Source organism: Hippoglossus hippoglossus, chromosome 4 (assembly GCF_009819705.1).
Source record: "Hippoglossus hippoglossus isolate fHipHip1 chromosome 4, fHipHip1.pri, whole genome shotgun sequence".
Lineage (NCBI taxonomy): Eukaryota > Metazoa > Chordata > Actinopteri > Pleuronectiformes > Pleuronectidae > Hippoglossus > Hippoglossus hippoglossus.
Genome location: NC_047154.1, coordinates 15192093 through 15416670, shown reverse-complemented (window position 1 = coordinate 15416670; position 224578 = coordinate 15192093). Strand labels below are relative to the sequence as shown.

At 40.5% G+C, this 224578-nt stretch overlaps 11 protein-coding genes across 31 annotated transcripts; 4 read left to right on the top strand and 7 right to left on the bottom strand.

Moving 5' to 3' along the window:
• Positions 1 to 225: 225 nt before the first annotated feature.
• clcc1 (chloride channel CLIC-like 1) lies at positions 226 to 13880 on the bottom strand. 9 transcript variants are annotated; one of them, XM_034582424.1, is made up of 13 exons: positions 13005 to 13067; positions 12743 to 12893; positions 12008 to 12118; positions 11691 to 11891; positions 5230 to 5337; positions 4280 to 4390; positions 3914 to 4135; positions 3292 to 3432; positions 3091 to 3190; positions 2768 to 2865; positions 2339 to 2485; positions 1655 to 2233; positions 226 to 1029 (listed from the first exon to the last, which is right to left on the bottom strand). In XM_034582424.1, exons 2-13 carry the CDS (start codon positions 12857 to 12859, stop codon positions 925 to 927), a joined length of 2040 nt encoding a protein of 679 aa, XP_034438315.1. In that variant the 5' UTR covers positions 12860 to 12893; positions 13005 to 13067; the 3' UTR covers positions 226 to 924. The 9 variants fall into 9 exon arrangements, with proteins under 9 accessions (XP_034438315.1, XP_034438316.1, XP_034438317.1 ...); XM_034582425.1 differs by lacking the exon at positions 13005 to 13067 and having other exon boundaries at positions 3914 to 3934; positions 4079 to 4135; positions 12743 to 12885; XM_034582426.1 differs by lacking the exons at positions 11691 to 11891; positions 12008 to 12118; positions 13005 to 13067 and adding exons at positions 5451 to 5528; positions 13864 to 13880 and having other exon boundaries at positions 12803 to 12894.
• A 1513-nt stretch (positions 13881 to 15393) lies between these two features.
• ftsj3 (FtsJ RNA 2'-O-methyltransferase 3) lies at positions 15394 to 25014 on the bottom strand. 2 transcript variants are annotated; one of them, XM_034582405.1, is made up of 21 exons: positions 24830 to 25014; positions 24617 to 24722; positions 23553 to 23599; positions 23027 to 23106; positions 22716 to 22815; positions 22210 to 22404; positions 22001 to 22116; positions 21785 to 21889; positions 21072 to 21172; positions 20778 to 20861; positions 20529 to 20672; positions 20115 to 20250; positions 19085 to 19281; positions 18369 to 18480; positions 18062 to 18143; positions 17787 to 17976; positions 17564 to 17646; positions 17300 to 17402; positions 16387 to 16570; positions 16143 to 16237; positions 15394 to 16028 (listed from the first exon to the last, which is right to left on the bottom strand). In XM_034582405.1, the coding sequence occupies exons 1-21, from the start codon at positions 24894 to 24896 to the stop codon at positions 15779 to 15781; spliced, it is 2577 nt and encodes an 858-aa protein (XP_034438296.1). In that variant the 5' UTR covers positions 24897 to 25014; the 3' UTR covers positions 15394 to 15778. The 2 variants fall into 2 exon arrangements, with proteins under 2 accessions (XP_034438296.1, XP_034438297.1); XM_034582406.1 differs by having other exon boundaries at positions 19088 to 19281.
• Positions 25015 to 25352: 338 nt separating this feature from the next.
• Positions 25353 to 31170, bottom strand: plaat1 (phospholipase A and acyltransferase 1). Of its 2 annotated transcripts, none has more exons than XM_034582409.1 (5): positions 31076 to 31170; positions 28329 to 28378; positions 27756 to 27894; positions 26504 to 26772; positions 25353 to 25533 (listed from the first exon to the last, which is right to left on the bottom strand). In XM_034582409.1, exons 2-5 carry the CDS (start codon positions 28353 to 28355, stop codon positions 25432 to 25434), a joined length of 537 nt encoding a protein of 178 aa, XP_034438300.1. In that variant the 5' UTR covers positions 28356 to 28378; positions 31076 to 31170; the 3' UTR covers positions 25353 to 25431. The 2 variants fall into 2 exon arrangements, with proteins under 2 accessions (XP_034438300.1, XP_034438301.1); XM_034582410.1 differs by lacking the exon at positions 31076 to 31170 and adding an exon at positions 29107 to 29299.
• On the top strand, positions 30484 to 41177 carry mfn1b (mitofusin 1b). 2 transcript variants are annotated; one of them, XM_034582407.1, is made up of 18 exons: positions 30484 to 30670; positions 31137 to 31295; positions 31402 to 31537; positions 32048 to 32210; positions 33061 to 33185; positions 33307 to 33415; positions 34065 to 34172; positions 34445 to 34598; positions 34951 to 35018; positions 36253 to 36374; positions 36788 to 36914; positions 37232 to 37336; positions 37452 to 37554; positions 38495 to 38721; positions 38874 to 39053; positions 39183 to 39379; positions 39681 to 39815; positions 40149 to 41177. In XM_034582407.1, the coding sequence occupies exons 2-18, from the start codon at positions 31148 to 31150 to the stop codon at positions 40216 to 40218; spliced, it is 2277 nt and encodes a 758-aa protein (XP_034438298.1). In that variant the 5' UTR covers positions 30484 to 30670; positions 31137 to 31147; the 3' UTR covers positions 40219 to 41177. The 2 variants fall into 2 exon arrangements, with proteins under 2 accessions (XP_034438298.1, XP_034438299.1); XM_034582408.1 differs by having other exon boundaries at positions 30525 to 30670; positions 31090 to 31295.
• Positions 41178 to 42369: 1192 nt separating this feature from the next.
• LOC117760381 (guanine nucleotide-binding protein subunit beta-4) lies at positions 42370 to 67315 on the bottom strand. 4 transcript variants are annotated; one of them, XM_034583362.1, is made up of 11 exons: positions 67162 to 67315; positions 54439 to 54650; positions 54012 to 54050; positions 52926 to 53032; positions 52237 to 52251; positions 50402 to 50465; positions 49528 to 49690; positions 49002 to 49068; positions 48571 to 48772; positions 47916 to 48132; positions 42370 to 47204 (listed from the first exon to the last, which is right to left on the bottom strand). In XM_034583362.1, the coding sequence occupies exons 2-11, from the start codon at positions 54493 to 54495 to the stop codon at positions 47098 to 47100; spliced, it is 1038 nt and encodes a 345-aa protein (XP_034439253.1). In that variant the 5' UTR covers positions 54496 to 54650; positions 67162 to 67315; the 3' UTR covers positions 42370 to 47097. The 4 variants fall into 4 exon arrangements, with proteins under 4 accessions (XP_034439253.1, XP_034439252.1, XP_034439256.1 ...); XM_034583361.1 differs by lacking the exon at positions 67162 to 67315 and adding an exon at positions 60698 to 60934; XM_034583365.1 differs by lacking the exon at positions 52237 to 52251 and having other exon boundaries at positions 67162 to 67314.
• A 1172-nt stretch (positions 67316 to 68487) lies between these two features.
• Positions 68488 to 72635, bottom strand: aldh7a1 (aldehyde dehydrogenase 7 family, member A1). Its single transcript, XM_034583359.1, has 2 exons — positions 72455 to 72635; positions 68488 to 70819 (listed from the first exon to the last, which is right to left on the bottom strand). Exon 2 carries the CDS (start codon positions 70812 to 70814, stop codon positions 69186 to 69188), a length of 1629 nt encoding a protein of 542 aa, XP_034439250.1. The 5' UTR covers positions 70815 to 70819; positions 72455 to 72635; the 3' UTR covers positions 68488 to 69185.
• Positions 72516 to 81543, top strand: actl6a (actin-like 6A). Its single transcript, XM_034583360.1, has 14 exons — positions 72516 to 72733; positions 73917 to 73993; positions 74790 to 74964; positions 76767 to 76867; positions 77192 to 77289; positions 77409 to 77503; positions 78041 to 78147; positions 78542 to 78631; positions 78757 to 78818; positions 79139 to 79253; positions 79478 to 79558; positions 79913 to 80008; positions 80128 to 80214; positions 80846 to 81543. The coding sequence occupies exons 1-14, from the start codon at positions 72709 to 72711 to the stop codon at positions 80924 to 80926; spliced, it is 1290 nt and encodes a 429-aa protein (XP_034439251.1). The 5' UTR covers positions 72516 to 72708; the 3' UTR covers positions 80927 to 81543.
• A 170-nt stretch (positions 81544 to 81713) lies between these two features.
• mrpl47 (mitochondrial ribosomal protein L47) lies at positions 81714 to 84467 on the bottom strand. The gene is made up of 7 exons (XM_034583366.1): positions 84312 to 84467; positions 83216 to 83364; positions 82908 to 82968; positions 82732 to 82828; positions 82444 to 82574; positions 82132 to 82227; positions 81714 to 82020 (listed from the first exon to the last, which is right to left on the bottom strand). The coding sequence occupies exons 1-7, from the start codon at positions 84443 to 84445 to the stop codon at positions 81909 to 81911; spliced, it is 780 nt and encodes a 259-aa protein (XP_034439257.1). The 5' UTR covers positions 84446 to 84467; the 3' UTR covers positions 81714 to 81908.
• Positions 84468 to 85299: 832 nt separating this feature from the next.
• Positions 85300 to 88568, top strand: ndufb5 (NADH:ubiquinone oxidoreductase subunit B5). Its single transcript, XM_034583367.1, has 6 exons — positions 85300 to 85458; positions 86143 to 86225; positions 86854 to 86920; positions 87001 to 87062; positions 87669 to 87775; positions 88358 to 88568. The coding sequence occupies exons 1-6, from the start codon at positions 85341 to 85343 to the stop codon at positions 88476 to 88478; spliced, it is 558 nt and encodes a 185-aa protein (XP_034439258.1). The 5' UTR covers positions 85300 to 85340; the 3' UTR covers positions 88479 to 88568.
• A 1440-nt stretch (positions 88569 to 90008) lies between these two features.
• Positions 90009 to 121568, top strand: usp13 (ubiquitin specific peptidase 13). 3 transcript variants are annotated; one of them, XM_034583354.1, is made up of 21 exons: positions 90009 to 90553; positions 92538 to 92663; positions 95260 to 95320; positions 97543 to 97664; positions 98337 to 98479; positions 99186 to 99370; positions 99603 to 99703; positions 100256 to 100446; positions 100906 to 100977; positions 102242 to 102314; positions 103804 to 103929; positions 105436 to 105589; positions 105731 to 105905; positions 106050 to 106138; positions 106812 to 106934; positions 111409 to 111432; positions 111828 to 111971; positions 116125 to 116297; positions 118680 to 118869; positions 120529 to 120613; positions 120929 to 121568. In XM_034583354.1, exons 1-21 carry the CDS (start codon positions 90443 to 90445, stop codon positions 121023 to 121025), a joined length of 2565 nt encoding a protein of 854 aa, XP_034439245.1. In that variant the 5' UTR covers positions 90009 to 90442; the 3' UTR covers positions 121026 to 121568. The 3 variants fall into 3 exon arrangements, with proteins under 3 accessions (XP_034439245.1, XP_034439244.1, XP_034439243.1); XM_034583353.1 differs by having other exon boundaries at positions 90010 to 90553; positions 102242 to 102335; XM_034583352.1 differs by having other exon boundaries at positions 90010 to 90553; positions 102242 to 102347.
• Positions 121569 to 124961: 3393 nt separating this feature from the next.
• On the bottom strand, positions 124962 to 210583 carry pex5la (peroxisomal biogenesis factor 5-like a). Of its 5 annotated transcripts, XR_004613667.1 has the most exons (16): positions 210327 to 210583; positions 167967 to 168071; positions 157471 to 157582; positions 152819 to 153028; positions 151882 to 151996; positions 151244 to 151337; positions 150943 to 150972; positions 148213 to 148308; positions 141715 to 141831; positions 140937 to 141080; positions 139363 to 139433; positions 137602 to 137820; positions 134722 to 134887; positions 131659 to 131816; positions 126656 to 128316; positions 124962 to 126623 (listed from the first exon to the last, which is right to left on the bottom strand). XR_004613667.1 is itself a non-coding variant. In XM_034583355.1 (15 exons), exons 1-15 carry the CDS (start codon positions 210345 to 210347, stop codon positions 128115 to 128117), a joined length of 1860 nt encoding a protein of 619 aa, XP_034439246.1. In that variant the 5' UTR covers positions 210348 to 210583; the 3' UTR covers positions 124962 to 128114. The 5 variants fall into 5 exon arrangements, 4 of the variants coding, with proteins under 4 accessions (XP_034439246.1, XP_034439247.1, XP_034439248.1 ...); XM_034583355.1 differs by having other exon boundaries at positions 124962 to 128316; XM_034583356.1 differs by having other exon boundaries at positions 124962 to 128316; positions 137611 to 137820; positions 210327 to 210582.
• Positions 210584 to 224578: the final 13995 nt, after the last annotated feature.

Sequence of the window (224578 nt, the reverse complement as noted above, 5' to 3'; positions counted from 1 at the left end):
GAGGGTTTAAAACCGAGGTGTTAAGAGATGACGATGAGTCATGAGAGTAAACCTGTAAAGCTGCAGAACCTGATTAATGCAGATTTAAACATCGCAGCTTATTTATTTTTCAATTTGTGAGAAGGATCATTCTTTTATATTAACATGTCTCAACTGCAATCAGTGATTGACTTCTGAATTCATGAAATTCACAAATTACATTTTCCATTGCACCCAACGGTACTATCAGCAATCCTCTCACACTTTGACTGTGTATAAAGATGGAAGCTATACAAAGAGGAGGAAACATCATGATTGACAACTGAGACTGACTCAGGATTTGGTCGAGTGTGTATCTGTGGGACCTGGAAAACACAGACGAACTCCAAATCACACCGAAAGAGCAAAATGGCGGTGGCTGCATCCAGGATATTTTAGCTTCATTTTTCTTAAGTGGAAGGACATCATGTCAACCATCTTTATATACAGTCTAAGCTTTGCACAAGCAGTTTCTCACAGAAAACTAAAATAGGTATCACTGCTGCTCAGCAAAAATTAATTCAGCAAAATAATGAATGACAACAAAAATATCTCAGATTAAACTCATGAGTCGTTGATTGCACCGCCAGGTTTTATGTGACCCTTTGTTATCTTTAAATTCAAACTAGAGAAAACTAGCAGTGAGACAGATAAGACACACACTAATCTGGCCGCTCTCTCTGACCGAGGAACACTTTGTCAAAATCATCATGAAATAATGAGAAGATTCACCAAAACTGTGTTGGTGCTCCATCTCAAGGAAAGGCCCATTTGGTTGACTGTGCATCAGCAAGATAAAGTTAGTTGGTAACTACTGGTGTGGTTCCACATTGGCTGGTCTTAAAAATGTCGCTGCTGCACATCTCACTACTGTCTGTCACTAAACACAGATGATACAGATACAGTCTACTCCTCAGGCACTGGGCACGACTCCTGAACTGGAACTCCCAGAGTTTCAACGTGTGTCTCAGAGACAGAGGAGGTCCTGTGTCCTGCGGAGGCCTCCAGGTCCTGCAGGGGAGAAATATATAACGTTAAAGTGTTTAAACGACCAGGAAGTATGTGTGAGATACATTAAGTCATTTACATTTTACTGAGTAAATAAAATGATTGATTTTTAGCAATGTAGCATCTTACTGGTTTGATTTCCTACATGTATGACACTGTCTGACATAACTTACATTATTATAGTATCGTATTATAGATTATTTGCTTCAACCACAGGTCCATAAATGGTGATAGAATTCTAAAAACTAAATGATAACTTCAATTTACTCACATGCACTGGAATAAAAATTCTTTGTTACTTGTTACAACTATACTGATGAGGAAAAAGGAAAGGAAAAACATCTCTGGTTACAGAGCCCATAGTTTACAGTGTTCAGTTTACTAACAGAACACAAGCTACAACAGCTATCACCAAACCCAACAAGTAAAACCACTGGACAAAATCAATAATCTAGTAAATAAATACTCATTTACCAATGTATGAAGCATGTAAATATTCTCCATCCATTTAGTGAATGTGTGATGCTGAAGCATTAAAAACAACAAATATGGTGTTTAATCACAGTTAAGAAACACTATCATATGTCTCAAGTGTGATATTTAGAGGGTTTTTTTTGGAAGAACTCCCCTTGACATCAGTATGTGAAGGCGGATTTCCTGCCGGCTGAGATCTGGGTGCCGCATCGTCTCCACTGTGTTGGTCCTGGGAACGATTCTCACTCACTCTCATTGGTTTGGCCTTGGGCGTGGTTTTGGTTTTTGCTTGGGCTGTGTGAGCAGCAACACTGTTGGCACCTGCTTCTTCGGGCTCCTCTTTGTTCTCCACTTGGTTTTCTGCATCTGACTCCTCGGTCAGATTCTGCTCTGCCTCAGGTCTTCCCTCCTGTTGCTCAGTGTCTGTCTCATCCTCACTGCTGGCAGCTGATTGCAGTGTCTGCACAACCACCCGGGCCTTCTTCTCCCTGGGTCTATTGGGATGCCGCTGATGAACCGGATTCCTGTGTGCCCTGCCATCGTCCACTTGCTGCCTTGGACCTTGCTGTTGTGTATCCCTGCCTGCTAAGTGGTCATGGTCTGCAACCCCCTGGATTTGAGCCTGAGGCTGCTGTTGCGGTGGTTGGAGCCCAGGAGGAGGTGGACCCCGTCGGCGTAGAGGTGCCATGATGCCATGCAGGAAGGCTGCCTGCACACTGACATACACGAATACCTGCAGAGGATTAAAATGAATACACCAATATATAGAGAAATATAATCTGATTTTATCTATTGCGTTACTCATGTGTCAAGAGAGAATTTATTAGATTGTCTTTACCACCATGACGAGAACAATTGTGACGAGAACAGGGATCTGCAGGGTAACCGGTAGATCTTTGAGGAGGGCCCGAAGAAACTCACTGATCCCCTGGCCAATGTGCTTCATTGGCTCTGTGATGAAAGTTGCGATGGTAACGGAGATCGCCTACACAGAGAGGGAGGTTGAAAATGTAAGGGATTTTTCATTTGAAAACAAATAAACATTGAAAACAAATATAGATTTAAAATAGTTAAGTCAGGAGGACATACAACATACTTCACTAGAGGCCTAAAAGCTGAAAAATAAGACTCTTAATGCAGAAATGCAACACTTTGGTTCTTCTACGTATTGATGTCTTGAAAACAAGAATTAATAGGAATTGTCTTAACTATGTCAAGTCTTTGACACACAGCAATCAAGTCTGAGCTGACCAGCATCTTGACCTACCTTGGTTGGAGGTACCAGCAGAATGGGGTCGACAATGAGGTGTTCATAGTAACTCTTACAGGGGTCGTCCTGAAGAGTCCAGGTGCTTCTGTACCACTCTGCAAGAAAAAACAACCAGTGAGTCAGTGTGTTACAGCAGCTGAGAGTGAGATCAATCTGCATTATAGCTCAGCCAAATCTCAAAGATTTTTGATATTATTCTTTTAAACAGACGTTGTAAAACATACAAGAAAATTTTGCATTTTCACAAAGCTGAACATTTTTGGGAATATGTTTTTTACAAACACCTGAGACACGACATGTTCCTCTTGTTATCAACCTACCTTTTAGACTGTCGCTCCAGTAAATTTTCTTCATGCCGGTGCATTTTTCATTTACACTGTCCATCTTCGCCAGGTTGTTTTGGCGCTCAGCAAAGGCGATCTGGACAAAAACAAGGTAACGGCATTAAAAGATCTGAATAGTCTCAAAAAACAATGAATGACAGCTGCAACCACAGCAATGGAACTGAAGGAGCTCCTCACCTTATACAGGTAAAACCAGTTCCAGACAATACTGACAAAGAAGCAGACAGCAAAGAGTCGAGTGAACTGCACGAACCAGGACACTCTCGACCACAGCTGAGTGCAGATGATGGCCATCATGACCAGAACACACAGCCCCATCTGGAACAAAAGCAGAAAGAACTGCAGTCAATTTATCTTGTATGATCACTGTGATAACTATCTGTGAAATCTGCTTTAATGTTACATTACAAGTAAGATCTGTATTTCAGCTTCAGGTGGATTTTCTAAACGTTATCTAGTGTGCACCAGACGTTAAGGTTGTACATTTCCTCTCTGCATAAACAAAGTACTAACGTTTGCAATACAAGCCTTAGTTTGAATTTTATCTGAAAGCATCATTTTCGGTGAGGAAAAATCCTGCATATGCATTCCTGTAACTTTCACCAGCAGAAAATGAGAAAAAATTGCGGTGATGATGGTAATGAGCTCAATCGTAGGCATCACATGACCGTGGGATTGTGGTAAGGCGGTAACCGTCACAGCTGTAGTGACACTCTGTGTTTTTCCATAGATAGCACATAAGTGAAGCCTTTCAAAGCTGTGGGGAGCTGTCATGTCAAAGATTAATGAATGAGCTCACCTTTAATAGTGTGTCCAGCTCCACGCCAAAACTGTCCTCGAAACGCCACTTCCAGGCCTCATAGTCATGTGATTTAAGATTCACTAGTATCCGACCGACGGCAGTGTCAAGAGCACCAGTTCTAACGTTTTCTTCACCATCCAGAAGTGTCTGAATCTCTGCGATGGTTTGTTTAGAAACTCCAACTTTGGCATCATAGAAAGCGTCTGAGGAGTCAGTGGGCTGGGGAGACAAGGGACAGGTGAGTTAAAATGACAATGTCCTGGTTTTTTACTTTATGCAAACTACACCTTCTTTCTATTTAATCACTGAAGCAGAATGTTGTTTGATTAATGTTAAAAAAGAGCATTAAAAAGAAACACCTACCAAACCGACTCTTTGCATTTCCTTCAGGAGCCTGCTGAGGAATCTCTTGAACACTGGGTTGCATGTTGGCTGATCTGAGAGGAGTGAGATCTTCTTCTTTTGTTCTTCAATCTGAATAAAACCGAAGCAGAATATCTGTGATGCCCGTCTGATTTAATGAAAGCAGCTTTTCCATTTGCCATAGGGATTCAGTGTCTGGCTACAGGACGGTCAGAAGGGCAGATGTTGGTTTAGGAGGGTTTAAATTTGTACTTTGAGGTTGAAGGATGGCCTGTAGTGGTGATTTGTATTGGTAACTTAATTTGAAAAAGCAAAAGAGTAAAAAGTCAAACTTAGGCAACTGAGGAGTTCATCTTATTGAATAAGTCCATTGTCCAGGCACACGTCACATTTTGTGTGGTTCATTTCTCCATTTTGCAAACAAACAAGCAAACAAGCTGCTGTCTCTCTTGCCCTGGTGAAAAACCATAAACCCATCCTGGTGCCCGGCTGCCTATGCCAACCAACCCATGTATATAAAATCACCTGGAGCCCAGTACCTTCAAAACAAAAGCATCAACTAACAAAACTAACTAAATATAATTAAAATAATAATTCTAAAAGCAATTATCTGGCTTATTGTACTCTTTAAACAAAAAGAAGAAACTAAACAAATGTTTAACTTTTAAACACTATAGAAAACAGTAAATAGCTCCAACAGGGGCAATATGCTGAATACACTTTTAATTTGTAAGTTGGTTGTGCTGTGTTTTGTCTTGTCCAATTGTGAGTCATTCTCAGCTGTCATTAATGAACTATACTGCCGGCAGCTTCACTTTGGGGGCTCTGATGTCATCCATCTTTATAGACAATGTGGGTAACATGGGAATAAGTAACCTACATTTTAAGCATTTTTTAGCATTTTGGGCAACAGTATTTGATTCATGTTGTTTGATGCGGAACACAGCCACCTTCTTCTGTAGATCCGCTACTTGACTTCTGCACGTCACCAGCTCGGCCTGGCTGGGGTCCTCTGTGTACTCTCTTCTCTTGGTTGCCACGTTATCATAGTGAGCTGGCTGCAGGGTACAGACACATAACAACATGTTTCTGGTGTCATCACAGAAACATCAGAACAGCTTCAGGGTATTCAGGACAATAGAAATGTGCAGACAGATAAACATCAGCTCACCTCAGTGGGCTTCCTCATGGTCTTGGAGGTTGAGTCGTAGTGGAGCATATCATACGGGTCGACCCAGTCATCGTCCGCCTGCTGCCCCACGGCAGAGACCAGAACCAGGCTACACACCAGCAGAGCGAGCACCATCCTGACAGAGAGAAGAAGACTCTTACTAACCACTGCTTTAACTAACCACTCATTTAACCAACCACTCATTTAACCAACCGCTCATTTAACACACCATTTCTTTAACGAACCACTCCTTTAACTAATCACTCCTTGAACTAACCACTCCTTCAACTAATCACTCCTCTAACTAACCACTCCTTTAACCCACTACCCCTATAAATAAACACTCCTTCAACCCACTACCCCTATAACCAAACACTCCTTCAACCCACTACCCCTATAACTAACCACTCCTCTAAGTAACCACTCTTTTAATCCAGTAACCCTATAACTAAATACTCCTTTAACCCAGTACCCCTAAACACAATCACTCCTCTAACCATTCCTTAAACTAATCACTCCTATAACTAAACACTCCTTTAACCCACTACCAGTATAACTAAACACTCATTTAACCCAATACCAGTATAACTAAACACTCATTTAACCCAATACCAGTATAACTAAACACTCCTTTAACCCACTTACAGTATAACTAAACACTCCTTCAACCCACTACCCATATAACTAAAACCTCCTTTAACCCACTTACAGTATAACTAAACACTCCTTCAACCCACTACCAGTATAACTAAATACTCCTTCAACCCACTATCAGTATAACTAAACACTCCTTCAACCCACTACCAGTATAACTAAACACTCCTTCAACCCACTTACAGTATAAACAAACACTCCTTTAACCCACTACCAGTATAACTAAACACTCCTTTAACCCACCACTCATATAACTAACCACTCCTCTAACTAAACCAGTGTTTTTTAGTTAGCTATCTAACGGGGACGTTCAGCTGGACTAAAGTGAAACCAGTCAAACACTCACCTGACTCCCGCTACATCCGCGTGAAGATTCCGAGTGAAGATGAAATTAAACTCACAGACTCACACAGACTCACACTGAGCTTCACAAACACACGTTCATCTAAAGTAAATGTCAACCTGCTGTTCACAACAACTGTTCATCGTTACAACTAGTGGTGGGCGCCACATCACAGGGACAACCTTTGACCCGGAAGGGACCGCACACCGCAGAGGCTCATGGGAAATGTAGTCAGTCACGGGAATCATTTTTTTACCTTTATATATTTCTTTTTCTGGGACAGCGACTATTTTGTTGAAGACAAAAACTTAACAGAATACATGTGAGGTGGAAGTATACGTGTATTCTATATAAAAATGTAATAAAAATACATGTAAAGTATAAAAATTACAAGCAAAATGTAATCAAAGATACAGTTAACAGATCAAATAGACAACTTCCACTTGCTGTGAAGGTGCAGCCACATACAGAAGACACACAGTAATAACCTTAGGGCAGGACTTTCTTTCACAATGAAATACTTGATATCAGACATGAGGTGTTTTGTTACTAATACACTTGTAATTACTTTAATAAAGGATTGGAAGTAAATTGGAAAATAAATATAAAAATAGCAAGTGCCTGTCCAGCTGGAGCGTGACACAACCCTGGAAAACTCTCGTCCTCAGCAACACATCCGCTGAGACTTAAGTCAACTGATGAGAGGCTGTCGAGGAGATTCATCCATTTATAGTTAGATCCGTACAAACACATTTTGTCAGGTATACATACAAAGTGGACCTGTGACCATTTACATATAACATGGACAAATGATGACCTCATAAAGTTTTATGTGGAATCTACAGCAAATAACGCTCCACTAAGTTCACCCGCTGGTCACCTATGAAACTACTATTGGATGCTAGACCGGCAGGGAACAGAGGGTTTAAAACCGAGGTGTTAAGAGATGACGATGAGTCATGAGAGTAAACCTGTAAAGCTGCAGCACCTGATTAATGCAGATTTAAACATCGCGGCTTATTTATTTTTCAATTTGTGAGAAGGGTCATTCTTTTATATTAACATATGTCTCAACTAATATCAGTGATTGACTTGTGAATTCATGAAATTCACTAATTACAACTGTTTCCCTTGCACCCAACGGTACTATCAGCAATCCTCTCACACTTTGACTGTGTATAAAGATGGACGACATGACAGCTCGCCAAAAGTGAAGCCAAATCATCTTGATCGCGCCCGTGTGGCTGGCTGCAGAATACTTCATACACCCTGCCTCGTCCATGTTAATGGCTGAGACATGGAACACACTAAAAAGTACACGTCAAATACATTTTCCAAAAAGATGGTTTCTGTTATTTTAGGTAGTTATTTTCACACTGATGTGTTAAGTGTTAGTTTCCGTTGTAATAGGTTATTTGAAGCTATACAAAGAGGAGGAAACACCATTATTGACAACTGAGACTGACTCAGGATTTGGTCGAGTGTGTATCTGTGGGACCTGGAAAACACAGACTAACTCCAAATCACACCGAAAGAGAAAGATGGCGGCGGCTGCATCCAGGATATTTTAGCTTAATTTTTCTACAGTGGAAGGGCATCATGTCATCCATCTTTATATACAGTCTAAGCTTTGCACAAGCAGTTTCTCACAGAAAATGACAAAAATAGTCGCCGACGAATTTAATAGTCGATGATTCGTTGGTTACGTCATAGCGCGTGTTTTTCGTGCCGTGCAGCTGAACTAAACGTCGTTGCTGATGGAAGTAGCTGAGGAGTGAGCCATCTCGCTCCCTTCCTATCTCTGAAAGTCGCGCATGTGCAATGGCGACAAAACATAGACCAATGGCGGTGTCCGTTGCAACACCATCGCGTACCAGAAAGTCAAAAGTACGGGAGAATTTCACCCTTAACATAGCCCGAAAAAAAACTACCTGCAATATTTGTAAGGCGGACCTTGCTTTCCATGGGAGCACGTCCGTTATGCACGAGCATTTGAAGAGGAGGCACGTTTGACATCGTAACGAAGACGATGCAGACTCGCCTCGGTAAGATAGCCTGTTATCTAGCTTGCTATATAAACGGAGTTGTCTTGGCAACTCCCTCAATACCTGTGTGCAGGTATTTTTTGTATGTTTTTTTAACGAGTTTAAAAGCGTAATGTTATCCTATTGCCTGACAAACGTCTTTTTTAGTCACAATTATGCATTCCGAAGAAGACTGTTGATGTTTTTATTGCTGCTACTTTCCATGTACCTTTGTTTACATTAGCACTTTGCCTGTCCTTGGTTTTAAATGGACAAAAACTAGATTTTTCTTTGTTTTTGTATCAATAGTAGCCTAATATGCAGCAAAGTTTATTAAAAGCCGTTTTTGAATGAAGTATCGATCTTTATTGTCTTTGTTTTCAGTCATCACATGCCGCGAACAACCTAAAGCTAAATTTAAAAGCTGATGGCTCAATAAGAGCAATTGAGAATTTGTGTGATTCATAATCCGATTAGTCAATTCATTGTTTCAATAATCAATAGATTAATCGACTGTCAGAATAGTCGTTAGTTGCAGCCCTAACTATCATATGTCTCAAGTGTGATATTTAGAGTTTTTTTTTTTTTGTTGTAAGAACTCCCCTTGATATCAGTATGTGAAGGCAGTTTCCTGCCGGCTGAGATCTGGGTGCCACATCGTCTCCACTGTGTTGGTCCTGGGAACGATTCTCACTCACTCTCATTGGTTTGGCCTTGGGCGTGGTTTTGGTTTTTGCTTGGGCTGTGTGAGCAGCAACACTGTTGGCACCTGCTTCTTCGGGCTCCTCTTTGTTCTCCACTTGGTTTTCTGCATCTGACTCCTCGGTCAGATTCTGCTCTTCCTCAGGTCTTCCCTCCTGTTGCTCAGTGTCTGTCTCATCCTCACTGCTGGCAGCTGATTGCAGTGTCTGCACAACCACCCGGGCCTTCTTCTCCCTGGGTCTTTTGGGATGCCGCTGATGAACCGGATTCCTGTGTGCCCTGCCATCGTCCACTTGCTGCCTTGGACCTTGCTGTTGTGTATCCCTGCCTGCTAAGTGGTCAAGGTCTGCAACCCCCTGGATTTGAGCCTGAGGCTGCTGTTGGGGTTGTTGGAGCCCAGGAGGAGTTGGACCCTGTTGGCGTAGAGGTGCCATGATGCCATGCAGGAAGGCTGCCGGCACACTGACATACACGAATACCTGCAGAGGAATCAAATGAATACACCAATATATAGAGAAATATAATCTGATTTAATCTATTGTGTTACTCATGTGTCAGAGAGAATTTATTAGATTGTCTTTACCACAATGATGACAACAAGTGTGACGAGAACAGGGATCTGCAGGGTAACCGGTAGATCTTTGAGGAGGGCCCGAAGAAACTCACTGATCCCCTGGCCAATGTGCTTCATTGGCTCTGTAAAGAAAGATGTGATGGTAACGATGATCGCCTACACAGAGAGGGAGGTTAAAAATGTGACGGATTTTTCATTTGCACACAAATATAAACATTGAAAGCAGATATAGATTTAAAATATTTAGGTTAGGAGGACAGGAGTGTTAAATGGGACCAAGTTTATACAACATACTTCACTAGAGGCCTAAAAGCTGAAAAATAAGACTCTTAATGCAGAAATGCAACACTTTGGCTCTTCTACGTATTGATGTCTTGAAAACAAGAATTAATAGGAATTGTCTTAACTATTTCAAGTCTTTGACACACCAGCATCTACCTACCTTAATTGGAGGTACCAGCAGAATGGGGTCGACAATGAGGTGTTCATAGTATTTCTGACAGGGGTCATCCTGAAGAGTCCAGGTGCTCCTGTACCACTCTGCAAGAAAAAACAACCAGTGAGTCAGTGTGTTACAGCAGCTGAGAGTGAGGTGTAGTAGATCTTACATTTAACAAAATACTTAAACCGCAAAGCCGTTTAGGATGATATAACAAGGGGACAGTGTAGGTGAAAGGATTGATATATGGAACAAAATATGACCGCAACTTTTATTTTCACTGTTCCAATTCAATCAATGACCGTAACAGGATTTTTTATTTAAAAAACGTAATATAACCAGAAACTCTATAAGAAAACCGACGTAGACTTCAGGTCTGGAAAGTGAAGCCAATGGAGACATGCCTGAAACCTATATTCTCTCAAATGACCAGCAGAGGGCGACTCCACTGCAAAAAGAAGTCAGTCTATAGAAACGTACCCTACTTCGTACCCTAGTTTCAAGCATTCCTTTTATCCATTTATCATTGCAAAATTTGATCAGGTTCACAATGGACAGATTAAAGAGAGATTTGATGCAGCAGATCCAGCTATATGATATATTTTATTCCTAACATTCTTCTTTATTGTCAAATGTTGGTGCCTACATTACCCACAATGCCACTCAGCCACAGATTGTTTGGTCAGTCTGCATTATAGCTCAGCCAAATCTCTGTAATTTTTGATATTATTCTTTTAAACAGATGTTGTAAAACATACAAGAAAATTTTGCATTTTCACAAAGCTGAAAGTTTTAGGGAATATGTTTTTTACGAACACCTGAGACACGACATGTTCCTCTTGTTATCAACCTACCTTTTATACTGTCGATCCAACCAATTTTCTTCATGCCGGAGCATTTTTCATTTACACTGTCCATCTTCAACAGGTTGTTTTGGTGCTCAGCAAAGGCGATCTGGACAAAAACAATGTAACGGCATTAAGAGATCTGAATAGTCTCAAAAAACAAACAATGAATAACAGCTGCAACCACAGCAATGGAACTGAAGGAGCTCCTCACCTTATACAGGTAAAACCAGTTCCAGGGAAGACTGACAAAGAAGCAGACCGCAAGGAGTCGAGTGAACTGCATGAACCAGGACACGGTCGACCACAGCTGCGTGCAGATGATGGCCATCATGACCAGAACACACAGCCCCATCTGGAACAAAAGCAGAAAGAACTGCGGTCAATTTATCTTGGGGTTCTCTCTCTCTCTCTCTCTCTCTCTCTCTCTCTCTCTCTCACCAGCAGAAAATGGGAAAAAATTGCGGTGATGATGGTAATGAGCTCAAATCGTAGGCATCACATGACCGTGGGATTGTGGTAAGGCGGTAACCGTCACAGCTGTAGTGACACTCAGTGTTTTTCCATAGATAGCACATAAGTGAAGCCTTTCAAAGCTGTGGGGAGCTGTCATGTCAAAGATTAATGAATGAGCTCACCTTTAATAGTGTGTCCAGCTCCACGCCAAAACTGTCCTCGAAACGCCACTTCCAGGCCTCATAGTCATGTGGTTTAAGATTCACTAGTATCTGACTGACGGCAGTGTCAAGAGGACCAGTTGTAAAGCTTCCTTTACCATCCAGAAGTGTCTGAATCTCTGCGATGGCTTGTTTAGAAACTCCAACTTTGGCATCATAGAAAGCGTCTGAGGAGTCAGTGGGCTGGGGAGACAAGGGACAGGTGAGTTAAAATGACAATGTCTTGGTTTTTTACTTTATTCAAACTACACCTTCTTTCTATTTCATCACTGAAGAACTGATTAAAAAGAAACACCTACCAAACCGACTCTTTGCATTTCCCTCAGGAGCCTGCTGAGGAATCTCTTGAACACTGGGTTGCATGTTGGCTGACCTGAGAGGAGTGAGATCTTCTTCTTTTGTTCTTCAATCTGAATAAAACCAAGGCAGAATATCTGTGATGCCTGTCTGATTTAATGAAAGCAGCTTTTCCATTTGCCATAGGGATTCAGTGTCTTGCTACAGGACGGTCAGAAGGGTAGGTGATTGGTTTAGGAGGGTTTAAATTTGTACTTTGAGGTTAAAGGATGAAGAACAGTCTCTGTGATGTCTACAGACGCCTCTGCTCATTATATTTTAGGTAACTTACAGTTGTGTTAGCGAGGTCCCATCGATACACACAATAGCACTTGAACAAACATCAGTGTGATAAGACCTAAAAGCATTGTCTGTGAGGTGTACTTGTTAGTTTGGTTCATCTGGTACAAGGGATTTATGAACTACTCTGCAGCCAACAGCCACCAAAATGCTTTGGCTTCACTTTTGGGGAGCTGTCATGTCGTCCATTTTTCTTTCTATGGGGCCTGTAGTGGTTATTTGTATTGGTAACTTAATTTGAAAAAGCAAAAGAGTAAAAAGTCAAACTTAGGCAACTGAGGAGTTCATCTTATTGAATAAGTCCATTGTCTAGGCACACGTCACAAGCAAGAAACATCAGAACAGCTTCAGGGTATTCAGGACAATAGAAATGTGCAGACAGATAAACATCAGCTCACCTCAGTGGGCTTCCTCATGGTCTTGGAGGTTGAGTCGTAGTGGAGCCTATCATCGTCCGCCTGCTGCCCCACGGCAGAGACCAGAACCAGGCTACACACCAGCAGAGCGAGCACCATCCTGACAGAGAGAAGAGGACTCTTACTAACCACTCCTTTAACTAACCACTCCTTTAACTAACCACTCCTCTAACTATCCACTCCTTAAACGAATCACTCCTCTAACTAACCACTCCTTCAACTAATCACTCCTTCAACCCACTACCCCTATAACCAAACACTCCTTCAACCCACTACCCCTATAACTAACCACTCCTCTAAGTAACAATTATTTTAACCCAGTAACCCTATAACTAAACACTCCTTTAACCCAGTACCCCTAAACACAATCACTCCTCTAACCACTCATTAAACTAATCACTCCTATAACTAAACACTCCTTTAACCCACTACCGGTATAACTAAACACTCCTTTAACCCACTACCCATATAACTAAACACTCCTCTAAGTAAACACTCCTTTAACCCAGTACCCCTAAACACAATCACTCCTCTAACCACTCATTAAACTAATCACTCCTATAACTAAACACTCCTTTAACCCACTACCCCTATAACTAAACGTCAAAAACAGCCTCTTCTTCGAGACAAAATAATAAAGTTTTTGCTTTCTTTTTTACGGAGTGTTTGGTTATAGGAACTTATCATTCCTGTAACCAAACACTCCTTAAACTAATCGGCCCTCTAACGAAACACTCCTTTAACCCAGTACCCCTATAACTAAACACTCCTTTAACCCAGTACCCCTATAACTAAACACTCCTCTAACTAATCCCCACTTTAACTAACCACTCCTTAAACTAATCCCTCCTCTAACCAACCACTCCTTAAACTAAACACTCCTCTAAATAACCACTCCTTAAACTAAACATTCCTATAACCAAACACTCCTTAAAGTAATCACCCCTCTAACTAAACACTCCTTTAACCCACTACCCATATAACTAAACACTTCTTTAACCCACTACCCATATAACTAAACACTTATTTAACCCACTACCCATATAACTAAACACTTCTTTAACCCACTACCCATATAACTAAACACTCCTTTAACCCACTACCCATATAACTAAACACTCCTTCAACCCACTACCCCTATAACTAAACACTCCTTCAACCCACCACTCACATAACTAACCACTCTAACTAAACCAGTGTTTTTTAGTTAACCAGCTAACGAGGACGTTCAGGTGGACGAAATTTAAACCAGTCAAACACTCACCTGACATCCGAGTGAAGAATGGCTGATCTAAAGTAAATGTCAACCTGCTGTTCACAACTATTTGTTAAAATAACAAGTGAGCGCCACATCACAGGGACAACCTGCACACCGCAGTGGCTCATGGGGAATGTAGTCAGTCACTTTTTTACCTTTTTATATATTTATTTTTGAGGGACAGCGACTATTGTTGAAGACAAAAACTTAACAGAATACATGTGAGGTGGAAGTATTCGTGTATTCTATATAAAAATGTAATAAAAATACATAAAGTACAAAAATTACAAGCCAAATGTAATCAAAATATCAAAGTGATATGAGAAGTAAAAGGAATAAAGAAAGAAAAAGAATAAAAAGTTATATGAAGTAATAAATCCTGTCAATATTAAATGTAAAGTAAATGATTTACACTTACGGCCCAATTTTCATGTTATCAATTTAATTTTAAAAATGTAATAACTGTTGGCCTGTTTCATTTATGTATTGTGATAGAGTTTACCATGTTTTGTGTGTAAAATGATAATCCACAAATTATATTACTAAATATATCTGTCAAATAAATGTAGTAAAATAAAACTGGAGTAAAAAAAAATACAGCAGAGCATATAGCTCAAAAGCTGAAAACCAAATATGATCCTAAAAAACTGAACTTTGATAAAAAGCTATGTTCTACAACTGGTGTTGAAAGTGATTAACACATTAGAGGGAAGTTGTGTCACTTTAACGGTGAGATTCACTGACAATGATTGATAACATATGTAGAAAAAAAACTTGATTATGCCGATTTAAATTTATGCTGCATGAAACAGGGAAATTATTTCTATTGATGTCTGCCTGGTTTGAGCCAGAGATATATTTTGTTAAAATGTTTGCCTGAATGACAAGTGGACAAATTTCTGATCCCGTTTTTGGCAAATTTACCAGGTTTAGCACAACTTTAATAAGATTACGAGAAATAACCATAATTTTTATGCATTAGAATAAAACATTTAAAAATACAGCTTCAGCATTTTAGTGGTTTTTAAAACTATGCTTTTGTATATTCACATATTTTAAAACATGACCGAAAAGTTGTCATGCTCCCTATTGTCTGTGCAGTTTCATTGTATTGAATGAGAAACTATTTAGCAGGTGGAAAATTTTAACTTACCGATATTGAATTCTTTTTAAATCTAACATTTATTTGCCTGTAAACAAAAACTATCTGCTGCATTGGGAGCGAGGCACTAATCACACTTTGGATACTGGATCACATGCCTGATTCTATTTTCTCCATCTAATATTAAGTCACCAATACAACTTGTGTATTTGCACTGGCAGTTTCATTTGAGTCACACCGATGAAAGGCAAAATAATCAAATGACACGTGAAAGATACTGAAATAACATTTATTGCAAAGATGTGTCTGTAATATTTACATAATTAAATGAACACATATTTATTGTAGAGTTAAACTTCAGTTCAGCTCTATTTGAGGAGCTGAGGATGCATAATTTACATCTTCAGAAAGACAAATAAAAACATCAGCACTGGGACAACCTCGCATCATAGATCAAGTGTGCAGGGTTTTTAAGGAACATCAACAAAGATTTCCTGAAAAGACTGCAATCACATCAAATGCCAAAGTTAATTTTGGCCTCTGTTCATGATACAGGAGCTGAACTGTGGGACACAAAGCTCCAGAAATGCTCACCAGCAACACGAGCCCAGGCGATGTCTACTATTTAGATAGAAAGGCAGTTCTGCAAGGACGTAATTTATTTTGCACCCTTCTTTCTGCCACCTTTTGGCGATCTTCCTTTGACTTTTGCCCCTTTTCCTTTGCCCCCTTTATCGCGTTGCTCTTTCCTTTTCGTCCCCCGCAGGTCTTTCTTCATTCGACCGTCTACTACTTTGAAGACTCCCTTGACGCCGGGGGGCCGGCTCACCTTCTTGCCGGCTCCCTTTTTGGTCACGACGTATGTGACTTCTCTCTTTTCCTTCCCGATGCCTGCTTTCTTGTAGATACTGATAGTATGCGGAAAAGACAAGAAAAGAAAAGAAAATTTAGATTTTATTATTCCTAAAATCAACAGTTAAAGGGAGTTATAATTGACTTGGTGTACAGGTGTAACGTCATACCTCTTTAGCTGAGCCATCTTCTCCCTCTCAGTGATGTCCACTGTGTTGACAACTGCCTCCGCCCTCTTCTTTGCCTGCTCCATCTTTTTCAGCATCTGGAAAAGTCACAGAGAAACTGACAAATTAAGATCCACAGAAATACTTTGAGTGTTTTTGTGCATCTTAATAGAGATCTAGCGGCTATAAAGACTTAAATAATCTTTAACCTTTAAATCACATCATTGTGGGTTCATCCTCAACTTACCCTCCTCTTCTTCCTGGCCTTGGCTTCAGCCACTCGTTTGATGGGCCGGGCATCGATCTCCTTCCATTTCTGTTTGAATTCCTCCACCATCTCTCTAGTGACGGGTATTGGCTTCTTCCGGTGTTTACGTTCATCGTCCAGAAACCACTCGGGTACTTCCCATGGCTCGTCAGAGCTAGCAAACCTGGAGAAGCAGACAGTTGTATAAGTGAAAACAATACTGTGTAGGTATTGATAGGTTTATTTTACTGCTTAAGAACTAAATCCAGTATTTTCACTGACTGAGGTGGGTTCACAAAACAAGCTGTGTTGACGACAACATGTGCAATAGATATTAATCAGTGTAAAGAGCATTTTGTAGAAACTGACTGTGTGGTAAGTATTAAATATGAACCAAGCAAAACCACAAGAATATCTTTCAAAAATGATGTATGTTATACATGCAGCACCTGGTCACAGATATTTGTAATTAGGAAAATCACATTATCTTTCATCCCAAGGGCAAATTCTTCACACTGAACACAAAGACCTCTAAAACTGGATCACAATCATACATGATCCTTGTATTTTCACACATTTTGAACACTGGTGAGTATTTACAGTAGAAGGATGTTTATGCAGGATTGACTCATAATTAACTACAGGTCCCATTTTCACCATAATGAAGGAAAATGTCACCCACAGCAACCTTGAGACTCATATCTATAATTTATATACATGTTTATCAACAATAGAGATCTATGATACAGAATAAAATAAAAAAGGGTTTAGATACTTGTCAGTGGAATTAATTGATTGCTGATCACAGTCTTATTGTGGGTTTATTGACAGTTAAATATACAGAAATTAGCACCTGCTTTGTGAGACAGTTTGACTCAGACAGAAGCTACGCACACTATGAAGCACCACCCACCTATGAAAGGAGCCGTCCATCAGGTCTCTGGCTGTTTTCTTTGACGTAGCGATCTTACAGCCGAGGGCCAGGCCTTCAGCATCCAGGATCCTGGCTTTCTTACCTGAGGGGCACAAAACATTCACACATCCATGAAGTTACACTCTCACTGAAATGTATTAATTTGGTTAAAAAGCTTCTTACGCTGACATGTCTAGTTTTAACTGTAGTTTCTCCAGAACATTTCATCGGAAATATACCCTATACAAGTAGGAATTAACTCACTGGTGCTCTCTACAGGAACAACCTGGAGGTCATCATCGGCCTCTCCTGACTTCCCAGCAGCCTGCTTCATCCTGGTAATCTCACTGGAAAAAAGCAGGTCAATTGTTTGTACATTGGTTATTTGTTACAACATAGAATTTAAGCTTGTTCATTCTATTCAATTTCTCCTCATCGACTAATATCATTCACAAAAATACAGATTGGACAGGACATGAGGTTTTACTTCTCATCATCGCTGCTGTCGTCTGAGTCGCTCTCCTTCGCAGCTTCCTTTGAAGGTCCCGCCTTTTCCTCCTGAGGAGCAGCAGGAGCAGCAGGAGCAGCAGCAGCAGCTGACACCGCCTCCTCTGCCGCCTCCTCCTCCTCCTCCTCCTCTGCCTCCTCCTCCTCAGCTTTCCTCTTTTGGCTTTTTCCTGAAAAAGGTCCCAAAACTTTATAATTTTCAAAGATTCCTAGATGTAAGAGAACTAATATTCTCATCATTCTTGTGTCAGTTACCTGTCTGTTTGTTCTGGAGCAGCTCAGTGTGTTGGAGCTCACTCTTTGCGTCTCCTTCCAGGTCAATCTCAGAGAAGATGCCCTGCAGAGAAAGAGGGGTGGGGGGGGGGGGGTCAAAGGTCAGACATTACACAGAAATCGCCTCATGTGCCGGTGTAAACCATGAGAAGGATCGTTAAGGATGTAAAAGAAGAAGCAGAGGACCAGTCGCAATATAACATCAATCTGCAGAACTGTCAACATCCCACTGACGACAGCAACAGAACACCAGGGCTGTGCATGTTGTGTTGCATTATGGGAAACAAACCTTGCTGAACCACAGGCTGGTCTCTCGCTCTTTCTTCTCATCCTTTCCCTCCAGCTCCACTAGCAGACCACTGTCCTTCCCTTCATCCTCCTCTTCCTCAGCAAACTGTACTCTGCAAAAACAAATACACAAATCAAAAACTAAATTAAGGAATTATTGAGGGTATGAACTATGTGAAATTAAGACTTTTTTTTCAGAACATGGTGGCAACATGGGCCAAATATTCCCTCTTTGCTTTAAAGTTTGCTGAATTTAATACAGTTTACAGTTGAAAACAAATGAGAACAAACAAATCTGGGAATCGGGTCACATACATCAATACAATTTACTTTCAAAACATTGAGGGTTAGGGTCAATTACAAGTTGAAGGCTATTGAGTGAATATATTTGGATATAATAGACTTTGTATTGCATTTTAATATTGAGGATATTTTTCGACACAAATACATTATTTTAGGTTTCAGACTGAAGCTTCACACTGAGTGTTATCGTGTGTTGTCCAGTATCCAGTGTTGTCGTGCTATTAATAAAATACTCATTCGATTCTATCGACAGAGGCGACGTCTTAATGGACAAGAGTGGGACTAACTTTCAGTTTAAGACTCAATGAAGTTGCAGTAATCGTCTCACATGTGTCTGAGATGTCAAATCCAAACCACAGCAGCAGCTCGTGTTTTTAAGCAGTTGGAAAGTTCCTGGTCTGAACAGCTACTTACTTCTTCTTCTTTGGTGCCTTCATCTCCAGCTCTTTCTGTCGCTGCTCCACCTCCTCCATGTCCTCGTCATCTAAATCAGAGGCCAGGGACATTTGATCTGCGCTGTCTTCGTCATCCTCAGACAGGTACAGGTCGTCATCTTCATCTGGTAGATTATCTGCCACCTGCATGTCCCCCTTGGATATATCAGTCAGCACCTGATGGAGAGAAGTTAAAATAAGTTGGTAACAGGGAAGAGTTCTGCTGCTTCACAGAGAAAACTGGAGCAGGTCAAGTTTAGTGGGGGTTCAGAGTCTTCTCAGTGTTAGTTTGACTTGGGCGGGAAAAGGGGGGAGTGTGAAGTTCTTCAAACAATACGTCAATAAGTGGATTAGGTTACTGTGACTGAAATTTGATTATTAAAAATTAAGGTCTCCAAACAGAGAGTTTGACCCCTGGGCCACCTGAGGCCTGTTCTACTAAGAAAGGTCAACATACACAGGATTATCTCTTAGTTATCTGGCTTCATTAAGCCTGCATTGTCATAGCAGCTTATTCTACAAACAAAGCGCAAACTATAATATCACGTTAATGTATTCAATATATTCAAATGTATTCAACAGTGACAGTGAGCACCCTCTGCTAGATCACAAGGCAAACTACCTCAGAGTCTGATGCGCCTCCTGTCTGTATAATCTGAATTCTAACAGGTCTTTATTGTATGAATATGAACTTTGGGAAATAAGTGACGCCCCTACTGTGTGAACGTCAACACACTTATATCATTGCTCCATCATTACAGCACAAGTGGATCTCATTTCCGTCACAGCAAATCAAGTTAGGTGTTCAGCGTAAGTTACCATGGTGATTTATCCAGGTTTAACCCCACGGTTAAAACTGATGTTACCACACTCACCACAAATCCTGCGTGGTAATAAAAACCAGAAAACTCCACGTGGCACCTTCACAAAACCTGATGGATTAAAGTCTACATAGAAAACGAGTGACTTTAGCTCAGAGATCACATCAGTTAACTTGGGAAGCTTGTTACCTTTTGCTTCTTGATGGTGCTGAGAGAGAACAGGCATGTGTCGTCGGTGTCGGCGATGGAGACGCCCGGCAGGTCCATCTTCAGCTCCACTCTCTCCCTCACCTTCCTCCGCTCTTTCAGCAGCTTCTTCTTCTTCCTGATGGAGCAGATAGGATAAGAGGAGACAGTTATACAAATCTGTTTTCTTGAGAAATATCAAATCAGAGAGTGATGAGGAGGATTTCAGACATTTTCACTAAATCCACCTGCAATAATATTACTTTACGACCTGGTTTGAGGGTTGTGTTGTTTAGACACTCTTCAAAATGACAATCCAGACAAATCTCTGGTGTTAAATAGACTATAACTTATCAATTGATTAAACCTTTCCAAAAGATGAAAGTTCAGTAAAGACTAAAAAAGAGTTTGTCATACCGTCTGAGCTCAGACACTTCCTCCGCTTTCAGCTCTGCCAGTTTCTTCTCCAATTCCTCCTCCTCCTTTTCATCGTCGTCCTCCACCTCTTTCTTCTGTTCGGGCTCGTCGTCTGACTTACACTTTTCTTCATCAGAGCTTAAGCTAAAAACAAAGCAGAGAGGATGTTTGATCGGCTGAGACAAATCCTTGCAAGGACAGAACTATTTTTTGTAGATATTTGTGAAGATGCTATAAAGACTTGTTTACTTGAGCTCCTGGTCCTGCTCTTTGGCCGCCTTCAGTCTCTTGGACAGGAATCTCCGCAGCTTGGACCTCCAGCTCAGCAGCAGGCTGCAGAACACACACAGACACAAATACTTGAGTCAATCATTTTTATCTGCATTATTTCTGTCATAATAATAATAAAGTAACAGCATTGAACAACTGCTAAAGGATGTTTTAATTGGTCATTTCCTCCTACTCCACGTCAAGTTTTTGATGTGTAACAAACTGTTGTTTTCTAAAAACAAAAACCTGAGCGGTGACAGATCAGGGACTTACCGGAGCTCTTTACGGCCCAAGACTTTGATGTCACGACAACACTCCTTTATCTCAATGCTGGTGGCTGAGTGAGACTCCAGGTCTGGGTTATCGAAGCTGATCTGAAAGAAGAGGACAGAGTGAGGATGGCAAGACGGGAGAGTTTTTAATAAGATTGATTTTTCTGTCTCTTCAATGCATAGATTTTGACAAATTATTCTCAACTCAAATTAGACTAAGCTGGTGTTTCCATGATATTTAACCACATCTTGTTTCTCTCAAATTACTCAAACCCTATGAGAGCAGAGAAACTGGGGATTATGCGAATGTGGTTGAAAGCTGCAGATATTCCAAGAAAGTGGATCTCATGCCACAACAGTGTGGCATCAGTCCGAGTCAGTGCAGTGTCAAACTAAAGCTCATTATAGAGGCTACATCATGTGATTAAGTGAAAGAAAAAGGCTTTTTCGTGGCCACAAGTTATTTATCACCTTCCGAATTCCAACGTGGCTACGAGTTAAATAAATGTGAATTAAATTAAAATCAGACTTCTAAAGTGAAATGTTACCATATTATCACCAGTAGAGGTGGTGTGGCATGTTCATGCGGGTGCGGGTCTCTAAATTGAGAAGATAATTCTTTCGGGTGGGTGACGGGCAGATGAGCTAAGCAAACGTGCGGATTCGGATGTCGTCAGAGCCGAACTGCGAATCTCTAACGTGCAGATATCTCACCTCACTGGCTTTGCTCAGGAAGTCAATAGGGTTCTCAGCTCTGAGAAAAGAGGTCACTGTGAAGCTGTGGTAAAGCGTCAGATCTCCATCTGTGTATCCCTCCGCCTGGAATAGAAGAAGAACTGCTTGGTCAGTAATGGAGACAATTTATGAACCAAAACTAGGCTGTTCACAGGTGCTCATCTAATTCTCCTTCATCCCCTGCAGGGAACTTGCCTTTGGCTTCTTGACAGGCATCAGGTCCTTCACAGTTTTGGCCAGCACCTCCACCTCCTTAAACGCATATTTGGGGTCAAAGAACTTGCTGTCGATTTTATCCGGGGCAAGATAACCTGGAAGGGGGGAAAAAAACACATTTTTTAAAACACATAGGGTCTCCCTTTAGAGAATATATTAAAATCCAGTCATCATAAACCGTCTCTGACCCTGACAGACGACAAAGATCTCAGCGGACTCATTCCTGGATGCCTGCGGCTTGGTGGCCTGCACCTTCTTGAAGAACTGCTGGAAGATCCAGAGGAGCGGCTGGTAATCTTTGGAGCGGAAGACCTTTGTGACAAAAGTGCCACCTTTGACCAGATAGTCACAAGCCAGTTTCAGAGCCATGAGGGTCAGGTGAGCTGGAGGTGAAGAGAAGAACATGTAGACATGTTAGGCCAGTCACGTGGTCACATGACACTGTCCCAGTGTCCCTGCTGCTAACGTTAGATGAGACCTGTGTCTGTGATCATGTCTGAGAATAACTAATAATACTTAATGTTGATAAATGATTAAATGTTTTATTACAATTTGTTATTTCATGTTGGGACTTACAGTGTAAGACAAATAATAAATACATTTAAAAAAACACTGACATCAATAGTATGTGTTGGAGTCTGTTATGGTTTTTGGTTGTTTCCGTCTAATGTCCTGAATCTTTAGCTGTACGTACCTTGTGTGAAGGCGTCATGTGACCAGTTGGCTCCCACATTCGGGGCTCCATCGTTTAACACCACATCCACCTTCCAAGTCTGCAGCTGCTTTCTTATAGACTGCGTATAAGACAGATGGTATCTCACTTACAAAATCTATTTTAAGAAGATCTAGAATATAGTATGTGATTTTAAAGAAGTCTAATCTTTTGAAAACAGTACATGTACATTGCATTAAGGAGTAGTGTGGTGTGAAGAACATGTGAAAAATAAAAATCCACTATCTTTTTCTTGTATTAAACTGATCACTGTTTGAATTTCACCCACTCACCTGTCTGCATTTCTCTGTGGTGATGTCTTCTTGCAGCATCACCACATTAGGAATGGGCTTGATGGGCACCAGGTCAACACCTGACAGGAGGAGACCAATTTAAAACATGCACTTGCATCATCTTCATCACAGAGTTTTCCTGAACAAATAAAATCAGACTAGAGCTAAAACAATTTTTTAATTAACTAATTAATCCATAGAGAGTAAACTGTCAACTATTTCAAAATTCAATTGAGTGCATTGATCTGCCAATTACAAAGAATATTTTCCCTTCCAGCCTCTCAAATGTAATTTCTTGCTGGTTTTCACCATTTTCTATGATGTTAAACTAAAGATATTTGGGTTCTGGATCATGGGTCAAACAAAACCAGACATTTGAATATGAAAACTTGAACTACGACACTTTGACACTTTAAAAAGGCAGATGAAAGCAAATGTGATCTTAATTAAATAATTCACAGAAGCCACAGACGTGGATGGGAATCATTACGTCTGGAAAACTGAACTAAGACAAAATGAGACTCACCAATAATGAGACTTGACACGGGCATAAAGTTTGATGCTACCTGCAACCTACAAGGAGAAAGGTAATCATCAGTGTCTTTAGTCACGTTCACAACACACATCGCTCTTTTGATTCTCTAGAAAAAGATTACAAATGCACTTGGCAAAAACAGCAATAAATCCTGCATTCATGAAGGTCATTAAGTTCAGACGTGTTGATTTAACCATGTGACAAGTTTACTGTGGTTAGTGGAGCTTCTGATCTGTGTTGCATTGTACAGTGAGATGTTTCTGATATTCAGCCTTCCCTCATTGATATAAATAACATGACGGCAGGGTTCCAGAAATCTGACTTAACTGCACAATTAACTCAGGTGTAATCTCATGTCTACTTCTACCCATACTATTTGCAATATTTCAATGGAAAATAACTTTTTGCCCATCACAATATGTCCTTATATTTAAGTACATTGGGTTTTTCTACTCTCTTGTGCGATCATCCTGTGCCACTACACTTTGTATAAACCACTACAGTGAAAGGTGTATTTTATGTAAATACTCAGCTTTTTATTTTATTAATTCTGCCTTTTTATTTTTACATTTTTTATTCTCTTGCTTAACTCATTATTATCTGCCTGCTGCTTTAACAACTGGATTTTCACTGTACAATATTTCCATTATCTGTGTGATTTCAATATTTTTATTTTGAGCAATCTCAGTATTTTCATCCTTCTTACATTGCATTTATCCTATTTACATTGTAAGTATTATCACTATTTTTATATTTGCCTATGTTTACTTATTACAACACATTTCCCCTGTTGTGTACCTAATAATCTGCCAACTGGGGGGTGCATTGACTTTACATTAAGGGTTTAGATTAAAATCAGAGTAAAGATCTGTTTTGACATCATGTCAAAATCACACAAGATGTATTCCTGCTTGTCATATATCATCTGTAACTACATCTGGTTAAAGAGTGAAATCTGAGAGGAGGGCTGATGGAATAGTTCCCACATGTTGGACGTGAACACACATGCATGGTTCCCAGTGAGATGATGAATTCGTGTCAGAGATGTCGCTCACCATCCTCCCGGAGCAGCACACAGGTCCACCAGGGCTCGGGCTTTCTGCAGAAACTGAAACTTACGGTTGAGCTGGATGAGTTTGAAGGAGGAACGCGAGCGATAACCTGAAAAAAGAAACACCCAACACCGGGTTATTCGAGTTAACTAGCAAGTGTGCTAACGCTAACATCAAGCTGAAGGCGTGCTGTGTTTCCTGAGAGTGACACTGTACCTGTTTCTTTGGCCAAGTGGTAGAATTTATCTTTTCTCGTCTTTCCGACTTTCAGCTTCTTCCCCATGTTTGTTGTTTTGCGATCAGCTCTAACACAGAATCTCACACGTTGTCAGGACTCACAGCAGCCGCACGAAAACAAAACACGTGTTCCTGCCTCAGTGCGGAAGTTCACCGAGCCACCGGAACCCTTTCTTCTTCGTCTCAGTTGTTCCCGTTGTTCCCAGGACGCTGCTGCCACCTGCTGCCTGCAAGTCCAACTGCATTTAAATTAAGATACAATAAGATAATCTTTTATTATTCCAACAATGGGTCTTTATTTGCTGAGGCTCGAATACTGCGGGTCAATTTCACAGTTTCAGAAATACGTCCAAAATGCTTTCCCCTTCTCTCTCCGTCTATGTCCTGTAAATATGCCACAAATGGCAATAAGGTTGACTTATTGTCAAAAAATGAAACGATTGATTGTTTAATTAACCCAAGAAATCACTAGACAACTAACACACTGTTTGGAATTAATAATAATGCTTTATTTCAATTTTTTTTAAATCACAGCCGCATGAATGTTGGGGGACAAGACCCTTCAGTGAAGGACACCTCTGTCAGAAGGGTCTGTTTCTGGATCGTGTGTTGATGAGTCCCAGGACAGAGAAGGCACTGGCTGCTGCCGTCACCAAACTGATGGCCCCAATGGCCCGTGTAGCCTGCGGAGACAAAGTGGAGCAGAGGTTTTGGAGTTATTTAGTATTACATCAAAGGGATAGCAGGGATCAGAACAAAGCAATAATAATGGTACAGCATAATTCAGAAAGAATCAATTCCTAAACAGATGTACATAATATAAAATATGTCTGTTGCCTAAAGAAGAGGAAGCAAATAATTCACCAAACCAACACATGCATCTCTTAAAGAACAAAGAGTGCACTTCTGTTCAATATGTTGCCCATTGAAGAGTTTATATGGATATTTCAATGTTAAACTGGTCAGTGGTTACCATGGTAACCCTCATTAATTCAACCTGACCACAGCTGATATGTTCTCTGAAGATGGAAAGTACAAAAACATTAAACCCAGTTTTGGTCACATGCAAAGCAACAGGGTTGATGGTCAGAACATAGATTTTTGGGTAGATCAACCCTTTAATGTCGACCCAGAGCATAACTTTAAATTCTCCAGTACTGTGTGTGAATGATTTACAGTGATTGGTCTCAATGCAGAATACACTTCTTTGGGTTTTTGGGTGAAGTGTCCCATTAAGTTTTATTACATCACTTCCTGTCACCAGAACCAAATGTAGTTTGGGAAACACGAACCACATTCATGTTTTTAGTTACAGGGGGTTGGTATGTTCCCCTATGCATCTCACTGCAGTTTTTGGACAAATGGTGATATTTGACATTTATTTCCACAGTAAAATATTCAGGAAACCAAACCAACGGCCCAATGATACAACTCACGTCTTCATAAAAACAGATTCACACTAAAAATAAATTTGACTTTATTTATTTAGAAAGAAATTCAGTTTTAAATATCCTGCTTGTTCTAAAATCTATTTCTCAAGTGAAACTATGACCTTGGTGACCTTAAGGATCCATTGGACAATGTGGCCTTCTGACCAAAAGTTTTTTTTCCCTAATTACATATGAGACAGAAAGTAAAGAGACAGTGAGAGACCTGCTCGGACACCCCCTCCCCGTAACGCAGGAGGGTCACAAAGTGCTCGCAGTTGCTCCCCAGCAGGTCGTAGGACACTTCCTGGCCAATGAGGACTTGCGCTCGCTGGATGATTTCGGAGATGGGCAGGGGTGTGTGGTTGTGGTCGTACTTGTTGTTGACCCGGTACGAGTCGCTTCCCACCACCTCCTTCAGCAGCTGCATGCGCACCACTGCCTTCCTGCTGAAGACGGACTTCACACTGGACATGGCGGCTGCCTGGCTCTCGTCTGTACAGGGAGAGAAGGGACTTAGTGGATTTAACCCAGTTTTTTTCTCTTAGGTGTAACAGCAAATGATTAGTTTAGAGACTAAATTAAATATTGTAGGTTGTGTGTGAAGCATTTTGTGTTGGGAACCATCACAACAATCCTGGAGACATTAAGGATCCTGACCGAATGGACAAGCCAAACTGTTTCCACTTTGCAAACTAAATTAAAGAAAGCAACAGGAGTATTTTTATTATTTCCACCAAGACACATTAGAAACTTGATGTATCATGTCTCCAACATTCTATTATAGTCATGGTGGCCTCTAAAGTCTAAATTAGTGGAGTGTAAGTGAAGAAATAATGCAAATACTAGTTGAAAGTGGGGTTAGCTCTGCAAAAAACACAAAACTGAAAGCAACTTTAAAAAAAACAAGTTTTATAGGTTGACCTAATTAAAGAAGTTGTCAAAGTTTAGAAGAAGACAAATTCTTTTTTTGGCCTGCGGCCTGCAACAGGTAGTGCTCGGTTCAGCCACAACTGCACAACTATAACTATAATCCAAAATATAGCAGTTGAATGGAAAATGCAATAAACCTAATCATTTACAATTCACCTTAAAGTGTAACTAAACCACTTTTACAGCTGAAAGAAAGAAAACATGTCTAATTGGTATTTAGTCGTGTCATTGATTGATTCTGGTGATGATCTTGAGTTTGAATCTACACTTTATATAGTAAATATGCATAGTGACCATCCTCTATTGGTTGAAACCTGGCTATTACAGATTGGGGAAGTGAAGTATTACCAAAGAGTGGGGTGAGTAGATTACATATCATTGTAGATTAGATATCATTTAACATTTTATTAAACAAGCTTTACTGCCTCTGACTGGTTCAATTTGTCACAAAGGCTGGATGAAGGTGGCATGATGTCAAGTTACACTTTTAAAAGTTTATTTTTTAAATTGTTTTAATTCAGTCTAATTTAGAGGTTCCCACTAACCAACAGGAGTCAGGTTGATGATGTAACCGTCTCCCAGGTAGAGAGCCCAGTGCTGATAGGCTGGTCGGAAGATCTCAATGAGGTCACCAGGCTGGGGGTCACCAGAGAGGTCAGGAAGGTCAGGGTCATTGGAAGCCATCTACGACGAAAGCCACGGAGACGCAGTTTTGTATTTGATATCACAGATTCATTCTTTTCACGAAAGCTTAATAGAGCAAAGTGGTCTGCATGCATCTATTAGAAACAAGATATTTGGCTGTAAAATAAATATATTAAAATGTAAATATTGGAAATATTTTACGTTACACTCTTTCAAACAAACATCTGATGGAGGCCTTGAAAACTTTTAAAATAATAAATAATAAATAATGAATACCAAATCCTATATCTATACCTGCAGTATTAAATATCAAAAGTAATGTTATAAATTAGGGAAACTATGAGTGTAAACACAGTTTTTGAAATGACCACTGACTCACGTGTCCCTATTTGGAGGTCACCAGGGTCATTCATACTCCATCATTACAAATTTACATTCATTCATCATTAAAACAATTCAGACAGTCGACTTACAGTAGAGTTTTGTTGTTGTTTATCCATCCCACATCATGCTTCCACAAATTCTAAAAAAAGGAAAGAAAGATAACACAGGATGTTTTCCCATCAAAACACTGGCTTTAACCCCCTGGCAGACCAGTTCATGTGAATCTGAGGATGGCGAAATCATATGTATGGTTTGAAGTTTTATTTTTTGTACCCTGTTTGTGGCAAAATAACTAAATTCCCAGAGAAAGAGAATGCTGGATGGGATTTTTCACAATGTAAAGGTCACCCATACATACACACACAGACAATACACACATGAGCTGTTGTGTCACCTATGCTGCCACAATGGCACCAACACAATGGGGAAGCTGACAGAAACATAGTTTGAGCCCAGGTTATTTCACATGAGGAAAACTCACTAGTGAAATTGTAAATTTATATTAAAAAAGTAATTTCCATGGTTTTTAGTCACAATTTTCTTTAAAGTAAAATAACAATTTAAACTGTTGAAATGTCAAGTTTTCCTCAGTGCAAGAGTTCAGTTTGGATGAAAATGACATTTGGATGAGATGAAATCTATATCTGCCCAGGGGAGCAGTTAGTAAATCCATCTCATCACTAATTTAACATGCTGAGGCCATGCTGCTGAAAAAGAAAGACACCTATAACATAGAAATACAATATGACATATAAAAATAAAGCATCAGAGATACCTTTAAAATCACGTTATAGCATCATGGTGATTTTTAAAGAGGCTAAGAATTGAAATAATCTCTGACGCTCCGAATGCAGGAGTAATACTCACCCAAACACTAGCAGCTTTTTCTTCCTCACCATTTTAATTCTCCATCATAAATCCACCCACAGTCTTTACAAAAAACCATAAGAGAAAAATCCAACAAGAAAAAGAAAGTCGACAAGTTAAATTCCGAGTTTCTGAGGTGATGCGTGGTTTTCAAATATCTCAAAGCCAAACAGAGGCTGGAGCTGGAGGTGTTTCAGTGTCCGCTGCTCTGACTGATTTGCCACAGAAGCTAAGGTCTCACACACACACACACACACACACACACACACACACACACGCACACGCACACGCACACACACACACACACACACACACACACACACACACACACACACACACACACACACGTATACACAACAGAGGCGTTTCCTCTCGGGCATTGTCCCATTCACAGGCTGCTCATGTGAGTATTGTAAGCATGGTTATAGGTAATGGATGGTTAGTTACTGCAGTGTGGTTTGGACCAGTGCTTGACCTTTTCCAAGAGAAAGAGAAAATTAAATACAGACTGAGTGACCCCTACGCCCTGAGCTGTAGTTGTTTGGACCAATATGTCATGTAGCTTATCACTGTATGTATACCAGTGAGTTTTGGATGGACGTTCAGAAATATATTATGTATATGATTACCAAATTCTTTATTCATGAATTGTATAGCATCATTGCATGCTTAAAAAAAAGGAAATGAGGAAACGCATCATCATCTGCTGTACCATATTTTTTTCAGGCTATGTTAGTGTAACGCACAACTTTGTATAGCTTCAAGTTACTTATCTTTAAATCTGTATTTATACTGTATTTGGCTTCAATACTCCACCTCGGATACTTGTGTCTTTCAATCACCTTATACTTAAAAACATTTCTCTCTCTCTCTCTCTCTCTCTCTCTCTCTCTCTCTCTCTCTCTCTCTCTCTATCTATCTATCTATCTATCTATCTATCTAACTATCTATCTATCTATCTATCTATCTATCTATCTATCTATCTATCTATCTATCTATCTATCTATCTACCGAGTTGAGTTCTCAGGGACATTAAAGGACATGTCAGGGGTTGGATGGATTCTCTGCTCAATGATTGGCTGCTGCCCGCCAATCGTGTCGTCACCTGTCTCCGCCCCTCTGTCCTGATCGGATGTTGTCACTGCGTCACGTTAACTGTGATCAACCTGTACGTAGCAGGAAGAGACTTTCAAAATAAAATCAAAGGAAAATGAAGGTTTCATGTGTAAAATTGTACAATTATTATGGTGGCTATGGTGAGTCGGTTGAGTAAAGATAACAACCACGTGTTTTTAAAGCATAATGCAAATCAGCAGGAGCCAATTTAAAGTCTCATTGAAACACGTTCAATTGCAAATCCACTGGCAGTTTGTCAAAACAGCTTTTATCTTGAAACTCGCTCCAGGAAAGATATTACTCTGACAGCGGCGCTGTTGTGGGAATCGAACACAAGGTTAGCACTCGATACTAACACATCAGCAGTGAGCGGCACCGTGTGTTGTCCTGCTGCGCCTCGCTGCTGTCTGTGTTATGAGAAGAGGACACTGGCTGTCTGAGGACCGCGGTGAGGACATTGTGTTCTTATCTCTATTACATTATCCGCGCTGCTAATACTAGCTTGCTCCCGCGACGCCGCGGGTAAAGTTAGCTAGCTTAATCTGATAGCTAGCTTGTGTAGGGAGCGTGTGTCCGCTCCATTAACTCGGGAATTTCACATATTAGTCATGAATATGAATCATTGAAATGCAAATGTGTGTCTTTAATTGTGTGTGTGAGTTGTATATTGTGTGTTGGCATCACGTGTTTGTGCTAACTTCTGTCGCTCACAGTTAGATAACTCGGCTAACGGGACACAGCTTTCCCTAAATATCGCAGTTGCCCTAAAAGTTGTGCACCTGCATTTATGAGATCAACACAAACCACCCACAAGTGCAGTGTTATGACCGCCATTTTTGACTGTATTGTTTACCTGCACGGTTACAGCCGTGTTTGCCCTCTTTGACCCCTCTCGTCTCTCTGCCTGTCTCCAGACTGAGGAACCATGGCTGCAGCCCCTCCACTCAGAAGGACAGACTCCGCTCGGGGGGAGTTCTCTCCCCTCAAGCACTTTGTTGTGGCCAAGAAGAAGATCAGCGACGTGTTTCAACAGCTACTCGATTATGTGAAGGAGACCTCAGACTTTGTCGAAGGTGAGTGGTTTGATCTGTATGGTATTTGCCAGGTCTATCAGCATCTGTCAGGCAGCTCTCGCAGTGTGTATGGATGATAGTGGAGGTTGTTGTGTTTGTTCAACAGAAACTTGTGGGAACAAAGCTTTGGAGAACATCGCCAGTGAGGATCAAAAGTTGGAGATCCAGGCGTATGCTGACAAGCTTGCGATCATTAAGGAGGTGTTGGCCCGCAGACACATGAAAGTGGCCTTTTTTGGCAGGTAAATGCTTTTTGGATGCGATTCTGAAACTGTCTTTTTTAATAAGAATTCCATTTATATACACTTCACTTGTGTTAGTTAAGCTAGTCCCTCCAAAACATCAATGTGGCTGTTTTGCTTTCACTTTTATTTTCCATTAATGTACTAGTGTAATGGAGGTGACACACGGTTTCTTCACCTCATTCACTTTCTATTGTTAAAACTCGTTCTGCATCATAGTTTAATCTGATGTTAACTGAGCCGTGCTGTAAATCTAAAAGTCAGAGGGTGAGACTGAGAAAACCTGAGAGATTTCATACATATAATTAGAAAGGTAAAACAAATAACCAAAAGCCTACTTGCAGTGCAGGCAGTAAAATGCATTGAGAACACATTACTGGTATTTTACTGTCTGTAGCTGCATTGTTTTTTTCAAATATCAAACAAGAACATTATACCTAAGACCTGATCATTTGTTCACGAATTAATATAAGTAAAGATAATCTCTGTGACTGTTTTGTCTGTTCATAGGACAAGTAACGGTAAAAGCACAGTGGTCAACGCCATGCTGAGGGACCGCGTGCTGCCCAGCGGTATTGGCCACACCACTAACTGCTTCCTGAGTGTGGAGGGCACGGATGAAGACAAGGCTTACCTCAAGACAGAGGGCTCTGATGAGGAGAAGAGCATCAAGGTGAATATTAGTTAGATTTTAAAAATGTCAATACCTGGGACAACATGTTCTCAGCTACTGAAAACTACAGGCCCACCTCTTTTAGGGTGGTTGAGGACTCGTACCTTAACTCTGATTCCTCAACATGTTGAATTAAAAGCTTTAATAATAGGTATTTTTTTGTTTTTCAGAGAATATAGTAAACACGTTTGACTTTAGCCACTGCTACTTGAACCTGCTGTCATATATGACGCGTGACGGCTTTGCATCTTGTTTACCGCGGTGTCAGGTGTCTGACACGAGAGCCCGATGTGGGAGACACTGCTCTCTCTTCACTTCTCTCTCGCCCACTGAACTGAATGAGGTTGACATGGGTTCAGTAGAAGCAGTTAAATCGTGCTTTTGATTGTCGAGCTGTTTTTTCTCAGTCAGTGCTTCACTGTCCATACTGTTAGAAATGAATGTCTGTTTTATTGTTAAATCAACTACTACTAAAGTCGTAATTCAATTTTCAGTAAAATCTGAGTGGCTACTGGTAGTGTTATATGTTTGTAAAAATTATTGTTGTTATTGATTTATTATTTTACAAATTCTCCTTTTAGTGTTGTAAATGAAATAGTTTAGTGGATAATGCTATAAATATCTTTACTATCAAAACTGTTATTTTAAACATTGTGAAAACAAACAAAATCAATGCTGTGCCAAAAAGAAACAGATTTATCAATATTGAATGGTGGCAAAAATGTTATTGCTGTAACAATTGGTAATTCATGACTTCAAGAGTAATCTAAAGCTACTGGTTGCAATAAGTTTTAATGTTAGTCATTACATTAACATCTGTTACGTTGTTCCGTGTCCAACCCCTCTGCAGACAGTAAACCAGCTGGCTCACGCTCTCCACATGGACGAGAGTCTGGACGCAGGCTGTCTCGTACGCGTCTTCTGGCCAAAAACCAAGTGTGCTCTGCTTCGGGATGACCTGGTGCTTGTAGACAGGTAACAGAATCCATCATTTGAATCTGGAAAAGCTCTGACAGTGTCCAGATTTGCTTTTTACTTCATATATGAAGATGTCATGCATTCCAACTCTCTATTGAACTTCTTTTACACCTATTAGCCCCGGGACAGATGTCACAACACAACTGGACAGCTGGATTGACAAGTTTTGTCTTGATGCTGATGTGTTCGTGCTGGTGGCCAACTCTGAATCCACTCTCATGAACACGGTAATGTGATTATTGTACTGAAATATGACCACTCATATACTTTAACTAATTATACTATTTAATAATAGCAAGCAAAGTATGTTTTCAGTTATGTGACTTATGTGAACTAAAGCCACAGTTTACATGTGACCATTGTGGACATGTTCTCTGCTGAGCTGATTAGAGAGCAGGGAATGTGGCTGCCTGTGTCGGTCTCACACAGGCTCCACTCTTGTTCCTGTCTGTTGAGGCATTCATGCAAAGTGAAGCTGCAACCAAAGTCAATCACAGAGCTCCTTAACCTGGTGGCATCTCTTAAAGGCAAACACACATTCCCCTCTGGGTGATTTAATAGAAATAAACCTCCAGGCATAATGTAAGGGAGCCTAAATTCTGTCTGGTTGTGGAAACAATGAATGTTTTTATCCATGTTGTGACGCCAACTTCCCTGAATGAATGAATCTAATGTTCCTGGATAACACCATCCCTGGATGAACACCCAATTTATTGTTGATTCAAATACATATACTAACATATTTCGATTTAATTTAAATATTTCAACTTGTCAAAGAGAAAGTGAGAAAATATAGGTATAAAATGATTATTTTAACGCTATCAGAAACATCACTGACATCTTGTTTCCGTCTCTTTTTGCTCTTCACCCTTCTAGGAAAAGCACTTTTTCCACAAAGTTAACGAACGTCTGTCAAAGCCGAACATCTTCATTCTCAACAACCGTTGGGACGCCTCAGCAAATGAACCGGAGTACATGGAGGATGTGAGTCAACCCTCTGTGTCCACCTCATTTCAGAAACAAAAACATTAGATTTTTTACTAAATATGTTTTACATGTGTCATCATTTTTAAGATTTCTTGTGTTTTAAAAGGAGTGAGTTGTTTTTAGAATTTGTTTGAACTGAACACATTAAATTTAAATATAAATTTTAATGAACTTTTATCTGTGTTTTTTTTTTTTTATATATATGATTTCATGAGGCTAAATTAGAAACACCAATGCAGCTCTAAGAATGTGGCTCTCTCTTGCTCCAGGTGAGGAAGCAGCACACAGACCGGTGTGTGAACTTCCTGGTGGAGGAGTTGAAGGTTGTGGACCGCGAGCAGGCACCCGACCGCATTTTCTTTGTCTCCGCCAAAGAGGTGCTCAACTCTCGCATGCAGCGTGCACAGGGCATGCCCGAATCAGGTGAGGAAAACAGAGAGGTGATGCTGTGTGTGTGGGGCTTGAATCTTTATGTTTATATATAATTTATAAACAGGATATGTAGTTTATATGAAATTTGGATGCAGGTTTTTCTGCTGTCATCCACATTCTGTCAAATTTATGTAAAAAAAATAATTCTGGTATTTTTTTTTTTTTTATAATCAGTGTAATGGATAGAAAATGGCACACGCTTTTGAATTACAACAGATAATGATAATGAAACAGTAATTACAGTAATAAAAAATGAGCCAAAAGCAATTAGAAATGTGTATTATACGTATATTTTGTAGTTTGCAGTGATGGCAAGAACTTACATATTCATTTCATTCAACAGGTGGCGCCCTGGCTGAGGGCTTCCAGGAGAGACTGAAGGAGTTCCAGTGCTTTGAGAGGAGGTTTGAGGTGTGTTTGAATCCCAAAGGAGACAGAGCTGGAAGAAAATTACACAATAATTTGTTAATTGTAAATGTATTAGGTTTGATCAAAACACTGATACTGTTAATATGGTACCAGAAAGACGTCTCAGCGGGTTCAAGCCTGAGGTGTGAAGTCGAGTCAAAAACAGCAGGTTGCACAACTAACCAGGCTCAGCTGAAAGAAGTTTACTCAGGTTGATGCCTGGTCAATGCTGGTTAGAGTGAGTTACTACAGGACAGAGGAGAGGAGGTTTTTTTCATTCATTCAGTCCAGGCTCTGTTCTGTTTGAGGTTATTGTGCATTAGCTACAGGAGTTAGTCTCCTAACAGTGACCACTTACCTGACCAGTCAACCGCTGGCACATTAACTACTCGTGAGGTTTCACCATTCACCGCACAGTTTCAGGCCGGCCGCCCCCAGAGGCCATGTAGACCAGTCACTGTGCCTTATCCATCAACCTGCGTCTTCATTGCTGAAGTCTAGATTCACTTCGGCGAGACATCCATTTGTTTTTGTTCCATTTTGATTTAGTTCTGTCTGAACTGTACCACCTGTTGATTTTCTTTGTGTTTCTGTGTTTTGTTGCTTTTAACTTGGAGAAACTGAATTTGTCCCTACGACATTTGAGTTAAGACCCTAAATGATCATTGACTTTAGTGGCTTCTGTTTTTAAAGAGCAAAAAAGTGAATCATAACCATGACAGACAGCTGATCATATGGATCATAATGAGTGGAGTAATGTGGGGAAAGGAAATTATTATAACATTGTAGTTGTTAGCTTATTTATGTTTTTTTAAAGGCCATTTAAAAAAAAAAAAAAAACACCTTTTTGAAATAAATTTTTCATAGAACAACAATCTTCAAGATCCCTAAACCATGATAAAATTCATCCCACAGCGATACAATATTCCTACGTATATAGTTTTTTCTGTCATTTACTTTCTTGGTTGTATTGTTTTTATATGTTTTTGATTTTTGCTGTGGCTCCACCAACACATTACTGTGACCTTAAAAACAGATTGTGGGCTGTGGGACTCAAGACGCACACCCTGCTGCTCTCATTTTCCCTCCTGAGTTTCCTTTTCGTTTCTTCTCCTGAGTTAAAAGTAGCAGGTGTCTGTCTTGTCCTGTTCGTCCCCGGTGGCGTGTGAATGCACCCACCCGGTCCAGCCGCAGCCCCTGTAACTGTCACAGTAACTTGTGTGTTATGGCCTGGCAGGAGTGTATCTCGCAGTCAGCAGTGAAAACAAAGTTTGAGCAGCACACTATCAGGGCCAAGCAGATCACAGAAAAAGTCCAGAGCATCATGGACGACATCAACATCGAGGCAGCGGAGAAAAGGTGAGTACCCCCCCCATTTACATTTCTTTATCTTTTTGTAGTTGGGCCTGTGTTGTTAGAGATGAATTGCTAATTCTAATCTGATTTCAATGATAATGTCAAACTGATATTGTCTTCTCTCGTCAGTGCCATGAAGGGCTTGTTGAGGTAAACTATGAATCTGGGGTAGAAATATGGATTCAACAAAATGTTGGTCACTACTATGGATTTAACTTTCTGTGGTAAATTAAGATGCTATAGGATAAATTTCAGATACTCAATTCTATAACTGTCAGTGGATTTCTCTCAAATGCTTCTTTCTACTGTGGGCCATGTGTATCTTTACCTTACTGTGTTTCGGTTTCTTTGCTAAATTGTTCAGCTGCTGGTTTGTATTTGTGACATTTCTTCCTGTTGGTGGGGCGGGGCTTCAGGGTGGCGGCACTGGAGGACCGAGAGGATCAGATAGACCGACTGGAGTTTGTCAAGAATCAACTCAACCTGCTGATTTCTGACATCAAGACAAAGATTAAAGCCATAAGTGAAGAAGTCGAAACCAAGGTAACGTAGGTGACAACTGGTTTGAGAGTCTCTAACCCTCTGACATGCATATAATGTCACTACTGTGTTTGAACTTGTGGCTCTAGAGTTGTGCAGCCTTTTATAAAGCCTTTTTTTCCACATCCCCACTAGAATGTGATCGCAAAGCACAATGTTGTTACACACACAGTAGATGTTCTATCAGAAACGACCAGTCTGTTGTGTATCTTTAGCTTGTTTGAGCTCTTAAGTGCTGCTAGCGATACTTATAACAGGACTCAGAGGGCCTGGCTGCTCCTGTGCTGTGGGAGACTCATGACTGACTGTGGTTTATCCAGGTGTCCAGTGCAATGGGGGAGGAAATCTGCCGTCTCCATGTAATCATAGATGAGTTCCACTCCGACTTCCACCCCTCACCTCATATCCTCAAAATCTACAAGTCTGTAAGTAGCCGCGCTGGTTAATTTGTCACCTTTCCTGGGTAAAGTGGCATCCTCTGCTCTGTCTCTCTCATTGACTGTATTCCATGTGACCTCTGATCCCTGTTGCTGTTGACAGGAGCTGCTGGCTCATGTGGAGGAGGGGATGGGCAAGAACCTGGCCTACCGCTGCTCCGACGCCGTGGATGCATCTGTCCAGTTTTCTCAGAGATACATGATGGGTAATTTAACTGTGACAAAATCAAGAGTCCACCTTTGAGTCATATTGTCAGTGAACAAATAGTTCAATTCACGCTCATACGTCTGAGGTAAGCCATTGCCACAGTGCTTCTGTGCCACTAGAAGGGAATTATCTTTGCTGAATGGACAGATGGTTTAAATCGAGCTGACACGAAGCTGCTGTGTTCCTCATATGTGAAAGGCAAACTCTGGAAAGTGTCCAGGCCTTTCCGGAGTGCATATCTGAAAATGGCTCAAGCTTCCAGTAGAGGGTCTGCAGTGGTGTGGGAAATATCTGGTTCTTGTTTGCACTGAGTCATTCCCCTCTTCATGATCCAAGTGAATTGAACAGAAACCACCAGTAGAGGATTTTAGCTTCCTCCTGCTTAAAAATACTGGTTCAAAAATAAACTGCAGAAGGCAAATATCTGATCAACAAACTGAGTTGTTTGTTGTCAGAAATGTATCTTTCCTCAAAACCTTGCAGTTTCACACCCCGCTAAGACATAAATCATATTTTCATAGAAAATGATTGCAGTCGCTCACACTCTGGTGTTAAACTTAGCCAGAACCCTTTGGTCTCTCGGGCTATGATCTGTAACACCCTGCTCACTGTTATATTTACCCTCCTCACTGAATGCCATCATCCCAGACCCCATCCTGCTACAAATGCGTCACTGTGACAGTGATGTTGAAAAGGTGTTAATGTGCCCTCTGATGAAAAGGCTTCAGCTGCTGTTGTGAAATTGTGGTGTGATATTTTTTTGTTGTTTGATCCCTAATGAGAGATGAAGAACAGCAGAGACCACAATGATAATGTTGTGATATTGTTTCTGTCACTGTGTGTTGTTACTTGTGTATCATTACACGTTTAAAATACAAACTAAGCTACAGATGTTCCAGTGATTCCTGTTTGTGTAATTATCTTTCTCCTCTCTCCAGAGAGCATGCTCCCTCTGCTCCCCTCTACGGCCCAGAGCCAAATCAACATGCTGGTACCAAGCAGGAAGTTTGACCTAAGTTACGACCTCAACTGCGCCACACTCTGCAGCGACTTCCAGGAGAACATCGAGTTTCAGTTTACGTTGGGCTGGACAGCGTTGGTCCACCGCTTCCTGGGATCTGTCAATGCACAGAAAGCCCTCAGACTGGTGGATCAGAACCTCCAGGTACGGAGCGTAACTTCGGAATAGAGTTGGTTACTTGTGCTTCGAGGGTGAGGAAGAATTGAACTTCCTGGTGATTGATATAGCCCGTTTGACTCCAAACACACTACACAGAAGATGTGTCAGATTTCTAAACTCAGCATCTTATCCCTCAGGGCTCTCGACCAGTGCTGCCCGTGGCCCTTACTCCTTCCTCAGGACCGCCCTCCATAGTATCGCAAGCAAACCACGAGACAGCCCTGATGACCCAGGAGGACCTGATGGTAGCCGTGGCAACAAATGTGGCCTCCCTCACCTCCCGCACTTCAATGAGCGTTATCATTGTTGGAGGAGTGGTATGTGGTTTCCTCAGTTGTTTTGTACTTGGCGGACGCAAACACTTGACATTGAAAACCATCCATGTTAATCCACGTGCTTTAACCTGTGAGTGCGAACTCAGCCTCTGTCTGTCTGTTTTCCCTAAGGTGTGGAGAACAGTTGGCTGGAAGCTGATTGCCCTCTCGACCTCGCTGTACGGCTTGTTGTACCTGTACGAGAGACTCACCTGGACGACAAAGGCAAAGGAGCGCACGCTGAAGCGCCAGTTTGTGGACTATGCTTCAGAGAAGCTGCAGCTTATTGTCAGCTTCACTAGTAGCAGCTGCAGCCACCAGGTCCAACAGTAAGTCCTGATGCCGCATCTGCAGTTCATTTAGGCAGTCCTGTATTTAATAAGTAAAATGATACCACTGGTCCAATTTCAGATAATTTTCTGACAATTCTTTCAGTTTATTAATTCTTCATCACAAAAATGTTTTAGGTTACGTTGCAAATGCTAATTTCTCTGAACTTTTCCTCAATTTCCTGGTTTATAAGCTACTGACAAAGCCTGACTCCGCACAGCCATGTCCCCACCCAGCCGTCCCCTCTGTTGTGGGGCTAAATAAATAACCAGTGCGACACTGTGCCCTCTTTGTTGCCAGGGAGATGACTACGACCTTTGCTCGGCTCTGTCAGCAGGTGGCCCAGACGCAAAAAGAGCTGGAGGGAGAAATCCGCCAACTGACAGTCACGATAGATCAGCTGGAGACCGTCCAGAGCCACTCGAAGAGCCTGCGGTTTGTGCAGCTCCTTCTCTTCTTGGGGGGAAGTAGTGGAGAGAGAGAGAGAGAGAGAGTGGATGACTGTCTGGTAAACAGGAAAAAATTGAGTTGAGGAGAAAATTGATGTACTAGATATGAATGATTTTACTACAATAAAACAAAATTCTCCACTCGGTCAGACTAACCCGATCTGCCTCAGTAGGTGGAGTTTCTTCCAAAGCTTATTTATTATTCTCTAGTACGTAGAGTCCAGCAGAACTCCGCCCGAGCCGTTCTGAAAATGTGAAACTAACAAAAATAAATAAAACAAACTGCATGATTTACTTGACGTGTTTGTTTCCTCTGCAGACACAAAGCCACAGACCTGGAGAGGCAGCTGGAGGTGTTCACGAACCAGTACCTGCATCTTCCGCAGTGAAGATGCTCCTCTTCATCGGCCCACACTTGGTTTCAAGATGAGCCAGTCATTCCTCAGTCAGGCACCACCTCACCGCCCCTGGTCCTTCCCCATCAGCCCCACTACACCAGTTACCCTCTGGGCAGTGGTGCTGAAAAGTTTGATTGATTCATCGTTTAGTCAACAGAAAATAAATCTAGTGGCTATTTTCATAATCAGTGAAATATTAATCATTCATCGGGCAACAGTTTTTCAAAAGTCAAGACATGGCCCTTTTTTTGTTTAATTTATAAAATTTTATGTTCATTCAAATCAGAGTTTTTTAAAGACTAATCGATTAATGAAAAAAATGATTTATAGACAATGAAAGTGATCTGTGGTTCCTCTCTTAGCGGAGGGAGAAGGGCGCAGTCACGACAGTATTTTCCCTCATCCTCCGCCTGCCAGGTACTTCAGGTGCTGGAGAAATGTAAAACAAACCTGATGTGCACGTTGACGCTCCACAAAGACGCGATAGAATCTCTGTCTGCTTGAAAATACAGATCAGGTGCTATATTTTGACACTAACGTGCTTCTAACTGTGAATATGCCTTTTTTTTACCTTAGTGGGGCAAATGAAGTCTGTGTCAAATTGTACATTGTTTCTGTTCAGGCACATGATCTACTGTATCGTAGCAAGAAAAATAAATATATTTAATAAAGAAAGAGAACAGATTTTTCTGAATCAGAAGGGAAAAGTACAAATCCTGGTCAAGTAAATTCAAAGCATGTCTTTAAAATGCTGTTGGTTCGTGTTCTATTTTCTATCAAACTAAAATGTACAGTAAAAAAAAGCCATTTTATAAGATCCTATTTTATTTATATCCATCGGGCTTGTAGTGACGATTACACAAGTCAACAGTTTGTAAAAATTGTTCTTTTTTTCTTCAATGTGTTGAAATATCTCCACATTTACCAAACTGTATTAAATCTGCCAAAATGTAAAAGAAAAGATGTTTTGTGTTGATTTGAACAACTTTCAAAGCTGTGTTAAACAAACCAAGAGTTTTTATTTTACCACGTTTGGAGCATTTCTTTGACAAATGAGTCCCTGTTTGTTTGTTTGTTTGTTTGTTTGTTTGTTTGTTTGGAGCATGAACACAGACAAATCTGCAGCCGCCCAAAATCATATTTCTCAATGGGTTTCACTGTTCCACTGATGAGTTGGTGGCAGGAACGAATCAAAAAGACAGAGGAGGAAGAGGACTGATGGCGATTAAACATTGATCCAAACAATGCACAATTTAAAATAGAAGAAAATAGGATTTTGCTGCAAATTGGCTAAAACGGGGGATCTGGGCAGTTGTCTGTCAGTACTTCACCTGCCAACCGGCACCACCTACTGGAAGGTAGGATGTTATGTCAATGTTGCCACCTACAGGCAAAGAGTAATGACTGCTTCGACTTCAAAACGTGTGTCATCTGTAGGCAGCATTTTTCCAATTTTCAAAAAGCCTCAATTGCCGCCACCTATGAGTTCTATTTTCACTTGTTAGCAGGATTATGCAAAAACTACTGAACTGATTTCCACCAAAGGGGCCCGGGCCTGAGAAGTACCTGTTTAATACTGGTGCAGATGCTGATTAAGAGGCGGATCCAGGATTTGTTTCCCCACTTTAACATTGCAAAACAAATTAAATTTTTTCACAGAATAATGTATAGGACTCATTTTTGACTATTTAGGACTGAGTTTTATGACAAATAATTTAGATTATCAGATCACTTCCTTTTTCATATTTCTACTATGAGACCTGGACAATCGTGTAGGATCCCTCGGCCCTGATTGAGTTATGCACCGAGTGTACATTTTTTACATTTTACACTTGTTCTAATGTGGTTTATAAAATGGTCCATCGCTGTTTTTTTGGTTTAAAAACACAAATGATTTATTTTTTGTTTTTCTAGACTTAAATGACAGAATCATCAGTGTCAAAATGAACCTGTGTTAACAATAAAAGTAGCTGCTTGTCCAGAACTATTCTGCCAAGTAGCAACAGATAAGTAAATAAGTGGACTGTGTGTATAGTGTCAATTCCATCCTCAAAAGCTTCTTGTTCTTGAATGAAACGTCTCCGATGTAAATGTTTCACCACTTCCTACATTTATATAAAGAGACCCAGCCAGGATTTGTACTCTTGGTTAAAAGCTTTTTTTTTATTGGTTACAATAACTCATGGCAACATATCAGTATAACCAAGCCACTGTACAAATACAAAAAAAAGGTCTGGTGTGAAAAAGACTATAAAAATTATTCCATAACAAGTGATTATAATTTCACACAATAGCACTGTAAGAGAAGTATCATGGCACCAAGTCCCTGGTCTTTACTGGCTTAAAACATGAAACAATAAATTAAAAGAAAATCAAAAAAAGAAAAAGTCAGAACAGTGGGTTGTAGAGTCAAAGGGCAGTGCATTATTTTGGTGATGGTGCTGTGGTTATGTGGTGCAACCGATTCAAGTGGTGAGGTGTCCAAAGATTTTTTTTTCCTACAATATTGACAATTTATGCAGTAAAACTCAAAACTATATATTTTTTTCATATTCAGCTGTTAAATCTGAGGATAATGTAAATAGTCTTTAAAAATACTGCCTGAACCTGTGCAGCAAAGACAACTTCACATCTCATCTTTCACGTTAAACGTTGGCACTGTGGGCGACTCGCTAAAAATCACCTAAAACACTACAGCCAGACACGCTTTAAAGTTACAAGGATTAAAACAAGTCACAGATTCAGGTTGTGGTGCTTCAGACCTTAAATGCATTGAAGTGTTGACACATGTTGCAACGTCAGACAGCTCCGGATCAGTGGAGGAGTGATGGGTCTGAACCAGGTCAATACAACACTCGTGTGATAATAAATGAAGCCAAGCACCTCTTTTTTAATGAATGAGTCTACTGCACTGCTTAAGATGAGTGAACTGCACAGGCACAAAGTGTTATCTTACTATCCCAGGTTCCAGCTGCTAATACTGCTGAAATACACACACGCACACACACACACAGCGAGGACATGGCTGAACATCACTGTCCGTATGCAGACGATCCCCTTGTTTACCTGGTAAGGGCTATGGTGATTTTTTTTGTGAAGTTCACACAGTTAATGACGGAATCTGAAAGTAAAACTACAGAGACTTTAGAGGAATAGTTGAACACAATGGGAGATTCACTTTCTGGCATTGATGAGGTGAGTAATGTTTTCCTGTAAACCACGCTACTGACTAGCTTAGCTCAGTTTAGCACAAAGACTAGATAGTCAAAGCTAATTTTGCTCGTAAAAGTGCCTACTAGCTCCCGAATTCACTAATCGTTGGCATGAATAACTTTCGTGAGTACAAAAATTTAGATTTATTTTTGGGATTATAATAATCTGGGGTGCTTTTTCTGCCAATAAAAAGTGAAGCTAAACTGGCGTGAAGAAACAAATATGAACAGACACATTTTTAGATTTTGTGTAAGTTAAACTTTATATGGATACAATTATCTCCGATGTCTATCCCAAATAAATGTTAATTAACGCACTCAAAGAAAAAAGATGCTTCAGAACTTGATTGAGAATTATCACATTTTAGTTTTCTTTTTATCAAATAATTCAGATGTCTGCACGTACATGAGTACTCTGCCAACAGGAACTGCTGTTTGAGAAATTGACATACAAATATTTAAACGTATAGGCCAAACGTTGGTCCGAGTTTTTGTTCCCATGTCTTGTAAAAGTGAAACAAACTTCACATAATTAAAATCTTTGTACAACCTTTTGTACCTAATTCTTCACAGATATATACGAGAGCTGTCAGGATCTCATCAAGCAGACAGTTTTGATGAGACATTTCCCAAAGCGTCAAACTATCCCTTTAAGTACAAACTGTCAGTCCGCCATTGTGTCACCTCGTCTGAGAACACATGAACATCTGATGTCCACTGACTGAAATAGAAACTGGAGTCTGAGAAGCAACTCAATAACATTTTGGGATACAAAAAGCCATCTTCAGATATAAGCAGTCCAACTCTTTGATCGTAGAACATTAGAAAATCAGACGTGTGATTTTTAATTGGTGGATATGGAGAAGGCTGGCACTTGAGTAAAGTGAGCAAACATGTTCTGTTTTTTCTTTTTTGTCACATTGACTAGTTCACAGCTCAGGGTCTGTGGATAACATTGGCACAAAATGAGGAAGTAACACTTAGATCTATATGTTATCCACATACATCAGCAAATCGACCCCCTTCCCTTCCCTCCCTCCCTCCCCCCCCCCCCCCCCCCCACACACACACACCTCCACACTGATATGTGATACATATCTCATCCTACACACCTCGAAGATATTGTCAGGCTTAAAACTAGAACTGTTATTTTTAAATTCTCTCCAAATGGATTCCTTTAATGCAAAGCCGGGTAGAAGCAGCTCAAACTTAAAAAAAAAAAAACACGGTTCGCCAAATAGGGGGTTTCATTAACAGCTGATAAATACTACAAACTGTACGGTAGTAGTAGAAAACAGAATTGTATAAAAAGTGATGTAAAACACTTGCTATAAGAAGCAGTATGGCGCTGCATGTGGTTTACCGTAAGCATGCTTTTAGTGTTCACTAGTATCAGAATGTGCTTCTATCGGGAAAAGAACGAGAAATAGCAATCTTCTTGTTGATCAGTGTGTAAAAAGGAATAGCAAGAGGAGAACATTACAGTTGTCGATGCACGCATTACCTTCTTTTATGAATGGTATCGTAAGGCAGGATGGAGACACTAAAGTGCCACATCTCAAAAGGAGCACAAGCCCCTTCTTTACCCGGCGCATGTGGGTCCAATGTTAATATTCAGAGATAGGCACCTGAGACAGCTGATGGATAGGTCCAACTCACGCACATTATTTGTTTTAATCTATTCAAAAAAAAATGAAGCCTTTAGATTAGAAGAACCAAAATAATGGAAGATGCCTGATGAGCAAATACTCAAATCAGAACTACTATCTCTATGGGTAAATAAGTCACGTGCTCCATGGTATACGTTTGTACTACAGTTTGTGAGTGCATCTCTAGCTCGCTATTAAATGTACATGTCTGTCTACCAAGTGTACTTTCTTCACTAGCAATATCTAACAGTTCATAACGTGTTTTTGGTGACGAAAAATAAATTGCTGAGTGTTAAACCCTTCAATTTTTTTGTTTGTTTTTCAATTTTTTTTTTTTTTTTTTAACAGGCTTGTGGTGGCACTGATGTGTTTTTTGGAGTGGCTAACATGATTTCAGTCCCATGCAGTCACTCAGTTCACACCTTGTTAACAACAAAAAGGACACATTGATCCTTCATTTAGGAAAGAAAAAGAAAAATGACGTGGTCAGCACTGACAGACAGGTTTCTCACTCTTCTTCTGTTCTCTGGTCCTCAGAGGCCTCTGACAGAGTCACTGCTGTCCGTTAATCGTCTTTTCATATCCTCACATGGCGACTGAGCATTCTCCGTTTGTTAGTCCATACACAAGTAGAGAGCAGCGTCTGCTCAGGGAGAACACATCTCTCTCCACAGTGTCATTTGTATGGGCGACTTGAGATGCTCATGCCAAATTATAGGATAAGTGTAGATTCAGTGGGCTACAAGAGACACGATGCAGATGATGTTTAGGAGCATTATTGGGTTATTGATCATTTCACAGCAGTTTGCATGGAATGGCTGTGGTCTTCAGATATTCAGCATCTGATGATTTGAAATCCTCTCAGGTCGAGGCCAAAGCAGGACTTCTGATAGAATAACATTTTCTTATTTTAGCCTAAAATTCACTGGTCTCTAGTTTGGAGCTAAAGCTGAATTCAAACTAAAAACCTTAAAACAAAGCTTGTTGGTTTTAAGCTCCGTCTCTATAATCACAACCACAGCAGTGTGACAGTTTCCTTCCAAAATAAAAGTCTGTGGTGAGGAATGCTCGGGGTCGTGTTGTCAAAAAACAAATAGAAAAAGAAAAGAATGCCATCACAGTCATCATTCACATGAAAGCAACATTTAGAGGTGCAGGATGCACGAGTTATGCCCACTGCCTGTGACCATAATACACATATAAATGAGGAAAGTGAGTTGAGCGGAGCCAAATTATTGTTTTTGAAAATTGTTTTGTTTGCTTGTCATTTGCTTTTTTTTGTTTTGTTGCTGGATGAGTGAGGTTCACTGACAGCAAATGCCAGAAAATTCAGAAAATGTAAAGGAGACTTTTTAGGTCAAATTATGATCCGTTGCTATGTCGAACTGGTCTGAAAGTCACATGGGACAAAATAAATGTTTCTGGCATTTTGATGTGTAGTAATGTCAATAAGTGCATTTGAAACAAAACATAAAACCCCCAAAATTATATTAAAAAAACTCAAGGGTGGGAAATAAACTACAAAAATATATACATACACATTATATATGCATATATGATGCATATATACACACATAATGCTATACATATATACTGTCTTTATATATACATTTACATATTACACACCGACAGTCATCGCATTTGTTGTTGGTCATTGTAACAGACGCCCTCTCTAGAAGGACGAAATCTTCTACTTTTTCTCCTTCAGTTTTTTGTAACTTTTACTTTAGTTTTGATTGGACAACTCTACTGGACGGTTCTTATTTTTGTGTGTGTAGCTGGGCAAAAAAGAAAATCACTTGGAAAGGTAGAAAGAGTCAGTACTCTCTCTCAGGTGGGCAGGAGAGACGAGAACTGGGGGTGAATGAAGAGGATTTTGGCTGACACAGTGTGCACCTCTCAGGTCCAGCCCAGCAGATGAGTTGGGGGATATCGTGTGGGGGGGGGGGGGTTGCAAGGTGGAGGTTGGCAGGCAGTGATTGGGTGTGGCGGGGGGGTGGAGGTTTGTTTTAGTTCCAGATCCGGAGGAAACTGTCCCAGGAGCCGGTGGCTACAGCCATGCCATCTTCTGTCACCCCTAAACAGCTCACTCTGTTGTCGTGGCCCGCCAACACACCTGGGAGGACAGGGAAACAGAGATTCTGAATATTTCTGCAAGCCAAAGTCAAGAGCCATTTAAACATGACATAACAATTACTCAGAAATAACAACAAAGTCTTAAGCTTTGTAAGACAGGCCATGTTCATACTATATGACATATTAATCAGGATGTCTGCTCTTATTGTGTTTATTTTAGGAGGAAACATATGTTTGATTATAGAGGGCAATGAATATTTGATCAGTCAATTAAGGAACTGACAGAAAAATATAGCGACAATGTCTTAATCAATTAATCATTTAAGATATTTTTTAAAGCAAAAACATTCCCTCCTTCCAGTTTTTAAGTATGAGAATTTGCTGATTTTCTTTGTTTTATGAGATAATCTGTGATAGTCTGAAAATCCTCAGGATTTAGGAAATTGTGATGTCATTTTAATGACCCACAATTAAATTATTAATCAAGAAAATAATGGAATGGCTTTCTAATGCCACAAACATTACTACACATTTCCTTGTGCGTCTCCACATGCATCTAGAGTGACCAATTGTGATCAGATCTCACTTCCTTTCTCTATAAGCAAATAAACATGTACATCTTTTCTATTCCCAAAGACCAAATGATGTAGTTTTAGCCAGTCTGACACCAAAGATGTGCCGGCGATCAGTGTTTGTACGTCATTGTGAGAGTGTGAGAGCGGAGCCAAGAGGAGAATTGAGAATCATTTACCTGCGCGCTCGCCTTTCAGAGTGTCCCAGACATTGCAGTTGAAGTCATCGTAGCCGGCCAGGAGCAGACGGCCGCTCTTGGAGAAAGCCACAGAGGTGATCCCGCAGATGATGTTGTCATGGCTGTACATCATCAGCTCCTGGTCGGCACGCAGGTCGAACAGCCTGCAGGTGGCGTCATCTGAGCCTGTGCCAAAGGCGTTTCCATTGGGGAAAAACTACAGGAGACAAAATATTTAAATTAAGCTTAGTTTTTAAGCCATTAGATTGTGTTATTGAGGCACAAGGTTGGTTTCTCTAGAGACATATTTTCATCAAAAAGCTTCTTGTTCTTCCCAAAGTGTTACAGTCATTCCAGAGGGAAAAAAAACATGCAGCTTTAGAGACCTGCCTTAAAAAGGAGCAGGAAATATTTCCAGTAGGGGAATCAAAATGATCAATACATAGTAAAATGAAACGTATTGACGTTTCCCAATATTAGCTTATCAGGCCAAAAATAGTTCCTTTGGATTCGTATATATATCTATGAGTCTTCTCTGTATTGGATTAAATGGAGGGTAAACTGAGTTATAATCATTACAGTACAGTGTCATATTCAATCTGCAGCCAGAATCACCTTCCTGCTGTGTGTTTGTCACTAAATGTCCAGTACTCACGGTGACGGCGTTGATGTCGGACACGTGGCCGGTGAAGGACTGCCTGCACATGCCATCACGGATGTCCCACAGCTTGGAGGTGGCATCACAGGCACCTGACACAAAGGTCTTGTAGTCAGGGCTGAGAGACAAACTCATCACGTCTCCTGTGTGGCCAGTGAAGACGGTAGCCTGCTGGCCTGTCTCTATGTCCCACAATGCACTGCAAAAAAATATGTTTTGGTTAGGAATGATTTCTGAAAATGTTCCCTGAGTTATTATGAAGGCACAGCTGGGAAGTAAACCGCATGAAAGACTTGTGCTTTTACATAAATTGGCACATTACACGTGTCAACTGTAATGTGCCAATTTAATGTGAATAGAATATTTTCTATCATGTGAACAGCCTAGTTCTTTAGGCTGCAGGCGAGGACACAATGTTGCTAACTCACCAGGTGGTGTCTCCAGAGCTGGTCAGTATCTGGTTGTCATCCAAGAAACGACAGCAGGACAAATAACCTGCAGATAAACAGAGGTTCCACATCAGATAGGAAGAGATCTCTCCTTTGCTTTGTCAGTTCCCCTAAACAAAGCACTTAACTCTTAACCAGAGCCGACAGTTACTGAACTGAGCTCTGATTTCAGTTGTGTTCAAGTAGTTATGTTCACACAAAAAAAGATGAGTTGGGCCTGTATTGAAATATCAACACCAGGCATGATGGAGGGCTGCATTCATGTTGTGGTATGATAAAAATGTGCATTCACTGTAGTTAATCATCAAAGCAGTGGTCTCTGTTTATAGGGAGCCACACATTTTTATCATTCTTCAACGTGTATTACAGAGTGCCTGCAAGTCAGTCTATGAAAACAAATTCAACAAACATAAATATATTGAAGTATAAATAAACAACATGCTGAGCATAAAGGTTGTAATGTCTCCTTTTATTTTTATTTATTGGCCGGTGGCCCTGTGCTCACCTGTGTGTCCAGGCAGCTCTCGGGTAACGCGCACATTGCCTTCACGGGTCTTCAGGCTGTATATAGAGCATATGTTGTCCAGGCCTCCACAGGCCACATAGTTCCCGGAGGGGGCGTAGGCGCATGTCATCACCCAGGAGGAGCGCAGTGGGATGGCATGCATCTATGGACAAGGAGAGCCAAAGTCATCTCTTTATTAAGTGCAATAAGAGGAAATAATGTTGAGTTTAAAGGCTAAATTGAGTTAAGGAAAAGTTTGGAAGCGGTGTTGTGCTTTTAAGTATTAAGCGCAAAATTCTGCCATTTCCATTTGTATGGGTAACACTGAGGCAAAGGATGTAAAGCATCCTGGAACCTATACGTTAAGCTGATGTTTATCCAAATATTGTCAGTAACGTTTCTCCTTTACCTGCCAGATCATGTATCACATAAAGAACTAAAACTGTACTGTGGCCTAAAATGGAAGCTGGACAGTTGATATGAACTTGTAATAAGTACAAGTTATTACAAAAGTCAAAAAGGAAAGTTAGTAAAATCTGACAGGAGTGACACAAAGAATGACTTCATGTACTTTTCCTCAGGTTTTAATACATTTTAATACAAATATTACTTATTCATTCCATCTTCCACCAGATTAGGAAACAACAATAAGTAGGAGCACAAATGTTTTTGATTGCTTTTAGTTGTCCACACTAGACATGTGAAGTAGAGTATGTATTGTTGCTTTAATGGTTGATGTTTGGTGTATTTACCATGTATTTATATATAAGTGGTCTATTGTGCTGTATGTGATGCATTGGGTCCCTTTGGGACAAAAATATACCATAGATTGCCTTTCCTTATACATTCTACCGTTGAATATCAGTAAGCAAACCTTATTTGTTGTGTAGCTGTCCCAGATGATAAGCTTTCCATCCTGCGAGGCACTGACGAGTAACCTGGAAACAAATGAAAGACAGCAGCATGAAAGAAGGCTCACATGTTGGAAAATCCACATAATCTAAGGTACATGCACCTGGTTCATTAAAAGCAATGAGAGCCTGCCACCTTACAGACTACTGTACTACACTGTCCGAAAGACTACAAGGTGCTCTGTCTAAAAGCATTCAGCTCTTCAGTGAGCTCCCTACTGCTCATTTCCCTCCAACGTCCCTTTTTCTCCCTCTCCCGGTGGACGTCTCCTCATCCAGGGAAGCCACTTTAAATGTCCTACTCCATGCAATATTTATCACGTTGGTTATGTAAAAGAGCCTGCTGTTGGGTGGGAGGTGGAAGCCTGAGGAGTTGGGAAAGCACGAGAAACAAGCTGTGATGGGACATCAAGGAAAGAAAAGAAATAGGAAAGGAGGAAGTGAGAACAGGGAGGACAGAGTGAGTGCAGGAGGTGGTACAGATGCAGGAACAGCTGGAACCCTTCCCCCCCATCCTGACTGCGTGTTTTTATCTCGCCGGGGACAGGAAGTGGTTTGACGGTGCTATGCCGCAATCGAGAGGAGGGCCATCGAGCTCAAATGTCAGTGGCTGTATACAAAATAAACACTGGTGTCCTGCAGGGTCACCCAGGGGGTGTTAGGCACACATGTGCACACATTCACACCAACACGCTTAACAGAATCATCTGTACTGAACAATGAATAATCACAATTCTAATATATTAGTAATATCAGAGTTAAGCTTCGTAATAAAACACTAAGGCTCATTTATGCTCAATGACAGATCCTTACACTGACGGAGCTTTCTGTTTGTACTCTCTATTCATTTTGTCCAAATTTCGTGCACATCTTCTGAAAGCTAATGGATATGGACTAAACGGAGCAGTACCACTGGATATTGTAGGGGGCAGTGTCTGATAGTTCAAGCGAAACGACCATAGCACACGAGGAAGAAATGTCAACAATGGCAGCACTTTTTAAAGTTGGTAAGTTGGACCACTGCTGCTTACAACACGGCCTCTTTTGCCTCCATCTTATGAGGTACTTTATTACAACCTCCTCCACCGTCGCCATGTTTGTCATGGACAGACACACTCGACTTCTGCGTTGCCCTCTAGTGGATGTATTGTTTAACAACCATGCCAAAGTAAAGACTGCATTGGAAGGACATAGGCAGTGACATTTGCATCGTTTGAAACGGTCGTATCTCTTTTTATACATAACGGCAGCATAAATGAGCCTTTAGACTCAAGCAAAAACTTTCAGTAGTGAAAAAAGTACAGGAGTTTGTTATGTATGTCTTCTAAAATCTACAAAATTTTACTACAACAACATCTACATCATCTTCCTATTTCCTTTTTTCTACAACATTAGTGTACTGCATGCATACTAAGGTGAAAATAAAACCGTGTCTGATACGTTTCTGTGCTCAAAATTGCAACAAATTGTTAAAAAGGCAGTTTGAATTTAATACAACCCCAAGTGTGAGGCCGCACTTGCTGTCCAATCTGGACACTGTTTACAGTAGATCTTACAAACTGCATCTTTAACTAAATGTTAGTCTGAGGTGGCTGTGTGTCTCTGTGCCAGGTGAATATCATTACTGTGCTCATAGTGAGGGTGTAAATTAGTGCTAGCACTTAGACAGATGTACAGTAGTAGTGGCGGTGGCAGTAGTGACAGTCATTTATGGTGGTATTAGTCATATTAGTAGAATAGTAGTAAGTAGTAGTAGTAGTAGTAGTAGCAGTAGTGGTAGTAGTATATAGTCCCACACCTGGGACTGCCGTCACTGCCCCAGTGCATTGCATTGAGAGACAGATGGACAGAGAGAAAGATCAAGAGTGACACAGACATATTAAACACAGAGAAAGACAACTTTCAACATCAATGATACAATAACAGCCTTGAACTCCTAAATCATATATTATTGTTTCAGTGTATAGTTACAGTGACAATATGCTGCAATAGTGAGAGCTGCTCTACTAAAAGTGGTGAGTCAAGTAGTAGTATACTAATTAGTGTTGCTTTTTGTGTAAACAATAATGCTTGATGAGGGGAAAAAATTACCTTTAATGTTCCTACAATTTGCATAATATTAGAAAAGAAATGAGGCAAATTGTGGTCATTATGATACGATTTAATTTGACCTTTGTCTCGTTCAGAAAACTGTAGACATTTCATGAGAACTACAGATAATTTGACTTCAGAGTGCAAACCTACACCAGCTCCTGCTTTAAAAACGAAAACTTGATGAAGAAAACAGTATAAATCTGCAGCAGTCACTTCCAAACATTTTCCAGAAACAAAAAAGAAAGTTGAACAATAGTACAACTCATCTGTTATTTGCTAAATGCCCCTAAAATTACAATAAATTACACAAAATAAATTCAGATGAACAAACAGGTTTATTTCATAAACTGATGGAAGCTACTAATTGTGTTCTTTGTAGAGTTATTACTCTACCTGGAGTCGCTTCCCCAGTGCATAGCATAGATCTTGGCCAGGTGGCCCCTGAGAGTGCGTCGTGTCCGCATCTGTATCCGGCCCACTGAGTCCAGACCAGCTGTGATCTGCCAAAACACAGGAGGACGCGTCAGCAGTTACACTCGGGGTCCATACGCACTTATCACCACTGGACACTAGCTGAGCAAAACAGGCCAAAATCACTCAGCAGTGAACAGTGAAGAATAATAGCGGAGGTTATTACTGCTGTATAATATCTGTGTGTATATATATATGGTCTGTGTAAGAACATATCTTGGTAAATATTGAAGAGCTGAGGATAAACAGGGCACAGAAATATTTTTGATGTTTATTTTGACCATAGACTGTATATAAAGATAGACGACTTGACTGCTCCCCCAAAGTGAAGCCAAATTGTCTCGATTGCCCACTTGTGGCTGGCTGCAGCATAGGTCTAAAACCACACCTCATCCATGTTAGTGGATGGGACATAGACAAAACTAAAAAGTCAAAGTACACGTCAAAATTTTTTTTCCCAAACATGGTTTCTGTCATTAAGGTAATTCTTATCACACCAATGTTTGTACAAGTGTAAAATTTTCTGTAAGGTTGGTTTAAATGAGTTATTTGATGCAATCAAAACAGGGTGAAACACCATGATTGTCAGCGAAGACTGACTCACGATTGGTCAATTGTATCAACATGAACTCACTACCGTGGCTCCATCTGTGATCGCTACTGTGGAGACTTTGGCTCCAATTACACAAGATAGCGGCATTCGTATCCAGGATATTTTAGCTTCATTTCTGGATAGTGTTAGGAAATGCGTTGTCCATCTTTATATACAGTCTAGTATTTTGACTAGGTCAAAACTTAACTCTTGGATTTCCCTGTATAATGTTCTGCCTTGTGACTATGTAAAACTACAATTTATTAAACATGATTTCACATGATTTAGGTTATTTACAGTAACTTTGAACATTTCCCCTCTTGTGAAAACACAGATGTTGAGATGCAAACTTGTACAAGAAATAAATGTTTTTATTATTTACCAACTGATGTGAATATGAGGAGTGAGTCTCTTACCTGTGACAGAGTGGAGTCGCTGCAGGCTTTCCTGGCATCCTGCAACAAAACAGAAATCTCAAAGATCATGTGGATCAGAGACAAATTTCAGCTTATTCAGTCAACACACATCTTAAATAAAAAGGAGAAAGACAGACTTCAAAAAATAAATGATGAGAAAGTTACTTTGAAAAAGTGTCTGAACATGAACAGTTATTGCCAGAGGTCACAGAATAATCACACAGGAGTGACATTCATTGATCAATTTCTAGAATCCAATTTGTAAGGGGGGATGCCTGATTGACAAGTTATATGCCAAGTGCGTCAGTGTCTCATCAGAAACTGCGTGAGTCACAGCTTGCAGGGAACAGACAGTGGCACACATGTGATGTACACACACGTACATAAACAACATAAACAAACACGTGCACACACAATGTTGCCATACCCGGATCTGATTGCGTAGTTGCTCGGCTTCCTGCCGCAACTGTTCCAGCTCACTCATTGTCCCTCTGTGGTGTGTTCAGGTCACACTCTGCTCCAAATACCGACTGGCCTGGGAAAACACACGTGCCCACACGCGCGCAATCACACACACACACGCACTCACTCACTCACTCAAACGCACCCACACACTCACGCGTTTTTACCAGTTGACACCTGCAAGACAGAGAGACAAAAATACTATGAGTTAATCAGGCGGACGGAGAGTGAAGGATGGGAACACTTCCATCAGACAAACATAGGTATCCTGTTTGGGTTCAGACCAAAGAGGAGGGTGCTGTGGAGAGTTGGGAAGGGTGGGGCCGGGTTGGGGCCTGGAGGGTGGCCTGGCTCTTCAAACACCCCCAGTATGGTTCAAAAGGCCATCTGAGCCCAGCTCTGACCTTTTCTGACTCAATCAGCCTTTTGTGTTGTTGCAGAGCACCATTTGCTCAACCCAGCCCAAAGAACCCTGAACATACGTGTGTATCTGTGTGTTGTGAACTACAGGCAGCTATCAACGGTTTATTAGACAATAGGGCCAAGTGAGAACGAAAACATATGTGCATGTATTTACCTGTGAGTGCATTACATGTTTATTTATTTGAATGTGTGTCTGGATTTAGTGTGTCAGATTCAGCAGCATCTGTTTGTATGTGCGTGTGTGCATATGCAGGTTGCCACTACATTTACCTTGGGGAGAATGAATGTGGGTCATGAAGCACTTAGACACTCCTCAGAAAATGTTTGGGCCGCGCCCCCACCCCCATTTTCCAGGCTGTTTTACAGTCTGCTGTCCAGAAGTCTAACCCTCCAAGATTAAATTTTCATTTCCAGTTTCTATAATTCAACAATTAGGCCGAATCCAGCCGTTCCTCTCCACAGGAAATCATGTTAATGTAAAGAGGAGGATGCTTGTGCTTTATATTCATTTAAAACCATTGGGGCACATTTTCATCTTCACCATTAAATAAACCACATCTTTATACAAATAGGAAATAATTAAATAGAAATAGTTCAATTAGCAAAGAAGATATTGTGCAATTATCTGTTTGAGAAGCTGCTCCTTTAAGATTCTCAGTTTCCTTAGTTTTGGTCATTGTTCCTTTTCTCCACTGACACAAGAGAGGATGCATTGGACCGCTCATTGTGGACTCTTGTCTCAGCCAAGGAGGCCTTTGACAGTAACGAGGCATGAGGGACAGCAAGAGTTGCAGTGCTTTCAGCTGCCTGAGAGTGACGTTACTCCCTCCGCCGGATGACGCAACCCCCCTGAAGAGAGGCTCTCAGCGTCAGCTCGCCTGTGATGTGGTGCTGCTTTATTACTGCCATGGATCCATTCACACCGTATGCTTCTGAAGTCTGCCACGTCACACAGAGCGCACTGTGGACTACTAAAGCACCCGATATGCCCTTCTACAATCGTCTAAAAAACATTTTCAATCAATGTTTTCAGCCTCAGGCCTGTGTTGTGAACTGCAACGGCGCACACAGGAGAGATGACATGGGAAATAAATAACGCAGGTAGGATGGAGGATGATGCTGAAAAACGAGATGCTTCAGGGGCTTTCCCATCAGTGTGGACTAAACTTACAGCTCTGGTGTTAAGGCAAGCAATGGGACTGAGTTATGGGAGTGCCACATGAATCACATTTGGATACTAAATAATAGTCAATTAAAAACCACAACAGGACACTCAAAACTGAAACTATCATGAACTGCATGTCAACCTCAATCCCTGTGAGTGTGAGTATGTGTTTTCTCCAGCTGCGTGACTTGAGTCATGCAGCCGAGCCAATGCAGGGCCAGAGCATGGCACACGATTGGGGGGGACAAAGGCGGAGCTGTGTGCCGGAGCTGCCTATTGTTTAGTATGAGGCTGCCAGCTACAGTAGATAGGGCTGCTTGGCACCACCACAGACTGTGGCCATGGAAACTACAATTGCTCCTCCTCAGCCCTAATGACACAGACCAACCAACCAGCCACCCATCCAACCTGTTGAGCCTGGTGCTCTCTGCAGTCAGCAGGAGCTCCCAGCTGTCATAAAACTATGTGCAACCACATAATTCTCAGACATTAGTTATCCAGAGGTGCAGATATATCTGAAACAATAGTCACAATAGTCCAGCATCGGAAATACCTCTGATATACCTGAAAATGCCGGGTCGAGCAGCAGCAAGTATGCAAATCCTTGTACCTATCCAATATCATAGCTTTCAGAATATTAGTTTCACTCGGATAAAACTGCAATTTTCATCATTCCTCGTCGATCCACAACAGCAGTTAAGTTGTACTGCCACTACCAAGTACTGTTTTAAGAAGATGTGATTTCTGGTAGTGTAGCCTTAGCCAGAGCAAGGTAAAATGTCAGCAATTTGGCAAAATTTCACAGTGGAAAGTCCCACAAATAAATGCTGATGTGTAACGTATGAAAGACCTCAGTTTCCAGAGGTGGCATAAGTGTGGCCAGATACAAAACTAGCAATCTCAAAAAGCATTTTAAGAACTATCACATGAAAGAACATGAGGAGTTCACCAAGACGAATGGAAAAAAGGACAAAGTGCAGCAAAAACCTGGAAACCACATCCAAAAGACAATAAATGTGACAAAGACAGTCCCAAAACAACACAGATAACAAACAAACGCAGTACAGTAGATCAGTACTCAATATCGGTTAATATGCAATGTCAAGGTATCGGACTTGCTATCAGGAAGGGAAAAATAGTATTGGCTCAGTTTTATACATGGTCAATGCGAAGAAGAGGTGAAGGTTCACTAATACACGACCATTACATATAATGACTCCGGTTAAACAGAGCAAATAGTCTTTAATTCAATAATCCATCACTCTGTCAGATAATCATTTTATACAATTATAGCATCATCCTCAAACTTAGTCATCACTGAATGTAATAAGCTAAAACTGATTTTCCATAACTTTTTCTGATAGAACAAAAATTGGGGTTTCTGACATTGTATTACAAACAATTAATGATTTGAATAAGAAAAAATGATAATGCTGAGTTGTAACTTATGTCTTTTTTTAAACCAACGTTTATGCGACAATCTTTAATGGGTACACACAGTTTTAGATCTACTTCAGCAGACAATATGATTTCAGCTGTTTTTGCACAACAACATGACCAAATCTTTTTTTCCAGGTTTCTTTTGAACCTGATCTGTGAGACCTTCTCATCCTTGTGGGTTACATACAGTCAGTCACATCTGCTTCAATCAACAACTATACTATAATACAAGTGAAGAAAGCAGCAGGAGGTGCAGCCAGTGCAGCTGCACCCAGAGCCACAGGCGCCCAACAACATGAAATGGTCAGGAAGCTAAGGAATTAACATTATGAAATGCCAGGTCTGAACAAGTTCCTGCAACATGGCCCACCAAGAGGGCTTTACACAAATGTTATGTTGATTTACAGTGAGATCCTGATATTTATAATGATCAAAATCACATTCTATAAGTTGGACTAAGTATTTAACTTTCATTGCAGTGAACACAGAAAATAGATGGACTTTATACATTCATACATTTTGTCTGTTCTGATCATTTTGAATGAGGTTTAAATGCAACGAGCTCAAACAGCGCAAAGTGGTTAATTTGCAATATATGAAAGAACTAAAAGCTTTAGTATTGAGTTCTTTATTTATCCTCAACAACTGTTTGTATTTTTTTCTTATAATAATCAATGGCAAAATATGCCAGAGATGCTCAGTTATTCATGAGTAGTTTGAAATTTGTTAGAGATTTTAAAACAAATTTGAGCCGATTTCCTTCACTAGTAAAATATACATAAAGATATCACCAGAACCTTCAAGTAAAACAACTAATAGTTAATTTTTTGCTCATGATTGATCTTTAGCAATTACCAAATATTTTTCATGAACATCTTTGTAGTTGCTTTTATTGTAGTAAATACTTTTGACTATTGACTCTGCGGTTATCTAAACATTTGACCCTTTTTTTAACCATTTTGGAATGTACACAACGAATTGATAAGAACCGGAATTGATAAGCCGAATCAGAATAGATGAAAAAAGATACTAAATCCTCCACCTGATCCTCCTTTTGCAGTTTCTATTCAAGAGCCTATTTCTGATGTTTGAAATGTATATGCTTAATGAGCTCCACTGAAAATCAATGGCAAAGTCACAGCTGTTTTTTGATTTATGAGAGTGAGAACTAGATGAAGGAAGGCAGATCCACCAGGTGTAAACTTGTTCAGGTAACTCGCTAACTATTCCAAACATCCAGAGAATGGAGGAAATACCTGGTGAGATTCCAGTAAGGTGAACGACTACATACCTTCCTTCTGTTCAGTTGATCCACATTCACACCATATCCTTGATGTTTCATGAACAGCGAATTAGACGTTAAGAGAAAGTTTGAATTCTTATTAAGAAAAAATGGACAGGAACACAATGAGTGAGTGTGTGATGATTGTTTGACCTACTTTGATCACTGGTATCACCCCACCTACACCAGAATTACACACAATGTAGTCACAGACCAGTCATTCTTTTTTACAATTAGTAAAATTACAAGAACCTGCTAAGATGAGACCTGATTCAAATGACATCCATATTCTAAAGCCAGATGATCCTTTGACGTGAAAGTTTGAGATTTTCTGTGAACATCTAGCTGTTTTGTTGTTACCACAACTGAGGTGTGGTTTAGGTTTAGTCACATACAGCTGTACAACTAAAAAAAAGGTCAAGCAGGAACATGCACTACAGTGTATCTGAATCATGCTATGAAAGAGAATATTTTTCAGAAATCAAGATTATACACTACTGTATTACAATGATTGGTGTTATTTTGTCCATTCCATTAATATCAGTGTGGGCAAGGTGAAAAACAGAAAAACCTCTCTGTATGATGTATAATACAGTTCAATATGACCCCCCAAAAAACCTGCATCTTATAGGTTGATTATACAGTTTAATCATTACCTCACTAAACAAGTTCAACAAAAATGCAAGAGTATAGTTATAGATTGTATGTGTATATTAAAGTGAGTGTCGATCACAATGTAGAAAATGTATAATAAATCAGCAAACAATTTAGAAGAGTTAATATTTGATGCGGTCAACTATACTTCACTGTTCTCATTGAAAGTCAAAATATTCTAATATTAATATAGTGAAGATATTATTGCTCAGCCCTACACTCCTACATTAGTTTATTGTAAAATATTGTTGATGTTGACGGGTCTCGGCTTTAGGACTGCTACTAATAATTATTTTTACTAATGGTTATTTTTCTATTGATTAAATAACTTTAAACTATAAAAACTGTAAGAATAATGAACTGTGAAATATATTTAATAATATACAGCGACAGAAAAGTAGCAAATCCTCACACTGGATAAGCTGGAACCAGAGGATTTGATATTTTACCTGAATAATTTACGATTTAATTATCTATCATAATAAAACTACTGACACCATTAGGTAAAAACTAACCAGCACCAAATTAACTGTAGATTTAAATAACTATTGAAACTAACATGATCCACTTTAACAAACTGTAACTTCATATTATTTATTCTGTGCAATCATAAACCTACTGTCCTAAAATTATATATATATATATATATATATATAAAAACATAACAGCTGCATCACATGGAGACATTGACAACATGCATGTAAATAATATGTTTCTACACATCTGTATGAACCGATGACAGAGTACAGAGACATTTTCTGATACGAGCGACAAATTCGTCACGCAACCAGTGTGATGAGGGCGGACTGTGTGTGTGTCTGTGTGTCTGTGTGTGTGTGTGTGTGTGTGTGTGTATGTATGTGTGTATGTATGTATGTATGTATGTATGTATGTATGTATGTGTGTGTGTTTGATGGGAAAAGGGGTGGGGGGGCAGGGTTAATAACGCAAATGAGAAAACATCTGTATGAACTGTGAAGAGAAGAATGTGCGTGTGTCGCAGCTGCACAGTCATTTAACAGACAGGGGGGGGGGAAGGCCGCGTCTGGTCGTCGGTGAATTTTCAGCAGGAACAAACCAGCGCTGAGGCAACAGTGTGAACAGTTATGTCAACAGCTCCACCGCCGCGAACAGGAGTCATTCAGGCTAATGTCGACACCTCCACCTCGGCTACATGAACACAACACAGGAGCCGGATAAACGGCCAAACCCCCCCCAAGAGAGAAACGTACACCCAGCGACGAGAGCTCGCGTCCTTACCTGAAACAGGCTGCTTCTCTCGGGCTCTGGGCGTCCTCACAAACCGCTCCTGTTTTCACACGGCAGCCATGGTCCCAGCTGTGTGACGAAGCCCGGGGGCAGCCGCGCTCCTTTTAACTCGATTTCACCGCTGTAAAGGCTCCGGAACGAGCGCGACTCGGGTCAGATTTGACTAAAAGAAAATTTTCACCAACCAAGCTAATCACCACACCCATGAAAGTGGGAACATGGCAACAGCCTACGCTGAGGGGTGCGCGGCGGCGGGGACCGTGGTATTCGTCTCTTTTAAAACCACTAAAACACACGTAAAATGGCAAATACTTTCTGAATGTGATTTGTTTCAAGTCAGCATTCAAAATCGCTCAGTATTAACGTCCTCTCTAGGTTGGTGAACATGTTATAAATGTGTGGGTTTACCTCCAGGCGGAGTGGTACGGTCTGGCAGCCCCCTCAACAAAAAGGAACCGAATGGGATACAGGAAGCTAATGTGAGAGCTGAGCTGCATGTGGTGACTGTAGTGATTCTAACACTAATACTATTCTAACCCCTGGATAAGATACATTCAGACCAAACACGGGTTCATCGGCTCTGATATAACACCGAATTAAACCACAACAACTGTCAACACACAGTGGAAAGTACAGTTTCATCTGGACCATAAATGTGATTCATCACCATTTGTGACTTTATGACCACACCTGAGTTCATCCGAGGTTTATGAAGCTACAGCTGTGCAAATAAAGAATAAGGAGATGTACGGTGCACGACTCACTACAGCTGGTTCGTGGGATTTAAAGAACAAAATACTGTCTGTCATTTTCCATATTACTCCACAATGTTGTCTCTCCCAGCGAATGACTTTTTCATTTCTGATTAGTCATTTTTCAGCTAATTCACTGATTAATGAGTTAAAAAAAACATGAGAAAATATTCAAACGCTAGTCACACCTCCAGATATTCTTCATTTTACCATAATACACGATAAAGCATAAAAGTGGCAAACCCCTGCATTTGTGTCAAACAAACAGTATGACACATTTTTGATAAAATGACAAGTTGTTGCTAATTAATTTTCTTTCACTCAACTATTGATTAAAGGTTCAGTGTGTAGAATTTAGTGAATCTAGTGGTGAAGTTGCATGTTGCAGCTGAATCCCCCTCACCTCACCCTTCCCTTCCGAACATGAAAGAGAACCTGTCTTAGCCTTCAGCTGTCATAAAAACTCAAAAGGTGTTTAGTTTGTCCAGGGTCCGCTCTCAATTTAAATACAAAGTATTTAAATAGTAAGGATTCATTGTCGGGAAAAGAAAACAACAATTTGTACAATGTAGATGAAACAAACTAGTGAAAACGATAGATCCCTTTCACCTAAATCTTACACACCGGACCTTTAATCAACTTTATCTTATCAATAGTGACTATACTTTTGACCTGAGAGCTTCATTGTAAAGTTACAGAATAGATTTCCATTTTTTCTGTTTATTCTGTATTATTGTATATAAACAGCTCAAAGGTACAAAACACTTAAATTAAACCATGTGCAGAAGGTTCGTGGTTATATTACATCTATTCAAAGACAACTGTCTGTTCAGGAACCCTATGATAAAGGCTGTAATAACACAAAGGTACTGAGGGTGTCATTTCAGTCATTTATCAAACAAATGGCCTCTAAAATATGATGAATCCTCTGCCTTTCTCTGTTTTATATGTTTTAATTCAGTTTGTTTGGGTTTGGGACTGTTGATGTGCAATTTAAAGACGCCACTCTGTTTGTCGTTTTTACGGTTTCCTGTCATTTAATAAAACAAACAGTACATCAAAAGATTAAATGATAATTCTAATGATTGTTAATAATAATTAAGTCAATTGTATGTAATACTGGAAGAAGATATATGTGTTTGTAAATCAGTGGTGTCTTATCATTACAATAAGGGATGGGCCAAATGCATTAGCAGAACAAAGAAATACAAAATGTATGTAGGCTACATATGTCCTATATGTGCCCTAAAATGCTTAGAACACATATAGACTTGCAAAGATAAGTTAACTAACCCCTTGACGTTAATCAAAAACTATATTGATTATTTAAAAAAAAAAAAAGAAGTAATTTGTTTTGGAAAAATGACCAGAAAATCTATCAGGATGTTACCATGAGCTATGACAGTTTACAGATTGTGAACCAATAAAATAACCCAGAGACCAATAGATTAAGAAATGACTCACTAGTTGCAGGCATATTTAAAAAAAATATATAGTGCTAAATTGAAGACAATGGATTTTATGACAGAAATGTATATTCTTTCTGTTGCTACACTGACGTTAAATCTGTTACTGTAACTATGCTACAGATAAGCGAAGATTAATAGGAAGCTATTTCCAAACCACCCAAAACCCAAAGTAAAAGGTTTGAAAGGTTTGGATTGTGCCAGGAGACAGCTGTGCCAAGTCTCACCCCGGCGCAGCGCGGTGGGCTCATTGAAAAGGATTTCTCCATTAGGACAGGATGAATTTTTAATGGGCCCAATGAAAGGGAGCAGTGGGATAGGCTTTTCCATATCTCTGCACGAGCCATAATCAATGGAGGGAAGATGAAAGTTGCCCAGCCCTTAGTTTCCTTTCGGAGTGGCATGGGGTCAGATTAAGTCTAATTGAATTCACACACACACACACACAGCAGTTTAGGTGTGCCAGACCTATTTCCCCCTAAACACATACCGAGGATTAGGTAACATGTGTTGGAAATGGTTTGTCATTAGAGAAGCTGGGATTAAAGTTTTTTTGTCTTTAATGATCATTAGCTCAGCCTGGAAATAGGCTATTATTTAATAATATTAAATGTATATATTCATGGCCATTTGTTTGGAAAGTGAGAATTTATTGGAATGGTTATAATCCCAGAATATGACTGAACATCCTCACATACGATTTAGAGAAGTTGGATGACACATGCCGAGTCACAACCACAAATCTGTCAGAGACCTATAGTCGTTACCATCTTACAGTAAACATGGCATTTGATTGGATTTCTGTTATTGTTAGTTGATCTGAGTTATGACACACACAGGTTTTTGCCGTAGCTTGTTTTGAAGATGACGTAATCCTGGGTCAGCCAAAGCCTTTTGTCGTGTCATGTCTGATGTTGCTCAACAAATTTATTAATGATTGCTCAAGGTAGATGTAAATCACGCAACGTGCAATGCAACTACAGTTCAACTCCAGTCACGCATCATGTCTTTCTACATGTTTTTCTTTTTAGCCTTTTGTGGACCAGGGATTGATTTTACAGGAAAATGTGTAAAAGCACTACATAAGACGGAGTTTGCTCTCCAGCCTCTATAGTGAGCAACACGACTGAATTCATTAGCCAGCTGAGAATCAGAGTCAGGGTGTCCAAAAGCACATCCTTGGCCAATCAGGTCCTTTGGCCCATTGCTTGGCAACCGAAAGGGAGGGAGGGAGGGAGCAAATTGACACTGTAAAAATAGCACATCAATAGCCCTGGTGTCTGAAAAAAAAAGAAAGACATACATGTTGTTGAGGCTATAAATAGTCCCCTGGAGCCTGGAACAGGTAACGTGTCTGAATCTCAACTGTATTGTTTTCCCACAACCGAGACGTGTTTTTTTTGCATTGATGCAAATTCAGCAGGGCTCAAAGTACAGTAGCAGTCACGCATCTGAAGGAAATATTTGAATTTGAGGTTGGTTTTACGCCCAAGAGGATTATCAAGAGGTTTCTGCATCCCCTCATATGCAAAGGTACTGCAAGGCTATGCTGGAATAATTCATTTTGCTGCACTATAACAATAATATGGTAATGTTCACGGACACATTAAGGTATATTTGATTTTATAATATAAATATATGTGTTTATTGTGTAGAGGCATTATGATAAGCCGTATGCTGCATCCCCTCTTCACATATAATCTCCTTGCTACAGTGCCACGCTGTTAAAATGATCAGTACACTTGTCTTTTGTGTAACAGAAAAGCGATGTAGCTAAAAATAGACGTATCTTGTCCAATTCAGTTTCACAGGACTACTCAAAAATGAGCCCAATACGTGGGTGATCAAATCAAGTGGAGATAATGGGACGTGAATCCGGAGCAGCTTCTCGATGACTATTTTTATTTGCACGATCCCATTTTTTCTTACCCACATGTGGCGACGCGCCCTGACGACCTCCGTGTAATACTTCCACTGTATCAAAGGCAATTAAAAGGTGTAGCAACAGTAGAACCTTAAAAGGCTTTATCAGGGCCGTCTTATCCACCAGACATCTCCCGGGGAGGCTGGCCGTTGCCAGGGTAACCCTCACAAATGGCAACTGACGTCAAGAAGGTAGGAGAAATACCAGGGAGAGCCAGAGCTGCTATGCATAATGGATTATTGAAAAAAGGGCCCTCTTGAAAAGTGCAAAGTGACTTAAAATATGCGTGCCTTGCTGGGCTCACTACCACTTCTCTCTCTGTTTCTCCCTCTGTGTGTGATGAGGAAAATAGATGTTGACAGTTTCAGGGTTTTTACTTGCTGACTGGCACAGCTAGGGCTTGGCCGGCCCAACTGAAATTATGCATCTTGAGTCAAACACTGCTGATGAACCATCTCTTCACTGGGTACAATATGTTTTTTCCCCTAGATTGGGAAATTCTGCATAATTTGTATGCTGTTTATGACCATGAGTAGTATTTTCCTAAGATGGAAAATATGCTTTTGTGTCTGAATGTGAAGACATTGCAGATACAGTATTCTGCTGTGTCCCAAAAGTAAATGATTCCTCCTCTGTGCTAAAATTAGAACGTGTGGCTGTACCTGCACTGCATCTTACCCAATCGAAACCATAGAAAGAAAAAATCTGTCACCTCAGCGGCCACCATCCCCTGCGGATCCTTCATTGGTCACGTAACGAGGATCCACAGTTACATTCATGCATACAGTTCTCAGAAGTGATCACTTCAGGTCATGTTTAAGTCCTAACTACCAGTGGTTTTACTCTGTCGGTCCTATGTCAGGTTCTTGTCTAATCTCGGAGCTATTGTTGGCCCGTGAGAGACGGTCACAGCGGCAGCTTGCTGAAGAGCCCTCATCATTTCTGTGATAATGCCTCTCATGTTGTGTTGTGGAGTCACACTATCGACACCAAGTGTGGAGTCAGGTTTGCTGATGGCAAAGGACAAGTACGGTTGCTACCGAAATTAATACAGCAGGACGGAAAAGACACTGACATGGTGTCCACCTTTGAGTAGAGGTGGTAAATATTAATAAAAATGCTATTCTCTATAATCAAACCTCGATAGAAATACATAACAGCATGACGTATTTGACTAGTCTCATTAAAAAATCATATTTCTATTTCTGTTTTGAAATAAAGTTGAATAGAATTTGTTGTTCAATCCAAATAGAAAACTGTTTATCTCACCAACACATTAAATCAGCACATTAAACAATAAAAACACATGTAACACAATAAAAAATAGGGACCACATTATATTAGAAATTGAAATATTCTGACATGCATGTTAAAAATATTCATATATTAGTAAAATACACCTGTGTGTATGAGGGCAGTATCCAGTCTTTTTACAGCCTCGTGTTTGTACATGTGCAAAATTCAAGACGTTTCCTGTCACAACATCTGGATTAGAAACTGCTCTCAGTAAAAGCACCTGTGACACGAGGAGTCACTTAACACCACAGTGAATCTGCCTGAAGCTTTAAGTTGTGTTTCAGGGAGAAGCTGCAGAGGAAATGTGCAAAGAGAAGAAATGCGAGTGTTTCAGTCCAGGGGAATCCCACCCACTTCTGTAAACCAGGCGCTGCATCAAGCAACAAATAGCATGAACTAACATCCTTTAAGTTTTCTTCGAAGTAACATGTTAAGTATGGGAGAAAATAAAATAAAGGAAGTGAGGAACAGCCCTGATGTGCTAATGCTCTCCTTTTCAAAAAGCCTCTCATCACAGCTGCATCACTGTGATACCAGATAATCACTAATTTATTACTTGGCCTCATAATTATTTCATTTGAGATTTTGGTGCACCACAGCTTCAGAATATGAGGGGTCTCCTCCTTGTTGCATAAAAACAGCGCACAACCCCCGATGCCGGTAGTACAGGTTTGACAAGCTCCCTGAAGCACCACAGTCAAGTGTCTCCTAATTCTGCAAGTGAGGCTGAGATGTACATTTAGCCTCCACACCCATCTCCATTTTAAATCAAGTTGTGGTGCAGATTTCAGAGCGAGAAATCACACTTCTTCTTTTGCCTTTTAAAAACACCAATATTAAAAGAGAAAAGCAGGAAGGTGCTTCTCTGCGCTTTTAAAATCTACAATTGTGTAATTTTTATATTTTCCCTGGCAGCAGAGATTTTTCTGTGGCAGTGCATCACAGATGAAAGAACCCACACTGAGAAATGTGCACACCAAAAATGTCACAGTTAGAAAAAACAATTCACGTTTCTACCTTTCTCCAGTGCAGAGCAGTAGCAGAGGAAGTGGGAGTTTTCTGCGTACGTCCTAAACGGCATGGATTATGAGTCGCACACAGCGCTCTGGTTTCAGTTCTTCCTTTCGGCTGTGAGTGTAGATGCTGCAGTAAATGGAGAGAGAGAGGCAGAGCTGGAGTATGAGGCAGAGAGCTGCTGAGTGGGAGGGTGAGCATATGGGAGGGGGCACGGAGGATGGGAGATGGGAGTAGTATTTCTATTAAAGCGACAGAGTTGATTTCTTCAACACCACAGTTCAAGAAATGACTGAAAACATGACAGAAATGACCTGTCATTTAATAAACATGTTGCTGTGATGAGCTCCAGGAGGGTTGTATGTGAAGCATTTACACCTGCCACTTACTGTACATGTTTTCCAGAAAATCCAGGGTGTAGTTACCTTGGTGGACACATTCTGTTGGCAGGATCCATGTAGATCAATTGAACGATACAAAATATAGATCAATTTAACAGACAAAAACTATATATAAAGAGGATTTTGAAATCAATCCTTTATCCATACAATTATTCTTTGAAATCTGCTGACATTGGGCCAGAGGAGGGGTACACCTCGGACAGGTAACCAGAATATCACAAGGCCAACAAACGGCAACAAACAACCATTCACATACGATGAAAATATAATCTCCAATTACCCTGACCCCAAACTGTATGTCTTAGTACGATGGGAGGAAGCAAGACCTGAAGAAAACTCATGGAAACATGGGGTGAACACTAGTACCTGTCAGGAGTCACTGTGTGAAAAACAGAGACTGCATTTTTTTAAAAACACTGTACTTTGTGAATTCTTTCTGGGTAAAAAAGAATGATGCTGTGTATATTTGTTAATGTGTAGATGACAAATACAAAAATTCTGTAATAGGTATAACACTTTTTCAGGTTTTTGTTTAGGCCCCCCAAAAAAGTCTGGTGGTTGTGAAGACGGTTTTATCCACTGTTTTGCTGATGTCCTGCACAGATTTACACAGAATGTTTGATTTTTGAAAAGCCATGTAGACAAAAATGTAGTGAAAAGCACCACCACTTGAAATCGTATCTGAAATTAAAAACAAGCCTGAAATTTAAGGTAAATCTTTTTGTTTTCAAAACAGTATCAACAATGTCTAGGAATAAATATTACACTTAAATCAGACATTCATTTTAAGGACATTTTTATTTCCATCTTTCAATGTGTTCACTGCATCCGTCTTTTTCTGAGTCCAAATCTGCAACTTGTGATAGAACAAATTTGAGAAGATAAGAGATCATAAAAATGATGGGAAAGAAAACACAGAACCAGTTGACATGTCACCAAGAAGCCTTTATTGATTTTGGTTCGAAAGCACATTGTGACAGTTTGTTGAAGGGGCTTGAGATGCAGAGTAGAGTACAGTAACTGGCTTAAATGCTGTGGCTGAACACTGTATATTAATGCTGTAGTTAATAGAGATGCAAGTGTTTTAACAGCTACTTTCTATTAACCTGCATTTGTTTGTTTTTATGATCTTGAAACCTTCATTTATCTTTCAAGCAGCCGGTGATTGTTAGAATTACTGCAACTTGCAATCAAAGGCGTCTTTCTGTACATATAAAATCTATTGTCCAGACAACGCACATCTGCACATTAGTTGTCAACTCGAACGAATTCTTCCAAAATAGATTTATTTCTATACTGAATTTAGTATCTGATACAGTAATCCAGCACTCAAAACCACTTTAAGTGCTTGTAGGAAAGTGCACACCAACATATAGGGGGGGGGGGGGGGGGGGGGGGGGGCCGTATTTCACCTTTAACACAAAACTATTTTCAAACCTCAAATCCAGGATTAATATCAAAACTCAACAGCAGACATAGATTTGATACATAAGTAAAGATTTTTTTTATTTTTTCAAATTTAACTGACCTTTCAAAATCCCTGAACACATCTTAAGCAACACTCCTAAAACATTTAGTGTTGTTCTTTTGTGCAACATCGAAGCTTAATCAATCTACTTCAAAGCTTCACTCGAACTTGATTCCCTGGGCCAGAGGGAGCTCCTTGCTGTAGTTTATTGTGCACGTTGAACGCCTCATGTACTGCTTCCACGAGTCGCTGCCGGACTCTCTTCCACCTCCTGTGTGTTTCTCCCCACCGAAGGCTCCTCCAATCTCAGCTCCGCTTGTAGGAATGTTGACATTCGCGATGCCGCAGTCGGATCCTTTAGGCCCCAACCAGCGGAAAACCCGGCCCATATCTTTGGTGAAGATGCTGCTGGACAGACCCTGCTTGACCTCGTTGTTCCAGGCGAACGACTCCTCTTCCGTCTTGAACTTGAGGACGTAGAGGATGGGGACAAAGGTTTCTGTGTGGACGATGGCGGCGTCGTGAGCCAGCCCTGTGATAATGGTGGGCTCTACGTAGTTTCCAGGACGGTCAATCACCTTTCCTCCACAGACCACAGTGCCGCCCTGTTGCTTGGCCTGCTCAATGGCTGCCAGGTACTGATCCACAGCTTGCTTGGTGTGCAGAGGTCCATAAAGGGTGCTGGGATCCTCGGGGTCTCCGATGCGGACTTGTTTGTAGGCCTTGGTGACCCTCTCAACCACTGTGTCATGAATGCTCTCGTGCAGAATCAACCTCCTGGTTGTGGTGCAGCGTTGGCCGGCAGTTCCCACAGACGCAAAGACAGTGGAGGGCACGACAAGGTTTAGGTCAGCGTCCTCAAACACGATGATAGCATTGTTTCCGCCGAGCTCCAAGAGGTTGCGCCCGAACCTTTCCTGCACCATCATGGCCACCATCTTGCCAACTTGGGTGCTGCCAGTGAACGACAGCAGATTCACGCGCTCGTCCTTCGCCATGGCGGTACCGATATCAGCGCCTCCGCAGGTCATGGAGCAGATCGCACCGGGCAGCTTGTTGTGCTCCAGCACCTCAGCCACGATCTTGCTAACTGCGACACTTGTGAGAGGTGTGGTTGGAGCTCCTTTCCACAGGCAGACGTTGCCACAGGTGAGACTGAGGGCGTTATTCCAGCCGTACACAGCCACAGGGAAGTTAAAGGCAGTGATGATGCCGACAAGTCCGACTGGGTTCCACTGTTCAATCAGAGCGTGGCCTGGTCTTTCTGAGGGCAAGACGGGGCCGCCAATCATTCTAGACAGACCAACAGCATAATCACAGACATCGACGTATTCCTGAACCTCGCCCACTCCCTCAACATAGATCTTGCCCATTTCCAAAGACACAAGGCTTCCGAGGACACTGATCTTCTTCCTTAGAGCGTCGCCAATCTGCCTCACAATCTCCCCTCTCTTTGGGGCTGGAATATCTGCCCAAATCTTCCAGGCCTCCCTTGCCTTCTGGACAGTTTCTTCATACTCCCCCATAGTAGCCTGGGTTACTCTGGCAATCGGCTCATTGTTGGCGGGAGAGTAAGACGTGATGACCTCGCCGCTACCCCCCCAGCTCCCGTTGTAAACACCGGGATTGTCCTCAGACAGGCCGAGCTCTTTCAGCCAGGCGTACTTGGGCTGGTTAATGAGGAGACCTGACATGGCTGCCGTCCGCTGACAGTGGACAGATGCTAATTTATTTTTCAACAGGAGCCTGCTGTGCCGGGCAAAAGTCAGAGTGAGGCAGCGCTGCATGGGTGCTGGAAGCAGACAAAGTTAAAAATTAATTTGACACGTTTAAGATGTTTGGAGAAGATTTCGAAATAATTGTTGACGGCCCAATTTCACCACAACATAAAAAATTCGACCGTGCAACTGACAATTATTATGAAAAGCTACAAATTAATGAATGTTTTTAACTAGAGAATGAAAATGACTTAAAACGATTAAGCTATAATCAAAATTACATCCTACGGCAATCACATATTAACTTGATGAATCATTTCAGGTCCAGTTCTGTCAACTGATGTTTCCAAGGTCGAAAATTAACTTTCAATTTCAACATGAATAAGATACAAGATGCAACACTTTATTGCCATATCCATTAAGTTGATTAGAATGTGTATTGGGGAATACACACTAAAAATATACACATGAATAATAGAAAAATAAAAATAAATTGTAAAACAAATGTACAAATAAATAAGACTTCAACGCATACAATGTCTAAATAGTACACGCAGATGTAGGGCCATTATCAGCACCAGCAAACTTAATAGTGTCTTTATGCAAAATATCTATATACTCTCTGCAGGGCGAAAACTATAGTGTTTGTGCAGCAGACACATTTGGAAGAAGCACCTTTTCAAGACGTTGTTCTCGTCTCGAAAAATAACTTTAAAGTTGCATCAGCTTTGTCACTTTCAACTGCTGGATACAGTGCATAGGTTCTATAGGGAGTAAGAACAGTCAACAGGTTCAGGGCCATATATTTGCATAAAAGTAGAGTGTGATATGGTTTCAAATGAATCCTCAGGATAAAGAGCAGGTTGTTCTGTAAACAGATGGTGTGGCCTCCATGGAGCCCTGGTCCCACCATCATGGAGCCTGTCTGAGGGTGCATGAAGAAACAGACACACACTAAACTCACAGAACTGTGACAGGTTCAACACACCTGCCAGGAAACTTCAAGGCCGTGCACGAGTCTGCGTGTTGACAACTGGGGCTGTTTTTTTAAATTTTTTTATTTTTTATTTTTAAAGGTGACCACACCGTATGTGGATTTGATTTAGATTCATTTTTACTGCACTTTGATAAATAAAATGTATTCAGTGCAATGTTATTAAAAGCATTCTCACTTTTATTGACAAACATTTTGCACAGTCCTCTAAAAATAGCTGAAACTCATTAAACTACATGCAACAAGTCAAACACAGTTTCTACAGATTGTATATGGCTGTAAATCACAACTCTATAGCTGCAAATGAGTTTATTTCACTGCTGAATGCACCATCGCCACCATTTGTGCTTGCGCAGTTAATCCCACAGCAGCAGAGCCACCACGAGGTTGTGAAACCTGGATCTTATGTATGTTACAGCAGTAGCACATTCAACACAGACGACATTTCTGAATATCAACCAAAGCACCATCTGTTATTCAGCATGTTAAACCCTTCTTGTTGCAAGTTATTCAGGTGAATGCAGGAAGTTTCTGCAGCATGTGAGTGACACTGTGACCGAGATCCACGTCGTGACGACCGTGAGTCAAGGTCCTGCACTTTTACAGCCACTAACAGCAGCCTGCCGATATAAAACATGAACTCACGCTCCCTGCCCTCCAGCTTCTGATCGCTTTACAGAGACTTTCTACGTGTTGTTCACAGTTTTTAACTCACGTTGATGTCGGGCTGTCGCAGGCCACGTCCGATCCTAGTCAGGGAAGAACTCGCTGTGCCCGTGGCGGAAGTAGTGCCGGTGTGCTGCTGTGTGATTGGTCCACGGGCTGGAAGCAGTGTGGCGCCTGCTTCGTCACAGAGATCAAACCGATCCCTGCTAGCGGAGCCTCTTTGTTGCGATCAACCGACCAGCGGCTGCGTTTCTGGCTGAAATCACCTGCACCGACACGGTTACTGCCGCGATCGTTTAGAGGATGAGTGGCGGAGTGTACGGAGGCGGTGAGTCACGTGCTGTGATTTCAATTACAACCGAACCGTTTTCCACGTTGTCCCGTGTTGTAGCTTTAGCCTGCTTTGTAGCTAGCTAGCCACACTAGCCAAGCTAACGCGCAGTCCAACGGCAAACTAGTTAAAACTACGCTCTTATTGGCACGTAATGTCGCTACACGTCGGATAATTTGTTTATTTATCATCCATTTAAATGGCTTACGCTTTGTTTGTTTATGCAGCAACAATGTAAACCAGGCTCGGTACCGCTAGCTAGCTAGCTAGCAAGGAAATGAATGAAAGTGTCGAGCTCCTGAATGCACCCCGTTGTTTGTGTAAAGTTTTGTTAAACACAGCTTTGTTAGGAGTGTAGATGCACGTCTCCAAACATCACCAATTCTTTTTAGTAACTTCTTCATCAAGTGGATCCAATGCAATCAAAATTACAATCTTGCATACTGTTGTTATGGGCAATGCTAACTGCACTGCACTTAAAACTACATCAGTTATATAATGTAACTTTTGACTGGTGCACAACAGGTTAAAATATCTTAGTAACACACAGTATTCAGGTTATAGTCTGATCCCAGCAGAGTGAGCTGTGTGGTGAAAGTTAGAGGGAGAAATGTCATTGTTGTAAACACTTGTTCGCACAGGATCTTAATTGAAGTTTAAAGTTACTAGATTTTAAAGTGTACTCATGCTCAGTGAGTTTACTTTGTGCAAAAAACTTATTTTCAGATCAGCTCAGGTCTGTTTTCTCCAGTTGATCAAATGGACAATGAAGATGTTTGAAATGTTCATTGATTATAAATGTGTCAGTTTAATGTTCTGTGTTTTAATGTTTATTGTGGAAATGTAAAAGTTTTTGGGTTAGTGGGAGATAATTTGAGAATAAAAAAGCCCTCTATGAATTATGAAACTAATTAGTTGAATTTTAGATATTTATTCAAACTATATATTTGTAGACATTTATTGCAAAGTAAACTGTACTGGACTCCCTCTCGGTGGATAATTGGCCGACATATAACATCAGGAAACACACTAAATAAAGTTATGACCTGAAAAACAGATATCCATAATATGCTGATTATACATTGTACACGATTGCATCCCTATCTTTTATAATGTGGTGAAAATTAGTGCTAAATTTGCAGTTTCATCCGGATTCACAGCATTTCTTTCCTTTCTGCAGATGAGGTGGGAGCGTTGGTGTTTGACATTGGCTCTTATTCTGTGAGAGCTGGCTACGCAGGAGAAGACTGTCCCAAGGTAAGTGGATCACTCAGATGACCTGATTAACTATGTGTCTTTTCTTCCTCTGTGCATCTTCAACTTCCTTCTGGGGGTAAGCCAATGTCAAGAAATGAGGGCTGTCACCCTGGAGACAGACGGAATAAATTGAGTTCAGATCATTCTGGAGTGCTCGCTCGGTCTGGATTCATCTGTGCTATGATTTGATCTGTGCTACAGATGGAGAGTTTTTGATAACATCATTTTGATGAGCAAAGTGTCAAAATGGATGCTCATTGCTCCTCAGCAGACTGTACTGTCATTGACCTACATAATACTGTTCTAATGCAAATAGCATATTACAGGCATCCCAGACCCGGTCATAGTATGTTTGAAACACTGCCCTCTGAAGTCATCACTTTTTTTACAGTGGCAGAAGCATGTTGATGATCGATAGTGTATTTTGTTCCACTGTGTTATACCACCTCCGACTAGTCTAACCCACACATAGCCCACCCCTCGAGTTAGAGTGTGCAGCCTATGTTTTTGCATGCTGAATTGTGAAATACAAGCAACGTCATTGGATGATATAATCAGGTACTTTTTAGTGTTTCCAAACACTTGCACTTTTTGTTCTCATAAATCAAGGCAGCATTGCTTCACACTTCAGCACCTTCAGTGTTTCACAAAATGGGAATTTATTCATGCATGGTTTGGGTCTTGGATGAACTTGTTATAGGTTTTGTATTTGTGATGTCGTGTCACTATCAGGCTGATATTGGGTGTGTGAGCATGTGTCTTGAATTGTGTCCTGTGTTGTTTTGGCTCGGTTCAGGCGGACTTCCCCACGGTCATAGGTGTGACTGTGGACCGAGAAGATGGCAGCACACCCATGGAGACGGACGGGGAGAAGAGCAAGCAAAGCGGAACTTCCTATTACATTGATACCAACCAGCTGAGGGTACCCAGAGAGAACATGGACGTCATGTCTCCGCTCAAGAATGGCATGAGTGAGTTCTTGGTTGATGTTTCTTTTAAAGCACTAAATTGCAAAGACCATTTTTGTTTCTTTGCTGCAATGCCTGAGGTTCTGGTCAGTAATAAGTGGGCAGAAATATCACATACAGGGAGAACTTGGTTTATACACTCATAGAATTGACTGATGCACATTTGTTTGCAGTGCTGAGAGAAGACTCATGGGTTGAATGTACATTAGCTGTTAATGAGTGTAGGACCCTGTTTTTGTCACAGTCTGTGACATAAACTGAGTGATGAATATTTATAATCCAGTCTACTTGGTCCATATTTGTACTGTTTTGGTCCCACAACTACCTTTTTAGATGAACTTGTCACAACCATGACTGACATATAAATAACTACTGCTCGTCATTAATATTTATAAGGTTATATAAAGACCAAGGCAAGTCATTATCATGAGGTCTCCCATCTAGTTTCCAAATCCCCCCCCCCCCCTAAAAAATATCACAAGGGCTCTGATATTTGAAGAGCTTATCTAAAACTACTAATCAACAAACTGATTCTAAAGCTGAGATTCTCATATTTCCCCCACAATTTGTATTATTATTAAATCCATTGCTCTGGAATATAATTGGCAGATAAATCCATAATGGAAAACGATCATTGATTTAGCCTAACTGACCCAAGTAATCCAATAATTGTTTTAGCACTATTCAAAACATTTAAAGTCTAAATTTTCTGCACGTCATCACCAACAAATGGCACGTTTTTCAGGGGCATTTTATATGTCACCTCAGAAGTATCCTAGACAGTAGATGTGCAACTATCGCTCTGCTGCACTGACCTAGCTGATGATGATAATGATGATGCCCCTCACAATCTGGTCCAATAGAGTTTGGCTGTCAGGCTATTTAGAGACGAGTGTGACACCGATCTTAATTGCAGCAGATCGGCACTGTGGGACCAGCGCCCCCTCAGAGTGCTGACCTGGAACAGTGGTGCCTGGTGCTCAAATAATTATCTAAAAAATCTCATCATCGCTCTATTTTCTCCACCATCTGACCCAGTAATGATAAAGAAAGACACGTTTCATGTGACTCTAGAGTTTTTTTGTAAGACTATGCCTAAAATTAAATGTATGTTATAAGTGACAGAGCCCAACCAATATGGATTTTCTGAGGCCGGTCATCATGTTGGGGGTTAAAAAATCTGTATACATCAGTATATATATGAGTACACAAATACAATCAAATATATTTGAATCAGAATTAAGATTTCTTTTAATCTCAAACGTAGACATACATGCAAATCTCTTCTGCATTGTTTATTCTGTGAAAGACCCATATTTGCTCATTTTTATCGACCAGCCAACCGGCTCTAATAAATATGTAACTGCATGTTTAGGTACAGTATGACTTAAACTTATTTGTGGAAGGACTTTCCATGTGTGAAGAAAATAAAGAGCAATGCTGATCAGTTAATTCATCAAGTAGTCCCAAAAATTACCCAACAATTGTTTTTTGAGCAAAATTGACAAATATTTTTGGAGTCACCTTCTTGCTGCTTTTGTTTGACATATTTGATTAAACTCTGGGTTTTGAACAATTTGAGCTATGGGAAATGTTCTGACAAAATTCTTAACTGATTAATTCAGAAAACAATTAGCAGATTAATTGATAATGAAAATATTCCTTGGTTGCAGCTCTAGATGAGTATTTTGTTGCTTGCACACCAGTCAAACTAGATTTGACATCTGAAAAAAGTTAATGATAAGTTAAAAGTAATAAATCAGCAGTAACTTTGACACAGGTGTTCTCTCCCTCTCGTTTTACAGTTGAAGACTGGGACAGTTTCCAGGCCATTTTGGATCACACCTACAAGATGCACTTCAAGTCTGAACCCAGTCTGCATCCAGTGCTCATGTCCGAAGCATCGGTGAGTTAGCTTTTGTTCAGGTGTAACGACACAGAGGCCAGATTTTTTCTGTAGTTGTACAAAGGTCAGATTCATGCTGTTTTGAATATTTGTCCTCACTTAATGTTAATATTTGAAATCTGAGTCTGCCATTAAATTTGAACAAGTTAGTTAAATACTGGTGAGGATAAGAAAGTCCACTTGGCCCTGAGCTCAGTAAAGAGTTATTTTCTTGTGCTTGTCCTTGTCACCTCATGGAGAAATGTAAATATTATATGTATATAATTTGTGTTGTGCTGACAGTAATGGTTTGTGAGTGGGTTAACTTCTGTTTTGTGTCTGCAGTGGAACACAAGAGCGAAACGGGAGAAACTCACAGAGCTAATGTTTGAACATTACAACATTCCTGCCTTCTTCCTTTGTAAATCAGCCGTGCTGTCTGCGTATCCTTCACTGCTGCACTTCATCCAGAAAAGGATGATATTAGTCATTTAATAGATAATCGTACAGTTTCTTTTTCATGTTGAACTGCATTGCATTTCCTTGACTCTGCGTTTCCAAGCTTTGCTAATGGGCGGTCTACAGGCTTGGTCCTGGACAGTGGTGCCACACATACAACAGCTATTCCAGTACATGATGGCTACGTCCTGCAGCAAGGTAAGACAAATGATTTGTTATTGAATAGACGTGCAGGTTTACTTTACACTGCCGTATAAACCATAGAGGGAATACATACAACACTTCCAGGATTAATAGTTGTGCATTCTCCAGTGAAGTAGGTGCTCTTCTCCTGTGATTTATGTTGCCATCTACTGGTTGGAACAAGCACCTCAGACTTTCTAATCAAGTCAGCTGCTAAATGTTCCATTTTTACACGCTTCTGTAACGGTGCTGAGTTGATGTTGGACAAGAGGAATTTTCAGTGGACGATGAAGGTTGTCAGCCTCTCATAATCCCAACCCCCCTGAGAAGGGTCAGATTATAAAGAAGCTATTTAAGAGCGGCAAAGAACTAAAGACAGGAGAGTGATTCAGCAGTTTGTTAATCTGAAGAATTTGTATTCATTAAGTGCACAATTACAGTCATGGTGCATCAAGCTGAGCGAGTTAAAACAGTGTTGAGTTGCTGTGTTCCAAGTAAACAAGGTGGAGATTTACTGAGTCTGAGTCGTGTTTTATTCATTGTTTCTGACAGGCATCGTCAAGTCGCCCCTCGCAGGAGACTTCATGAGCATGCAGTGCAGAGAGCTGTTCCAAGAGTTAAGCGTTGAAATAATCCCTCCTTATATGATTGCATCAAAGGTGAGAATCAAACAGACGCTTATTTTAATCCTCAATTTAGTGTGTAGAGGTGGAATGGTGTATATTTTTAGTAATAAGTAAGTACACAAGTAGTAATATTGGCTATGCAGGTGTAGATGGTGGACTGGTAATTGAAATGTTTGCACTCATTCATGCTGTTAACATTATGAACAGATATCTGTGGATTCGCCCATCTAATTTCTAGCTTAAACTGGATATGTGCCGGATTTGGATAAACAGATGAATTGATAGATTTAGAATCAGAAATTCGCAATCAGATATTTATGGCAAATATGATTTGAATTAAAATCATCCACACAGTTTGTATCCAGCTTTAATATCCCCATCCCTCAGAGGAGCGAGTGTCAAACCCAGTGCGTGCTTGTCATTGCAGGATGTAGTGCGGGAGGGATCTTCAGCCAGTTGGAAGAAAAAGGAGAAATTACCTCAAGTCACCCGCTCATGGCACAACTACATGTGTAATGTAAGCCCTCAACTCTTCTGTGACTACATTCAGTATCATGTTTGTGTTGAGCCTTCTCTGATAAGCGAGTCCTCCGCTTGTTGTTTCATGAATGTGTGTCAACCAGTTTGTCTTCCTGTTTACAGTGTGTGATCCAGGACTTCCAGGCGTCCGTGCTGCAGGTCTCAGATTCTCCATATGATGAACAGTAAGAACTTACCATGGATGTGTCCATTACTTTTACCTCTTTTCAATAGTTGCCCACTAATTCTACTCGTCTTTGCCAGCACAAGAACAGGAGTGGTGCAGTTTGCAGTCTCAAAAATAATTGGGCCATTATTTCTCTCACACAAATATTTCCTCACATGGTCGTCAGTGTATGAAGAAGTTTTATGTTAATTTAAACACTGTTTTGTCATGGTGTCAAATGTATTTTGTTGGAACGATAAGCTTGATGTAAAAATACCTTTTACTTAACCTCTCAATGTCTGTAACTGACAGGGAACCCTCCTTGCATTTCTTTAACAGAGTGGCTGCACAGATGCCCACGGTTCACTATGAGCTACCCAACGGCTACAACTGTGACTTCGGAGCTGAGAGACTGAAGATCCCAGAGGGTTTGTTCGACCCCTCCAATGCCAAGGTGTGTGTGCATGCTCAACACGCTCCATTAGCTCCATTAATGGTGGAGCTAACAGAGCAGCCTCGGCCAGAATGGCTCAATATAATCATCACTGGATATTACTGCAAATAACACATTTTTACAAAAGTTGATCATAGTTTCCAAATGTCTGGCTTCCTCATGGTTTATGAATCAAGTGTTTTATGTCTGTACATTAATGCTTCACTTTGTTCTGGTCACTTCAGGGCCTGTCTGGAAACACCATGTTAGGAGTCGGCCACGTGGTGACGACCAGTGTGGGAATGTGTGACATCGACATTCGACCGGTGAATATCAATCTGCTTCGATTTTTATTGGCTAAAAAATTGGTTTACTGTACTTTTATATATTCTTGTTTAAATTGTATCACTGTAGCTAATGCTAATAGCTAGGATCAATTTCCGATGAATGATTAAACTGGTAAAGTTATCTTGCTCTAACTTTATTTGTTCTACTGAAAACAATTAGCCAAAATCTGAATGTAACACCTTTTCTTTGAGGAGTGTTGACAGCAAACCTCTATCTGAGACACAGGCTTATATATGCAGATTGGGTGCCTTTCTGTAATATAACTCCAGGAATGCATACATGTCAGTTTCCAGCACTGACTTAAAAAGAAACTCTCACTTGCTGTGTTGTAGGGACTGTACGGCAGTGTGGTGGTGACTGGAGGAAACACGCTCATTCAGGGCTTCACCGACCGACTGAACAGAGAACTCTCCCAGAAAACACCTCCGGTCAGTTCAAGCGCTGCAAATTCAAATACTCTCCTTTTTTTTTTTTTTTTAATAAATGTGGTCACGTCACTGTAAACAACTTCCTGTCAGGGTTAAACAAATTTGTCTGTGATTTTCAGAGCATGAGACTGAAGCTAATCGCCAACAACACGACGGTGGAGCGCCGGTTCAGTGCCTGGATAGGAGGCTCCATCCTCGCATCATTGGTAAGGACACACAGCAGTTAGAACTGTATTATAAGAATAAATCAACATTAAAAACATGGTCTTTTAATCTACATGACTGATGGGATTTTAAACAACTCCAGAGCGGGAGCATTTCAAGGGACTTTCAGAAAGAACCCCCTCTCAGCTTGGGGCCCATGGCATTAGCCTGCTTTGCCTACACTGTCACAAGACCCCTGCTCCAGAGCTTGTGACCTGGCTCTTACACCATCAAATGAACACCTGCCAATGTTTTTCACAATATGGCACAAAACATGCCAAGAGACAAATAACAATATTACATATATAGATTCTTGTTTTAATTGAAATAATGCTATATTTAGTTTGTAGATTTCAAGAAATTTTTCCCCAGATTATTTAAGAAATGCAGTACCACTGTATGTGCAAGTTTCTCAAACTGATCTTGTTTAACATTGAGCCAGTTACATGTTATTTGATTTTTTGGGTGTTAAAATACAACAGCTGTTTAAGTTCACTCATCTATTTCTCTTGACAACTTTTGTCTTTAATTATGTGCTTATATTTAAGATACAGTACATTATCCTGTTATGTGAATTCTGATTGCTGAGTTTAGATTTTATTCAAACTAAACCTCATTGTCTCGCTGTGCCAGGGAACCTTCCAGCAGATGTGGATCTCCAAACAGGAGTATGAGGAGGGCGGAAAGCAGTGTGTGGACAGGAAGTGCCCTTGACCTTTCTCCCTCTCCATCATTGTCTTCGCCATAAGCTCAGCATCACCAGTCCTTCACCACTGACCCCAGACTCATCTTTGGAGGATCACTTGTTTTGTATCATTTCTTTTTTTTAATACCGAGTTCATTCATATGCCTGTCTGGGATTTTGTTGTAGAAATCAAACAACCATCAACAATATAAACTGTGTCACGATGAAGAAATGTTTATTTTTGTTTGTGTCATAAATGTCTGTTTGTTGCCTTCAATTTAGATTGTTGTTGTGGAAACCTTGCACATTCAAAGTCTTGTTTTAGCCAGTTTATACTGGAGGTCATTAAGTCAGGTTTTTTCTTCACACTGGAGAACCACGATGTAAGAAACACACAATTAACTGTGCAAGGTTTCTACAGAACACTGACAAGGTAAACATGTTTTTAGGATGTGTGTTGGGAGGAACAACCTTAGTTTGGGGCGATATCTTTTTCATGAGCCTCTTTCTGTGTAGTAAGTAAACTCATCATCAGCAAAGGACAGACTGTTTCTGCCTGTACTCAATGATGTGTCAACTCAAATAAATCTGTATTTAATTTTCATGTTTTGCTTGTCAATGGGTATAAAGTCTTTTTAAGAAAATACTCCTTTTGTCCAATGAGTTTGTTGAAATAGTGACTGCCTACTTTACAACTAGCATGGTGTGAGTGTGGTTTCATTAAAGGTCATCCAAGGTCATGATGCCCAAACTATAAACCTTGACTCAAAACATTCAGAGGAAAAAAAGACTTTAATAAAGAGTATGAATACAGTGACCAATATATTTCAGGTGTTATTTATCCTATAGGATTCAATAACAGCGCATACATATTTTCTAGTTTTAGAACGACTTCAGTTTTAAGAAGTGCCCTGATTCAGACGGCAAAGTCCAGAGGGGAGAGGGTTTTGCTTCTGGACAGATGTTTGGAACAGATCTTTCAAAACAGAAACACGAGGGACGCCTGATATTTCACGATGATGAAACCTTCATTTGAGGAAACTTCTCCTTCAGCTTGGCCTCGGTGTCCCTCTTCAAGTTCGCTTTCCTGGCCTTGCCCCGAAGGTGCTTCTCTAAACGCAGCCTGAGAGAAAGAAAAATGAATGAAAAATCTAAAAGAACAGATTTTATCTAATGTAATTCAGCTACATTCTCAACACACTACACTTTATTTAAAAAATTGAGTGCGTCTTACCTCATGTGTGGTTGGACAAACTCGGGTGTGTAGAACCTCTTCCGCTTGTATCTTTTATTCATGTACCAAGGAATTGCGTACTCTTTGAATCGATACCTGAGAGAAAGAAAAAGTATGACATTGAATCTCAGACTAAAATATGTAAAAATAAAACTGCACAAACTGCTTTGTACCTATTTGAATTCACAAAACTTCACATGGCCAGATCCATTCAGATTTTGATTGAACGACTGAATAAAAAATATCACTGAAGAGATGAATGAATCTCTCAGCGTGTGGGTGACATGATATATATGGAGACTCGGCCCTCACCAGGAGACGTGTCCAAATATGTTCCTCCTCCAGGCTCCTGGTCGGCCTTTTTCCTGTCCTGTCTGCAGCAGACGCAGAGCCGTCTCTCTCTCGCTCACCACCGTCTCCAGCCTGATCAAGGATCGCTCAATCTGGGAAGAGGAAGATTGACCTTAGCTTGTACTTTACCACCACCAGAACACACAACACTGCAAATACAAACCCTGCAGCCCCCCTAGATCTGTTCAAGGCAAGGCTAAAGCCGATCTGATGAATGTCAGTTGTCACTATTTCGCACGTCATACCAACCTTCCTTATTCTTTCTGGACTCGGCATCTGAACCCTTTGTCTTCTTGCTTCCTGCTCGAGCGTCAGCAGCACGTTCTTCTCTTTCAACAGCACATACCTGAGAGAGAAGCAGAGCGTTACTCACAGCAGATGAATGTTTATATAATCTGAAGCAGTGTGGACTCTGCCGTCCTTACCAGAGTTTGTGTAAATCCTCGTTGCTCTTTGTTCTCAGATGTTTGGCAGTCCACGGTGCACCTACAAATGTCGTGACCAAAGAAAACTGTATGAAAAACTACTGACTCACTCGTAATTTTACACTATTCATTTTTTTCCAAGCTCTGACCTTCCCTAGATTTCTCCAAAAATGAACATGATCGTTTCCTCCATGATTCACATCCAGAGTAAAATTTCAAAAATGTTGTTATTATTAAAACTACAAGCATCTTCGCAGCCACAGTGGAGACATGAGCTCTCTGAACTCTACAATACTTGAGTGTAGTACCTGACTTCACATTGGTCTCCCCCCAGTTCTCAGGGAGGTCGAAGAACTCTTCCAGTCCTCTTCTGCTGACGGTCGTGTGCAGAGCTCGACACTGAACCACAGAACTGATCGGACTGCACCAGGATGAAGCCCAGACAGGAGGCTTTTGCCTGGTGGAGGCAAAATCAAGTCAATAAAGGGATAATCCTCCCTGAAAAGAACTTTACATGCATCAGCCTGAATATTGAACAGCTACATTTCAAATTGTGAATCTGAAGTCTCTCCTTCAGTGAACACCAGAGAAGCCGAGAGAAAGATTCCTTCTATTCTTCCTCCAATACATCCTCCTTTTCGGTTGTGCCACAGAGACTGACTTCAGAGATTGTTGGTGTACAATGATACAGTTGTAAATTCTATTTTAAAAAGTTTCAAGATATTCTTTACACAGCTTTTAAATAGCTCTGGGGAAAGTTTTCTAATCAACTGAGGGAGTATTGATTCAAGTATTATTCAATTATTCAATGAGACTCAAAGTCTCTACTAATGTCCAGTTCAAATAAACTTTATTTATCCCTACAAGGGCAATCATGCAGGGCGGTTATGCACCAGCTATGATTTTAAAACAATAATCTATAAGTCAATCAATAAATATTATACTACATTTAAAAACAGAAATATAAATATCTAATTCATATCATGTTATGAAATGCCTTCCAAACTATATTGTTGTCAGATTTCTTTACAAGCTTTGACTTCCTGCTCTAAGTTTCAGTAATTAAGTAAATATATAACTACACAATATAACATGACCAACCCGAGCAACACTATGAATGGAAACGTAAACAATCTGTGACCCGAGTTTGACCTGTCAATCTGTCTGACAGTCAATCAATCCATCAATCAGTGTGAATGGATAAACCCTTCACATATCAGCAGGTTGTCTCATGAACCAAGCTCTGATTCTTTCTTTACATCAGAGGAACGTGTGTTGAATGTGATCAGAGACGCTTCGGTCACTACATGAGGAGCAGGTGAGTCCTTCACGGTTGTAAAATGAACATGAATGGGTCTGAATCAGTGTTGACGTCATTTAAAGTCCAGTTTTAAAGTCTCTCACCTGGAAACGGGACTCTGGTGTTTGGTCACATTAGCGACGCAGGGCTGCGCGTTAATCGCTGAAGAAATCCTCAGGACATTTTGAAACTGTCTGCACAGAGTCACGACGCGTCCTGCTGAGGAGGACGCCGCCATCTTTACCCCCACATTACCCAACATGCATTTCTCTCTCTGTATTTTATTATTAGTATTTTTTTAACAATAAATCATGTATTTTTATTTTCACGTGGTTAAAATAAAATCTATTCATATCCTAATTGTATAGCCAGTTTCTACTCAATGATAACGTTGACCTAGAATAAAAAACAACTACTCTGACGTCATTGAAGTTGGCTTCTGATTCGAAGGTTAAGGAGGAAGTTAAAAAAAACTTTATTGAAACTTTGAGCACAAGTACAACCCTTATAGAGCAATAAACATTTCAAATGTTACACTGGTGTTGATTTAGTATCAACGAAAAAATGACAGAACAAAAGTAGAGAACAAATACAAATAAAATAAACAGGGTGGTCGCAGCAAAAACAAGTTCAGTTAAGTTTCAGTGCAATTTTTTCGATCATGCAACGAAGAGATTTTGAAACTAACTGTATATATTAACATCTATGATTAAAGTGTTTACCCAACAACATCAGGTTAATTATTTTGTTTTTAATCCACGTTTTTCTCCAGCTTCAATCAACATCACGTTAAGAGGGTGTATCCTTATATATTTAAATTCGAGCCAAACCTGAAATGAAGATCAAATTCTTGTATAAATCACATTGGAAGAAAACATATTGTCTCTCTTATTCTAAACAGGTAATTTAAGTAATTATTTGCAAGTAAAGTCTCAATATCCCTGACATTTCAATTTAATTTAAAAAGAAACTAATAGTAAATAAAGTCTCGATTCAAGCAAATTATTTAAGAAAATATTACGAGTGTGAAGCCAACTTCAGCTTTTTCCCTACTTGCCCTAATTAAAGATGGCGGCTCCGGCTTCAGCTTCTTACCAGCCAGTGTGGGTCCTTGCTGTTCGCCCACAGTAGCGATGGTGGGTATGAGTATGCTCAGGTCTGCCGCTGCCTTCGCGGCCAGGCTGAGTCCCCTGAAGTGTGGGAACACCGCGGCCCATTTGCTGTCCAGAACCATCCAGAGGACAGACAAAGGTAAGAGACATCATGGCTGTTCAACAGGTTTGAGGTTTCACTCCGAACGGAGCCGTCTCTGCTGATGACCTTGCGCCGGAGCTAGTTAGCATGCTAACCCAAGCTAGCAGGCAGCGTCTGTCCTGCTGTCAACAGAAAGTCAAAAACAGAAATGCATTCATGTTATCATTGAAACAAGTGGTGTTTGATAGCTGCTGTTTAAGTCAGGGTTTTAATTATAATTTGTGTCATACAGAATATTGTAGTTGGCAGTTTTCCTCTCAACATCTGTGACATGTCAAAGCTGAAATACTTATGCTACTTTATTTTATTTTATTTTAAAGCCCATTAGAATCTATAGGATGCACATTGAACAACTTGTTCACCACAGGATTCTGTAAACCCTAATAAATATATTAGCATACCAAGATGTAAGATAAAGAAACAAAGACAAAGCAAAGATGGAACAAATAAAGATACAGCTGTAATAATGGATCATAATAATATTTTTCTCTAGAAGAAATCTAAAAGATAATGAACAGCAATGTGGATATAATGCTGCACATATAATGCTGCATTGTACTAACAAACACCAGCCATGTTTGATCACATTGATCTCTCATCTATGTGCTTTATATTACATCAACAACCAGAGTCCTGTTGTGTCCAGTGTCCTGTATCACTTTGGTGTTCTTTGTTTTACAGTGGCCGTCCGTTGGGGTCATGGAAAGTCAATGTTTGTCGTCAAACCCACTGACTTCTATGACAGGAGATTTCTGCGCTTATTGGTGAGTAGTGGAGCACCAGTGTAGTTCTTACCCCCTGTGTTCTGAGTTATTAGGACACTGACTATTCTAAACATGCCTGTTTGAAATGGTCTGTTTTCTTGGCCTGTGGTGATGCTGGATGCAGCTTTGTTTCTCAAACCGTAAAAGTGACCTGCAGTAATACCACCGCTGCTGCACAAAGAGCTGTTCACCTGTTTATTCAACGTGCAGTGAAGCTCAACACAGTACCCCAAACCATGGCTAGAGCATCGGTTGTTGTTGTCATGAAGGAGCTGTTGTCGTGATCAACAACATCACTTCCGTTGAAGCTAGTCACGTAGTTATTCAAAGTTTATTCATATTAAAAGTATTGCATAACCAAAGGCTGAACTGCACGTCCTTGGGCCCCTAACAATACACATGCCAGTTGTGAAGCCAATAAGATGAACAGTATTCAAGCGATGCGTTTCACTGACAGACAGATTAATATTGGAATTAGTATAGATGTTGATTTAGAAATGCAAGGAAATGAAAAACTATTGTCCCTGATGTGTAGTTCTGGTCAGACCTCCAGTATTGGACACCACTCATGCAGAACAGCAGTCCATTTTTCAGTATTTCATTGTCCTCTTTTTTTTTTCCCCCTCAGCAATATTACGTCCTGCTGACTGGCATCCCCGTGGCCGTCATTGTCACAACTGTAAACATCTTCATGGGTAAGTGAGCGAGAACATTTTGTGTGTTTTAGCTCCCTGTTTGAATCAGTTGATAATAAGTGTGTGATTGTGTTGTGAAGGTGATGCAGAGCTGGCTGAAACTCCTGAGGGCTACGAACCTGAGCACTGGGAGTACTACAAGGTATGTTTTCCGGATTTTCCCCTCAGTAACTGTTTTAGAAGGTTTTCACTGCTTTGAACACCGATTTAGGGAAGGACAGAATTTCACCATCATCATCCTCACCATCACGAAACGTTTTAAAACTCCTGCAAGTGTTTGATGTAATATTCAGTCCCCAGATATTTCTAAGGGTCATATGGTGCCTACACAGACAACTATTAAGAAGAGAGAGGAGCCATCTACTACAACCCTTTCTATGCATGTGGTGATATTTTAGAAATAGGAATATGCGATCACTAAATTTAACTGTACATCCAATGAAAAGGTTCACATGGTTTAATTGTTCACTAGCGGATGAAAATATTCATGCAAAAGGGTATCTTAGAATTGAATAGCATGATAGTACATATACCATTATGTTACGTGTGTATTATGATGTCACATATTGCTAGATTTAAGTAATGACTGATCATTTATGATAAATCAATCACCTAATGTGCTGAGGCAGCCCTGTGATCACAATCACATCGAACTACTGAAATTGTTGATAACCTTTTATTTTGTTTGCATCAAATACTTTGGCAGTTGTTACACATACTCTTGTCTTGTGTGTCATTGTTATTGCAGCATCCGATCACCAGGTGTATTGCACAGCACTTGTATGATTCTCCGGTGAAGGACTATGAGAAGATGATGGCAGCGATCCAAATAGAGAAAGAGAAGGCAGAAATGAGGTGAGTGTTCGGAGAGGTGTGTTGTGTTGCTGTACCGTTCATCCTGCCATGTGATTTGTTGTGCACCAGCAGATACACATACATGCAAATATGTACAACACTGTCGCATAAATATAATAACAGTATCTGAAAGAAGTATGGAAACAATCAATGCCAGTTTGCAAGTAGTAGTAGGGATCAGGTAATGGTAATATATCATCAATGGTTTTAATTGGAGTAAGTGTTGAGTTGCACAGAAGTATCCAGCCAGTCTCATAAATCTACTTTGCCTTAAATTAAAGGTGTTTCGGAGTAAGTCTTGTCTGTAGTTGTCAGATGGGCTTTTAAAGCCATTTGTTCAGTCACGAGGCTGTAATTCAACCATTGTTGTGCCATATGAGGATCTGAATGGAAAGATGCAGTCCTCTGGTCGTTTTGAAATGAAAATGTATTAGTGTGGATGTGTCTTAATCACACAAGGATATTAATGAGATTCAGAAAATCCAGCTGGTTGTAGCACAATCCCAGAAATCAATTCTCCCAACTCTGTGATTCACAACTCACAACATGGTTTCATGAACCCTCTGTCTCTGTCCACAACAGGTTGACTCAAGTGGAGGTGCGTCGACAGATGAGGAACAAGGGAGACGGCCCCTGGTTCCAGGTTGCAACCCTCGACAAGGAACTCATTGACAACAGCCCAAAGTCGTCACCTGACAATTAATCCACATGTGTCTGAACATCATGTTGATGAATCTGACTGTTTGTAAATTTTTCCCCCTTCTTGCATAAATAAAGTATCTATGTACTCTGATATTTGGTCTTGAATGATCTGTAATAGGCCTGTGTAATTTTTGTAGATAACATTACATATACAGCATGTTGTCTTACACAAAAGTCCTGGGTTCAAATCCACTTGTTGACTGAATTCAGCAAGTTTTCCCTGGTTGCTTGTGTGTCCTCCTGCAGTCCACAGCTGTCTTTATACATGCATTCACTGAGCACTTTATTAGGAACACATACACCTGCTTATTCATGCCTTTTTCCAATAAGCCAATCGTGGCAGGATCGCAATCAATACAATTCTGCAGTTAAAGGTCAGGAGCTCTGCTTCTGAAATACAATTATGTCAGACTGGTTGGTAATCAACACCTTATTGATGAGACAGGTCAGAGGGAAATGGCTGGAGGGGTTGGAGCTGACATAAAGGATTTAGTAACTCACTCTACAACAGGAAAGCATCTCTGAATGAAAAACATCAGGCATATTAAGGGGACTGATTTCTACGAGTGGATAATTTGGTGTAACTTGATTGAATTTAAATGGACTGTTGGGCCTTGGTGGAGATATGTGCTCAACTGAGGGTCATTCCAGTCATTATTACCTCCTCCAATGAGGTTTCAATATGCATTTTTTCCCCTAATTAGCAGGGTTACGCAAAAACTACTCAACCAATTCCCATGAAATTTTGTGGAGGAGTGGGACACAACCAAAGGAAGAACCCATTTAATTTTAGTGCGGGTTCAGATCAGTGTTTTTTAGGGTTAGGTATTTTTTTCCCGCTTTCTTTAACATTGTGAGAGAGGGTGATTTTCAAAACTTTTGTTGATTTCACAGGGAATAATCCAATAATAAAAATAAATTTTAAACAAGGCATATTTAATGAGTGTGTGACATTTTGTGCAGCTTGATTTAATTGAAGGGGACTGTGTGGAGGCATGTGCTCTCCTGAATACCATTCTACTTCCCACTCTTATCACTGCTGCTTCCAATTCTAATGCTAAGTCCAGTTTAAAAATCAGTTTCCAATAAAGACAAAGCCTGTAGTGGAAAAAAATAGCTTTTTACTGATATTTATGACTTATGATATTATGGACTGTTGGTCCTTGGTATGCACCGTGTTACTATTATTGTTTTATTTGTTCTTATTTGCAGTGAAGGAGAACGTCCACGTGGGGACAGAGCTGAGCAGACTGTTGGACAAAGGCTTGTTGACACATGGGATGATTTGACATGTGGCTGCTGGAATCTCACACTGGACAAGATGCGAGTTAAACACATGTGACCAGATGTTTATTATAAACGCAAAAACAACAAAAAAAAGCAACAGGGATATAAAACGAATAGACGGTGGTCTCTAAATCAATCTGTGTTATTTATCGAGAGAAGCTGCAGAGGAGTGACGCAGTTCTCTGATGACACTGCGGTCAAACATCCAACTGAAATGATCACAGCCAGTTTCCCTGTGTTTCCTGCAGGAGGAAAACACGCTGTAGTAACGTGTGGGAGGTTTTGTGATTATTATGAATCATGCTCGGAGGTGGGAGGGGTCCTCCTGCTTCACACAGCCCAGGGTGGAGGCTCTCAGGGCGGGCGTCTCCTCAGCAGCAGCAGCAGCAGCGGCGGTGTTGGAGGTGGGTGGTGATGGAGCAACGCTTTATTTAAAACAACAACAATAGAGCAACGCTAGCTTCCTGTTCATTAGCATTAGCACCAGCTCCCGCCTCCTCCTCCTCCTCCTCCTGCTGCCGCGGTGTGGTTTTATTTTTATGTTTCCCAGCGTCACATCCCCCCCTGGCCGGAGGAGGAATGTAGAGACAGGGAGCTTTAAAAATAGCCTCCTCTCCGGTGACAGCGCTGCCCCGGGTGCTCCAGCAGCACTGTGCCGCGACGAGCAGGAATGCGAAGATGGCTGCAGACCTGGGAGAGCTGCTGGTCCCCTACATGCCCACCATCAGGGTGCCCAAGACCGGAGACAGGGTGTTCAAGAGCGAGTGCGCCTTCTCCTTCGACTCCCCGGTGAGTGGAAGCCTCCGTCCTGCCTCCCTGCTAACACACACAGAGAGAGAGAGACAGACAGAGACAGACAGAGACAGACAGAGACAGACACACACTCACTGAGACATGAGAGGAGAGGGTCGTTCGGGGAGAGAAATGTGGGGACTGACAGCCTCAATAACACAAAAATGGCTCCATGTGTGTGTGTCGGTGTGTGTGTGTGTGTGTGTGTGTGTGTGTGAGGAGAGAGGGAACTTGGAGAGGAAATAAATAAATAATGTTGTTTACCTCTGAGGAGAACAGAGAGATTAGGGGTGTCCCCCTTTGTGCGGTTTAAACAATTACAATACATTACACTGACAGGTCAACACACACGTGTCTCTATGACTTCAGAGGACATTCAATTGACTTAAATTGATTTCCTGCCCGTAACCATAGTTACTACTTGCCGAACCCTAATCTTAACCTAATCTTAACCTAAAGCTAAACTTCAAACATGTCACCACCTTAAAATAATAAAAAAATTACAATATGAGGACTTGCTTTTTGTCCTCGTAAAGGAAGGAGCTTTCCCACAATGTGACTGGGATTTAGGTCCTGAACACACGGGTCGAACCTGGAGACCCACACACACATGTGCTCACACACACTTGCTTGCAGCCTCATGAGTTTAACCGTTTGTGGTGTTTTGATAGTGCACACCAGATTGATTAAAACAGACTTTATGTGTGTGTGTGTGTGTGTGACAGACTCTGGCAGCAGGGAATCCATAGTATGTCAAAGACTCATGCTTTCTAATTCAAATGTTATAATTCTCATATATTGATTAATTAAAGTATGTTTATTTCTCAGAAGTTAACTATTTAATATGTCTTGATTTTGACGAGTGAGACGGGGCATCTAAACTATTAGAATTATTCTGACTCTTTAATGCTTAAACCTTTCCTCTGCTTGTAAAAAACATGTGGCGGATTTATTCTTTTAATTGTTTTCTTTTTATTCTAAACATTTCTCTCAATGAAAACCTCCTTTTTGGACTGAAACCGTTTTTAAAGGTGACTCAGCTGTCTGGAGTTCATCGTGTTGGCCGGAGGGCTGGGTTATTTTTATCCTCGCTCTCTTGAAGCTCGTATGTCACTTTGGGCCACTTAAAGGTTTATCACGGGGGGTTTATAAGGCCCACACTGATCGCTGATAGATGTTATTCTACTCTTTCTATGTATTTTGTCTCTGCGATTCCACGTGTGAAGGTGTTGAAAGTTGTTCTCTGTCAGACAAATGGAGGTTGTTGTTATCCCGCGTATCAAAATGAACAAACCTCGGTATTCTGTAACAAGCTGTTTCAGATTCGATAAGAGATGTGACATCAGTTTTATGAGAAATAAGTTTACTGTGCCTTTGAAACTGGAGCAAAATCTGCAGATCCTCACTGCCCCAAAAATGAAAGAGATAATCACATTTTTTGAAGCATTCTTTGGCTTTAATATTATGAGCAGGCGACTCTGATTTACAGTATAAACCAAGATATTTAGTAGCAGCCATTTTTTTTTGCTGTGCTGCAGTGCTGGAACCGATTTTTGGCTGTTTTACAAGACTGTGTGAGTGAGAAAGCCTTTTAGAAAAGGTGCTTACAGAATCACTCACACATCTCCCCGACCATGTAGTCTTAAATTAAACTCAAATGAGGCTTATTGTAATGATAACGATGTCTCTATGTTTCTCACTATTTGAAATTCCTCCATGTATTAGATAAAAAGATAATTTTAAAGATGAATTATTCTCTGTGATTATATACATTGTTTGGACTATATCTCTGCCTGTCAGTTGTTGTTGAATATTCATGGTTGGCCAAAATAAAGATGGTAGATGCTGATTATTAAAAAGGGTAAATTTCATATATTATGTAAAGTATTCAAGGTTTTCAACATGTTACACTCACTGTTGTGTGTTATTTTCTCTTCCACTTGTGCTGCTGTTCATTGTCACTGTTTGTTCTGGTCCGCAGGAGTCTGAGGGAGGCCTGTATGTGTGTATGAACACATTCCTGGGCTTCGGACGAGAACATGTGGAGAGACATTATCGCAAAACAGGACAGAGCGTTTACATGCACCTCAAGCGACATGTTAAAGAGGTACGTTTTCCACCACACGCTGTATATTTGTAATGGGAACTGATTTTTAAACTGGACTAAGCAGTAGATTTGGAAGCCGTAGTAATAAGAGCGGGTCCTTCAGTCCCCCTGATTTCAATATTTAATGGCTTCTTTCTTGGCCAATTTTCGATCCTTCCACCAAGTCTTGTGGATCTCGTCAAACCAAATGTTTACAGGTCTTAACAGTCTGTAAAAGCACAACACACAAAAGAGAATGAGGAAGAGACTACACTAAAGTAGTTACAGATGATCCTCTGTGAAGCTCCTTTTCTGCTTCAATCAGATCTCACTTACGTAAATGGTATTAAAATAATCTGTTAATATAATCTAAAAAAACATTTCAATTCATACTTCACAGTTACGAGCATCACACGTACACTTCCCTATTTATTTGAACACTACATAAACAAGTAATTCATGTTTTATAATACACTAATATGTATTTGTAAGCAGACGTAAGTGATTATTAATGTATTTGTTCACAACCAATAAATGAAACTGTTTCATAATCCAAAAAATAAAAGATGATGTTAGTAAAACACAGCTCTATAAACAAGTAAATACTTTACATTGCTATATGTACTTAAATACGTCGTAATATTTAGTATTTTTTTTATATATTTGTTTACTGTGTGAAAAGTTATTTTCTCTGACTGGGATAATTTGATCCTCGACTTCTTTGCTCTCAAAGTCAGTGTCATTACACAATGCACATGCTTGTGTAATTCTTTACATAGAAACATACACAGAGGGACTTTTCACAGACTTGCTTGTCAACATTAGTGGTAGAATTACATTGTATGGCCTGTAAATTGATGCACCATGAATACTTTTATATCGTATTTGAAAAAGAGGAAAATATTAAATTTCATTGAGCCTCATTACCAGAGCTGACCTTCAGACTTTGTTTGTGTCTAACACTTGATATGTTTTCAGCTCTGTATCGAGACTCTAACCCATCACACTGTTTGTCAGTACAGTAAACACTGTATGTAATATAAATAGTTTTTAATGTTAACATTTCCAATGAATCTACAATTATTTACATCAATAAAATAAGAATACTCAGAAAAAAGAAATATTGAAATATTGCACAGTGGTTGCATTTCCAATTAATGTTTTTAGTCAATGTAGATCAACTGAAAGTCATGTCAACATGTCAACATGTCAACATATACAGAGAATAAAGTTTGCAGTGATACATACAAAGAGAAAGGATATTTACTTTGGTCTATTTCAATATATAAAATATCAAATAAAATAGAAAAAGTCAATATGAACAATCAAAACCCTGAGAAAACATGTGGCTCTTCAGTTTACGCCTGTACATGTCTATAGAAGGAAAATACTTAATTGTAAACTGTTCCAAACAAACGCATGATCGGCCTCACCTCTTAACCTCCACCAAGGGACAACACCTAAGTGTTCTTACTATTTACAAGATACTTCTGATGTTCAAATTATAACTTGCCAACTACTTTTATCGTACTGAATACAATGATCACCATCAGATTGTAAATAACTGTTCATGATGGTAGATGGGGTGGACAAAATAAATATATATAAATATATATAAATATATATATATATATATATATATATATATATATATATATTTATATAAATATATTTATATAAATATATGTAATACAATCTGAAACAGCAACCTGACAACAAATATGTTTGAGTCTGAACCAGAGAGCTGTTTGTGAAGTTTGTGGTGTATTATATGACCTTGAGGTGTTTCTGTTTCTATTTACCATCCCTGAAAGAATATAAAATGATTTGACAGAACTTTCCTGCTTTTATACGAACAAACCCCACGCGAACAAACCATTTTTTATTTAAAAGTTTCTGGTGAACAACAGAGGCTGTAGCTGCAGCCGTGTTTTCCTCAATGGCTCTAATTGCCCCCAGATAAGCTCTGCTTTGTAAAGAGCTTCTATTTCCATGCCTGAATCTGGCCAGAAACAGCTGCTCACATTCTGCAGGCTCCCGTGTCTGCTGTTTTTTTCCCATGAGTCCACTCGGTGTGTCAGCATTCTCTGTTGGTCTGCCCACTGTGTCCGGCCTCCTGTCGACTGAGTGGGCAGCAGCCACCTGAGCCTGATCGGGCTGGACAGACACCAGTCGGTGGTACTTTGTTATTTTGTAAAGTCACTGACAAAGTGTTGAAAATATTTCTTTATCAGTCTGGTAAAGACTGATGGTTTAATGGTTACCACCGTTCTTGAAAGTCCATTGTGAAGACAATAGAGAAATATAGTGGGGACAGATAAAGTCGTGGACACAGGCAAAGACAGGCCCAAATACATGGTGTTTCTCTGTAAGTTATATCTGTCCAAGTCTACGAACCCAGCTGCACAACCTCAGTGCATCATTCTTTAATTCTGACCCTGCTCTCAAAGGGGTTTTCCCCTCATCTTGTAACCTGATCTGGCAACTAGAACATCCAGCATCTATTTCTAACAAAATGACAACCATCTGTATCTTCTGTCAAAGTGTAAACGTTTTTCTCAGCATTTTAAAGTAAAAATCATTAAAATCATCTGTTCGTCCCTGCTGTTTCTCACAGAAAGCCACAGGAGCTGCAGGTGGTGCTATCCCCAGACGGAGAAATGGAAAAGTCTTTCTAGGTAAGTGTGGGTAGCAACAACACACAGTAATAATACTCCATTAGAAGTAAAAGTCATTAACTATTGTATATACACAGCAGTATTTTCAGTTGAATGTACTTAAGCTATAACTTAAATTCAAATTACAAAAACAGTACAGTTTTGTGAATATGGTCTATACAATAAAATTTAAATTGATTTAAAACTGCTACCATCTTTAAGAGACATGACAAATGATGAAGGGGCCACAACCAGACACTTTTCTTTCAAAATTGTCACAAGCGTAAGGTCTGTGGAGTCACTGGTTTAATCTATTAACAGTGCTGTTAATTCAATATCTAATAGTAATTTAAATGAACTAGTAACGGTACTCGTGAGATGTGATTGGTGTGATCAGAAACTCTCTCTCTGTGCTCAGAGAACCACCTCCATTACAAGCCACTGTTATTGTTTGTAACACTGTGGTGACCCACCAGCTGCCCCTCCGGCCGGCCTTTACCCGAAAGCGTCACATATTTCCTATGATGAGACCTCTCCTCCTCCTCCTCCTCCTCCTCCTCCTCCTCATCCTCCTCCTGTGCTCTAAATATAGCCCATTTATTTGTATATGTGGTTGGTAACTGTTCTAAATCAAAGCCTGGCCAACTCCCATCCTCCTCCTCCTCCTCCTCTTCCTCCTCCTGCTTGGTCTGACAGCCGCCTCCTGTCAATCGCTGCGGCCTCTCAGCTGCCACCACCTGTCAACCTCCCATCAAGGCTGACACACTTCTGCTGCAGCCATGACGCTGCGGCTCGGAGAGGACCAGGTGTCTCTCTCTCTCCCGCCCTTCCTCCCCCGCCCACCCCCTCACTGCTGGTGGGGGAATTCCTTCCACTCAACCTCTTTCTGACAGACGTTACTGTTTTCTTATCACCCAGAGTTCTATTGACTTTACCATCCATCACCCGACTCGGTCCCTGATAGAAATTTGCGAGACTCTGTCTTTAAGAAGTCGTCCTCTAGCCTTGATGACGATTCTTTCCTTTGGTCGTTTTGGATCTTTGTGACAGTGGACATGCATGTATCTCCAGTCATCCCCACACCAGCCCAGTGATCTAATCGTGCCCGCTGGCTGCTGACGTCAGACCTGTGGTTGCCATGAAGTCAGTGTGCACAATAACAATGTCAGGGATAACCTGTGATCTGTTTGTAATGAGTCACTACACGACTTTAGTGCTGGTTGGAGGACAGACGGACGGCTCTATATGGAGAGAGAGAGATTAAGAGAGGAGGCTCGCTTTTTTCAGGTTCAAGTTAAGCTTGGTATAATTTTGGTTAGAGGTGAAATGTTCAGGTGATTAATTTATTGATGCAATTTTTTTCAGGAGAAATTTCCGGAGTTATCAGGTTCTTTCTTTTTTTATTTAACTTTTTTCATTGTTTTACTTGATCGTAAACCTGGGCTGGAATTAAATAATTTCCGTTACCTATTAATCAAATGAATTCCTAAATATTTATCAAAGTAGATAAGATGTTTCTTATAGATTCAGCCCTAGAGTGATTTAAACTGGGTTTAGACCAAAATCACCCTGGGATTTAGTGTGGTGGATTATTCTCCTATTTTCAGACATTTTATAGAAATTATAGAAGTAATAAGAAGAGAAAATATCCAGCATTTCAGTGAATAATAAAAATACTTGTTATTTGCTTCCCTTGGAATATGCAGAAACTACTGAGCTGATTTTATTCAAACTTGGTTGAAGTGTGGGCGATGGGCTAAGGGAGAACCTATTACATTTTAGCGTGGATCCGGATGAACAGGCGGATCCAGGCTTTTTGTTCTCGCCTTAGCGGAGGTGTGTTCTGTCTGAGTGCCCTTCTAGTCTCATTATGTGATCACTAATGAAATGAGGATTCCATAGCTGCACAGACAAATGTCACAGATTCAAACCACGCTGAATTCCTAAATATAGCTCGCTGTGATCAAAAGAGTCATTATCGTCCTGTCACTGTAAAGAAGATGCCATTGATGTCTTTCTTGTTCAATGATTCATCTGCTTGTACAATGGAACCTAAGACTGTTATGGTATTGACTAAAGGAACAAATGGAGAACACAAAAAAGAACAGCCGTCACAAGAACAGAACATAACATTAAAATAACCAGGAACAAACAACATCATGGAATAACAATAATAACATTATCAGGTAACGTCCGTCAGTGTCTAACTGCAGCTGACCGAGCGTCTGCTTCCTCCCTTCAAGATTTAGAGCTAAACCGTGATTTTAACGGAGAGGACTATGAATACGAAGATGAGGCCAAGCTCGTCATTTTTCCAGACCACTTCGAGATCCCCTTACCAAATATTGAGGAGTTGCCCGCTCTGGTCAGTGAGATGTCGCTGCATGAGGGCGATGTGTGTGTTTCCATGCATGTTGGAGTGGAGGGTGCACTCAGTGGTTCCCCGGACACTGAACAGACAGGGTTGATCAAAGAGCCACCACTTAGCCTGAACCTTTTTAAGGATAATTGATAGTTTGATAATATTTTACGTTCAGGAATGTTAAGTAATAACATATTTCATGCACAGTGAGATTCTGTGATGTGTCACCATATAAGCTTGTCTAGTAGCACTAATCCGGCTGATAGTATTTTTTTTTTGCATGGATTGGAGGTTGTTAAAATACTATTTCACAACCTTTTTCTCTCTGAATAAAAGAAAGGGGAACCACCAGGTGCACGCCAAGTTGCCTTTATCACTTTTGAGTGTGGGTTTGTTTGCATAGAGAAACGAGGAGACATTTCACTCCTGTCTTTATTTATTTAATTGCAGTTTTTCCTTCCTGTTTTATGCATGTATAATTTAATGCTGTGGATGAAGAAGTTGCGGTGCTGCAATTGTTTTGTTTATTTTTATTTGCATGTTTTTCTTTCTTTTACCCACTGCTTGCTCCTCCTGTGCCACTTCACTCACTTCATGTTGCACAGCTTTGTGTTTTGGGCTTTGTTTTTGGTTGATAATGTTGATAATGTCTCTGTTGTGTCACCCGATGTCCAGGTGACCATCGCCTGTGATGCAGTGCTCAATGCACCATCAGCCTACAAGAAACCAGAACCTGAGTCTTGGGAGGAGGAGATCCAGGTGTCCAGACACGCCAGGAGCCTCAGACAGCTGGATAACGGGGTCAGGATCCCACCCAGGTAGGACAGACATTTTTGATTCTTTATAGAAGCATCATACTAACACCTTGATTAATGGTAATATTCTTCTGTCAGCTGAGATACGTTACTGTCATGATTACCAAAAGCAAGCGATGTTTGTGCAGCGCTCCCTCTCAGCTATCACCATGATGGTAATAGAAACACAGCAACAGGTGTATTTTAGACTCACTGGGTAACTATAGACCCTCTGACCCTGTGTAGCCATTCTTTCCCACTAACCTGCACAGGTTCCGTGGGAATCATTGTTATAGGAAGATCCCTCTCATCAGCAGGGCAACATACACGTGTGCCATCCTCAAACAAAGTACAGAGCCAGTTAGGGCGTAAAGACGACCCTGCAAACGTCATTGCATTGCTTCAATGATACTTACTGTACATCTAGATACATGTGTGGACACTGATACTCTAGCAAAGAACAAAGAAAGAGAGATGGAGGCCCCTCGCTTCATGTAATATGTCCTCTCCCTCCAGCTGTTACTAACTATAAAATCCAATGTTTGATTTCACACAGTGTTACATTTGAATAAATATTGAGATAGGAAAAAGTGTTTTGCAAGTTTTGTCCGGAGCTGCTTGCTTGTGTCTCTAAACTATTTAAGTATTTATTTTTTATTATTTATTTATGTATAGAGGTTTTTCATAAGAAAATATTATTTAAACTTCATTACTGTTTGTGTGTTGTCAGTGGCTGGAAGTGTCAGAAGTGCGAGATGAGAGAAAACCTGTGGCTGAACCTGACGGATGGTACACTGCTCTGTGGGAAGTGGTTCTTTGATGGGAGTGGAGGAAACGGCCACGCTCTGGAGCACTACAGAGCGACCAACCACCCCCTGGCTGTCAAACTGGAAACCATCACCCCAGACGGAGCAGGTCTGAGACACATGATGGGTTCATCTGAACTGTTGCATCCGAGTGTTCCCTTTCCTTTTAGTTACTGAAAACATTTTGATGCACAATCTTTACAATTTCATACCAGGAAAAGTCTTAATTGTGCCGACGTTTAAATTAGATTTTTGGGTGTTGTATGAAGAACTTGTTGGCCAGAAATTTGTGAATAGAAAATGGAGAACTTCGTCTTGACTGACATCTGTCTTGGTTTCAGATGTCTATTCATTCGAAGAGGAAGAAGCCGTGTTGGACCCTCAAATATCAGACCACTTGGCACACTTTGGAATAGACATGTTACAGATGCTGCAGAAAAGAGTAAGTTATCTACACTGTGCAGAAGAGTCAAGATGTTTTTTACTAATAACAGTTTTCAACGACATCTTTCTCAAAAACATTTTGAACTAGTGCGGTACAGCAAGTAGAGGCTGATAGATGGCCTGTGTTAATCCTGTTTGCAGCTTTCTTGAAAGCATCCTCTAAACAACATCACATTCAACACTGGACTTCCATGGGTCTTGAGCAATTCACCATGCCATGCCCTCACAGTTGAGTTCTGCCTTTCTTAAACCCTGGTACCTGCACATTGTATATTGTTCAGATGCTGCACTGCCCTTGTAGTGTATTTCCACCTTTTCCTTCAACACTAGTAACGTGTAGCAAATAGTAAAAAGTTTAATCAAGAAGGACTGATTCAGAAATCTTCACAAACAACACTGAACTTTTTGGGTCCTTAGCAACACACTTGCCAAGTTTGAAGTTGAAAAAAATGTATATTACAGATTGACAGATTTCTCCATTTATCATTAGATATCCATATATATAACTAAAACCAAAGTCTTGACTCGACCTCTACTCTTTCCCCTTCAGACAGAGAACGGGCACCACACAGATAATAATGCACGTCCGCGAGTCAGTGAATGGGAGGTGATCCAGGAGTCCGGCATGAAACTGAAGGCAGTGTTCGGTTCTGGTTACACAGGGATCAAGAACCTGGGCAACAGCTGCTACCTTGGCACAGTAGTGCAGGTTCTCTTCAGCATCCCAGACTTCCAGAGGATGTGAGTACTGTACGCTATGATGAGGATTTACCAAGAAAAACATGTTTTTTGTGTGTATTATGTATATAATGCCATGCAGCTTATTTTGTCTATTGTCTAGTGACTAGACAACATAGAGGATGTTATAAATTCCTAGAAATACTAAATGCAAAGATATTTAAACTGCAGATAATACAGGATTTGTCGGCTATAAAAGAGATTCTGGCAGCATCTTGAGTTGTGAGTTTCTTCACCACCTGAGATACCTAACAGCTGTTTATTAGCCTGAAGAGTTTGTGCCTTAATAACATTACAGTTATTTACTAAAGTAAAGAGTATGACAACAAGAAGAAGGTGTTGCCGTCTCCTCAGTACAACCTCATGTGTTTTCATGAACACACCGGACGCGGCATGTGTCTGTGCGTGGCGCTCCATGTGCTCCGTCTGAGGTGAGCTTGTGACATGTATTTTGATCTTCAGGTATGTGGGAAATCTTCAGAGGATATATGACTATTCACCCCTCGACCCCTCCCAGGACTTTGCCACACAGATGTAAGTGACGTCGGTATGATATAACGCAGTGAGCACACACACACAAGTGAAGGTGTTTTCCAGCTGCTGAAAAACAGCTCATGTGAGCCTCTCTGATACCAGAGGCCTTTTAGATGCCTTGGCCGTGATGAGTGTGAGTGGAGTCAGTGTCAGAAAGGTGATGAGTATCAGTGATGTGAATGTTTCATATTCTCAGGCTCATTTTCCACAAACATGTTTATACCTGTCACTGTTCATATTAGTGCTAAATAAATGGTGCATCTCGATACGGATGCATTAAATCAACTACGATATGATTAATGCTGATGTATTACATCAACTGAACACACAATCCTGAATATTATTATGACCTTGTATCCGTGTGCCCGATAAGGAAAATACTGCTGTGTATAAATAACAAGGTGCTGAATGATAAACAGGTTTTCTTTCTAGATTAATATGAAAGTAAAAAATAAATTAAACTTCAAATACTACATGTATGAATGGAGTGTGGTGATATGACTAAATATTTGATGCCATAATTGCTAGTTAAAAAATAGTTTTGTTGAAATTAAGACATTTTAGGTTAAAGACAGGATTCCCAATGAAAAGAAAGAAAGTATGAAATGAGATGAAAATAATTGTTAGTTATTCCATCATACTTATATGGAGAATAGTAATACAACTACACAAGGCTTACATGAATGTGAAGCTGCAGTAATATCTTGAAGACAGTGATACTGGTGTAATTGATTTTACTAAAACAGGTTGAGTCACTGCCCCCAGTTAATTTGAGTTGTAGTATTTTTTCTAGACAGGCAGCCTGGAGTCTCTCGAAGGAGCAAAGACACTGAATAATGTGAGAAAGAAAATATGATGCTTATTAATAAATTTATTACCACCAAAAAATAGTGATACAGCTTTTTGACCATGACAAAGAACTGAGCTTTAAAAAGAAGTTTGATATTTGTGACTTTTTTGATGTGGAAAAGATTTTGGTCTTTACAGATACTGTCTAAGGTGTTGGTTACCATGGCAACCGAGCTGAGTTTGAACTCAAGTCAGATTTTTTTCGAAAATGAATATTCAGCAGTTTACAACTTAGCGTCTTTGTGAGACAGGCCCCAGGTGTATTGTCTGAAGGTTTTCAAATGTTTGTTCTGACGAGTGAAGACACACACGTGCACAGAACCTTCAGGGTGTTTCATCTACGAAAGTAAAATCAGGATTCTGGAGACGGACTTTATTTTACAACGTTTCTGCCTTTTTCTTTTTCTTCCGACAGGGCTAAACTGGGACAGGGACTGCTCTCAGGCCAGCACTCCAAACCACCCATGAAATCTGAGCTCATTGAACAGGTGATGAAAGAAGAATACAAGGTATTAAACTGGGTATGTCCAGCTCCCAAACTTGGTCCATAACCGACAGAAGCATGCAAACACTGACCGGTAGTAAAAATGAATCTTTTCAGGAAGTCAGCACAGTGAAGCTACGTTCTGTCAGTCTGCCATCATCTTCCCAGTGTAAACATGAAACGTCTTTTCATCATGAAATTCTTCTGTGTTATTAATACACTTGAGCCTTTTTGAGCTTTTCAAAAGAGTTGATGGAAACAATAGATGCATTTTTTTCTTCCTTTAGTCTGAAAATAACTGGTGGGTTCAGTCCCACATGTGCAACTGAGATTGTTTTTCAATGCAACAGCTCCAGGCACCGCACTAACACAGAGATTTTCTTTTAATTCCCCACATTACTGTAAATTTTGTCATAGATATGAGCTGTGCGTGATTATTATGTGATTACTGTAATGTCTGAAGTTTGATTATTTCATTGGATTATTTCAGTTTTTTTTCCTTCACTATTTTAAATGCATATTCTATGAAATCGTTGCCTTTTTAACCACATACTGTAGTACACAGCTGTGAGGGAATATAATGAGGAAAGCCTTTAAATCCTAATGGGACCCGGTGTTTGTTCTGTAAGCTCCAGGCTTCTTTAAAACCACACAGCAGCCTCAGTAACTGAGCACAGAGCTGTGCGGCTGCACTTCCTACACATGTGATGGTGGAGTCAGGTTTGGACACACATTGACAGCTGGGAAGATAAGGGGGGGGAGGGCCTGTGTTGGCATGTAGTACTCAGGACATGTGACCCATTACAATTACATACACTCATTAAAGTGGCTTTTTGTTAGTTTTCTTAGTGGAGCTCCAAGAACTAGTTTTCAAGTCAAGAAATTCCTGAATATGAATTTGGACATTTCTGTGTATGTAATTTTAATACTTTTTAAACAAACAAAACATGTTAATACTGAGCTTTGATGGTGCTGCTGGACGGATTTTCTCCACCCAATGATATTCTCTTTTCACTTCCAGACCGCAAATAAATGTGTTTCAGAGAAATGTCAACCTTTTGCAGTTTTAAGCAGCAGAAACTTTGGTTAGCTAGTTTGTTTGGTGACATACATTTGTTGTATTCTTATTTTGTTGATATGCTTCTTACCTCCTAATAAGTTTGGTAGTTTTTGCTCATATTAGCTATTCCATTATTAACATTAACAGCCGTGTCTTTTTTTAAATTGTGGATGCTTCATACTAAACCTTGAGTTATCGCAATATCATTCTAACTTATTAATGATATTTAGCAGCGTTTTCTTTGACCAAACAATCAAATTGATATAATCAAGTTTCTTCTTTTGAGGGCAACGTAAAACATGTCGGACAATAACTTATTGCATGGGGCCAGGTACCAGCCGGCCTCTGGGAGCTGCTGCTGTCTGAGTATCATTCCCAGGTGAGTGTGTGGTCAAGTCAGTGTGTGTGTGACACCGAGATGTTTTTATTCCAGCACCAGCAGAAAGGCATCTCGGCGAGGATGCTGAAGGCCCTGGTCGGCCGGGGACACCCAGAGTTCTCCTCAAACAGACAACAAGATGCCCACGAGTTTCTCCTGCACATCATCAACCTGGTGGAGGTGAGTGAGGTTAAATCTGTCGAGGTCAAACTAATCGAGATCTGGTGTAAAGGGACTCTGCTTATCATAAACTTTGACTGTCCTTATTCAATTTTATTTTCTCCTCTGTGAAATCATAACATTTTCACAAAAAGTCTGGGATACGTCTGACCCCTGTCACACATGTGGGCATCTGATCGAGAGGGGAGGATCTGTCTTTCACTAAACACGCCACACCGTCTCCCTGGTTGGAACAAACACACGGGTCACTCTAATGTGTTTTTCTCAACCTGGATATATATAGCTCAGCGCTATCTGTTTCACAGACCAGATAATGCTCCCTGTTCTGCCTCAGCGGCGGGATACCAAGTGCTGTGACTCGGACACTTCCGACAACTCACGTCGAGAAGAACAACGAATCAAACCAACCAGATTCTCGCGGCCTCAGTTTCTACAGATCTGCCACATTATATGAGGAAACCTTAGCGTATTGTGGTTGAACTTGGTTCGTTTGAAAATGCCCCTCACTGACCGCCCCTCCTTCAGTCCGCTCTACAGCTCTGTAAACTGGATCCTGATTGATCATCCAGGCACAGACTGAATATGACTAATCTCAGCATCATCAGCAACATTTTCCTCCGCCTATGTCAGCCTGCATGTGTCGGCCTGAGTAAAATTATAACCTGTGTATTTCTGTGGCCTCTTAGAATAGAAGCGCTGGCTTGCAGAGAAGCCGCCATCAAACCGCTGTGATAAGTCACGATGTCATCGCAGTTTCAACTTCAATGACCCGGTGATCTTACGCAGTGAAAGCACACAGAGCCACTGTGTAATAATACTGTGTGTCCACCATTCTGAACAGGTGTAACACTCTCTAATTGAAGCGGTTTCTAAATCAAAAGAGTTGCATCTAGATGGTTGAGGACTTTATTAGGAGATCTGGATCACACAGCAGGCGTGTTCAAGTTGTGCCAGGAGGCTGTGATGGGACACAGCAAAGAATAGCTGACATATAGAGTTGCAGTTCAAACCACGGGCTGTCGTGTGTGTGTGTGTGTGTGTGTGTGTGTGTGTGTGTGTGTGTGTGTGTGTGTGTGTGTGTGTGTGTGTGTGTGTGTGTGTGTGTGTGTGTGTGTGTGTGTGTGTGTGTGTGTGTGTGTGTGGGGTACATGTGAAGCTTTAATGTTGTTTTTGTACTTTTTGGAGATGAATATGTCATTTTTTTAATTGGAACTGACTAAATGTTACTCAAAAACACCATTTAGGCCATTGGACACAATTGGACAACTTTACAAGTTAATAGAGTTTATATGAGATTGTGAGTGCATAAGTGCGGGGGAACCAAACAGTACAGTTACAATGTGAGGGCCAAATGACACCCATGACTGCCATTATACTTTCATTTGAATCAGGAATAAATCAGGGAAGAAAATGAGTATAATATATATGAAAGATCTGCCTCATCTTATGTCATGATTTTGTTGTGGATATTCAAACTCATCCTTTCATCCTGTCTTGTATCTGCAGAGGAACAGTGCAGGCTCAGAGAATCCAAGTGACGTCTTCCGCTTCCTGGTGGAGGAGCGAATTCAGTGCTGCCAGTCGCGCCGGGTGAGATACGCTGAGCGGGTGGACTATTGCATCCAGCTGCCAGCCCCCATCGAGGCTGCCACCAATCGAGGTAAAGAAGTGGCTTTGTACACGTGAACTGTCATCACACATGTGACTTGATTTAATACATTATATGACTAATCGTTACCCTTCATGATATTATGGAGGGTCGTGGATCTTCACCATTTATTTTCCTTTTAAATCCATCCAGAGGAGCTGCTGGCATACGAGACCAAGAGGAGGGACGCTGAGGAGAACATGAAGGCTCCTCCTGAGCCAGTGAGGGCACGGATCCCCTTCACCGCTTGCCTGCAGGCCTTCACCGAGCCAGACAACGTCCCAGACTTCTGGAGCTCGGCGCTACAGGCCAAGTCAGCTGGAGTCAAGTAAGCTACTTAAGGAATGACTACTCGACATCTCAGTTTCCAGTTTTCCAATTGCTTTTAAGTCAAAAACTGTTGAATCTATAAACTCTGTATTCTTTCATTTTTAACCCCTCATTTTCAAAATTGATTTGTTTTCCTCTGCAGAACTTCCCGCTTTGCCTCCTTCCCAGAGTATCTGATTGTGCAGGTCAAGAAATTCACATTCGGGGTCGACTGGGTGCCGAAGAAACTAGGTAAGTGTCTGTCACAGTTCACTGGATAACGGGATCTCTGCCAATGTGGTGGTTCAGTTATTTTAAGTGTTTGTAGTGTTACAGATGCCCAGCAGAGGGCAGCGTCGACCTTAGAACATGGCATCTGAAATAATGTCTTCACAGACAAACATCCTGTAAAGAGCTGCTGCAGTTTTTAAAACTAGACACAGAATTTACAGAAATAAATGAGTGTGTTGATGCAGCTTGAATTTCTAATGAGAAATGAAAACATGATAAGTTAATTATGTAAATGCATATTTATATATTTATCCCAAATTCATTATATTTATAATTTTTTTATATTTGGGTGGTTAGAGCAGGAGATTAGGCTACAGATAGAGTCCACTACTCAGAAGGTTGGTGGTTTGATCCCCTGCTCCCAGATACTGAACTCCAAATGACCTTCGATCCCATCAGGGTTTAAGTGTGCGTAATAGAGAAGCACTGTTTGAATATATGTATGAAAGTGACTTGTAGAGTAAAGTGCTTTTAGTAAGAGTGGAAAAACTTTTTTCTTCATACCTTTTTTCTTCCTACCTTTTCTCTCACCTTTCAGTGTTAAGTGAAGAGGATGTTAAAAACCGAGAGCATTGCACGGCCCAAACTTTGAAAAAAAAGGTCAGCATTTTTATTCATGTCTCTATCTGTACAGACTTGGCCATCGATGTTCCAGACTTCCTGGACCTGAACCGGTTGCGGGCCACAGGGCTTCAGGCGGGGGAGGAGGAGCTGCCTGACCTCATGCCCCCCATTGTGCTCCCTGAAGACACCAGAGGTATGAACAGGTCTCGCTCACGTTCTGAGGTGGAAGTGCTACCTACACTGTGCTGTCTGTCTATAGACTGTTTATAAAGATGGACCACGTGACTGCTCCCCAAAGCTTGTAGATCACCATCTGGTGGCTGGCTGCAGTATAGGTCATAAATCCAGCCTTCTCCATGTTCGTGGATGGGACATGGACCAAACTAAAAACTCCATGTGAAATTAATAGTTTCTGTCATTTTTGGTAATTCGTTTATCTGTTAACTTTGGTTTTAATTAGTTATTTGATGCTCTAACAATGGGGTAAAAAGTCATTATTGACAATGAGACTGACTGTGATTGGTTAAGTGCATGTATCCACGGGACCTCGCTACCATAGCCCCTCCCCCTGATTACCACGGCGCAGCTTCAATTTTGGATAGTGGGAGCACGAGGAGACGCGTCTTCCATCTTTATATATATATATATATATATATATATATATATATATATATATATATATATATATACAGTCTATGGTGAGATATATTATTGTTATAATATAGCATCTGTTCCCTTTTTTAATCTGACATTTTATTTTTTATTCATTTCTGTTGCATGTTGGCAAATAAACATAGGTGCCATTGTTGGATCTGCTTCAGATAAATGTTGCTGTATTCAGATCAGACACTGCTCCATTTCTCTCACCCACAATTCATTAAGTATCCTCTGCTCACAGGCTCCCATGAATCACCTCCTGTGGCCCACAGGGGCATTACCCTCCTGTATGGATTCTTAAAAAAAAAAAATGACTGAAGGCATTTTCTGGCCCTTCATTTCAATTTCACAGTTGTCTTATTGCTCTCCCTGAGCACCCGTGCTTTTGTTTTTTTATTCATCCAGACAGCCAAACAAATTTTCACTCTATTTTTATACCTGAAAACACCTCTCAATCTGTGAGGCAGTTTTTTTTCAGATTTTACCCAATAAACAAGTGACTCCTTGTTACTTTGACCAGATGTGTGTTGTTGCAACGCCGCGGCCTAACATCCATTTTGAGGAGGTGTCGGGTGTTTTTTGTGACAGCGTTAAATGATCTGTGAAATTGTCTCCAATATGATATTCTGCTCAAAGCCACCCAAGTTTTCTCTGAAGGGCGTAATGAATGCAATCACATGAGAGAGTCTGTTACTGACAATTTGTTGTTTTCACATTGTGGATAATCTCAATAAGTTATAATGATTTTTATAAGATCTCCTTGTAATGCACTTCCCTGGGCCCGGGTAGTATGCTACTGGAGGCTAGCATGTGCATTTTAGAGCACAATTAATATCTCTGTTACTTTTCTAGAAAATTTGGTGTGTCAGTGTTTGCTTGGTGATATTTCCATTTCATATTTAATGAAATTTAGCCTCTTATGTACCATTGATACAGCAGCGTGTCTCAGGAGCATCTCACCCCCTTGTGAACAACACAAGTGAGCCACTGCAGATCAGTGAAGGAGACTGAGCCAACATATTTAGAAAAGAAATAAAAGTATACCTTCAAATAGTAATTACAACATTCCAATAGTATCTTTTTTTAAATATTTGAAGTACATTCAACTTCTGAAATTCTTTCCAAAAGCCCAATATTACATGCAACGTGTTGGAGCCTTTTTGTCTCACCCCAAAGATCAAGAAAACAACCTCCCTCTCTGTGTTTGTCGTTCTTTGTCTCTGTCTCCTCTGTGACGGTTATTCCTGTTCCTCCCGTCCTGTTTCCGTTGTCTGCAAACTTCAGCTACATCAAGTTATCAGTGTCCTGCTTAATATTTTAGTAGGCGTGAAGCACAGAGTGTTCTGTACTGCCTCGAGCTCCAAACACAAAAAGCGGTCCAAAGGGCAGCGCAGAGTAACAGTAACAGCTGCGATCGGGCCTTTGCTGTGCTTCCCATGTCTTCACTGACTTGGGAGTTTGTTTTTATCTTTTTAAAGCTTTACAAAATCAGTTAGCTGGCTGCGTCTCAGGAAAGCAAACTCTGAGGAACACGTTTTGCCTTAATATTTCACCACCGAACTGTACGTGCTGTTCCTGCTTTCTCAGACCTCCAAATCCCACTGGCTTCTTGGAGGCGTGAAGTGTCCACGTTAAAACTCTTCAAGGTCTCGCACATTAAATCATCTTTGAGCCAAAACAGCCTTTGTCAGGAAACACATGGGGCCACTGTAAAATCAATGCTGGAAAATATGTGTAACTCCTTTTAAAATACGTAGTAGCCTTGGGATGGAAGAGCAAGGTCTAAAGTATAAAATTAAAAATGTTATGTTTAAAATCATCCGAATTTTAGGCCTTAAAAGTCTTAATAATGTTAAAATATTATGCCATAGGTCTTAAATATATCAATAGGTCTTAATTATGTTAATTTTTAATTTAGTGCCACTACTGTCATGCTTTAAAATTATTTTCTAAAGAGAGATGCTGTGGCTGCATGGTTTGTAATGTCTCTGTGTTGTAGTTCTTTCTCAACAGTACACACACTCACATGCTGTAATAAAACTACAAACAAGACCAACGTGGAACTGATAACTTATAGTCTACAAACACCCCGGTCAGAATTTATCACAACACACTTGTCTTGGCTTTGGGAAAGAGGATGGATAACTACTGTCTGTGGTTAATGAGATAACACACCATTATTATTTACCAGGCTACTTCATCTAAGTATAAATCTTTCTGGGATTTAAAAGGGTCTTAAATTTAACTTGTTAAATCCTTCAGAAACTTTGGAGGAGTAATTTGAATTCTGTATTTTGCATAGGTTCCCTGTTGACTCCCCCTCACTGCTTCCGTTTCTGTAGAAAACAAGTTCAAGTGCGTAAAACATTTGGTTCAAACTCTGAATAAAAAGAGGTCAGAGGAAATGACGTGCTGTTTTCAATACATTCCCCAATTTATTTACTTCACATTTTATTTGATGGGTTCTCTCAGCTGCAAATTAACCACCGGCCCATTATCCTGCAGCTGGCATCAGCAGTTATTAATCACTGGTCAGTCATCTGTCTCCACCAGGCTCCAGTGCCTCTCACTGATTACACAGCACCACATAAATGTGTTTTCCTGTACGTTGTTTGGGCCACATGATTTCTCACTGCTTTGTGCACCATCCATTCACTCGGTCATTGCAGGCCATTTAGAAATTGCAAAAACTAAATAAATGAGATGGTGGCTTTCATGATTTTCATTTTTTTTTTTCGATGCATAAAACAAATAATTGGAAACCTCAGAAAACCTTATAGAAATTGATTTCTGGCTTTGGCTTGTTTGTTAATCTGATTATAAAACCCCACTCAGGTTTAATTTCACATACTCCTTGTCTTTTTCTAATTCAATTAAAATCTGTAAGAAAGGGAGGAGGCACACAGGAGTGGGTGCGTGAAACCAAACAAACTGCATCTCTCCGTTGCAACTACTTAATGTGCTCCAAAAAGTGGTGAGGAGAGAAAAAGAAAAGAAACCCCTGCTGCCTTGTTCCCAGTTGAAATGGTCTTCTTCAGGTCTGTGTCGTCACAGTGATCAAATCTCTTTGTCCATAATAACACTGCTGGGGGGGGGGGGGGGGGGGTGCTTTGCAAAAGCTGAGCGTGTTTCAAATGAGCAGAAGTTGTGATTGCAGTGTTTTTATGAGCAGCAGGAGGTCTGGAGGTGATGGAAAGGTCTCACCTAGAGGCTGCTCTGATGATTTCACTCGAGCACATCATGCCGCTGATTTCAATTGGCCCCATCATTACGGGGACTATCCATAGTGTGACTGATTGAAGCATCCAGAGGGCTGAATGGATAAGGCACTTACCACATAATCATGATATCCTTGGTCTGATTCTGGCTGAGGACCCTTGTTACATGTTGAATACTTATTTCACCTCCTCTTCCTGCTTCGAAACTGAAATAAACAAAAAAATAAATAAAAAAAATGTATTTATATATATTGATGCTATGTTTAGTATCTTGCCTCAGGGCCCAAAGTCAAAGCACAAAGGCTCAGTTTCACAGGAGAGTCAAATTGTATTAAATGGATTGACAGTGAAGTACATCATATAAACAAAATCAAGTCAGGTCCATTTAATTTTGCATACAACGTTTTATATATAATCATAGTTTAAGTGCTTAACAATAGCTTTAAGGAAAAACATTTTAAAACAAAGCTCCCAAAATAAAAATAAAAAACATATATTTATATATAAAGCTCCCAAAATAAAAATTAAAAACATATATATATATATATATATATATATATATATATATATATATATATATATATATATATATATATATATATATATACACACACACAGAAATACTAAATTGAAAACCGAATCAGCACACACAGGCAAATTCAAATTAAAACTACTTCAAAATCGCCTCACTGCACACACTTGAAAAATAATTGTCTTGTCATAAGCCTGAAAAATTGTTTTTGTTATATGAATACATAAAAGCCAACTGAAATAGTTTTCTGCCTCTTTCAGATAACTCAATGGGCTCTGTCGACTGTGAGTATTATACTTCTCTTCTCATTTACTCTGTGATACAGTACGTGTATGTGAATATGTAACATTTCTATAAGTTATAGCTTTGGAACATGTATTTTGGTCACAGGGCGGTAAAGTGATGAATGCTACAGAGCTAAACCTCATGTGCACCTGAGCAGGTGCTGCAGCTGCAGCTCAAACTAACTTTTCTGTTTGGCTCTGCTCATTTTAGCCACACTCATTTCTCTCTTTGACAAATCCTGTCTCAATAAATAAACCTCTCCCGGGGCCGACCCTCCGCTGCTCTTTTTGTTTAATGAGGCCCAAAGAGAGATCCACTGCTAAATCTGATTGGTTGATTGATGGAATCAGCAACTGCACGTTGCAGGTATTGATGTTGGTCTGTGTGTCTGCAGCTCCAGAAATAGACGAGGTGGCAGTGATGCAGCTGGCAGAGATGGGGTTCCCGCTGGAGGCCTGCAGGAAGGCGGTGTACTACACAGGCAACATGGGTCCTGAGATGGCTTTCAACTGGATCATAGCCCACATGGAGGAGCCAGGTGAGGAGACATCACTGCACTCAGGAGAACAGACTGAGTCTATGAGCAATATGCTTTCACATTATATTTATAGTTTTTATGCTGAGGCCAGAATTAAATTAAGAAAGGGATGAGAGAGATTTATGGGAAACACTGCAGCAGAAAGAAAGAACATGTGCCCAATTACTCCATTGTAAAAATCTGATGTGTTTTCGGATGAAGATGTTCACTACAGTATATTTTTCAATGGATGGAATTTAGAGCCGTTAATTTAAAATAGTTCTGATTAACCGATGCACTCCTTTAACAGGTTGGTACGTTAGTGTGGTGGTTAGCACTGTTACATCATAGGAAGAAGGTTCCTGGTTCCTTAGAAACCTGGTCTGTCCGGGGCCTGTCTGTGTGGCGTTTGCATGATCTCCACTTGTCAGCGTGGGTTTTCTCTGAGCACTCCCACTTCCTCCCACAGTCCAAAGACATGCATGAGTCTCTAAATTGTCCGTAGACGTGAGTGTTTTTTTTGTATCTGTTGGCCCTGGCGACCTGTCCAATGACAGCCAGGTTGTAACTGGTTGTATCTCCTAGGATTTGGAAGTATCAGCTGTCCCTTCCTGCATTCACAGTAGTGTGGAAGTATGTCTCTTTAAAACGTTGCCAAATTCATTACATGGGTCTAATGATCAGAAATAGTCAAGAAAAAATAGTCGTGACAAGAAGTAGAGGTTGGGGTGAGCGTTAAGTGAGAGCTCAAGGGTTAAAAAGGTAACTGCAGAAGAAACCAAATATACTAGTGACAAATAATCAGGACAACAGCTGCACTTTAGGGGGACACAGTTCTGCAAACACAGCACAAATCAGCAGCATGTGTAACACCTCATTTAAACTGGGCTCAGGAGTTATAATATTGTAGTCGAACTTTTAAATTGAAATCTCGTTTCTCGTTGCATCACGCAAATAAGGAGAAACTTTGGATGATAACTGTCAGTTTTGATATCTGTCAACGGTTTTGTGATAGCTAGCATCTGGGGTTAAATCAACACTGTGTAACTTTTACAGAACAACATCTGCTGTAACAAAAAAGAACAAACTTGGTTAATCAATTACTTCAGAGTTTTTTGAACTGATCTACATTTGAGCATTATACCCTTGAACTTACTGAGCTGGATCCTGGCAATTTATCTGCTACTATCAGTCAGTTACACACAGGTGATCGCACTCGCTTACCAAAGTACTGCAAGAACATACAGGGGTCAGGGTGAGGAGTGGGAATCAAAGTGGCTCCGTTCTCCCTATTCCAAGTCAGTGAACCATGAAACTAATTTTGAAGATGCTCTTTTAAGGTAAAAATGTTGCAGTGTGCTGCTATAAACATTTAAACAAGGTCCAGGATGAGATTTCTGATTGTGGGGACGGGTGCATCAGAGTTGAATCGTCCCACAAGTCTGAGCCCTGATTTAATCATGAACACTGACACTACATCACACAAAGAGGCGAGGCAGGTTTATTTTGTATGGGACCTTTTAAACACAAAGGTAATTCAAAGTGAGAGACACATCACATCACACGGAGACAAATCAGAGCTGTTTGTGTGAGTGTCACACTCTGCGTCCCTCTGTGTACTGCAGGTGTTTGTCTGCGTGCGTCTGTCATCATCAGAAACTTTGCGGCAGCTGACTTTGTCTCTTGCAGACTCGCTCCGCAGCGAAGACGTTCCCCCGTGGCGTTAACTCGTGTCACTTTTATTTCCCTGGTTGGCCTCTACAGTGGAGGCAAATTAGAGCAGCCCCCTGCCTGTTAGGTTTAAAATGGGCCTAATGCATCTGTAAAATAGGCTGCGTTCAGGCGCAATAACACCAGTAAAACAGTTTGTGCCTTTCTACCGCTCAGAGGTTACTTGTACTCCTACCTCCCTCCCACATTTGTTTGCTTTCATTACTTCACCATTAGCATAACTTCAGCTCATTTTCTTTGACAACTAAATTCCTCACATATTCATTTTCAGATCCAGTGGCAGTGCCTCATAACATTTTCTTTTTGACTTAAGTGAAGCCTGAGTGCTGCATTTACAGAATTACACTAATGGCGTCATCTTAGGAGGGAGAAAGTCAACTCAGCATTATTAACTATTTGATATTAGTTTTCAGTGATCTTGATAAAAGCTAAAAATGAGGCCACAGTTCGTAGAAACTTCATCAATGTCTTTAATAAAGGCCGTAACGAGAGTCACAGATTCACATAGTCAAAAGTTTAGTCTGGAAGTTAAATGATAAAGGATTTTAACTGTGTCTAAAGGACACGAGACGATGCGGCAGAGCTGGCAGTGGCTACACATTTCCATTCATGGCAAGGACAGTGATGAAGGCTCTGTTTATCGCTAACAGCAGAGCACTGAGTGTCCTTGTTCCCGGGTTGAGGGCCAATTCACTCTCATTTGAATCTGTTGAAAGTGCATAAAAAAACCCAGTTCCAAAATTGGAAAAACTTTATTCTTACTTGTTCCATAAGGGGGGGCTGTAACTGTTTACTGATTTTTAAAGTTCAGAAAAATTTGCATTGTAATTTATGTAAAAACCACAAAGACCTGCAGTCAGAAACACTGAGTTATGAACTCACCAAACATCACAATAAAGCTTTATTCAAATTCTCTTTCCTATATAATGAACTTTATGGACAACAAAAACAAAGGCATAGAGGAAAATTATGTGTTTCGGTAAAATGTCGATTGTGTGTGTCTATTCTAACCCTAACCCTAACCCTTGTCTTTAGGACCTTTTCCAGCATAAACACAGACCTTGTCTGGATCAGTAGACCTCATGGGGACCAGAGCCTGGTTCTAGTGAAGCTAAACATTAATTCTGAGCTCCTGGTTAAGGTTAGGGGTGTGTATGGAGGTTGGGTTGATAGGTAGGGTAGGGTTAGTCATCAATTGGTCATGGTAAAGGTTATAGGGATAATGTTTTGGTCAGGCTGTGAATGCAGTCCTTATAAGAATAGCCACTGTGTGTGCGTGTGTGTGTGTGTTCATTTGAACAGTTGAACACGTCTGTTTGAGATGTGTCGACTCACTGGGCTAATCTGGGCTTTGACACAAACATGCCACAGGGTCACATACTCTTTCCAGCACTAGAAGTATTCAGGGTGCCTGTACAGACACACACACACACACACACACACACACACACACACACACACACACACACACACACACACACACACACACACACACACACACACACACACACACACACACACACACACACACACACACACACACACACACACACACACGTGATTGTATGATGATGGTTTAGCACTTGTGTGTTTCATGTCTGTGTTTATTTACAGGACCAGTTAGGTACAACACTTACCTCCTTCCTTAGAATAAACTCTCAGTGGAGTTAGCAGTTCTCTATTTGTTCTAAAATGCAGGGAGTGTTTGTCCCTATCTTAGATTTTATAATATATACTTTAAAGATCTAATATGTAACAATTCCGTAACAATGTCTAAAAATTACTTGATTTGTGTTTCCAACAATGTTCAAACCCAGAGAAATCCCCCAACTTTATACAAGGTAACGGGATGTTTCATTTTGGTCATGTTTTAATTGCGTCATATCCGCTTTACCTGTAACTTTATCTGTAGATTTGTCTGTCTCTGCTTTAACTTCCAGGACAAACGAATTATGATGAAGACAAAACAAACTGTTAGCCAGTTAGCCAGTTAGCCAGTTAGCCATTCGGCTGTTTCTTCCTTCCACTGTTTGTATTGGTCACTCGTAATAGATCCTGATTACTCATCGCTGTGTGCTGCCTAGCAATAAAACTTTAATACATGACCTCATCGACAATGGTGAACGGCAACAACTCCCATGATCCCGCGCTGCTTCGCGATGTCATCAAACTAGGTCTTCTGTTATTGTATTTGTTGAGCGACCTCTAGTGTAGGAAGTTATGTATTGGACATTTAAATAAACCGGGTACAACAGCAACACACTGAAAATACTTGGATGTGCAGGAGGCATCTAGCAGCTTTATTTTGTCACAGCAAGCCGCAGAACTACAAATAAATATCTAGATTCTGATAACTTTGACCTCCAAGACAAATATGTTCATTTATTGGGTTAAAAATAAACACAAGCTGCAGCATCACATTATTATTATTCTTTCCACTCAGACTTTGCCGAGCCTCTCGCTCTGCCCTCCATGATGGATCCTGGTCCCTCCATCAGTGACAGCCCCATGGGCGCCGCCACGCCTCTGGCCAACTCACCCCCCGAGGAGAGCATCGCCATCCTCACTTCTATGGGCTTCCCCCGCAGTCACAGCATCCAGGCACTCAAAGCCACGGTCAGTCCGCTGCCCACTCTGTTCTTCATGTTTGCTCTTCGTATTGTTAAATAACCCAGACTTGTTTTTTCCAGTCTTCATTCTCTCTTCTTCTCTAATAAATTGTTTCTGTCAGCTGATAATTATTAATCTTTAATGTTTTCTTACTGCTTATCAAGCTGGCTTTATGAGTTTCTACATTTGCCGCCGCCGACACCTGAGGCCTAATTCATTATCATTTTTTGCTGTGGCTGTATTGTGTTAGTGGCAGTGATAACAGTGATAACAGTGATTTGTTTTGAATGTGCACAAGGAGAACTGAGCAGCCAGCGTGGGCAGAGATGGTCGCAAGTTCTGATCTGACAAAGAAAAAAGAAAACTTCCGTAGGAGGTGCTCATGCCTTTGTCTGTTTCTCATAGAAACAATTTATAGTTAAATGGGAAAAAAAAGTTGAGCAAGAGAAAAAGTGAGGAGCAAGAACCACCCACACAGTTTGATAAGTGTCTCTGAGAAGTGCAGGGGAAAAAAGTGCATGAACAAAAACTGCCCGACACCACAAGAGTTGTCAGACAAAAAAAAGAAGTAAAATTAAGAAATTGCAGCAAAAGCTTTTTATGGAAATAAAAATGCACATTGTTAACAAAAAACTACAGAGACTCGGGTTACAGTCGAGGCGAGAATTGATTTGAGGATTAGTTTTGGGTTCCCTCATGTGTTTTCTCACAGTAGTTTCTCGTTCATGCAACATCGTCATTTCATTATAGGAGCTGAAGTGTGCAGTCATCTGCTTTCCTCATGAGAGACATGGAATAGTTGTTCCAGTTTACATTCACTAATTATACACACGTCAGTTGAGCAGTAGTACCACATTTGCATACTTCATGCCCAGTTCAAAGTAAAATTCAATAAGGAGCTCCAAACTACAGGGGTGAGCAGAAATGTGCTACCTATTAGAGCGTGGATACCAGACCCAAGTCAGTCGGGCCTATAATATGTCAAATGAAATTCAGATTGGATTCTCACACGTTCATACACAGCATCTTTGTGTAGCCCTGCCTCTGTCATACATCACTCACACTCTGCTGGCACAGCCGTCAGGGGCAATTTGGGGGGTTAGTATTTGTCCCAAGGACACTTAATTACGTGGAATGGGGGAGATGGGGATCGAACCTCTGACTTTCTAGTTAGTAGACGACCTGCTCTACCTCCTGAGCCACAGCCGCCCTATGTAACTCAAAACACATTTAGAGGGCGACGCAAAAATAATCCTCAAGAAAATCTCTGTAATAAACACGAAGGAAACTGGACGATAAAAATCTGAGAAGGGTGGGAGGTGTTTGAAAACGGGTTGAGATGATGAAGCTCTGTCAGTCATATTTGGACTTGGCTGACCCAGTTGTTTTCTTTCCAAACTGCAAATTTAATAGGTCGTACATGTCAGAGTGATTAAAGTTGTCTGCTCTCCTTGCTGTTTACAAATAGTCCCAGCAGCATAAGGTCTCCTCCGCTGATTCAGCTTTAGAAACAGGATCTGCCTCAGCGACATGTGGAGACACTAGGTCAAAATGTGCGTAAAAATGTACAGTGCAAACGTTTGTCCGCTTCCTGTTTTGAGATGGACCCTGATTCTCACGCCTCACATTTCAAACTGCATCCTCAGCAGAAAATAACCCGGCAGACAGTTAGAAAGACACAGAAATAGACTCCCGGATTCCTTGTTTATCACCCGTAATGGCACCAAACTCCAAATGGGAGTTTGGTGCCATTGATGCTGTTGAAGTCGAAAAAATTAACACTTATTCCCCACTAGGGGGATGGGGATGTGAAGCAGAGAATGGTCTCGGGATGGTTTATTATTAGCCTAAAATCAGAAGGAGAAACTTTTTTTCTCTCCAGCCTCTGTGACCTGAGACAGAAAAGCAAACAGCTCATCGGATGAGACATTCTCAAGGAATCACACCTCTACTTTGTATTAAAAGCAAACATCCTCAGAGGGAATTTGGCACAGATGGATGCCTGCCACCTCCCTGATAAATGACCGCTTATTTTAACTTGCTCCGCATCGGACTATTTTGATGCTGAGTTTGTTCATGATACAGCACAGAGGAAGAAAACAAGAATATAGAATATCACCATTTCTAAACCTCGACCCTGATTGTATCACCATATGCGATCTATTTACAGCCCATAAGTCTTCTGCGTGATGATATTTCCTGTTGTGGCAAGATTTTTTCTAAACTTTTGTGCAGCTGCAGACGTTACTATGCAGCGCTCTCGATACAATATCCTCCTACAGGGTGTTGAATTTTCACCCCTGATAAATTTAAAGATGTTAAATATTAACGGCTTTTTTTGTGTGAATGTCTGTGAGCTTATAACGTTATGTTTCCATTGTGTTTCAGAACAATAACCTCGAACGAGCACTCGACTGGATCTTCACCCATCCAGAGGAGGAGGAGAGTGACGTCCTCTCAGACATGGCCGACACAGAGCCCAACGACAACGCTTTCTCCAACGCCAACTCGCACAGCGACTCCACGCTGTCACCGGACAGAGAAACATCGGGCCCGCGGGTCAAAGACGGACCAGGACGTGAGTGACTCTGCACGAGCGACCTTTCGTCTCTCATGACTGTATTTGTTACTGAACCCAATCTAGAGGAAGTTTTTGGAGTTGGACTTAAATCAAGCTTTATTGTAATATTACAAGGCACAAATCTTACTGACAAAGAAATTAACATGGGGTCCGAGTCTATTGTCCTGAACTTCCACAGGCCAGTTTACGGTCAGTCCTAATTACTGTCTGAAGGATGACACACCATGTTGTCTGGTGCTGCTGGGCACTGACCTGCTCTGCCAGAACAACTCAAGGCCCAGTCGCATGAAAACATGATTCACGAGCTTTTTAATCTCTACCTCCAATAATATTACTGCATCCTCATCAGGGACAGAGGCGTTGAAGGAAAGGTTGATCATTTTTCAAGTCCATCTTACAACATTATTCAAGTGCGTTGAACCACTTTTTTACTGCATTATTTCCTCTTGTCCATACGTACCATCAACAAAATCATTCCCAATGCTCTGTCAGTGTAAGTGATGGAGAACAAATTCACCAGCACTTGTTCTGTCTCAAAAAAACACAACACAGTTTATCTGATGCTTATTCGAGTCTTGAGTGCTTTTAGTTTTTAATGCTGCCTTTTTGTTTAGTTTGACTGTCATGAAAGAGGGAATCTTATACTAATGAGTATACATGTTTAAAGTGTAGATATTTTGCCTTTATTTTCCATAGACATTATGAGGAGAGACTGATAGAGACTCACAGTAAATGATGAACCTGCTGCTCAAGATGTAAACAACAGAACCATAAGGCTATAAAGTCACATCACACTTATATAAAGTTTTATACTAGAATGACTGTAACTCTGGAAGATAAACACTTGAGTTGCCAAACTGCCGAAGCCTCATTTAAACTTCAGAATGACAGAATTATTTTTTTCTCTCTACAAGAAAAATGGATTTTGTTCCCCATCGCTAAGACTGAAATTTCTTTGCTGGCCGATCACTCAAAGGCCATTATGAAGAGAAAAATTACAGCAAGAAAAACCTGCTGCAGTTTTCTGACTGTAAGACTCAGAGTTGAGAGATTGTGAACCTCTCCTTAGATAAAGTGAGTTCCAGTGATTCATCGTGTGCAAGTTCTTTTAGTCAAGATCTTTGTTTTATCGTCACAACTGTATTTTAAAACGCAGCTGTAAGTATCACAGAGGACCATTGACAATGCAGACACTCTTAATTTGAAAATCTCAATGACGCTGCCTGATCAAATGAAAATTAAATAAAGAAAAGTAAATTAAGATTAATACTTAGTTGAAATCAGACTGATCGCTTCATCATTATGAATTTTCTCTTCACTTTTAGCAGAAACATATTCTCACCTGTCTTTGTCCAAAGAGGAGCCTGTTTATTATAAATAACCTTTAACTGTGTCCTTTAGCTACTTCTCCTCTACTCCTATTTTTTTATTAAAATCGGACAAAACTGACAATAAGCAATTCATTGTGTGTTTGATTTTTAAGATTAGTTGTATGCGCTAGGCACTGCCTTTATGATTTTGTTGCGTTACAAACTGCTGAAAATATAATACAGATTGCGTTTTCTTGCATTCCCTTGTTTGCGGATCTTAACCAACTTCTTTATTTGAAACTCCGCTGTGTTTGTTTATCACAATATCTATTTCTATTTATTCCAGGTTATGAGCTCTTTGCCTTCATCAGCCACATGGGAGCATCCACAATGTCTGGACATTATGTTTGTCACATCAAAAAGGAGGGAAGGTGAGTTGTCCACAGTCTCACAAAATTATATTTATATAATTCTTTTTAATTGTAGAAAGCTTGCAGCATATTTTTAATCACGACTTTCCTGTTCAACAAATGTGGATGTGTTTTTCTTTTCTTTATCAGTAATCCCAGGAAATGTATTTTATCCAAAATTCAATTATTTTACATAATACAGAAAATAAATAATTCAGCTTATTGAGACTGAATGAAAAAAACAAATTGACCCATTTCCTTTGTCAGTCAGTTTAGAAATAAACGGTAACAATAATTTCCGGCAGCACTAAACTATCATGTGGCGTCCTCCTGCAGGTGGCTGATCTACAACGACCACAAAGTGTGTTTGTCAGAAAGGCCTCCTAAAGACTTGGGCTACATCTACTTTTACCATCGACTGTCGAGCAGTTAAAGTGAAGTTCCCGCCCTCCTCCACCCAGCAACCTTTAAAGAACGACAGTCTTTCACTCAGAAGACTGGCAGACAACTGTGTGAACAGCCGCAGTGGAAACGATGGAAATAACCTCTCAGACCAGCTGCTCGCCTTACTGTGATGTCATTCAGGAGCAACCAGGAACACTGGTCAGAAAGGGAAAGCAATGTGCTTCATGTGCATTTGTGTTACGTTGCGCTTTAAATGTGTATTTCAGTGTTTATGTTTCAAAAGAAAAAGACGTTTTCTCGACAGTACAGAGGGATGTGTGCAATCTCTCCACTTCTGGACTGTTCTGGACACACAATAATGCCACATATCAAATCCCATTGTTCCTCCTGCTCTATGCCTTCAGCTACTGTGCCAATATTTTCAAAGTGGTACATTTTATAAATGTATTTTGAAATGGCAGTGCTTCACTGCCAGCCCTGAAATGCTCTGAAACTGTGACAAAAAAAAAAACAACCAAGAAATTACTGTGCCGTTGGTGGCTTTGCAATTTCCTTTGAAAGAGAAAAGAATGTTTTTAATCCCCCGGGAAAAAAGAATTTTTACAGTATCTTTTTGTTCGGCTACTGAGAGAAATAAGCAGCATACCGCATGTATGTTTCAGAATGAAGGGGGGCACCAAGACGGCCGTGAAATGTGTAAAATGTGACAGTATTAGTGGCTGAATTATGGCTCATGACGTGTTAGTCACTGTTAATGAGGAAGCACCGTGGTTCACTGGCCGACTTATCAAGATAAAAGTATTATCTCCTTCCCTGAAAGCCTTTTTCGCTTTTGACCGGAACAACTTCGTATTTTGCACCTGATGCAGTAGAAGTAGATGTTTTTATTCACCAGGTACGAGCACATTGAATGTGATATCAAATTTCTACTTCGGTTCTGCTGAACCTGTCAAACCTTGAAGTGGCTGGAAGTGCATATTTCAGGTGGCTGTCAAATCCTCCATACTCATGTACGTTATATAGAAGTGGTAAAGAAGTCCACACTCAATTTGCATTGTAGGCTAAAGAAACGTGGACTCTCAGCAGCAGCTGGTCCACTTTGGTTCTTTTATCACTCTGACAGATTCAGACTGTGACCCGAGAGTTCAAATTCACCTTTCTGTTTGACCTGTTTTTTACAGGTCATTTTATTTCATTTATTTTCCCACATCCAAAAGCAATATGCACGACAACCAAATCCTCCCTGGCACCTGCTGTAAGAGTGACTCATATCTCCGGTGCAGTGCTGAATGTATCATGGTGCTCACTGCAAAACGAAACCTCTTCATCTCTTAATATGACAGTAGAACCAGTCACCATAACCTCATGCTGGGTCACCCACGTTTATAACCTCTGACTGTCAACATCATCTCAATGTCTGTTCTCATATCCTCATTATTTACTGTGATGCTGCATTGAACTGGACTTGAATCCAGTTTAGTTTTTCTCATCTCAAAAAAACGAACTGGTGTTTTGTCAGTTAATTCCAGTGCGACGACCTCGACATGTGGTGAAAGTGTGTGTCACTCAGCTGTGCACTGCGGGAGCTTGTTTTAAAGGGGAAGTTCTGCTGAAAAGTGACTTAGCTCTGCCTTGTAAAAATTTAATATTGGAGCGTCACAGGGAAGGACAGTCCTCCGACCTAGAAGGTACATTTTCTTGAGCGTTGAAAGAAACAAAAAAATGGAGACTTAAAAAACTGTGGAAGTCTGGAATATGTTTGTCCTTTGAAACACTCACATGTAATGACTTTTAAAAACGACATCAAAGGATCGTCGATAGAAACAAAGAAACTTTATTGAAGCACTCAGATAAAAATCTCACATCCCAGAGTAAAACCATATCTCTGCACTTCTCCCCTTTAGCCACACTGTGTCTAGACTTCCCTCGGCACTGATTCCGTTTTATTAAATCCCGAACCTCTCATCTCCATCAGATACGACCTGATAAAGTGCTGCGGTCTTCATTGTCTATGCAGCAGGAAATTCTAAAAGGTCTTTCTATGCAAGTCTTCTGTTTCTGCCATTGATAAAAGTTGCCGTCTTGCTAAATGATGTTTAGTCGTGAATGTCTTCAGATATCCTGTGCAATTCATTTTCTCCCCCCCCCCCCCCCCCCCCCCCCCCCTGTCCTCCTGATTACATCATTACGTCATTTTCTGTTGTTTTGTTTCAGCTTTCCCTCCAGCTCGGTCTCTTCCATTCTTCTTCTTCTTCTTCTTCTTTACGTGGTTAAACGAGGCTTTTTCACTGTCAACATGTGCACTAGACGTTGACATTTAGTCATTTGGATTGTACCTTTGTACTCTTGTGAGTTTTGTTCTCTTTTCTCATTTAACTAAATGTAAAAAAAAAAAAGGTTCTTCACCTGTTTTTACCCTGTTGCCTTTTTTGCAAACAAGTTTGTGCCAGTTGTGTAGTTCCCATTACATAGTTTTCCTGAAGGGATTATTTTAATTTTGTAATGTATGCGTTTATCCAAAAATGGCTTTGACGTATGTGGATAGAGTCATGACAGTACAGTGGCACTGTTTACTTACAATGTTTGGATAATTTAATAAACTACACCTTTGTTGAGACTTGGCTTCTTTAACAATGAACAGAGAAACTGCAGTTCAAGTGTTGTGTAAGAAAACAAACGAGACACCAGAGCGTAGAATATATAACAACAGTTTATTTTAAAAGATTACTTTCATATTGTAAGTTTCAAAGGTGCTAATGCTTTCCTTGTGATTATACAGGGAGAGTTATATGCATTATAGTAGGTGTTTCAGTAAATTTACTACTGTATATAAAGTATATATTTTCTAATTTCATTCATCAAAATATCAATTTATTCACACGTCTGATGCATTGATAAATAAACCAGAACAAACTGCCTTTGTACACATGTTGAATTAAAGGAGTGAAGAAAGAAATGTACATGTACCGATCACCTTCATGAACCCCAACCCATGAAGCTGTGGTTAACATTTTATAAAGAGACTCAACACATTTAGTTTTTAGCAAATTGCCAAAAACAATTCTCCTAAATTTAATTTGGAGAACCCTGCATAAACCTTAAAATAAAATATTATAAAATAAATAATACCGTGAACAATTACAGAGAAAGTACAATAATCAATACATTTTGAAACCTCTGCATTATTATAGAAATTCTTCATTGTGACCATTTTATTTCATTCTGTCTTTGACACTTTTCATCACAAAGTGTCACAGAACTGCCTGGAAAAAGCTGCTCTAAAGTCTTCTTTTGGAAAGAAACCAAGTGAAATAATATTTAATGAGATCAGATTTTTGTGTGATCAAACAGAATTTATATGACATTAAAACTTCAAACAAGTGCATAATTATGTATTTATATGGTGTTAGACATGATCAAGTTTCAACATTAAAGGAGCCAGCTTCATAGTTTTAATTTGGGTTAATACTTGAGAAGGTTTACATGCTTTAATGTTCAGAAAACACGTCACTTTCCTCATACTTGCTGCAGCTCCTCTGTTCAGCCTCTGTCTGAAACTCTTCGTTTTAGCTCCTGTTTCTTTAATTATGGGCCAGACTGACTGACGAGACGTTTCAGGAGCAGTGTTTCCTTTCGGGGAGAGGAGCTCCTTTTACTGCGGACTTTGGGCTTTTTAATTTTGCACAACATTTACCAGAACCTGTATAACTCACGAGAGGAAGAGAAAAACTAGAAAAGCACAATATGTCTCCTTTAAAAACATGTGGTGCAACAGCTTTATAGGTTGGGGTTATTGCAGTGGTTACCAGTTTCTACAGAATATACCTATGCCAGTTGTAGCGATACACAAGTGTCCAAGCTCAGGTACGTTTGAAAGAGATGAAGTGTGTTGCGCTGTAACACTTGTTTCTCTGCTCGAGCTTCGTACACCCTCTTGTTCTATGCAACAAAAAGCCTATTGTGCAGAATGTGTACTGAATATATACATCAGTTCTTGTCAAGGTTGCAGATTCTAAAAGTGTATTGTAAAAATATTGTAAGGAAACTTCATCGCATATTTCATTTGTATATGTTAGTGGGAGAGAAAGCGAGCACATCCATGTATTTCATGCATACCGATGAAAATAAACAGCATCCACAACAAAGAAATGCAGGAGGAGCTAGCATGCGATCCACCTCAGTTCCTCAGGAGCATGCGTTAAGCTAGGTCAGTTCACCTGAGAGGGTTCAGTAGTAGGTTCTACGGAAAGAAATGTGTCGCCAGGCATCCTATATCTCAACGCACTGCAGTATGACGCACACGGTAGAAGTTTAGATTTCAAGCCAGCGATTAAAGGTTTCTTTTAAAAAAATAAGTTCTTCATTTTCAACACATCTCTGGAAATGCAAAAAAAAAAAAAAAAAAAAGCAACGGTCTACAAGCCCATAGGAAAACTAGAGTTGATCATTTTAGCAGACATCATGTTTTTAGAGTTTCTACAGTTCGATGCTAAGAGCGAAGACAGCTGGGACGACCGGGGACAGAATATGTGATAATTTTTTAAAAAAGGAAAAAGAAGTAGATCCTGGTCTGAAGAATAACTCCTTCTCTACAATCTCTCGGGCAAATGTTACAAGTTGCATGTGTTTATGGAAAGAAAAGTGGATGGAGTGAGTTGTTCTAGCTGCAGCATTACCACATACACTGATGTGACAGGGGTGGATGCTACATGGAAGAATCCATTTGACTTTTGGAGGGGATTTGATTTAGAGGGCAGATGCAGGAATTTATTTTCACTTTCTTCATGATGACGATTATCAAAATCACTGCCATCATTCGAGCCATACAGCTATCATGAGTGAACATTACTTATTTAACAATGAGAGTGAACCCATCTGTGCTTCCTGCTTTGGCCTCCTCACCTTTGTCATCATGCCACTCTGACGGATATTGTTCATGACACGCACATATGTGCTGTGTCTCACCGGGACTCCGCCGCCTCCTCGATCCATCTGACATCATGGCTGACCACAGAGACTCTGTGCCAACAGTGTGTTTGAAGTATCTGACTACAGCAGCCGCTTGTCTGTTTCAGTATTGTAACATATTTGGTTCAATACCAGAGCTGTGGACTTGAATAATGAGACTTTCCTTCTCTAAAGTGCATCTGGGGTGAGTTTCAAAGGGAACATATGCAGCGGCCCGGCGAAATAAAACATGTACCTGATAACAAAGCTTGATGTACAGCATTGATTTTGTCGGGTGCAATTGAGGTCGTAGACATATCGCTACACCACAGGGTTATAAAACATGAAGACTACACGTCCACATTCCCTGCCTACTTTCCTCTTGTTTTTGTTCTCCCCTAGTTTCCTAATGGTACAGTTGTACAGTTTAATAGATGAATGGCCATCGTGCTGGTCCCTGGTTCCCGCTGATATCGCCGCTCCAAAGCACAGAATCACTCGCCTCCTTTTGTTCTGCAGAAGGACAAACCGACAATTCCCGAACGGCAACATAAAACACAACCTTTTTGCATAGGGTCTGAGATAAAAACAACCTTCTGCAGCGCGGCCCGGACTGCAGACACGCCTGTCAAACGCCAAGGTGCTGAGCTCTCCACTCCAGCAGATTATTCATCATTTACTCTGTGGCACCGTGAGGAACGGGATGTTCACCTCACAGAGCAACTTTCAAACTAAAAGTGAGGCAAGAGAAGCCGTCAGCTAAAAAAAGCATGGTTATGGAAAAAGGAAAAGAATCACTGCATTTCATCCCATCCTGTTTGATGATCTCATGTCTTGAATTATCGTGACGGGACTAGAGGTTTACAGATGGTAAACTAAATAGCTTGTTTGCATTCCGCCCAGGCTTACATACATATTTAAATCATGTACATAATGCCCTGTGGAGACGCGGCAAAGAAACAAATGACTGCATTGGGAAAAACCCCAAGCTGTTGCTGTGGGTCCTGGCCTGCAGCTCCATACACATCTTTTACCTGTAATGCTATTATACTGTGTACAGCGTGGGGGGACATTAGGATGTAATGCTGACATCAAATGCTAAAGCCTCTAGAGTCATTACAGGGGTTGAAGATGAAAAGAGATGTTTTTTCCCCGCTTGTTAGAAGGTTTCCAGGCTAATGAAGGTTTTACAGATCACGTCGCTGCCCGGCGTCTGTGTCGACTTCTCCGACCAGTCAGCATAAAGGGAACAAAGAGAAGCTCTGAGCCAAGGCCGTACAAATAAAAACCCAACAAAAAACGAATAACTCAGAAAGCTTTCGAGTTCAGGAGACGGCAGTTATTTAAAGAAATCGAAAAGCAGTCTAAAAATGGCTTTGCAGGTTTTTTTTGTTGCCATAAAAATAGTATAAATAAATATTTGCATGCATGTGAGTAAGGCTTTACAACCTGGCTACCACATTCCACTCGGGTTAGGAAGTTGTCTGAAGTGCAAAGGGAAACATTTCTAAAAGTATGTTAATTTTAAAGAGGAATCCGTTCATGAAAAAAATGCTTATTCATGCAGTATCATTATTTTGTGTTGAAAGAGGATGAAAACAAGCCAGGGGACAGGAGTCAAAGGGTCCGGGTCATGTGGTGCAGTCTTTATCAGTTGCACTCTAATCCGACCCTCAGGAGGAGAGAACAGTTTCGAGTCTTAAAAAAGTTTTTTTTTTCTTTTCCTCCACAAAACCTCGTCTTTACCCTGCAAACACCGTGTGAGGCTCCGACTGTCTGCCTGCTCGTCTCTCCTGGCTCAGCTCTGTTCCACTGGATGAGTCAGTTTTTAATTGATGTGTTCTCTAAGGCATTGCTCGTACAATCTTTGCCTGTCCTTGTGCTCTTCAGGGAAATCACAAATTGCAGTGCAAATCCATCACAAAGCAGCCACTTCAAGCACTTGGAAGAACCTGTCCTCGGAGCTGCTCCAAGGTACTTGGGGCGGGAAAAAAAACTTTGACAACTGCAGTTAATTTTGACGTGCATAAAAAAATCACACTGTAGTCTCTAACATCACATCCTGTCTTTTCTGACGTGTGCACTTTGGGCTTTTGGCTGTTGGGTTAAAAACTACAGAGTAAAAGTGAAGGGGGCGGGGGGGGATGCTGTCATCACTACCTCCCATTCCTCAAATGTCTAGGTTGAAGGCCCGCATGAGGAGATCCAGGTCGCCGATGTTTGCAGCTTGGAAGAGTTCTGGTTGGTCCATCATGGACAACGCTATCCTCAGAGCAGCCCAGATGTTTCCAGACATCACCTGGTGGGACTGCTGGCGACTCCGGCTCTTCCTCTGAAGGCTTAAGGCAGTCAGGAAGTTACTGGCCGCCTCTCTGGGGAAGCAAAAATAAATGCAGTTTGGTTTACAGGATGAAGAGGCATGCTTTTTAGGCAGTTATGAGAGACATAGACTGTTAATGTGATGGACGACGTGTTTCAACTTATTCCGGTTGTACGGGTACGACCGTCCCTCAGTTTTGACGTCATTGGGAGACAGAGTCTGTGCAGACGAGATCGTGGTGTGAAGCTGTAGTATTGAGGTTCCGCTTATACACACACGCTCGACCAATCATGAGTCAGTCTCAGCTGTCCTTCATGATGTTTCACCCAGTTTTTATATCATCAAATAACTAATTAAAACCAAACTTACTGGATAAATTTGCACTTGAACATACCAATGATATATGAGTTAAAATTACATAAATTATCTCAGAGAAAAATGTAAGATCATTTACTTTGACTTTTATAGTTTGGTCCAAGTCCCACCCACTAACACGGAGGAGACAGGATTTATGACCTATACTGCAGCCAGCCACCAGGGGGCATTCAAGATACTTTGGGTTCACTTTTGGGAAGCTGTCGTGCAGCAATATTGATACAGTCTCATATTCAGTATTATGGTTAAAACCTATATCACCAAGCTTCTGGCACCACCTCGTCTTAGTGCATGTAGTCTGTTGATGTCACGTAAATACCAGTGGAGCTACATGTAGTCTATACTTAGTAATTGTCTGAGCGTTATCTCTGCTGCTGCAGCTGACTGCAGGCCAGCCCAGCAGAGATAACAAATGAAGAGAAGATTGAATTAGAGATTGAACATAACATCTGGTACCAGGTAAACGTTTCACTGTTTACGGCACAGACTAGTGGAGCCTTGTTGGTGGGAGTATTTGGTAGAAAGTAGTTCCAGTGAGAAAATGTATTAACTACAAGTGTTTTAAATGTCATCGTTAATCAATAATCCTGGTTTATATATGTCTTAACATTTCAGTGTAAAACTGAAAACTAAATGTGACGTTATTATTCCTTGTAGGTTTACAGGCAGATTTTTGGTTTTGGATTCTTTATGATGAGCAGAGAATGACAGAAAAACATTTTCCAAACCAGTTATGTGTTATACATCCTCACTGTGCCTCCATGAATACCTAGTCAATAAATCAAAATATATATTTCGAAGACCATGCTGTGATAACTAGGCCACAATTACTGTTTCAAATTCATATAATAAAAAGCAGCACCGCACTGACATGGGAATAAAGGCTGATATTTAACGTCAAGGATATTAAATATAAATTATATAAATATACACTAAAGCCATAAAACCCTTCACTTAATACCACTAATTCAGAAGCCAGACAAGAAGCGGCCCTAACTGAAGAGCGACCTGTTGGTGAGTGGACTCAGCAGCAGGTGGGAGAACGGAACCGTATAATCCCCGGTACCGGTACCGGATGAACCATAACGTCGCTGCTTCCGTATCATGAACCCAGCTGGTGCTACGTGTCGTGTGGCTTCAGAAGAGTTTGTGAAGACACATTCGTTTATCCACAGTTTGTTAGCCTCCATCCTGACGGAGTTCCCTCCTCTTCTCTGACATGTCACCGCTTCTCTTCACAGAGGTTAGTGTTTGTTGTGCTAACATGCTAATATGTTCAGTTTGTATTGTTGGGACCTGACTATGTCCTGGCGTCACTGCATCAGTTCCACACATTTATAAAACTGAGACAGGACTCATTGCATTTAATGTGACAGAGTGAATTTAACACTGTGACACTTCCACATTCAAAAGCCTTGATTTAGCACAACCAGTATAACTGTCTATGGGTTGTGGTTATGTCCTAAAACAGGAGTTAACCTTCAGACATATTTCTGTATTTTAGTCGAGTTCATCTTGAGCATTTCAGACAAATTGAGTGAAGGAATCATGCTTTTTCTGTTGAGTTACATTAAACATTGGTGACAGAACATGATGTCGTTTTTTAACTTGGACTCACAAACCACATTCCTGCCCTGGTAACCTGGACGTGGAATTGACTTCGCTGGTCAGTGAGTAATGATTATGAATATCAACCTTTGGCAAAAGCCTGCCCCGCTCCAGATGTGTGGCTGAGTGCCGATCATAAACTGTTTATACAGTCCATGCTGCCGATGGACAGATGTGGCGTTTTGTTTGTTTCAGCTGAAGTGGCGAAATGTGAGCGTCCACGAGCGGCTCTACAACAAACCTACAATACCAGGTGCTAAAAGACGACAAACGTCTTTATCGTACAGCAACTGTATTTATTCTCTGTAACTGTGAGAAAACAGTGTCATCAATAGGTCTAACTGCAAATTGCAATAGCGCCTCCTGTTACTTGTAACCAACATCTCATGAAAACACAAACCCCCTGTTGACCCTGGGTCAGAAGACACCATATACACCTTTCAGATCAAAATAATTTAAATGCCGGAATATAGTTAAAGACAAGTTGAGTGAGTCCAGTGAACAGCCTTGCTCAGTGAGTGTGTAGCTTGCCTCAGACAAGGAAAGTTTACCGCCTCTTATTTCCCACGCATGGCCGTCCAGTGACTAAACCTCCTACTGGCCTGAGTTTTCCCTTCACCATAGCACAGCAATTAATTTTCTTTTAGTGACTAAGCTTGTTGTCTGGCAGATGCATTATGATTCTGTCATGCTCATGATTGTGGCAGTTGTGAAATATGAATCCTCATGTTTGGGTATCGTGAACGCTCTGGGCCGAATTGGTTTCGCTGCATATTTTCCTGCCTGTAAAATTATTGGGTTCACAGGAAGCTCAACGGCTAAAACAGTGGCGTTAACATTTTTCTCCACGCTCCTCTTTTTTATTATCAGCCAGGCGTTTGAGAAATATTTCAGTGAAAATCAACTACTACATTAATCGTTAGCGAGCCTTTATGCATATGTGTTGATAGTCATCAGCTCATGATAATTAATAAGACGACGATGTCTGCTGCAGGTCACTGATTTTGTGATTTAAATTAGATTTATAGTGATTAGGTGATTGACAGTGCTTTGGAAGTGCTTTGTTAGGAAATGGATGGACACATTGCAGCTGGGGTTGGGACTGAACAAAGAAGTATCCAGAATTCAGCTGATGTTGTGCTTGTATATCTAATATGCTGTTACAGTATAATCATCTCTCCCCAGTCTATGTGCTGAGTTGGCTGTATGCTTGTGGGGCATGGTGTAATCACAGTGTGTTGATTCCAACTATCTGGACTCTGGACATAATCTCACAATTCATTTGTTTTTGCACCTTGCGGAGTGCTTCGATGATTTGCATTTTCACCTCAGGAAAATTTCAGGAAAATGTCTGGACGTCAGTGGATTTCTGAAACCTTGTCCCGCTGTCCTGTGGCGTGAGGTCACTCACCTGTGTGACCCCAGGTTAATGCAGCTGATGCCCAGGTTGTAGCGGGACCTGATAAACCCCGGCTGCAGCTCGAGAGCTCTCGTGTAAGCCTCCACTGCCTCCTCGCTGCGGTCCCCGTTTGCCAGCGTGGCTCCCAGGCGGTTCCACAGCAAGTAGTCCTGCATGGAGGAAGTGGGTTGGAGGTATAAAGAATGTCAAAGGGTGATAAATGATAAACTATTCTTGGTGAGGTTCGCTGTGGTGTCTGTGGTCAGATGCTGTCAGCCTTAACGATGCATTCATGGATACATAAAAAAATACAATATGTAACTTCGGCTGCTATGGGTCTCTGAATCAAAACAAAACAAAAGATTAGTTTGATGACGTGACATGTTGTGAAGTAGTGTGGGCTCATGGGAGTTATTAACTTCAACACCATTGCTGATGTAAATCATATCAGAGGTGATGAATTAAAGTTTTCAAGCAAACTTCAATGAATAATCTTGACTCATCATGAGTCAAACAGTGGAAGGAAACAACAGCCGACTGGCTAACTGGCAAACAGTGTGTTTTTCCTTCATCATAGATCGTTTTATAAGACGACCAAAATAAATGTACCGTTACCTTTAATACAATTTTAGATTTTTTCTGTCTTTTAACATTTTTGCAAACATTTTGGATAATGTCAGTACACAAACAAACAAAATATATAACAGTCCAATTATTTTCAGACAATTTAATGACTAATTGTTACATATTAGATCTTAACACTGGATAGTTCCTAGTTTAGCCTGAGTTACAGCTCATCAGCAGCATCTATTCAGTTATTTTTAGGTCCTAAATGCTTGCCTTGTTTTAAAGGCCCTGAGAAGTACCCAACAGTGTCTTGAACAGAAAAGTGCAAGTGAAATAGAGCTGAATAATCTGGGCTGCAACACAACACTCAGCCTTGTATCTTCAGTGACAGCATGACAAAGCAGTTTTAGAGCAGCAGGCTATAATTCACTTTGCGTTTTTTTCTTCTTCCTCGGCACAAACAACTATAAAGTGTTTTGAAGCATTGCACGGCTCCCTGTTATAAAGCAACCTAACAAGGGTACGTGGAATGAGGTGCATTACATCACACTGGGTGTCCTTGTCGTTGTTTCCCACCTGCAGGTAGACAAGCACATACAGAGGTCATGGTCGGCTACAGTACAGGGGTCCTTCATCTCCGTCTAAGCTTAGTGGAGGGATATAATTATCTCCCTTTGTGTTGGGAGCTATTTTTTCAGCAGGGGAGCAGATATTACCAAGTCAAATGGGGAGGTTGGATTTAACGGTGAGTAATACTTGTGTCCCTGCCTGGGACAGTGCTGGGAGGACAGAGACTGATTTGCATGAAGTGGGTGGAGAAATGTTTGTGCTCGTATTTGTCTGCAGGTTTGTTTTGTTTGCTGTGTATGTGTGCGCTCCAGTGTATCAAACATTTGTCGAAGTCCATTTTTTAGTTTTCTGCATAAATCTGTGTGTACGCTACATCGTGCTCCCTTTGTGCTGGATCTTTAGTAAGTGTGTGTTTGTGGGTGTGTGTGGGTGTGTGTGTGTCACTTGAGAGTTCATGAGGCCAGTTTAGCAGCTCCTTGCTTCACATATTGGTGCGACAGTCTGTTGGGCCTCACTGCATCGGTTTGCATGAGCTCTCTGTGTTTGCAGCTCCGTGTCTCGGAGGACATGTACATGCTTGAGGACTTCATGTCTCATGGATGTGTTTGCATGGAAACCTGTGTGACAGACCATTGTTTTTACAGTATGTGTTTGTATGTCTGTGTGTGTGCTTGTTTTGGCAGCTCATATAGGCATGCATGTGTACATCTCAATATAAATAAAATGCAGCAGCCATAATATGTTAATGTCAGATACCGGGCCGACCTTCCAAAGGATAAATGGGGTCATCAACGCTGTATTTAATGAAAGTTAGATCATTATTTGGATCTAACATTAAATTCTTTATGCATTTTGGAGTTTTCTTCGATTTTTACCATTTTGTTTACTGTTTACAGTTTTTTTTAACAGCCACCAGTGTCACCGGCTTCCTACAAGGTGAAAACACACAATTTTGTAAAATGAATCCTCTGCGAAAATCTGAATGAGCCTCTGATCAGCTGTAAATAGTGTTTCATGAAGGGCTTAGTTTACATCATTGGCACAGGGCACTGCCAGCTGGAGTCAACCAGCTGTCAGACATGTTGTCTCTGGAGGAAACTAGTGCTGACCGCCAACCACAGCTTACAGTCAGATCCAAGTCAAGTCCAGACTGGTTTTCAAACCCAGTAGAAACTGGGAGAACCTAGAACAGATTAAAGTATTTGCATGGTCAGATACCAATAATGGGAACAATTTGTCTTAGGGTGAACTTACCCATTAAAAATGTGCTCTTCTAAAACTCAATTGACAATATCACACCGTGTAGAACTCCATCTTGTCTTCTATAACCCAACAAGCCAACATTGTAAGACATTGCCAACATTAAGTTGATTTACTGAAAAATAAGCTACTTTTTTATCCATTAATCATTTCAGTGATTTTTTTTCAAGACAAAGAAACTTGAGACAGGGTACTGGTCTTTTCTGTCTTGTGTTCTATCACATATGGAATATCTCTAAGTTTTGGTTACACAAAACAAGACATTTGAAGAAGTGATGTTTGACTGTGGAGTGGAAAGTTGGCACTGTTTTCAGTTATCAGTTTTCAGACTGTTAGCAGGATTTTGCAAAATCTACTGAACCGACTTTTATGAAATTGTGTGGAAAGAAAACATTCAATATTGGAGCAGATCTGGATACCCGGGTGGATCATGGAATTTATTTTCAGAATCAAAAACCCTTGCACAACATGATGAGACAAGGCTTTTGCCGTGGTGAATGCGCTCTGAGCTGCTTTCTAGTTGTCAGCTGCAGCCCTAACTTTCAGTATGTCAGTTTGTTGTTTGTTTCTAAAATCACCACCGAAAGAGATCGTGGTTGGTTTATTTCTGAGACACAAGTTGAGCAATGAGAGCATCTCAGTGTGTGTTTTTGTGTGTGTGTGTGTGTGTGTTCCTACCTCGGGCCGTACTGACAGGGCAGTATTGAAGGCCTCCACAGCTTTGTTGAACTCTCCGCTGATGTTGTAAAGGACCCCGAGGCCCGTCTGCAAATCTGGGTCGACACTGTCCGAGTTGTGCTGAACTGCTTCCAGGCAGAGCTCCTTGACCTCTGGTAGCAGAGAGCTGTGGACACACACATGGGCACACACACAAACACACCGATCAAGATTAGTAACTTCAGGCTGCTGAGTGAGCACTCTTAAGATTGCTGTGCTATGATGTGTATAGAGTGTAAGAAAATGAGAGAGCAGGAGGAAGATTGACGACTGCGTCCAGAAAAGATAAAGTGAGGGAGGAAGAAAAGGGAGAGAGGGGGGAGTTTTATTGAGGCACTTATATATAAGAAGTGAGTCATCTGTGTTGATAGAAATAATAGTTGAGTGTCTTGGATAACTGTAGGCCTTGTACATACTAGAGCTTTCACTTTTTATTGGAAATTCAAACATTGATTCGACTGTGGAGGGAAAAGTTCACATTTGAACTGTAACGACCAATTAGAATTCAAAATATAAGTAGTTTGCTTCATGATCCAGCAGGGGGCGCGCTCTCTATAAGCTTGACCTGTTGCATAACCTATCAGTAAAGTAAGCCAATAATGTTACCAGGGTTCCTGCGGCTCCTTAAAAAGTCTTGAATTAAAATCAAACGAAATTAAAGTCTTGAATTGTCTTCAATTGAACATAAATTTGCTGCAAAGTATTCAATTTGCAGGCCATGCATTTAAGGCTAATAGGAAAATTCTCACGCTCAGAGTCGTACCATAAATCGCAGATGCTAAAGTTAGCTCACGAGTGCTGCTGGCTAGCTTTTATGGACACTAACGTTATCCCGGCTCTTCAGGTAGGTACCCTGTGTTCAGCCCGCCGTGGCAAATCAGAATTTTCTCGTGTAGTCGTGAGGTGAATGTAAAGGATAAGTGAGCACTTGAATTTAACAGAATAGTCATGTGATCGAAAACAAGTGACGAAGAATGGTAAGGCTGTTTGTCATCGCTGTACCGACTTACTGCTTTACTCTTCAACAACGTGGCCAGGACAATCACTGTGTCCTGGCCATCATAATGTTGTTTCTTAAGCCTTTCTCTATCAGGCCTTTCTTATTTAATTTCACCGACCAATAACAAAATAGCCCAAGCTGAAAATAACATTATAACGTATGTTTTTTTTAAGACTCGTAACTAACTTGAAAACAACATACAATAGATTTATTCAGTTTTAGGCTTTGACTGATCATCTATCATTTTGTACTTGTGTTTGTATCCTATCAAAAGTTAGTCCACCTTGTGCTTCACATGTTGTTCCGCCTTCTGAATGAATGTCATTAACCTGAATCTCAAACGTCCTGCATCAGATCACACTCGCTTTTTTATTGATCCCTCATTGTTCACATTTATCAAGCTGAAGATCCGATAAACATTTCTCTTTCCTGTCAGGCTTGACACTCAGCAAACTCTAATATGAGACAGAAGTGAAAGATTAAAGAAATGACAGATAGACTGTTAGTTCTACCTCACTGGGCATTTGCTTCTTAGCTTTTGGGTAAAGATAAGGATTGCCCTTTATGTCATGTCTTAGTTTCCATGAGGCCGATCACAGCATGGAGAGGGATGGTGAAGGAAAGCTAGAGGAGAGTGACGTGCAGAGAGGAATGCATCGAGAGAGAGAGAGGGGGGGGGGGGGGGGGGGGGATGGAGTAAACAGCAAAAAGTTAAAGGAGGATATTGCTTGGATTAAATTGGAGACCATAGTAATTGGGATGTACCTCTATCCCTCCACATTGACCAGACGATTAATGATTTGATAACGTGCTGCTTTACCTCTGGAGCAGAATAAGGCCTTTTCAACCTAATATACCTTACAACCTAATTTTTCTGGCTTAAGATAACACAGGAGTTGTGCCGCTCTGAGCAGCAAGAGTTGTTCGACAAGATGGATACATGTAGCCCCATGTATGTTTTCACGGCAGTGAAATTACACCAATACCAACTGTGGTCGAGAGACCTTGAAATAAGATTTTGGACCCTCCGACAGCTTCTAATTAAAACAAATGAGAGTCTGAAATTGCTGGAAGAGATCTTGTTTTTTGAGTGCAGCACATGATGTATCGTATGTTTGTCACCTAATCTATGAGGCTGAGCTCGTTAGTAAAGGCTGCAATTCAATTAAAATTCTCATACTCTGTCACCCTACACTACCCTACACTAATGCTGATATTTTGCACTCGTCCACATGCAAATGGCATTTTAACTTGACTAGAACAAAGATTTTTACAAACGCCTTTCGCATATGCCCACTGTTACTTTGTGTAATGAGCATGTGCTAGAAACAACAATGTCTATCTACTAGTTGACAGGAGAATAGGCTGATGATAGATGAGCATGCCCACAATGTTCTTATCTGGTAGTTGACGAATTGTTAGTGTAAACTTTATCGCCACCTACTGGCTCAGCCTGCTTGTTTTGATCGTTTGTGGTTGTTTTTATGTTCTCCTCTGGAGGGAGATATTTTGTATAACAGGAGTGTAGATAAATCCTTTGATATGTCTTAATATCAAATTAGAATTACCATAAATCATGCAATTTTGTTCATTCATTTGCAAAATTGCCCATGTAGAGCTGTATTGTTGTATTAATCAATTAGTCTATGAAATCTATCCATTCATTATCTATACCACTTATCCTTTGAGGGTTGTGAGGGGTGAGAGCCAGTCCCAGCTGACATTGGGCATAAACCCTGGAAGGGTTCTCCTTAAATGAGAATATTGGTTGTGTGTTTCTGTGCCATATTCTACAGAAAACTTTGTAATTGTTTGGATATTCCGTCTAAATGTTCTTCTACTTTTCATACCTGCCAATGTTGGGAGCATGTGACATCCTGCGTTGGGAGTTCGGGGATCCCATCAGGTGGGACTTTCCTTTCAGCAGGTGCTTGTACTTAGGATTGTGCCGTAACCAGCGGAGCAGGGCCTCGCAGGCGTCATTACGCATTCCAGTGTTGGTCAGGCTCACTGCCAGAGCCATGAGGGCTGGTAGGTTGTTTGGGTGGAGCTCCAAACACCTGGATGGAGAGGGAACCCGGGCACGGGAGAGGAGAGGTGGTGAGAGGTGCGCACTTCAAAGGGAAATCAAGAGTTGACGGACATTAATTGGGACAGGCCGAAGCAAAGGAACATCAGGCAGAGGCTAATGATTTGTGGTTCATGATGGATTGAGCCGCTCCTCTCCTGCACTGTCTCTGCTGCAGAGGACCAGGTCTGCATGTTGCCCTCACAGGCACGGTTTGAAGATTTGCATTTGGTTAGCCTTCGCTGAATGGTTACATCACCAGTTATATCATGTGGACGACTGCCACTAAGATCTGCAGTGGCCTTTTGTAATTGAAAAGGGGAGAAGAGCAGCGCTGTGTTGGCTGAACGTCTTGGATTATTTAAGAGAAGAGGGAGGCCAACACAGGATTTAGCTTTCATCAAGATAAATTTCAAGCCAGATTTACTTCAGCCGACGTGCCAACTTCCTTTAAAATCCTTGTAAGCTCAGACAAACCAAATTATTTCAGTCCACCACTGCAGTGTGCCGGAGGTGGAGATTACATAAACTTTGGTTTAGGCTACACAGATCCCCTGTAAACTTACAAGGATGTGTTCCTTGTGCAAGCTGTTGACTTTGTAAACAAACAAGGTTCCAAAAAATTCTAATCATCCAAACTTTTCTCAAGTCCAGATTGAAACAACCACATTTTCCATGGACAGAACTAACATTAAAGTATTTCATAGATGGTTGCCCAATAAACCAAATCAAATAAAACTAACTATAAATAACTGCTTTGCTTTCTCTTTCAATTATTTTGTAGATATCCAAATATCCTGCAGCAAACATTTCACAGAATACAGCAGTATTGTAACATATTGCATTCCATTTGAAGACAGGACTAATGCCAGGTAAACATCTAATCTCACTTCAAACTCTCCCCTCACAGATGGAGCTATTACATAATCAGCAATTAAAACACAAACCATGCAAACTACCTGAGATCTAAAATGGTGTTTCATAGATGTGTTGGATTCAACGAGGGATATTTCAAGGAATGACAATACATCATTTGCACCCACTGTAATCCCATTTATTTAGAACAGCGATGAAATGTTGTTTCTAAATTATTTATTTTCACAGAACAGATGACGTCTGTCGCACTTTCTCTTTTTTGGCTGCCTCTAGTGTTTTCAGTTGACTTGTAGGTGTTCACACTTATGAATGAAAGTGGGTCACCTCCCATTCAGGACTCTCCTCATACCCTGGCTCTGTGCAATCACCAACCATGCAAGGTCTCTCTATTTTAAGAGTAAAAATTGCAGATATTTCCTTGCAATTTCTGTTTTGAAAGTTTGAGACTATAAATACCATAGGTCTTTACTTCAAAAATGTTCTTGCTTCATAGACAAAAGCTTACTGAAAGTCTGAGGCAAGTTTCACAAGCTGGGATTCATCATCTAACAAACTTCCATTCAGTCCCAGATGTGCAACATATGGTGTACTCGAGCTGTAAAGGCTGACTTATTAAAACCACCTAATGGGAAAAAATGGTGCAGTTGTTTCTCCCTACCTTTGGAGGGAGACAATCGCTGACTGCTCGTTCTCATTTTCAGCCTGGGTGGTCCCCAACACTTGCCAAGCCTGCAGGGAAACAAAATAGAGGCAACAGTAAACAGCAGGGGTGGAAACCTGGACTCCAAAGCCGGTATTGTCAAGAGGCTGAAACACAGATACAGTAGCTCAGCATCGCTTGCCAGGCACAAAGAGCCTGATCCAGCACAGAGCGACTGATAACCAGTCTTTCAGACAAACTGCCACAGGGGAGCTACAGAACATTTTAACATAACTTCACAGAGATTTCCATGAGGTCAAACCCAAGCGCATGCAATTATGATTAAAAATTGTTTTTCGCTTGGAGGACTGTCCTTGCATACTCTCATAATGCTCCATGAAATCATCTAAACAATAGACATTTATTTTTCAATTAAGTTTTCAGAAATGACTTCCTGCCATGTTGTTTAATCTTTGTTTTTAATGTAGAGCTGAATGATTAGTAAATTAATCTGTCTAAATGTGTTAATTAATACTGTGAAAAAACAGGTATTGGAAGGTTGGTTGGACAAAAGAAGTTAGTTACAACATCACTGAGGGGAAATTGTGGTACAGAACCCAAAGATATTATATTTTCAATGAGACAAAAAGCAACAAATCCTCTCACTGGGGAATCCGGAAAAAGTACATGTTTAGCACTTAAATATTAACAGATTATTAAAACAGTTAGCCCACATCTGGTGAAAACATATTCAAAGTACCCGTGATCAGCAAGAGGGACAGAAAAACTAACCCAGAGTCCAAAATGTTGGATTACGAGATTACTCCTCCGTATTTGTGTCTGTAAGGGCACATTTAACATGTTCTGAAGCTAATCTCTGAAGAAGCTCCTTTTGTTTTACCTTTTGCAATGAGGGGCGAAATTATTTCTGAATAATTCCGAGGTCTTCACAGTGGGGCAATAAGCCACTAAGCGCCCTAGGAGGAATTGCGGAAATCGTATTAGTTCCATACACTACGGGATAATCCTCTCCTCGGAATAACTGGCACATTTCTATATATTCCAGGGGATTCTCAAAGTACTTTGTGCGAAGGCTTTGCTCTTTCAGCCTGCAAAGAGGTCATTTCGTTTGAAAAGGGGAGTATACAAAAGAAGTCAAACCTGTGGAATGAGCCAATATTCAGCTCACTGGGTAAATGGAATTTCGCATCAAGAGTATGAACAAGATGAGTATTTGGGCTACAGTAAACAACTCTGTTTAACAAGAGAACAAATCTTTGCCCTCCTCAGGCAATCAGGGTCTGGCCCTGGGGGTCCTGCCGACTAACTCGGCTCCACACAGCCTGTGGTCAGTGAGGCATCCTCCCTCCCCAGCTATCTCAACATGAGGCTGAGTGAGTGGGCTCAGATGTAGCTTTGAGTGAGTGGTGAAAACCAAACTGCTCCAATCTGGTTGACCGGTGCAGGACTGCAGTTTTATTGGCCATCTGTGCCATAAATGTGTGTAACGCTCCTTCCCTAAGATGACTGGTTAAATAATTTTAAAAAATACAATCTTAGTGAGTGTGCATGTGTGAACTAAATTAAATCACCTCTGAATCCTGAGGGTCTTGCAAGACAGCTGCTTCCAGCAAAAGCACAGCATTTGGCAAGTCTCCCTCTCGAGACTTCTTAAGTCCCTCTTCAAATGCGTTGGGAAAGTCCTTATAAGGATTATCTGTGTGGAAGTAGTAACCCTGTCAGCAAAGGAAAAAACGACAAAAAACAGGGGACAGTGGCAATGTCAGTTTCTTGCTTAAATGCAAACCAGGGCAACTGTCCTGTGCGGTTGTACCTGTATACTTAAGCAAAGCCGCAGCAGCAGGAATCGATCTTTTCTGCTCCACATCTAACCTGGGCTAAGCTCCCCGGGGTTTCTCTGCTCTCCTTTTAAATGTTAAACTTTGCATTTTCAAACCGTGATTACCCTGGTGTGTCGTTGCCCGCTTCTGAACATGATGACGGCTTTCTCTCTAAGAACTTGTTCTGCACGGGGATCAATAAGAGAGCCGAGAAGTCTGCACTTGTATGAATTTACTTATATAAGAAGGGCATCTGTGATGGGCAAAGTTTACTGCTTAGCCTCAGCCATATGTTCTCTGTAAAACTCACAAACACTCCTACATGTTGTTATTATTGGGTGAGGATTTTTTAACAATCTAATAGTTTACCTTGGCTGAGTCAATAATCTAAGACTTTGTAAAGTTATTTTACAGTCAAGATAGGAATGCATTATTTTGCGCTACATAGACTGAGAATACTGTACTGTACATCTCTACAACAGTGTCATCGAGACAACATTTATGCACATGATATATGTATGATAGAAACCTTCTCATGTGGCGAGACCGAGGAGGGAATCTGCGTCTGCTCGTTCTCTGTCAGCCAGTTCCGCCGAGCGAGCTCTTCCCACTCTGCCTGCATCTTGTCCCAAAACTCGGTATCTGACTGCAGACGTCAGAGAGAGAGAGACACAGTGGGACACAATAGGAGGAAGAAGGATGGATAGGTTGGAGAAGTGGAAAAAGACAGAGAGGGTGAACAAAGGGAATGAGTAATTAGTGCACTGTGGAATAAAGCTCTTGTAATTTACCATTATCCTACAGCTGGAAATGTCACGTCTGTCGGTTCAGTGGGTGGCTGTAATGTATGGACTTCGGATGAATCATCGCATCTAGAAGGAACAATCTGCACTTCAAATACTAACAAATGTGACCCTACCATGGAAAATCAGTACACAATAGAGAGTAGGGCTAGTTTAATTTATTTGTTCTTGATTTTCTGATTAAATCTTCATTTTAATGATCCGATATTGATTCATGAAGCGGAGGAATTGGTCTTTTAATAAATGCCTTTTCCCATGAGTGACCCCATTTAACATAAAACCAGCGACAACAGTTTAGCGAGTCGCTTCTCTCATCTCATACATGTGTCTGAAGGTGCTAAAAACAGGATCTGCCATGTTTATTATATCTCTGGCACACTGCTAAAATGAAATCCATTGTGAGTCTTTCCTGTCTATTGTGATGAAGTAGACCAAGAACTCATCATTGTGTGACAGCGCAGTGTACTGTGTGTCTGTCTGTGTGTGTGTGTGGTGCTGTAGAGATGAGGAGGGTCAGAAAGATCTAGTGTGTTTTGGGTCAAAGGACGTCTCATCTCCGCCTCTTACAGGCTTGTGATTGACATGGAGGCCACAGTGTGGCCCCTGATGGTGAGCGATGGCAGGTAATTGCAGGCTGCTGACTCTCAGACAAATTGCCTGATGGAGAGTCCCCACTGTTGTTTCTATGAGGAAGTACAGGGTGGTGGTGAGGCTGGATAAGTCATAGATGTCGTAAGAATTTGGATTCAGTGTTAAAATGTCAGTGCCAGTTCTCTGCTGGGGTCCTAATAGAAGTTCATTTTCTTTTTATTTACATAAGATGCATATTTATGAGCTAATTTTAAACCTCTATATATTGTTAAATCCAGAACGTAATGTTCAAGATGCTTAAGTTTTACAACATATAGTTTTATAACATAATTTAGATGCTCCTGTGTGTATATAACATATAGAAGCATATAGAAGCTGTTTACCCTTCACTATTAAAACAGCTGAGTAAATGTAGTGTAGTGCAATATTTCCAAGTCCAACTACATTAACTTATACTTAACAGTAAGTACAGTACATGAGTAAATGTACTAAGTTGCTTTCCACCACTATACAGAGCCCAGCACTGTTTGTGGCTGTTTGCTGTCTTCAATCTCACACTCATGTGATTGGGTGTCATGCTCCAGCCATTATGCTCATTTACATTATATACACTCCATTTTTTTCCAGTATCTCTTACTGTGTGCGCCAGTGTTCGTACTGTGACCTAATCCATCATCTCGTTATTTGTGTCCCATAGACAGGCAATTGTTTGCGTTGTGAAATCCCCTCTAGTGTGTAACTCGCTCGCCCCTTAGTTGCACGACAACTTATTTCTCGTGATTTGAAATGGAAGAATTGTACAGGCGGGTTTTTAATTTACAAGAACTTCCGTCATATTTCTTTACAACGCTGTGAAGGGCATTTTTCAACACCGGCATTGGCAGTTCAATTATGCGAAACAAGACAAAGATACAGAGAGGTAATTTATATCCTGTGTATCACTGGAGCAAACTCGTGGCTGTGACTCTAATTTCAGCACCTCTGATGAAGTGTTAGGTGAAATGGATTAAATCCAGGAAGCTTCCTGTCGCCAACCTTGTCACCACTGCCACGAATGCATTATTTACAACATGGATAATCATGACAACTCCATCAGAGGCAGCTAGAATCCAATAGGGTTTTTTTAGTCGGCTGAACTGAGGTTATTATTATATACAGTAGAACAAACTGTACTCTGCATGGAGGTAATTTGAAGAACTTGATGAGTCAAGCTCGGTCAGTGAAACACACAAACTAATGATCATTGAGCTGCTCTATTTGTTGTCCTTAAAGCTAAAACCATAGATCAAAAACAGACATATAGAAAGAATGAATGATATTTAGCAGGACTCAGAGATTTGCCTTAACATTATGTAACTGGTCTCAATGTTGTGGCAGATTGGTGAATGAAGTTGTCCCCGAGCAAACAATATTCAACCTGCAACAAAGCTTTATCCTGTATTTAATTTCATCTATATATAGCGCAAATACAGATCACAGCCATGTCTACGTTTATACAAATCTGCCATTTCCTGTTAAGAAAATCTGTAGACCATTTTGCACATGAATAAAAGTATAAAGGGAAATGTAGGTCTCCAGGCTCTGAAGCTCTTTGCAAACATAAAACAGGCTATTTCAGGCAAGTAATGTGACTATTTAGTTGTGATGCACTTAATCAGTGACTGTAAATTCCCTGTAAGTAAAATTAGGTGAACTGGTAAATTGTTAGGGATGTTTGAGGTTATGTAATTTCAAACTCCTGGAGCGTCTGTTAAGCTGAATCCGATATTATTATCAGTATTTCTTTTGTGGGAAAAATAGATAATAAATTGTAAGTATCACAGTTATTTTTAGCATAACTACTGCATCCTAAATTACTTGTGTGAGTGCTTGTGAAGTGGACGCTGACGTTAACTGTGTCTGTCTTTGTTTTACCTTGAGACGCGGACATCAGAGGAAACCAAGCACATCAAAAGCCTTTAGTTATCCACTTTGCTCAGGGAGCTTACATTACAAAAAGTCTCATTATTTACCAGTGACAGAGAGCAGCCTAAAAAAATAAAAAGCTCTCCTCATCTCTGCAGCATGGCTGGCCTGGCCTTTTAATGTTAACGAGCCACCCCCTGCTCCGCTGCGGAGGCCAAGTCCATGGTCAGCGAGATAAAAATAGGGAGCTGGAGTCCTGATAATGTCACTCAGAGAAGAATGAAATACATTTTAGTAGACAAAGTGCTACCAGTGCATATTGGCACACAATGCAATTACCTCCTATATGGATGTCTGTGATAACGACACACAGAGCTACAGTGGCCGGGATGTTACTTGTCGTCCTGTGCGGTTGATAACCACAGAGCTGTGCATCAGTAACAAGTGTAAAATGTCCAGACATGTGTTTTTGTCTGGTTATTGACTGTGTTAAACTAATGGAGCTTTCACGTATTCTTATCAGCGTTCACCTGCAGCAAACCTGTCTTTTCCATTTTAAACTTGTATTGCACTTTTATAACCAAATTCTTTTTGGAATGGAAATTCAACAGCTTGGTTATATTCATTGTAAATATTTCTCCCAGTCTGTCTTATATAAAGGTCAGGACTTTGACGCCAGAGACCAGGGTTGGCATCTTTGATACTACCCGTGGAAAGATGTGTTTGTGATCAAATATTGGAAAAGTAACCGCGACATGTCTCGTGCTTCAAGTCACCATTGACCTTTTGAATATGTAAAGCAGCTGTAGTCTGTCAACAATGTTTCAAGTGACAGTTAATGCGTGAATACAGAGTGAAAGGTGTTGCTTGTAGCGAGGAGCCTATGAATAAGCAGCCTTAGACTTCCTTGAGTTTTATGGTGAGTTTCAGCTCACTGTTAAAATGTTTCCCCCCCAGTCTTATTGATCTCATAGCCTTGATAAAGCAAAAAAAGTCAAAAACGGAGCAAAAAGATGAATAATGTTGAACATTTTAGTTTTGTTGTCACTTGGTTGTATATAACCTAAATTTAGTATGAGATATGGTTCCCTTGGTGGAGGCCTTGTGCATCCTTATTCACATGCTGAAACTTTGCAGCTCAACTGGAAAAGTTTGCTATTGAGTTGTCTGCTTGACAGCACACTGATGGAAGTTTTTGTGGGAGGTAAACGCATTACTGATTTGCTTTCCCCCTTCTGCATCTCCCAGCAGGTCTGTGGATTAAAACCACTGACCTTTTGCCCGCCAGCCTGCATCTCTAACTTCTACTGCTCTGCAAAGTCTCACTAAACCAAGGCCGGCCTCTGAGCAATATTCTGCAAGATGAAAGTGAACCTGTCCTGCTCCTGATTTAATCAAACGGGCGGCTCAGGCACCTTCATCTCGTCTTTATCGCCACCGTGGGAGTGTCGTCTCAGGCCCCACAGCCAATAAGCTGTTCCCTGAAGTCAAAATATACCCTGCAGCTGTTCCAGTGGTTCTCTGTTTAATAAAAGTATTACACTGTCATCAGCTCAGAGAAAATGATTGATAGAGATTGATTGGTTTGTTCATGCTCATGCTCATGGACACTTCCCTATTCAGGAAATATCTCTCCATCAGGCTCTTTGTTAACGAATTCAGAACTGAGCTTATTCACTTGGGCCACTGCCATTTTATTCTCTTTTTACAAGGATTTTTATATTTTGATTAACGCATAAAAACTTCAGTTTCTCATCAGTGCCAGCTTTGTAAAATGGAAGATATTTCCTAATATCTTGTCTGCACAGTCTGTGGGCCCGTTTTTTTATTATATTTGGCCTCTTCATCTAATTGAATCAATTGGCAGAAAGGCGGAGTGTTGATTTAATGTTCTTTCTGCCTTCTGAGCTATTTTTACCTCCATATCTTCATAAGTATGAAAAAGCATGCATATGCACAGCTACTTCAATGGAAACTATCTGATTGTGGGCTTTTATTTCGACGGTGGAAGCCAGAATGGCTGACCGCTTGCATCAGGGCTCCTCTAGACCAGAGGCCAGCACTCAGGCTGCTGGATCGAAGCAGCGAGATACTGTTACCGATCGATGCTCCGTGCTCAGACGCTCGTCCAGGAGCATCTCAGAACATCCTCGCTTGCCCTCTGGCTGATGTATGTTCTCAAACTGTGCTGTTCTTTGAGAGGATACAGCTCACGGCTTATACAAGAAGTGACATCATCGCTAAGTTTGGGAAGGGATCCCCGAGCGGGTCAGTCCACTCCTCTGCTGCTGCTCCTCTCCCTTTCTCACCCTCCTCCTGTCTCTGCTCCCATTATGTATTGACCATTACACATAGCTCAGCATGCAACAGACTACTGTAGACCTCAGTAAAGCTGAAGTAACTTCATAGTGCAGGGTTCCCATTTCTTAGGAGGTGACATGTCAATTCAATTGTAGAATTGCATTTTATTGCAAGTAAAAAAAACTAAACTTCCTTTGCTGTGTCTGTTATCTAAACTTCTGTCTAAGCTGTTGTTCAAAAATATCTTCAGCTGAGAGAAACCTTGTGAAAATGTTCAAACCTGTTGCAAAAGAGGAAATAAACAAATATTTAGTATATTTAATTGTTGTTTCATCTCATCCATCTTATCAGTGGATCATACAGTAAGGTTAAGTATAATTACAAGGTGAGGACAGTACATAGGTTTTCATTTAACTTATTTTCCATGTTGTCATTGTGGCAAACCCTGCCATGAGGCTGACGGCACAATTACGTATTTTACGACTCGACTCATGCTGTGAGTTAATACACATTCCTATGATGAATTAAGCCACATCTAATTACTGTAGCTTCCCCATCCCCTGTGTTACCTGATACGTCTGGCCGCAAAATGACTGACCTATTTACCTTCCTATTGTTAGCCAGCTGAGAGTTTTGAATAATTTTCTGGGTCAAACACCCCGAGAACTCGAGTGTATGAATAGACATTTACACTGTCAGCTCGCACCGCAGGAGCAAATACAGGACGCACCATGCTGATCGTTTGACAAAGGGTTAAAAAGGGCTGAATAAGTCAAATGGAAATCAGCTCCACAGGAATTCAGGTAGATATTTAAATTTCAGGGGTGATTATGAGGCTACATGGACAATGATGGATGATTTCCTTGGCTTATACTTAAGCGCATTGTCATTTGAGCACACCTCTTTATTCAAATAATGTAAGGATTTTTTTCCTTATATTACATATATCAAATTGGAGGCAAAAGCTTTACTTGTTGACCCTCAAGGTTTTCACTGTTTGCTCAAATAACCTTCAGTGTGGATCCTCTGGAAAGGAAAACTATGATTTATTACATCAAATTGTGCTTTATTTATTATGTTTTTTGCTGTTACTCGCATTCTAGTTATGCATTTTTTTCTTATTTTAAATTGTTGCTATTTAGTTTATTGGTTGTGTTGGACAGACACAGGAATGAGGCCAGGTCTCGTGCTGAGATGGGGCTTTTAAAAACTTGTGATAGTCCACACCAATTACAATTTTACGTGGCCCCAGGTTCAAAGTAGGGCTCCTAGATCCCCGTTGCATGGATCTGCAATATAAGTTCTGATGTTTAGTATTGAAAAACAATTGTTGTTTTTTTGCTAAGTCTTATTAAAAGTCAGCTGTGAAGTGGACTCTTTACTGACAGGTGACAGATGTGAGATGCGCTCAGCAACACTCTGCTTACCTCAACAGCAGCCTTGGCTCGCTCAAACTCCTCCTCCAGGGACTGATGTCTGGACAGGAGGGCGCTGCCCCACCGCTGCTCCTTTGTTAAACGAGCCTGTCACACACACACACACACACACACACACACACACACACACACACACACACACACACACACACACACACACACACACACACACACACACACACACACACACACACACACACACACACACACACACACACACATATGCAGACCCATTTCATTATATATACATTAATGCACAGACAAAGGTCATTATGCCCACACTCACAGAGCACATCACAAACACCCACGCATACACACATCCACGTAGCACAACACATCACACACACACACACACACAAAAGACAAACAGATCAGCCAGAAGGCGAGACGGGCAAGGAGGGTGGGCAGTAAATATCCCTGCCTCGACAGAGTCTCTGACATGCTTAGGAGGACCAGCGGACTCAGCACCGTCAGCATCTCGCCCCCTACAACCTACCCCACGCCACCACAAACTGTATGTGAAACTGTATATGCTTCAAATACAGTTGCTCTGCCACAGAAAAAGTAAAATCGATCAATTACACGCACGTGGTTTTGCATTATAAGAGTGCAGTGTGGCTTACATGATTCCATATTACACCTACACATTTCATACTGGAAGGGGGTAAATGATTTTGAGATGCCCTTCCATGCTCACATGTGGCACTCGATTTACTGTAAGTAGCAGTGACTGTATATATTCCAGGGCCAGTAAATCCATTACATAGAATCGATGGCTCCACGTCTGTGGGCTTCCTAAGGCTGCTTGGCATCCAGACCAGTCAGTACCTGTCATTATTGCCATCTCTGCAATCTGCCATTATACAAGATTAATTGAGGTTACATAATCCCAGTATTAACTGGCTCTCATGAAATTGCCTCATTAATTTATTGGAGATAACCACATTTTTATTTACGAGAGCAAAATTCATGCAGTGTTGAAATCGAGTGTCTGTTTACAAGGCTGTGCTGCGTGAAAATACAACTGCAGTATGCTGTAGCACGGTTGTTAAAGGAAAAATCCACCCAAAATATAACACTTTTTACGAAACAATTATTGACCTTTCTTCCTTTCCCATCTTTGTCAATTTTACAGCTATCGTTTAATACAAGAAAATCTTTCAACAACCTAAATGAATATATCAACAGTTCATATCATTTAATGATGTTTCAGAAACAAACTTGGCTTCTTTCCAGAACCACAACTTTTATTTTTACAAAAATAGTGGAGGAAATTTGGTTAAGGACAGACAACACCAATTTCTCTGCCAAAACATGACTTCTTAGACCAGAAAACAATGTTTTTTCATGAAGCTATAAGACAGAAGAAACATAATTGTTCTTGTATTGAAGTGTAGAGCCAGTTAGTCCTATGATAAAAGGACATGTGGTTGGTTGCAGGGCCGGGTAATAATAACAATATAGATAATTATAACAATATAATTTTCATCAAAAGCAATATAATAAAATTTAAATATATATCAATATATTGTTTGTGCATTGTGTAAGCATGGTGAGGAGGTACAACACAAAATTGATGTACGTCTACAAGTGTTTTAAAGTTTTTCTCATTTCTCAAGTGTCATTCTCTGCATATGAGTTAAAAACCACAACTTTCACTGGGGTAAAAAAAAGAAAGATCTTTGAACTTAATAGATATAATAATGATACATTTATCAGGCAAATTATTGATATCGACTGACATTTTTGGCCATATTGCTAATACTTGTTCATATTTCAGACAGTATCTTTTCACTTCACACTTTTATTGTGTTCTGCAAATTTAACCCTATTTTATGCAAGCTATGATTGGCTGTTCAGTTAATGGTCAGCTGAACACACTAAACAAGTGATAAACAGTTACATTTCAACCAGATCCATTCACAGTCTTCGTCTGTGAGATGCAGTTGAAAGCTCAGGAAAAACCTACAGCAAGTGGAGTTTAAGATGAGATTATTTTGAAATGTCAAATATAAATCACAAGGTTAAGAATGAACTTCACAACTCAAATAATCAACTCTTCAGAATTCATTCAAGTTATAAAGTCATCAATGCCCAAAGATATGAGGGTGGATTTTTCCTTAAAGCTTAAAGTTTTGAGCCTTTTACTTGTGTTGGCTCTTGTGTGTGTCATGCAACACGCGGCCGCTTTGTTTGCATGCATGTGTGTGTGTGTTTGTGGTACCTGCCAAGTTGGAAACTAAAAACCACTTTTTACAGGATCTCTGTCAGTGAGCTACTGTGTAACTCCTGAGCGAAAACAAATTTAGTGTGTTTGTTTGCCAATAACTTCCCTCCATCCTGGACAGCTATCTTTAATCCGAAATCTATTATTTATCAGTGGTGAAAAGGTGATGTATACCTAGCTGGCTTGGTGGGATCAACACTAATGGGCTCCGAGTAAGCCCGCTGAATAATTCATCGGCTATTAATCTAATAATGGTGTCTGGAAACAAGACCCCGTATGCAGACCTACGTAGGAACATCAACTCGGGAGGAAAGCGCTTGACATTTGGACCTTTTAGCACCACACAAAAATACAATTTCAAGGCCAACGGCTGCTTCAATAATCACCTCTTTTTGTATTTTTAAGACAAATTTTGAGATGGTGTGATGCTGTTTTCCCGGTGCAAATGTGAAGGTCTTTCAATATTGTATGAAAGGATGCATAGGGAGGCTTACATGTCTTCCACTAATATACTGCCTGTTGAGCTGAAATGGAAGAATTGTAGTGTTAGGACAAAAGGATGGGTTAATACTCACACAACAGTGTGTCTTATTAGATACAAACGTTGTTAAGCTAAGTTGCTGGGCACAAACATGCAGGTGCTATAGATAAACAAGTTAAATTCATGAAATTATTAGGACAGATTAACCGTCAGTCAGAGCAATGTATTTGGGATGTGTGAGGCTTTCTCACTTCAAGTTAAGACAATGCATGCAATAAGGAATCCTGCCTGCTCTTGTCACACCGAGCACTTACTTGAGATGCTAGGACACACTCTGGGTCGACTTTGGTATTTGCTTCCAAGGAGTTCTTATGCGATGAGTCTAATTGGGTTTTACAGTCTATGGACCTAAGGAGAAGACGGGAAAAGTGGGATAAGTAAAACAGATGCATTGCATTCAACTCGGATTAGAAAGCTACAGATATACGTTCCACATTTACCATACGAGCATTAACATTTCTCCTCTTTAAAATCATTGCCATCTGGGCTGATCTGTTTTACACCAGTAAGCCGTTTTCTTTAGTGCTTTACAACCTTTTGAGGCCATTTCTGACATAAAATCCAGGATTATCCATGTACTGCAAACATCTCGATTGCTAGAATCAAATTTTGATATTGGATGATTCAGTTGTAACATTTCGTGTACATTTACTGTGAGACTACTACAGAGTTGGGAAAAAATTTTGGTTTTCGTTTTATATTAACACAAACATACTTTCTTGGCCTTCAAGTCACTTTTTAACATTTAACGAAGACCCCAATGTTTCTGGATCTTGTCTGTCAATATTTTGACTTTGTACACACACAAATTAAAGATAGGGTTGTTCTTATGGAACACGAGGTAGATATAAATACCAATATGCTGTGATGCCTGGTGAGGGATGCAACCTACCACAGAAACTCATTGGATGAATTTTTGGATGAACGTCGTCTTTCCATCTTCCATTTTCTGTTGCCATTTCTCTCAGGGTTCGGGTTCAGCTCTTCCCATTTATCCAACGGTGAACCTATGTTAATTATTGACATGAATAACACAATAATACATTTTAAGTAATCAGAAAACAGACTAAATCTACATTTCACCTATTAAATATCAGTAACCGTGAGAATAATCGGTTAATTTGAAAATGTCATGAAGCAATTTAAAAGTAACTATGTATGTTTTACTTGTTAAACAAATCTTAAATGGAAATAAAATATTGTGGGTGTTTTAAAAGAACTCCCCAAAAAAATTCTGTTCACATTTCTGACAAGACAAAAGGTTTTGCACTAAGGTTATAATCAGTCTCACTGTCATGAATTATTCACCACACTGTAGTTTGACTCACTCTGCATAATTAGCTCTCAATGTAGACTTCAACCTTCTCAACTGGCAAATACTAAAGTAATTGGCTGTTTCCTCTTTATGCCTTTCTAGATGATCCCCTTCATTACAGATAATTGTCCTAATCCCTCTGTGGCCTGTCTCGAACATTTGCCGGGTCTGTTCCTCAGAGGGTGAAAGTTGGAGGTGGTTGATTGTGAGATATAGACATTTAAGAGTTAAGATTTTATAGACGTTATAGATATTGTCTGGAAATAATATTGATCACTGTGCTTTGTTGTAGTTGAAAAACGCCATAGAAGCCAAATTACACAGGATCTTACAAAGGAAGTTAGGTTTGTGTAAGCTCAAGAGTCATGACCTCCTCTCTGACACCTGCTCTGGTTATATCTGTTTCCTTGAATCAAAATTTGCTGTTGTGTCCCCAACTTCTTTTACATACATGCTTTTTTTTATTTTTTGCTTGTTTTTATAGACAATTATTCAAACTCTGCGGTCCTCCTACCCGAGTCGAGCGACGCCCTCTCTGGAGTTCTCATGCTTGGTCCTGTCTGTTCAACTTCCACCTGGATCAGCTCCGTCTCATCCGTTTTCTTCCTGTGGTGGTTGTTCTTCTGGCTGTCACACCGGGACGTCAGCGTACTCTTCCTCTCCTTACTGCTCCTCCTCTCACCAGGTTCACTGAGATCCAGCAGGTCCAGTGTTGAAGACAGAACTGTGGGGGATAACACTAGGTCAGCTCCCGTCCTTTTATAAATATAGTGTTGTTTTACGTCATATATTTTTGCAGCAGTGTTGCTAAACTTAGGTTACTCGGGTACATTTTAATTTACGTCACTTTGGAACCCCACTCCTTTTATAATAAGATAGAGTGACAGGTTTCTCTTATAGTACTTCATGAAGTTTTGATTTTGATCTACACTTTTTCTGACACGGTGAGTTGAGCTGTCAAGGGTACTTAAGCTGTCACGCTGTTGCCCCCTGGGTGGACATCTGAAAAAACTGGATGCTGCTCTTTTCAGAGATTCTAAATATACTTCAGGCCACTGCACAGTCTGATAAGGAAAAGACAGCCCCCTCGAGGAGCTCCAGTTTGGTCAATTAAGTAATTCAATCTCAGGTTGGTTCACCGGCAAAGCAGGACACAGCCTTCTGTCAAGGGGCACGGCTTTTGTATGTGCTGTCTACCAGTGCCATGGCTACAGAGTCTATTATAGTCAGACTTCATGAAAAGAGAGAGGTTCTTTAATTTGAATTAAAAACACTCTAAGCTCTCTTGGCTTCTTTTTCAGAAATATTTGGCATCTATCGTTCCTCCCACAGCCGATTTCTTGATTCCAGTCATCATCATGTTTTGCTGCTGGCTGTGTTTTTAGCAATTTCATGTTGTTTTCATGCTGCTTCTTTCTGGGAAAAACATGTATTTACAGGGCTGCACGAATATTGAGTAGTGTCACTCCTTCCTCAGAAGTGCAGTTCCTCACTTTAATGCTGCTCTATCAGGGGAAATCACTTCACTGCATCAAGTCGTTCCTGTCTGTTTGGTGAAGTTGTCTGCGATGGTACAGGCAGCTGCAGACCCCAACCCAGGGTGAGTCTGATTCAGACCGAGGAAACCACCAGACCTAACTTCATTTTCCGTCTCCTGCTTACAAGTAGTGATTTTTCAACTCACAGCAACAGTATGATATAGTGTCTGGCTTTTGTCTGATATACCTTTTTGTCATGTTTATGATATGCAAGGAATAAGTTGGCTGGTTTATTTCTTGAACATTGCTGTCACCCTGTAAGTCCTGCTGAATTATCGCAGTTACATAAAGTATTGAACAGTCATATATGATCAGACTGACAAAATTCTTAGTCTGGTGGAGCCCAATAACCCTAAAATGTTACTATGAATGTGACACGTGCAATAAATAGAGCTACTTTGTGTGGTAACATGCAAGAATTTGAAAGTTAACATTGAGCTTATTTATTGCCACTTGATATTTATGTCTCAGAGGAAAACGTGCAACAAACTGTGCAGTCGTCATCATTACGTAATTTTTAGTTTAGATAAAAGGCCGTAACCACAGTAAAACTTGAATCAGTGTTTTCTTTGTTAACCTACACACTTTTCTCACTCATTTTGAAGGACTTTGACTGTACCTCTTGAGCACTGCAAGTTCAAAAAAAAAAAAAAAGATGAGTGCATAATTGGGCTGCTGTGGTTTCATGACAACCAACTGAGAGCATTTGTTGTCTGAAACCTCAGCATAATTAGAGAGTAAGCTCGTCTCCCGTGACTTGTGCTCTTCAGATGACAAATACAATCCGAAATCAAGGGAATGACGTCAGAAATGTTTCTGCACCCTCGAGTCGACATGAAATGACGGGACTGGGAAAACAATTTCCCACCAACTGGAAGTGTTTGCTGTCTATTCATCTAATGGATGATGAGCTGCTGTGTGGTGACCCCTGGACTGATGCTGAGCAAAGATACTGAATTCTCGAGCTGTGCAGCCTCACAACATGACTGACAGATATAATGGGATATAAGAGAGAGGGAATGAAATCCTTACTCAGACAACATTTAGCTTCACCATTCCGCATTGGTTAAGCCATACATTTCAAAGAACGCCGGAATCCCATGAATCAGCTGTGAAACGTGAGAACCGTGGCGTCTCCACCGTATCCCTGTGACTATTGAGCCAGCATGTCGGAGCAAAGTGCTGACAAAAGAAGAAAAAAAGATGTGTACAGAGGAGAAGGGCTTTCATCCAGCCAGGTGGGAGGGTGGTGATGGTGAGAGCTTCTGCTTGAATAAATGAGTTTCAGACTGCATCAGTAAAATGGCTAGTGATGGATAACCTGACCAGAGTAAGAGGGATGGTTTACGGTTATATCAGTCAACAGGAACAACAAGCTGAAAAGGTTGAACAAATATTTGACAAATGTGTTTCTAAACCCCACATCCCCATGATACCAGTTTAAAATTAATAATAGAGTTTTTTGAAATTCCTTCAAGAGGCAAAAACAGTCATCGACCTCCAAATAAGAGGGATTAAGACAGCCTGCCGGAGAGAGAGAGAGAGCATGATGTAGGTCTCATGTGGATTAGCATATTTGAGCTGGTAATTATCATTCATTATCGATTTTTTCTTTTGCTTGCTAATTCCTGTTTTGTGTTATTCAGTGCTGGAAGCGATGCCAGTCCATCACAGTGTGAAAAGAGATTGACAGACTGTTAAACCTCAAATCCACTTCATATGCTTTCGGACTGAGGGAGGAAACCTTGTAAACATCTAGAGAATGTGTACACTGTATACAAACAGCTTTGATTTTATGCAACACTACTGTACATTTTTGAGATACTGTATGTTGACTACATTCTAGACAGGATTGAACCACTTTGTCCAGTTTGAAATGACCAGTTCATATTGGGCCTGCGTCATCGACAGCAGGAGCAGCAGGAGGCTCTGGGCAGACAGAAGGTTGAGAGTTCCCCCACAACAGTTTCCAGACTTTACCCGACTGAATCAGCACAGTCGGTGGCCAGTTTGGAGATGACACATGTCAGCTGTGCAGGCATCTTCTGCAAATCCTAATTCAAATGATGATACAGCTCAGTGATCAAGGTCCCATCCATGTGGAAACCAAGATGGCACTTGGCATCTGTTAGAGTCAGATCAGTCAATTTCTCAACACCTACTTTGACCCAGTTTATTTTCATGTATCAGTGGAATAAAGTCATTATAATGAATATATACCCGGGCTGTAATGATTTTCCAAATCCAAAGTTCGGGTCGGAACTTGGTTTTTGAGGCGTGGTTTGGTTCAAAGCCCGCTTTTTGTTGTTGTGGGTGCGTAAGTAAAAGTTTCTGGGTTTTATAAAAACACCACCATTTGGAACAGTAAAAAGAAGAACGCTAAAGAAGATGTTGGACTTGACTAAACATAAAACTACGTAAAAAAGAATCCAGAGTAGTTCAATCCATATATTACATTTTCAGTCTCCTCCGCAAGCCCAACACAGCTCAGTTCAGTCCAGTTCAAAAATGAAAAAAGAGTCGTTGGTGAGTGGCATAGTGGTGAGTAGATAATGAGTGAATTTTCATTTTTGGGTGAACTATCCCTTTAAGGTATTTTCTATATTTTTAAAAATATATTAAAGTATTAATATTTTTCAAGTAAAATGTCATCCACAGCTTTTGGCCAGTGCTTTGAATTATGAGTAGGAGAAACAATAAGCTATTATCAGCTTTTACACTTGGCTGAGGTTGTGAGGTTTTTCTATTAATTAAAACCAAATGCGACAAGCTGCAATAGAAACAGACTCATTAAATCACGATGTACATGAGGCATGTGACATGTTTGTCATTTCACAGAAGAGACAGAATAGAGGCAGATGGAAACATCAGATGGAGAGGAGACTGCAACCTGGAGAAATGTCAGATTTCCTTATGGTTTGAACTAAACTAAGATAAACTGGTTACATTCAGACAGCTTTAGTTTCAGCTTGTGTGTAACAGTGTACTGTTGGTGCACTGCGGTTGTATAAAACAACACCAACTGCAGAAAAGAAATAGGAAAGGAAAAATATTTTCGCTTCTTCCTTTCCTTTTGACAGAGTTGTCAATATACGTGAGTAAGACATTATCTTAAATTCGCCTGGGTCAATTCTCCGTCGTGGCCTCTCTGCTCGACTGTCTGTCTCTTTGTGTGTGTAATATTTTACCACATCTCACAAAGTGATTCAAGACGTACATGAAATCTTTGTCTCCTAGTAGCACTACAGTACACAGCAAGTGGTGAATCTAGGATTTAAAAAAATATCTATAAAGGGCCAACAATTTACACGAGGGGCCACTTATATGTCCAATGTCCCTGCACCATTTCTGATTCATTAAAGTGAACATTTAAGTCATTCTTTATTTACTGTTAGCTCTATAGCTTTGAGCATAGCCAGACATCATTGAATATATTTTGAAAATTGTTCCTTGTTCAACCACATTGTGTATTTATATTAAAGTACCTCCTGTCTTAACAGCCACAGTGTGATATCAGAGTTTGTCCTCTATATGCTGCTGTGCAGTAACTTAAACATGACTCCAATTAAAACAAAACTTGAAAGGCTTGGTGGTCTGTTAATAAATGGGACGAATCAGTGTACGGTACCAGCTGTGTTGGAAGTCACCGGGCGGGAAACCCCATCACACTTGGTCTCGCAGAGGAAATCGTCAATGGAAGGGCTCAGAAGCGGGCGGCTCTCTTGTTGCTCACTCACCAGCTGTAAGGGCAAACAGACGAGACGATTAAGGCTCTCACTCGGCATGTTTCTGTCAAACCCCCTCATCCAAACCTCTGCATGAGTCTGCTATGTTAACATGAAGTGAAGTTCATCTCTCTGGTCGTGCTTCAGTGTCAGTGTCACTGTACAGACTCATAGCAGAGTCTTTTCAGGAAGTTAACACACTTTGTGCTGGTTTGCAGCAGATCTTTCGTTTATCTTGACATAGATACACTGAAGTGATTCGAATGTGTGTTGATCCACTCAGATGTTTAAAATGTGAGGAACACAAAGACACATTATTGTAATCAAATACTAAACCCTTCTTTACTAACTGATAACTTGTGATACTGATGTGAACTGACATGTATTTCTATAGTAGTCGTAGCTGATGTTTCCCAGATTGTGGCAGTTCTGTTCTGATGCAGCTCATGTTTAGCCAGTGGTTGATGGAGATCCCCATCACAGCCGTGGCTCAGGGGGTAGAGCGGGTCGTCCTCTAACCAGGAGGTTGGCGGTATGGATGTTTGTGTGAATGGGTGAATGGCAAACAAATGTCCTGTAAAGCGCTTTGGGTGGTCATCAGGACTAGAAAAGGATAAATACAGATCATTTACCATTTACATGATCACACACACACACACACACACACACACACACACACACACACACACACACACACACACAACAAACCACAGTAATTGATCATAACCATTGTAAAGCAGGGGATTGGTGAATGTTACACTGTAATGACTTGGCGAGTATCAAACCAGCTGATACATGCAGCTTGTCCCTGATGAGATTTCTCCCCAAACTTCTACCATCTTTATGAACATGACCTGGTGTATTATATTTATTTGTATCAATTCTTTACTTTCAGATAGCCAACTACAAGCAGTATGATCTCTTCTGCTAACCACAGGCATATTTAAAAGGCACATTTTAAATGTATGAGGGATGACTCTGCAGCCTTTGTGCTTTTTTATTTGACAGCTGATGTGTAGAAACATGTAAACTGGTTTATTTACACTAAATGCTAATGTAAAATCAGCACAATAGCTCAGTTATACGTTTTTTCGCCTTTGTACAGGCAATGGTCCGTTTTGATTGACTGGGTCAGAGAGGGGTAATATAACAATGTTTTTTTTGATTGAGGTGCCACAGTAGTTGTACTGGACTGGATTATAGGGAAATGTGTGTTTAATATTATTCTCTCCTCATGTTTGTAAATGACAACGTTATTAACACAAGTCAAAATGATTCAGTACAGTTCACCAGCACTGCAGACTACAATGTAAACACTAAACATACACATCCCAGATGCAGACATTTAAAAACTTTTCTCAGAAACTTACCGAAATGTATATGATTTAGAAAATGGGTAATTTGTTTTATATTGTTTAAGAAATCAGATTATTGCAGAAAGATGACCAGTTTACAACTATCTCAAGTCACCAACGTGCGAACCATTGAGAAAACCAGCTTTATAATGATTTCTTAATGCTTTATTTACATCTTCCACATCATGACCACCCTGCCTGCGATGCACCGGTTTGTAGTCGTTGCCAGTGCAGGTGCAGCATAAGTTACCTCTGATACATTATTGGCCCGATGCCCCGATACACCAGGTGCAGCTGGACTCAATCTGCCAACCAATGCTTCATCATTTGGAAGTGAAAAGCAGTTTTGTCTCATAGAAATGTTGAGCCGCCACCATCGCTGTCATCAGCCTGTGTAGTGTGTACATAATGCTGGCAGTGAGGAAACGTTATGTTCGCTATTGTTGCTCTGCAGGCCGCACTCGTAAGCCGAATTTTAATGAAGGTGCTAAAAGTTAAATTACCATACATGTAATGGACTGCACACAACCTGCCATGTGTTTGACGTGGATTTGGGTTTTATAGCATAGCACTGTGCAGTATTTCCATTTACAATTATAGATGTGTAGTGCAGCCATTGTTTCGGCTCTGGTATTGGAGAGGTTGTGGCTCGAGTATTTCCTCTCTGACTGCCTGGATGGGCCAAAGCCTTTCCTCCTGTACTTGTTGAGACAAGTAGCTCAGCAGGGGAGCTGCTTGTGCTGGACAGGACTAGCTTCTCTGTCATCTGCAGTGTTGGGCAAGTTACCTGAAAGTGGTTTTGAATTATATTTACTTATTACTTATAGGTAATTACACTTACTCAGGGAAAGTAATTGTGGTTTCCGCCATTTGCTTCAGTTCTTTTATTAATGCACACATATGCTGCTGTTATTTTTCAGTTTTTTATTATCTCTGTACTGACTTAAATAGTGGAACAATAAAACCCAATTTGCATGTCTTCTGAAGCATTAATCCGTTCCATAGACTGTATAATAGGATGTCTCCCCTTCCTTCCGCCATCCAGAAATGAACCCAAAATAGCCTCGTTACAAACGCTGCCATCTCGTGCCTTTGGAGCCAAAGTCTGTGCAGTAGCAATCATGGGATGGAGCCGTGGTTAAGTGAGATCCCGCCGATACACACACTCGGCCAATCGTGAGTTTGTCACAGCTGTCAATCATGATGTTTCACTAGAAAAATGAACACTTGAACGTACATCAGAGTGAGAGGAAGAATGACAGAAACCATCTTTATGAAAAATAAATTAAATGTGCACTCACTTTTTTCACTGTGATCCATCTCCCATTCACTAACATGGAGGAGGTCAGATTCAAGACCTATAGTTTAGCCAGCCACCAGGTGGTAATCAAGACTTTTCCATCCTTATATACAGTCTATGATCTGTTCACATTCATGTTTATAAGCAATTCTTATACAATTAGAAGTCATGAAGTCTCATGATGGCAAAAACAATGTAAAGTATGTTTTTTAAGCTGTTAAATGTGTTTGTGTTTCCCCTGCGGACCCAATCAGAACATGATTCTTAATGTAAAAGAGAAGCTAATTATAACATATGATGATGTATATATTATGATGTTTTGTTCTATGCATATTTAACAGAACTGTTGGTTAATAATAATAATGTTGACTCACATAGAGTTGAGTTACATCAAAGAATCTGGAGGATAAATTTGCTAAGAGAGAAACACAACCCCACTTTTTTGAAAAATGAACATAAATAATCTGGAGAAAGAGAAGGGTCATTACTTTGTTTAGTGAGAGTTTGTGCTGCTCAGCAAGAACGCTGACCCAGCACAGGTAATTAGAGTTTGTGCTGTTCTGTTGTCAGAATAAAGTTTTGGTTCATGGGGAAGTTTCACAGTGTGAAGTAACCTGATTTCACCCACCGCTGCTGCCAGCCCATGTTTTTCCCCCCAATCTTGGACTACAGCGACAAATCATCGGATGAGAATACACTGCGGTTGACTTGTTTTTAAAGGTCGAATTTATTGAGTGGTTTACAGTGCGTGCTTGTTGTGTAATTGAGTCTGACTGAAGGCTGCACTACAGTTGTTGGGGTAGTAAATGAAGCGGATGCTTCATTTCATATCCACTTCAAAACTTCATGAACCCGCATAATAGCCACATAACCGCTGGCCTTTAATGGAAGTAATGAATCATCTCAAATGGCCTCTGCTGTTTTAATTAGATGATTTCTAACCACAGTCAACTCATTAAACTACCACCTAAAGCAAAGGTAGAAATTATTAAACTGACAGACCCAGCCCGAGCAGCGAGAGGAGAGTCTGCTTGTCATTCACACTAAACAAAAACAGCAGCGCTCATCCTCCGTGCTAGAATTTACCATATCAAAGCACTTTTTTCAGCCTGTGTGTGTGTGTGTGTGTGTGTGTGTGTGTGTGTGTGTGTGTGTGTGTGTGTGTGTGTGTGTGTGTGTGTGTGTGTGTGTGTGTGTGTGTGTGTGTGTGTGTGTGTGTGTGTGTGTGTGTGTGTGTGTGTGTGTGTGTGTGTGTGTGTGTGTGTCTGCAGTAGCTCTCTGTGTTGCTGTATTGTATATTTTTCAGAGAATTGGCACCTTGTTTCAGAATAAGCTTATGGACTCTTGTAACTCACACTGTGGATCTGATTTACCCAAAACTTTCAGACAACTTGAGTTACACTGAAAACAATTTATAACCTGTTTTTACTTGGTTTTAAAGTTATGTTTGTTAAGTGTGGTGCGAGATCTGATACTTGTCCTTCCAATTAGAGCTGAAATGATGGTTAATTAATAGACTCGTTGAATTGACAGAGGATGAATCTTCCGTTATTTATCAGGCAAATATTTGAATTATCTGGTTCCAGATTTGTTTGTTTTAAAATCATTATAACATTCAATATCTTTGGGTTTTGTAGTGTTGTTCATTTGAAATATTTAATTTGAGTAACTGTCATATGTCTTTATTATGTTTTGAAAATGAATGAACATTAAAAAAGTGAATACATTTAAAATGATTTATGAACATAAGCTTTATTGGAACTGGATGGACATTATGAATTGAAACATTTTATTTATCTCTGTCTCTAACATAGTCTTGTAATATTATTTTATTTAAGACTTAGAAGTTATTAGATTATCAAGGTTTATTCATTATTTTGCATCATTATCATCATCCACTCGTATCATTCAGGTTTACTTACAAGTAAGAATTACTAATTAGTAAATAAAAAAGATAAAACTTGCCTTTGTCAGGGATTTTACAGTTATGGATTCATTTTGATCTAAGTTTTATAAAAGCTCAGACAGAGAATTCTGCTTTTCTGTGACATTAAATCAGCTTGTGTATTTCTTTTCAGGCACTGCCTCAGGCACAACATCAAGTATGTACAGTGCTGTTGATGTGAACTGATCAACCACATCATTAAAAACCAGTTACCTGTTTTAAGATTCTAACTGCTTAGGTTTCAGGTTTGTCCTCGAAATGTTACGTAGATTCCACCTCACTCAACAATATTTAATTTAAGCAAATACCTGCAAAACTATAATATCCCAATGACATGCTCAGCTTTAGTTTGAGCAAAATAAAAGTTAATGTGGCAACACGCTAAGCTAAGATGGAGAAAATCACGTAAGTATTAGCATGCTGGCATAATTGAGTTAGCATTTTGCAGCATTCTACATTCTGCGGCAAAGTACAGCCTCACAGAGCCGGCACCCTGAGGCTCTTTTACTAAAAATGACTTATTATTGATATTGGTTACGTCCATAGACTGTATATAAAGATGGACGACATGATGGCTCTCCGAAAGTGAAGCCAAAGCATCTCAATCACCATATGATGGCTGGCTGCAATACAGAACCTAATTCCTACCTGCTCCATGTTAGCAGATGGGATATGGACCAAACTAAAAAGTCAAAGTAGATGTAAAATTAATATTTATAAAAGAACGTTTCTGTTATTTTACGCTGTTCCTATAACACTGACGTGTGTGTTAATTTTTCAAGTTTGGTTTTAATTATTTGATGTTGAAGTTATGGATGACAGCTGAGACTGACTCATGATTGGTCGAGCAGGTGCATCAGTAGGACTTTGCCACCCGGCTCCACCTCTGATCGCTACTGCTCTATCGCCAAATGTGCAGGATGGCGGCGTTCATATCTGGGATATTTTGGCTTGATTTTTGGATAGTGGGACGAAGTGGAGACATGTTGTCCATCTTTAGGTACACTCTGTGATGCCATCTAATAATGAACCCTGTCGGCCTGATTTTTGTGTTGAGCTTCTTCAAGATTGGAGCAGATTCGCCTGCCTGCGAGGATCATGCTTGGGTCTGTACTTCACTGCTGATGAGGGTCACTGCCGTCTGCAGCGACACTTACACAATCATTGTTGATGTTCTTCAAAGCCCTTCCTGTGATTGCCATGGGGGCCAATTTGAAATAATGGTATTGAAATGATGAGACCTTTTTGAATTTTCCCCTTCTTGTCATCCAGACAACGGGGAACAGCAGATCCACTGCATTCATCTGGGGAGATGCATAAGGCTTTTTGGTAGCAAGCAGAATGCATTATGTTATTAAAGGTTCACTCTTAACCCACGAGAGAAGCTGAGCTGTTTGCCCATTACTCTGACTACAAGCAGGTTGGCGTTTCCTCTCGCTGTCTTTGTTGTACCTTTTTTTTTAACCCCCCTCTCCCAAACACCTTGTCATTTTGTTTACAAGTAATTTAAGGAGTAATCTAGATAATGATGTCATGGAAAACTTCAGCTAATTGTGCCACTTGGGCTTGATTCCAGGAGATCTCTCAGATGTTGCTGTCAGGGGAGCTGTGCACCAGTTAAACCTGCCATTGCCTTGAAGGAGGCTGAGGACAGGAGGAGGAGGAGGAGAGGGTGGAGAACACTGCAGGAAGGGAAACGTGGATCCAAAATATCAAAGAGGGAAATTTACAACAGTGTTAGTTGTCTTAAAAAAAATTAAGGCCAAGATCTCACGCAATATGTGATGTCCACAAGTTGCGATGAGGAATTATTTCACATGTAACTCCTAAGCATCTGTATTTTTAGTGGTATATTTTGTTATATCTTGATCATTATATCTTTATTATGTTGCTTTCTTATTACAGTTCTGTCGAAGCTGTTACTGTGGGGGACGATGAGCTGTTTCATGTGCTCCCATACTGGAGCCTGCATATTATCATTCGTTAGACGGGTACTTTGGAGTTATCATAATGGCTGGATCATTCTGTCCTATGCTGCAAAATTGGAAATTAAATTGTGAAAAAAGCTGAGCTTATACTTTTCTATTCTGTATTTTAGTTTAGTTTACTGGTATTGTATCTATATTGTCTTATATTGAACAGTTATTAATCTCGCCAATAGTCATTTACACAACAAGGATATAAGAGGCTTTGGCTATACAGGTAAAACTGTTAGTAGAATCTATACATTGCTGGTTTTAATGGGATTGGTTGATGTGGAGAAAAATATAGAATATCACCATATTTATCCTTTCAGCAGCAAATTAATTTCACATGCAGTAATGTAAGTCCTAAGTTCCCAGTAAAGTGAGGTTTGGTTATATGTTAAGTTTTGTTTTTGTGTTTCACAGTTTGCAGCTTCTTGGATTCTGGATTTTGGGATATCTGAGGTTGCAATTTAAGTGCATAACATTTACAAAGTTTTTTTTTTTTTTTTAGCCTTGTTGCTATAGAAGTAATATGACATAATTTTTCATGCTGCTTCCAGTTTGGGCTCTCTTGCAAGTTTCCCTTATCTTTTCAGAGTCTGTGGCGAGCTGAAACCCCTGACTCGGTAAAGCCTATTGAGACATATTGGACTTTACAAATAGACTTGACTGGACATATGGCGTGAGGAGCCGCAGCCTGTCACTTAGCCTCTGTCACTTGCTAAGTGACATCAAACCGGGACATGGTGCCTCTAGAACTGCAGCCATCTCAGCCACCAGAGAGAAGAACTCCAGTCAGGAGTTTTTCTCTGGCCATGTGAAAACAACATTAAGTAGACGTTTGACACCACAGAGTGAATGTGTGTTTATTTTGCAAAAAAATGTAAGTCAGGCACAACTTCTGAACTTAAAAAATCTACAGAAATTCTTTACATAAGAAAGGAAAACAAGCAACCTAATCTGTTTTTTTTTTCTTACGCTTGCTTCTGCAGTTCAGGCATTAAATATTTACCACCTACTCTGACTAAAACAATGCTGACTTGCAGCAGCTGCTTACTCCTGTGTGTGTGATTGCATATGAGAGAGTTAAGTGTGGTGCACACACAACAAGCAGGCCTGAGCAGTAATCCAGGTTTCTGCTCCGTTTGTTGCTGCGTTGTTTTGCTCTGCAGCTCTGAGAAGTGACTTGACGTCGATGTTGCAGGTTCTTACTGGAAATCTGACTTGACTGACAGCAGCAGTTAATTGTTGTGTTTTCAGGCTGAAGTATTGGTGCCATTCCACGGCCTCTCAGGACAATAAAACCCATTTGAAACCTATTTAATTACTGTCAAAATGCATCGACGTCAGTCTGAAATGAGGCAGAACTTGGAAGATACAATGTTTTTAAGTGGGCTGTGTTGTTCTGCTGTAATGGACTAATGCACATTGTCAAGAAAAACACTGGATTTAAAAATAGGACCATATAGAATGGTTGGGGCCGGGCAGTGTGACCAAGATCCATATCAAGATACATGATTAGATTGACTCTGATAATGATCAATTATACCAGTAATACTTATTGTGTACATTAATGCACATTTCATTTATCATGTGGGCTCACATGTGATTACTGTATGAGCTTCATGGATATTCTGATTACATATAATTTATAATTGTTATTTAAGATAATTAGTGACAATATGAATTTAGTTTGGAAGTAATGATAGTAATTTCATTAATGGCGTTTGTAGTCATGGTAACATAAATATTAATCATGCGTCATCAAACAGTGGGATATGTGCTAGACATTCTTATTGCATATCTATTTCTCTCTACATTCTGCAGCTACTGTAGGCCTGAGAGAGCTTTCTGTGCATAAGCAAGTCTTTGTGTGTTTATATCCAACAGCATAAAACTCATTACTGTAATTCCTGTGAGGCCAGTAGTCTTTGCTGACACTCAATGAAAACCTCAGTGAACTGGATAATGGTTCAGACAGTGTTGTGAAGTTACCATCTAATATTAGAACAGTAAGCTGGACACGTATTTGTGCTCCAAGTCAATCGTGTCTCTTCTCAGAAGGATGGAAGGTGGTAAAATGTTGTAAACAGGTTTTTATTAGTCTGCACAATTAGCCCCTGCACTGTGAGGTTCAAACCGTTCAATCAGGCCAGAGATTTAAAGCAGCCTGTTACAACTGCAATAGAAGTAGAAACTCATTTGTTCCCCTGTGTAAAATACCTGCTCAGTTTGCAGACGTTATCTTAGCTTATTCATTTTAGTGACTTCATAGAAGTAAATCGTGTTCTACACTTTGTTTATTATGTTATAGGAGACATCTTAAGAACTTTTAGGGCTGGGAAATAAAACAATACATATAATTGTCGTCACGTAACTTCAATCAACAATGCAATATAACAAATCTTCTATATTTATAGATATAATGCTCATGCATTGTGTAAGCACAGTGAGGAGGTTTAACACAATTAATTTACCTCAGAATCTTTACACTTAAAACAAATAATAATGTGAAATTTATCATGATAATTATCAATATTGACTGAAACTAAATTTTTGTTCTTGATCACATTTTTGTCCATATCGTCCAGCCATATAGGAACATAATTGTACTTTTGAATTCATGCTATTTTTTATGAATTGTCCCGTTGTGTTGTCTTTTATCTTGTGCACCTGACTGCCAGCCAAGTTTCCCAACAGGGATAATACACAACTGAACTGAACATGTAATTGTTGACCTGTTGTGTCATCATATTGATTTCTGTGACACTGCAGCACCTTGTGCTCCTGAATGAGTAAAACTGTTATAGAGGGAACTTAATCCCCATTGAGCCTTTCTTAGAGAGTAATCATGATTGGCACATGAGAAGAAAATAAACAATACATTAGAAGTCATATGTTGGTGTAAAGCAGCTTCATCTGTCTCGAGTGGGAACATTATCACGATGGTTTGACGGCGTATCAAACCAGACATTGTATTAGAGAATCAAACACTTATAAAGCATGCTACAAGTTATTTAAACACGGACAGACACAAGAGGAAACACACTGCAGCACACACACACACACACACACACACACACACACACACACACACACACACACACACACACACACACACACACACACACACACACACACACACACACACACACACACACACACTCTACAGAAGCAGTGAAGGACAGAGCAAGAATAACTCATATTGGCATCTGGAGAAGCGACTCCATCCAGCTACAACACTTAACAAGCAAAGCAGGAGTGAAAGCGGACACAGTCACTTGCTGTAGCACTTTACACACAGAGCTCTCAGTCAGTAGCTCAATGCCATGCTGTGTGTACCATAGCATTTTGGAAATGCATTCATACAATGTTTGTGCTGAGGATTAGCTGCTTATGAGGTGTAAAAAGCTCATGGGCAAGTTTTTTCTGACCTGATTAGGAGTGGGAGAGGAAATTTGTGTTGACTCTCTGGTTAATCGCGCCCCCCCGAACTAAACATGCAGTAAATGTTAAGTAGAAGAGCACTATAAATCTTTCAAAGGCTAATTTGACTAACGTTGATAACCGCAGCCATTGGAAGCTGCTTCTACAGATCCCAAGATTATCAGTCACTGTTTTTGTAAATGCTGTGATGCTGTTGAAGGGTTTTATACCCCATAGAGCAGCTGGAAATGAAATCATTGTTGCTTAAGTAATACGTTAGTAGACAGCGGTCAGTTGTAGGACACTTAAAGCTTTGCTGGTGTTTCAGTGTAACCAGCACAGGAAGAGGTTCCACTTTGAGGCAGGGAGGGAGGGCGAGGGAGGTTTCTGAAATGGTTCTGCCCACCTTGGTAGTCACTGTGAGGAGGGGCTTCCCTTCTGATGACGCCTTACTTGGTATCTCCTTCAGGACCATGGCAACAGTCTTATCTGCAGCCCTAGAGTCTTTCCCCTACAACAGTGAGAGCAACAATGACTTGTGTCAGGACAGTTGGACAACTCAGTGATTTTTATATTTTATTTGACCCTCTTTCAGGGCATCTTACAGAACAGACTTTAGCTTATAATGATGAATTACTAAAAGCACGAGGGGGCTGTCTAACAACAACAAAACATCGACTGAAGACATTTCCACAAGACTATGGCGATGAGAGGAGGGTCACTGCACAATGTAGAGGGTTTGAATTTAGACAATGATGAGCATGGTCGTCCACAGCAGTGTTTGTCCACAGTATGATGACAGAATATTGTTCAGAGCTCATTACACACCCTACAGCTCACTGTGTGTACAGTACTCTGTGTGTGTGTGTGTGTGTGTGTGTGTGTGTGTGTGTGTGTGTGTGTGTGTGTGTGTGTGTGTGTGTGTGTGTGTGTGTGTGTGTGTGTGTGTGTGTGTGTGTGTGTGTGTGTGTGTGTGTGTATGATGTGTCTAGTTTGTGATGTTATAGCTGTAGGTTGTGATTGTAAAACTTAAATAGGAAATACTGGATCTATGCAACTCTCTAGTTCCAGTTTCTCAAATGTGTATACTATTTAGTTTTCTCCTGTGATGGTGCAGTAAATATCCTCTGGGTTTGGACTGTTTTCAGAAAAAGTAAAACATTTGAAGCACTCTGGCAAATTAGGACAGACATTTTGAATTTCCTAGACCAACCAGCTAATCAGGAAACTAATCAATAAATTAACCGCTGAAGAAAATGATGGTTATATGCAGACCTAATAACAGCAGTACCCAGCAGTGTATGAGTTTTCAAACCTGTGTGATCTGCAATTTCAAATGATTAGAGAATATTAACATATTAATAACTATTTAAAATCTAACTGAGTACTCATCTGTTTCTATTGTGGGGCAAATTTTAGTTTGGATTTTCTAATCATCAATCTAACCGCAATCATGGTTGCAAACAAAGTCCCTGGTTTGATTCTGGCTGGGGACCTTTGCATGCCAAACGCTCCTCTGCCTCTTTTTCCCCCCTTACCATTTCCCGATTGCATTTCTGCTTTGACCTATCAAATAAAAGCTTCCAAAAACAATTAAAATAATATTTTCTGGAATGTTTTCACAAAGGGACACTGTTTAACAGATTGCAGTCATACTTTAGAGGCTTTAGTCCAAGTTATTTGTACTGACAAATCCTGCCTAGTGAAACTTCTGTTTGAAGGTGAATGTCCGGAAACATAGTTCTCTCCAAAAATATAATTAATGTGTTGGCTGAATTCCTTAAGTGTAACTTCTGGAAGTACTTGATTGTCACACATATTTATGCAGTTTGATTTTAAACAAATTGTTACAGTTTTTCCAAGATTATATAACATTATATAATCCGATCCAATATCATTTACAAATAGTAATTCATTAATGTTACACCTAAGGATAATGTTAAGTCACAATAAAAGTTGTATTGTTGTTATCGCTCACTTGTAAAATCTTTTTTATTCATATGGGACTTTTTGACAGCCACTAGAGAGAAGCTGTTTAATCCACATTAACACCCATTTGAGAACTGTCTGCTCCTAAGAGCCACAAATAGATGAAAACATAATTAGAAAGCAGTTACACTTTTTGAGTCAGGGAACCTGCTGTACTACTGCTGGTCACCGGAGGAACAACTTCTTCACTTTCTAAAAAGGTTGATTGTTTTGTTTCTACAATTATTTCAACAACAATCGTAATATAATCAGAATAAACTCAAAGACTGAGAATCGTGACACACAGGCCCTTCTCGGAAAAGACAACTGTGTGGACCTCATGTGATAATTGCCACTGACACGTTACATAACAGTAAAAATTGATGACATAAGAGGTCAAATTGATTCCGCCAGACTATTATCATCCTCTTCACCTTCACTTTATGACAGAAGCTGGTCTGCAGAAACCGCCCGCCTCCCCTCAAACATTCATTCACTTGGACAATTTACCCACTGCCACAAGATAGATTATACATTCGACGATTAATCATCTCAAGACACGCAGATGTCACAGAATTACCTCTGTCACAGGAGATGACACATCCCATCTCAGAGAAGCACTCATCCTCCTGCAATTAAATTTGCTGACCAGAGAGACAACAGAGAGAGAAAAACTGCTGCTCGTCACACTCAGCTTCTACATTTATCAAACTGTGTGAAGTCGCCTGCGTAGACAGAACACGAAGCACCCTGCAAGCCTTTTAGCTGGATCTTGTTAGTGCTCTTCACGTTTCCACTCGCCAGAAAAAACGGATCAGGCATTTCTGCCACTGATTTCCTCAACAGATCATGTCACAAAAATGCATGCGCTCAGAGTTTCCTTGAAAGCCTAATGTTATAATAAAGTCCCCGAAAGCCACCTGAGCCCCCTCCCCCGCTTCGACTCGCTCGGTGCAAATGAACAACATCCGTCGCTAACACGGCCGCCAGGAGCAAAGCGGTTTTCATGAGGCCAGAGATAATTGAGAAGAGCTCAAAACAAGCCTGAATATTTGTTTATAGTTTTTTTTCAGAATGGCAGATGATGCAGTTTGAACAGTGCTGCGTGTTCCCTCTTTGCCGTATGTGCAGGTATTGTGAGAGCCAACAGTGGCGAGGATATCTTCACACAGTCAGTTTGTGTTGGCGTACAGTCTCGGCTGCTCTGTTGTTTCAGGCCAACCTTTGCCAAACAGGCTCTCATTCGTTGAGTAATTAATATCGATGTGTTTGTCAGTAGAGTGACAGTGGTTGACACCCTTTGTCTTTCTACATTGTTTTACTGACAAACTTACTTTAGCAAAAAGGAGAATAATCAACAATATCAAAGACAGTAATATTAATTAATAATTGTTTTGTTTATAATTGTATTTCAGTGTCTGAAAAAAATATTGTCATTAAATAGTTTTGCACGTGTTGCAGTTCTGGAAGGTGCAATCAGAAAAACTAATTATCCACAGCAGATGGGATGAACTGCGTCATTATGCAAACAGTTTCATCAAATCTTAATCAAATCATTAGGTGCTGCTGGTGACACTTGGCATCTAGGTGTTACTGTATATTTCAAGAAATTCAATCTACTACCTCCCCAGCCATCACAGTGTGGTCATCTCTCCAAACTAATGCATTTACTGGTAAGTTGGTGTCATACACAGGTGTTCTCAGAGGCAGGACTGAAAAATCTTTATGAATTTCATTGCAAAGTACAAACCAGAAGTTTCAGAGGTAGTGACAGGAGTCTGGAGAGTGTTTGTTCAGAGAAAAAAGGTTTTAAATAAAAAAACTGCAGTTTCGATTTCAGGCAGAAGCAATGACCTTAGAGAAACCTGTGTTTGCTTTTTTGGTGAAAGAGGCACATGTTCTTTTAACCTGACTCAAACAAATAATGATGGAGCCTTTAACTAAGAGGCTAATATTTGTCTGCCTCAAAGAACTGCTTCAAAAATGTAATAAAACTGATTTCAACTCATCTTTTCCAACAGGGTTCAGTTCATCTATTTAAAAGCAAATTCAAAAGCGCTCTGAATCTTCAGGCCAACCCTTGACAAGTAGACAAATGATTTTATTTTCAACTTTTGTAGTGTGAGTTGAGTGTTAGTTGGTTTTGTCAGGCTGTTCCATTGAGTTAATGTGATCTGATCAAAGACTGTTGTTAAAGATGGGTATGTGGTATTTGGCTGTGGTATACTGTAGGTCATAAATCCTGCCTTCTCCATGTTAGCAGACGGGACCAAAAAGATCAAATATCCAATACATTTGTCTCAAAAAAGGCTTCTGTCATCACACTGATGTATGTTCAAGGGCTCATTTTCCCAATATGTTTGGTTTTAATTAATTATATGATGCTATGAAAATGGGGTAAAATCTCATTATTGAAAGTTGGGATTAACTCATGATTGGCCAAGTGCTGGTATCGGCAGGACCTCACTAACATGGCTCCATCCCCTGATCGCCTCTGCACAGACTCAAGATGCGGGACATGGCAGCGTTTGTATCCAAGGTATTTTGGCTTCATTTCTGGATAGTGCAAGGAAGTGGAGACGTGTGGTCCATCTTTGGTCTATGGATCTATGGATCTGACCCAGGTTACAACCCTGCTCATGACCTGGTTTAACAAGAGTCTGGCATCAATACAAACCTCACCTCATTTTTTATCAAATGGGGGGAAATGGTGGGACCATTTGAAAAAGATGACATCCTCATCCAGCGGTTTACCAATTATGAAGGTCAGAAAGTGGGTTTGATGAACAAGATTGTGTAGTTACGTTTGATTAGGTAGTTTTATATTTAGTAGTTATATTTACTTTAGTTGTGTTTTTCTTATGTATATTAATGTTGTCTCTCCATTAAAATGACAAAAGAGACTGCAACAGTATCAATATACTAAGCAGGAGTAAGGAAATACATCTGTACATTCCCATGTAATCCATCTCAAACAACAGAGGCATGCATGGTGACTCAGACTAATGATGAGTAAAATTACATTATTACTGCAGCACTGCTGCATTGTCTCATCTGTGGCATCCACAGGAGTGAGATGAAATAATCTATACTGAATTTCATGTGTCACTGAATATACACACGGAAGCTCCTTTAGAGATGAAATACTACTGGGACATGGCAGTACCGTACTTATCAGAAATCTTTAGTTCAAGGGGCCTCATCAATACGGGTCGCCAGACACGGTAATGGGAGGGGGGGTGTAACCCTACCATACTTTGGTATGAAAGGGTCATCTCAGGTCCCTCTTTCTGTCCTGTGGCTAAGTATAGTGACTGAAACATCACTCATTATAAGCTTTTCTTCCCTGTGCATACTGTCCTTCACCATTAATCAATATTCAGAGTAAAGGTTTCCCATGTAAAGATAATAAATCCTTTAAAGTTGTTGTCTGACCAAGTATAGAGTTGTCCAGACTGTCAGTCAGGATTCATAGTCAAACCTGTTCCACAGGAGCATTTACATACAGACTCTGAGCTTTTGGCAAGGACCCATTTAACTACTGTCCGGTAGTCAGTAGTTTGTCATCTGAAATAGTGACTATGTTTAAATGAACACCAATAATCTGACTGTGTATTTTGTCCGATTATGATGTTTACATGAGTTGCTAAAAGAATATTCCTTTCACATTCCCATCTACATGTTTACATGTTACTGAGCATAGACTGATTATGTCAAAATTCCATCCACTACATCCAATGTTACTGCCTGAATTTTAAAACAGTCAATACAGTATAAAATGCTTATTTAATATAAAATGCACTGCACAGGCTTCTCCACAGTTCCTGTAAAGGATGGATTTCATGAGGGAATACCTACTGCTCTAAATCAGGCCACCTCGGTGTTGATCCATTTTATTGTGTTAAACAGGTGACATTTAAGTCCTGTGTTATGTAACAGAGAAGAGGCTTCCCCACCAGAACTATTCCAGAGCCTCAAGGGAGAAATAGCCACATTTATAAAGCACGGGTTGTAGACAGACAAAAGAAGACTCAAGACAAAAAAACTATTTCACTCTCTATTGCAAAGACGGGTCTGAACCCAGAAACCAATCTGTCGTCATGTTTCCCACATGCTACAGCATCAGCTGGCTCTAATAATACACCTTGGTTTTTGATGTGTCTCTGTGCTGCTGGCAAACATCTAGTCTCTCACCTCTCACGATTCGCTCTTGGCTTCAGAGAGACGCCACAAAATAGGGGTGTCTCACTGCAGATGGAATATTGATCACAGGCAGGAATGAAAACTATGGACATGTGAGGGAAATATTAGCAAAACTACTGGCCACAGTGAGAAGCAAATAATGAGCGGATGGCCACAGCTTCTCACGCTAACAAATCGTGATAAAGCAGATCCTCTGGGCATCGAACGTGCCTCAATAGGAGCCTAAGGCTTCCAAACAGGGCCACACGCAACCTTCTGGTCCTCAGAGATCAGCTGGCGGTGCTGAGCTGAAGTCACACTCCAGCTTTCTTACTGAAACCGGGCACCAGCGCAATCACCAGTTCATGTGGAGTGCGACAACACTGGAGGCCGGAGTCCTGTTGCAGAGCAAAATTGAAAAGACTGGAGGTGTATCGGTTAGCATGGAGAGTTGTTGGACTCACAACACAATCTAATGCTCCACTTACTACTTTATACATATTGATAGGACAAAAGAAGTACAGTGTTTCCTGTGTACTAATAAGGAGGCCATTAATAAGTAGGAATAGGTCATTTGGAGCATTTAACCGAGCTGTCTTAAAAATAAATGTACTGTAAATTCTTTTCACTCAGGTCCTGTTATATGGTTTTTTATGTTAATTTTTTTCGATTTTTCTCCAAACGTAGCCATTTTTCATATGAATTACTGGATAATGTTATGTGTTCCTGGCTTTTTAAAACTATTGAAACCAAACAAGAGGTTTGTTGTGACTGGTCACAATGGGTAAACATACTGTATGCACCTAGTGGCAGCAATAGAGTAGATGGGAAGGTCAGAAACCACCGGTTATGAGCTGTAATGGTGATTCAGTGAGAAAACACAAGTGTAGATACCTTTTTCAGCCAAAACAAGTAATAAAATTGCACTGTACTACCATATACTCCTTGACTATGACCTCAGCTGTGCCACTTTTTTCACTTTGAGGCAAACAGGTTTGTAGTTTGTAGTATCAAACAGGCACAAAATAACGGCACCACATCAGTGCTGCCGCCGGCTCTGCTGTTGTAAAATTATAGGCCAGTGTTAGATGTTTTTTCAAATGCACCTTTCAGATGACAATCACAATGGACACACACACACACACACACACACACACACACACACACACACACACACACACACACACACACACACACACACACACACAGCGGGCTGATCACTCTGCTTCTGAGGCTTAGCGTGTCATAGGATCCTTAGCACTCTAGTGATTAAAGCCAATAACTGACTTCCAATAGAGTTAATACTCTGGATAAGCTAAGCTAACACCTGATCAATGTTACCACGGGTCTTACATTTTATTACTGTCATTTCAGCTGAGGCCGCTCATTTCTGCCACTGTTTATTGGCTTTACGGGGATTGATTATTATGATAAATGAAGAGAGCTGGCAGCTATAGCTCTGTTTACACATACACATGTCACTGAAAACTACAACCTGATGTAGTCTTATAAAATGTGCATAATTGACTGTGTTTACTTCTGCCAAAGACGAGAGATATTTTTTAGATGATGAATACAAATCATGTCCAGAATTAAAAACTGTAGCTGAGGGATATTTATGCTCCAATACAAATAACTACGCTCTATGCCAAGGTTTGTGTCCTGAGGATCCATTTATTACCCACTCATGTTCTAAGAGTGGCTGATAAAGACTTGAAAAATGTGACATTAAGTCATTGCCAGCCCAATAAACACATCTTCGCTCGAGACATGATCTAACTCCCCGAGCCGAAGACAGTTTTAAGGCCCATTCAGATTCAGGTCACTTTTCACTTTGGGAGGAAATGTTCTTTTGTTCTCGTGGCAAAATTATCTTGTATGACTGCAATTATTCTAAAGTGCACGCAATTATTACCCTGAAACACAACATGGTGGATTCATTTCTCTGGTTACCTTATTTCCTCCATAACAGAAATGCAATTCAGGCCACTGAACTAATTAGAGACATCAGAAGCTGCAGCTTAAGTTGTCTGATTTAATTGTTTCTTGTGTGCTTATAATATGTAGCATCTAATGCAGCACAGACAAAAAACCACAGTGCTAGAGACAATCAAAGTTAAGAAACTAGAAATAATTAAGCAAACTGTGATGCCTGCACGTTGCGTCATTATTGCAGATTTAAAGGAATAGTTAGACATTTTGGAAACAACGCCTATTTGCTTTCTGGCTGTGAGGTAGATGAGTGACACCAGTCTCAGCTGCTTTCAGACATGTCAGAGTGAATTCGGGAAGAAAATTCACAGCGGAGGAGAGAGTGTGTCAGTGACGTTTCTTTGATGTGACGGGTGCAAAACTGAAAATATCTCAGGAAGGATACAGACTACAAGACTCAAGAGCTTTTGGTGATAAGACAATATGCCAGAATTGATGTGCTGTAAACAACAACACATGTTTTATGCAGCATAATTTATACGTCATGTCCTGCCTGAATATTCTGGAGATTTTCCTGTTGTTGTGAATGTGTCTGACTCGGACAAGCTCCTGCTGTGTTCTTCATATGTGAAAGGCAAAGGTTGGAAAATGTCTGGACCCAATGCTCTGGAGTTCATGTCTGAAAACGGTTTATGATAAACATGTAGTTGGAGCCAGCAGGCCCAAAGTGCTATAATCACTTCAGCTCCCTCTTTGTTTCCTACTCCTCAGCCACTTTTAAAGGGATTCAGCTTATTCTATTTGCACAGATTTTCCCCCACAGACTGCTCAGACAGCAGTGCTTAGCTGGTGATCGGTATAAAAGTATTTGGCCGTCAGGAATGTCTTTCATAGTACTTTGACTGACAAGTCTGCATGGATTTAAGCTTTGGTGACACTTTAAATCCCTCAGTCAACAAAAGAGGTTTGAGGCGATTTGCTGTAAGACACCCCGCGGCCGTATTTCTGCACCTGCAGCATTTGCCTACTGCCGGGCATGTCAGGCTTCTGCTGAAAATCAGACGCAGTGCAAATACTTTCTAAAGTTGGCTTTCGCTTACTCAGGTGAGGTGATATCACATGAGAGTGAGGTAATTATGAGGAAGTATTGAAAATATTTCCCCACACATGTATTTGCTCTTTCTGTGTTGGTTTACTGCAGATATTAGGCAAATACACTCCTATCGTTCATGTTTACTTTGTATCACATGGTCCACACAGCCAACTGATCATATTCTCACTATAATGAATATATATATAATGAGAGGCATTGCAGTCATTTTGTTGTTTTATGTCAACATTTAGATTTTACTGAGGCTATACCATCAACTCAGAGTAGTAGGTAAAGTCAGTATTGATTTATTAGACTGAGGTGAGTTTGAGTCTGACACCATCTGATTGGTTCTCAGGCAGTAACTCCCTGATATCGTCTGCAGCAGCTTAGACACCACAGTTTATTCACCTTGGTTTGCTGTGAATGTCAGGAGGATGTTCACCATCACTAAAAAACAAATTCCACAAACATAAAATACGGTATAGTTAAAAAGCATCTTCAGCCAAAAACTTCTAATTATCTTGTAAATCCCTGATTCATTAACCCAAAGCCTCAAAATCTAACCGTACACCTATATCTTTATGATATGTTTAAGAAAATCATTATTTACCTGATTCCCCATGAACCCTAAATCCAGTGCACATTAATTAAATGTATTTCATCATGGAGAGGATGTGAAATGACAAAACTTTCACAAAAACAAAGTGACATCCTGGGAAAGGCAGAGCAGCATGATGCCTTTATAATGGGAATAGATGGCATCAAACAGCCGTGGAAATACAGCCCTAAAATAAGTCAGTGTAAAAGCATCAGACCGCCAACAAATCTGCCTCTGAGATCACACCAGTAAGAAATACCTGGACAGCTACTGTCACATGCACAAATCTGATCATACATCATACATCTGTCGTCTGGTGTGGAAAACCACATAACTAATCATGCTTTTGTTAAAGCTAAAGTCCAGATAATCCTGCGAGGGATTATTTTCAAAAAGAAAACTAGAGATTATTAGACTCATTGTAAAAAATAAAGCATTCTTCAATATTAAAATGCTTTGCTGTTCATGTTAAATGTTAGTTTTGACGACAGATGGGTTCACACATTAGTAAGAGTTGGGATTTTAACAACCCGTAAAGAAAGGACTTAATTAGTTTCAGGTGAAGAGCATCATCAACATAAAATTAAAACATAATGAAAAATCAATACATTTCTTCATGTCAATCCATTGACAAATCATTTTTGACACGATTAAAATCAAATGTAAGCAAAAAATACATGTGGTTCTTTTTATACCTGCATGGCTGACTTCAACTTGACTTGAATAGTGTAATCAAAAATAAATAACAATAATTAAAAATTACAACCAGAATACAAGCCAACAATCAAATGTATTGTCACTTTGTCCTTTTTCAGTTTTTGTTTAAATTGAATTTAGCAATAACTCTGTCAAGAAATTCAGCTGCATGCTCTTTAATAAGAATGAATATTTCCATCATTCCGTCATTTTCTTACCCTGAAAACCATTTGATTGAAACCAGAGCGGCTGCACTGAAAGTGACAAACGGATGCTCAGTGTGAGGCCCTCTTCCAATAGCTCTAAATACACAAAGACTTCACATGCCATCACTCTTTCACTACTATACTCTCTACATCAATCACTCATCAATATTAATCAGTCTCTATTGATTATTCTCCATCAATTACTGGATGTGTATTTAACATTTTAATCCAGTAATGTAGATCTGTGAGCTGGACTTAAGATCCGTCTCATACAGTTTAGATTCTGAATAGAGAGCAACTCATGCAAATAAGATCCATCTATTCACAGTGTAACTGGATCGTGTCTCTGCATCCGGAGGACACATAAAAGGCTGTCAGCCATTCATGAATACCCACACACACACACACACACACACACACACACACACACACACACACACACACACACACACACACACACACACACACACACACACACACACACACACACACACACACACACACACACACACACACACAGGTTCGTGCAGCTATCCTTATTAGGACTTTGCACTGACTTCCATTCATTGGAACAAACCCTATCCTTAACCATGACCAATTCATGACTAACCTAACCATTCACATCCTACCCCCCAACCTCGAACCTTTATTTCATGTGGATTTATTGCAAATAAACGTTGTTTTTCCAATAATGTTTGTCGAGCTTGGCATTTCATCCTTGACTGTGGAAACGGCAATTGACAAACTCCGCACTCAAAGGTCAGTTACTTGTTGTTGTGGAGCTTTCAGGTGTCACATAGCCTTCACACGTAGATGAAATGTGCTTAACTCAAAGTCTTTCAACTTGCTTTAGAAGTAAAAGTGCAGAGAAATGACAAGTTTGAACACTGACGGCTCCAGAACAACTGAGCAAAATTATTCTGCCAATGTTGATCATGTAGGTGTAAACTGTTTTGTCAAAATATCCTTTATAGTCCAGCCCTAGAGATGCACGATATACTGTAAAGCCTACTTGTATAGGACCTAGTGTGAAATCACAGGATGACACTGCTTTCAGTTGTTCTAAAGAGACGATCCATTCCTGTGGGTCAAAGGTCGGGAGGTCAGTGCAAGAAGATCACTTATCCTGTGCAACTCAAACCCTGGATGGTAGCGTTGTGTATGTAATCCCTATGGCTACTACAGGCTTGTGCTGAAACATGAACATGAAAGACAGGCCGCTGCTCATAAAACATTGACACAGGATCACAGAGCATGTTAGAAGAATGTCAGTTTCAACTTAGGCTGTACACGGGCCCGACTCCAGGGGCAACTGGCATCTTACACCGGAGGATGCATGTTTGACTCATTAATGCGAACGCTCACTGGACAGTGCTTCCACTTGACTGAAAATACTTGTGAAGTGGTGAGGGAAATGACTCGGGAAGTGTCCGCCGTGGTGTAAAAAGTGGCCCCTGGTATTCATTACAGGCAGCTCTTGGCTCGGGCGCTCACTTGAGATGCTTTTTGACAGATGAACATTTCATTAGCCACGATTTGGCAAAGGAAAACACAGGGATTTTGCTGAGGTTTCGAGTTTGTTAGGCTGAGCCTTCTGAGTTGTGGATAATACATTTCCATTTCTCCCCCATTACTGCATATATTAATATTGGATATTGTGTAAATCAGGCCACTTACACTATAGAGAATAGAACATATGCATGGGATTTAGCAGTCTCGCTGGATGTATAGGGCATATAGGGGATGTATAGAGAAAATAATAGGATTTTTCAAAGTAATTAAGCTGTCATTTTGTCGCTTATGTCTATTTTAAAGAGCAAACACTTAGGAACAAAAATCGCAATCATTTAATATCATCCCAGACATAAGGCACACATCTGAAATCCGTTTCCTCTTATCTTACTAATTGCAACACTTGCATGGTTCACACTATTCACAGTTATGAGCTGGTGCTCACACAGGCTTGCACCTCTCGAAGGACTGTTAGGATTCACTATGCTGTGTTTACCGCTTCACTCAACGTGCTCCCCTTCCCTCTCCTTCCCCCTAAAGCTCTAAATGTTCTCCAGAGACAGCTCCACTATCAGGTACCACAGAACCAAGTTATAGGCTTTGTTTTGACTTCAGCTCTCTTGAGCAGCAGAAGACAGGTTCTTTTTAATCTTTTCTTTGAATTCTTTAAATTGCTCCTCATGTCTGCTGACGGAGGGACGAGATAGAAAAATAAAGCTTTATAGTGATGCACGGCTTCCAGGGATGGTTCTTTATGGTCCTGTCAGTAACAAGGACGGGGGAACGGGCTCTCGTCTGAGCGGCCGTGACACGTAAACAAATCAACCACGTGAGCCCTGGTGTCACCTGTTAAATCATTAGAGCTTACAATCCTGAATTTACAATTATAATATAGGTTTTATGTGTGTCTCCTTGTCATCAGCTCCAGGAATTGACATCTCTTCGGCACCTTCCTACTGATCTGTGCATTAATCTTCCGTCTTTATTTCCTGCTACTGGGGGGGGGGTGATTTTGAATATTTGCAATTTGCACATCATAATCAGCTTCCAAATATTGACTGTTATATATTGCCTTTTTGATTGACAAGATCATTAATTTCGACGAGGGGAAACGGCAGCTTGTCAATGGAGCTGTAACGTTGTAATGAGAGAAATGTTTTTGCTCGAGCAGATGCCAGACAAGACGTGTTATCTGCAAAACAACTTCCATCCTCTTGCAACAACGAAATATCACATTTATTATTGTATCAGGAGAAATGTAACACTTTGATTAATCTCAGATTAGTCTTTGAGAAATCCCCATTCCCTGTTCACATGTCACAAAGCATCAGATGTATTTGATTTGACTTTTTGGTTTTGGAAAATGTGGTTTAATAATACTTTGTTTTGACAGTGCAGCCATACAAACTCACATTGCTATAATAAAGTCGTTTAAAGTTAAATGTCACAGTGATCTGTTCATGCTGTTAGTGTAGCACCATTGGTTTTCCCCACAGCAGGGTACAGTAATGTTATTGCTGCATCGTTCTTTCTGTGAAGTTACTTTTCAAGTCTGTTTTGATATAAACAATGGAGACACCAGCTTTAACAGTCTTTTGCAACCAGCAGAGCTGTACTATTAAATGATTGCGGCTAAATGAGGTCTAAATGAGGGCGGCTGTGGCTCAGGGGGTAGAGCGGTTGTCCTCCAACCAGTAGGTCGGCGGTTCAAAGTATCATTGGGCAACATGCTGAACCTCTTAATGCCCCCTCATAAATGTTGAATGCACTAATTATAAGTCACTTTGACTAAAAGCGTCCACCAAATGACATGTAATTAAAATGAAAAGGTCATAACGATTTCATATGAATATAAGGAAATTGCCCAGGACCAAAAAAGCAGAAATGCCTTTTATGAAAAGATTATTTCTCTCTCTGCATAATGGCAATGAAAACTGTCTGCACTGAATGAAAAACTGTGAAACTCTTACAACACTTGCACTTTGCTGCCTGCTCTTGCTTCTATATTTCTACTGAAATTCTTCTTTTTCTGCTGTGGAAAAACACAAGCAGGGGCTCTTGAATACTATTAAATCACTGGGACTATATTTTTAGTGTGCTGTTGCCATATTTTGAGTTTATTTTTGTATTTTTGTATTTATTTTATTATTGTGAACATGGCCTCCCAACAGCATAGGCCTGCACTGCACTGTCAGGTTACAGAGAACTTAGTCCAAGCTAATTAGCAGTATGATCCACAAACTTGCACAGATGATTGCTGTGCTGGAATCTAATTTGGAGGTAAATTGGATTGTGTGGAAACGACAGCACTTTACCATGAACTCAACAGTGGATGGAAACATGCTAACACACAGTTAATTAGCACCATCTAGAAACTGGAGGGATGTGTGCCAGGCAATAAATTTGACAGTGATGGTTTGTTGGGGCAAAGCCCGAGAGTAAATCATTTCTCTGTAATATGGGAGAATAAGTAACAGGAAGAACCCAGACCCTGAGATTTGTGATGTAACTGACTATACTACATTACCATCCTCCCCAGCTCCTGCACAGAGCAGGACACAGCTCTGGGCAGTGGTGAAAGGGAAGGCTTGTAACCAACCTCCCAAGACACCGAGACTGTGCAACTACAGAGGTGTATCTTCACCACTCTGGCTTAGGAAGTAGAAAGGGTTATCCACTAACTAGAATCTCTGTGTTTTGATCCAGTTTGTATTCTGCAAGATACTGAGCCCCAAATTGCCCCTGACAGCTGTGCCGATTGTGTGAATGGTGTGTGAAGCATATAGGAGCGCTGTATGAAATACAGTCCATTCCATTCACTGCAGGACTCTGGATCTCCATCTGATGGCCTGCATAACCCCTCATCTGCACGCGGTCGGGGAAGTAAATCAGATTAAGTCAGAAAGCAAAAGTCTAGAGGGAAACACCAGAATGCTCTTTGTGCCCAAGGATACTGTCTCTGACATGACATAATGGATTCTACATATTGTGGCTGTGCATGCGACTATAAAAAACACAGACACTAAGATGTTGTGAAACAGCAGACTGAAATGCTAAAACAAGACTTTATTGATCTGTTGAACACAGTCGGCTCTGCTGAGGTGTTTATCATTTGCTTTTCATTAACTTTTTTACTTGTTTATTTCTTATTTTAATTTCTCTCCTAATCCTAAAACCACTTTAAATTACTTTATTGACGTGCGCTACAAATAAACATGCCGTGCATGTTGAGTTATAGAGTTGTACGGTACAGTGCTGAGTTAATTGCTCGTTGCCCAGAGGCCCTAATGACCAGGCAGTAGGGTGTGGCATACCTGTAAGTAAAGCCCTGTCTCTATTTCAGCTGTGAAATACACAACACACAGTTAGTTCTCCCCATTATCATTCTCTGTGCCGTAGCTGCAGACCAGAACCACATAAGCCATCTGTGAGCTTCTTGAAGAAAATGGCAAACTTGTGAAATACCTGCAATTCAGCAATTCCTCATTTGAATTTGCTCCCTAGTGCTCACCGTCATCTAAGACTAATGATATGCAGCATCAGCCTGTTTTATTTTGGACAACACAGCTGCTCTGAACACAGGTGTGTTGTATTCATGTATTTTATTATGTGCTATTGGGCAATAGTATACGATGACCAACTTGTGGGGGGATAGAGTGAGTTTTTAAAAGCCCACACTTCCCTTCAGTTAAATTTGTTGTACTTTTTTACTCTAATATTGTGTTGGGGTGCTCTACTGTGTAAACGTAAAGAAGTGACTGTTGTCTGCTAAAACAGACTTCAAACTGGAATGACCATCACTATTTAGAGAAGGTGGTCTATGATATACCACTTATCAGCCACTTGCAATGCAGTCTTGAAATCATTTCCCAGACTGCTGAGCAGACTCACGTCACAGCTCAGGGGCCATAGCGTTTGAAGACGGACTGTGTCATTCTTGTGCATCTTGGCTATCCCATTTTGAAGGCTCCTTCAAATACGGCCAACATATGCGTCCTTCCATCCCTGAGCATCGAGGGATCCATCTGGAGGATCCTTGTCAGTCCAAGCTACCCCAGGATTCATTGCGCCAGTTGCTAACCATGTGGGACAAGCTGGTGATGCAAATAGGAAATCCTCCAGACTGTCTCAATACTGTCTCATTCAGCCTTTGCAAGGTCCTTCAAAGGATGCAGCAGCTGAGGTGGGACTCAACTCATGACTCACATTACCTCAACGACTTTCAAGGTTTTAACGACCACAACAGCTAAATGTGTGAAATTCCCTCCATTTAGATGGAAATTAAGAACTTCAAGGAAATCCAGTTACCTTTGAATTGCACTTGACCATGTATGAAGGGGTACCATGACAACCATGACCCAGATGACAAGGCAAACAAAGGAAACTCATCTGTTTGATTTTATGTAACACAAAAAGACAGAAATGACCAAAGATGACAAAAGAAACCAATAAATATATTAAATGAATACTTACATTAGACACTTCCGCTGGTGTAATTAAAGGGACACATTTTCCACCAGAAAACATCACACTCTCTTAGTAATTGACCTAATCCATTATCAACAGAGCTGCTTGACCCAAACTCCCATTACCTGACCCATCTCGTCCATTTCCCTCATCAGTGCTCAGAAAGACCTGCAGGGATTCTGTCTGTGCTGAACTGAACTGTAATTCCCCTCCCAGCAGCAGAGGGTAATAAAAAAAGCTGACATTATAGTCTCATAGCAGGGCCTCACCTTCTCCCTGCTGCTGACATACTGCTGCCTCTCTTTCACTATAAGTAACTCATGAGGGAGAAGAGTGAGGGGAGAGATGAGCAACACTGGAAGATCGCTAAACTTCAATAGTTCAACTAGCTCAGTTTCCACAGTATTCACTTTTTAATTTTGATTCATTTATTTGCAACTCTGTCAGTCAGAAATCATGTTAATATACATCTTATCTCTTTTATACAGATTTCTGCCTGGATAATGTTTCCAGGAAACATTTTTTTTACAATAAATTGCTTTGTTGTTGTTCCATGCACAAGATGTAGGGAGAAGAAAGGTGGATGTTTGCAAACGCAACCTTTGAGCCCCTTTTTAAATATTTAACGAAGAATGCTATTGTTCGGTAACCTTTAAATCCCTAAAAACCTGGTTTCCAGTATTTCTGTGTATCATAAAATATTCATTACTAAATGTGCAAAAATGAAAGAAAAATGACCCTGGTGACCTGTCTATTGTGTAACCTGCCTCTTACCCAGTATCAGCTGGCTCCAGCCCCACCATGACCCTCAAAGGACAAGAGGGATCTAAGTAGATGGATCGATTAAAGAAAAATTAACAAAAACATATTGTTTGTGATTATTTATCAGGAGTTTAAAACAAAAAAAAAGTCAACTAATTGTAAAGACTTAAGCAGATTTGATTGACATTGGCGATGCAAATACACAACCATCGCACCAATGTTACTAAATTCTGATCGCATTTAAACCATGTTCATTAAATATTCCTGATTAAATTGTTATAAAATGTATTTCTGGCAACATTGATCTTCTGATGCATACTAGGTACATGTTTATTGAATTCCAAGGAGCAAGTTTATATTTAACACTTATTTAGAAGTGGTCAAGTCGAAATCATACTGAAGAACTCATTGTTGCATGTCGTTCTTTCCATATCTCTCCCTGATAGCACACATGCACATCTTAGAGTGACTTTGACAGCTGGTAGCGGTGGTCATGAGGGCAAGAGTGAGCAGGATTAAAGGACGGAGGTGGTTGAATGGTCACTGGGCGGTAAACCTCACCCTCAGGCTGAACTCTCCCTCTGCCTCCACTATAACGTTCTCTCCCTTTGATTACTCCTCATATCCTGGCAGAACAAAAGCCCTCTCCAGGCCCCAGTGGCCACTTTCTCCTTTCCCCATTACCTGCCCATTAAGAAAAACTGTGGCAATTGTGGAGAAAGAGGACACGGAAGCTCATCTTGCAGAGCCATCCCAAGTCATTACTTACACCATAGCTGTGTGGCTACTTGCAGCTTGGCCTGCAGCTACTAATGATGAGGGATGGCAGTAGAAGGAGGAGGATCCCCTCTGTGCATTGAGCAGGAGGCTACTGTAACCTCATTACTAGCGGCTGCCTGGAAAATGGCATTACATTCTCACTGCAGACCCCTCTCTCACTTCAAGCCTCTGACTGCCCTAGATCCGTGTGCCGCACTGCCATTCTCTCTGTAGATGAGTTTATCGTTGTGCTTTGTAAGAAGCGGTCTTACACAAGAGAAGGCAGCTGTCTGCCCCTGAGTGCTTTGATTGCGAAACGTGGCTTTCTGTCTTTTTTGTGCGCCACGATTTCTGTCCATCAGGATGTGTTTTGATTTAACTATCTGCTAACAGTAAGGCAGCTGCTCTCAGTTACATGACGAAGATGTTGTTGAGAACTGTACTCCCCCCGGTAGTCACAGCTTGTATATGGACAGAGAGGGAAAAAAAGCGACCATATTGTGCAACCTCAAAGCTAAGAGCTATTCACAGGGCATTATTTTTGCTTTCATCATTCAGGTACCTGCAATTCCATCCAGGCCCACTCATTAGTCTGCTCTGTCTTGCGTATCTGTGGACCTGAAATAGACCCAGAGCTATTTATGCAGAGACAGAGGGGTGAAACGAGATGGCAACGTTCACTAAAAACAAGAATAGGGATGCATCCATACTAATATGTTTTAGCTTAACAACATATGTTAACTTTGCTGTTAACACCTGGTGTCCACACTAGTCCAGAGCTTTGAAGACCCTCTTGGAAGAGCTGCTGCATAGCTGCTCTCCCAGTTATCTTTCTTTTTCTTTTGTTTATTGGGTGACAAGCCTGCATCAACCTCCTGTGATTGTGAACTATCCAAGAAAGTGCCTTAACACGGCAAACAAATAGAGCCATGGTTCTGTTCGGTCTGGACCGAGATGTGGTCTGAGGTGTTTTTCACACCTGCTTCTTTTTTCAGTCTAAACTGGAAGTTACAGACCGAAGAAATTATGTGTAAAAACAAGCTACAGCTGCAAACACAGGTCTACGAGGCTATTTTCAGGCACAGTTGGGCTTTAAATGCTAACGCCAACATGCTAACATGCTCATTATTACATTTTGTTGTTTAGCAGGTATGATGAAGCAGTTTAGAGTTTCAGGATGATAAAATTAGCTATTTAGCACCAAACACAACAAACAAACCTTGTAAGTGTTTGGTGTAAATTAGTAAGTATGTGTGTTTGAAAAACAGAAAAAGAGAAACGCCCGCAGGCAACTCATTACCTGTCCACCACACTCACAAGGAATCCCTCAAAGATTAATGCTCTCCCACAGTGCCATTGATCCCTATGGAGGCAGGATACCATCTAATTCAACATGGCATGACATCACTGATGAAAACACAAAGCAAGAATCATGAATGTCTGTCTTCCGGGTTTAAAACATAGAGGTGAAAAGTTGAGTCTCTACATCCTGCTTTCAGATTTCAGATTCTTTACCTAAACTCAACAGTAATACCTTTTGAAATGTGTCCAAGTCTGAACAAGGGTGTGACCTAAAACCACTTATTGTAAGTTAGGATTACCCCCCCCCCCCCCCCCCCCCCGAGCCCTTTGTCATAATACTGATGTCCTCACATGACTGTTTGCACTGAAACAAACATCATAAAATCAGAAGACCATGGTCATTCATGCAAAGCAGCTGCGAAAGTTGAGATAGTGGCTGCAGCTTTATTGCCAGCTATTTCTAATTCTCTGCACACTGGCTCGCTGGGTTCCATTTGCTGTTGTCCTGATGGTTTATAAAGCAGATGTAGACACTGGGGGGGGGGGCTTTTTGTCTTCCCCTCTAGATCTTTCTCTTCACTCTGTATCTCTGTATCTTTATTTTAAAACCAAGCAGCAGCCCGTCACACCATCAAGTCAAGATATTGTTAGTTTCATTCATCAACAAATGATGGATCAGTGCAAGACAACCCATCAGTATTACAAGTAATTGGCTAATCTCTCATTATCTCAGTCATTGGCAAACATGTTTCAATAAATGACCTTCCATGCCAGATTGTGCAGTTCTTCATAAAAGCATCACCCTGGCATATTGTGTCACTGAGCTGCTTCATAGTCTTGTGTAAAGTAATGACAACATCTACTTGTTATTCCAGGGTTTTCGTCTTCGGTTGTGAGAACAGAGGAGCAACATGACAGAAGGAGCTTGGTTACTTTTACTCAAAAATGTCCTTTAATCAAGCACTTGTTTACTTGGTCATTTTTAATTATTAGGTGTTTAAATTGATTATATCAGACTGAGATGGGTTTTTTTGGAGGAAAACAGATATTCACTGATTTGGACAGATCAATTTAGCAACTAACATTTCCATTTCTACAGGAACGCTATTAGCTTCGTTAAAGAATGTAGCACCATCTTTATTGGCCCTGTTCATACCCAGAATTAACATACTTCTTGTGTGATCTAATCACAGGTACATACATACAACCTTTTGCGTCAATCCACCAGATATGTGTTGAGATGTTTTAGTCTGAAACAACGTTGGTGGACAAACTTATGCATCCAACTAATGTCCTGATATCATTTTTGCACTTTTTGTCATCCAAGGACACATTTTTTCAGGCTCAAACATATACGATTTTCATACTGTGTATTTCTACTGGTTTATTCTTACTAGGATTTGACTCAACATTTGTTTTATTAAACCAAAATCTTGGCAGTGAAATTGAAAGCAAAGCTTTGGCTTATTTAAGTCACCGCTACAAGCAATTAGCTTACATGTCCTCCTTGTTGACTTCAGTGTCCACACACACACACACACACACACACACACACACACACACACACACACACACACACACAGTAATCAGGTTGCCCAGACACAGGCCCATGAGGCCCTAGGTTACCTTGAGTGACTTTGGCCAATTAAAGCCTTTGAAAACAGCAGATGCGGGAATAGAATCGTAGAGCGCAGGAGGGGATGGGCCAAGCATAAGCACCACCACAACCTCTCCGCCTGTTGATCATTAGCAACTCATTTGTCAGACTTTTTCTTAGATACCATCTTCATCGCCGAGGTAGTTGTAGCTGACAAATTGTTCAAATTCATGAGATGAGCAAATGAGAACACAGAAAATGTAAACGTCAGTGTTTCGTTTACCTGCTGGTTGGCTCACATATTAACTAATGCTAAACTAATGCTTGGGTTACATGCTGTCTTCCCCATGAGACTCGACTGGGCATCTCCCAGCCCATTTGATCTTGTCCTGTCCTTGGACATTGAGCGAGGCGCCAGGAATTTGATGTCTGCATGTTTTACTTCTCACATAAGAAGTGAAAGATAATTTTGGCGACAGTAATCCAGAAGAATACATAGGATCTGAAAATGTCCATTACACTGGTGTGTTTAGCTCACTGATTACAGTCCCTAACGTGTAAAAAAAAAATCAACCAAAGCTCTCTATTAAAGCTCACAATCAAAAGGAAGTAAGATGTTTTGTATGTTGTAGAGAAACAGATGAATACAAGGCAGGATTTCAGTGCTTATGCATTAACCAACAATCCTAGGTGTGGGTCTCCTGAAGTGATTTTGCACTTGCCAACCTCCACCCTGATTAGTATGGTGTCCCACTGCCTCTCTGAGGGTCCTGACACTCAACCCCACCTCCCCCCCCCGTCACCCACCCTGCCTCTCATTCACCGGTCCTTCACTGGGATGGATCAAGGTCCTGCTGTGCGAGCGAGATAGGTTGTCAGTAATGGCATTTTGTTAGAAGATGCACACGCATGCTGTGCGAGGAAATGAATGCTCTTAAAATGCATCCAATTCACACGTCTAACCAGTTAAGGATGTGACAGTAAAACGATCGGTCATTGGTCATTCGTGGATGATTTCTATCATAATGATGTGTTTTTGTTAGATAGTTAAATATCATGAGATTTGTTTTCATGAGATTCATTACAGAATTTCTGGCAGCTCACATAATTCCTCCTTAATTGCAAGCAGTGGTATTGCAAGTATTACAAGTATCACATTAAGGAGTTGTGCTGTTTGCAGTTTGAACCGTATTTGGACCGGCGCCTATTTATGCAGATACTGTTATCAGTCAAACTGAACAAGGATGCTTTTTGGACTTGCAATGCACAGACTGATCCAAGTGATTAAGCAAACATTTAAAAAGCTATTAGGTAAACCACAGAAACCCGAGGCACCATTACACTCCAGACTGCCAGCATCAGCTTCTCTTCCCCTCCCGCTCTCCCCGCTCTCTTTTTTTTTGTCTTACTTGCAATTTTCTCTGTACCTCACATTCTCATCATACACAAACCCATTGTCCCCTTTTAAAAATATGCACTTGATACATCTAGAGTTAATTTACACCTGACAGGTAAGAAGGAGGTGGTTTAACTTCAACAAATTGATGAATAACAGGGTTTTAAAAGCTGCTGTTAGAGAACTGCCAAAAACAGTTATGTTGCTGCCAGTGATTTAGCAATATCGGCCCTTTAGTTCACATGTCCCAGTCATATTCTCTCTTTTTCTTAGCTGTTTGTGTACAAAACTAGATACAAAGTGTTAAGTGAGCTAATTACAATACAATATTTTCCTATTCAGAGAACAACACTTCTGTCCACCAGCTTAGAAATTTAGAGAATCTCTAATTACTTGAGTTATAAGCCAAAGCCTCACATGCAAAGGCATTAATCCAGAGTGGCCATTAAGCATCCATCATGCACTTATCAAATCAATTGTGGCTCCTGATATTTTAAAAGCATTTACTGGACAAGGTCAGTAGTTTCAGTCGGTGCCAGTTGTTCAACTGAGTGAGGTAGATGACCTCACATCCTGTTTAAAGTGGAACATTTCAGGACTTGGACAATGAAGAGCAGCTTGTCACTGGGTTTGTTTCTGTGGACACAGTGAACTGAATTAATTTGTAGACTTCCTTTGTACCTGCAAGGCATGCAAACGATGCAATCAGCCATCTAATGACTCCACTGTTATCATCAGGTTGTAATAGTGCAAATCTATACGACCCATAGAGGAGCATGAATGAAAATGAGATCTGCCAGCTGGTATAGATTTTTCTCTTATGTGAGAAAACTTTACAGTTGGCCAACAGCTGCTTCTCTTTCAATGGCCCTGGTCAGACCTGGTAGTAATGTCCATCTGGGGCGGTCTAATCACAAATGGACAGATCCAAGGACGGATGTGAATGCACCCAAGATGTATTGAGGACATATTTTGAGATTCAATCACTCAGACCCCATTCAGAGCTGGTCTGGGATGAATGTGGCCACATTCTTATAGCAGAGTAAATGCAAAAGTGTCCTTAGCCACATTGAATGGTCGCTCAGCTGATGTCCTCTGGCTTGATAGTTTTATAATGAAACGTCAAAATGTTGATGCTTCTCAGTGTTTACATACATGTCATACAGCACACACCCAGGATGCACACATATTTTCTCCCGGGGCATTTTCTTGCTCTTTTTTTCTTCCTCTCTCAGGCCACACAAGTATGTTTTCATTTTAAAATTGTTTTAAAAGAAAAAATTATCTCCATCCACACAAGCATTTTAGCTCCATATCAGAAATAATCTCTGTCCATATTAACACATCTGAAAACGTATTGGTCAAGTGCGTGACTTTGTCAACAGAAAGCAAATTGTATTTGTTTGCTTAGTTGCATAAAAAACTTCAAACAAGGAACAGCAATGGAGAAAATTAAGAACAGCGATTTCTTTACTTGGCCTACGATGAAGTGGAACTTTTTCTGAAAGTAAGTGTTAGCAATGCTTTGTATTCACAGATGGCAGTCGTGTTATGTCTGATTCGATCCAATGGGATGCACTGTAGCAAAAGTGATGCGTTTTAAAACTAAAGCTTGTTTTTGATTTATCATAGGCAAACTGGCTAAAGACAATAACAGATTTCATGAAAAAATTAGGTACATGTTTATTTACATATTGAGCTGGGGAAGTAAGGTCTCATCACAAGTGGCCAGGTGTGAACTGATGGACTCGTAGCTGCCTCCTTGTGATCGCCTGACCCGAGATGCATGTTAATGAACAGGGTCAATATGTCTATGTACGGAGTGTGTGTGAGAGTGGGCAGAGATGCAGATGAGTGTTGTTGCACCTGCGCGTGTGAGCATGTGTGTGACAAAGAGAAACTGTGACAAAGGCTGAAAGAGGAGAAAAAAACGCCCACAAGCAACTCATTACCCATCCACCACAATCACCCGGAATCCGTCAGAAGATAAATGCTCTCCCACGGAACCATTGATCTCAATTGAGGCAAGAAACCATCTAATTCAACATGGCAAGACATCACTGACAGAAACACAGAACAATACCTCGGCCATAAATGTCTGACTTCCAGGTTGTCGAAACACAAGTGTCACAGTTGAGTCTCTTTATCTTACTTTTTTTTACTTAATCTCAACATTAATCCCTTTTCAAATTAGTGACAATAAATCCATTTGCGATCAAGGGTCACTTGATGCCATTTATTGCAACTTAAGGAGGCATTAAAAAAGTGGTGCCACTGTTACGTCTTCTATCTGTTTGGCCAAACTCAGACTGGCCTGGATTTCCCTCCTGAGCTCTTTAGCATAAGACTCTCTGCACCCTGGCTCACTGGGTTTCATTTGCAGTTGTCCTGATGGCTTACAAAGCAGCTTTAAATACTGAGGGCCTTTTTGGCTTTCCCTTGGGACCTTTCTCGTTACAACTAAGTAGCAGCCAGTCACACCATTAAGTCAAGATAGTGCTAATTTAAGTCATCAACAAACCATCAGTGCAAAACAACCCATCAGAATCACTTATAAGTAAATCTTCTAATCTATTATAATCTCAGCCATTGGCAAATGTATTTCAATAGAGATTGTGCTGGGTGTGCTTGTACAGTAAAATCAGAAGAGTTCTTGACAAAAGCATCACGTTGACATGGTCTGTCATTGAGCTTCTTCATAGTCTCATACAAAGTAATGATATCATCTACTTGTTAATCCAAGACCTTCCTCTTCGGTTGGAGGAAGGAGGAACATGACGGTAGAAGTTTTATTACTTTTAGTCCAAAATGTCCTTTAACCAAACATATGGCATCACTTGGTAATATTCTAAATATTAGGTGTTTGCACAGATGATATCAGACTGAGAAGATGTTTTTTAGCGTGAAAACAGATATTCATTGAGGACAGAGTGCAGGGATTCCTAAGCACAACATCCACAAGTTTGATACAGAGGCTGGCTTGTGCTTTACTATTCTCAGATTTCACAATAGCTCTTGGGTGTTTGGCAAATTTCAGCACATTCATACAGTACTACAGAGCAGGGCTGGTGTTACGCTGAGCTCTGCCTGCATGCTGAGAGCTGTATTTTTTGATTTGCATGAATGCGGATAGCAAAAGGGGCATCTGTCGAGTTTTTGCTGAATTGTACCTGCAGAGAACAGGAACAACTTAACGGATGTTTTAATGGGCAACTGGCATGTTTGATGTTGTGTTTAAAATGTTCATCATTATGAGACAGTGGCAGGACAAATATAGTATATGTAGTAGCTTGTAATTGTCACTGAGTTGGTGGTACCACTAGTTCATCATTGACCCTTAAACATCCACAAAAGATTTTTTTAAATAAGAGACTGGAATCATCATATGACCGACCAATCAGTGTAAAGAGCTGCCTTCATAGGTGAAGAGAGGAACTTCAGTATGATGATTTCTAATGTTGCGTCACTCAAGTAATTATTTGGTGGATGCTGCAGTTGAAGCTTTCCTCATGTAAATGTCAGACTTCTGGCTCAATTCACCGAGCTGAAGGGTTCATCATCAAAGGGCAATTTCTTCACCAGTCATCCAGAATAGGCTGATGGGTGCGTGCGTGTGGTGTGTACATGTGCATGTGTGTTACTCTTTGGAACAGGGAGGGTGCTCTTCAAACAAGATTAGATGTGGGCAGCGGCGCTGATTACACAAGGGGCTGTGAGGCACACGTAATCACGTCATTCAGCTTAGTTCACTACCATCTCTTAGCCTCTGCCAGACTGGAGAGTTTCCGTCTCTCCTGCCTGGGTAGACTGGAGAGATGGAAACTTTGTGCAGCAAATGAATGCTGAGAGGAACAGACTGTAATAATGACCATGCTGTGAAGAGGCAACCATCTTGTCTTTGACGGCTCCAGCATGTGATTTTTCTTCTTCAGTCTGTTATTAGAGTTATAGCTATTGTCAGCGTCGCAGTGGAAATACCACGCATTATCTTGCTCTTCAAAGCAAGAACAGGTCCTCTGTAGTGCACATCAGACTGATTTACATGTATAAGATGATGACATATAATGCGCTAACAGGATTGATGGAGCTGGAACCTGCTGGTGTTTATATTATGCATGTCTTTCTGGATACCTCTGAGTTCCTAATTAGGTTTTATAATATACATTCCCTGCTGTCTCTCATGGATATCAAAGAAGAAAAGATTGCAGTTATTAAGTCTGCAGGGTTTTCTTGACTGTTGAGAAACAAGCAAAGTTATAAATAGTGATGTCACGATCCAAAATTAAAACTTTGATCTTATATGATCTGTTACTAAATAACTCAATACAGATTCTGAAAGATCCCACAAACCTGTTTTTATTAACTGTCCTTTAAAAAAATGTACTTTACCAAATAGACAACAGATTTGTTTGATGTATTGTTTTTATTTTTGTACAATACACTACCAAGAAATGAAGAATGTGTTTGAGTGAATACCTGCAAACTTTATATTGTTCCACACTGAGAGTGCCTGACGTACTGAACCTGCGTCATCAGGGTCACAATTATAGTTTTGGTCAATGTTGACCGTCATTTTCACACTGCAAATAAACAGCAGGCATCCTGGGTGAAACTCCTGTCCATCTACCTTCTCCTTACACTGAGTTACCATATCTGTGGATTTAAAAAAAACAAGCCATTTAAAGATGTCCCCTTTGGCTCATGGGAAACTATAATGGGGATTTTCTGACAGTGATTAGACCAAACTATTGATGGATCAATCTAAAAAACGAATAATATTGGCAGATGAATCAGTTGTGAAAATAAATTTGTTTGCAGTTGTATACCCAGCTCATGCAAAGTAGTTTTCAGAGGTAATTAATCCTTACGCTGCTGCTTTGTGTCGGTTCCACCTGTCATCCTCAACAACAACAACAACAACAACTTTTCTCCTCTCTGTCTTTATCTCTCTCTGCACCATTGTTAAAGCTGTGACTGACCTTTTCTCTGGCAGCCTGTCTAACTACCCCGGGGTATATGATAGCTGGAGGATAGGCTTTAATTGACGTGATGGCATTCCTGAGGTTGGGCAAGGTGAGGGAGAAGAGTAGGTAGAGGAAGCTGAAAGTAGAAAGGTTACATGCTCTCGATGTTTTTGCTAAAGGCTGGAAATGTCTCTTTATGAGTTTAGATGACAATAATGAGCTGGGTTCCTCTAATTTAAAGCATTTAGCCTTTTTCAGAAGCAGGATGATCTGATTGTTGATTTTACTGTAAAATGAGGTTATGGATGAAGGTTTTTAAAAATATTTCACTGTGGGATGCAGTGCCTGAGGATAAATACCACTTTGGAGGAGTTGCACAGTCGATTAAGGAAAGTCATTTCAAATTTCTTTAGTAGAACCACGTTTCTTTGCCTGACTGCACCCAATCTAGCCCAAGTCTTTTCTATGACCTTTTCGTCGGACTGCACACGAGTTCGCTCATGTTGAGCTGAAAGCAAAACAATGGTGCCAAACTGGCTGCTGGCATGCTTTAAGTACCACAGACGTGCGGTCTTATCTCAAGAGCTCGCTTGTCTTTGTAAGCTGAAACAAGATAACTCATTTTTAGTAAGGTCTAAACTCTGAATGAACTTATTTGAATGGATGTTGTCTTGCTTCCTCGCATACATTTAAAAAATAATAGAATTTCACAAATAAGCCAGTGATAGTATTTTAATGTCTATGCATTGCTTGATAATCAGCAGATATAATCATCCACAGAGACGACTCAGTGGCACACAAATCAAAATGTGTAAATATAAGTGGATTATGCTTCATTATCTCTACTGGAAGTTAATTTCCATACATGCATCCATCCAGAGGCGATCACGTACTGCAGCCCATATAACGTGCATTCTTGTTTTTTGTAATCACGTTCTTGCAGTGCAGGATATTAATGAGAGCTGAAGCAGCTGGCCCCTTCCTCCCTGGAACACATCTGCTATTGTTAAAGATCACTTCAGCATCTACTTTACTTTTGACTGCTGGATTTTGATCCTTTGAACATTAGCTGCATTTATAAATCCTAATTCCTGCATTGCATTTGGTTCACACAGCAGAGAAGTCGACTAAAGCCAACATTTATGTTGATAATGTCAGCATTTAACTATGACTCACCTAACTGATGGTTGAAAATTAAGTTTTATTCTTGTGTACTGATGTAATTTGTTCATTTATAATATAATATGTAAATATATTTTAAAAATACTCTATTAAAATCTTTTAGTTGTGTTTTTGTATCTAATTTCCTGCAACCAAAATGTAATTATTTGTATTACTTATCTTGAACTCAGGGTTGTCTACATAATTAATTCAGTCAAATGTGATTATTAGGGGTCACTGTCAGGTTTGTGACTCTTCTCCACGGTTAGCTTGTTGGTTGTAGCTGTTAGCAGAGAAGGATCAAAGTGGGAGCTCTGTCTCAGCAGAACATTTCCAAACATATTTCAGAACATTATCATATTTTTTAAGATGAAGATAATTACTGTTTCATTGACTTTTAACTGAAAACGTTAATAATGATAATAAGGTAGTAATGTAATGAATGGCTAGCTTGAGTTATGTGTTTCTTAAGGGAGAGCTAATATTCATTCTCACACATGACCGGGTCGTGACTAAATTGAATAAATTCTTTCACACTCATGCAGCTTAATTTGTTCTCTCAATAAGTAATTCAAAGACTGCTTCTCTGTCACAGTACAGAGAGACTCAGGTATCTGGGTGTGCAGCAGTTGCACAAAGACTGTGTGGAAATTAAAGGAAGCAATTCAAGCAATGCATTAACACTGCTATCAAATCTGAAAAAACTATAATTGAGAGGTCATGGCGATTCATTTAAAGAGGTCAACGCACAGTACAGTGGCCTCAGATACATTCTGACTGAAATTCATGTCCGCTAAACAAGGTGTTGTGAATTGGATGGTCATGTTGTTACAGGCAAATCATTAAAGTGACCCTCTTGTCAATATCTTGTATACTTTAAAGAAATCAAAAGAGCATAAAAGGAGCTTAAAGAAAATTTATGCAGAGCTTAGTAATTCTGAAGCAAGAATCTCTAAGAACGTGTTGAAATAAGTTAGAAAGGTGAAGTTATTACCAAAGTAACAGTGGTTAACGTCCGTCAGTGTACTCAGAATATAGAGATATATGGGGAAACTGTTGGGTGATGCAATAAAATAGAATAAAAAGGGTGGTGTTATTATTATATAACACATTTGAATTAACTTGAGAATCCCTCTGCTTTTAATGCCAGAATAAACAACAAATTAATATCTCAGTAAAAGTGTGTGTGTGTGTTTTTGCGTGTGTGCGTGTGCGACACTGCAGTCTACCAAATGATGCTTGCAATTAAAAATGTGAAAGTTAATAGGATTAAACACTGTAAATGCTGGCATCCACATGAGACCTCACACACGCAGACACAGACACACACACACTCGGAAACATTAAACCCTTAATGGGGCATCTTGGTACTCTGACATCTGCCTCTCTTTCTGCAGAGATCAAGGACTGTTGGCCGTCTGTTTCAAGAGTTGTAGCAGCCTGATGATCTGTGTTATAAGACCTGTTTTCTTCTGGACTAAATGGGAAAAGAAATGAATTATAGCCTAAAATTTGGTTGTGATGATCCAGTATAACTGCAGCTTGTCCAAAAGCAGAGGGCAGTGGTTGCGCTGGGAATCTCCAAGATGGGATTATGTGCAGTCCATCTGGAGAAATACCCTCAGTATTCAAATTTAGATTGAGTTTTACACCTCAGCACATTTTATCAATAGGCCTAAGGGAATGGACAGAGTCTGAGCCATCACAAGTAAAAATATATAGGCCTACCTGATGAAGTTAAATGCTTCCTTGGTATCCATGTTCTGGAAAAATTATACCAAATTCTAAAATGAAGATTATTTATGTTGGACACAAATGAAATAAAATAAGGTTCTATCCTTGGTCCAATGCGGTTTACATTATAGATATATAACATAATTACTCCCACTCAGCTCTACAATGCCCTTCTTTTATTTATTTTTTTGCTGCTGATGATACAATTTTATATTTTTTTGCTGATGATCAATTTTTAATATGCTGCAGGTACCACCCCAGTTCAGGCCCTGTCTCATCTACTGTCTGGCTTTGATTCATTCCAACATTCACTGTGTAATCATAAACTGGTTTTAAATGCAGACAAGACCAAATTTATAATAATTTCTACCTACAACACTGATTCTACTTATACTGCTTTTATAACATTGAAAGGCACCAATATCAAACATTCTCACAAATATCTAGGAATTTAAAAAAACACATATTTAACAACTAACCCAGAAATCAAAAGTCAAACTCGGTTCTCCATCAAGACATAAAACTATTGTCCAGTCGACTTTCATTTCAGTCCTTGACTATGGAGATATTCTATACTGTCATGCAGCCCCATCGACCCTCAGCATTATGCTTCATCACAAACGACAAATTCCACACACATCATTGTTCTCTGTGTCACTCCGTTGGATGGACTTCATTACAAACAAGAACAGACAGTCATCTCATGTTGTTCATCTATAAAGCTTTGTTGTTAAAACGTCCAAACTACCCAACCTCTCTTCTCTCATATAAAACCAGTACATACAGCCCACGATCCAGTAACTACATAACCATAGATCCCTTGTGTATGCACCGACGTTGGCAGAACTTGTTTCAGCTCCTATGCACCTTTTAAATAGAATCATTTACAAACTAGTAGTTTTACTATGTGATGTTTTTTATGAATCTTGTGACTGTTTTTATTCATTTATTTTTATTGTCTTGTTTTGTTGTTTCTCTTCTTTATTTGTTTGTTGCTGATTGTGTTTCTTGTTCTCTGGCCTCACTTGGAAAAGAGATCTCGATCTCAATGTGACACCTTGAATAAACAAAGATTACAATAAATAAATAAGTAAATCGTAAAAATCGCTATGTTTTGTTTCCCAAGCATAAATGTGTTCAAGTGCAAAGTCCTTTCTACTGTTCTACTGTTCTACACATATTTTCTGTGTCATGCCACATCATAGCATAATATTTTCGCTGAGGTAAAACGTATTCCTCCCAATTTGCATAACTTGCATAGAGCATTCCTTACCAGGATTCAAGACATCTTACTTTTCAAAAATCCACACCCGTCTAAACAAACTGAGGTGGCCATATTTGAAATGACTCACTGTGTACAGGATCTCTGATTCTGCCAACACTCGCTTCTACGTTCTGTCACATTAGGAACAATGGTATATGACTAGACAATTCCATCGTCAACAAGCCTCTGACTGACACACAGGCGTCGTTCCTTGGATGCAGACACGGTCGCCGACACACAGAAACACCTCCACTCATTGCCTGTGTCAGTGATGGATTACGCCGAGAGAGGAATGAATTGGAAGGAACAACGGAGCAGCGTTCGTCTTGCCACAAGAGATGATGGTTGTGAGAATGAATAGGTACCTTTTTAAACCAGAACATAAAGTGACATGCTCCTTTTGTTTTGCTTTGTATGTCTACATTGTTCTGTTCCTCTGCCCAGCATCTTCAACATACTCGCTCCCACGTGACAAAAACATCACTTCATATTAAAATGCTCTCTCCCTCTTCATCTTCCTCACTCCCTCTCCACATGGGTGTGAAACTCTCACCCTCATAGTCCATTAGCTAATTGCACAAATTCAGAATTCATCAAATAGTGAAAAAGACATACCTGTAATACTCTAATTTAAATCATCCATTACTCCTTATTCATGTCAGTCCATCCCTGTTACAACAGTGTACACACGTCACTCAAAGCAGAGTACAGCTCAGGCTGCAATCTTCTGTCTGAGCCCAAGAGAAAACGAAGTGATCTTGATTTAACCTGACCTGTGTCCAAACCCGACCTGAGCGGGATGTTTACCCTGATTACAGGCATGTGACGTGTAAGTGAAGTGTAAAACATCAAGTAGAAAGCCCAGCCGACGAGACTGAACCCGAACCAAACCCAAATGTCATTTCAAAACTTTTAACCAAACTCTGCCTGATCTGGGTTGTGACTGGCTCGGGCCACATGTCCACTTTCTAATTTAAAGAGTTAAAACAACATCTGCTGGTAAAATTCTGGTTCTCTCCTATTGAATTGTATTTAGTGCCGAAAGATGTCAGTGTCTGTAGAGCACAACAACTGCTGGTGATATTGGCTCTCACCAAAAACCATGAGAATTGGAATGGGCAAACACACATCTTTGTAATTTCTGTTTCCCAGTTTCTTGTCATTAATATCAGGCCCATTTATGAGTCTATTGTTGAATATATGTGACTAGTTATCAGGTCTTAATTGAAAGTCTTGATCTCAATTAGACTTCCTGAATCAATAAAGCTTTCTTAATCAGCAAAATACATATAATAAATCAATTTGTCCTCCAGGTTTGGTTTTCCTGCTGACAAAATCTTTATTGTATTTTCAACTCGACAGTATATGACAGAAAGAAACATATTTTGTGTTTTTCTGTCCAGATGAAGCATGTAGGGGATTTGAAATAAAACATTGACCTCAGGCCATACCCCATTCAACATGTGATGTTTTCATCATCATTAGAAAACGTGTGTGTCATGGTTCACATGTCCTGCCAAGCAGTATTGTTCATTCCCTGCATGTATGGAGAGAGCCGGGGGAGCAGGGGGCTCTGACCTCCTCCCTGGCCCCCTGCTGCAGCCCCTGTCAACAGGACAAATACAAATCACATGTCCACGCCTCGCCTCATTATCTCCACTTGTGTGAACGTGCCTGCATGCTCTGAGGCGTACAGATGCACACATGCACACAATGGCATGCAGGTATACCTCATGTCCAATTACAAAGACTGAGCACATATTGTGAGCTTGTGCCTGCGCACACACAAGTACACAGAGAGGATGCAGAGGCAGCTTTCCGCCTGTGGGGCTGCTCCCGGTGAGGAGGTAAGTCCCGCTCTGCTAATGAAGCTGTGCTGCCTTCAGACCTCTCAGCTGGTGTACCCTTGAACTCTGTATACGTCCCAGCTGCACAGCCAGCTCCTCTCTCAGTTCCGCTGCGCAGCCCAGCACTCCACTCCTGCCGGGGAATTCATTAACTGCACGTCTCATAGGTATTTATAGAAATGCACGACGGTTTTTGCTCACCTGCTTCCACCGGTAAGAACTCACACAGAGATTCAGTTGGACTTTATTGTAGTGAACAACTGGGGGAAAGTTGTATTATTAGACCCTGTCTCTAAACACTGAACGAATTCCAAATCCACATTTTTTCACGCCTGTCTTTGTGAAAAGTGTTAAATTACTGTTTTTTTTTCATTTTGCCCTAACGTTATCCTTCACACTTCAGCCTTCATTCAGCGCGTACGAATAACATCAAAGATTCTTATTTCCACTCCAGCGGTACACAAGAGGGCTTTGAGGAGACAAGATATTGGTTCAGGGCGGTGAGAAGACCTTGAATTAATTTAAAGCTGATTAAAGCAGCCTCCGTTTACATTTGACTTCCCCAGAAACAGCTTCTTCTTCGCGGCTGTAAAGTGCCGGGTAGAGCTCTGCTGTAAGTACAGGGCTGTGACGGAGAGTTGCCGTTGGTGTCGATCATGAGAGGGATGTAATTGGTATTTGTTGGTAAACACTAATTGATGTGATAATATGCAGACCTTGGTTTTTGCTGAGCGTTCAGCTGCAATTATCTGACAAGATCACCGGCTTAGAGGAGGGGAGCTATTGTGTTGGGCTGAGGGCGAAGACAGAGTTGCTTCTGTGCAGAAGGTTCAGATCTAGAGGCAGGATGTCGGGAGTCGGCAAATCAAAAGATGAGTATCTCTCGCTCGAGGCGCCAAAACGGATTCTCTCAGCAAAACAGCGATGAGAGGGAACCATGATGGAGATGAGAGCAGCGTTTCATGTGTTTCCCATGTAGCAACAGCCTTTAGATATACCTCACGTCTAACGTGTGAATCTGTCTTAACTCATCTGTTCACTGTAGCCTCTGTATCATTTTAAACCAAAAGAGAGAGACAGACATGATATGCAGCAGTGAGGGTTTGAACTATATGTTCGCTGTATGATCGTTAAAAAAAATCAACTCAAGAATTGTGTCATGTCCCAGAAACGGGGATGATCAGGCAGCAGATGGATTAGACAGTTTTGTGAATGTGATTCAGTTAAATACTTTGATGATATATTGATCAGTCGGTTGCGAGCAATTTTGATAAATGATTAAGGAAGAAGACTTCAAGTCTGACTTGAGAAAAATGCTAACATCAGCTCACTGTTGCTATCAGCCTGTCACAGCTCCAGCAAAAAGCAGAACTTTGTCATCAGACCAACGGGTTTGGGCTTGTTTCCTCAGAAGGGTAAAAGTTTAAAGAAAACCAATCACATACACAACACACACATGCATGTAACCTAGTTAGGAGGCGTGAACATACATTTAAATGCACTACATCCAGATTTTTATTTGAATCTGCAGCAAATTAATCAATATCTGTCCCCAAACATGTCTGATTTTCATCGCAATGTTAAAGAAAGTTAAAAAAACATCCCTGTGGCCACGCCCGGATTTGGATCCACATAAAAATGTATAGGGTTCTTCGTTGGGTCATGCTCCACCCCTACATAACATTTCATGGAAATCCGTTGAGTAGTTTTTGCTGAACAAACAACCAAACAAAACACAAACACAGAAGAAAACAACCTCCTTGGCCCAGGTGAATATTACTTATTTATTCATATCCGTCTGATGTCCATAGAGCACAGTCTGAGTATCTTGTAGTGGTTCAGAGAAGTTCTGGCACTCACTCAACACTGGGCAGGACCATATAAATACCTGGCTGTGAATCCTCCTCACATCTGCCTCAGCGAAGTGCATATTTGTTTATCAACAGCTCTCATCCATGATAGCTCATATCTCCCCGGAGGAGCAAACACATGCTCTCGCCACCCCGGCGCTGAGACGCCTGGTTTCTGGAGCAAATTAATTCCCAGTTGGAGAATGACTGTTATGAATGGGTTGGGCGAGAGAGATAGATGGGCTTGCCATTCTTGTGCAAAGCCCCCTGCTCCCAGTAACAAAGATGCTGGGGCTTGTCCTACTTTTGAGGGAGGAAGAATGTGGCTTTGTACAGTAGCTCGGGGGACGCTCCCTGTGGGGCTGCGAGGGCTGCTGAGTTAACAGACTTGGAGCAGAAAAGACACCCAGAGGAAATCTCCCATCAGAGAGGAGGAAGCTGTGAAGCTGTGAATGTGGGTGCTTCACAATGATGGTGTCCTTCTCTCAGATAGAAGCTTGTTGTCTGAGAGCGCCTGCTTCCCTGTGTTGACATGTGCATGTGAGCGTGGGCCGATAGTTCAGGCCAAGTCAGTCCCTTGGAATTCAGTCTTACACTCATAGGCAGCACTTTTCTGTCAAAACTCAACTTTTCACCTTCATGGAGCATTAAGCACAACAAGACAGTAGCATGAAGCAAACCCCAAGTGCTTCCCTGCAAAGAGCTGCACAGCTGCAGCTCACATATGTTCTTTAAAATATCAACCTGCCAGGTATTAACAAAACAATTAAAATATGCAGGTTTTAACAAACCCTTTATGGAAACAGCATCACGTTGTCCTTCTGAACAAACACCATCTCTGGCTTCAACAATATTCGTAACTCAACTCCCTTCTGATATTATGTTCCATCCATCTTGTTTCACACAGAAATACATCATCTCACAGGTAATCATATAGCAGGTATATGAGGCTGTAGAGGATACAAATGTCAGCATAAATATAATATAGTTTAAATATATTAAAGAATACAGAAAATCATATGAATAAATAGTTATGGACACACAAGTCACCAATATAGCTGCAATTTTGTTCTAATTTAATACATTAACAAAGATTGTTTTTTTATATTTTTGTGTTTCTGAAAGCTTCTCTCTGTTTGCATGTAAAAAGAACTTATTTTTTTGTGACTTGAGGAAACCTTTGGCAGAACTCAGTGGTCAGACTATATTATTGGGAATTGCTATTGTTAATTACTTTTATTCATTTTAGTCATTTGTCTTGAATTATAGATTAATATACTGAACTGAATGAATGAGCAGAACACATGTTCATTCATAAACAATGAAGGTTTGACATCATGATGTCAAAATTGTATTTACAAATATGTTTTTTTCATGAATAACTAGTTAACTTTGCATTTATGAATCCCATTTGAACATTTAAATAAGTGGACAGATTCAATCTAAAAACATGGCTTTATCAGTTACTGACAATTTGACGAGACATGAACACTCAGGAACACCAAGCTCATCATTTCAATCCCGTCAAAACTCAGGATTTTGTCTGTGTTAAATCAGGATATGAATCCTGGATTATATTCTCAAAGTGAGTGACACACACACAAACACACACCTGTTTTCATTCACAGACTCCTTCTGTCAAACTCTGACCACAATGAACTGGAGAAAAACCTAAGACAGGAATATCCAAGAAGATTTGATTAAAAAACAAACTTTTTAAATAGCTGATTCTATTTGACTGCATTGTCCACCTTTGTCTCCTCGTCGTTCACACATCAGGCCTTTATGTTCACAGATTCTCATGGTGAACCGATGGGTGTTAAAATGATGACGTTGAATGGCACAATGACCGAATTCTCATGATCTGTGGGCAACAACAACCTGACTCCTCAATCAGCTTATAGGACAACCGCTGCTGATGTGTGCTCGAACCCCTCTTAGCCTCCCTCTAGTCCGCTTTTCCAGCTCCACAAGCTTCTCATGGCTGCTGCACAGTCTTAACAAGCCAACAGGGAGAAGGAGGGATTCCCATTATGCGTCCCCAGGAGGACGACCAGATGCCAGCCACCTTGGTGAGCACGGTGACTCAGTGGAAATTCTTCAGATTGTTTATTTGATCTCTTATCAGAAGATATAAAAGACGCTTTACTATGTCTTTTATCATGTGTCCTTATTCATACATCCAGCCCGAGAGTCTGCAGCTCTTACTAGACACTGGCAAGTCAACTGTTTAGTGAGGAACACTTTGCGGAGAATACTCACGCAGACCAATCTCATTATTTCAATCCCGTCACAGCTCAGTACAATGGATTAGATTCTCAATGTGAATTACGCACATTTGAAATTGTATCCACTTCTACAGCAACAAGCAAGTGTTTTCTCAAAAGTAACGTTTTGTTCCATTGTATCACTTCTTGAGTTCGACATTGTTATTTTGGACAGTTATAGAATAAAAGCTGTCAGAGTCAACCCAATTCACTCCACTCCGTCAACACCACAGTGAAACCAGTGCAACTTTACTCTCTGTTTCCACTTCTGTCAGCTGTTTGAAATGATCCTCTTCTCTGTTGGCGTTTTTTCCAAATTGCTTGTTTCTCACAATTCCCTGAATCTATAGGCTCCAAGACCCAGTGACTGCTCATTTACACCTTGTTAACACTAATGTGGATATTTAACAAAACACATTTACTCCTCTGCGCTTGGGCCTCTCATCAACAGGCAGATGGTGTTTTAAGTATGTAAACAGAGATTTTTGCAAACGCAGATTTGTACAAGTTAAACGGAGGGTTTGGGAAACGATGACATCACAACTTACTTACGCAGACCCACTGCTACTTTGTTAAAGGAGCATGCACCAGAAATAACAACAACTCTATACCGATGTCTCTATCTTTGGTTTGCACTGCCAGGTGTAATTACAAGTTTGCAGCTACATTTAACATCACTGCACCACATTAGCGACGTTCACTGGCGTCTGCCTCATCCAATTAATAAGCAAAGATAAAAGTAAAAAAAAAATGGTTTTGAAGTAACTACCCCCCAAAGGAGAATAAGCTGACATAGCATGATCAACAATGTTCTTCTCTGGTAATTGATGATATTGACTTTATCGCCTCCTACTGGCCTGGCATGCTTGTTGGAGCATTTAGTCGTTTTTTACGTTCTCAACTGGACGGAGATATTTTGTAAAAGGAAGGTTGCGTGGATGGAGATTTCTTTTGAAATGGAGGGGGGAAATATCTGTTCAAAAAAATATATCTGCAGTTGTGTGGAAAAGTCTCCCGTAGACGTTTTCTTTCCTGCCCTGTCACACATTTTTTCACGAGGAGAATGCAGCACCGTCTGAGGAGCTCTCGTTCCAGCTGGATACCACCTGATTTCACTCATTATCCCGGCTCCTGAAATAGTCGAGGCTATTAAATTGCTCTTAATCAAGACCGCGCTTCATTGACTCAAGGTGAGTTAAAACAGTCTCTGTGGGGGGAAAGGCATCCAGGACCCCTTTGTCGTGGTTTGAGCTGACCGTCACAGGCGTGATGAAATCCTCATCGGGAAACAGCTTCTAAACATCCATGAGTGAATGTGCTATGATTAATAAATTCTCTTATTGTGTTGTGAAGTGCATACCGGTATAGACACCTGCTAGCGTTGTGATGCCCTGTGACCCCGGTGTGTGAAGTGATTGGTTTGACTGATCGCTCCGCTCGGTTTCTACTGCGTCTGATGGTTGTTTACGCTGTAACGTCTCTGCTAGAGGTTTTCCTCCCCCAAAAAGTTTCCTAATGTTGCTTTTAACATGAATCGAAATGTAAATCAAATGAATCACAGTGTCCTCCTCTCCTGTAATGTAGGCATTGCATTTCTCCCATTTTATGGTGAAAGCATCTCCTCTGGATCTCAGCGAGGAATCTTTCCATTGCAGAGATTCATTTATGTCCATCCACTGTTTGAGGGTGGGGGGTTCAAGTCTACACTTGTTTTTTGTTATATATTTTTTTCACAAAGTACAAACAATGTTCTACAAAGGATCCAGTCTTTGTTTTGCAATCACTTATTCTTTGAATACAGCAAAAAACAGGACCTCAACATCACAAGGGATTTCATATCCCAAAGTCTTTTTTACAAATTTGATATATTTCCCCCCCTAAATATTTGAATTTTTGGGCATGTCCAAAAGATATGGGAGTTATTGGTATCCAAGTTCCTTCACTGCCTCCAACATTGTTCCTGTGTAATGAAAACTGAAAAATGTCCTCCGTTTCTTTAATCTTGTGGATGAATATTGTGCTCTCCTAATGGAGCCCCAATCCTCCTGTGATATTTAGTGTTTGGTTCTTCCTCACATCTTGCAAATTAGCTGCGTTTTAATATGTCAGCACTCATAGCCTCCATGAAGCCGGGTTAGGCGATGGTGTTTTTTGTTGTTATGAGGAGAAACCAAAAAAGGGGGGATGCCACAGATTGCCACAAATATCCATATCACCTGAACTGAAGAGGAAACAAGAAATGCAAATCAAGAAGGCAGATTTTGAGCAACTTAGCAATTCTGTTTTTAATATGATGTCAGTGGCCAATTTACTATTGCGGAGTGCCGGATGATAACCTCTAAACAAATCATCTTTCACCCAGCGAACCAATTCAGAAGCTTAATGAAAAGATGGTGTGAATGACTGAGATCTTAAGAGACTTGATCTACTTCTGATCAACGATAGCATCCATCCAAGCTTCCCCTCGAGGGACGTGGAGTATGGTAATGAAGTTATGTAATCGTGTTGTGCTTTACAGAGCAAATATCCACGGGCTGTGGAGCAAACACTTCCATTAAACCAGTTTGTCTTTTATACACGCAGTGCAAGTGCTCCCATAATTAGGTTCACTGTAAACATAAATACCAAAGAAGGAAAACCACTTCAACATTTACAATGCTATGATGTTAAAATCTAATGGAAAGGTATCGTCTAAAGGAGAATGGACCGAGTCGATCTCAAGGTCTCTCTTGTAAGAGATGCATCAAAGTCCAGCTATAGTGACTGAAACAACATCTCTTGCAGCTTTGTGTTTGATAAAGATGAGCAGCTGTGCTGAATCAGCAGGACTCGCAGCATCTTCAGTTGCACCTTCACAAAAAGAGCAATGAGGCTGACATCCACACCTCCGAATTGCTTTACTTTAACTGCATCAATCTTCACCAACACTTGATACAGTAAATTGATCCTCTGCTCACAACAATGGAAACAGCCGTCGCCCCCTCATCTAAATGTGTTTACAATATGTTGAAGACAAAAAACATTAGCGGATAAATTTATGATATGAGTCCAGCGAGGTGTTTCTGCCAAGCAGCCGTGGTCACGCTGAGCTTTGATGTTACCCATGCAGAGCCCGGTCGACATGAAACCCAGCTCGTGCCAAGATATCTGATCCTGCTCATCATGTGCACACCCACAGCAGAATTATTTTAGTGTGTCAAAGCAAACCCCTCACATTCCACATAGATTCATCAGGAGAAATGAGAACATCAACTAATGGGAAATGATATTAAAAATGGGACTAATATGTCAATTTGTTTCTGAGCTGCAACACACATACGCTGACAAATCTCCCTGACTTACAATTGTGTAATAAAGAAGGTACCACAAGTGAATGTAAGGAAATGTGATCGATTTCATTGTGAGCGACTGAGTGATGTCACATCCTGAAATGTGTACAGTAGGAGCTTCATTTAAAAATCCCAACCTCTGACACTGACAATGTAATATATGTACACATGAAGACTATAAAGGAAAGAGTAATGTGTCACTTTGATTTAAAACAATATAAACTGTGTCCTAAATAAAATGTATGCTAGATATGAAAAAAAAGAGTTAATTAAAAACTAAATCTAAAAACATGCAGCCTCACCTAAATTCTTCTTTGCACAATAACAATTGAATACAGTTATGGTCATTTCTGATCATTAACTTCACCCTAAAAGTGGAGAGTTAGTTTTTTTAAATAGTTTATATCCGTCTTAAGTTGTCATGATGCAACAAACCCCACCCATTCCCTACACAAGCAATGCATTATGGGTCTTATCTACTGTATATCTGATAAAGGTCTGGCCACATTACTCCCTAATTCAGACAGCTCCGATTTCGACACACACACACACACACACACACACACACACACACACAAACTCACATGCCTGACTTCAAGGAGAAAGTGTTGTCCACATCAAGATAAATGCACCAGTTACACAAGCCAGCGTCACAACAAAAGATCCACTACGGACAGATAAGAGCACCTGCTTTGCATTCACTGGACAATAGCTGCAAACTTAGTCCCAGGAAAAAGCTGACAAAGAGCAGTGTCCTGTTTCACTGATGATCCAAACGAGGCTCAGTGTGATGACTTGCATGTGATGGGAAACATATAAAGTGTCAGATCATTGAAACATTGTGGGATGAAACATGGAAAATTTAGACATAAACGATGATACATAGGTGTTTAATCTTCAAATATATGTGTTAAATATCATTACTAAATATTAAAGGCTTTTGTCATTGACCCTTAACAAACACAACTGGGGAGATCCAGACAAGAGCTGCCGACCGTCTATTCATGCATTTTCAATGAATGCTGCTGCTTGAGTAATATATCATGAAATATTAAATTTTGGTGTATAATGCTCCGCGAGCACTGACTCAGGAGGGGGGCTCTTTCATTGCATAACCAGCTGTCTGGGAGCTGGAGTATCTTTGTCAACCGACAGTATTGATTTCAAACTGTGCATCTAGACACCGAGGAGGTTATCATTGGGGATTGGCGCTTTACACTAATAGGAGCTTGTTTTGGTCACGTTGTGTTCATGCAGTACTGTATTTGGAAGCTCTGAGCTGCAGAGACGCGATCGAGCTATTTTGCGCAACGCTTTCGAAAACTGTGCACCTCCTCAGTCCCAATTCGCTGCCTCTCAGCTGAGTTTCAGTCCCTTACTTAAAGTGCATGTTTGATATATGGAAATTGACGTCAGAATTGCAGGACGTCACGTGTGCATTTGCATGCATGTTAGGAAACTGATGATTTGTTGCAGTGCAGCCCTCCTTAAACCGGCTTGCCTGCTGTTTACATGTGCCATGCTCCTGCCTCTCTGTTCTCTCAATGGATGTAGGAGATGATTAATATAAAATATAGAGTGTGCATTAACCTAAGCATGCCACATTGAAAGGAGGATGCGCCCCTGAGTTAGGTAAGAACACACCTTAACATTACACCTGTCCTGTGTGTGTGTGTGTGTGTGTGTGTGTGTGTGTGTGTGTGTGTGTGTGTGACAGGCAGCACTTTAAAATCTAGAATATCTGCTGGACTAATAATGTGCAAAAACAATATCCTCGTGTCCCTTTTCCCATCACTTCCATTTGTCCCATCTCAACACTTGGTCTATATGGGGAGTGAACATTGATTTAAAACACACACACACACACTGGGCTCTCTTACCTGTAAATGCCCCTGGTACATATTGAGCCCACAGTGAGTCGGAGCGGACCTCTCCGTCAGTGGATCTCTTAGACTTGTTCCAGACAGTGTCGGGCTGGAAGGGTCGCTGTCGGAGGAGGAGTGAGCGCGCAGGAGGTCCGGAGGAGGAGCAGCCGACACGGAGGAGCTGTCCTCTCCTCAGGTGCTGAAGCCGACACTTTGCGATCATCCAGGATCCTCTCTCTCTCTCTCTCTCTCTCTGTGTTCTGTGTGCGCGGTGGCAGCTCGGGTCGGAACAAGTACCGTGTGGGGTTATTAAAGCACCGCCCGTGTGTTAAGTCTTCATCCTGCGCGACCCGCTGCTTCCCACGTATGTCTCCCTCTCTGAGTGACTCTCACCTCGGCTCTGTCTCCCTCTCTCTCCTCCTCCTCTCCTCGGCTCTGGTTGAAGTGTGTAGACGCTCCACTCTCTTCTTATAGTGCGCTACTCTTCCCTGTTCGCCAACTACTCCCTCCAACTCAGCCCTCTGGTGCCTCCTCCAGTGCTGACGTCCTCCACAAGGAGGAGTACACGCACGCACGCACACACACACGCACGCACACACACACACACACACACACGCACACATATACGTTTGTAATCCTATCTTAGAGAGGACACGCGTTTACATAATACATTCCCTGGACCCTTACCCTAACCTTAACCACCCGAACTAAATGACTAACTCTAATTCTTACCCCTAAAACCAGGACCAGTCAAAATGTCCTCACTCTGTAGGGTCTATGCTTAAAATGTTCCTCACAAAGATATGAGTCCAGGAACACACACACGTTATGTCCCAGCTACACAAATGAGCCTATATTTACACATCATGGTCCAGAAATAAAGGGGCAGTTTAAATGCATTCGGTAAATCCCGTCTGAAAGATGAAGATGAATGTATTATTCTTTGTGGTGTCTCGGCCGATGAGAAAAGCTGTTAACTTTGTCTCTTTCTGTCACTTTATTTTAGTGTTTGATGATGTGGTCTTACTTAATTTCACTGGAATATATTTTCCTCCACTACTTTTCTCCCTGTGTTGCTGGGAGACACTTCCCAACAAATGGACGAGTGTATTTTTAGACTTTAGGACAGGGCTCTCTTTAATCAACACACTATAAATGACAAATAGCAGCTCTGTAACAGCAATTACAGTACATATTTTTCTTAAGGTTCATTTTATAGGTATGAGACTTTGTTGTGTTTTAAGGTATTACCTTGATATTATGTTTTCCAGCCTGCATTATAATATAACACCCTCACTTCTGGAGCCTTTTTTTATTCATTGAATATCAATGAGGTGCATTAACTTTCCTTTTGCACTTCTTCTAAATGAATAAAAGGCAGATTCACTAGTTCACTATTACATTTTGCAGGCAAACCCTTTTCTCACCTTCCAGCTGCTAATTAAATGCATAGCTGAGTGGCTAGTGGCCACAATTCATGGAGCCAAAACGTGGAGCAGCTACTATTAATACACATTTTTTTTTTCTTCTGCACTTTTATTAGTATTTTGACCTCAGTAAGTCAGAGAAAAGTGACGCACAGTCCTTGTCAATGACTTGAATGTGCTTCTCAAAGGCAGCAGACCTTCGCAGTGTCTTGATATTCTCCGTGCTTCACCAGATGAAAACAAATCCTGCCCTCAGGCATGAAAATCAGCATGATTATTAGCTCCTGCGTTTATGTGTGTATCGTTCACCGGGAGCATGCAGAATGAGTATCAGTATGAAAACTTTCATTTTCGTTCATATTTTCTGCCTTGTTTTTATGAATGAATAATGACTACACATTCATGCTCATGTGATGTGTAACACGTGTACGTGCTGGCCTCTTACTCTATTTTTAGATTTCTACACACTCTGGTTGTGTCTGTGTGTGTTTTTTTCCCTCAGCCTTCAATCTCCCTGCCTTGACAGACACAATAATTACAGTTCAGATGACAGGAATTACTTCACTTCTCGGTAAAAGGGACCACACAGCCTGGGTTTTCTGACAGACACATTATTTCAGTCTAAAGTGAAATGTTTCATCTGCCTCTGAAATGTTCGGGAGAGACGCTGAGTTTTTAAAATGCTGAGCTGGACTGAAATAAAAAAATCCGAACAATGTGTATTATGTTATGCTGTGACAAAACTCAGAATCTGACGTTTGGTGGTTTTAAGTAAAACAAAAAAACATGTTTACCTCATTGATGGAGACATTTTGAGATTAGCTAGACTAAAACTATAAAATGTATCCCATAATGAGAGAGTTCACCATTGAAGGTAAATACAGACCTCAGCATTTAGCTACTTGTTATGATTCAATTTTTTTTTGGACTGAACAACAGAACTCAGACTCAGGAAGGCGTTGTGACAGTTCAGGGATTATTTTATTGTAGATTTTACATGTAGATGGTTTAGGGAACTGAGCAGAGGAAACCAGAGAGAGGAACAGGCAGCTGAGTGAGAAACTTGGCCTGGTATTTAGTTTGAGAGCCGGACAGGTAACCAGGTAAATTGACTACATTTAGGGCATTTCTAGTCTTAACGACCAATCACAGCACTCCTACATGACTCACATTCAATAAACACACACACACATTCATATGTGCTTCTGTGCGAAGCTTTTTCCATCACACATCATTCAAACTCTGACTGCACAGCTGTCAGGGCCAGTTTGGAGTTCACAGTCTTGCCCAAGGACACAGCATGGGTGCAAACCACAGGCAATAATGCCCTTAGCAGTGGATTTGACTCCCGACGAGCTGGACAGGCTTTTGCATGTGATTTCCCGAGTCTCTCTCCCCTGTGTCTCTACTCCCTCTTCACTGTGTCTATTTTGTAAAGCTACAAATTGCTAAAAAATCACATTACCTGCAAAACCTTACAGGGCTCCTAACAAAGCTGTAGAATCTTAATCATGTTTTAGACTTGATGACAAATTATCCAAGGCTTTTGAATGTGCCTCATAATCCTCAGAGGTTAATGAATTAAAATCATATCGTCTGGATATAAAGAATGAGCAAGCTTAAAATCCTCCAACATTGACTGATGGAGGTTAAAGCAGAGAAGCTAACGTATCAGTTCATGGCTATCAAGCTTATTTTGAAGCCTTTTCACAGCTCATTACAGAGGAGCATGCTATCTGTCAACGTGTCGGAAAACATTAAAATCACCAAACCTGAGGATGTGTGGTTTCCATCCAACTGCAGTGAACACAGGAATATTTATAGTATCTGTGCACTGAAAACACTCAGGCTTTAATTACTCTGATGAGGGAATCACACCTGAGGAGGCTCATGGAGAGCCCCTCCAGATGAGTGTTCATGATAATTAAAGTACCTGATGCACTTGTTTGGATCATCAGCAGCAACAATGATATTACCAGTGCAAAAACATGCTGTGAGCACTACAACAGGCTTTTTTCACTCTGTAATTTTCAGTGATAATTCATCACCGTTGGCTTTAAAATCGGATCACACGCGGCAGTGGCCGTCACAGAAAGAGCTTCGCGGGATTCTAAAAATAAGATAACTCTCGGAAACATGTCAAAATACTTCAATTGATGTAACGTCTGGGTATTACGAATGATTTTAAAGATTAAGAGGACAAGAATAGATGCAGTTGGTATATTTGGTGAGCCCATAATTAGCGGACTCAGCCCAAATAGTCATCTGACAAATGTGTGTGATTAAATATTAAAACCTCCATTTTATTCCATGTATCATCTTTGGGCTGAGATGATCACGTGATGTGGTTTAGTTCCTGCTGAGGTAAATCACATAAGTGATCATCATGTGTAATCCGTGAGGCTACTAAATTGTGTTCATATAACTTTACACTTAAATTATTTCATTTGTGTTTTACCAATCGAAGCTATAGTTTTAAGTTGGTAAACAATTTTTCATTGTACATGCCTCCGTTACTTTGCCACGGTTGTTACCTCCACTAGAGGGCAGCGGTCTTGCGCGGTCCTTCACTTTTCCTTCACTACCGTTCAACTCACATTTGATTCCTGTCCAATCTCCTTCCAGCTGTTCTGCAGTATTTGTACCGGAGTGAAGTAACATCATATAGATGTCTGTAGTTTCTTATCAACTAGCAAAGTCTTTCTTGTTGAATTGTTGAAGTTTCTTCCTCCCGTCCTTTGTTTGTCCCGCTTGAACTATTGGCTACACTGCCCCCCCACGGTTTCAGGGGGTACTGTTCGGTTTCATCTGTTTCTTTTGATTCTGTTTAAGATTTTAAAAGATTTGCACAAGTACAGATGAAATGAAGGCAATGTATGGACAGAAGGCTTCGACAATTTCCACATGTGTATCTAACCTTGGGCCCTTAATGTCACGAAACTCCACTTAATATATCAGAGCAGTATATACAAGTATATACTGTATATATATATATATATATATACAGTATATACTGCTCTGCCTGTAACCATAATTTCTCCACAAGGGATTTCCAGACAGGCAGTAGTTGGCCAACCTGCAGCAACAGGTCACAGACGTGTCAGTCAACACAAATCTGTACCTCAATTTTGTGATTGAATGGAAATTGCAGTCTTGTGTCCTCTGCTATTTGGTGTAGTCCGGTGTATTGTGTGTGTGTGTGTGTCTGAATTTGCGGTGCAGTGGAGCCCAATGACGTCATCATAGAGGTTTGTTTGCTTGAGAGGGGTCTGACCTTCTTTCAGTGTCACCCTGCAATCTGAGAGTGTGTGTGTGTTTTCACAGACAGACTTATTAGAGGAGGCGAGGGTTGTTTGTTTGTTCTGTACTGAATGAATGTACCCGGGAAAAAAAAAACTCTTAACCTGTTATTCAGAGTGGTGTTCAGGGGAATAATCTGTCTTTCCGCTCAGTTAATGTGAATGAATTGTGCACCACAGAGTTGATTCTTGTACTTCTGTTCGGTCACAAAGCAGTTTCATGTGATTTATTTTGATTTGGCAAACGAAGTGCAGCGACCACACCAACGCCTATAGTAATCTGCTGCTGGAGGACAAGTCATTAGCAATGAGCCAACAAGACCCAGAGCTGAGGAAGAGAGTGACAAGAAGTTAACAGAGCAAACAAATGATGTCAAATGACACAGAGTGGCACTTTGAACCACTTTACACACTCTGGCACACACAAGTCCCTTCAGTCCTCTGCTGCATCTGGGTTCAGGAATAAACAAGCTTTCTGGTAAATGTGATAATATTACTGTTATTAATGTTAATGTCACTGTTATAGGAGCAGCATGTGGTCATGTACTTATAATTTATGTATGTTTTCATGATCTCTCTTTCACCTGTTTCTCAGTCAACTCTTTCTTAATACAAGAAAACAGTAGCCAAAAAAGAACCTGCATGTGTGTGCCTGGGTTGTATGATGTAAAACTAAACTTAAACATATCAGTTATTGTCTATATTCATGCTATACTGTATTATGTCATATTTTCATATAACAAAAGATGTTTATATATCTCATGTCTCTCAAGTACGATGTAATTTCCAGCCACTCTGAGCCCATCGGCTATCGCCTTTCAACAAATCGGCCTCTGGGGAGAACAGCCAATATCTTGGGGAAATCCGGGCCCAGACTCTGTCCTCCTTTTGCCACACATTGTTTATAGTACCACACAAGCTGAATGTTTCTCCACATAAAGCACAAACAGTGACACGTCTTGTAGGTGTTTTAGCTCCAAACGACATTTTGACTAACCTCTATTAACAGCTATCTGCATAAAAAAATCAAAAAGCGGACAGCTGATGCGTTCTGGTCAATGTGTTCCTCCTCTTCTGCTCTCCCTACGGACTGTTTACCTGTGGGCATATTCACATACAGTATCTGTTTATAGAGAAGAAGAAACTACTCTTGCAACTTGGGAAATAGGTAAAAACTAAATCCTTTTGGGCTGCAGTGAACACATTTTTTTCCATCTTGAGGGTTAGAAGAGTCTGAGTGTTAAGGAATTACCTTCAGAGCGGCCGTGAGTGTTGGGAAATGACTTTCATGTTGTTCCAAACATCAATGGATACTTATTTTTCAGATAAAGAAATGTTGAGTCACAAACTTGGACTATAAGACTATGTCTGAACAGTTCAACCTGACATATCATAACCTCAGACATGTGTACGGTGATGCTGCTGCTAAGTAAATCTAAGAGCTCACCCGTCCACATGTTGACGGACTCTGTCGGTGCTGTAATGACAGTGAGGAATTAACAGTGGTGTACTGTGTCTTTATCAGTGTCCGCAGCCGAGTGACCCCGACTGGAGTTTGATTACAAACGGATATTGTTAAGTATGATGTATTAGAGGATAAAACGGCATGTGTTGGCCTTGTTCTCTCCTGTGGTAAATTACAGCCTGATTCACGTCTGTAGTCTGGTGTCAGAGACGGGGGATTAGGATCAAATAAGGTTAACGTTGCAGAAAGATGAGGATGTTGAGGGCAGGGATACGTTTCATTGCAGAATGTCTAATAAAACAGAGAGTAATGTGGGGGAAAAAACACATTTAACAGCTAAACAGTGGTATGCTTGTATGAACAGGTTTATGTCTCACAGAAACAGGCTTGTTATTTATTTGGGGTTAAAACTGCATCAAGGCTTATGATTGGCCAGCGGGTGTTTGAAGATGCTGGTGTGAAGTTAGAATAATAATCCCTTTATGAGCTCCATGTGCTTCTGTGTATTCTCTGATGCTGTCAATTTTACGCATCTGAATATTATTAGCATCCTAAATGTCCAACAGCAACAATTAGGGATATTTTGACTTGTCTGTAGAGGGAGTTTTGACACTTTACAGTGACACTTACAGGTTCCGTCTTCTCACATCAGTCTTGTCCTGGCAGCTCCGGTTCCTCACAAGCATCAGCCGCACGATGGTGGCCAGATAATGCCCTCGTCTCCAACCCTCTCCCCCTGCCGTCCTCTCTAATGTTGGGCTATCACAACGTCTGAATCTTTAATGCCCAGATGACATGTCCACAAAGGAAGCGGCCTGTTTAAATATGTAGCCTATCCAGTTGTCCTTCCGGCTTCATTACCACAGTTATCTGTGCATGGCGTGGGATTCATAATTCATGTTTCTCAAATATTCCCTCAGATGAGAGGAAGCGTACACAGAAATCCCATTCATCTCCAATGCAAGTGTAGACTTATATGTCAGCTGTACTCCCTCAGATTAACACCCACAAGTATTTTCATATTTAATGGTTAATGCAGGATTTTCTTGTTTCACACAAACATTGATGAAGGGGTCTGCAGTGCTTTGATATCACTACTCGCTGATTGTGAAATGCTAATGCTGCCGCCTGCTTGTGCCGTGCTCAGTTGTTTGGTGACCGATAAAAGCAGGTTGCATTCACAAGCCCGCTGAGTGGCGAGCGCCTTCAAACAGTGGTGACCCCTCGGTGCCTCTCTTTTTATCTGGGCTCTTTACTGTTTGTGGCAAGGTCAATTACTGCAGCAGTAGAGATTAGTCGTTTGTTATTAAGGATCCACTTTAGCTAATGCCAAAGGTGAGCTCTGCTCCTCCAAGCTTGGCAGAAAACACAATCAGGAGCCTGTAGCGCTGACGGATTTGACTGTGAGACAATTTAAATGCACCAGAACAGTGTTGAAAAACTAATGCTGCTACAGGATTGATACAAAAAGATTAAATATTAGTAGTATTGATAGACTGACACCTGATAAACACATGTCATAGTAGGGCACATACCTCTGCCAATGCACAATAGTCCCCTTTAATTCAACACCAAATCTCTCATGTTTGTTTGGACGTAGCTCTAAAACTATTAAAGATATATACAAGATGTTTATTTTCAACTGAATCCACATTATCTCAGCTACACATTGGTGGTAGTTACAGGTTTGTAGCCCTATTTCTTACTATACAGCAACTGAATAAACCCCAACCCCCCATGAAACCCCATTTAGATCTTTATTATGATCTGCACCAAATTGCAAACACTCATAGATATCAGTCCCCAAAATATCCCTTTTTTTTTTCATCAAGATCCATGAATTATTCCTTTGGAATTCAGTGAAAATGGCAAAAAAAGACTTATCTTGCAATGTTGAAGAAAGGCAAAGAAATTCCTTGCCTCTGTGTCTTTGTCCAGATCTGCGTCAAAATGTAATAGGTTCTTTCTTGACTCATGTCCCATTGGTTTTTGGGTGCTCCTGCTGACAACACACAAACCATCCTACCAACAGGCGGGGGTAAGAACCTCCTTAGTCGACAGCATACAAACCCCACACATAAACGATTAGGAGTAAGACCCTGAATCTATAATCTATAATGGAGGATTTAGTGCATCATTTTGAAAGCATTGCTGAACTTGGCTGGTGACTGACTGTTCTATTCTCAAAATAAGGCCTGTGTAACTCAGGAGAAAAGTGCAGTGTCTCCGGACTTTAGATTTCCCATCGCCACTTGTTCTGTATGAATTTATAGTTCAGAAATCCATAATGTTCTTGTATTGAATGTGACGGGTTGATTTATGATCGGTCATTAGCTGAAGGAAACATCAAACTAGACTTAACATCTGTCTCTAATGCATTCATCTTCTTGGACTGTTCCAGTAGCACTGCATCATCAATCCTGCACATCCAACTGAAGACGAACATATGTACGTTGTCACGGCAGTTTGTCGTTACTGTGTCGAACTGGCTCACATGTTAACAACCTCCCTGTCCATAGCAATGAGCACTTACTCATCCCTGTGTCTAATCTCTCCCTCTCGTTCCCTGTCTCTCCGACCCAGTCTCATTTGTTCTCTGCAGTGAATAGAAACCCGACACCTTCAGAACAAAGGGACGGAGATGTGATGAGATGAGATATGAGACAGACGGAGGGATCCACGTTGTGTAGCCTGAAGGTGCTTAATTGTTGCAGGAGGTTGATGACCATCTAAATTTCACACAGATCATTGTACTTGCTGTCTGCACTACAAGATAACTGTTGAATAGAGTTGTGAAGTACGAGGAGTTCGGGCTCCTCTTGATCCAGACCCATTCAGTTCTTACATGTAAAATGTTACAGGTTCAGAGTCGGTCCTGGTTCCCCCATCAGTCCAAATAAATGAGTTAATAAATTAATTAAAAAATATTTGTCAACTTGTTTTTTTCACAACTACAGTGACAAAGTGTTTTGAATTTTCCGACTGATTTGCATCTGGCTTCTTCTCCATAGCAACGCTGCCTGAGTGTCATGGGTTATTTATTATTTACATTTGTCCATCATGCAAAAATGATGGAAAATACACAGCTGGGTTGTTGCATCATCTAGAAGAGTTCCATGTTTCTGTGTTCGTTTGAAGACAGAACAAGTAAAAATGTTTGTGGATATGGTGTCTCCTCACTTGTAGATCTATTTAATGCTTTTTAGTTTCACTCTTAAGGACTCTGCATGTTTACTAGATTAATCATGAGCCGTTGAGGAACGGATAAGGACCCAAATGCAGATGCCACAGGAGGACAGATCAAATGAACAGTCTTTATTATGACATACGAATAGGTGAAGAGTCAGTCAGGAAAAAATTGGTATCCAAAAAACACAAAAGCAAAAGGCGAGGTCAAAAAACTAAACTTACTGAGGGAATAAACACTGTGGAAATGCTGGAACATTGACATTGAACATTGAGAATCTAATGACAAAGACAGGAAGTAAAATATGAGACAAACACAGACTTTTTCAAAGTAAAACTGGAAATGAGGTTGTTAAAAAGATATTAATCGAAAAACCAAACACAAGCAAACCTACAAGGACAAAGTCCATATCCACACTGAGTCCAACAAGAGATTCACAAAGAAATGATCCAAACAAACAGAGCACTGTTTCCTGACAGGGGCAGAATCGTGACAAGGTACTGGTGACACACAATGTTTATCATTTGCTAATTTACAGATTTGTTATCATTATCTTTTGTTTTCAGTTTCTCTGGAGCTTCCAATAAAAACCTCAAAGGGCTGATCTGATGTTTCAACCTCTGTTGGAAACATATTCAGTTTCAGGCATAGTGAGGACAAAAGGACCAATAATATTCTTTTATTAGAACTATGACCATTTTACAGGGTTTTAAATGTTTGTTCAAATCTGTACTTTATACTCTCTGTACTCTTATTTTCAGTCTGACTGCATTATAACACACATCATGGAGTTTTTCTGTCCTTAGAAAGACACAGTACAACAGTCTACGGACCAACTGTTGACTCCTGGATTATTGTTCAGTGAGGAGTGCTCAGGTTAATCTTGTTTGATCTGACTGGGAGTTACTTTATTGTAGAATTAAAACCGATGTTTACAGATATGTTTAACAAGCCAACACCTCATTAGTTTTAATTTGCCAGACCCTCGGACTTTGTGAACAAACATGAACATTTACAACTTTCCTGTTGAACAAGCAGACATGCAGCGGTAAAGACGGGGAAAGGAGAATGACAGAAATGTGTGACTCACAGTCTCTTTATTGAATAATTTTAAAATGCATTAATATTACATCATTATATAAGCCAACATTTTGAGCTGGATTTAGTTTTGAGCAAAGAAACATTGGTGCCAAGTGTGACACAGATATTTTTATATTTAACCTGCAGGACAGGAAAATGATTACATTTGGCTCACACAGGATTAGACAGCAGTGTGTTTTTTTCTTCTTGTGTAAATCCCATCAGAGCTGGCTGCACGCCCGGTGTGTGTTTTGACCGGGTGCAGTGTATTCAGGCTGACACAGCGATGGTGTGATCATTCCTCAGTGCTGCCTGTCAGTGGTGACAGCCAATAACACTTCTGTGACCTCTCAAAACACACGACAGCACGACGGGATAATTAGCTGGATAGACTTACAGTGATACACACACACACACAGGCATAATGCCGCCGCGTGAAATCCTCCAGTTTTTCATGTTCCACTCAAGTTGAAGGATTTCATGATAACACGTTCTGAAGGTTGCTGAAAGGCAGCAGAAGTGCAGGTATATGGCAACAACTAACTTCAAACTTCTGAGGCTGCAAAGTACATTTCACTGTTTTTCCCATTTGCATGTCTGTGGGTGTTCCAAAAAGATACAAAATGCTTCCGCTTGTTGTTTTTTAATTCAAAATAGTGACAACATTCAGTTTGTCAGCAAGATTTTGCCAAAACTAGAATGGAAAGACCATCACCAGCCAAGACCAGCAATGTTTTGGCCAAAACACACAAGATCTTCCAATTAAACCAATCAACAGATTATAGATTAGGGGTCTTGCTCTATTAGCATCATTAATGTTTGCCAAAGAGGTGATGTTTTCTCCCCGGCCTGTTTGTTGAATGGTTGGTTTGTCAGCAGGATGATGCAAAAACAACTGAACGGATTTCCACACAACTTTGGGCAGATCCAGGTTTTTTCATATCAATACTACCGATATCTAATCAGCAGATTTAAATGTGGGTTCAGACTGTTGGGCCTCGGTGGGGGTATGTGCAGTACTGAGTGCCACTCTCGTTTCCTCTGCACCGTATCTTATTTTAACCAATTTAATGTAATGGGCTTGTGACACACAGACATTACGCTGTGCTTTCTGTCTTCTGTCTGTCGCTTGTCAACTCTAATGAATAGCTTCGGTGCACGCTACACTCATATTTCCTGGAAACAACAATGGCCTGAAAGCTAAAACATTTTGAAGATGATGAATCACTGCATGATATTGTAAATTGTTAATAGTCTGCTAGTCTTTCTGCATAAATCTCCCCTTTTCCTCACATTGAGCTTCATTGGTCAGCTCAGTTTATTGCCTTGAAGTCTCAGAGATCGCCTGTCAGTCAAAGAGAGTGGTCAGTATTAGAAAATCTTTCTGCAGGATTCTTTATATCCCATCAGCCATTGCTTCTCATGCTTTCAAGCCAGTCAGTGGAACCGGCTCATCCTGACCTCTCAGACTAGAATTCACAGTCATAGATTTTATCATCCTGGCTCGGTTCAGACCTCAGTGGATTGTGTCTCTTTAGAGTTAAGAACAAAGCTCAATAGACCCTCTACAAGTGCATTACTCATCATTTGTCAACATGATATAACAAGTGCTCAGAGACAAAACCAGTGATGTGCAGATGGTATCAAGGGTTCATCCTCAAGAGAGCGTTTCTTCCAGCGACAGTGTGCACATCTGTCATGTATTAGTGTCACACACGTCGAGGTTCACCTCTCGTAAGACATTTACAGATGTTACTGCATGTCTTGCAATCCTTACTCCCATTATAGCATGGCTTTAAACTAGAATAATAATCATAGACACTTACTGAGCACATAATGACTCCTGAATAGCAGCCACTGATTAAAAAACACTTGATTTATATGAGGAGATACAGGAAAAAAACAAAACTGCTGAATCGGCAGCCTGTCATTGACAAACTACAGGAAGAGGGAGCAAAACAAACAGCAGCCAACAGACAAAATAAGGTAGTGAAACGTACAACACCAGTCTATAATATAGACGAATGTTCACTGTAGTAGTATAATGAAAGGATGGATGGGTGAACATTCAGAGTTTATTACTGCTACGGTGAAAAATTTGACTTACAGCAAAGAGAAAATGTTTTTTTTCTTGACAAAAAAGTGAATTTATTGCTCAAAAAGTGCTCACATCTGCCAGCTGAACTCCAAACTCCAAACATGGCTGTTTAAATCAGTCTACCCTACACACATCTTATCTTAATCTTATTTTAACCTTTGTTTTAACCTCTCGTCCCTCTTGTGTTCACTGTTCTGTCAGGTGTCTTTGCCTCTTCGCCTTGTTTTAACCTTGGTTTAACTTTAATCAATTAATCAATCAAAGATCAATCAATAAAACAAACAAATAAACAATCAATCAATCAGACTTTATTTATGCACTTTTCAAACAAACAATATGAAATAAAATTTGAACATTATTATTATTATTACTATTCTGATGAAAACTTTAGCTTTAGGCTTTTCAGACCACTTCATCGAAACTGAGGATGTGAAATGCAGACAGCAAACAACACAGCTCACTTCCAAATGTATAGTTTATAAGAATCATGACTCGTGTCTTGATTTTGATGGAATATTTGACCCACGTGTGTCACACAGCTGCACAGAGCTCGACCCTGCACCACAGCTTGAGGATGAAGGTCCTGTCTTTCCCCTTTTTAAAAAAAATCACAGTTACACATTTATTCATCTGCGAGCTGAACAATAATCCACAGTCGTCCACAAATGCCAGTAACTGTTTAAGAGGTCTACTGGGACATTCACTTTTTCTCTCAAGGGCGTCTTGATGTTACAACCACCGACGGAAAGCACATTACATCTGTGTGTGTCATTCTGCTGTGCTCTCTGGAGCCGTTTGGCAGCTGTGTGATGTCATATGGAGTCAGGACAATCCCGTTCTGACCCCCCAACAGCTGGCTGCTGTTCGGACAAATTGACACAGGGGACTTAAACATGTAAGCCCATGTTGATCACGTCACCATATGGTGTGTTTAACTGCTGAATGCTCTGTCACGAAGGAATTCATGCTTCCTGTATGATTTTGTAATAATAGGTTTTGCAGCGTGGTGTAATCTTTAAATCACTCACTTCATATAAAGTTGACAGATGTTGGTCTGTTGGCTGGTTGGACTGATGGTCAACACCTTTGTCTTGAAATGTCATGATCATGGTTCTTGGATGATGAATCTAAATGACTTTCATGAACACCAGCTTCACTTTTGTGGGTTTTAGTGACATGTCTAAACAACTTGTGATTGGATTGCCTCATAAAATGTTCCCCTGATCAAGAAGTCAAAAAATGTCAGATCAAATATGTAACAATTCTTCATTCAAAAGTCTGAAATTGACTAGACCTGTGTTATGTATTTTGTTTACTTGAGTATTTACATTATGCAAAATGTTTCAAAAGTATCTATACTTTCACTGCATTTGTACTCATCCCGATCAAGCTAACATAAAAACAACTTATTTCAAAACGTTAAGTTTACTGACTTGCGTCTCTATCCAAGGTGTAACATGAGCAGGCATCATTTTCAGCTGCGAATCAACCCTCACTTTAGCAAACAAAAAATATTGTGTTTGACGCGCTCAGTGTCGCTGCTCTTGGTCTCACAGACACATCCTGAGGGAGTGACTGACAAGGTGAGCATAATCACTGCCAAGGTTGGGTGATTCCGCCAGGCTCAATCTGATAAGTTAAATGAGATGGGGAAAATGATGGAGCGCAAATCTCTTTCTCCGTTAGTCTCTCTCTCTCCCTCTCTCTTCCT

Bases quoted from the DNA above. Each gene is read 5' to 3' on its own strand.
- plaat1 (XM_034582409.1), bottom strand. From the start codon at position 28,355: ATGGATAAACAACAACAAAACTCTACT. The intron at 26,773-27,755 runs GTTAGTGGGAAC...CTCCCTGTACAG, and splicing joins CATCAACCTGACTCCTGTTG to ACGAGAGCCAGGCAGCCGCC. The intron at 25,534-26,503 runs GTCTCTCACTGT...TTGTCTCCGCAG, and splicing joins GGGAGGGGGTGTCCGAGCAG to GCTACACGGGCCATTGGGGC.
- mrpl47 (XM_034583366.1), bottom strand. From the start codon at position 84,445: ATGGCGGCGTCCTCCTCAGCAGGACGCGTCGTGACTCTGTGCAGACAG. The intron at 83,365-84,311 runs GTGAGAGACTTT...TGCCTCCACCAG, and splicing joins CACCAGAGTCCCGTTTCCAG to GCAAAAGCCTCCTGTCTGGG. The intron at 82,021-82,131 runs GTAAGACGCACT...TCTTTCTCTCAG, and splicing joins TTTGTCCAACCACACATGAG to GCTGCGTTTAGAGAAGCACC.
- aldh7a1 (XM_034583359.1), bottom strand. From the start codon at position 70,814: ATGCAGCGCTGCCTCACTCTGACTTTTGCCCGGCACAGCAGGCTCCTG.
- LOC117760381 (XM_034583362.1), bottom strand. From the start codon at position 54,495: ATGAGTGAGCTGGAACAGTTGCGGCAGGAAGCCGAGCAACTACGCAAT. The intron at 54,051-54,438 runs GTATGGCAACAT...GTTTTGTTGCAG, and splicing joins AACTACGCAATCAGATCCGG to GATGCCAGGAAAGCCTGCAG. The intron at 49,069-49,527 runs GTGAGCACAGGG...GTTTATCTGCAG, and splicing joins AGAGCTGCCTGGACACACAG to GTTATTTGTCCTGCTGTCGT.
- pex5la (XM_034583355.1), bottom strand. From the start codon at position 210,347: ATGTACCAGGGGCATTTACAG. The intron at 137,821-139,362 runs GTAGGGAGAAAC...CTCTCCATCCAG, and splicing joins GCGATTGTCTCCCTCCAAAG to GTGTTTGGAGCTCCACCCAA. The intron at 134,888-137,601 runs GTAGAAGAACAT...GTGTGTCCACAG, and splicing joins AACATTGGCAGGTATGAAAA to CTCTCTGCTACCAGAGGTCA.
- clcc1 (XM_034582424.1), bottom strand. From the start codon at position 12,859: ATGGTGCTCGCTCTGCTGGTGTGTAGCCTGGTTCTGGTCTCTGCCGTG. The intron at 12,119-12,742 runs GTGAGCTGATGT...GGTTTTATTCAG, and splicing joins CCATGAGGAAGCCCACTGAG to ATTGAAGAACAAAAGAAGAA. The intron at 3,191-3,291 runs GTGAGGAGCTCC...GTTTTTGTCCAG, and splicing joins ACTGGTTTTACCTGTATAAG to ATCGCCTTTGCTGAGCGCCA.
- usp13 (XM_034583352.1), top strand. From the start codon at position 90,443: ATGGCTGCAGACCTGGGAGAGCTGCTGGTCCCCTACATGCCCACCATC. The intron at 105,906-106,049 runs GTAAGCTACTTA...TTTCCTCTGCAG, and splicing joins GCCAAGTCAGCTGGAGTCAA to AACTTCCCGCTTTGCCTCCT. The intron at 106,935-111,408 runs GTATGAACAGGT...TGCCTCTTTCAG, and splicing joins GCTCCCTGAAGACACCAGAG to ATAACTCAATGGGCTCTGTC.
- ndufb5 (XM_034583367.1), top strand. From the start codon at position 85,341: ATGGTGGGTATGAGTATGCTCAGGTCTGCCGCTGCCTTCGCGGCCAGG. The intron at 85,459-86,142 runs GTAAGAGACATC...TTTGTTTTACAG, and splicing joins CATCCAGAGGACAGACAAAG to TGGCCGTCCGTTGGGGTCAT. The intron at 87,776-88,357 runs GTGAGTGTTCGG...TGTCCACAACAG, and splicing joins AAAGAGAAGGCAGAAATGAG to GTTGACTCAAGTGGAGGTGC.
- ftsj3 (XM_034582405.1), bottom strand. From the start codon at position 24,896: ATGGGGAAGAAGCTGAAAGTCGGAAAGACGAGAAAAGATAAATTCTAC. The intron at 22,816-23,026 runs GTGAGTGGGTGA...TCTTATACGCAG, and splicing joins CCACAGAGAAATGCAGACAG to TCTATAAGAAAGCAGCTGCA. The intron at 18,144-18,368 runs GTTTGTTTCCCA...CTTTCTCTGCAG, and splicing joins CCAGCCTGTGGTTCAGCAAG to GGCATCTTCTCTGAGATTGA.
- actl6a (XM_034583360.1), top strand. From the start codon at position 72,709: ATGAGTGGCGGAGTGTACGGAGGCG. The intron at 78,148-78,541 runs GTGAGAATCAAA...TTGTCATTGCAG, and splicing joins CTTATATGATTGCATCAAAG to GATGTAGTGCGGGAGGGATC. The intron at 80,215-80,845 runs GTAAGGACACAC...TCGCTGTGCCAG, and splicing joins GCTCCATCCTCGCATCATTG to GGAACCTTCCAGCAGATGTG.
- mfn1b (XM_034582407.1), top strand. From the start codon at position 31,148: ATGGCTGCAGCCCCTCCACTCAGAAGGACAGACTCCGCTCGGGGGGAG. The intron at 35,019-36,252 runs GTGTGTTTGAAT...ATGGCCTGGCAG, and splicing joins GCTTTGAGAGGAGGTTTGAG to GAGTGTATCTCGCAGTCAGC. The intron at 39,380-39,680 runs GTAAGTCCTGAT...CTTTGTTGCCAG, and splicing joins TGCAGCCACCAGGTCCAACA to GGAGATGACTACGACCTTTG.